This window comes from Rissa tridactyla, chromosome 7, assembly GCF_028500815.1.
Source record: "Rissa tridactyla isolate bRisTri1 chromosome 7, bRisTri1.patW.cur.20221130, whole genome shotgun sequence".
Classification (NCBI taxonomy): domain Eukaryota; kingdom Metazoa; phylum Chordata; class Aves; order Charadriiformes; family Laridae; genus Rissa; species Rissa tridactyla.
The window spans coordinates 53437940-53681732 of record NC_071472.1 but is presented as its reverse complement, the minus strand read 5'-3'; the positions used below and the strand labels follow the sequence as shown (position 1 = coordinate 53681732).

The 243793-nt window shown below is 49.2% G+C and overlaps 14 protein-coding genes and 2 long non-coding RNA genes across 30 annotated transcripts in view; 5 read left to right on the top strand and 11 right to left on the bottom strand.

The window, feature by feature from the left end:
- Nucleotides 1-1877: 1877 nt before the first annotated feature.
- INPP5K (inositol polyphosphate-5-phosphatase K) lies at nucleotides 1878-20037 on the bottom strand. 4 transcript variants are annotated; one of them, XM_054209968.1, is made up of 13 exons: nucleotides 19891-20037; nucleotides 17191-17298; nucleotides 16394-16502; nucleotides 13382-13498; nucleotides 12871-13043; nucleotides 11259-11370; nucleotides 10584-10693; nucleotides 9972-9998; nucleotides 8050-8242; nucleotides 7661-7798; nucleotides 7042-7125; nucleotides 5690-5794; nucleotides 1878-4601 (listed from the first exon to the last, which is right to left on the bottom strand). In XM_054209968.1, the coding sequence occupies exons 1-13, from the start codon at nucleotides 19929-19931 to the stop codon at nucleotides 4503-4505; spliced, it is 1416 nt and encodes a 471-aa protein (XP_054065943.1). In that variant the 5' UTR covers nucleotides 19932-20037; the 3' UTR covers nucleotides 1878-4502. The 4 variants fall into 4 exon arrangements, with proteins under 4 accessions (XP_054065943.1, XP_054065940.1, XP_054065944.1 ...); XM_054209965.1 differs by lacking the exon at nucleotides 19891-20037 and adding an exon at nucleotides 17518-18741; XM_054209969.1 differs by lacking the exon at nucleotides 9972-9998.
- Nucleotides 20038-20192: 155 nt separating this feature from the next.
- PITPNA (phosphatidylinositol transfer protein alpha) lies at nucleotides 20193-46517 on the bottom strand. The gene is made up of 11 exons (XM_054209309.1): nucleotides 46366-46517; nucleotides 41134-41164; nucleotides 35413-35558; nucleotides 34709-34808; nucleotides 29938-30012; nucleotides 29476-29559; nucleotides 28023-28100; nucleotides 26977-27087; nucleotides 25217-25339; nucleotides 24402-24471; nucleotides 20193-23352 (listed from the first exon to the last, which is right to left on the bottom strand). Exons 1-10 carry the CDS (start codon nucleotides 46383-46385, stop codon nucleotides 24424-24426), a joined length of 816 nt encoding a protein of 271 aa, XP_054065284.1. The 5' UTR covers nucleotides 46386-46517; the 3' UTR covers nucleotides 20193-23352; nucleotides 24402-24423.
- A 682-nt stretch (nucleotides 46518-47199) lies between these two features.
- On the bottom strand, nucleotides 47200-81123 carry SLC43A2 (solute carrier family 43 member 2). Of its 5 annotated transcripts, none has more exons than XM_054209025.1 (14): nucleotides 81013-81123; nucleotides 79213-79409; nucleotides 71496-71685; nucleotides 70416-70471; nucleotides 69579-69655; nucleotides 63066-63158; nucleotides 62105-62238; nucleotides 61458-61660; nucleotides 60699-60842; nucleotides 57334-57472; nucleotides 56768-56900; nucleotides 55735-55808; nucleotides 53869-53992; nucleotides 47200-53028 (listed from the first exon to the last, which is right to left on the bottom strand). In XM_054209025.1, exons 2-14 carry the CDS (start codon nucleotides 79370-79372, stop codon nucleotides 52867-52869), a joined length of 1689 nt encoding a protein of 562 aa, XP_054065000.1. In that variant the 5' UTR covers nucleotides 79373-79409; nucleotides 81013-81123; the 3' UTR covers nucleotides 47200-52866. The 5 variants fall into 5 exon arrangements, 3 of the variants coding, with proteins under 3 accessions (XP_054065000.1, XP_054065001.1, XP_054065002.1); XM_054209026.1 differs by lacking the exon at nucleotides 81013-81123 and adding an exon at nucleotides 79589-79951; XR_008467718.1 differs by lacking the exon at nucleotides 47200-53028 and adding an exon at nucleotides 54834-55118 and having other exon boundaries at nucleotides 53868-53992.
- A 3154-nt stretch (nucleotides 81124-84277) lies between these two features.
- Nucleotides 84278-91119, bottom strand: SCARF1 (scavenger receptor class F member 1). The gene is made up of 11 exons (XM_054208358.1): nucleotides 90686-91119; nucleotides 89890-89951; nucleotides 89468-89569; nucleotides 88822-89347; nucleotides 88078-88296; nucleotides 87860-87988; nucleotides 87680-87783; nucleotides 87366-87477; nucleotides 87163-87287; nucleotides 86810-86950; nucleotides 84278-86466 (listed from the first exon to the last, which is right to left on the bottom strand). The coding sequence occupies exons 1-11, from the start codon at nucleotides 90778-90780 to the stop codon at nucleotides 85460-85462; spliced, it is 2622 nt and encodes an 873-aa protein (XP_054064333.1). The 5' UTR covers nucleotides 90781-91119; the 3' UTR covers nucleotides 84278-85459.
- Nucleotides 91120-91652: 533 nt separating this feature from the next.
- On the bottom strand, nucleotides 91653-97029 carry RILP (Rab interacting lysosomal protein). Of its 2 annotated transcripts, none has more exons than XM_054208359.1 (8): nucleotides 96697-97029; nucleotides 96169-96292; nucleotides 95628-95749; nucleotides 95244-95435; nucleotides 94626-94795; nucleotides 94353-94475; nucleotides 92996-93079; nucleotides 91653-92621 (listed from the first exon to the last, which is right to left on the bottom strand). In XM_054208359.1, the coding sequence occupies exons 1-8, from the start codon at nucleotides 96949-96951 to the stop codon at nucleotides 92465-92467; spliced, it is 1227 nt and encodes a 408-aa protein (XP_054064334.1). In that variant the 5' UTR covers nucleotides 96952-97029; the 3' UTR covers nucleotides 91653-92464. The 2 variants fall into 2 exon arrangements, 1 of the variants encoding a protein (XP_054064334.1); XR_008467643.1 differs by having other exon boundaries at nucleotides 92557-92621; nucleotides 92996-94202.
- An 8-nt stretch (nucleotides 97030-97037) lies between these two features.
- Nucleotides 97038-117077, bottom strand: PRPF8 (pre-mRNA processing factor 8). The gene is made up of 43 exons (XM_054208357.1): nucleotides 116958-117077; nucleotides 116728-116837; nucleotides 116481-116649; nucleotides 115631-115795; nucleotides 115318-115536; nucleotides 114522-114734; nucleotides 114118-114243; nucleotides 113935-114040; nucleotides 113217-113407; nucleotides 112932-113051; nucleotides 112664-112853; nucleotides 112362-112481; nucleotides 111921-112055; nucleotides 111681-111810; nucleotides 111102-111298; nucleotides 110797-111003; nucleotides 110544-110707; nucleotides 110048-110174; nucleotides 109735-109927; nucleotides 109197-109384; nucleotides 108744-108982; nucleotides 108065-108211; nucleotides 107614-107824; nucleotides 107195-107311; nucleotides 106861-107108; nucleotides 106489-106668; nucleotides 105871-106006; nucleotides 105121-105290; nucleotides 104676-104805; nucleotides 104349-104495; nucleotides 103944-104104; nucleotides 103082-103273; nucleotides 102326-102563; nucleotides 101976-102104; nucleotides 101269-101382; nucleotides 100954-101127; nucleotides 100506-100699; nucleotides 99936-100175; nucleotides 99700-99841; nucleotides 99206-99346; nucleotides 98818-98957; nucleotides 98496-98698; nucleotides 97038-97334 (listed from the first exon to the last, which is right to left on the bottom strand). The coding sequence occupies exons 2-43, from the start codon at nucleotides 116825-116827 to the stop codon at nucleotides 97180-97182; spliced, it is 7008 nt and encodes a 2335-aa protein (XP_054064332.1). The 5' UTR covers nucleotides 116828-116837; nucleotides 116958-117077; the 3' UTR covers nucleotides 97038-97179.
- A 1518-nt stretch (nucleotides 117078-118595) lies between these two features.
- Nucleotides 118596-124798, bottom strand: TLCD2 (TLC domain containing 2). 2 transcript variants are annotated; one of them, XR_008467839.1, is made up of 6 exons: nucleotides 124518-124798; nucleotides 123817-123952; nucleotides 123300-123382; nucleotides 122335-122417; nucleotides 119808-120744; nucleotides 118596-119657 (listed from the first exon to the last, which is right to left on the bottom strand). XR_008467839.1 is itself a non-coding variant. In XM_054210142.1 (5 exons), the coding sequence occupies exons 1-5, from the start codon at nucleotides 124720-124722 to the stop codon at nucleotides 120367-120369; spliced, it is 885 nt and encodes a 294-aa protein (XP_054066117.1). In that variant the 5' UTR covers nucleotides 124723-124798; the 3' UTR covers nucleotides 118596-120366. The 2 variants fall into 2 exon arrangements, 1 of the variants encoding a protein (XP_054066117.1); XM_054210142.1 differs by having other exon boundaries at nucleotides 118596-120744.
- A 6521-nt stretch (nucleotides 124799-131319) lies between these two features.
- On the top strand, nucleotides 131320-139039 carry LOC128913163 (apoptosis-inducing factor 3-like). Its single transcript, XM_054210280.1, has 19 exons — nucleotides 131320-131337; nucleotides 132134-132203; nucleotides 132410-132519; nucleotides 132605-132714; nucleotides 133186-133230; nucleotides 133316-133397; nucleotides 133527-133639; nucleotides 134075-134161; nucleotides 134624-134715; nucleotides 134936-135066; nucleotides 135635-135750; nucleotides 136206-136277; nucleotides 136620-136683; nucleotides 137144-137220; nucleotides 137303-137420; nucleotides 137567-137665; nucleotides 138110-138185; nucleotides 138653-138757; nucleotides 138884-139039. The coding sequence occupies exons 2-19, from the start codon at nucleotides 132142-132144 to the stop codon at nucleotides 138924-138926; spliced, it is 1602 nt and encodes a 533-aa protein (XP_054066255.1). The 5' UTR covers nucleotides 131320-131337; nucleotides 132134-132141; the 3' UTR covers nucleotides 138927-139039.
- LOC128913164 (uncharacterized) lies at nucleotides 134059-137310 on the bottom strand. The gene is made up of 3 exons (XR_008467863.1): nucleotides 135611-137310; nucleotides 134520-134692; nucleotides 134059-134145 (listed from the first exon to the last, which is right to left on the bottom strand). It is a non-coding gene; the product is annotated as an uncharacterized LOC128913164 (long non-coding RNA).
- A 2557-nt stretch (nucleotides 139040-141596) lies between the features above and the next one.
- Nucleotides 141597-143882, bottom strand: LOC128912477 (uncharacterized). The gene is made up of 2 exons (XR_008467652.1): nucleotides 143804-143882; nucleotides 141597-141986 (listed from the first exon to the last, which is right to left on the bottom strand). It is a non-coding gene; the product is annotated as an uncharacterized LOC128912477 (long non-coding RNA).
- A 1492-nt stretch (nucleotides 143883-145374) lies between these two features.
- Nucleotides 145375-158930, top strand: WDR81 (WD repeat domain 81). 4 transcript variants are annotated; one of them, XM_054208450.1, is made up of 11 exons: nucleotides 145375-145548; nucleotides 146821-150387; nucleotides 151086-151193; nucleotides 151299-151489; nucleotides 153448-153638; nucleotides 153906-154071; nucleotides 154252-154417; nucleotides 154733-155431; nucleotides 155607-155752; nucleotides 156014-156193; nucleotides 157140-158930. In XM_054208450.1, the coding sequence occupies exons 2-11, from the start codon at nucleotides 146829-146831 to the stop codon at nucleotides 157464-157466; spliced, it is 5733 nt and encodes a 1910-aa protein (XP_054064425.1). In that variant the 5' UTR covers nucleotides 145375-145548; nucleotides 146821-146828; the 3' UTR covers nucleotides 157467-158930. The 4 variants fall into 4 exon arrangements, with proteins under 4 accessions (XP_054064425.1, XP_054064423.1, XP_054064422.1 ...); XM_054208448.1 differs by having other exon boundaries at nucleotides 146818-150387; XM_054208447.1 differs by lacking the exon at nucleotides 145375-145548 and adding an exon at nucleotides 145775-146114.
- Nucleotides 158931-160341: 1411 nt separating this feature from the next.
- SERPINF2 (serpin family F member 2) lies at nucleotides 160342-168095 on the top strand. The gene is made up of 8 exons (XM_054208451.1): nucleotides 160342-161304; nucleotides 162046-162108; nucleotides 163160-163577; nucleotides 163888-164031; nucleotides 164236-164439; nucleotides 165260-165402; nucleotides 165979-166183; nucleotides 167011-168095. The coding sequence occupies exons 1-8, from the start codon at nucleotides 161245-161247 to the stop codon at nucleotides 167334-167336; spliced, it is 1563 nt and encodes a 520-aa protein (XP_054064426.1). The 5' UTR covers nucleotides 160342-161244; the 3' UTR covers nucleotides 167337-168095.
- Nucleotides 168096-171650: 3555 nt separating this feature from the next.
- SERPINF1 (serpin family F member 1) lies at nucleotides 171651-178806 on the top strand. Its single transcript, XM_054208595.1, has 8 exons — nucleotides 171651-171783; nucleotides 174319-174404; nucleotides 174816-175017; nucleotides 175097-175252; nucleotides 176048-176251; nucleotides 177050-177192; nucleotides 177812-178022; nucleotides 178403-178806. The coding sequence occupies exons 2-8, from the start codon at nucleotides 174327-174329 to the stop codon at nucleotides 178660-178662; spliced, it is 1254 nt and encodes a 417-aa protein (XP_054064570.1). The 5' UTR covers nucleotides 171651-171783; nucleotides 174319-174326; the 3' UTR covers nucleotides 178663-178806.
- Nucleotides 178807-179317: 511 nt separating this feature from the next.
- SMYD4 (SET and MYND domain containing 4) lies at nucleotides 179318-186039 on the bottom strand. The gene is made up of 10 exons (XM_054208593.1): nucleotides 185876-186039; nucleotides 185642-185789; nucleotides 185425-185514; nucleotides 183156-184308; nucleotides 182674-182856; nucleotides 182205-182371; nucleotides 181386-181518; nucleotides 180827-180943; nucleotides 180345-180468; nucleotides 179318-179629 (listed from the first exon to the last, which is right to left on the bottom strand). Exons 1-10 carry the CDS (start codon nucleotides 186004-186006, stop codon nucleotides 179479-179481), a joined length of 2397 nt encoding a protein of 798 aa, XP_054064568.1. The 5' UTR covers nucleotides 186007-186039; the 3' UTR covers nucleotides 179318-179478.
- Nucleotides 186040-186084: 45 nt separating this feature from the next.
- Nucleotides 186085-209477, top strand: RPA1 (replication protein A1). 3 transcript variants are annotated; one of them, XR_008467660.1, is made up of 18 exons: nucleotides 186085-186216; nucleotides 186511-186558; nucleotides 186874-186952; nucleotides 187498-187606; nucleotides 188422-188510; nucleotides 193091-193177; nucleotides 194338-194470; nucleotides 195442-195544; nucleotides 196656-196724; nucleotides 196869-197061; nucleotides 198167-198306; nucleotides 199971-200119; nucleotides 201421-201553; nucleotides 202631-202807; nucleotides 204102-204209; nucleotides 207886-207928; nucleotides 208009-208095; nucleotides 208462-209477. XR_008467660.1 is itself a non-coding variant. In XM_054208594.1 (17 exons), exons 1-17 carry the CDS (start codon nucleotides 186184-186186, stop codon nucleotides 208564-208566), a joined length of 1842 nt encoding a protein of 613 aa, XP_054064569.1. In that variant the 5' UTR covers nucleotides 186085-186183; the 3' UTR covers nucleotides 208567-209477. The 3 variants fall into 3 exon arrangements, 1 of the variants encoding a protein (XP_054064569.1); XR_008467659.1 differs by having other exon boundaries at nucleotides 207880-207928; XM_054208594.1 differs by lacking the exon at nucleotides 207886-207928.
- A 30981-nt stretch (nucleotides 209478-240458) lies between these two features.
- RTN4RL1 (reticulon 4 receptor like 1) overlaps nucleotides 240459-243793 on the bottom strand; it is a 3511-nt gene continuing 176 nt past the window's right edge. Inside the window, exon 2 of the mRNA XM_054208265.1 lies at nucleotides 240459-242819. Coding sequence (XP_054064240.1) covers nucleotides 241378-242819 — 1442 coding nt within the window. The 3' untranslated portion in view covers nucleotides 240459-241377. The remainder of the gene's footprint in view (nucleotides 242820-243793) is intronic.

Genomic DNA, 243793 nt, shown 5'->3' with positions numbered 1-243793 from the left:
GGTCTCTGCTGAGACCAAGCAGTACACTTTAAAACCACAGTTACAATAAAGCTCATATTTGATAAACAATGCTGAAACATCCCCTACTAGGGCTGATGTCTGTCTTTGATAACTGTCAGTTTCAAACAAAGTATGGTTAACAGGTTAAAATGTTTGCTATTGTATTTTTCCTTTTTTTGTGGGGCTAGTAAATTCTTATTTTCCAAATTTTTCCACACCGCTGCATTTCCTCTCGCCAGTTTGCATTCCCAGATCTCATACTTCCTCTGACTTCACTGTTTTCCTCCAGTGATTCTTCCAACCTGTGCTTCAAAAGCTCCCACGCAGGTTTTCTTGCTACTTTCTAGACTGCACATATGAGACATTCTTACTTTTAATTGCAGAGCCCTTATAAGGGGAAGATGATGGGTCCACTGTAACACAGGGACGTACACACAGAGATACGTGTCTTTTCTCAAGTTGAAGCAATTGAACAGACAAGTTCAGTGTAGTTCCTGAGCAGATCAGCTTCCAGAGGAACTCAACGTGTGCTGCAGAGATTCAGCAGGTGCTGAGCGCCGCTGCCTTGGCTGACCAAAGCAGCCACAAAAGGAATAGCTAACTGCACTACTGTGAACTAAACAACCGTAATATTTGCACTTGCGCCTGAAGAGAGTTAAAGATAAAAGAAAGCAAGCTGTGCATATAGACAACTGGCCTCCAACACTTCCGTCTTTACACAAAACTCTCTTTCTCCATTCCCTTTCAAGATTGGTATAAAGAAAAAACAGGTATAAGGAAATCAGGATATTATCTGTTTAATGCATAAGGTTAAATTGCCGTGATGAGTACCAGGAACTTTCTGTGATCTCTGGCTCTTGTTATCACAAAAGAAATTCCTTCATTTCAATCACTTTCAAATAGAAAATCCCTATATCCAAGGACAGATAGGGCCATCAGAAATATTGCTGCTAGTAATGCAGAGTTCTCAAAAAAGGTATCATTTCCTCTCTCAAGGAAAACCTAATTCAAGCTTTGTTCGACTGACCTTTCCACTGCAGTATATTAATTAAGACAAGTTCATCTGAGTGTCACTTAGTGCCCAAGAACAGCGAAGGAAGTAGTGGTAGTAGAAACAATAGTTTTTATCAGAACGTATTTTTAGGGTCTAACAAACACGCAAGACATCTTAGAAATATTTCCTGTTTACACAGAGCTGTACTATCTATGTGCAATGATACACTGCACATCCTGAGGTTAGCTAGGAATCAGAAATATATGGAAGTTAAATAAGGCTATGCTGAACAACGTTCCTGTGTAGACATATTTCCTATTTTAAAATAAATTCTCTAACAGCAAGGAATTAGGAAAAGGTACCCTTGGATGGAAATTTACATTAAAATATAGAAAATTTAAAGTATGAAGCACAATGCAGCAGATCTTGCACGAAGACAAAAAAGAGACATCTCAAATCCTACTGTGAAAAATTCACATTCACTGTGAAAAAGTGAATTTAGAAGAACTTGTTCTTAAAAATTAAGAAAGCAATTTAAATGGCTTCAGCATTTTTACAAGGAAAATATGAAAACCTCCTCAATGGGACAGGGAGGACAGAAAATCCAAACCAGAAGTCCCTTTAATCCTGGACTCATTTAAACGAAAAATAAAATATTAGATGTATCTGCTTTGTCCAAAAGAAAAATAGTATTCGTCCTTGCCCTTCTTCTGCAGTCCAAAGCCCTACTGCATATATTACTGACATATTTCCATTCTAAAATACTGTTGGCATCTGCGCATTAAACATGACTGAAGCTTCCTGGAGAAAGGTTACCATGCACAAATTAATCCTCGCCACCCGAACCGATGTGTTCGTTCTCAAATTAAGAGAGGCCACATAGAACGCTTCACTGCCAGGATTTATTTTAGTGGTACATGAAAAGAAAACACGAGTATAAAAACATTTCCAGTGATTATAACATCCAATTAAAGGTGTTTTAAGAAAGATAAATTTCATCAGAAATTGTATCATTACAGGTCATGGAATAGTTCGAAAAGCTACCATAGGTAACAGTAGTAAACAAAAGTGCTACTGTGTGCATAATACTTAAGAAAGAAGTATACAGTTCTGTGCAGCATCCCACTAACACACAAGCAGATTCAATCACAGCTGCCGTGGGCATTTTCAGCGAAGTCCTGTGGTTCAAAGGATTAGTTTACAAAATGCAGCTTCTATGTCCAGTGATTGAGAGGGTTATCAGCTCTCATACATTAAGGATCTTGAGTTTCTTGCCCATGTAAAGCGGCTGTATGGCTCCCCCTCTGAGCTGCTCATGAACAGCAGATGCACCCTGATTAGAGGAAACTGGATCTTGGTCCACAATAAATCGCCAGCTGTGGTCTGGAATTCAAAGACCACTGTTCTTTGAGCTCTCCACAGACACTCCTTCCATGGAGTATGGCAATACAGTTACACAAGTAAAACCAGAAAGAGTACAACTCAGGAACCGCAAAAGTTCTTTGCAATTCAGTAGGGATTTGTCTGATGCCCTAGTTGCCATGAAAAGTTACATATCTGAAAGGTTTAGTGCAAAACAAACTCTTGTAAGACCGGTACAAATGTGAAAATGTTTCTAATATTGTTTCAAAGTGTAATAAGAATGTACAAACTTTAAACCTCAAGGCAGTTTTAATCCATGCAATGAACACAGTATCCTCTGAACCTGCCCTCACTACTTACAACAGTTCCAACATCAAGCATTAAGCTGAGATATAACTAAAATTTGCAGAGGCTAAGTGTTCTCAAACCCCACACTGCAACTATCTAACCAGTTAACCTATGTTATAGTTTCCACAGTATACAAAGACACCCAGAACGCTGATGATTTCATAAAGTGAATGATATAAACAAGTAATTGCAAAGCAAATGGCATATCAAAGCGTTGACCTTCTATCTCAAAAGAACCCTGAAAAAAGTAAGGCTTTGAGGAAAAAAAAGCAAAAAGGAATCCATTCAGTTCTGAAGCAATATTCCAACATAAACACACCAATATCCTTTGCTTTGCTCGTCCATTTGAACCTAATTTTCTCCTTTCCATCCATAACCAATGTGACAGTGGTGAGTAATTAACTTTACTTACCACACACTGTAGGTAGCTCGACGCTGTGTACCTAGAACATGGGAGACTCGCAAGCGCTCTTTTCCAGCACTGCAGTCTGAGATTCTGTGGAATGTTGGTGCCTCTTCCAATAACATCTCCATTTCCTCATCAAGAAACAAAATAATTTCTGAAGCTAACTACCTTTCAGGTTTTTAAAGGTACATGACCTTTCTTATTCCGTCTCCACCCTCAAGTGCACAGGATCCATTAAGGTCTAAGCACCTCTAGAAAAACAGAAATTTTGCAGACCAATTGCTATAAATTGAAGAGATTTACAATTTTGGTAGCACAGATTATGCCATAAGAAAGAACTTGTTCCATTGAAATTCCCCATTTATAATTCCCGTCATCTTTATAGTAAGCGTAGCAATTATGTGGCAGGATGACAACAGGGAAGTGCTTAAATATGGCTTTGATTTTCTAAATTCTATATAACAACAGGAAACAATCCGGGTTAGTACCATGATCATCAGCTCTTTGCCAACAAGTGCTTTCTGAACCTATGGTCGGCTCACCTATGCTAAAGCATTTCTCCAATAATTTCTTTCAGAAATTGTGTGATCCCGGTTAGCTCTGAGCCAGAGACTAGTATAAAAGTGGTTTTGTTTTACTTTTTTAAATCAGAGGGAGAGATGCAATAGGCAAATTGCTAAATTGTTTTATAAAAGAAGAATTAAAAAAAAGTAAATCAGGAAAAGTGTGTTTTGATAAATGTATCTCAATCTGGAAAAATAAGAAATGGAAAATCCTACAAACAATTACCAGTAAGGCATGAATAAAAGGAATCTACTACCAAGGGAGAATTTACACACTCCAAAGATATTGTTTTCATGTGACTTGTTGCCACATGTGTTTCCCAAAAGGTAATCAGCTTACATTTGAAAGTCAAATAAAGTTTTAAAACAAGCTAACTAGCTGTACCTAATAAATAATTTTTTAAATAACTTAATTTAAACTAAAAATTTGGAAATCAATGATTAAGTGGTTACAGGATAGCAAATCTTGTATCATAAATAAAATATCCTCTACAAAAAAGGAGCAAGCGTAAAAACCTATTACAGATCGCAACTTACTTAGGTTAAATCATTGTATTAGAAATGTTCATCATCTTAAAACATACAGCATTCATTAGGTGCTATTTTTACAGTTCTCATCCAGTGCAAGTGCGTTACTCTCCCCATAACAATAAAAATATCTGTTTCCACAATAAATTATCTTCTATGAGCTTACAAAGTTTCTGAACAATCCTACCTGTCTTACTTGCACTGTCTTACTCCATCTTCTAAGAGTAAAAGCTTATAATCAACTAAGACATAAAGAATCATCTGACTCCTGAATCAGGACCACTAAATGCCCTTTCTGCCTTCAGAACTCATCACGCGACTCCAGATTGTCAGGTTTCTGCATCCAACTGTTCTCTTCCTGCGTCAGATCCTTGTCTATTAATGTTCTGTTAGGCTGAATCTAGAAGAAAGACAGTAGTTAACAAATTAACACATTCAGAAACACTGTGTCGCTCTATCCTATCAATACACCATTATATAAAGATGTCTTACATACTTGCTAGAAACTGAGAAAATTCGAAGTGACATATCTATGCAGCAGTTAGGGAAATTTAAAAAAAAATCTAGTAAAAAACCCACTAAACTAATACCAAAACATTAAGTGTCATGCAAAAAGAAAGGCACGTGGTGTGTTGTATCCACATACAACTGACAATCATGCCGCAGAGTTTGTGGTAGATCTTGCTCAGAGACAACTGAAATACTGGACTTTACAATGTTTCTCACCAATATAGAAAGAAAAATATGAACAGTATCACTGAGATACACCAGCCAGCCCAGTAACTTTCATTACTGTATCCCCTAGGGTAATGGAGTCTCACAGCCATTTAGAAGCCTTCATCCAACAACAATGCAGAACTTCCATTTATTCTACAACACATTAGCACAGTCATGACAGCATGGAAAATTAGGAACAAACAAAATGATTTTGGCAAAACATGCTTGTGTAGAAGCAGCAATGCTCGGTCACTTCAGCTAGTCTGTGCAGTTTAAGCCATCCTTTCAGAAATTAAACGAAGAAGCCTATTAAACAAATAACTTGGAGTTCCAGCTGCCCTGTCTTTCCCAAATTCAAGTGACTAAATTACAGGAAGTGTTTCTGTGCAAATCCACCACAGAATGGAACACAAAGAGTTCACTTACAATCTATCAGAAACTTGGCAGCGTTTAAGTTGATTTGACTTCTCAACTTTACAGAAACTAGAAACTTAACTCACAGAGCCTGAAGTTCCAAAAACGAAAGCTTAGAGAAAGAAACCCGTCTTATACCATTACAACAACGTGTTGCCATAATAGCTACTAAGAGACTTTTAGCATATCAGCAAATTCTTTTATGGGATGTTATCCAGCACCTATCTTTTTTGCAATTACTTCTGCTGCCACCTCCCCCAGGATTAACACAGCTGCACACACCTACATTCAGATGCATATGAAAGCAAAAGAAATAAAAATCACATCAATATTAATCAAAGCTTCCAAATATATTACCTGGAAAGGCTGGCTGATACCAACTATTGACTGCAAATTATTGCTGTAATAACCGAGCAAAAATTCTCCTCCCATATCAGGTATTTCTGCAGCACTCATGTAAACCTGTCAACAAGAATAAGAATAGGCAATGGGTAATTTCCACAGAGAGAGAAACCGACAAAAAAGCAGTCTCTGCCATTCAGGACACCATAAAAATTAGTATTTATTATTTATAAGTTTTTAAACATAAGCTAAAAAGGATGAGGACAGGCACAACTCATGAAACTACCTGAAAACTGAATCAGGGAGGAAAAGCAAATACTCTTCGCTGTGTTATCAAGCCGACTTGGTTCAGCAAGAAGCGAGAAGAAACCCAGAGCTGTTGGTAAGAGAAGGGGCAAGGCCACATAAGCAGCAAGGAGGGAGATGAACCGCCTCCTGGTGGCAATAAGCTGCCACATGGAACAGCACAGCAAACCCACCGCCTCCGTTTTGTACTACTCTAAAGACCCATGATTCCTAAACTGCAGCCCACAGTATCCTGCTAAAACAGCTTCCATAGTGCTTAGATTTCTCAGCTTAGGGATAGGAAACCATGATATCAGAGAAATTTTGAGATTCAAAATATTGACACAATACAATTTGGGCTCTTGTTGCAAACTTGATGCTAACAAAATCTCTAACAAGAAATAACTGCATTCCGTTGTTGGCTGGGAAATCTCATCCATCCTTGCACTCACTGTGTCTCCAAAATTAAATCTGAATTTCTGTTTGCTCAGATGAATATCTCTGGGAACAGATCGCTTGCATTCAAAATAAGTTTTCTTCGTTTGTTTTAAATCACCTTAGGTAATCACTACTAGAAAGCTATGTAACAGACAGCAGTTTTAAAGAGGGACTAAAACACACAACAGCCAAAATGAAGAAAAGTCTTAAGAAACCCTAATCTGTAGCTGTATTAGATACCTGGAACTAACTGCGTTAGTAACATTAGGTACTTACAACTGTAATGAAAATGACACACAATAAATATTTAAGATACATCAAGCAACTTTGAGAATCAGATGGAAAAATGGCCAGTCACTTCAGTGACAGAAATGGACCAAAATACAAAATGACAGTAGTTTTTAATACAGTGAAAAGTCACTACAGGAATAAATTGCTTTTTCATCAATTCCCTTAAGCAATATGATCACACCGGAAGATTAGTAAGAATTAGGAAGAGGGATTTTAAACAATAATATCACTCCCAATCAGCTTCAACTGAGAAAGAGGACACAGAACCCGTAAGAGGAAAGGGATATGGAAAAAACAGACCTTGAATGCCTCTCTATGGGAAACTACATTAGAAAGAAATACAACCGGCTTACTTGTTTACTGTCTTTAGTAGAAGAAATTTCATCATCTTCTACCCAAGCATAAGTAACATAATCATTCACATGCCTGAAAGACACCTGCAAAGGAAGGTGCAAACCATCAGCCTTCTGAAGGAAACGAAAAACATACCACATGGAAAAATCAAAGTTACAAGAGAGATGTTTTACTACTTCACTGAAGTAATTAAAACACTTCATTTTTAGGATCAAAAAATTTTGGGGACAAGCACACATCTTTTGTTTCTGAGAGGGTGCAAGTGCTCTGTTCTCGCACCCTTCCGTTGGCTTCTATTTTTGTTTTTTTCATCGCTGTATAAATCTTTCGATCTGCAGGCACTAGGGGAGGACAATTCCTTTTCACTGCTTCTGCATCATTTTACTTAAATAAATCACCACATTATCTTAGCAGATAATTTAAAGGGTGTGAAAGAGCTCACATACTAGGCAACTAAACTGTCAGCATACAGAAACTAACAGCAATGAAGGACAGTTCACTATTTCATAAAGTTTTGCACTAGCAAGAGTCACAATGTCCCATGACAGAAGACTATCAACTACCTCCTCCAGTCATATTCACCACCTTCATTAAAGAGCCACGATGTGATAACATTACCTTGAAGAGTCCAATCCAGTCCCAAGCACTGCTTGGGAATTCAGGCACTGCAGAATAGCTGATCAGAACATCATGTTCTGCACTCCACTCACCCTCAGGATTCAGCGTGACCAAAGGATCCAACAGAAGCGGCTTCAACTAGACAAAAGAACAGAATTTAAAGTCAGTCAACTCTGTCATTCTTTCAGTTATTCTTTTCAAGTTATTCTCTGCCACACCTGCTGTGGGACTTAACTGAAAGGAAATAACCTGGAAATAATCTGCTGCCTTCACTATGAAGTGAAGTGAATGAAACAGAGATCATGACTTACAAAGTTTAGAAAACCAGCTTCTTTAAGGCAAGACTTAGTAAAGCAAACTTTCTCTTATCAACAGAACTGAGACAGCACCTCAAGCCCAAAAGTTCCCGTAACAGGTTTGTGATCACTGATGCCATAGCTCATGTGACTGATATAGTTATTCAAAGTAACAGAAATTGTCTGTTCTTCTTCAGAGAATTCGCCTTCTTTGGATGCATTCTGGCAGAGATTTTTCACTCTCCAAAGAATTCTATCAGTCCACGCTGGCTTTCTTTTCTTCTCACTGTAAAAGCGTAAGATAAAAGTGAAATGAGAAGAAGAACAGTTGCCAAAAGCTAAGAATACTGTGCAGAATCTACTCAAAGCTGAAAGACTGTCAGATACGTATTAATAAAAGAAGGCAATCACATCCAAGCTTCATTTTACAGCTCTGTTCAATATGCTTTACAACAAAGGTTTTCCTTAATTTGAACTCAGCTCCATTTACCACAAATAAGTTTTATGGGTTTCTGAAAGAGGAGTAAAATGAAGGGGAGAAGGGCATTTCAATGGGTTAGTTGGCTTCATACAGGAAATGATGCTTTCTCCTAAAACACTCCATAAAAACATGCAAGAACGTTGAGATAATATAGCAACTGCCCCAAGCTTCAAATGCATAGCTATTCTGAGAAAAGGGGCATAAACTTAAGGAAGATGTAAGAAGAGTCTGAACGATGTTTGAAATTACTCAAAACATTTGAGAAGACGTTTCTTTTAACAATAAAAACCAGACAAACTTAGGTAGCTTATACTAATCACAGGTGACAAAGCAATGCTTTATTTCAAGTTCCTGTAACTCATACTGGCCTGCATTTCAAGTTTGCAAGCTATTGCTGTCTCATATCAAAAGGTTTTAAAAATTCCATAATCAAGAAAGTTGTGCCTGCAACCTGCAACTGTGCTATACATCAAGCTGTAATCAAATTGAGTTTCCTTTTATACCATATCAATAACAACAGAAGACATGAGCCTTTCGTGGTTCTCTCTGTAGTGGGAGGAAGACTTAACAGCAACTCTCTGTATGGATGTATCACTTCAAATTGAAATGGAGAAAAGATCATACCCTATGAAAGAGGAATTAGAATGGACTGGATTGAATTATAAAAGGTAATGAGCAGGATGTGTAAGGAAAACTGTCAGTTTAATAACTTTGAATATCAAAATCATCATAAATTGGAAATGCCATTTAGTTCAATATTCAATATACTTTCGTTTTACCCCTTCCCACATACAAGTCTGACTCAGCTTTAATAAGGTGGAAAGATTTTAAATGACTAAGGGGTCATATCCCACTTAGTCCAGTAATTATATAAACCGACAGAAATCTTTATGAGCTGCCATATGTCTGCTCTGCTGTGCAAGAAAACACCAAAAGAACAGCTTAAGTTAATACGCTCACTATTTTACAGAAAATGGGATTTTAGATGGGAAAGAAAACCTCAAAATCCACATTGAAAAAGAATCAAAGATAACAAAACACTGTGTCCTTCTCATAAAGCACTTTTCAAGGGTGCTTGCCTTGAGGTCAACTGATCATGCCCCATCCCACCAAAATATCTCTGCTAGCTTTAACTGCAGCAGAACGCACACAGTACGCGTAAGCATACTTTCTGTTCTTTAAACGAGCCAATACAGACTAGCAGGCTGTGAATCATTCTTAGAATGTCTGAGTTTGGATTATTATAAGTATTTTTTGTTAACTGGATTTACTGCTGGTCCCCTTGTATCTCTTCACACTCAATTAGGGAGCAAAATGTCTTTGGATCCAAATGAATAAACTTCCAATATTAAGTGCAACAGCAGAGTAGATAACATTACAGCTTTCAGACAGGTTCAGAAAATCCCTGAAGAAAATCAGCTGTCATCTGATTTTCGAATATTTCACAAAAATCAAATCAAAAGCTCAGTGAGGAGCATTGTTTTGATTCTGAAATATTTACAAATCTATGAAATGCAGAAAGTTCTCTTCTTACTTAAACCAAAACAGGGACTTCCGCTCTCTGGAAGTAAAGAAAAAGATCAGTACAAAATCCCTGTTTTATTCTTCTGTTGAAACATCAGAGTAATACTTAACAATGAACTTTAGCATCAGAGAAAAACTTTGGAAACTTAAGCTACTCCATTTTCAACTTAAAATAATTCATAAAAACACATTTACATTTATTTTCAAATACTGGCAGTATCAAATGAAATGCTTAAACAGAGAAGGAAAATAAAAATTGCAGACAATTACTCTTTCCCTTTTGCTCATTTCTGACAACGAATGAGCACTTTTAGTATTAAAGAACAAAAAAGAAGTGGCTTCTTTTTGCCCTGATTTATTCTGTTAATCTAATCTTTCCAAAAAGAAAGCTGAGCTGTTTCACTACTTCCCTCATGCAATCAGCAGCCACAGGCTTCTTCAGCCAGAAATATCCATTTATTCAGATTTGACCACTGGAGGAGCCTAACAGAATAAATAGCTCAATAGCCTCAGTTAACCAATACATTCAGGAAATTCAGGTTTGCTTACTAAAGCGATATCTAGTCAGGCACCACATTCACTCTAATATTCCATGCCTAAACTCATTTTATTATGCTTTTACCTTGTATCATATACATCCGAATAAAGGTCAAACTTGTAGGTGGGTTTAAACTGCAGAGGACCCTCTATGAAATCCTGAAGAAATGCTTCCTTCTTTTTTGCCATATTTAACTGCAGAAATAAAAAGTAAGTTTTAAAGATTATGTTCAAAAATCAGAGCTTAACGGGCAACTGGGAAAGCAACTGAGAAAGCATCTTCCAAGAAGAATTCAACATCTCGGTCAGTACAACATATTTGGAAAGCTAAGTTCAAAAGTGCCTCTCTGTTACTGCCAGGCCTCTTGACATGATCTGTTTAAAAGTTTTGTAGGAGTTCTACTCAAAACAAATTCCAGAATAAGCTTCTCTTAAAAATAATTATTGGGAGAAGAAAAGAGGAGGAGAAATTAAGGTAAGGAGCAATTCACAAGCCATGAAGTTCAAAGAAAGCTTCGGTCAAACACGAGCACTATAAATGAGTAAGAAACTGAGCAAATGCAGAAAATTTTTGCAATTCATTGGGGTTTATGACTGAGAAGTGACAGAGTGAACAGCTAGATCTGTTCCACCTCATGACTACTCTCAATTTGTGTTAATAGAAATTAGAAACTACGTTTCTAATGTTAACTATGTGTTGTGTTTGCATGCATTAAAAACAAAACAAACAAACCCCCCAAAACAGATTAAAACAACATACCTGGTCCTTTTCCCACAGCAGATTGTAACGCTTGTTATTTATTGATTCTCGGACAAAATGTATGCCATAATCTGCTATCCGGAAGTTTAAATCTCCAAACCAGAAGAGAACACTTAAAAAAAAAAAAGAAAAGAAAAAAACCAAGGAAGATTTATAGGAATCCATTAACGCGAGGGAAGAATTCAAGAGAATATAAGCCATTACGCTAATTAGGTGGTCTAATCACTTATATTACTTAATCTAAACATCTTAAATACAAACATTAAGTAGTTATAGATAAGCTTACACAGTGATAACCTGCTGCTAAACAAAAAGTTTAAGGAAATTGAAATAGTAAATTAAGTCCCTTGCATTCTTGCTGCTTGCTCATTACTGCCTGGGTATTAACTTCTCCTGAGTCTCCTAACGACTTACATCTCTATTAGAGACAGATTTAGAATTAAATTTTAACAGTAGGTAAAATAATTCACAAAATTCATGACCTATACACCAGCTGGTTATGTTAATCCACTAACTCAGAGCTCCGGTTTAGTGCCTTGGGAAAGCAGGGATTCATACTGGGTGTTTTATAGTTATTAGGAAAGAAAGTTATTATTACGAAGCACCGGAATGTATTATCAGCAATGTTTTAAACAACAGGAAATCTGTTTTTTCAAGTAAATTAACTTCTCTTTGAAAATCCCTACTTTCAAGGATTTGTTCAGGGGTGGATACCCCAAACTTGATCTTAGTGAAACAAAACTTTTATTTTAGTTCCATTGGTAATTTCTTCTTAGAAGATGACAGTAGGTGAATTGGTACACGCCCATGCACATAATCAAGAAAATGAAAACGCATTGAATTATCAAACAAGTAATGACTTTGAAACTCATGTGTCATAAATTTTTACCTAATTTTAATTAACTCATTAATAATTAAAGTGATGTTACATATCTATTCCAGATTTATTTGTCCTCGCAGTTTTATGGGTATAAAAAAATTTTTAAAAATTATCAAACTAAAATGTTTTTCTAAACCCTGTTTTAAATGGTTGTTAACCATCTTTAGATTCCAGCACATGAAAACAACAGAATATAGAAATAATTCGTGCAGAATTAAGGAATAGGAGCTCAATTAGTGGTCCAAAACAGGTTTGGTTTGGCTTGCTGCTTTTTTTTGGTGAGACACCCGAGCAGAGTGTAATTCATATAGCCACAGAAATCATTAGTCAAGGTTTTAAAGGCTGAGAGGCCTTCAGCCAGACTCTAAAATTTCAACAGGAATAAAACCAGCCTAAAACATAACACAAATCTCCTCAAAAAAGGGAGGAAGATAAACATTTAACACTGATCTATAGGATTTTTGGTACAGATGGACTCTCCAGCACAGGACATGTGCAGTACATACACTAACAAATTCAATGTAATTCGAGACTGGAAGAGAACAGTCTTGCAAAATACACCTCCATCTTTCAGGTTACCTTTTCCTCCCAGGACTCAGGGTCAAGGCTGAAAAAAAGGTATTCAAAATAAAAACGATGGATGAAACCTCCAAACCCCATACTCTTCAGTGCAGGAGTTTATCACATAACAGATAAAAACAATACAGACAGAACAGGGTCTGAACAACTCACTCATGATCCAAGGTACTTGGAATATTCTCTCCTTCAAACTGCATTTCCAGAATTTTCTCAAAGTCGTCCAATCGCTGCTCTGTATTCTCCATGTGAGCTGGCAAGTGGCAGTTCATGAAACAAATTGTGTGACCATAGAGGGACATGCGAACGGTGACTCCTCCTTTGTTCCCCTGGTATGGAAGATGAACAACATTCTCTGAAACTACAGCCAACACCTGCAAACGTAACTAATAACACCACCTATAAATTTTAAAAACTTGCAATTTAGATTTAAATGAATTAAATTTCTTCCTACATAAGTTGTTGTATATCAGCTAACAAACTGGTAAAATTACGGTTTGTGTTGCACATTTGCATACAAAGTTCAAACAAGCGAGTCTCACTGCTTCTCAGTTTAATAATTTTTAAGTAAACCATATATCCTCTCTCCCACTATGAAACCATTCAGAGGCACGCAGCACCATAAGCATAAGTAACCAAGGCAATCAAGTCTCAGATACTTCCTTACCCAGTAGCCATACAGGCCTGTGCGTGTGTAGTGGGTATGAATGTCCCGTATGAAGGGAAGGTGGACATGCTTCACAAAGACCAGAAGTAGTAATCCCTGCATGCGAACAGAGGAGAGCTGGAAGAGATACAAAAGAGGGCATGGTCATTTCCAGGGAGGCATTAGGAATTCCTTGGGTCTACTTCATAGGAGCTTTTAGGTGAGAAACGCCATAGGAGAAGTCATGCAATTAGTTCACCAAGCCTGGCTTCAATATTGTGACAAAGTAAATGTAAACACATTTCAGTGCTGTAAAGAATATATTCCTACGGTAGACTTGCTTATGAACAATGTTGATGAATCTCTCAACTCATTAACATTAGCTGTAACACTGCATTGCAAATATGAAGTTGACCTCAAAACATGCATATTCACCCAAACATCTTTAGAGACCTTTCTTCTGCCTCACCAGCCTCTTGCCTCTACCTTTAAGCATCCTGTTCACGAAGAACCAAATCCTTGATTTCTCACTTATAACCTTAATAGTGAACACCTACAAGTCCTCCAATAGGAGCAAGTTTTTCAAACTGTAACATCCTTCAGCACATGACTAATCCTTCTAAATGCCACTAAAATGCCTAAAAAGCACAGCAGTTAGTCCTAGGCATTTGCAAAAACAATGAGCTGCAAACAGTAGTAACTCTTATCTGCAATGCCTGTAAAAACTGCTTTACTGAACACTTCCAAAGCAAAGATGCTTAGGCAGCACGTAAGACACTGTTTAACCTTTAAGACACTGGGGTTTTTTTGTGGTTTGGGTTTTTTTTTCGTGTGGAAATAATCTAACAAAGACGTTCTTAATTAAAAATTTATGAACTTTACAATGATCCTGGCATGAGAGACAAAATTCATTTTAAGTATTTGTTTTAATGATTCAATAAAATACAGACATTGAAATACATTAATTGTAGTTCAATTTTATGCTGGATGAGCTTACAAGAAAGACTACATTAGAATAAAACCTGATATTAAGAATAACGCTGAATATAAAACTGCAAACTCAGCCCAACATGTAAAACAGAATTCCTTCTTTCTTTGCCTCCACATCTACACAATTAAATGATTTCAGAATACATGTTAAAGATTTCGTTGTCCTTGAACCCAACAAAATACCAAGCAACGTACTGAAATGATGGATCTCAATTACTGGTTGATGCCTAAATATTTCTATCTGATCAGATATGTGGTGTAACCAGTATTCTCCTTTCCATAATTACCTTATTCATGAGATACCAAGATCTTTCAGTCCCTTTATTATTTGCTACATTTCTTGCTGCTGTGGGCCAGTCCCGAGACATTTCTCAAGATCCATATGAAACCTCTTCTCTCTGTAGGTCCTGAACATAAAACACAATGGATCCCTCCTCTGCTGGAACTAGCACTAGTCCCACCAACGCCAAATCAAGCAAAGACCTTTCATAGAGGGGACATGATTCTGTTTATGGTGAAAGAATTGACTGACTCCAGCCAACCTAACACTCTGAAAACGTTATCTGTTATCTAAAGGACAGAATGCCCCAAAGATGACAACTACCCCTCCACACCCAACCTTGTCACAGGTCAGCAAAGAAGGGGTCACTGTTCCTCTCCTCCTCAGCCAACTTCCCAGATAAGTCCTAGCACAAGTTCTCCTCACTGCCTGTTTTGATTTTGACCTGGCCTGACAGTCCCCTCTTATTATTAGAGCTAATCAAGTCCTGCTGAAATCCATTAGGTGGCAGCATCCATTCACTGCTGTGTCCAAAGTGCCACATTTATAAATTAGAATTCAAAATCAACCATGCATACCATTAGGAATTCTTTTTAACTGTCTGTATACAAGGCCTGAATGTCAGCCCACAGCCAAACTTTGAATGTTTATCAGCAATGACTTACACTAGAATGAACAATGTTTTTTCCCTTTTTATAATTCCCAATGAGTCCTTTGTTTTGTTTAATTACAGTTAAAAGAATGGCACAACTACTAAGTCTGATTAGCATGCAGATAATAAAATAATCTCAGAAAAATCACCCTGAAATAATGCTTGATTCAGAAAACCAATACAACATTCAAAAGGCTTTTAATATCTCTCTGTTAGAGAAATTCAGGATATCCTCCTATGTTTACTGTTTGCATTTTTAAAATAGCTAGTACTTTAGCTGATCTTATGCCCCAGATATTACCAAAAATCTTGTTTAAAAAAGCCATACAGTGTTCTAGGTCTTCAATCAAAAACAAAGTCCTCAAAAATATATATATATAACCAGTAAAATTCTGGTTTACATACATGCAATTTATTTTCACCTGCAAACAAGTTGGAAAAACAAAAAAAGAAACCTTACCAATCTTAATGAAAATCACTGCCATTGCTTGGGATATTTATAGCGCAAGCAGGTACTTAAGCAGACTACATTAGAAGCATCACAATATAGTTCCCCAATATTGCACAGAGCAAAAAATTTTTCTACAAACAAGAGAGAGATAAAGATATTGTGGCCACAAGAAACATGCTCTTGGCTGTAAGTTTACATCACATTTCATTTTAAATAACCCTTATTACTCTGTTCCTTGAGAATGTATTCTTATTATGACAGGAGTATTTTTCTATTCATGCAGCACTTACACAGGCGATTGTCACTATATCTGAACAACTTCTTTCTGTTTGTCATCTAAGCTGCAAAAGCATCAAAACTGCCCAACTATTTCAAATGAGAAATGAAAAAAAAAACGTATGCCCGATTTTTACTGCTAAAATTAAGGATGTTATTATTAATATAGAAAAATTTAAATTTCCTTTATCAACAAACCAGGAAAACACAAGCATGATGAAGAATCACTTCTAACATACGGGTACCTATGGAAGTGACTGACACCTGCAAAAAAACACCATCAACTTATCTTTTAGAGAAAGTTTGAGGGAAAAAAAATCTGAATGGAGCTGGACAAGGCATTTTCCTTCACTGCTGTGACACTTAAGAGATGTAAACAATTACCTTGATATATCCCAATGGAGACAATACAGCCATGAAAAAAATGCTCCATGGATCATCAAATGCCAAGTCAGACAGAAAATTTGTGATTCTTGAGTTCACCTCCTGTAAGCTGAATAAATCAAGATTACTCACACTGTTATCACCTGGTTTTGACAGAATTCATATAACCTTTTCAGAACACAGACCACAACATCCTAACAGACCCCTCTCAGCAAAAGTCAGAAATTTCTTTCTGTTCAGTTTCTCATTTACAAGCAGCTTAACCCATCCGCAGGTCTAACACACCTATATATATACCTGATTTATATACACACCTATTTATACACTTGAAGACAGAGTTTAAGACAATGCTAGACTCAAGATATGTGATGACAAATAACCTGTCAGGTCTTTAAAATTTCAAGAAAGTTTGGAAAACATGATGGCAGATTGTGCCTAATAAGCTTGCACTAATTTCTTTAAAACATGCTGAATTTTGGATAACTTTCATATCAAAATGATTATGCCTCTATGTGCCAACAAAGAAAACAGCAGCCAAAAACTTTATGTGTGTTTAGAAAAAAGATATTCTGTATTTTCTCACAAAACAACAGGAGAAGGAGAGAAGATTCTCTTGCTATAAATCATCTCTGTTCTATGTCACTAACTCTAGTCTTCATCTTCTGTTAGCAATAATGTTAAATCACCTCCTAGGCAGTGATTTACATAGCACAGTCCTCCTGTAACAGACAGTAAGCTGTTGAGACTTATCAGTTTTGCAATAAACTTACAAAGCAAGTTCTCTAACATATACTTACCCTATAACATACATATCCATAGTTGGGCCCAGTGAATTGAGCTGAAGTAAACTAGTGACATCAGGAGGTGGAGAAGCTGTGCCCACATTCCAGGTAACTAAGTGTAGTCTACAAACAAACAAAAAAATCACACAAAACCAATGATAAAATTGAAACGTGAACAGGTAACCGACCCTAAGAGCACCTGATTTCCCCACAGATTTTCTATCTACAGAAAACAAAGATTTTCTGTCCCTTTTCATCAATCAGAAATTTAGTTATTAGCTAGCATTAAGGAAAAAACCCAAACCCAACAACATAAAAACAAGCAACTAGAGGGAATAAAACCTGAATTCTTGCCACTTATCCTTCAGCTTTTTCCCCCAGATAAGGAAAGCTTCATCTAGAGTGCGAGACACTTCTTCATGAATTTCATCATCCGAGCTGATGTCCTCTACACAAGCCATAAGCTGGGCTACTCGTTGACGGAGCTGCAAGCGGCCACTGGACCCTGTGCTGCTGAAACTTGCAGAACGGCTGCGGAAGTTGTGCAGGTTTTCTAAATCATTTAGGGAGAGGGCTGCTGAATCTTGAAATGCATCTTTGCTACTGAAGGATGCCATTTGCTCAAAAGAAAAGAATAACTCTGAAGGACTAGCCCATTAAAATCTTAAGCATAAAAGAAATAGACGGCTAAGGGTCTTCCAGATCAAGTTTTCACTCACGTGAAATTCAGCATTGCTTCTAACGCAAAAGGACAAATGCAGATGCAGCAACACTGAAAAAAACTGTAGCAGTACCACCACACTGAAGGGGTTGTTACAAAAGCTGCAATCACACCCTACCTCACACAGTGAATTGTTTCTTCATAATAGATTTAATGTGGTTAATTCTATAAGCTCAAGATTTAAAAGAATTTAGTGTTGATTTGAATGAATCATGTGCCTCTATCTGTAGGCTAGTAGAAATATAATCTCCAGCTCTCAAACATACAAATAGACAGTTCTGACCAAAACCAAGCAAATCTACTGCTCCTCTCGAGCACGGTCAGAAACATTCGTGTGCCACAGGACTCGTCTATTATTTTTTATAAGACGGTAATTTCAATATCAGAGTTTCTAAAAAGGGATTCACTTTACCATTAGTCTCATTACACGTCAGACAGACTTGAAAAATAAGCTGTTAATTTCCCATCCGTCTTAGGGTCCTATAAGGACCCTATAAACACTGATAGTTAAATAGTGAATCCCACCAATACATCCATTATTAGGGCCGTTTTTTATCCCCCAATCAACTGCCTGCTCAAGGTGACACACAACGTACGTGGAAAAGATGGAAAGTGACCTTGCATACCAGACTAATCCGGTAATCCATAACTTCTCTCACCAATAGTTTCTCTCTATAAGACTACACTGAAGTCAGCCAAAAGCTATTCTACAACAAATTCCTAGGGAAAAGAAAAAAAAAAAATCTATGTATGCTGCAGATCTAATTTTGCCATCAGAGATGTATCACTAGGGAACTCTCTCCAGTTACTAATTTCATAAGACAATTATCTGATTAAACAAAACTGAAGTAATACTGAAGTCATCAGACATTACTGACAGGAACTGAATTCCTCAAAGTGCCCAGTATACACACTACTGATAACACAGGAAAGCCTGCAGTGCTAGAATGCACACCAAAAGAAAAAAAATAATTGTAAAATTTTCAAGAACATGCTTAATAATTCAATTTCACTGTAGGTTACGTCTGCAGGAAAAACTTCATAGTGAGGAATGTACACACATCTGCAAAGCAAATAGTCTACAGCATTATACAGTCCCAAATGTTTACCGATGTTCCTGACTACTTCATAAGGCCGTACAAGCACCGCTCACAGCAGGGAGGGCAGACCAGAGCGATACCAGTTTTCATCTGGTGCCACAAAGACAGCCTTCAAAGGGAGGAGGATACCGCTCAAACTACCCTGGAAGCCTTCTGTACCGCTAGAGTACAGCCTCAAGCTTCCCACAAACACATTCCTAAATACAAGCAAGCTACTGAAGACATTATTTAGTGTCACCGATTCCTGAAATGATTCGACATCAGAGAATTTTTTAAGCTCATGGTGTTTATAATACTGCATTAAGATGACTATTAAGATCTTTAATAAAATATTCGTTTTCCTTTTTTTTTTTTTTTTTTTAATTTCCCTGTTACAGACAGCTACTCAACGACCCTTTAAGCGGACTTCTCTCGTGAACCAAGCCCACAGCGAGGGACACCACAACCCATCACCACAGAAGACACAACGTGAAGACACAATGTAAAAACACCATAAAAGCAGAAGCCAACGGTTTTTTCAAGCTCCTTCCTCCTCACGACAAGTGGGGAATTTGAGGCACCAGATACATTAATACCAAGCGCAGTAGATCTCGCCCTCATTAAAGGCAATAAGTAGGTCTCGGGGAAGTCCCAACGCGGCAAACAATACACAGTAAGCCTCCCTGAAACGCCTCCAGTACCGACGCTTTCAAAACAGAAAATCAGCTTTTCTTCTCTATTCCGTGTGACTACGTAACATCGCCAATTAGTCTAACTCCCCGTTAATAAGCAGAAACACAAGTTTCGCTAATTCCCACCTCATTACGCAACGACTTAGCTAGTTTTACTCCCGTACCGGCCAAAGCCGCCCCTCAGACCTGCGCCTCACCCCGAGCCGCCCCCGCGACCGCTCACCTCAGCTCCCTCACGGCGCCGCGCTCCGCCGCAGGCTCCATCTCCCCACCGGGGCTCCAGTCGGGGACGGCGGAGGGGACGGAGGGGAAGGGACAGCCCGGCCCGCGGCCTCCTCGCTCCCCTCAGCGGCGACACGCCCGCTGCCGCCAGCGCCCCGCGCCCATTGGCCCGCGTGACAGAGGGGGCGGGACGACGGGCTGCGGAAGGAGGAGGGCGCCGCCCGGCGGGCGGGAGGACCGCGGCCATTGCACCCCCGCCTCCCCATCCCCGGCACCCGCAACAAAGGACACGGAGGCGTGAAGCTCTGTCTAGTATTTTATTAGATTTCGTTTCCAATATGCCGGTATTGGAAGATTAGGAGACAAAAAAGGCACAAACTCACATTTAAAGAAACAACGAGATAAATCTAACCCATTCTACAAAGTGTGTGTCGCCAAAGGAAAGAGCACGATGAACCCAGAATGTGGCGGGGAGGCCCAGCGGGGATGAACCCAGAGAGCTGCGGTGTGGGGACAGGGGGCAAACCCCCCAGCAAACCGGCCTGAGGCAAGGTGCCAGCCTCGGACCCTCAAACCCACCAAGGGCGGGGGGGAGAGGGCCGGGGCATGGCCATCGCCCCCAAACCCACCCAGTGCTGGGGGGAGAGAGGACCGGGGAATGGCCATCGCCCCCAAACCCACCCAGTGCTGGGGGGAGAGAGGGCCGGGGAATGGCCATCACCCCCAAACCCACCCAGCGCTGGGGGGGGGAGAGGGCCACGGCATGGCCATCGCCCCCAAACCCACCCAGTGTGGTGAGGGGAGAGGGCCACAGCACAGCCATTGCCCCCAAGCCCACCCAGCACTGGGGTGGGAGAGGGCCAGGGCAAGACCATCACCCCCAAACCCACTCAGTGCTGGTGGGGAGAGGGTCGGGGCACAGCCATCACCCCCAAACCCACCCAGGGTGGTGGGGAGAGGGTCAGGGCACGACCACAGCCCCCCAACACCCGCAGCCCAGCCATCGCCCTGCCGGGAGCCAGCAGGCCGAGGAGCTCTTGCCAAAGCCAAAATACAGCCAAAATGGTGCCTGATCTTCGCTACGCTCACTAGCAGGAACCAAGCATCGAGACCCAACGGTTGTTGTAGGATTTATCTACCCCAAGGCTGAGGGATGCTTTCACCGTGGATTAAATTGGAAGGAAAAAAAAAAAAAAAGCAAGGGGCAGGGAGGGGGGAAGTATTCAGGCCAGAGCTCCTGCATTATTATTATTTCCACCCCCCCCCCAGTTTTTCCACTAATGAGGAAAGCTTTGTGTAAAAGCTCTTACTCTAAAATCAGAGGATCAAACAGAAAGGTTTGCATGGTGGAATGTTACAATCTGCTTCCATAGCGATTAGTGTCATCGGACAGAAAGCCTCTTGGATAACACAAATTGAAAGAACAAGTGTGCTATGTGTATTCTCAGGTTGTCCTTGAGTGTAAGAATCCCTCAAAACATAACCGACAAACACAAACGGAAGTCAGTGCATAAATTCTCAGTTAAAAATACTTTAAACTGAACAAACTATAAGTGGGGCCCCTACACTCCTCTAATACTTTTGAACAGCTATAGGAAGATGCCACAAAACATCCTGGTCCCATATAGCCTCGCAGATTAAAATTTAGTTTCTTCACCTATTTTACAGTAAATTTGTTTTACTTCTACCTGGTGAGATTGCTAAAAATCCCTCAAACCCCACCCCGCAAAACCGTCTGAGGTCACTGAGAAGAGCCTGCCAGAGTTACTGGTACAATTCAGAGCTTATTGCACTTAGACATGAGTAAGGCAAAATAACAAACTGAAAATAAAGGGATAAACTGCCCCCTCCCCAGAAACCAAACGCCATCCTCTCCCTCCAGAGCACGCCTCATCTTCCCTCGTACTGAAAACAGTTCAGATCCCAGCACGGACTTGTTCAGCACAGCTTGGGATCATTTCAGGATCTCCTGTTTGCAGGAATGTGAAGGGCTGAAGGAGTCGGATGTATTACCAGAATGCCAAGAAGACTCCTCAAAAGTGGTGATACACCCACGACTGTGTTTGGCATTCAGTATTTCGTGTTAGTGCTGCCAAATACAGAAGTGGAAAATGAAGTGATTACTACTAGAAAAAAAAAGGGAAAAAAAAAAAATCAAACATTGGGCCTTAGGCATAAGCAAAAAAAAAAAAGTGGTTTTTTTCCTCATATGTATTTTAATAAAGCAACATTTCTTTGATTCTGTTCTACTTATTTGATTGTCTAAAGCTGATATCAACGTAAGGATAGTTACAGTAAGTATTTGAGTTCATTAAATAACCAGAGCTCTTTACATTAACAGTATCCTTTGTAATTTATAACAACTGACAGATACCCTAAAAAACAACTGCAGGTCTTTCTAAGTGTCTTTTTTATAGCATGAAAGGAGATATTTTAGTCAGTCTTGCAATCAGAAGAATATTATTGCTGAGCAGAACCACTGACCCAGGCACCTGGATGTAATCAGATGCCAAGACTTTACTTGTACACCAGCTTTTGCTACATTCCAATTTGCCCAGGGAGAATCACCTTAGTATTAGTCAAAATAATTTTAGCTTTGTTAAGTTTTGGGAAGTCTTAGTAAATAACCAGGAAGTTGCAACATACGTCAAGCAACTTTTCATAATGATTTTGTAAGACGGACACACACACAGCTGAAGGACAACATAGCTACATGGGCCAAAGGGACCACGTACCACTAAATTGAAACTCAACAGTTATGTGCTGAAAGCCCTAGCACGGGGACGCTGAATGCAGCTTCTGCGCAGCCTTTAATTCATGTATGCTAAGACAGAACAAAGTAATGCCGTGCAGAAGCAACGCATCACAATTCATCACAGACCAAGAACTATATCTGGCTACTCCTGATTATGTATTCAGATTACATGCTATTAAATTTCTTACCCTGGGAGCAAGGATCAGAGCATAGCATTTTGTGGAATAGTTTTGCACTCTAAAATACTGACAGTTTCCCTCTCCAAATAGACATTCAAAGAATGGTGAAGGGCTGGGCAGGAACAAAGGTGGCAGTTTATCCCACTTGGAAAAAAAAAAAAAAAAAAAAAGAAAAAAAATCTAAGTCACCACATCACAAGACTATTTTAGCTAAAAATGTCACTTGGAAATCAAAGAGAGCCACATGGAAATTGGTCTGAACACAATGAAAAAAAAGGAGGGAGGAGTTGTAAATACAGCGATCTCTTAAGTCACACGTCTCCAAGGAGCTACCTCCTTCATATACGTGCTAACATTGGAGTGCTTAGTACCAGACGGTTTATTTGCTCACAATATTAAGGGGCATCTAGAATTAGCTATGGGAGATTTAAAATCGCCTGCCGATTGGATATAGAAAGGCTTGATCCAGAGATGGTCCGTCAGTCAAGAGCGTGGATTCCCCGGGCCTTCCTGATGACTGTCTTGCAAACTGAAACAAACAGGCAACAGGAGAACATTTTAGAACCACTTTGGAATAGCAGTGTGCTAAAAGAAGTGTGAGACTGAACCTTCAGACAGCAAACGTGAGACACACTGTCACCAGTGCAGACAATGGCAATACACCGCTGCCTCATGACATTTCAGCACTAATCCAGAGCAGAATTTCCAACATAGACTAAAAATGACAAGCTGAGATCGCAATTCTAACGATCTACAGGCTACAATACAACTGAGAAGACCACCAACTCATTTCTCTGAGAACTAGAGTAAATGCGAATGAAGAGGAAACTAAAAAAGTTTAAGTTGCATTAAAAATTAAAACATATCTATGAGAAGACACCCCCTTCACACACTCCCTCACCTTGTGTTCCTCAGTTACCACCAACCAACCAGCAGGTAACAGAGGACAAGCAGAGGTCAACAGTCAGTCCTTGAAAAAGCTGTGGTTCTGCCCCACCCCATTCCTTCCAAGGACATATACCCTCCTGTATGATTGTCCCTCCCCTGCCAATTTAGCATACTCGTAGTGAAATAAGATCAAAACAAGTCAAAAGCTTTAAAATTGTCATTGCTGCTTCTCCTGCAACGTGCAAGTGTTGCTCCAGGCCTTGGCCCATTAGTAAATACTATTAACAAACAATGTGAGAAATACATTCCAAGCATATTTGCAAGGAATTTTCAAGTTCCGAATGTATTCTAAGTATATCCAGGTCCAACTTATTCTTTTGGGAGCGATGAAAGTTTCTCTGCCAGTCGGGGAAAGTAACACATGCATTACAGAAATAAGAACAGCAGCAAAGTCTACAAAATGTTCTAACACGTTTTTCTTACACTTTTCACTCAAACATTTCTTTAGAATAGTTCTGAAACAGGACAGTAAACTCACTTAACCTGCCACTGAGACAAGTTCATTATAAAAACAACGAATACCACAGATTTGCTCGCCAGAAGCTATGAACAGGATCCCTTCTCACCCAAATGTATTTTTTCTCCTAAATAAAGCAATACAGAGTTTTGTCAAACTTTCTTGATACCTACAGTGCACAAGGAAGAAGTCACGTTAGTCATCTGCAGCCGTCATTCCTTTCACTGGATCTTTTTCTCTCATCTGAAAGAGAAAAAAAAAAACTATTGAAGTACCGAATCTCACATGATGTTATCTCCAAATTTATTGGTAAGGAACACATTAGGCTACCTCCTTTATGTAAGACACTGATTATATCCGAGCATCCCAAATCAGTTTTTGTGAATATGCACATGCAGGCACCATTTCTGATTAAGCTGCAAGTCTGCCAGGGATCTGCAACCATTATCCAAAGGGCAGAGTGTACATGAAACTATAATGAAATATCCTGAGGCATGAAGGAAGAGAAGGGTGCAGTGCAGGACACAAATCACGGAACAATGTACTCATTACCGTATTTGCATTTCTCGTAGTAAGAACCCTGTTACATACCCCCACCACCTGCTTATAATACTTAGAGCTAAAAATCCTTTTACTTAACTGTTTTTTGGAAACTAATGAGGATAAAAATGACCATTCAGCTTTGGGTAAAAGCTAATAGAAGATACTAAAGCGGTAAATGAATCGTTGCCACTTATACCCTCATTACCTGTGGTTCGATACATTTATTGGCTCAACAACAAACAGAAGGGGAAGTCCACAATGATTACAAGGAGATGCCAGCGCAACAGAGTCATAGCCAGTCATTCAAACCACAAGCAGCATGACCTAAATAGCAGGTGGACAATACACACTGTGCTATGACAAGGCAGCAGTCTTTCCTCTCTCTACTGTACTGGATAGAAGCAGTTCCTCACACAACCCACACCTGCCCTGCTTTTCCACTGACCTCATCCAGTTGCCTCTTCGTCTCCTCCTCCATCCTACGAATGTCCTCCATAGTCAGATCAACCCACTTATCAAGCCAGCAAAAGAGCTGCCGATGGAAGTTTGTGAAGAGACGCTTTTCTTGCTGCAAAAGGAGGAGGAATAAAACATACAAGCGAGCTTACTCATAGGGCAATTAATATGGATCTAACCGGATCACAACAATTTGCAGAGATGTGCACACTGAAGAAACAGCTCCCTCGCCCACCTTTCTATAGAGCTGCCACAATTGGAAACTGGAGTTACCTAATTTTTATTCTTTTAGCAGAATATCTAGAGCCTTGAATCCCTGGAGAAACGCATTTTTTCTTAAAGCCTAGACAGCAGTCTGCACTGCACACTGAAAGAATTAATGAATGCTTTAGTAATTTCCTTTGATTTGACAGTATTGTTCTGACTGAATAAAGTGGTCTAGGTTGGGTTTGCTTAGAACATGATAGTTGGCCTGAAGGTGCAGAAAAAAGGAGAAACATAATAAAATTATTTAAAAAATACTCCTTGAGTTGCTAAAAACTGAAGTCTAGCAAGTGTAAAGGGTTGACACGCACTGATCTTGCCTTTTCCTTTTGCAGTGACCTAAAAAGAAAAAAAAGCCTAAACTTGTTTTCCACAGCTGAAAACCTTTCATCAGAGGTAACTAATGTGCACAAGGTACTTCAAGTTAGGAGCAATTTATTTCCATTTTATAAGAGATAAGCTAGACAAAAATCATTACATTAGACAGGGGTATGCAATGCCTCTTGGAAAGCTCTCATTAAGGAAGGACACTTCAGCTTTATCAATTATGGTTTCACATCCAATAACCTGCTCTCATCAAAAGCAGCTTGACTACTTTGACACAAACGTGTGGCTGAAGAGACACTCAGAAAGAGAAAGGGATTCAAGACACTGCTTTGTTCAGGGCTTTTGTTACAGGTATTTGAAATCCTGCAGCAGCACGGTCATTCCACCTTAGAGTTCTCTTTAGATTATATCACCAGAAAACTGCTTTTGCAGAAGCAGCACTGTAGTTTATCAATATTAACCACCAAGAAGTCTCCATGATCTGAAGTCACAGGCGTTTCAGGAACATGGCATTGCCTGAAAAATTGCACGTACTGATTCCCAGGTCTAGCATCCTACTGCAGTTCATGGGTTATGAACTCTGCCACAGAAAAAAGCTCTTTTTAGGATACCAATTACTCATGTTTTAAGTTAATGAAGCTTCCCTGCCATCTGCTTATTTTTTAACACAGGTTTTTCAAGCAGCAGACTAGGAGAGGGAAACATGACTAGAGCTCTAGGACTTGCCAGAAAGCTCCTCAGCTGATTAGGATCAGATAACTGAAGTTTAGCTACCTCCCCACAAAAACATGTCTTGCCCCTGACGTAAAGAACCCTAGTATACACGCATCATCTCATCATTCACAAATCAACTATCAAATGTCTGCAATTCTCAGGCTGATCTACTAAACAACACAAAGCAGCCAGTTTACCTTCATGCATGAAAGTGAAAACGGCCAATTCACAGAACAATCTGCCAGCCCTAACCTTGGATCAGAAGCGTACTGAATCCAGCTTTAATTGATTGCTGTATATCAGGCAGAGGCCTGAGGTGACATGACTGGGTTTCAAGTTAGTATCTCCAGACAGGATACACTATTTGAAGAAGCTGAGGTGCTAAAGCAGAGGGGAGATGAAACATGCCTCATTTCCACATCTCCCCCCAAAGAGCTCACTTACCTTCTGTATAAAGTTCTCGACTTTATTTTGCAGACCCCACCACTTGAACTTGACTGTTACCAGTTTGTAAGCACACATGTATGGACAATCTGTCTGTTTCCCCAGCTCCTTCTGCAAAGACACAAAGATATTCACTTCAGGACTCAGGTTAAATGTCTCCAGGAAAACAGCTCCTTCAGTCCTAACTCTGAAGTCTTTCTACAGTTCTTCATCGTGCATCCTCACACCTTACCTGTACTTTATCAACAAGTTTTGTCACATCTTTCCTCACCCCTTTTCGAGGGTATTTAAGAGCATGATGAAAACAGACCCTAGTTTCCTCCACAGGTGGCCTTCCCTCCATTTTGAGGATAAACCATTCCTTCCTCTCCTCTGTTCTCCATTTTTAATTCCATTAAATTTATGCCTTTCAGTATCTGCGCTGTTATGCCACGGCTATTTAGTTTCCTTAAAAGTCTTTTGACAAAATTCCTATCTAAAACATTTTGGAAATAGATTATATCATCTGAATCATCCACATAATTATCCAGCCTTAAAGAAAACTCCACAAGGTTTGTAAGGCGGACTTTCCTGCTTCCTTTTACAGGAGCCATATCCACCCTTCCCAAATGAATCATATCAGCCTCAGTTTCTACTAAGTCTGCATGCTAGAGATGAGATTTTCATACCTGTAGCTCCCCAGATCCCATTCAGGGTCCCTTTTAAAGACTGGTATCATATTTGCACTTCTAGAGTCTTCAGATTCCAAGGATTTAAGTGAAAGGTTAAACACTGCTGCTCATAACTCAGCTATTTCATCTTTGAATTCTCTTGGGTGAACCCTTGGGCTGAACACCAGACAGCTCTGGACATTTCTTGGAACTCTTTCTGTTTGTACCAAACTCTTCCATTTCCTTTAACTTCAGAAGAGATCACCAGGTGAGTTCTGTGTTTCCTTCTCCATAAGTGAATCCAATGTTTTAGACACGTACCTTTGGCTCCAAGCCCCAGTGTCTATACTTCAGTCATGCAAGCTGATACAGTTCCTGAACTCATGCGATACATACCTTCCAGTTGGGACCCAGAGGCCCACGTCCAGTCTTGACAGATTTAAATTTTGCTGGATCTTCTTCTGCCTTGTAATCCTATTGGACGGACACACAAGATTAAACACAAATTATCCTGCTGTTACCCAGCTGCTCACTGTCACAAAGGATTTATTTTTCTGGTGGGCAAAGACTAACCTCTAACTGCCTTCTTAAGAGCTACCGCTTTCAGACTTCAACATTAGGTCAGGCACTCTTCAAGGAAACATATTTCTCCCCCCTGTGATGTGTCCTAGACCTATGTGAAGAAGTGGTAACAAGCTGATATGACCTTTGTAAGGACTCCTCTGGGGTAAGACTATCAGAAGACCTGTAAACCCTCAGGACAGGTTTCCTGTAACCACTCGTTCTTTGGGAGCTAAACACTGCTCCTGCAGAAAATAGCTAAGCTCTCTGGAGCAGTGGTATCTAGTATTTTTCCCAGCATTGTATCAGTATGATGCTCGCATGTTCCACACTAGAAGACAAGTACAGTCAAACTCACAGTACCACCAAAAAGAAAGAGGCATCAGTTATGCCTCCTATTGCACAGGAAATAATTTGCAGCGTTCCCCTTCTGCATCTTGGATTAAGACTGTGTACTCTACTCATAGCCCCCGTTCAATTAAAATGAAAACAAACTCAAATCATCATCAGTTTGGTGCCAAAAGTGATCAATTGGTAGCATCTTCTTCAGGAGTCTTCTGCTCCAGGTGAATTCTCCTTGCTCTCTGAGAGCATTTAATTGAGAGTAGTTTGAATTTACAGATACAGCTTAATACCCGCCTAACTTATTGGAATAGATGCTACTCGTGTTCTACCAATTCATCTTTATTGGAAAGAAAAGGTAAAATAAGTACTGGTTCTGGTTTAATACCCAAGGCCAAGTTTGAGAACAGGTAAATCAGCTGTATTTGAACGGTATCAGAAATACTAAGTGCGTAAACTCAAAACAACATTCCATTTTTATATAGTTGGGTTTTTTTATGGTACAGTACAGAAACATCCCTTGGTTTCTCACAGTAACTGTAGTGATTCTTAGAAAAAATTATTAGCTACGTGATTTCAAGATACACTTGTGAAGCCATGGGTCAGTTTCAAAAAGGAGGCAGTTTAGAAAAGGTCCTGTATGGAAAGGGCAGTGCAATTTCTTGCTATTCAAGCATTAGAGTCATCTGCAATGCTGTAGAACTACATATATACACTCTCACATGCACTGTAAGGCTAAGCAAGGCATTTTACAGACAGTATTGACACAACTTTTAAAAGAGTTCTTCCTCTAGCTTGCTTCAACACTTCTAAGGAATGCCTTTCCTCTTCCCATCCTCTCATTTGTCCTGTTACCTGTGACCATCCCTGGGAACACAGTTTGTACGTTATCCCTCTTTTAGCACAAGGCCTCCCACACTAGGGAGCTCTTACCCACCTACCATACCTTGGGAAGTACTTGACTCCGATCAGCAATGTCTATATAAATAGCTTCTACATTCTTCCATACATCTGGCTCCAGTTTATGAACCTGCAGTGAAAGTACAAGACTAATGTAACTGATGCGTAAAAAAAAAAAATCATTAAAAAATTCATGAAAAAAACAGATGGAGACGCAGACACCCAGTGTTCCCTTTCCACGTACAGAGAAGACACCATGGGAAACACACAATACGACATCGTCTAAAGAAGTAGAGGTGCTCACACAGAACAAGCGTTTGTGGGACGATTTTATTCAGCATATAGGAGAAGCCAACAGAAGGGAGTCTCTGCCTTACCAGTGTGATAAGCATTTCAAATCCAGGAACACAGCAACTAGACAGTTCCACACAGCAATCCTCTAATCTAGCATGGAAAGCAGCACTGTGACATTAAAGAGATGAATAAAATACATGACACAAGTACTTACATTCTCTTGTGTTCCAAGATCTGATTTATGCCAGGTTTCAATTTTGATCAGGAAGTCATCCTTCATATACTCATTCTGTCATCAAAATAAAGCTTCTTGTTATTCTTTGGATATATAACTTGTCTTCTTATTAGCTAGATAAGCATTAGGAAAGTCAACTCAAAGAATTGTAAATGATTGGGGTTTGACTTAGGGAACTTCAGAATTATCTGTTAACACACCATTGCTTTTAGCAAAACTGTTTGCTCACTAAATATGCAAGATCAAATAAACCACAAGTTGTTCACTAAAAAAACCCCCACATAATTTCCATTGTTTTAGAGAGACATTTGGAGTTTATAAATAGCTTTTTCTTTAAAGGACAATACCTGCCACACTCTTCAGAGTTTAGAAGGGGTAACGTAAGTTAACTAGGCAGAAATTGTCTTTTCAAAGAGATTATTGATCTAGCACAGAGTACATATTCGGATGCAATTCTTCAAATGAACAACATTCAACTGATGTGTTGAGGGCTTTAGACACTGGAAAGGGAAGGGACAAGAAGCACAGTTCTGCCAAGTAAGCAAAAGACTTTCCATTTCTCATTATTACTGTGAGTAGAAAAGGACTTCCAAAGGTAACCCTATCCTCCCTCCAGGGAGTAGAAACAAAAGCACAAGCCAGTGAAACACTGAGCATGTAAAAAGGAAATATCAAATTCGGAAGACAGATTACTCGAGGGGACATAATGGTATGAGCTAACTTTGTTTTAATCAGTTTATCTAAGCAATGGGACATTCCCATTTGTAAAGCTGAGCACTGCCGCCGTAAAGAAAGAATCTCTGTCCCTAGTTACAAAGTGTTTGTGGATATGCCACAGTTGGTAAGGGGTTTAATCTACATGATCTCACAACGACAAAAGCTAAAGTGCCTTCAGCTCAGGCTAAAGAGCTTCTTATACCCAGAACACTTAATTGCAGACATTAGACATGCTTCCATAGATCATCAGTAAAAACAATACTTACTGTAATAACTGGTCCAAGAAATCAACACATGAAAAGAAAGAGATACAGTACTTTAGTGAAAAAAGAATGTACAGCAACCATCGCCCTCCTCCCACTATCAGCAAAACAGGGACAACTTCAGCTTCCCAGGGGGCTGCTGATACTACTGAGGAAAAAACCCTAGAAGTCGATAAAAATCAGCTAACTTCACCCCCTACTCCTCTTGGAAATTCTCAGACTTGGAGAAACCCAGAGGAGCAGCAATTAATTATGTACTGCCACTTCTGCTCTCTGGACTCCAGCCAGCTGGATGAGAAGATGGAATAAGTATGTTCAGCTGACGGCATTTTACCAATCCTTTCTCAGCTTGCAGATAAGGAACGTCTCCGCAGTTCTGAAGCGAACACATGCTGGATTTCAGGCCACTGCAGACCTCGTCGCTCCTGCATGCAGTAACCAGACCCTCTGCATCTCTACTGCTCATGGTAACTAAACTCCCTGGATAGTAAAGCTCAATTATTCAACACAGAAAAGCAATTAAAGATCCTGTAACAGTCAGCATCTGCTCTGCCTGAGCCATGAGAGTACGTTAGCAATTCTACTCTAAGAATAAGGATGTCTGAAGCTAGAGTTGAACTTTGCTGGCTTGTTCTGGAGTTTAACATGAGGGCTTTACTAAGAAGCAACTTTGGTTTAAAGGTACTATTACAATTTGTGAGTTTCAATGCAACACCCTGTAGACAGTAACCTCCCTTATCATCTAACATGCACATCCAGCTACCTTAATTGCTTACTGCTGGGCCTTGGACTGCTCTAAACCCCCAACCATTTGAAAATTGCTTTTTACAGCAATTTACAGAAGGCTAATTATTTAGACCGACGTGTTGGGGTGGAGGAGGACAAGAACAAGCAAGCAGAGCTGAGGCTAATTTTTAAAAGGCTGACTTTCATCTCAAAGAACATTTCATAATTTCTGCAAGGAGTTTTTTCCTGCTAGTCCACACAAAATGCTGAATAAACCATCAGTAATTATAAACAAGAGCCTTCCCACCTTTCCATGACAAGCTGCTTTTCCATGAGTATACACCATGACTATGCAGCTGCCTTAAAACAGGTTTCTTCACCTTCCTAATTTCTTCTCTGTGGGGAAGACTCTTCATTTGTACAGCAAACAAATTAATCTCTTTAGAAATGTCCATTAAAACTCAGATGCTCAGCTTGCTACAAATTATGGCCTGCACTTGAGGTATTACAGCAGCAACTCCTACACATTTCAGCTGCAGTTATAACTTCTCAATTTCTTGACATTTGGCCACAGGCATCTCATGCTGACACCCAGAAGAGTGGAACACACATCAAATTGCTTTTCTAAAAACATTTAAGCAACATTAATATTTAATTCAGACTGCAGAAGAGAACCAAGAACACTGTTCTCCTTGGCACCAGCCCACGGTTATAACTATTAGGCAATCCTAACTTCAATTTTACTGTTGAAGTTGTAAATGCATACAACAATCTCATTTACAGTTCATACTCTCATAGGAGCAAAGCAAGGCTTCCGTTCAAAGTATGTAAAAACAACATATTACAGCACAAAAAAGTGTGCAGAATTGCAAGAAGTTATAAGCTAGGCATTAAAATTCCCGCAACCTGCAGTGCTTCTTTGATCATGGTATATAGTATGCATATTAAAGTAATAATTGAGTTTCTCAGAGGAGATATAGGGAAAGGTAAGAAGGATAACCTCGTATAATTAAAAAAACACCATGATACGGAATTAACTAGAAGTACGGCTTTATTCAAACTTAAAAGGCTGTATGTGATAGCTGATACGCAATTAAGCAGTGGTCCAGTAGAGCAGCACGCTCAAATCACCTTGGTACAACTCCCACACAGTCAAACCAGGTTTAGTTCTTCCTGTGTCCTGGCTCTTAAGTTTCAAACTCCAGTGAGAGGACTGAAAGCCAGCACGGCATTTCGTGTTGCACAAAGATTCGCATGAAGCCATCCAAGTCTTTTCACGTGCAACCAAAATACCCGAGCGTGTCCCAAAGTAAAAGAACGCACAAGGCAGCCTACAGCACATACACGGGTTCTTCCCTCCTGCCCAGTACCAGCAAGCGACGATTTCAGCAACTTTTCTGAGCTTTTCTTGACTCACGTCAGGCTGGCAGATTCTTTAAACAGATTTGTCAGCCTCCGCATAAAAACTGCCTTCTGCTCCAACCCCCACAACAAAGCACCTTCTATCTCATATTGTATTGGTGTTTATTACAGTTGAGGATTTTTTTTTTGTTATGTTACCATTTCTAGCATACCAAAATCTGAAATTTATTTCTTTCTGTGCTGCAAAGTCTTGTACTTGATTTTAGTATCACATTTTTTCCACTTAAGTAGAATTTTAGCAATGTGTAACCAAAGGATAAGCAGCTAAGAGCAACAAAAGCTAACTCCATACCTTTGTTTCTAGAAATTGGTAGAGAAGAAAAAGAGGAGGAGGATAGAGCTAAGCATTATGTCTAACAAAACCTACTGGAGTCAACTTAGTCAGATCTGTTTCCACAATTTAAAGAATTAATGAAAGAGCTGTTTGTGTTTAAACCAATTCAGCGTACTTAGCATGGAATAAACTAGACATTTACTAGCTAATTTAACTAATATGCAGCAAGAAACACTGCATAAAAATGAGAAACATAGGTTGTAAATAACTCTGTTTCAGCATCTTGAATTATGCGACACACTACAAACTTATTCTGCAGTTAATGATGACAATATCTGAATTTTGTATTTGAAATATCCATTCTACTAGACTGCTGCATGTCATGTCACATACTGAAGTAATGTTATCCTCCCCCACTGCAAATCTTCTTCCTTCTTTAAAACACTTCCTTTAAAATTCTCTTAAGTAAATTATCGAAAAATAAGTTTTTCTATATTGAGTTTCAAGAGCAGTTGGAATTTTTAAGTTTACGGTCTCCATAGCAACTGTACCACTACCAAATAGCAGAAAATGTAGCCTTCAAAGATACAAACAGCATAAGATACAGCCAAAAATACTACGTAAGTTTGGAGGCAGAGTCAAATTTGCAGTTCCTACAGCAACAAAACCCAGAAAAACAGTAGTGGTTAAACACTGTGGCTGATAACTTCAGTGAGTAAATAAGATATGAAACACTCCTGTAGAAAATGAGTTTGACATTATTTCACCACTTTGCACAGCTTCCAGAGCTTCACCCCAGACTTTACAGATGCATTCACCTTACGCTTATTGGATGAGATCTGGATATCTGTGTCAAGAGGGAACTGTAGCATTACCTGTTCAACCTCCACTAACCTCAGATCCTGCAGTTGACTAAATATCAATCGTGTAACGCTTGCTCTCATCAAACTGCACTAACGCAAGAGGCAACCGAGATCTTCCCTGTTCCCCTCTTGCATCTTCCATTTTTTTCCCCACCGTGTTATGCTGCACTTGAGTACACAAAATCATCCCTCACACATTCGTTTCACCAGTGTTACACGCCTGTTCCTTTAGTAGGACTAACAGCCATTTCTTGGTCTGTTCTCTTCCACTGTCATTCATGAGTAGCACATCAAACACGGGCATTTCTTTTAACTTCACAACACTGTATTTTGCTTTACCTGACCACAGAAAGGGCTTAGAGGCCAAAAATCTAAAGTAAGAGCTGAAACAGCTTCCCTACTGGTTGCCTCCTTCATTATCCCCTCATACCCTCCCCCTGTCCCCCGTGAAACCAAAAAGCCAGCAATCCACAGTCCTTCCCCACACACTCACCAGTTCTGCAGTAGGGATAGGCATTCCATGCTTTCTCATGTATATTCAGAGCTCCTTCAGGGGCCAACATTCTCACAAACGTTGGCACTTTGCTGCAGAATTTGGAAATAGGAAGGCATTGATAAGAACTACATGTAACAAGAGCTATGGCCCAGACACTCAGAGAGGCAGAATGTCACCTGAAATGCAGGCACTAGTCTTGCAAACATGCACATTGGGGGAACTGGTGGGGTTCTTCCCACACCCAGTATGATGATTTCCAGAGAGGAAATCCACTGCTGAAGTGGACAGGCTAATCTAAACCTTCTTAACATAAAGGACAGAAAAAAGAAGAAAAAAAAAAAAAAAAAAAGGAGGCAGCTGAAAACAGGTTGGAATCTAGGAGGCATTCTGCTCTTTAGCCAAATTCAAGTCACAAAATACTGGGTAACAGAATCGTATTTGCTTTGAAGATCTCAGAGCCAGATTTTCTTGAGACAACAGCCACACTTACTGGGTCATACAGGTATATCAGTGATGCTCACTGCCAGCTATACCATGTGCCAGCTACTGTTATACTCCTGCCTTACCCTCCATGTCTTTCAGCCTTTACATAATCTGTGATTTACACAGTTGCTGCAACCCTACTGCATCTTCCTCCAGTTCCTCCTGGCCGAGGAACCTTGCCCGACTCTGGGAATAAAATGTTTCACATACCTCTGTAAGTGGTAGATCTTGTGTGTGTACTGCCCACGCTCTCCATCTCTTTCGTAGGGTTCATTCACCAGGACCTCCACTCCTTCACCTCCACCAGTTTCATTTTTACTGGCTTCTGCCACAGAATAGAGCTGTCCCACTTGATACTAAAGAAGTTAAAGACACATTATTGTGAGAGCTATAATTTAGCAGAAGTTATAATAACTTTATCAGAAGCAGCCAAGGATAAATTTATTATCTGGCAAGAAGACAGAGAAAAGGACATCCACTTGTGTGTCCAGATAAGCAGCTCATTTAATTCCATTTTGATACAGAAAGCTTGAGTGGTAGTTAAGAGAAAAGCACTGCCAATAGGATAATTACCTTTAACCCTTAAATCCCAAGCTCCAAACCAACACAAACTCAGGAGAAAGTAAAACATACAGTATCAAAATCCATTGTTTTTCAATCTTTTTGGCAAACAGGTGTCCCAGTTGTTCAGGTAAAATGGAGAATAATGCATTGCCAGTCCTAAACTAATAAGCATATGGTACTTTATCCAGAAGAATCCTAAAGAACTTCACATGAGGTTTTTTTGACAAAATGGCAGCATTAGTTCCCAGGAATCGCTCAAACTACTTCATACTATACAATCTCTTTCATAAGAAGCCTGACCAAATGTTTCACAGGGAAGAGCAGAGGAAAACCAGAAAATCAAGAATATGAGCAAAACAGAACACTCTTCACCGCAGAAGATGTAAAGACTAATACACTCTTGATTCTGGTAACTAAAAAGGGGATGCAGGGCTCAAAAGAAATATGATCAAATGAAGAAAATTCACATAGACCTCTTTGAGGTGAAGTTAGATGAGTAGACAAGGTTTGAGGACAAAGAAACTAAAGCACCAAGTCAAAAGGAAGTGTTCAAACTTAACAGAGTTAAGTCTTCAGAACGGAAAGCGAGCAAAACAGCAACTATTGCCAAAGGCCGTACAGAGAGGCAGTCTGAAAGGGTAACCCACAAAGTCTTAGGCATCAAAAGTGCAATGATTTAAAAAATAAAACACCAAAAGCCCCAAGCCTCCAAAACATAACTACAAAGCAATGGAACGCTGTTTAGGCCTTCTTCCTTTTCCCCAGCATAGGGGATCAGAATCAGGAATAGCACCTACCACTCCCTGCACTGAAACCCAGGCTGGAAAAGTGGAATACTGCTCCAAGCTGACAACCCAGAAATACTTCACTGGGCTGGTACATCTTTAGCAATGCAGGAAGATTTCTACAGTAGTTAAATTTTGTTGTCAGAGCATCCAAAATAAAAACAGCACCCAAGCTTTATGGTGTTTTGTACCATCTGGTGCTAACAAAGACCAAGAAAGCCTTTATTCCTGTTGGAAGAGTAGTAGATGGTAAACCAAAGTAATAAGACTAGATGTCCTGGCCTCAGTTAATCTGGGGCAGGGCAAAAAGTGTAGCACAGGGATTTAAACAAGTGCCCTATACAGTCTCAAGTTCAACACATGGGCATATTAAGTAAGCCTGACTACCTGTTAGACTAGCCCTGAAAACAAAACAAAACAAACAGCTATCCAGTAAAAGTAATCTGTAAGGAAAGCAACCTACAGACCACTTCCCAGCTAACAGCAACAGCTCTGCTGGTTCTCTCCAGAAGGTACTGGCCCAGGTTATACAAGGATCCGTCACTTGGCCAGACAGTTCCTGCATCGTCACCAGCAGATTGAGTTCCAGTCTGGATTTTGGGCTGCAACACAACTCTGCCTTCTGACATTTCATACACTCCATTGCTTTCCTTATGACTCCCTACAGATGACCCATACAAAACAGAATACTCACCTCCCTCCAGAAGAGCAAAACATGAGAGTTGTGAAATCTTAGAAGCAAGTTGATTTAGTAGACTAAGAGCCACATGTATGCTCAGAGGAGAGAACTTATTATGAGTTTGGCAACTACAGCATTAGAGGGGAGGACTGAATGGCTTTGCTTTGCAGCAAGCCTCAGGACAGGTCTCCAGGGGCACAAACTAATTCCTCTTAGTAACAGTCTCTCATTCATTCCTTTTCCCTTTTAAATACGTGGGTCAAAGCTCAGACACTAAGAGGATAAGCCCTTTGGTTTGGCATCTTCACCATTTAATCTTCCCTGTTATTTCTGATCCTTTAATCGCATTGATAAAAGAGGAAAAAGGCCCAAATAAAATTGTCCCAATGAACAAATCCCACAGCATCTGCCTGCAAAAGTTACCAGAAAAACAGATTCTGGCTCCATGAGGTCCAAAGTATCAGACAGACCTATCCTTGCAGACCTGAGAGCTCCTGAAAACCTTCACTTTTGCAGGAAGTTATCCCTCTTGATCTGTGTCACACCTCCTGTCATACAGCTGACAGCATATCTTCATTACACCAAATTTCTTTCAGAAGGCCTGATCTCAACGTCGCTATCTCCAAGAACAGGTTTTTTTCCTGAAAGCAGCTTTGAACACAGTTAATAAATAAGAGTCCTTTGTGCTTGGCAAGCTCCTTCCCATGTGAGAGGAACAAAGAGGCAGCACAGAATGTGTACACACAGCTCTAATCCATACCAGCATTTCAAAGTGGCAGCTGGCAAGACACCCACGCAGCCGCTCAAGTCCACGCTCTCAAAGTTGGCACTGTGCAACCTGATGTTGGTCAGAGTACAAGAGTAAAGGTTAGCACCTAAGATACGATAAGTTTGTTTTTTTTTTTCTTTTTGCTGCCTGCAGTGTGACAATGTATAAAACAATACTGGAGTGCAGCCTGAAGCCTGCACTTGAGCAGGACCACATTTTGGCAGAGTTTCCCAGTAGAAGACAGTCTGTTACAGTCTAACTCCTACATCCCACCCTTCAAGTTTTAGTCATCACCAGGGCTTCTCTTCCACTATTTTATTCCCATCTTAAGAGTTACTTGGCTAACTATTCAGCACTGATCTCCTTATTCGTTGAGTCATATCTCCCCAAGGTCTTCCTGATCACTGGTTTTCTCTTTAATTCTTTACTAATGAGTAACCTCTATTTGTTAGGGGTGAGGGGACTGAACACAGAGTCCCCAGCATTGCAGAACAACACAGAAGACTCCCTCAGCCTTATTACAATGCCTCAAAGTCATAATTAATTTAATTCCCTATCTTACGTGTTGGCATCATAATTTTGGCAACAATTTCCACGCAGAAGGTGTGAACTCTTAAGCCTTTCGAGCAAAAATTGCCCATATTAAAGTGAAATCAGAAGTTCTCTTGCTAGCCAGAGATGCTTAATGAGTGGCTACACAGTTATGAGCCACAACAAGTCTCCAGAGGCCTATTTAAGAGTTTTGTGCACAAGGAAATCCTTGAAAGCAACGCAGTTAACAGCTGTTCTGTAGTACAGACAGCAGTGCAGCAACCAAGTGATGCACAGATGTGTCAGCATCTTTCCACACAGGAAGGGGGATGAAGCAATACACAAACTCCAGGCAGTAGTCATCATTTGAGTCAATATTGGAAAATAGCCCTTCTTCTTAAGCACACCTTTAAAATTCACATATGACATAAGTACATATGCAAAGCTAAGCGAACTTTAGAACTCTTTCCGCTTAGGGAACTTGTTCCTGAAATCTGGCCCATCGCATGAGAACCACCAAACTTTGAAAAGGGGCATCACTCGGGGGACATGGTGACAATATGCAAGTTTGGTGAGAAATTAGTTCGGTCAAGTTGGCAGTCTATCCACAATCCAAGCACACTAAGGTGTTCTCTCTAGTATTTTTATTCCTTCTCTTCTAATGATGTTTATTTGCTCTTCACCTTATAGACTTTTCAGTAGGTTACTCAACTCTCTGGAAGTCCTCTGATCCACAAGAGAGGAATACATCTTCTGAAACAGATGACCACAGGGTATCCTCAGACAAGGAGGTAGCTAGAGACCAACAGATTTACATACCGCCCAAAACCTCAGTTTTCCATGCGGGCAGCCTACACACACGGCTCAAACATGCCTGGCACTGAACAGCCAGCCAGGGAGGGAAAAGAGTATCGCGAGGGACTCGTTTTAACTGGATGAAGGTTAATCCTAGTATCAGGGAACTCAGAAAAACCCTGTGCTGGGTTCCATCCAGTCTAACCCCCTCAAAGAAACAATCTGTATACTGATGCTTTGACTTTCTCTTTACATGACTTGATACCTAGGAGACATATGAGGCAGAGGTCCTGTTATTCAGGCTAAGGTCTTCTGTTTAATGAGCTCTGGAGCACCTCACTGTTTACCCCTAGCTTTCTCTAACTTGCAAGTATGCATCCTTTGCTTATTTGATAAAGCTTATCGTGTTAGTCCTTTCTTTGTCAAGGACTTCCCCTCACAAGTAGCACTCGTGCACAATAAAAGATCCAAACATACCTGCTCTAATACTTTAGTAGGACTTCTGTTAAAATTGCTTGAAACAGATTCATGCAGAAAACACAAAAGCTACAGGTAAGGAGTAAGCAACAGGCAGACTTCTGGCGTTTACAGCCTCATTCTTGCACTAACATAGAACGTAGACCCAAAACCACTCTCTGATCAGAGGTCTAGGCTTTCTGCCAGCATGCGATGCTTGTCACAGCAGACTGACCCACAGGAACAAGGAACTCAGCTTAGACACTGCTTTTCTTTTACTAGAAAGCCTCATGGCTGCAGGAACACACTACATCAAGTTCTAAATTGTGTCCTGTCAAAATAGTAGAGAGTTTTAAAAGGGATATGCTTAAAACAGTGCTGCCACGATCCAGCTCGCCACTGTCTATGCCACAGTAGCTGCTATGTTCAGGGACAACAAAAATGAACAAGAGTGCTGCTATCGCAGCTCTCCCTAAGAGTTAGAACAAGCCCTTGATCAGAGCTTACAAACCTAAGGCTTACAGCCAAGGATCACAAGAAGAAAAAAATACATCCAAAAGAAGGAATGTACTACGGAAGTGCTATAGAATCAGTCGTTTCAATTTCTGATCTACCTTGCTGGTATGAACATTGAAAAATTGAAAACATTTATATGGTTGGATTCTCTGCAAGAGCAGCGTTCAATACAGAAGGGAGAAAGGAAAGGCAAACTGCAACTCTCAGACAAAACAGAGGGAATCAGCCACAGACTCTACACAGCTATTCCATGGCCAGTTTGGTGATCAAAATCATCACATCCATTATAAACTACATTTCTTCTCTCAACTAGAGCTTCACCTAAACAAAAAGATCTCTTTCTGTAAGAGCTAGAGAAGACAGGTCTTAAAGAGTCCTAGGAAAGATACACACAATCTTTCTTTTGCTATACCAGCCTCACAAGTCAGAAGAAATCGTTGTTCTTCATCTAAGAGTTTAAAACAGAAGAGTTCTGGCAAAACAAAGTTTAAAGGGTAATTTAAATTTGTACTAAAGCTTCCTCTTTGTGTTAAAAAAAATATAAAAAAGAACAATAGTATTAATCAAAAGGAAACTGCACTTTAGAACAATCTGGCAAGTCAAGATTTGTAATCAACACATCTGAAAGTACTTTATAGGAGTGATAATCAGTACCCTCAGGCTTAAAAAAATTAAATTATTTGGTCAAAATGATGGTGAATGACTAACAGCTCACGGGGGTCCCCAAGACAGCTATATCCTTCTCTTACATTTTCCAGTTTTTGTTCATACAAACTGCTTTGATCACAAGTTTATTTACAGTCCTAAAGAAAGGAAGCAAGAAGAAAAGGACTTACCTCCTCCACAGACACAGGCAGGATAACGCGGCTGAAAGGGAATACAGAAACAGAAAGTTAACAAATACCCCTGCAGCTGCAAAATTTACGTGACGCATCCCTCACAGCAATGGCTACACTCCTCTCCCCTCCCCGCAGTATTCCAGCATCCACCTAGTGCTAGCATCCCTAGCACTTACTCTTTAGTCCCAAGACCATTTATATAATAGCCTCAAAGAGAAACAATACATGATATAGCATAATTGCAATCCTATACTAAAACTGTGTAATTCTCATAGACCCTTACTGGTAATAACTTACCAGCCTACAAATCTACACAACATCAAAACAGTTGCATGTTCCTTCTCACTACATCTTCTCAACAGTCACATCTTATTTCTCGTCAAGTTGTTGTAGAGCGTTGCTATGTGTTTCGACAGTTTTGCAGAGATCTGTGACAGTCACAAGCCATCGCACAATTTGCTTATATGTCCTATCCAGTAGGAAACAACACCAAATAGAGAACTATACAGAAGGCTTTCTCAGAGCTGACTGCAAAGGAAGGTGTCACCATTTCTATACGTGAGTCACTTCCCCCCCCCCCCCCCCCCCCCGCCCCACACACACACACACTGTGGTTTCCTGAATGCCTCTTAGAATCAACTGACTGGACTACAGACACAAACTGCCAGAAGTCGCCCTGAGATTTTTTGAAAAAGACAAGAATAACAGTAACTTTAAAGCTGATAAAGATGCGTGCATGTTAAGGCTTTAAAAAATATTATATCTATCTCCAAAACTAGATTTGTATTTGACCTCTGCTTTCAGTAAGGATGATGTTGAAACAAGGAACCAAAGCAAGATACGGATATGAAATGGATATGGCTACCACGGGTGGAAGAATTCCCAATTCTGTGGGAATTAGTGTCAAAGAAATTAGGATATAATGGGATCAGGAAGAAGTCCTCTTTATTAATAAGCTGGTTTTTAAAAAGCAATACTGTTGAAAACTGAATTTTTTTTCTACACTAGAGGAACGTTACCAGCAAGATACAACAAAAACAAACTGCAAGAGGGGCAAAAGTTTACCGATTGTGCAAGATTACTTATGACAGCAACACTTTATGCTGGCTGCAAAGTACTGCAGAAAGAGCTACTGAGAACTGCAGATGAAGTTCAGAGTCAATAAAAGCAGAATAACGCACTATAGGCACTCATTTTCCCCAAACACATGGGGTTGATAAGCCCCAAATTAGCTATTGCCAGCAAATATCATGTTGTCCTTATGGAAAAACATCTGGAAACATCAGCTCAGTGGCAGTTCAAAAGTAAACACATCATCAGAAACTGGAACACCATATATACATACACACACACAAAAAAAGACATTTATGCCACTACAATCTCTCCTGCATCAACATTTTGAATATTGCATGTAGTCCTGGTCACCTCATCTCAAAGAGGACACAGAACAAGTGTGTGAGAAGAAAGTAGTTACGCTAGGCTTTTCAGCTTGGAAGAGAAAACAGCTAAACGGTTAAGATATGGTAGAGCATTAGAGAGTCATGAATGGTGTGAAAAACTGAATGAAGAAGGAACAATGACTATGTCTTACAACAGAACTCAGGACAGAATAAAAATCATTAGGCAGCAGATTTAAGACCAGTCAAGTATATTTCTTTACATCACGCACACTTAAGTTATGGGATTCCTTGCCAAACACGGAAGTATAAGCAATTTTAAAGTGGGATTTGATCAATTCGTGGAAGTCTGTATCCCACTTACTGGTAGGATATACTGAACAACAATGGTTCTACTCACTATTTATATATTGTTTCCTACAAATATCTGCTAGATATTTGCAAAATGGAAGAGGACCTTTGGTCCAATTCAGTATGGCATTCTTTACATAAGGGAGAACAAAAAAAAAAAAAAAACAACCAAAAACCAAGAAAATGGATTTCCACAGGTAGACCATGCCATCAAGCATGACATTAGGTTAGTTAACTGGATAAAACTGCAATGAGAATGAAAAGAAGGACAGGATGATAAGGCAACAGACCAAGAAGCAGGGAAGAAACAATGGCTTTGGAATGGAGTTCAAATATTTTTCTTTAGAAAACCTGGCATAAAAAGATTGATGTAAGCTAATGAAATTCCATTTAGGAAACCGGCAGACGCTAGATCTGAGTATTATCTTAGAGTTCAATGTTCATGAACAGAGAAACAGAAACACAAAGAAGTCAAATAGTTTACAATTCCTTTAGCCTAGCAAACAAAGAATGTGAGGGATGACTAACACTTATAGGTAGTCAAGTGATAAAGAAGGAGGAGGGAAGACTGCTCAACACGATCCAGAGGAAAAGCTTTGCAGGAATAGCAACAGGAACAAAGACTCCTAGCTTTGGGACAGAACTTGCTCAACGTATGAGAAATTATATGATGTGGTTGCCTGCCATATCAAAGGCCTGAAAATTATGAAGAACACTTAAGATCCCTCCCAGATTATAATCTGCCTCAAATGACAGCAAAGGGAAGTACAGCTGCAGAGAAGGTCAGTATCATTATCATCACTTCACAGGAAAGGGAAGTGAGTCTCTACACTCTGATTCTCCTCAAGGTCTTCCGATGCAGTTTAAATCAAAATAAGGAAAGCAAGCAAGACCTCAACCAGCATTTACAAACCCTGAAACCAAAAAAATATGATCAAACATGGATAGCTAGAAATGAAAGGTAAGTCTGAAAGACTGATAGGACATCAAATGAAAACATTAAAGCTCGTTCTGTATCACCATCAGTACAACCAGCCATACAGAAAAGATGATACAGAGTGCCTGACAATAAAAGATGTGACATCAGGTTTTTGTTATATTGCTCTATTTCTGCAACGTCTCCTAAAATACCTATGGAGCACATAATACCCATTTGATTTAGTAGAGAGGATGTGACAAGAGGTCACTGAGATGGAAGAATAATCTGCTCAGATGACACGCAGTTACAGCTCACTTAAATTTTTAACACCTACATTGGGTAGGCAGGAATTTACCTGTATGCAATGTTGGGGCAACCACAAATAATCAAACAATAATAGCAAAATACTTCAAATATCCAGGTCACACCAAAAGAAGTAGTTTCTACATGCCTTAAACAACCACTTCCTGGAACATGAGATTTAGTCAAAAACCAGCTCAAATAGCATGTAAAATGGGCAACTTTCACATACAACATCAAGGAAGATTTACCCAAGAACCAATACAGTGACATAACTGGGAACGTGCAACTGTTAGAGCTAGTTGGGAATCCCAAGAAGTAAAAAATAAATGCTCATTTCTAAAGTACAGTAGCAACCTTGACTATCCTTAGAGCCACACACGTCTTAATAATGACACAAAGAAGGGAAGAAAAGAAACAGGACAATTAGCTAATGACAAGACTTAAAAGGTTTGGTGACCCTTCTGAAAATAGAAACGGAAGCCCGTAAAAAGAAACAAATTTAGTAATTCTGGTCTTTTAACCTTTAGTCTTAACATTTACACTTCACATCTTGTTTCTGAAACAGGCAGTATGACAGACAGGTAGGTATGTTGATTTGGTGAGGTAAGTGATAATATCAAGTAAAATGACTTTTGGAAGGGACGCTCATCAAAATGAACTTTTCATACTCTCAGAAATCTGAAAATTCAAAGTACATATGTTCCTATCTTTACAAGACACCCTGTAGGTAGCATAGCTCACTGGCAAGTGAGCTTTACTGCAGTACCGGGCAAGAGATTGTAAACAGAAGCATAAAAGAGACACATGAATGTGAACAGAAATAAACCAGACAGGTGCTGTAACAGGAAAAGTACATTAACCAACTAAATTCATAGGAATCAACAAAACAGATGAAACCTGAACCTAAGCACTTAGCCCAGGTTTCTGTCTGCTATCCAGTTTAACACTGCAGAAGGTAACGGTGGCTCTATGTTACAAAGACCAGCTCTGCTGCTGCTCTTAAATTCTACACCCCTATTGTTGGACAAAAATAGCAAGGGTTTAAGGATTGGTGGGGGAGAAAAAAAAAAAAAGTTAGTCAAGTTTAAAGACAACTACAAGGATCAGTACAACCCTCAACATAGTTTTAACATTTAAATCCACACCATGGTCCATGATCTGGCTATAAAGAGGACACCGTCATGTAGGTAAACGTGTCTAATCAGAGACCTGAAAACCCACTTTGTCACTGGGATCACAGATATCTTCTGTAAGGGGAAGAAAAAAAAAAAAAAAAAAGCCTCTTCCATCAGTCAAAAGAAGTTTAAAAGGATAGAATGCACTTAAGTTAAGAATGCACTTAAGTTAACCTTAAGAATTCAGGAAAGAAATATGTGCAGCAGTATGCAGAGCTCGAAGACACCTAGCCAAAGTGCACTGGTCCAAAGGAGCACACCACGTTTGCAAGCATAAAGGAGCTGAACGAAAGACTGGGAAAAGCGATGTGACTAATAGTTACACACGCTCACGACAGATCTCGCCCAGCCCGTTTTCCACCCCTTCTTCCCCATCGCGGGGCAGAAGAACCGCAGCAGCCTCAGGAACAGCAAAGAACTACAAGGCGAGGTTTCCACATCAAAAAAAAAAAAAAAAAAAAAAAAATGTTGGAGCTATCTTATTTCTGCCACATTCTCTCTTGTTGGGAGTCTCTAGAAATCACACAGCTAAAGGAGAGGAGGGGGATCAAAACCAGGCTCGCCACTTCGCCCTGTTACAAGGAGAAGGCGGGGGGGGGGGGGGGGCAAGATGTCACTGACTCCCACAGAAACCGCTGTACCTTGCCCCGGCAGCTCCCAGCCGGGGTGCGAGCCCGGGTCCCGGCACCGGCGAGGCCCTCGGCGCCATCAGTGTCCCCCCCGGCGCCACCGGGAAGAACCCTTCCACCCCCCCACCCCCCCACACAGTGCGGCGCCGGGGAAGCCATGGGGGTCACGAACGGGGCCACCGGGCTCGCCGAGCCGCCCGGCCGGGCACCAGAGAGCCGCAGGGGGAGAGCGGGAGGCCGGTGCCCGCCGCCTCCCGGGGCGCCCCCACCCCGCCGTGACCTTCACTCCCGATCCCCACCAGCGCCGCGGCCCTCACACAGCGCTCCCCCCTCCCTCATCCGCAGTGCGGGGCCGGGCCGCGGCCGGTCACCGCGCCAGGCCCGGGGTGACCGGAGAGGTGAAGGGGACCGGGGAGGAGGTGGGGGGGGATGGAGGAGAGCTTCCCCGCACTCACTATTCCTTGATGAGCACCATGGCGGCGCCGCCACGCGCCTCCCGCCCGGGCCGGCCCCGCTGAAGGTGACAGGCGCCTCCCGGCCGCTCCGCTGGACCGCGCCGCACCGGGACGGGGATGGGGGGAGGCCGAGGAGGGAAGGGGGGGGGAGAACTGGGGCGGCGGGAGCAGGGGCGGGGCGTTTCTGCGGCAACGGCTGCGTCACGGCGCCACGCAGGCGTGCTGACCTCAGCGACGCGGGAGGACGTGGGGCTGCGGCGGGAAGGGGAGGGGGCGGGCGCGAGACCTTCCCGCCCTTGGCGCGAGCCGTTCCTTCAGCCCGGCATGAGGGAAGGGGCGGGCTCGGTTCCGTGACTAAAATCCTCTCTTTTCGGGGAGCGGGGAAGGAGGGGCTGGGTATTAACGCCAATAGCTAGGGCTGTCTTACATCGGAAAACCCTTAGGCTAAAGTTAATGGACATTTCTTCCCAATGAGGGCTCCAAGCTCAAAAGGAGGGATTCAAAAGACGTGTAGATGTGGCACTTGGGGACATGGTTGAGCGGTAGACTTAGCGGTATTAACACTTGGCCTCGATGATCTTAAAGGTCTTTTCCAACCTAAACAGTTCTGTGATTCATCGAGGGCAAGTGTGTCTTAGGACTCCACCTTGTCACCAGGTCATGATTTACAGCATTTTCAAGTCCTCTTTTCCTTCAGAGCAGCAGCCACCCAAGTTGTACCTGTCATTAAGAATAACCCCAAATATTTATTAGAAGACAATTGCAGAAAAAAACCTTTTGTGTGTCCTGTACTCAATAAACACACAGCTAAAGAGCACTAGTTTTACCACTTCGTCACTGGAATCAGAGCAAGGATTGTCTTTATTTGACTGTAAAAAAAAAAAAAAAAAACGCCATACATTTAGCGTCACCAAGCTCAAGCATGGATAACCAAAGTGTGCAGCTTCACTATTGACACTGCACCTCTTCTGTACTGTTCCTAAGGCCACTGTAGTTCATCTTTCACTGTTTGAGACCAGTTTATCCTGTACAACTAAGATTGATCGTTTTCTCAAGCTGCTGTCTCAGTTTGGGTTGTGGGGTTTGGTTTTTTTTTTGTTTGTGGTGGTGTTTTGTTGTGGTTGATGGGTTGGGTTTTTTAAGAAATTAATTCTTTTTTTCTCCAATAGAGATTAATTGACATCTGGCTGTTAGCTCCTAACCTAGAGAAGAAAAAGACAAAGAAACATCCAGCACACAGCCGAGCACTTTGGCAGATGACACCGTGTAAAGCATTCATGCTTACATGGTCTCGTTAGGAACTGAGCAATACCTTTATTATGTTCAGCCTCAAAAGGAAAACTAATGATTAACTTAATGCCATGTTTATTTTTAGATAGTACTGCAAGAGTGCACATCACCTTACAAACACAGAAAAGATGACACAGGCCTGCCCCACGGAGCTTACAATTCAACTTTGACAAACACCACGAAAAAATTTGCGAACGGGAGGAGGTGGGGGAGGCTGATGCTGTCAGGTTAAAAAGAGGGGGCTTTCTGAAAAAGAGAATTGCCCCAGGAATAAAAAGCGAGTGACAGAGGGTCAGGCCCAAGGAAGTGACAAGCAGCAGTAGATGACAGCATGAGGCACAGGACGCTTGACAAAAACAGATTGCGCAGAGACAGGCTGAGCAGCACAGGCAGAAGAACAAGGACCTGTGGGTTTTATAATTAACATGTAAGAATGCATCTACATAACACATCATTGTTTCAGCTACTCCAGAGAAGATAACATTGTGAAATATAAATCAGAAGTGGCTTTTTTTTTTTTTTTTAATTTAAAAAGAAATCCAAAAAAAACCAACAGTCTGTTCCCATCGGGAATCCTACTATAATACTACTTTCCATTATGAATACTTTGCACTTCTAAACCGGGAAGTAGGGAATACCAAAAGCTCTGCAGACGCAGAAAGGACTCAAAGGGACAGGTGGGGGGAAGGGGGAGGGAGGGTAGAAGAATAACAAAACATGTAGTTTTAAAGATTTCATTCTTTTTACCCTACAGTATCTGCTTTATAATTTGTGGCATATTTTCCAAATTCATCAGCCTATCAAGAAGGAAATCTCCTACTTTAAAACATTTTAGTGATTTATTTAATCTCATTAAAATCTCATTATCCTACAATTTTCCTTTGTAGACAGGGCATGAAGAGGCCAGACTTTGTTGTGGGAGCTAAACATTTCAATGGCTGTAGCAGCATTGCATTTAAGTTGGAACCACAGAAAGATTTGCCTTTTTTTTTTTTTTTTTTTTTTTTTTTTTAGACATTTGTGTCCAGTTTTATCTCAAGGGTCCAGATACTCTATGACAGTAACTGAACAAAGTTATAAGTGTCCTCTTAAGCAACACAGCACAGATTTTCTCTGTTACTCTTGATGGCATCATTGCATTAGTGCTATAAAGACTGTCGATGGGGCTTGGGTACTGACAGATTAGTGAAAGGAACAAGTTGCCGCTCTCCCTTCCCCACTCTGTTAATTTAATTAATTATTTTTTTTAAAATTACAGATGCGTATTAAATGCATGCAAGAGCCTGTAGAGGCCAGGAGCAGTGTTCCTAGAAGGTGCAATCACCTTTACACAGCAACACCCTTGATTCTGAGGGCACCTAGAAACAGCAAGTACTCACAGATCAGGCTTCTGCTTCATTACGGTCAGTTGGGAATGCTTCTATGGAGGAGATGAGATGTTTCCCACCACCAACCTCCTTTTACTTCTCATATAGATGAGGATAAGGGGGTAAAAGGGCATAAAAAAAAACCCCCAACCCTGAAATTCTAGCATTTAGGAATACTGAAAGTAATTAAATACATTGACCTATATTTGAGCTATACAGGTAAATGCATTATTGATTTAAATTGATGTGGCTCTCTAGTCTTTGCTAGCCCATTAATTTTTTTCCACGAGGTGGCTCATGCACCTAGAAGAGCGCATCAAGAATTTTCTTGGTCCTGCATCACTTGGCTAGAAAGCAGCAAAGCTGTTTTCCACTCCAAACGTTAAGTAATCCACAATTACATTCCCATAAGCATCAAAGAACGAGGCAAACTGCCCATGAACAATCACGTGTAACAGGACCATCCCAACAGCGTTTGTTTCTGTACTGTGCAACACAACATTTCTGGCTGAAGCCAGGATACTCTGGCCTCTGAGGGGCTCCCCCCAGGCAGGAGGTGCAGCATTTAAGCACTTATGCCACAATCAGTAGAGTATTTGCACATCTTGCATGCAGACACAGTTTATTTGATAGATCAATTTGAGAATGCTTTTAAAAGCAGTTTCGTTCACAACTGTCAGAATAAATGAAACCCCACAAGATCAGACCAGTATTTCACCTAGCCCAGTACGTATTTTCTCCATCTTTGACCAATTTTTAAGAGACAAAGCATGTAGAAAAGTAATCTTTCCTTGGCATAACTTTCTTATTTACAGCAACTTAAAATCTCCCTGAGTTAGTGGATGCATCAGACCATTGTTTAACCAGCCTCTTTTTTTTTTTTTAAAAAAAGTTATACTTCTGTTCCCAACTACTTTCTGCAGCAGTGAATTCCACAGTTTGACTTTGCAGTGCATTAGAAAGCACTCCCATTTGTCTGTTCAACCCTCAACAATTGAAACTTCATTGTGTACCCACTAGTCCTTGTGATTGCAAGCCAAAGGCACACTTTCCTCTCAAGCTGCAAACAGAGCCTGAAACTGCGACTCAAAGGCATGAGCTCTATTCCTTACAGCTGACCAGCAGCTTCTAAACACCATGGCACATCAGCGGAGACACTAAGCATGTATATCCACCGTTTTACCAGATGAAACTGGGTTAGAGGATACTCCTAATAAAGGTCAGGAACTGGGAACTGCAGTGGGGAGGCAGCTGAGGTGGAAGTGATGCTGCGTTAGCACACCAACACCCTCCAACAGCTGCCTCTTTAAGACATTGAGTCAGGACTGTGGCTCAGACACTCACCTGTCTATGAGCTCTTACAAAAAAAAAACCAAACAAAAAAACCATAAAAATAAAAAACTTAATCTGTCATTGTCATGTCACAAATATCTCAGAGCAAGAGTAGGAATCTTCTCAAAATATTTAGTAGTAATATGAATTGGGGAAATCCACAGAAAGCCCTCTGGAAATCTAGGCCAACGGTACTACTGCTGGTGGGTCTCTCAACATGTACTTGAGACAATGCCAGGTGAATAGGAAAACAAATCAAAGCCCTGCCTCCTCCTTAATTATTGCTAGACACAAAAGAAGAGCTGGGAAGGTCGCTAAATCACCACCAAAGCCAGAGGCCAGCAAAAGACGAGAAGTTCTAGAAAAGTAAAGCGTCGACAGCAGGCAATAAGGCTGTCTTGGAACAAACACATTTAATAAAGGCAACACATTAAAAAAAGATCCACGAATGTGTAAAATGCTCAAGTGGCGAGTCATTTTGAAACGAGACTAGAAGGTACCATGGAGTGGAGGAACATCTGAACTGCCCGCAGGAGGCTGGCTGGGGCAGTGACTCGAGATGGCGCTGCTGTCCCACAAAGCTGCCTCGTCATCCTGCGCTGGCAAGGCCACCAGTCAGGGACGCCGCAGGGCTTCCAGCCGTCCTGCCCAGGCTACAGCTGTGCAAGAGGTCACCAAGCTTGCTGATTAGGGAAGGTGAAGGCCAGGCTGGGCTGAGCATCTGCATGCTTCAAACCATCAGCAAAGAAGTGAACACACAGTTTCCAGGTAATTTCTCAAAGGAAGGTTCGAGTGCACTGTTGTTTCTAATCCGCAGCTTACAGCGGGGCAGTGATTGAGTCAGTGATTACTTTTCTGACCAGACAAAGAAGCTGAATGACATACCCCCCCACCAGGCTTTGCAGTAAAGCAGGAGTTGGCGGTTCAGAAAGCACCACCTACATCTTCATAACTGCTTTATTTCTGCCCCCAACCTTCCTGCAGCCATTAGCTCAGCCCAGCACATATGCTGCTGCACACCCACTGGTGATGTCCATCCTCAACGCTGCACGGTCCCGCTCCCAGCAGGTCCAAATGGTGCAGTTGTTAACGCTAGTCACAAGGCTACGGAGGCTGAGCTACTGACCTCAACAAGAATGCTGAAGGCAGAAAAGTCGACTTTAGACAAGACTTAGGAAAACCTCTATAAAAATAAGCAGGTTAGGAATTCCCTTTGTATTCCCTCCATGGTGAACAGGCCTGGGGCACCTCTACCCACATGTATTGCTCTGTAGGTCAGCTTCACCACACAATCAATCAGCATGAACTCTGTCCAGACAGAGCATCGACATTGTAGAAGGCTCTTAATACAGCCAAACCGGCAGCTTTTTGGTCAGTCACAGTAACCTGGTGTTCAGCAGCTTGGGGGCTATTATCAGAACAACGTAAATAAGCTATGGCTAGAGGAAGAATTACATCACCACGTCACCCTGCCGTATGTCCACAGGATCCAGTTACTAGACACAAAGGAGTGTTCTGCACTCTCGATTCTTTTCAACAGCAAGTCAGCTCATGAACACCAACGTATTTGGTGCCCTAGAACTCAGCTTCAAGAAGCTTCTCCACTTTACTCAATACACGCTGCTGCCCCCCTCCCAGGGTCATGTCAGAGGGAAGAAGAGGCAAAAGGCAACAAGTCTCAAAGCACTTCATCGGTAAACAAGATCCAATTCCTATCTCAAAGGTTCCAGGACTGCAGACAGTTTAAAACACATACAGGTGGTTTGTGGGCCAAGAAGAGGAGGAATTCCAGGCTTCTGAAGGCTTGGTCTAGGACCAAGCAGTCCACTAGGCTCTTCATTTCAGTGTGGAAGGCAGATCCGTTGCTCACAGTCTGTGTCATTTGCAGTACTAAAAGGTTTGGGAGCTGTCAGTGCTAGCAGCCAACATTTAGCAATACACTGAAGCTGTGCTCATACACATAGGAATAAAATCCCCTTCCCTGCCTCAGAAACAGTCTGTGGTATGTCTGGATAGACAGTAAAACCACTGTGTCCAACTCCATATCAAGCAGAAAGACCATTACGGAGCCTCAGGGTGGGAGGAGAGCGCAGCTTGCATCTGAGACAGTGTCAGACAAGGTTGGGGGAAGAGGGTGAGAAGACAGATTTCAGTGTTATATTTGCACACTCAAATTATGGTCTTTCTTCCCTCTTCCTCCATCCCTCTAACTCCTTCTCTCCCCATTTCTTATGCAGAGACTCTGCCGCTGGAGAGTGTGATCAGGGGATAATTTAAGACACGATATCTGCGTGGCCTTTATGAAAAGTGTCCTGTGTTCTGGAGTAAGGAGTGAGAAGTCTCCTTCTGCCATACATCTGAGGAAAGCTCAGTCATGATGTCCGGCCCTCACTCCAGTGATGAGCAAAGAACTTGACAGAGCCAGGCAAGTAAAAGCCTGGCTTACACCACAGGTAGAACCCACGGATGTGGTAGGAACCTGTACAGGGGAGGTTGTATTTGAAGCACCAGTTTAAACAAAGGCTTCCTCATTGGGAGTGCCATTGATTTTGAAGAAAAGTTTGGCATCCTCCATCTTCTGTTTTTTTTCTTTCTCTAGCCTGCGTCTGTAGCAGACCAGGTAGATTGGAAGGCAGAAACCCAGGAAGCTCACACCAAGCAAGCCAACATTCACCTGCAGGAAGAAAGACAAAACAAAGTTAAGCAGGCTAGGAAGAAGACAACCCAGCCACACATGCCCAAGTGCCAGAACCCAGCCCACGTCACTCAGCTGCAGGCAAACCCGGAGACACCCTGCTCAGTGTATTGGCAACAGCCTCCACCGTATTTATATTTACACTCCTGTGCCCAGAGCACCACACATATAATCTAAATGCTGGGAGAATTTGTTGCTCTGGACCACGGCTGTGGGAGTCTGGTTCCACAGAACAGGCAGGGCTCTTTAAGCTGCAGTTCTTTTACACCAACCTTGCTGACTGAAGAACAACAGGCTGCTGGGGTGGTCCCCAAGACCACCTGTGTCATGATTTTAATGAGCTGCCCAGACAGACTCTCATCAAGACACCACAATAGTCCTACCCTCAGTAGCCACTTGGCTTTCCGGACATTAGCATCAGCAACCTAAAATTTACTGATAATCAGAGCTAATAGCTCTCAAGGGAGCAGAGTATTTCTACTGCATTTTGAGGTCCACACAGATTCACTTGCTTCTATCTGACAGATTTTGACTCACCACACAAACTGTTAGCAGAAGGTACTTGTACAGCCTTCTCCCTTCCTCCCTTTTTCCATACACCAGCATAAGTGTTTAATGGCTTTCCCTCCCAGGAAATCATTACTCACACCGGGAAGGGTCTCCTGGACAGCACCAAGGTAACAGCAGGCTGAGGGTCACGTAAAGTCCCAGCTATTTTTAACCTTGGTCCATGTACAGAAGTCCTTTTGTTTTCAAAAAAAGCAAGCCAAAAATCATCTTAACCACCAAGCCTTCATGTTAAATTTGAGAAGAACTTGCCCAGAGAGGGTCTCCTTCCAAAGGTCCCGTCAATGCCATAAAAAGAGGCTGCTGCAGAAGGGCGAAGAGGGCACTGACCAACGACTGCAACCCTGTCAAGCTGCCAAACTGAGTAGAGGGGTATCTGTCAACAGAGAAAGCAACAGCATTATTATATGTCACCTTGACTGTTCACATCCCCCAGATCAGATTACATTCCCAGTCGACTAACACAACAGAACACGGTCCCAAGACAGGCATAATACGAAGAACTTTTCTCTCCTGGACTTACGTATAACTACCTCTTTTTTATAGAGTATTTGGTTACACCCGATGATGTGCACAGTGCTTTCTAGGGCAGAATGCCACCGGTGACAAGGCTAGAGCCTTCCTTTTCAGACTATGCTCATCCTGAGCCCTCAAACTTAAGTAGTATCAGATCCAGCACTTGTTTTGTTTTCCAGCTGTACCGTGGGCAGGTGGAAGTGCTTATACCACTACTGTTCCTATTGCAAAGGGAGAAGAGTGTTGATATTTACAAGTTAAAAGCAACGCCTCTTTATCCAGATGACAGCATATGCGGCTGAGCAATTATTTTCATCTGGTCATAACCATTTGCTCCCTTTAGAAGTGAGTGAAACCTGCACAACAGGTTAGTATGTGTTTTCCTTTTTAGAGGACAAGTCTGATCCTATGTCAAACTAAACAATACTGTTGATTGGAAAGTGCTGAATATCTGATACTACTAGTGGAAAAATAAATTTCAGGAACAGTCTACCATCTTTCTCTTTCCATGACTGAGTGGTGTTTAAAAACGGTCAGGTTAAACTAAGCTTGGAAAGAAAGAAATGGATCTAAACCTTCAAATACTCAAAAAAAGTCACATTCAAAGCAAAAATACCTCACTCCAGAAGTTCCGGAGAGTTGCAATGGTCAAACAGGATTAGTTTACAAGCAAGCCGATATGTACAGCAAGAGGCATTTACCTTGCCTAAGACAAAAATCTTTTGCTTCTGGCTGCCAGGGAACGAAAAGTTTATACATTTTTGAAGCAGTCTTAGATGGGTTTTCTAGTCTGGATTCCCCAGACACTGGGACCGAAACCTTTGACAGAAGGAGTCTGTGGAGTTGTGGTCTCCATCCGTGGACATATTCAAAACCCAACTGGACGCAGTCCTGGGCAACCTGCTCTAGCTGACCCTGCTTGAGCATGAGGGCCGGACTAGATGGTCTCGAGAGGTCCCTTCCCACCTCAACGATTCTGCGATTCTCTGAAAGATAACAGCTTCTTTCTGCTCCTCTGTCCAACAGCTCAGGACAGAGGGGCAAATCTGTTTTCAAAACCAAAAACATTGCTTAATAAGGAAGAAAGTATTTAGATTCAGCTATTGATAATTTTGATAAGTTGGAAACGGGATGGATGATCCATCCTGGAAACGGGAGTAGGTATCACTAATGGTATCTTGAGCAATGCTTAACCTATGTAATTGCAGAGCAGACCAGTAGCAATGTATTCAAATATGTTAATGTTTTACCTGGACCACATGCACATAGCTACTCATTATAAAACAAAACAAAAAAAAGCCTTGAGTTTTTACTATATAACCTTAGTGTCAATAGCCTAGTCTCACCTGAGGCCCATATATAGCTGTGCCTGGCTCACTGCGGTAGCTATGCCAAAGGGATTAGCTGTTTCCAAACAAGGAAGGCACCAGCCAGGACTTCAGTCCAGCTACTGTCATATCCAGTGGTGACTGAGGAAGCAAGTTGCATCATTTCTCCCCTCTGACCATGAAGACTTCACTTCCTGATCTCCCTCTCATCTGGACAGCTTATCATCCCAAACCAGTTTATCTGGCCAGCCATGTATTATAAGCACAGACTTACACAGCTGCATAGAGGCCTCCAACGGCTGAGTGGATGAATCCTCTCACGATTGTGTGTAAAATGAAGGAAAGAATCTGGAAAGAGAAGCAGAAGAGTGTCACGTCTTAGGTGTGCCAAACCCCAACATACCACCATTCCTAAAAGCTGTTCTCCTCTCTAATACAAGGGTGGGCTTGAGGAACCCAGAACCAAAACCTGACAGATCAGCATAAGGGAAGAAATTTGTACTCAGCTCTAAAAGCACAGCTTTTCCTTACTTTGCAAAGGCTAACATGTAGTGCCCCCTGAGGTTAACCATACACAAGACTAATCTCATTTGTAGAAGGCACTGCTGCAAGGACATGTCCCCAGCAGACCGTGGCCAGGGTCACCATGCTTTTTTTTTTTTTATTGAGTTTAGTTAATTTTCCACAAGTTATTTCAGACAACATGCAAGTACGAGCAAACTAGGTCTGTTTGCCTACATCATCAAGGCATGTTTAAGTATAGCATAAAATCACTAAACTCTTCTGCCGAAACCAGGTGGTGCCACAAAATAAATATTTTAACAGGTTTATAATCCCACAGGTACCATTGGGCAGAGCATTTGATACAGAAATAACCTGCTGTATATATCAGTGTCACGCTTCTTACAGCAAGTTTTCTGACCATAAGCAGCTTAAATTGAACCCAGGCTAAATGCACGGGCACTGCTGAGAGGATCTCTCCTGGAGAGTATGGAAGTATTTGTTGTTACAGAGCTCAGATGCAGAAACATCTAAGTTTGAATAAACTGAGGATCAACTCTGACATTTTAACTACAGCTGCTTCTTTAGGTTCTCCCAAGAGATGTAAACCACATGGTATTACTTGTTTCAGCTCTAAGACTAGAGTTCCCAAAGCAGTATAGAAGTCTCCCAGCAGTGGCACAAACCCCTCCTACCACTAACTGGTTCTGCTGGCTTACAGGACCTCCCGCACTGTCCTGCCTGCCACTTTGCCAGGACCCACGCTGCCATCCCCTCCAGCACACCCATCCATTTGACCTATTTACCTGCAACGGTAGATTAGGAATAAGACAGGTGATTCCAAATCCAACCAGCAGGAGATTTGTGAATACAAAGGCATTGGTGGCATTGGTGATTTTCTGGATCTGACGATCACGTTTTTTCTTTTTCTTGTCACTTCTGGAAGGATAGCAAAACCTATGTTACAAAAAGCACTTTCAGCAGCTACGGGAACTCACAGCAAGATTCTCCACATATCACATCAACTCTATCTAAACCAGTTTGGCTAGGGGTCTGCCTAAGGAGGTGGTGGGATCTCCAGCAGTGGAAGCTGAGGAACATCTGGGCAATTATTTCAGTGCTGTTACTCTTAAGGCTAGAAGGGAAGTCTGAGCCCCCCCGCTACAATTTAAATTTGCTCTTCTTGACTGATCTTAGTGGACATGGAAGACAGTTTGCTCCTTCCCTGTGCAATTATCAAGTCTTCCTTCAAGCTTTCTTTTCTATACTGAAGAACCAGTATTCTTTTCAGTCTTTCATCATAAAACACATTAGGCAGAGCAGTGGGGGCCTGCTATGTGGCTGCATGTCCCGTGTGGCACACACTACGCACTGCTCAGCGTTGCTCTCCTCATTCTCTTCTGAGCCATCGTCGCATTCTTTCATTCGCCAGTCCATGATGTACCCAATCACAGGCGCAGTCAGCAAGCACAGCAGCTGCAATACCCCAAAAATGGAAGTGTAGAGAGCCACTGCAGGGAAAAAAAAAAAAAAGTTAAAAAGTTGTCAGTCCAAGTGATACTGTAGCAGCAACAGGAAAAGAGAGTGACAGAAAAGAAACTGTTCCTCCCCATTAATCGCCTCTCTCATTGAGAGCCCAGATCCCATGTACTCACTGGCAGGGCTGAAGGAGCTGGGACACCTAAGCCCCGCTTCATCATTTAGCCTCCCAGAGGCAGGACAGTAGAGTGGACATACTGTGCGCACTTGCCTCAACCATTCTGATCCTGCACCAATGTTCTCTGAGCAACATCAGCCCAACAGCAAGTAGGGCACCAGGAATGGGACCCAGCAACTGCTTATTGCCAGAGAGGTTTCCTCTGGCTAGGACCAACAGGGAAAGTTCTTACGAGCAATAAATCCTGCACAGCCTATCCTGCCTTAGTCATCTCTTCTCCTGCCCTGCTGGGAGCTGCAGCTACATCATCTCCAGCTGGGAAGCTCCAGCAAGGACAAGCCAGGCTGGGAAGGTGAGGACTAACCCATTTTGTGCAGAATGGACAAGTCTGGAGGCAGGGGGAGGGGAGATCAGCAGCAAAAAAACCCCCACAGCATCTGAGAGCAATCATTAAAAACCTCAAACTGATGAAAATTCCCCATGCGTTCAAGATGGGAGAAGTGTCTGCATGGCTTGCTAAGGGAAAGCTGATGCCTGCAGACTTAGAAGAAACTGTCCCCTCCTGTTACTGAACAGTTCCCCCACCCTGCAATGCTTTTTCCACTTCCTCTCTGCAGCCCACGTGATGGATTTGTAGGCATCGCACAGAAGGGCTGGTGAGTCATGGTGTACCACAGCTCCGAAATGAGGATGTAATTTTGAAACTGCTCATCTCAGCACAGAGTGCTTACAAGTTACAGCACTGTAAGCAAAACAACCAAAAAGAATTTTAGTTTGACCCTTCCAATGCATTTCTAAATGTACCCAAAGCAGTACAGACAGGACTTACACCAAAATCAACTTGAAATGGAAAGAAGTTTCCAGCAAGCCTTTTTCTCCTATACAGTTGTAGCAAACCCCAGCAGGGCTGCCTTGCTGTGCCCAGGCATGGCATCTGATGATAATTTTCCTGGCTCCAATTGCTGGCAAGGGAATCAAGAGGAACTTCCAACTCCAACCTCCAAACTTACATTCATGCCCCCATTTACCTCCGCAAAGGCAAGCCCTGAAGTGGCTCCACATCCCATCTCATTATAGCAACTGCTGTAGCCAAGAGAGACAGGTGGCATCACCCTCTACAAAGACTCCTGGAGCTGATTTGCTGTTGTCTGGTTATTTTTTAATAGAGGGTAAGAAGCAAGCCACGCTGTCATGTATTGCCTCTTCATGCTATTCTGAACACTTAATCTTGGGCTCTAAACAGCAAAAGCAGAAGACAACTTGAAGCAGAGAATGAAATTTAATGGGATCAGCAAGAGAAGGGAAGGAGATAGAGTAGCTGCTACAAAACAGGGCCTCCTACAGAGCTATTGAACCCCTTAGCTTCTCTCCTATCTTTGGGGGGGTTTCAGAAGACTGACTGCTTTTTCCACAGGCTGGCTGCTTTTTCCACCTCTAGGTTTCATGACAGGTATAAATCACGATGATCTGCACAGGAAACTTGACTTTCACGGACACAGTGCCTCACTGCAACTGGAAGACTTTACTCCCCACCTGAATTATTTTCCTCACATCATTTTCTCCTGGTCTATTTATTTGACCATAACACTTGCAGGATTGACTTCAACTCTCTTCTTCCCTTGCTGGGTGCTCCTAAGAGCAGTTGCATTTGGAGGGAGCTCTCTAAACAGATCCCATTCAAGTAAACAACTGCATGAAGAATGAGGAATCCAAGGGAGCAGTGTCCCATCTTCTCCTGATCCGCATAGATTACATTTCTAGAGAGCTGCACGCGTCTTGGAACTGCTCTCCCAGCCTGACACTGCTGTGACTAGACAATACCACTGTTTTGCTGATGCCATGGAAACACCAAGACAGCGGATTGCACTGCAGCCCAGGCTGCATTCAGGGGGGAGAGGGGAAAAATGGGAAGAAATTTCAAAGGTGGGACAGGGAAAAAAAAAAAGAAAAAAAAAGCAGTCCACCCAAGGGACACAATCCCTTTTTTATCATGGAGCTTGACCTAAACAGAATTGGCAGCACATATAGTTAATGTTAATTCTAAAGTACCAAGGAGGGGAGGGGAGGAAAAAAAAATGAAAGAGAAATAACTAGAGCAAGCCAAGGTAAAATGGAAACAAAAAAAAAAAAAAAAAAATCAGTGTGAGAGTCACAAGGTAAGCAGAAAACTAAGCTGTGTTGGGAAAGGTAAGCAGTGTGAAGTTTGTCCTGTTTACTGTTTCATGTCTAAATTGGCTCTTGAGCCAGGAGATAAAGAGCTGAATGCTGCAGGCTGTCAAAGGCTCAAGAAACAAAGCAATTCAGGGAATGCCAGGGCACTTGGAGTTTCCTGAGTTTCCTTCCCTCCCCCAGAGCTCACTCCTGTTTTCAGAGGAGCGCCTCTTGATTTATCAGCTTCATGCAATCCAGATTTAACAAGTTCAAACTGGATCTTACTACAAAGGAAAAAAAAAAAAAGCTAAGTCTTGTTTTGCAATCCTGGGTATTTTCAACAACAGTAAACTAATGTACTCTTTCCTGCTTGCTCCATGTACTGAATCAGAGATATAAATACAGACGAGTTCAGTGCAGCGAGCACCCCTGAGCCTCCCCGGCACACACCAAGCTGCACAAAACAGCTATGACTTCACTTCTCCCACCCCCGGCTGCTGCTGGGCTGAGACACCTAGTCCAACCATTAGTCATGAGAAGTCAGCTGCTCTGTACTTTGCGCTTGCTTAGGATAAGCAAAGCAAATACCTGATGAAATAGGTTTTCCAATTAAAAAAAAGTTATCATAGTCCATCCTAAGAGGCTACTTTCAACAACCCATCTGGGGAAATAACATGGAATAGTATTTAACAGACACTGGGCTAAAATTAGCTTGACATTCAAGTGTCTACCTTGCTGCCCCTCTGTCCTGGGCTAGTTCCAGCCCTCCGCTAGACCCTACCAGCAGCTGTCAGCTGCACTCGGACACCACTAATTGCCATACACGGTATATCTGCTGAGTAATCAGGCTTGCTGGCCTCTTGCAAGGACCAAGTCTGGGTCAGGTCCCAGTTCCAAGGAAGCAGATAAAAGTCTTCAGGTTACCCTACCTTGATTTTCATCTCCAGACAGAAACTCAAGGATGGTATTCATGGCCCCCATGTAGAAGATGAGCCGCAGCTGAGTGACACACATGGTGATAAGGCTGAGCAACAAGATAGGACTGAAGACACTCTTCATGAAGGAGGGAGAAGCTGCAGAAGGAATAACAGAGTCTCTGAAGAAGGCAACATACCTTCGTAAACATGTCCAAATTTAAAAGAGGCTTTGGCCTCAGGGTTAGAGGTCTTCTCCTAGCTAGTCATGCCACCACTGCATGCCAATGGCAGCTCCAGTTAGCAACTACCTGGTGCCTTACAAGCTTCCATAATGAACAGCTATACATGCTTGGAGTTTGACTACCAGTAACTGGACCAAGGGAGCAGGAAGGAAGATTCACCTACTTCTGGATTAGAGCAAAAAGGAAGCTTCAAACCATTTGCTTTTGCCATACCCCTGAGTAAAGAAGGCTTGGTCATGATGGCAACAGTCTACTGCACTGTGCCAACTGCACTGCCCTTTCACAGCCATACCAGTTATCCATGCTGTTGTCCCCACCACTGGCAACAACCTATGGTTTATTTAGGACAGTATATAAGGACAGAATTCTTTATATAACTCAACTTGTATTTAAATAATGGTGGCTGGCACGTGGCCCTGGCAACACATGGATCACATATCACTATCTCATAAACAGGTCTGGAGCAGAACAGGGAGGCCAACGGCCGTGTGCCAACACAAACATCCCTAGGGCACTCATGGAACCACACCTGCATTGTCAGGCTGGCACTTCACTTCTAGGTCCACCGTAGATAGACAGAGCTTGTTGTTCTCTTGCAAGGCTGTCGGCTCCTTGGGGCCCTTCATGGAGCTCCCCACACTGAGACGGCGCCCCACAGTCGTTACTTGCTTGTAAAACTGCTTCCCAGTGATTTTGTGATCAAATCCCAGCCAGCTGAACTTTATTTTCACCCTGTTGGGCAGTAAAGAACATGAGAGCTGCAACACAGGATGGGGAATCACAGGCAGCAAAGTTGCAGGAGTCAGGAAGGCTACGTGTTTTCATCTACAGGCACTAGTTTCCACCCAGAAACCCACAAGTGGTCTGGATTCAGAGCACAGACAGATACTTCCCCTGGGCCAATTTGGCACAGGTCAATATAGAAATACTTATGACTACTGACAGGTCGTTCTCCTTCATAATTCCTACGTTTTGGAAAGTTCAACTTTCCACAGATATTCACCAGTCAAGACATAACGCTAATGGCAGACATAAATCCTCAACCTAAGAAGGAACGGCAGCAATAAACAACATGCAAGGGAGTTCCCTGTCCACTCCTCTAAATTAGCCGTGCCAGCACTTTCTAGAGGATTAAGAATAGGATTAGCCCTCAAGGCCAGTTTAGAGGACACTTACGAATAGTCCATGTCTTCTGGTCCTGGGAAAGGTTCCAGTGGCCAATTGAAGAAACAGTTGAGGAAAACTAGTCCTGCACAGCTTGCCCAGACAAGCAGAATAAGGATGAAGGAGACCCCAAAGTCATATATAACCTGGAAATCACAAGGGAATATGGTTTTGGCTATAAGAGCAGAAAGATACTTCAATATTCTTTGAATGAGGTCTGAAAGGAAGCTGTGGGAAAGAAAAACATGCTGCATTTAAAATGGGTTTAACTCAAGTAGTAACAAAGAACAGTTCTGTGACTTGCAGGCTTGGAAAGAGACGTATATTCATGTCTTTAACAGCAGCTATAGCAACAACAGGACCTCCAGCTGGAATAGCATGCAGTGGTATTGCAGACGACTGCCATCAAACGTTTTCATCTAGGATCTTCTCCTTGGAAAGCCAGAAGAAGCTTCCCTGCATACTTGAGATTACCTTGCTTTTGCTATACTGCCCTTATGCTAACTCTGCAATTAAACATCTCTTGTTCAGAACCACTAGCGATCTACCAAGGCAGCCCAAGTGACCATCTCTTCTGTCCCTTCAGTGCTGTTTGCTAGCTATGTTCAGAACCAACCACCAGTGACAATCACACAGATTAAATATAGATGGGTGTATTAAATATACATATATATACACACACACTCCTTATAGCTTAAAAAAAGCAACTTTTCAAAAAAAATTTTCAGTTTTTCCCTTCTACTTAGCACCTTTAAAATTTTACAGTCTATTAGCAAACAGACTGTTCTATTTGTTGCATTCTTGAGGCAGTCACTTGGGAAATCTTTTAACAGACGGGAACTGAATCTTGCAAATGCACATATCTAAACAAGTGCTTTAACAAACAGTCCCTGTTTCTTGCCACATTATTGCTAAATGGTGCAAAACCTCAGCACACCACCACCAGTCGTGAGTCATGATCCCACGGTCTCACCTTGATTCCTGGAAAAGTCACAGCAGAGGAAGCATAGGAGCCAATCATCAGAGCGATGAACGTGGAACGAAGGTCACCAAACATGTTGGGCAGCTGGGGAAAGAAGAATCGGTTGAAACAGGCTGGAGCCAAGAGAAGGGCAGAAGAGGGAAGGTGGTTTTCTTGAGAAGACAAAGCTAACGGCAGACATAAATCTGACATTTAGGATTAAGACATCTGGATACCAGAATCTGAAGAAGCCAGTTTTACTCAAGAATGACTTAGTGACTTAGCCTTTCTGGATATTGCTCCACAGGTTGCATTGGTGTCTCCAGCACCAGGGAACATCTAGAATCCAAGATTTATGTGCTTAATGACACTGCTTCTTTCCAGACTGACAGCATACTTCGCATTGGTTACACAGGAGTGTTTGCTCCAGCCCTTGTGCTTTCTTTAAGAGCTCCTTACCCCAAGCCTGTAGCCACCACCTCTTTTCCTCTCCAAGAAATACATGCCCAAGTTCTCTACATATCACCCACTTTTTAGTCAAGAGTTGTTAGACACAAAGCCTGTGATATCTGCACAGCCTTTAACACACCCGGCAACACCTTGAACTGCCAGGTTTGTTTATGCACCTTGGGTCAGCACCCAAACCTTTGCAGTAGACCAGAAAATTCCTGTTATAAGGAGAAGGAAGAGAGACAAACAGGAACTGTGTTGCTGTTTGCATTTCCATTTCTAGCTAAGTCCCTGGTTCCTTCTGAGAAAGCGGACTCTCTCTATGAGAGGGGATAAAACTGGTCATTTCTGTGTCAGTTGGATGGCTCAGACGCCCAAGTACGCTACCTTGGAGCTAGGTGCAGGAAGGCAGTTGGAAACACTAGATTTCCAAGGCTTTATTGCCCAGTGCAGCCACAAAGCTGCTGAACTGCACAGCAAGAAGCGGGCAACAACACCTTGCGTTGCGATACCTGCCACCCACCCCGCTCTGCTGCCTGGGCTCCTATCAGGTGCGGTGGCATTGCTGAGAGCAGACCAGGCTGGTTCTGCAAGGATCTGTGGGGAAAGCAAAGCTCTCAGGCGGGGCAGCTAGAAGCAGGTCACAGCAGCCACTTCTGCCACTTCAACAGTAAAAGCACTCCCAGGCTGGCTCTCCAGCTCCTGCTTCCATTCAGGACCCAAAAGCAGATCGGAACAGGCAGAAAGAGCTGCGAGACCTTCCCATTCTCCTGGGAAAGGAGGAACTCCCTGTTTTTCTAAACAACCAGAAGTGAACAAGTTTCCATAGCTGACTAATGGTGGCCTGCAAACTGGAAATTACAGGGAGAAGCTTTGAAGTTGTAGGCTACTGAGAGCCCAGCTGATACCTCCTGAAGCTGGTCAACAGGCAGAGATTCTGCTGCCGGCAGACAGACTTCCCTCCCACTTACTCCCCAAATTCACCCAGGCATCACTATCACATCAGCTTCAGAGGGCCTCAAAGCAGGACACTGTGGGTGCCTTCTAGGACTGAAGGCACAGCCAGCATTTCATCTGTTTAAAGATGCTGCTGAACAAAATGATTCAGAGAACATCAGACCTAGTCTGAGCAAGCAAATGCTGTCATCGCATTCCCCTTCCACTGCTGAAAAACAAATCCATCTTTCCCAGGAGTAGCATATAAGGCAAGCGAATCTGGCTTGTGTCACGGCAGGACCAGCCTGTTTACAACACAAGTATTCCTGTGCAGGAACACTCTAGGATCCATCTGGCTGTTTATCATCCCTCTGTCTCACTGCAGAGCTTCCTATGCAGTGCAGTCTCCAGGTCCTCAGATAACCCCAGCCGAGGAACAGCAGCAATGATGTGCCGAGCCTGGTGCTGCTGGTGAACCCCGAGCAGACACACACGGCAGAGGCAGAAATCACCGCACTCCTCTGCGGCGAGGATCCCCACACCCATCCTCAGATCCCTGCATGCGGGAGAGCTGCCAAGAGGCTGCTTTCAGGAGCTGCAGACAGGAAACGGCAAAGGATCCAAAGGTCTGTTACCAGGCACAAAAATCTCTCCTTGGAAGCGGTGGCCTAAATACACACCCCAGAAAAAACAGCATCTGCAGAATACAATATCTGCAGGTTGCAAAAAGGCTAGTCACTGTCACCAGGCAGGGCATTCATTTAATCTCAAATACCCCAAGCCTAAAATAATCTCCAGAAATTACAATAAACAGCTGCTCCTGCTGGGGAGCTCAGAGCAGGGCAAGAGCTCCACAAACACAGCTGCTTCTTGGCTCGGGCTGGTTTTCCCCAGCGATCACAAAAAGCCTTTTTCATACAGCAGACAAGCAACTCCCAGGTGAATCCTCCTGCTCTGAGGGCTACTGGAGACACAGAGCAGGCCTGAAAGCAAAGGGGTCCTCTCTGGGAAAACCCAAGTCCGCTTTTGCCTCGATGGGGACAGAAGTCCTAGAAAGGCTAGAAATTCCCTAAAATCCTATTTGGCAATAAACAAGCAGCCAGATTAAAAGAAGTTGGACATAGAAGATTTAAGGTCTTATCCAACCCAATCAATCAAAGCAGAAGCTGCAAACACTGAGCACTTGGGAGAAAAAGAAATCTGAGAATACCTCGAGGGGCAGAGGGGAGGCAAAGGGAAAGGTAGTCCAGACCCGGACAGAAAACCTCTCAGACTGCGAGCGCCAGCACTGGCAATGCCTGTGCAGGTCTCGTCTAAAGACCAGCTACCAAAATAACACACAATATTTACTAAACCATCTTTCACGCTGTCTTTCTAGCAGCAAGCATTGGAAAAAGTGAACCATAGAGAGGAAAAAAAACAAGCCACAGAGCAAGTGGGCTCTTTGTTTTTCTGCCACCAAGAAGATCTGATCCTCATTCTGATCTTATCCCTGCGGGCCAGAAGGGATTCCTCCACCAACTCCTGCCCATTCCGGTATGACAGCCGCAATTCCACAAGACCTACAATGACAGCAACTTTTACGCCTCCTGTTTAAAGGTCAATAATACTCAACGTATTATTAACTTTATGCCCCATCTGAAAGATACTAACTTAATTTTGCCATACCATAACCATTTTTTCCTGGAGTCCTTTATTACAGGTATGCAGTCCTAAACCGATAAAATAATTTCCTCTTGCAGATTCTTTTCCTCACCTGCCCTATAGTGAGTTTAAGACCTTCGATCATTTATGAATTTTTTTTTTGGCTTTCTCCTGGAGACAATCCATAGACAAACGATACCACAGTACTATTTCCAAACCCAGTTTCCCTCCTCTTGCAAGGACTGTTTGAAAGAACTGTGGAAAAAGTCAAGGGATTGAGGACTAGACGACTGGAGAATGGTATTTTTGTTCAAGATAAAGTTTGTTTTCCCTATCAGGGGTATATTTGGAAGTTTTACAGACACTAAAAAAATATGTTCTCCAGGAAAGCCCCACACTGCCCGCTTTGTCCAAAGCATATGGAAATTCCTGTTCCCGTTCTCCAACAAACAAAAGATCACAGAGCCCTAAGTTTTCCTAGCATTTCTGAGCAGGGAAGATTCCCTACATGAAGATGCCCCCCCGCTCCGATGAAAGGGCGCTGTTTGTAGCAGAAAATAAGAGCAAAGCAGCTGTAATTCTTTGAAAGGAAAACAGGACAGAAAACAATCTATAAAAGGCTCTTTGTGGTAATTTATCACACATGTTTATTTCTTTGCATGAAATAGCTTCGGAGCAGAACCAGCGCCAGATTCCTGCGTTGCTGTCAGAGCCACCAACACAGATCTGTTTCCATTTCCAATCTTCACTTATATTGGCTAAGACCAAGTCACGAGGCAGAAATCTCCCCTCTGCATTTTAACAACAGGCACAGTCTGACCTTGTTCCCAGAACTGGGAGCAGCACCGCTCGCTCGCTCGCTCCCCCTCCTCCCCAGGCCACAACACAAGGCACCCAGGAATTGCAGCAGCTTGCTTTGGCTCCGCAGCTTGCCACACGCTTTCGTGATACCGTGGGGACTCCTTACTGAAAAAGGCTTTAAACCCAAGAGGCAAAGCTTCGTGGAGTACTGTCCCAGGCTGTTATCCTCAGAGATCCCGTTTATCCCTTGCACAGGCACTGAGGATCCCCGTCTCCCGCCCTCCCATCAGATCACACCATGCCCACACACGCAGGTGTCTCGGGAGGTTTCAACACCCAGCGAAGCACCCCAAAGCCACGGCACCTGGGGAGCATCCCAACCCCACACGCTGCAGGGGCTCCCTTCACGGCCACCCTGCTATGAAGCGGCAACTGTGACCCGCCTGGGGTGGCGGAGGACCAGCTCACGCACCAGTGGGTTTGACCCATTTCCCGGGGCACTTCAGGTCACTTGCAGCTGGCAGGAGAAGGAAGTCACCTAGCTTTGACTTGTGCGTGCACGTGTGTGCTCAGCAGTCGGTGCCTGTGTCAGCCAGAACAAGCGTCCTTGGCACCCGCAGTTGATTAGTGCTCACCGCCTCTGTGTAATGAACGTCCTTAAAGAGGTCTTCAAGCTTCCCCTTTCAGCACGCACTTCAGCCTCTCCCGGGCACAGTGCAGAGAACAGTGTGTGCAAGCCATGGACCTGTCATCCCCACGTCCCTCCCCTGCCACGCTCCCTGACTCCATGGGCCACAGGTGGAAGGGACCCACGAGAGATCACCGTAGAAGATGGCTCTTGACACACCAACTGTGAGCACCTCAGCTTGCAAGCAGAACCACGCAGGGACAAAACGGTAAGCTGCCAATGAGTAAGATACACCTGCTTTTAACAGTCACCACCACAGCTACGCTGCGATGTGGGTGAAGAAGCGCTTCCCTCCCACTTTAGACTATTTTTAATCACATTCACATGCCTCAGGTACCGAAATGCCTCCGTGCAGCTCTGCAGGGAGACACAAGCCGCTACATCTGAATCTGGATGGGAGGAGTCAGGCCTGAAGCCACCTCAGCTCTTTACCAAACACACTGGTGTCTGGAGGGGATGGGCTCCACCTGAGGTCTCCCTGTGCAAACTCACGGCATCATTACTTGCTTCAGACCTCCTCAAGGCTTGGATCTCTTCTTGGAAGATCTGACCTTTTTTCCTGCCGCTGTACTTCCTTAGTGCTGTGGAACTGGCTCGCTAATAAGTGGCTTTGCTTACTTCTTCTGGTGCTAAAAGCCACAGTACAGCACAGCCAAGATACTTCTGCTCTATCCTTGCCCTCCCTCCTATCATCACCAGTGGCTCTGAAATAATCTGTGACCCCTTAATAACCACCCAGAGAGACCATAACCAATGCTGGCAGCAGCAGGGTGGGAATCCTCTCCTCTCCCGCAGCAGTGCTGATGTGCTCCTCTCTTCCTTGCTTTTATTTCAAGCGTGGCAGGATGACATTTGCCCCATAGTTCTTTGGGACAACAGCCAAGGCTTCCAGTGAAGAACATTGCATACGAAGGAAAGACTGACATCTGCACAGAGTTTTGAAAGCTTCCAATATACGAAAGCAACAGCAGCAGCAACACCACAGTACACACAGCGATCTGTACACACAGCGATCTATAAACCCAGCCTCTGCCAAATTTAGGCCTCAGGAGTTCAACCAGTGTCTGAGCCTTTTTCAGATGGTGTCTAAGCCTTATTAAATTAGAGGTAACCTTAACAGAAAGTTTTACTTCAACAGCAAGCTCAAGGCAATGCAGTCCAAATCTGAAAGTTTTCAACCACAGCTCAAGAAACATCAGTGCTTCCCAGGCTGTTTTCTGGGAGACTTTCCACCCAGCCCCACTTCAGCCCCACTGACAAGGATTGGGGTAAGGGGGTAGAAAATAAAGCAGCCCCTTGGAGGACGATACTGCTTCTGTCCCCAGGCAAAAAGAACCCCAAAACACAGAGATCCACCTGACAGTTCTTGACCGACGCTTGCAACACAACCCATGAACTAAAGGGATCTAAGCGTGCTCTGCAGATGGAGCTGGGTGCATTCAACAATGCAGCATTTCTAAGGAAACCTGGAAGCGACTTCTTATCCTTCTGAGAGCAAAAGCTTTTGTGCTCGAGAACAACCATTTTCCCAGGCCGAGATGTAAACTGCGCTTGCAAAAAGCTGGTCATACCCAACTGCAAGGGTTTGTGCCCTGCTGATTCTTCCTGAAGTACGTCAATGCTAAATCCAGTGCAAACACATGTCCAGCCTGTGCCAGGTAGCTGGGCACTGGGTGTACAGGCATATGACAATTTGAGTCCTAGACAAAAACACTTCCTCCCCGCCCCCCCAGCCCCTTCACCTGAGATGCAAGGACCAGGTAAAAAAAAAAAAAAAAAAAAACAAAAACAAAAGAACCCAAACAAACAAAAGACTGGGGAAAAAAGCACCTTTGAGTAACCAGCTAGTACTCAGCCTTCCAGGTAAGAGTGACTGACCCTTTGTACCAAACAAAAACACGTCCTGTTCAAGCCACAGGCAGAAGATACACTTTGTTCTTCCTTGCTAGCCCAGCTCACCGCTTAGTAAGGAATAACATAGAGTCAGGTAATAAGTCTTCGCTTACCGTAAGCGATGTGAAGGTCATGCACATCCCACCAAAGCCATTCAGAGCCAGCGCAATGAATATCAGCACAGACAAAGCTGCAACAATAACAACAACAAAAAAAAAAAAGATACCCTTAGATTTACTGGGGTGGAGAGGGAAAGGAGGTAGAGCCCTGAGGGCTTTGGTCCTGACACGTAAAAACCTCACTGGATCAACACCCTGAGGACATGCCACGCTGTTCCTGACCCAGCGCCCATCTCCCCAGCCACACAGACGGGCAGGGCCAGGGCTCTCCTCTAAGACAGAGCGCAGGATGGGATTGTCTCTCTCCAGGATGGAAGGGGTTCCTTTCTCTAATGAAGAGACTTGCTAATGCAGCTTAAAAAGGAAGATTCACTTCAAAGAACTGGATTCAAGGTGTCATCTCACTATCTAGTCTTGAGGAGCAAGCTCCATCTATCCCTGGTGAGAAAGCCAGTTACACATCATGTGCTATTACCTATTTCCCAACCCTGAAAAAAGCCATGAACTTGTTTGGAATCGCTCCTTTACAGGACCTGGCCCTGCCCAAACGCAGAGCTGAGAGACCTGGCTATCTAAGATGTTTGGCCCTTGCTACGGTCTCCACTTAGGGTTGTGAAACACCAGCCCTCCCCAGAGCCACTCAGCTCCCGCAGGCCAGCACACGCTTGTCTTGTGTCCTCAGCAAGACCCCAGTACAGCACTGGGGGTGTGACAGTCCGGAGGTGTGATAGCCAGAGCACACAGTGCCATGCAGGCTTTTCTGCTTCCCCCAAAAAAACCCAAGCCACAGCCCCAAAGCCCTCCCAGCTCAGCAGAGAAACACCTACTTACAGTCTGGGTTGCTGGCACCGTACGCGATCAGCACGCAGGACACAGCAAAGCAGGCACTGAAAGGGAACCAAACCCATGAGTTTCTTACAGACAGCCTTACACACAGTAAGTTACTTACACCTTTACCCCCTCAGCACCTCGTTAAGCAAGCATGGTATAATTTCCGTAAGAAGGAGGGAAGCTGGCGATTTAGAAAGAAAAATCCAGGGAAATACCCAAATATTACAGACAAGCCTTGCACAAGATCTGAGGCAGCAACCTTTCCTCCCAGTATTGACGCAGCTTTTGCTGAACCTAAACTCCCTACTGGTTTTCTAGCACAGGGCCAGCCCTCACCTCGAGGTGACCAGAGACAGCAGCAGCCTTTGTCCTGAGCCCCAGCTGTGGTCACATCACTCACAGCCTTTACCTGCTCCTCTCTGGCCGGGTCCAAGTGAGACATTTGCCCTGTTTTCCCCACTCTGCCTACAAGCCAGTTTGGTTTCTGGCACAGTTCAGTGCATTAAAACTCAGCAGTGCTGGGGTCTACTGTGCCCAACAAGTCACTAATCCCTACATGCCGTGATGGGAGCACCTAACGAGCTTGCTATTTCAGGTAGAAAACAACACACACCACATGGCAGAGAAGAGACCTAGAAAAGGCGGGCAGAACGTGTTTATCCCCGAGTTAACTCCCCAGCCTGCAACCGATGGTGTAACATCTTCGTTTTGTGCCTCTTGGGCCATAGCTCACAGCTCAAAGAAAAAGCTATCCTCCATGACTCACAAATGACTCCGCTCTTCCTCCAGGCTCCATCTGGCCAGGGAACACGGAGTAACACTGGAGAGCTGAAGTGTGGACATGGAGTCCCAGGCCCTTCCCTTATGGAGCAATTCACTGTGCTGGCCGAAGTCATCCCAGAGCTGCTCCAGTGCCCTGTGCATGGCCAGCAGTTCCCAGCAGCTCCCAGCCCCATTCCTCACACAGTTCCCGAGGCTGCAGGGACCCCGCAACAGGCGCAGCGCCCAAACACCACCTATCTGTCCCAAGCAACCTGTGAATTCACCCCTCAGCCCACCCGGGGAGCCCAGGACACCCACCTGCCAAGCAGCCGCAGCTTGCGAGGGCCATACTTGTCCATGACAATCCCTAGGGGCAGCGTGATCGCACTCAGCAGGAAGGACCCAATGGTGAAGGCCAAGTTCAGCATTTCATCCTGGGCGTTGCAGGAAGGCCATTTGTGCTCTGAAGTTGTGCTGTTCTCATGTTCAGGGCTCCTGGTGATGTTTTCTGCAGAAGCAGGAGAGAGAACCATAGTTGTAGTGTGTTAGGATGAGGCTTGCAGCGCTGCAGGAAGGAGGGAAGGGAAAAGCCCCACATGCAGGGTGCCACAGCACACTGGGTATACACCCTCCATGCTCCATTTTTGATTATAATCAGTGAGAAATGGAGAAGGGAAAGAAGAGCAGCAGAAGGACAAGGGAAACCTGATGAGCTCAGCTGGGAGCAGGAAAAGGACGCGCAGGCACCCAGGGGACACGTATTCCACGCAGCAGCAGGGTACCAACCTAAGGACAGATTCATTAATTTATGAAAACAACTATATACAGCAAGGACCTGGCGATTACAGGGGACTAAATCCAGCAGAACCTGAAGGGACTAATATAGAAATAAGGTCCTCCTATCTGCAACTGGCACGTTCTCACAGATCTTTTCTCTAACTAAACCGGGAGTGACAACTACAGCCAGATCAGTTATTTCAGGCCCTGATACTGGGCTGACAAAGCCTGGCACCGAGCAACGGCCTGCTCAAACGAAAAGCTTCCTACCCTCACTGCGGGCATGGGGGTGAGGAATGGCTTTGCAGTAGTCACCCGGCTTCCCCACTGCCCTGGCTCTGAAAAATCCCTTCCTGGATTTAACTACCCTGTTCCCAGGAGGGCTGGCAGCTCACCTGCCTTCTCCATTTGTTAAAGGATTGATGCATCTTAAACTTCTGCCCCATAATTAGCATCTTCTGTTCTTTCCAAGTGGGTTTAGGCCACACAGATCAATTATATCTCCAGCTTTCTGTTCTTGCCCTCACATGAGGAACTCCTCATGCAAACTCCCACGCTCAACAGAGCCCACGTTGTGTAACAGAGACAGAAATGGGATGGTTTAAAAAAAAAAAAAAGAAAAGAAGAAGTTCACTTTTCTTTGCAGTAGCAGTTTTAGTGCCTCATGTCAACTCTGCTCCTGTTACAAGCCTATCCCAATATGGCTTATAACTCCCCAAGTGAGCACGTGTGCCATTAGACTTTCATTAACCCAGGGCTCTAGCGCACTCCACCTCTCCTCCCAACGCTTATCTGACTTACAAGTAACCTTTGCTGGTATGACAAAGCACTTGCTTTCTTGCTGTTGCCGCAAGCCAGTGGCATAAAATGCTCTCCTACATATTTAATAATGGATCTGACAAAGTTCAATATTAAAGGAGGAATAGACAAAGAAGTCACCTACATAACCAGCCGCATGGAGCGAGACTAGAGTTTGCCAGCAAGTCCTGGTCAGTTAGTTAGTTTAATTAGCAGGAATCCCTCATGTACAAGTGACTTCACGTTCACTGCTTGGTGCAGCTTGTGGAGGAGATCCCCTTGGCTGCTCTCGCCCTCCCCGTGTCTCCGGAGATCACACAGCCCCATCTTGCAACTCCTTCCCTTCTGCCCAAGCCTCAACGCCATTACAGTTACTGGTTTCACCCTGGTTCTCTGAGCTGGCCAAAACAATCCTCCCAGCTTTGTGTCCACTGCAAACAAATCGCGCTCCACCTTCCAGACATCAGGTATTAGCAGGAATTCAGACGCTGGTACCTGAAACTTATGAGCTGCCTGAAAACCTTCCTCTGCCCCTCCCAGCACTCCAGGGAAGGCACATGGCGTTTCTCTCCGTTTACACTGCTCTCACCAACACGTTTACTAAGGCGTCTCAAGCCGCCTGTGGCTAGCGATGACTGTTTGTTCCTTCCGTTTGCCATGTGCTCCTGATTGATAACTTAATCTGTCCCTTCTCTTGCCCTGCTAGTTGTGGGTAGCCAGAGTAAGCAACAGAGATATCCCCAAAAGGCCACGTGTCCCATCAGCATCCCTTCTGCAGGGAGGACAGCACTCCAGCCCGAGGTTCCCAAGTCACATCCTTAGAAATCAGTCCTGGACAGACATGGGAGGCTCTCTGCAGTTTTCACACTACATCTCAATCTTTTTAATCTTTTCCCTCACAATCTCCTCTTGGTGTGGCCCAGAATCTTAAAGGCTGACTTCTGACAGCATCTCCATGAGGCAGGCACAGGCACACAGCTTCACCCACAGCATCAAGGCTTTTTGGGCTCTCCACAGAGATAAATTCATAGGAAACAGATGTGGGTGATAGGTTAAACTTGGGAAAACAAGGGGCCGGGAGGCGGGGGAAGAGTGACAAAGTAGTAGTGGTTTCCCTGTGTCAGCACTCTACAGAGATAGCTCAGCTGTGGAGTGGAAGAAGGGTGGAGGGACATGGACAGTGCAGTGACCTTATAATTTTTGGCTGCATGTGTTAAAGAGCCTGTCAACCCTCCCCACAAAGAGATCTCAAAACAGAAATATTAAGCATTTAAAGCCAGAGTAGATGAATTACTGTTAGTGTATTGATGTGTACAGTTGCAACGTGACCCCAGGGAGCTCCCACACCCTACGCCTGCTAGCAGACCCTCCGATGGCGTGCACCATGAGCAGCAATTCCAGGAGGCGAAGAGGACACAGCTCAGAAATGGCAAGGAACCTTGGCCCTCTCTGAAGACTTGCTGCAGCCAGAAAGGCTGGGAACAGAGCATCAAACTTCAGTCCCTGCTTGTACCAACCACCTTGTTTACAGCTGCTCATTGCCAGCTCCAAGGAGGGGCCAGACAACAGTGCTATGTGGAAATTCAAATTGTTTGTCAAAATAGAAGCAGCCCCTGAGCAACAAGAGAAGATCCACTGAGGCGTAATGGAAATGATTCAAGCAGCCCTTGGCACCCTGACATCCTCTGATACTTTTCCAGCCACCACCATAAATAGAACGTTTTGGAGGGGCTGCAGGTGTGTGCAATGTGCATGGGGTCGAGCCGGGAGCCATCTCATTGGGGAGCAGAGATTTCACGTGCCAGCAGGTCGCCAGCATATGAGAGCAAGTGGCAGCACATGACATGCAGCTAGGAGGAGATTAATGGGCAGAGAACCTGCCTAACTACTCACCTACCTGATGCACCTAGTTACAGCAAACAGCAGTTTCCCCTCAATCACAGCTCAGATCCTGTTCCAGATCAGCACACGCCACACTGCTGAGGAAAGTCTCCTACGTGCCTGGCTCCATCTGCAACACTGCTTTGGGGAAGGGCTGACCCTGTGCCGACAGTGTTGCCCTCCCCAGTTTCTCCTGCCAAGTCCACCTGCATGAAAGCATGCCAGGTCTGACATGCAAGAGTGCTACCCGGGTAAGCCAGCAGCACAGGCTCGGTCCATGTACGCTCACCGCTCACTCACTGTCAAGCTAGAAGAAGCTGCAAGTCTTTATCAGCAATTACAAGAACATACTGCCTATTTTTACAGCGCTCCCCCTACAAGCAGCAGGATTTCTACTACCCAATTAGTAGTTCAAGTTACTATTTAAAGAACGACAGCTTAGGTGAGAGGAAGGCTGCCTCGGTAATCATTTATGTCAAGCTCATCGCTGGGATTTGTTCAGGCTGTTACTGGAACATTTAAAGTCATCCTTTCTCCCAAATTGAGTGCTGTAGGTTTCATGAGAGGGTCAATCATTAACTACTCTTTGCTGACCTCTTCAAATCCCAGGCACACACCACGTTACCAGAGGAACAAGTCTGGCTTTTTCAAGAGTGACTGCCATCTCAGATGGCAGAGGGGAGGTTTCCTTTCATCTTGTTTCATGGATCAGACTGAGCCGAGCAGGCAAGACACCCCCAGCCACCCCAGCAATAGCTCAGTGGAACACAGCCTCATCTTCCTTTTTTTTTTTTTTTTAAAAAAAAAAAAAAAGGGGGGGGGGGAGTGGGGATAAAAAAAAAAAAAAAAAAAAAAATCAGAGCCAAAGAGTCTGGGAGCATTGGTTAAAAGAAAAAAAAAAAGTCACAGTGAAAGACATGTGCAAACAACTGATCTGCAGTCTGCCCACATAAGAACATGTTTTCTCTTTTCAGGATGGTGTCATACTTCTGGGAACTGGGAGGAGATGTTCTTGCTTTATACCACTGCAAATGCAATTTATTCGGGTTTCCCTCTCCGCCTGTCCATCCACTTGCACTTCCAGGACCCTCACTCTCGGCACCCAGCTGAAAGCCTCGTATAACCGGGGCAGCCTCCGGCTAAAATCCCGATCTCTCCCCAGCTGTGGTTTCATTTTGCAGCAGTTCTCACCCAGGGCTGGCACCTTCCCATGCAGCTCTCCGATACCACCGACAGCTGCTAATCAACACAGCATGTTTCCTGTACAAACTGAACATTTACCACGTTTACTCTTTTCCTGTTTACGGGGTCGCGTGCGCAGCCTTTCTACAAGCCATTGTCAAATCTTACCGGCTTGGAAGGGACCTTCAGACTGCAAGTTCCCCACCACAGACCCCAAATAAATAAGAGCAAAGAGCTGGAAGGCAGCACCTTCCTCCTATGCCCGTGATAAGGCACGTTAACCTCCCTAAGTGAATTAGCTTATCGTGCCTTTGGTTTTCTACAGCCCTGTCTTAGAGGAAGGCCCTCTGTCCAGCTGGCTCCTTATCTCTGCTCTTTGTGAGCAGATTATCAAGTTCAAGACTTTTTTTTTTTTTAATTTTTTTTTTTTTTAAACATGTCCCCAAGACCCAAGCCTCAAGCTTCCTAATTCCAGTAACATCACAGCAATGCAAGACCCTGAACAGATCAAGTTCCCCAAGAGCTGATAAGGCCCAAATCACGATAAAGACTGCGGAATCAGCACTTGCACCGAATAAAAGATGCTGCTTCAGTTGGTTAAAGGCCAAGTAGTAGCGTAGTAAAATTAAAATGGGAACAAAGTGCCAGTACCAGACTCCTTGTCAGCAAATTTCAAGCATACCTCTCAGGATGTGGCCAAACCTGCCGCCCAGAACGGGTGCAACCCCCCACTCAAACCCTGTTGCACAACTGCTTTAAAAATATTTGCTATTTTGATTATTTTTTTTTTTTCCTAGGTGTCCACCTCCACCCTCACGCAACCGAGTTAGGAGTCCAGCAGACCCCACATGTTTGCACAGTGGCCGAGTAAAATCCAATAGCAGAAGCCAAGGGCAGGCAGGGAAAGGGGGGATTCAACAGGAAGACAAGGAGCCCCTTCATGAACTGCAGCCACTTTCTGGGCAGCTGCTGCTACCTTCGGAGAAGAGCCCGCAGAAGGGACAAGGTCTAGTTTTCTCTTTGTTGAGGGCATCACAAAGTGCAAGAGCTTTTGCTGACAAATGAAAAGCCCTGCCAAGAACCTTTGGCTCATTAGGAAAAGTCCTTTTTTTTTTTTTTTGCAATACTTCCATGCACACAGCAGCACTAGGAACAACAAGTGCCCAAAGGCTACCAGTTATAATTTGTTTGCACCAACTTTCCAGCCAAGTATACCCACTTGGGCTGCAGGATTCAATAGCTTACACTGAGAAAGGCAATCACCGGGCCACCCTAATCCCAGCAAAGGTCAAGCTCCGCTTGGTGCCGGTCATTCAGTGACTGCTGCAGGGCAGCTGCAAGGCAGTCTGCTGTCCCCACACCGCGAGCTAGGACTCTTCCCTACTAAACCGCTGAGATTATTACAACGGAGGACAAAAAAAAACCAGACAAAGGAAAGCGAGTAAGCATGGATGAACCAGGAAACCAGCATAACTGGTCCTCCATGCTCATCACAAGCCATCAGTTCAGCAGCGATGGCCAGATATTTGAGGACAATGAGAACATTTGACTACATAAATTTCCTTTCAGGGATTAAGTTCTCCTGCCTCAAGGCACAGGTTGGTCACTAGGAGGAAGAAATTGCCTCTAGGACAACAATTTCGCCACAGCCCAAACATTTGCATCTTCCCTGTGGTCTGTGGCATGGGCACTCCCATGGGGAGAGCCAGACAGACCACAGATTGGCAAACATGGGTGAGAAGCCAAGGTGAATCTCACTGATTTGAGACAAACGCATATGAATTGAAAGCAATCAATGCAAAGAGTGGAAGGTGGGCCCCAAGTGAAGCAGGGCTCTTGTCAGCAGGGCACACCTCAGGAGGCAGACAGGAAAGTGGCTGCTTTCGGAGACAGTCAGCGTTTGCTTATCAACTCTCATGTGGCTTATCTCAGTGGCAGAAAGCCTCCACCTGGTAGGTTTAATGAGATCTCTTACATAGGCCTGTGACAAAGTCACCACGGCTTGGCGAGAACAGAAGTCCTAAACCGTCTCCGGCTGCTGAGGACTCTGCCTCACCCAGCGTGGAGTGCTACTGGGGACCCAAGTGACACGCACACACTTGGAAGCATCATACTACGAGCATAGGATGAAGACTGAGCAGCCAAGCTGCAGCTGGTAGAAGACTCAAACACGTGCTTTTTTGCCAGGTGCACCAGCCCAGGGTGTATAAGGCTGAGGCAGCCACCCACAGGCACACAAAGCAGAAAAGACCACAACAAGCAGCTGATGAATGAGGCAGGGGAAAAAAAAAAACAAACCAAAACCAAACAAAAACAACAAAGTATCATCACAACTATTCAGTTGCTTTTCACTTGGACTATGTTTCCCCAACATTTCAGATCTCCCTCACTGTTCTCAGGCATTACTCACTGAGAGCTCTGGGGTCCATGCTCTTATTTCCACCTCTTTCTTCCCCTGCTGCTTCCTGCTCCGTCTCCATGAGTGGGCTGATCCACCTTCTCATCTCACCCACCACCATACAGCTCTGGGCAGAGCCCAGACATCAAGCTCTTGCCTCTCTTCACCCAGCTATTCCCTTCTCTGAGCACACGTAAACCTTCTGTCATTAAAGCAGCTTTCCAAATCCACGCCACACCTTTATCCTCAGGTTCCTTTTAACCCCGCTGTCCACCCTACCACACTGCGGGATTCCCCAGACCACAATACTCTCCCTGCCCAGGCTGGGGATATATGTCCACATAGATGTTGTTTTTTCCCAGCATTATCCTTCCCCCACCACAAGATTGTCTCCTTCCCTGCAAGGCTGTGTCTGCAACATGGAAAACCGCTTCCTCTGGCTGGGCTAGAAGGTAGATCTCAAGCCCTCAGAGACACAGCCTGGTTTGAGCACGTCCTAGGTATTTAAAGAGGAAAAGGAAAAAAACACCGGTAGCATTTACTTCTGCAACTTCTCAACAGCAGCACTGGACTCCTCCAATCTCATTTTCACCCATGATCTTTGCTTTCCTACCACTAAAGAAAGACTGCGTGTAGTTTTTCCCCTTCAAACTCGGGACACCCTTCCACAAATCATCATCTTACAGAACCCATCAGGCCTTCCCTTGCAGAGATCAGCCAGGCCACCCTGCAGAGGAAGAACTCATGGCCAAGTGAAAAAGGCTTTACCTAATCCTTAAGGCTTCTTTTCCAATCACTCCGCAAGCAACTACAGGCACATTACGCCATTACAAGGACGCCATCCATTTTGGAAAAGAGCACACACCCCTTCCTTCTAACCCCAGGACTGACCTGGGGTTCAGCCCTACTCTAGCCAGTTCCACATCACCCTAAGACAAGGAACCACACCAGCAAACCTCGGCAGCAACTTATTCACACAAGTCTCCAGAGCATCCTTACCTGTATCGTAGCACAGGTAGGAATAAAACCCTTCGGCTTTCAGCATGATGAGGAGGGACCCCCAGCCCAGCAGGACAGCAGAGAAGAGCAGGTTCTCGATGATGGCTGTGAATGCCATCCACCAGCGCCGGCGATGGGCGGTCGCAAGCGTGGGCGCCATTGCTGTGCGGGAAGATGGTCTCGTTCAGAATCTCAACCTGTAGGGACAAGAACAACATCCAGTGAGTTCACAGACGCAGCACATGCTGCTCAGAGAGTGCAAAAAAGCATGGTTTAAGAACAGATCTCTCTACTGGAACACAAGCAAACCTGCCTGCTGGATGTAAGGCACTCAGGTGTAAAACTTGTTTTTGCAGGTACCAGCTTGCCAAGTTACCTGGAGGGATGGGGGAGTACAGGTGCCCTTGGAGCAGCCCCTCCAGTGCACACACCACGCGACCGAGGAGCGTTCAAGGTCTCCGTTCCACTTCCCGAGCAACAGGTATGAAAATGCAGCAAATATCAACTGCCCGGAGCCCACTCCCCCATCACCTGTATGGGGTAGGCGGCCCATTTGTAAGGCAGTGAGGAAACACATGCCAGAGCAGGGGGGCTTCAACCAGCACCCCGATCTTCTGGCTGCTTGCAGGCAGAGGCTGGGACCACAGAGGCAGCCCTACAGCCCTAACAGTGGCTTTAGTGACCCACCAAGGTCTGCTCTGCCCCACACAGGAGCACAGATGTGCTCTGGAAGGGGAGCACAGGTCCCGTGTGTGCCACAGGTCCTATATACGCAGTTGATACCACAGACGGCTCATCAAGGAGCACTTTTTACTAACTCCCAGACCACCCAGCTGGGAGATAAGGCTGGCCGCATCCTGCCCTGTCCTAGCTGTGCAGACAGCCAGGTGCCCTGCCCGGGACAGCCCGTGGGACATGCTGCTCCACCTCAGTACACCGGTGTCCCCGGGCTGCCCCACAGATGCTGTGGCCGCATTAACTGTCACCAGCTCCAGCTGCCCCGGTCCCTGGGGCCCATGACAGCGAGCAGCAGACTCGGGAGCAGACCTGGCTGGCCAAGGGGCTTCTCCGGGCTGCACAGCACCGGGGCCAACCCTGGGTCATAAGGCAGGTGGCCATTTTAGACAAAGCTGAGCCTTTTCCCAGCCCAGAGCACAGCCTAATCAGGCACCACGGGGAAACGAGCTGGCCACACACCACGGCCCGAGACGGTTTCTCAGGGGTTTCCATGGAGCAGAGGCCCGAGCCCTAGGTTGCTTTGGAGGGGTGCAAGGAGGACAGGGCCACTCTCCAGCCACAGAAGCTGGTGCAGACACACCAGCCCCGGGAAGCCAGCCTGCAGCCATAACCCCCCCCCCCCCCCCGCCTCCACATCTCCTCTCCCTCATCCCTGCACCCTCACGACCCCTCCCCAGCACAGACATCCTCTCTGTGGCGAGAGGGCCAGCCCCCTCTCCGCCCCCACCCACCCCCAGTCACCCCATTCTTCCCCAAACACGCTGGGCTCCCCTCGCCAACCCCCCTCCCACCCAGCTCTCCCAAAACAGCCCCTCTGCATCCCTCTCCCTCCTGCCCCGACCCGCCCCCAGCGCGCCCTGCTCTCCCTTCCCCATGCACCCGGCTCTTCCCCATCAACCCCATTCTCCCTCCCACGCACGAACCCCCCACGCACCCCCAATACACCCCGCTCTGCCCCACCGCCCCCCTCCCTTTTCCCATACAAACCCCACCCCGCTCTCCCCCCACCCTGCGCGCACCCCACTCCGACCCTCAGCGCTCTTCCCCCCCTCCATCGCTCACCGTCCGCCGCGCCCACCGCTCCGCTCCGCCGCCGATCCCCCCCGGGGTTTTTATCCGTCCTCCCGAGCAAACAGGCGCCGCCGGTGATTGGCCGCCACCCTGGCCAATGAGCGCGCCCGCTGCTGCCGCCGGGGCAAGTGCCGGGCCGCGCGCCTCCCCGGTACCCCCTGGTACCCCCCGGTATCTTCCTCCAGTACCTCCCGGTACCCCTCCCTGGTACCCCCCGGTATCCCCTCCCGGTACCCGCCCCGGTATCCTCCCACAGTACCTCCCCATACCCCTCCCCGTTACCCCCCACTAAGCCCCCGGTACCACCCCGGTACCCTCCCAATACCTCCCGCAGTACCCTCCCCGGTCAAGCACCAGGCTGTACCGGTGGTTTCCCGGCCGGGCCGGGCACACACACCCGGACACAACAACCGTTGTTTCCGCGGCTGGAGGCCAGAAGCGGGACGGCGAGGGGGAAAACCCAACGCGGGGACCGTGAAACACACAAGCACCCCGCACGGTGCCCGCACCGCCGGGTCCGGCGACGCCCGAGCGGGGATGGGACTCGCCGCCTTCCAGGGAAAAAGGGAGGAAAACGGGCCGCCGGTGATGCCGGGCGCGGAACGGGAGGAGGCCCCGCCGGCCCGCCCGCTCCACCTCCCGGCGCGGTGCGGTCCCGCAGCGTCGGCGGGGAACTGCCTGCGGTCCCTGCTGCCGGTGGTTGCCGGTCTCCGCCGACCCCGGGCGGCAGCGGGGAGATACGCACTGCGCTCGTCGCGGAACGGCTTTTGCTCGAACAGCCCCAGCCCAGCACACGGGGCCGGGACTCCCGGTAACGGGAACCCCGTTATTTCTCATCCGCTGCCGCTAAGAGGCACCGGATCCCTCCTCCGAAGCCCACCCCTCCCTCTCCCCCGCCTGAGGGAGGACCGGAGAAGCTGTGCCCCGTTAAAAGGACCCTGCGCACAGCCCGGGGCAACCAGCCCTCGAGACACCCTGGCCCACAAACACGGTCCGCTGATGTATGAAATAAAAGTAAAATCACCACGAGCCCCAAGAGCAGCTCTGCAGCCGAGCTCGCCAGAGCTCTGCCCTCTTTTCATGTTAAATTATTTTTCAGAGCCTTCCTCCGCGGGATTTCTAGTCCTGCCATAAACCCATCAGGGAGGTCCTGGGCTGGAGAAGGTGACCATATACTCCTGGAAATCATGATCGGGGATTTCTTTTTTGACAGCCTAAGGAGATGAAAACGGGGTGCGTGGCAAGTAAACAACTCTTGAGTCGCTCAGCAGAAGCTGAGGGCTCGGACAGACAGACGGATGCGCACCCACCACTGCATCCCTGAGAAAGGGGCAGGCGGCGGCGGGTGGGAAGAAGAAACTCCTCGGCTCAGGGATAAGGGTCAAACGCTGCAACAGCTGGAAAGGGGGTTTAAGCCAAAGCAAGCAAACAAACAAACAAAAAAGCCCAACGAAAATGAGCCAGGCTGTACGAGTGCGATGTTTTTAGCAGAGGTAGAGAAAGGCTGAAACAGCACGAGGCCTTGGGAGACCTCAGCACCCAGAGCTGGTCGCTGTGTCCAAGAAACACAGCCTGCGCCGGGAAGGAGCACAAGGAGGGCTCGGAGGCTGTCTGGGGACACGGGAACCCTGTGCTACAGCGAGAGCGTGGGGGGAGCTCGCTTTTCCTATCCTAGAAGGAGAAAAGAAGCTATCAGGTGATCCGCTGCCTTCTATAAATACACCCGGGGACTGAGTAAACACCATGGAGAGAAAAAAAATAAAGTGAAGCTGAAGAACAGCACTGGCACAAAGACACATTTATAGAAACTGGCCGGGAATGAGTTTAGGCTGGAAGGGAGGTGACAGCTCCCACCCCACCACGCAGGGAGGTCCTCAGCAGGCTTAGGCAGAGCCACTGGAGTAAACGACGTGGTCCTCTTCAAAGGCAGAGCTTGGACAGTTTGGGAGAGATGACAAAGCTGCAGCAATGGGGGACAGACCCCCGTAGCCATGGGGGATGGCTCGAGCCTCTGTTCCTACCTCCAGGAGGCCAAGAGCTGCCCCAGCAGAGAGCACGGACGCCTCGCTGCTTGCGGACAGGACCTGCACCCGGGAACCGCTTCCCACCGCTGGCGTCAAACCACTGCAGTGGGATTTGGAGAGTCAGAGATGCAGCGGGGGAAGACATTAACCCTTCCCTCACCCGCCAGCTCCGGCTCGCAGACCTCCCGCACCCAGAATTAAAACCACAAGCGAAGCCGAAGCGAAGCATCCCTGCCAAGAAGACACCAGCGCGACCACGCTGCAGGCGCGCGCATGGGCGGCCAGGCGCCGAAAATCCACTGCTTGTTTTCCTCGCGCCGCCCGGGCAGGGTGAAGATGCTTCACCTGCAAGCAGGGAGGGAAACGTCCTGCCTCGCAGCTCAGCCCGGGAACGGGAAAGGTTCTCGCGGCAGCGTTTTCTCAAAGCTGGGTGCTCGTTTCAATGTCAGGGAAGGATCTCAGGTTGTTGTCAGCTATTTACATGCCGAACCCAGGGCGAATCGGCTCCCGTGACGTTCACTTCTGGCACAGTGCTGCTCGGCTCACGGGCTGAAAATAACCAACCAATTAGGGAAAAATGGCTGCTTATAAATAAAATGTGGGGCCGTCCCTGCCGCTGTAATAAAATAGCATCAAAACAAAAAAATAGCCTGTGCAGCACAGAGGTCAGGCCAGGCTGCTGCTCAAGTCTCACCAGGGTGAGCGTTTTTGTTTGGACAGCAGAATATTTGGTGTTATAATCACAGCAGTGGGCGATGCCACTGCGGGGAGGAGTGCTGCATGCGGTCCGCAAAACTGGAAGCCTCACCCACGTGGGACCGTGGGGATTCTGCGCCTTGCGCTGTGGAGAAGCACCCGCGAAAACCCAAAGGGATAAAGCAAAACCAACTCTTGTTTTCTGAAACACTCTGAACCCTAAACCCCAACTCAGCAGTGCCAGACCCGAAGAAGGATTCACACGGAGCTCTGCGTGAGATGCAGCCTGCAATGGAAGTGCTCTGGACGCTCACAGCCCACTCACGTTCCCGCTGCCCTCCGGTCTCCGGCACTGCTCTGGGCTCAGCTGCGTAAGCGAGAGTTCAAAATTACTTCAACAGAAGCAGAAAATTAAAAAAAAAGAAAAACCGAAAAACCCCAAACCCCTGAAAGCCTAAGGCTGCCGACAAGTTTCCGCACTTTGGAGAATATTTCTCACCACGCCTTTGATTCGGAAGGCGGCTGGGAAACTCAACTCCTGAAGGGCTTTGGTAACGTTTAATTTTCACTCCGAGGCTTTCATGCCAGGTGAAAGAACAGGAAAAAAAAAGAGATACAAGAAACTTCTACCACTTAGATACATAGAAAAAACCAGCTCATGCTGCAAATCCTCTTTGGCGCCTTGACTCCCTTGCACGGGCGGCAAAAGAACTCATTCCTGTCTCGCCCGCACTCCTCCGGCTGCGCTGGCGATGCTGCAGCATCTTCAGTGCATCTCAGCCACCCGTAGCCACGCATTGCCGCAGCAGGAATGAGGCGCAGGAGCATCGGCTATCCGCGGAAATCCCATTTTCTGTCTAACTTTGGTCCTTATCAGGGCCAGCGCAGCGCTGGGTGCACAGGTTGACGGTCACAGCCCAGCTGCCACGTTCAGCCTCTTGCACAATTGCAGCCTGGTATCGCGTGGAGTTTAAAAGGCCGTCGATAAACCCCGTGCCGTGCCATGAGCTTTCTCATGTGCTACGCACGTACATAGAAACGAAGGCAGCCAGAGCCACACAGATAAACCCCTGCAGACCCAGATACCCTTTGAGATAAGCAGCTAAAATTAATTTTCGCTGAAGCTACTTGGGACAGCCCATCATCTCTCCCCAGCCCAGCTCCACAAAATAATCCCCTTCTGCAAGAAGCACCTTTACAGCAAGAGGCTCCGAGCAGCATTACTGGAGCTGGGACAGGGGAAGGTGAAAGCTGATGGCGTGAAACTGTTCTGGTTTTGTTTTTTTTCCTGCGCATCCAGCAGCCCCGCTTCCATTTACAAGGAGGATGTGTGTCCCCAAGCCCAGTGCCGACAGGGACTAGAAGGTGCCACCACTTCGTCCATTAGAAGGTGCCACCACTTCATCCATAGCATCGCTGTCCCTCCAGACTGTGGCAGACGCAAAATGGGATGCGCAGGTCAGAGGGGGGCCGAAAACAGCCCTGAGGCACTGCAACCCTGTGGGGCTGCCACCACGGTGGCTCTCAGCGTCACCCGTCCTGCCGGCTGTCACAGCCAGCCAGGGTCCATGCCAGCAACACAGCGTGGAGGGAAGGGGGTGAACGGGAAGGCTCGATGCGTGTCCAGCTCACAGCTCAGAAGGGGACCTTGGCTCCCCCCATGCTGGGGTCGGAGGGGCCTCCTGGGCTCCCGCTGCCCCAGCCCCGGCTGCGGTGGCTCAGGTGGCTGCAGGGGTGGCCGGTGGCTCCTCAGCAGAGCCAGGGGGCAAATCGGCACTGCTGTTGGTCACATTCTCGTATTTCGGCTCTTCCTCTGGGAGAGCCTGTCCCTTCGTTTCGAGGCTGAGGACTAACTCTGGGCTTTTGCCCTTCTCCGTGGCACCTGCAGCATCGACGGCCCCATCCTGTGCCCCGGTGCTTTTCAGCGAGGGGGATGCGAAAAGGAAGGATCGTCTCTTCCCGGGGAGATGCTGGTGCTTGCCAGGGGATGGCTCGGCGGGAGGCCCTGGGACACTCTCCCTCTGCTTGCAGCTATTCACCGAGTCTCTGCCCTGCGCCAGGGCCCGGCGGGGCGGTTTCTGGATGGCCTCGATGCTCCTCCTCACCTTGGGCTCCTCCTTTGCACCCCACTTGCCCTTCTGCAAGCTGCCCAGACGCTTGAGTACAGCCTGGACTGGTCCCTCACCACCCCCCTCCGCCTTGGGGTCCTGCCCGGCCGTTCCCACCATCATGTAGATGGTGGTGACGTTGGGGTCCTTCCCCTTCGCCTCCCAGCTGCCGGATTTTGCAGCCGCTTCAAGCGCCTCTACTCTCTGGGCCACGTGCCTGGTGCCGGAGACCACCCGCCGGCGTCCCCCCGGGGTGGCCCGGGGTGATGGCCGGTGGCTTTCCTCCGCCTTGCTGAGGGGCTCGGGGCTCTCGTAGCAATCGCTGGCTGGCCGTTCAGTGGGGGGCTCAGCTGCCGCATCCCCCGGCGGCGGGGACAGCTTGGATGGGCCCCATGGGGTCTTGGGCTTCCGCCCAGGGCTGGGGGTCTCCACCGCCCCAAATTTTGTCCCCTCGGCAAAGGACACAGAGGGACGCTTGGCCTTGGCGATGCTGGAGGTGCGAGGGATGGTGAAGGGCTGCGAGACGTCCTCAGAGTCGAAGGCAGATGGGTCTGGGAGCGCCTCAGCAGGGGGGGATGCACCATCCTGCAGTTCAGCCCCCCCCAGCAGCGGGATGCCTGCAGGAGAAGAGGACGAGATTTAGGGCTGCCAGAGCTAACCCCCTGCCCAGGGACACGCTGGGGGACATTGGGACAGTGGCTGATGCAACAGGATTGTCCCTTTCCACGGGAGGACATTGTGAAATGAGGCTGCCCACGCCAGGCATGTCCCATCACGCGAGGCCAAGTACAGCCCTGGTGTGTCCTTGCAGGCAGGAAAATGAGGGTATAAAAATAAACTTGCCTGTGCCCAGCGCCCGTCCCTGGGACACGCAAGGTCGGTAACGGGGCAGGATTGACCCCGGGCAGCCCAAAAGGCCTGTGGGCAGCCGGGGAGAGGAGGAGCGACCATGGACATCACCTTCTCTGGGAGGGACGGAGTACTCGGGTCCCTCGTTGTCGGTGTCGAAGGAGGAGGAGAAGGAGCTGTCTGAAACCCATGCAGCCGATGGCGGCTCGATGAAGCTGGGGTTGAAGGGGATTTCCGTGTCGTGGTGGGAAACTGGGGAGGAGATGGCACACAGCCAGCTGAGCTCAGGCACGCCGCGCTGCTCAGGGCTGGGGTGGGCGAGCAACGCCTGCCCCCGAGCCATGCGGTGGGGCGAGGGGGGTTGCAGACTCCCCCTGCCAAAACTGGTGACGATACAGAGAGCCTGGGGTAGGAGAGGGGGGGTGACACCATGGAAGGGCTGTCGGCAGCTCTGCTTATTTTACCTGTGACTTTGGGAAGTTTGTAGCCACCCAGGGAAAAGCAAGGCATCATAGCGCTGAGGTTCGCCAGCACCCCCCGCACGTGGTGCTTCATCCTGGCCACCACATCGTCATCTGGCACGGCCGCCCTGCACGGGGGAGGTGGGCATCAACAGCCATGGGAGACAGGGTTTTGCATGGAAAATTGCAAAATATAAAAAAAATACCTGTCTCTAGCATCTGCTGGGCCGGCTCCGCAGCAACAGCAGGCGACGCAGAGCAGCAGCAGCAGGAGAGGAACGAGGATGGCGGCTGCGAGGGCTCCGTGGTCTTTAAGACCTGTGCAGAGAAGATGGGTTGAGTCCGGCATGTCCTGTGGCTGCCAAGCCCATAGAGCCGCCCTGCACGGAGAGCGCAGGAGCTGGCGACTCGTGGTGGGGCCAGGAGGCACCAGGTGGGACCGGGCGACATTGCAGCCTCTCGGCGCCTTCCCCAGCGAGGACGTTCCAGTCCCAAGGAGTAAATTTGAGGTTGTTCTTACTCAACACACAGTCACCCCGCACGGGGTGGCAGGTCCCCCGGGAGCACTGGCAGAGCGAGGAACAGTTCACTCCAAAATATCCCTCCAGACAGGTGTCATTGCAGCTGGAAGAGAGAGGAAAGGAGGGAAATGCCGGCAGGGAGAGCAGGGGCCCCCACCCTGCCCCACTCCCGGCGTTACCTGTCTCCCCAGTAGCCGGCCTGGCAGATGCAAGCTCCTGACATGGGGTCGCAGCTCCCCGCAACGCACTCGGGGCAGAGGAACCGGCACCCATCGCCGAAGGTGCCCACGGGGCAGGAGCTGTTGCAGCTGCCAAGACAGAGTGCGAAGCATCACCCCGCTGCGCCCCACAGCAGGGACCCCCCCCACGAGGACCGGCGGCCTGATCCTGGGCGTACCTGGGTCCCGTCCAACCGGGCTCACAGTGCGGGCAGGACCCGGTCTCTGGGTCGCAGATCTCCCCGCGCCGGCAGCGGGGACAGGGCTGGAGGCAGTCCTCGCCATAGAAGCCGGGCGCGCAGGGCTCCTTGCAGAGAGTCCCGTTCCAGCCGGGCTGGCAGGCCAGGCAGAAGCCGTCCACGGGCGAGCAGGGCTGGCTGCGCTTGCAGCTCCCGCAGCTGCAGGGGCAGAGCGGCAGTGAGGCCTTGACACCCACCCCCAACCCCCCCAAAATGCAGGTTTCGCCCCACACCGGCACTGAGCATCAGTTTGGACCACGGGCAAATAGCCTGTAGTGCCCAATGCTCTCGAGAGGGCAAGGGGTGAGCAGGGAGAGATGCTGCTTTATCACCCTGGGGAGTGGGACCAAGGACGACCACATTTTGGGGTGACACCAGTGCTTTCTGCTGGCATTAATGCGACGTTTCTTTTGGGACAACGCTAATGCTGCATCCAACCAGGGATGCTCAAACCCCACAGGACGGGTCTCTTTGTCCAGCCAAAGGGACAGACACGGCCGTGATGACTTTTCCCCCCGAGGTTTCCTGTGCCACCTGCTCTGGGTGACCCTGCTCTGGCAGGGGGGTCGGACGGGATGATCTCCAGAGGCCCCTTCCAACCCCCGCCATTCCGTGATTCCGTGATTCTGTCTGGCTGCGGCCCCTGAGTACCCGCTGGATCCCCCCCCGCTGCCCCCACCTCACCTGTGCACGCACTGAGACCCATATTTCCCCGCCGGACAGGGATCCTGGCAGCTCCTGCCCTGGTAGCCGGGGCTGCAGCTGCAGTGGCCACTGAGGGGGCTGCAGGAGCCGTGCAAGCAGTCGCAGTGCCGCTGGCACGCCGGCCCCCAAAACCCAGCCTTGCATTCGCACTTGCCCGTCTCCTGGGCGCAGGGCGAGAGGTTGCAGGAGCATCTGAAGCTGCACCTCCTGCCCCACCAGCCCAGCAGGCAGCGGCAGTGGCCGGTGAGGGGGTCGCAGTGGGAGCCGGCGGGGTTGCACTGACATTGCTTCTTGCAGGTGGGGGCCCACCAGCCCGGCTCGCAGTGGCAGGCGCCGGTGAGGGGGTCGCAGCGGCCGTGGGGGCCGCAGTGGCAGGGGAACTGGCAGAGCCCTCCCCAGTGGTTGGGGTCGCAGGTGCAGCTGCCGCTCGCCGGGTCGCAGCGCCCGTTGGGGTGGCAGGGGCAGCTCCGCTTGCAGTCGGGACCCCAGTACTGCTCGGGACAGCCTGTGAAGGGAAGGAGAGGGTGAGGATGGCGGGGGGGGATGATGGAGAAGCCTGGCAGCACCCAGAGCAGCCAGGCTGGCAAAGGGGATGGCGAGGGCTGAGCCTTAGGGAAATGCTCACGGGAACTGCAGTCTGCTCCAAAGAAGCCGGGTTTGCAGAGGCAAACCCCGGGTCTCACACACACCTCGTCCTCCCTGCAGGCATCCTCCCCCTCGCAGAGAGCTGTCAGCGGCAGGGCGGACACATCAGCGCACAACGGCCCCCCCGGCCTCACATCCCACTGCCAGACCACCGGCCACCTCCCGCCGAGGCAGCCTTCCCAGGGAAGCCGCCATCCCACTTCCCGCTCCATCCCTCGGGCCGAGCCGCAGCACCATTAGCAGCTTGCTCAGTGGGCGTTTGGGAGTCCCCACGGCGCAGCACCCCACCGCCGCTGCTCAAGGAGAGCTGTAGGGCTTCCCCCCAACCCCCAGCGCCACGGAGGAGCCCCCCGACCGAACACGGGGACCAAACTTTGGGCTTCATCGCCATCCATCACTCACCAGCCGTGCACTCCCGCCCTTCCTGCTTCCAGCCGGGGCAGCACGCCGGGCCGGCGGGGAGCCTGCAGGAGAGATCCGGGGGCCATCAGCCGGGGCGGGGGGTGCCGGGGCCGGCGTGGCTTCACAGCTTTGGCTAAGGCGAAGCGAACACGGGCGTTTGCCCCGGCTGGGCCCGGCGGGCGGGGAAGCAGCGCGGCCCCGGGGGCATCGCTCCGGAAGGAAGCCAGCAAAATAGAAGGAAATTTAAGAGGCTGCAGCCCGAGTGGGCGGCGGGGCTGGGCAGCGGGGTAAACCTGCCCCGCTCGGCCGCCATGGAGCCCGTGCCGGGTCCCCGATGCTCTGGGAGCGGCTCAAAGCTTTGCCAGTGACCCGGAGCGAAGGCACCGAAGCAAAGGCAACAAAAGGCGCTGCCGTTGATGGCGAGACTAATGGGAGAGGCAACGTAGCAGCAAAGCGGAGGGGATAGCACCTCCAAAAGCCCTTTGGGGTTTTGTTACGACTGCCTTTCCCACCTGGTGCACGGTGGAAGTTTTGCCAACACTCCCACGTCCCCCCATCACACTGCGCCCTGGGGGTGCACGAGAAACGACCCCTGGAGAAGGGGGTCTGGGTGTCCCAAATGCCCATGCGTGCCCCAAGCACGCTCCCCGGCACCACCCCACTCTCTGCGCCCACTCAATGCCAGGCTGCAGATCTCCGGCCGTGGAAGGACAGACGGACAACGACCCCCCCTGGGGCTGTTGAGAGGTCCCAGGAGTTGGAGGGGCACAAGCAGGGACCCCCCCGCGGCACCTACCTGCAGACGTTCCTGCCATCGGGGTCGAGCTCCTGGGCAGAGCTCTGCACCCACAGCCACAGCTGGAGGCAGAGGATGGGCCGGGCGCTCCCCATCCCAGCCCAAGTCCCGGCAGCTCCTCAGTCCCGCGCCGGTGTCCGTCTGTCCCGTCCCGTCCCGTCCCTCCTGTGGTGCGGCCTCTTCCTCCCGCCAGCCTTGGGTTTCTTCCTGAGGAAACGTGGGAGGAGGCACCCCGATCCAGACGTCAGGGGTGCGGCGGGGAAGGGGAGGCAGGGAATGCTGCCTCGAGGGCTATTTTTGGCCCTTGCTGCCACCCCAGCAGCAGAAATGGGCGTCCGGGGGCTCGGCGCAGCCACGCAGGGGCTGGTGCCTGCCTGAACGTCTCACCTGCGGTCGTCCCGCTCCCCCTGTGCCATCCTCCGGCACCCTCAGAGCTGTTTTAGCCAACGTCCCCCCAACCCACAGGAGGTGTCCACTGCCTCCTCCTCCCCCGACCCCCACGAGCTGCCCCACGGCGCTGCCGACCCCTGGCAGGAGCCGAGAGGTGGGATCTCTCCGTTCCCCATGGGGACACGGCCTTCCCCAGGCTGGCCTTTGAACCGCTGCTGGCTGCCATCCCACCGCGCCGTCTCCCCAGGAGCTTTGTGTCAGCAGATGCACAGGAAACACCTTTTTCCTACCCAAGGCCAGCTTGCCCGGGGGGGGGGCCCTGGCCTGGAAGTATGCTGCTCCCCCCACCATGCAGAACTTAACTCCATCGCACCCAGCCCTGCGGCCCCTGTTGCCCTGCTCCCCATCGTAGCTGACCCCCAAAAAGGGCTCTGGGGTCTGGCACGACGCAGCTGGCCACAGCCCTTTGCATCAGCACAGGAAAAGCGACGGCTACGCTGGAAAACTGCGACCGAAGCCCCACAGCATCACCCAGCCCTTCCCAAGCGAGGAGAGAGCGGAGGCTGCAGTGGGTACCTCGGAGGAGAAACGAAACCGATTTATTTCCAATTCCAGTTCTAGAGCTAGAAAGTACCTGACCCGAGGGGACCGACTCGCCCCTGTGAACTCGAGGATTGTCCCAGATTTCCAGTTCCCAGTAGCAGCAGGAAGAGGTCCCAGTACAAAACCGATTCACCCCATGCCCGAACAGTGCAGGAGCGGCACTGGCGGTGCTGATCCCGACTGCTCCCAGCCACGGGAGCACCCAGACACCCGGTGCAGCGTGCTCAGCCCCTTCCAGCCGCGCCGTGACCCCGGGCCAGTGCCCAGCCGGCTGGACCGGGCACCCCAACTCCACCTTCACATTGCAGGGATGGGGGGAGGTATGAACGGAAAGGGGTGAAGTGAAATACCCCCACAGGGCAGGATCCAGAGACGGGATCCTGCGCTGCGAGTGGAGGTGTGTGGCGGAAAAAGCCCCTTTGGGGGTGCGGCAGGGGGAAACGGGCGCAGACCCCCGCCGCGCTGGGCTGCGAGCAGGAAGAAGTGGGGAGCGTGGCTGTGCGGGACCCCCCCGTGGCTAAGCCGTGGGGACGAGCGGGTGCGGGCACAGTGAAAGGCTGGCTGACGGGCAGTGACGCCCGGAGGTGCCCGGCTGTCCCATGCCAGGCCGGCACTCCTCGGCCGAGCAGCCCCGCGGGTTGGAGGAAGGCTGCCCACGCTGCGGCTTCGCCATCAGCACGGCACGGGGAAGCGGCGGGGGCTGCTGTGCTGCTCTCGAAGACGCCGGGAGAAGAGGAGCCGGGAAGCGCTGCTGCGAGGCCAGATCCGGCTGTCGTTCAGGTGGGGTCAGGGGGGCGGCGTGGCTCTGTCGGGGGAGCCGGCCGCCGGCTTGCTCTCTCCCTCCGGCTCCAGCTGCGTGTCCAGCGAGTCGATGATTTCCCAGGCTCCGGAGCAGCTGGATGCGGGGGATTCTTTGCTGCCGCCCTGATACCACAGCCCGAAACTGCAGAGAGAGCAGATAGCGGCTGTGGGGGAGAAGAGCCTTCCCAGGGAAGTGGCCAGATCCCAACCTCCCTCTGCGTTTGGTGGCAGCAGTGGGACGCAGCCGGGCTGTGAGCCCCTGGGAGCGTGCAGCATCCCTGAGGCGTCAGCCAGGCCTGCCCTTGCCCGCCTGCAAGGCAGACCCCCCCCGAAACAACCGAACCTCCTGTGGTGGCATCCCTGCCAGCCCCGCGCCAGGCAGCCCGGCTCCGTCCCCGTCGCACCTGGCAGGGCAGGCGCCAAGCTCAGCGGGCACCGGCTCCACAGCTGAACCCCAAACCTCCGCCGGCAGAGCCCCCCGTCCCCAGCAGCCCCGGAGGATGGGAGCGAACTTACAAGCTCTTAATTTTGGATTCGGGAGGCTGAGCATCCACGCAGTCTGCGCCACGAGCTGGGTGCCAGGAGCCCTCGTCTTCATCGCTGCAGCGCAAAGGAGCGGGGAGGGAAAACCCGTGCTGAGTCGTGGGCTCGCCACGAGCAAGTGCCAGAGCCACCCTGGGACTCCCTCCCGAGCTGAGCGGCGTCCCCGCAGAGCTGCACGTGCGGAGGCAGCTGCGAAGCCGGGGCCACACGGACCGGAGCTGCTGTCCCCGCAAAGCGCCATCGGGCTGTGATGCGCCACAAAGCCACAGCCAGCCGCAGCGACGCTCGTGTCCCAGACGCAGCCGCGTTTCACGGCAAGCCCAGCCCCGGCTCGGCGATCTCAAGCCACAAGGCGCTTCAGACACCGGCTTCAAACCCCCGGCGCTCGCTCAGCGGATGCTGCAGCCCCGGTTGCCGCAGCAGCAAAGCCTTTAAGCGTCTCACCCCGCACGGCAAGCACGGGCTTCTCCAGGGGAACAGCCTGACAACTGGAACCGCCGGCTGCGGCTCAGGGCAGAGGCAGGTGACAGCCAGGCCTCGCAGGGGAGCAGGGTGATGCACGAGAGGTGACCGCAGGGCAGCGTTCACACGGCAGCGGCTATGCTTGGCAGGCAGGACCCAACACCCCCAGACCCCCCCCCGCTGCCAGCAGAGACCCCGATGCAAGCAAGCAGCAGGTTTCAGTGGCCCAGAAGAGCCCAGCCCCCTTCAGACCTTTATTAAAGCCCCTAAAAGCCAGTGAGATCCAGCTCCCGCCGTGCCATAGAGCAGCTTTAGTCCAGGCTTGGCCCCCCCATCCCCCAGCAGACACGGAGAGCCACCGCTGCTGCCCGGCAGGGTCCTCCCTTCCCCATCGCGATAAGTCTCTTGGAGCCAACGCTGCCCATGAACATCTTGCAGAGCCTCCGGGGAACATCTCTACTGTCATCTTCATAGGCTCTCCGTTGGACAGCCTCCAACGGCACAGCGCGGGGACCAGCCTGCCCCGTCCGGTGGTCCCCGTGCCACCACCTCACCCCGCCTTTGCCACATCCATGCAGGGACGAGGGACATTTGGCTGGGCTGTCTGTGACTGGTGACAGGGACACGTGAGCGGCAGCAGAGAAGAGCCCAGCCCCTGCGGCGCTCCCAGGGCTAAGCCAGAGCGAGACATCCACTGGTGACAATAAACCTTTGATCTCTGGAAGGCGGCAGGGAGGAGAAGGGCAGCTCTTGGCCTGGGGGAGTTCCCTTCCAGGGCATCAAACCACATGGAAACTCCTGGGCCGCCAGCTGGCATCCACCCTGCATGGGAGGCTCCCGGTCCTCCCTCCCGGTGAGCAGGACTCACCTGCTCGCCGACTCCTCCTCCGTTCCCAGCATTTTGGCTCTGATTTTTTTTCGCTGTCTTTTGATAGTCGACTTCATCGCGTCCAAGAAGAAGCCGGGGACTCGCTCTTCATTCAGCAGCTCCCTGGGCAAAAAGCAGCCAGCTGGTTAACCGAGAGCCTGGCAAAGAAATCCTGCCCCGACCGCGCCAGGAGCAGCCTCTGATGGGTCATGGGTGGCTGCAGGGACAAGAGGGACCCGGTTCACTGCCCCACGTCGTGGCAGCGGGACTCACCGCTGGTAATAGGCCAGTTCCTCCTGCACCAAGAACAGGTTGGTCTTGAGCTCGTTCCGCTCTTGCAGGATCTCCTGCAGCTCTTCCTTGGAGAAGCAGCAGTGAGCAGGGCTCCTGCCCGCATCCACGTCCTGGTGCTGCGGCTCCTCTGTGGGTGACAGATCTCCTTCCTGGGGGGACAGAACAAATCAGCAGACCCCGAAGCCCCCGCCCCGAGGCTGGGTACCACACACAGGCAGAGATGGAAAAGTCTCGGGAATGAGTTTGCTGGTCCGGCGCCGCTGCAGCCTTCCCTGGACCACTGTGGCTCCCCAGGACCCGCTGCCCGTCGCCACACGTGGCAAACCCCCCCTCATCCTCCGAGTCCCACCCAGCTTTTCCTCCCACCACCTCACCTCGCTCGCTCCTGCCTCCACTCCTGCCAGTTTTTACAGACAAGGTGTTACCGGCGTCACAGACACCGCACCGCTCGATTTCCAGCAGTGGGGCTCACTCAAGCGGCCGTGTCCTGCTGGCAGCCGGTGGGTCCAGGCGTGCCAGGAACCTCGTGCAGGGACGGGAAGGTCGGGCCAGTGCTAGCCATGCCCTGCGGCAGTGGGGCCACGGGCTCGGACTCACCAGGCTGGACTTTGGCCGCTGGGTCTCAGAATTGGCCCTGCTCCTCCTGCTCATTTCCCTCTGGGTTTGCAGCATTGCGGCCTCCAGGTCTGACTTCCTCTCCAGCGCGCTCTTGAGCTGAGCCTGCACTATGGCCACCTTGTGACGCAGGTCCTCGTTCATGGCCATGAAGCGATGCAGTTGCTCCTGCAGCTGGAGGGCCCAGGGCAGCCGAGGGTGAGGCACAGCAGCGGCTCTGGGCCCCCAGCCAGGGACACCAGCCCCACGGGAAAGGCATCTGCCCCAGCAGGCTCAGAGCCACCACGACAGCCCCAGGGCGAGGTGACATGAAAGCAGGTCCCCAGGCCCTTCACACACCACACCCGCGAGCTCCCACGCGCTCACCGCCTCCGTGTCTCGGCTCTTGCAGACGATTTCGTGGGCTTGGGCACGAAGCTCATCCCGCTGCTTGTCCACCACCTCCTTCAGCCGCAGCATCACCTCCCGCTCCTTCCGCGCCACGCTGTCTGAGCCCAGACACGGGGGGGGGGTCAGGCGTGAGTGGCCCCCGGGACATAAGGACTCCCCTGACCCCGTGGCACTAAGGGGTTCCTTGATGCTTCTGCAAAGCTTCCTTCTACCGTCACTTCTGGTAGACGGCAGAGTAGGAGCGAAGGAAAGAGGGGAGCTGAGAGCTTTAGGCTGCCCTGCAATGGCAGCCCGCACCCTGTGTCCGCCCCCACCACCCTCTGGGGCCCTTGGGGGGTGCTCTGGGGGTTTGGGGACCCTGTGGTTTGCAGAACAAGACAGCGCTCACGCTCCCTGGGGGGATAGGTCTCCAGGGCTGGGCAGCACAGAGAACACGTTCAGCCCCGTACCCAGCCTACCGTCCCCCATGGGAACACCCCATGGTGGCAGGGGACCCTGAACCCGCCGGGACACCCACCTTCCTGGGACTGGCTCTCCGCAAGCTGCAACAGGAGCTGCCGGTTCTGCTCCTCCAGGCGGGCCAGGCGGCCGTGCAGGGCTCGCTCCTGGCGCTCGGCCTCCCACAGCCTCTGCTCGGGGTCCTGGGGGGCAGGGACAGCCGCGTCAGAGCCATCCCGGGGGGATGGTGACAGCCGGGTCAGAGCCACCCCAGGGGACAGGGGCAGCCGGGTCAGTGTTGTCCTAGGGGAACGGGGACAGCTGAGTCTGAGCCATCCCAGGAGATGGGGACAGCCAGGTCTGACCCATCCCGGGAGGATGGGGACAGCCGGGTCAGAGCCACCCAAGGGGATGGGGACAGCCGGGTCAGAGCCACCTCGGGGGGAACGGCGACAGCCGGGTCAGAACGACCCCAAGGGGGACGGGGACAGCCGCGTCAGCGCGGTCCCCACGGTGACCCCACGAGGACAAGCGTGGGTCAGTGCCACCCCGCGGGCGACCCCCGAAGGAAGCAGGGTCGGACGAGCCCCCCCCGCTCGCCGCTCACCTCCGCGTCCTGCCGCCCGCCCGCCGCCGCCGCCGCCTCCCCCTCGGCGCCCGCCGGGGCCACCAGCGCCTCCAGCAGCTCCAGCAGCCGCACGACGGGCGGCACCAGCCCGGCCACCGCCTCGGGCCCGAAGCGGCCGGAGAGGCGGCGGAGCTCGGCGCCCAGCGCCTCCGCCATGCGGTAGACGTGCGGCGGGGCCAGGCGGCCCGGCGGCGTCCGCCACAGCGGCTCCGCTCCCCGCCGCGCCTCCGCCATGGCCCCGCACACGCTCCGCCCGCCCTCGGCCACGTCCCGCCCCGTCCGGGGCCGCCCCCGCCGAGGCGGGATCTCACCGGCAACGCTCCCGTTCGTACAAAATTTATTGAGCGACTGGATGGGGTACAACAACCGGGGACGCGGGGGGCTACGCGGGGGCGAGAGGCGGCGGGGGAGACACGGGCTGTTGAATATCAACAGTACTAAGAGTGGGGGGCGAGGGCAGGACTAGGCGTAGAGGTCCTCCCGGTCGGCGGAGTAGACCTCCCCCTCCTGCAGCAGGGCGAAGTTGAGGAAGTGAGAAGGGCGATGGACCTCGTGGTAGAACTCCTTGGGGTTGGCGAGCTGCAGCTCGTACTTCATGTTGGGGTCGTGGCGAACACCTGGAAGAGAGAGGCCATCATCACCCACCTGAAAGACCCTCCTGCCATTGATGAGGAGCCTAATGAAGCCCTCTACCCTTAGGAGACCATGCCAGAAGAGAGAGTGCTAAACCCACAGTGCAACACGAGCTGGCCAACCACACCCTGGGCTGCAGCCCCAGCAGGGCGAGGTGGGGGGATTCTGCCCCTCTGCTCCACTCTGGGGAGACCCCCCTGCAGTGCTGCCTCCAGCTGCTGGAGCGGGGCCAGAGGAGGCCACGAAGATGATCCGAGGGCTGGAGCCCCTCTGCTGTGAGGACAGGCTGAGAGAGCTGGGGGGGGTTCAGCCTGGGGAAGAGAAGGCTCCGGGGAGACCTTCCAGCCCCTTCCAGTCCCTAAAGGGGCTCCAGGAAAGCTGGGGAGGGACTCTGGAGCAGGGAGGGGAGCCATGGGACGAGGGGGAAGGGTTTTAAAATGAAAGAGGATAGATTTAGATTAGGTACCAGGAAGAAATTATTGACTCTGAGGGTGGTGAGCCCCTGGCCCAGGTTGCCCAGAGAAGCTGTGGCTGCCCCATCCCTGGAGGGGTTCAAGGCCAGGTTGGACGGGGCTTGGAGCAACCTGGGCTGGTGGGAGGTGTTCCCTGCCCAGGGCAGGGGGATTGGAACGAGATGATCTTTAAGGTCCTTCCAACCCAAACCATTCTGTAAAAATCGTCACCCTTTAGGGTCCTCCCCCTAGAGATTTACAGAGCAATGCCCCCATAGTCGTCTTCTGCTAGTCGTGTTTCGTCTGCCACTCTCCTCCCATCTACAGCTGTCTGTGGTTCATCCCTAGTGGGCACAGCTTTTCTCTTGCATTTTCCATTATCATCTCTTCTGCCTGACAGGGATTAATTATTCAGTGGCAATACACCAGACACTACAATCCAGACAGACAAGACGTCTATTTCTCCCCTCTATCAGAGTTTGCTGTCTTGCCACCAAAAAATCATTAAGAACCGACATCCCAGTGCTGGTACCAAGGAAAGGTCAGACCATAATGCTGGTATCCCTGCCCGCACTCCGAGGAAGATCAAGCTTCAGAACGGGTATGGAACACTTTCCTGAGGAGCCACTTCCTTCTCCTCCCCAATCTCTTCACCTTGCCTCCCCCTCCTCTCCCTTTCCCGGGGCAGCTCACCCATGAAGTTGTAGTTCCAGGACCCCTGTGCTGGGACCATGAAGAAGCCGAGGAAGCGATCCGACAGCAGCATCTGCACCCTCTCGTAATGGGACGGCAGGTAGCCCTTGGGGTTGTTCCCTTTGTCCGTGTTCTGCCTGCCCCACTCGTAGCCGCTCGGGGTCAGCTTGTAGGCTGTCAGTGTGCAGGAGCCCGGCGTAAAGCTGAAATGAAGGAGAAATGGTGCAAGTCAGACTGATCTGGGGCACAGGAGGGAAACCAGAAACGAGCAAATGCTCCCCTTCTGCCAGAGGGGGCACACAGAGGCCTCCCTGCCTCTCACCTGCAGGTGATGATGATAGTCTTCTCCCCATCCCACGAGGGGTTGTCAGCCATGACCTTGGCATGGGTGGTGACGTCCTGTGGCGAGAGCTGAGGGGACTCGTTTGGTTGGGTGTGAATCCACCCCAGAGGTTCCATTTCCTGACAAAAAGAGAGTGTTTTAGAGAGAAATCAAAGCCCATTAAAACAAGACTGCTTCAAGCATGGGAAAAGGCACCCAGGGACCCTTTCACCTGATCCTGAATCAGGGGGGCTTCAGCCTCAGCCCTGAAGTCCCACATCTACAGCAGAACAAGGGAAGCTGCCCCACCACCTTAGGTCCCCGCTACTGGAGACTGTGATCTTCCACCCGATCTTCCACCCACACCGGGAGCAGACGCTCAACTCACCTTGAGATATTCATGCTGCGGCAACTGCCCCGGGAGATGCACAGTCTGGTGTGTTCCCCACTGGGGCACCATCACAATGCACCGGATCTCCTTCACCTGGGGGTTATCGGGAGGGCTCACTCCATACAGGTAACCTGCAATCTAGGAACACAGACACCAGCCTCAGAAGCCCAGAAGAGACCTCCCTGTAACCATGTGAGAGCGGGTGGGCCCTGCCCTTAGCTCATAAGGAGAGTATCTCTTGTCCGGCAGGTTCTCACTAGAGAACATCATTGTAGTTTCGTTCAGTGCTGAGTTTCCCCCCAAGTCTGGACCACCAGGAGCCATCAGGACCTGGTCAAAACTCGTGTGCTCAGCCGTATTGCCCGTGTCTGTCTTGAGCACAGAGGGCTTCACAAGTTCCAGCCCTTTGCCACTAGATCTTGACCGCTCAGGACTGGTGTGTGCCCCAGCAGCGTGGGCTACGGCTGTTAACGCCCTCGTTGCACACTCACCTGGGCCCGCAGATCCGAGATGCAGATGAATTTCTTCAACACGTTCTTGGGAAGAATGTACGTGTAGCCTGTTTCCTTTATATCGTCTGATGAAACATAAATATGGTTTGTTCGCAGGTGGAGGTTGGCAGCAGAAATCGCTCTGTGAAGAGGAGACAACCATTAGAGGGTGCACAGATCCCTCCGGGAGTACTCGGACCTTCCTCCCTGCACAACTGCCCTGCCTGCTTTCCTACCTGACTCGCCACTCAGTCTTGGAGGAGAAAGTCTGGGTTTCGTAGTTGCTGGTTGTAGAGGTGATGATTTCATCCCCGTGTTTGTTAACAGTGCGGGTCTGCGTGGCCGTCAGCTGTGACTGTTCCTTGGTCTGCTTCTCAATTTCTGCTATCTGCTGTCTCTGCTGAGAGGGGGCAGAGATCTCCATGCCCAGGATGATGTCTCGGATCTCTGACTGTGTCAGGGATGCAACGTTCACACTGAAAGAGAAAATCCACCCAAGTCAGGCATTTCAAAATACATTCTGGAGCCTTCTCACCAAGAAAGCTCAAAACATCCACTCAGGGCGCTGTGAAAAATGAAACCACAACTTTTTAGACAAGAGGAGGGACCAAATCACATGATGCACAGATCAAAAAAGGTTTGGCGCAGACATTTTTATCTGCCTTACTAGAAAGCAATTAGTAATAATAACCAGCTTCCCTACAAAGCTGACAGTTCATGCCAAAGGCCCTTGAAAGTCATCTACTCTCCACAAGAGAGTGGTGGCCGCACAGCAGGAAGGAAAGGCTGGCAGGATTATTGCTTACTTGTTCTTCTTGCCGTAGTCAGCGAGGATGAGATCCTTCAGCTGCACCTCCACCTTGATCCACTCCTCATCTGTCAGGGTTGGCCAGATGTGGTGAGGCTCAGTTATGGTTGTCTTATCTGGTTTCAGAATGACTTTGGCTCGATCGTTATTCACATGTAGTGCCCGGAGAATCAGAATCAGACGAGAGAATGCCTTGGAGAAGGAAAAAAGATGCAGTTAGTCCGAAAGAAGGAAACCAAATATACAAGGCCCTAGTAGAGCACTCCTCTGTCTGGGCACGCTGACAATGCACGGGAAGTGCCAGTGGAATCAATATGAAGGAAAATCCAGGCAGACCCAGACCAAAGCGCTCCCAAGGAACAAATTGGGAGGGATTTCTGAAGCCTTGGCTCCTGCTTCATTTAACAATGGCAAAGCAAAACGCAGACTGGGCACACTGTGCTTACCGTGTAGGAAGAGATGGTTTTCAGCCAGTCATCATAGAGATTGAAGAGAACCATCTGGGGTTCAGTAGCCTTCAGGATGAGATCACCAAACTTCTCCACTTTCAGACAGGCCTGGAAGGGCAGCTGCAACTCTGAGCCTTTGATCACAATATTGGGGAAATCCAGCAAGTGTACCTGGAGTTTATCAAGAAGAGGAATTAGCTCACAACTACTGCACGACATCAGCCCAGATAAAGTCCTCCACAGGAACACGGGACTGTTCTGCAATCTCCCAAAGATTTTACAATGCTCCCGCAGCAGAATCTGCACTGGTACCTCAAGTGGGTCCAACATGCCCTTCCGCGTCACTATGATCTGCTTAGGCTGCTCCTCCACAGGAAGAGATCGAATCAAGGCAGCCACTTCTTCAGCAGTCTTCCACTTGGCCAGCTACAGAAAGACAGCAGGGTTAGAGAAAAATCTCTCTGCTGACAGCACCGTCTCCATGCGTGTGGGAATTAGAGACTCAAACCAAATTCTAAAAATACGACTGGAATTTATGGCTTGTTCCAGATCAGTGACAAGGCCCAGCATTTCCTTCTTACTGATCACAGAGGGCAGTTCCCATTCCTGGAGTTCAGTTACTCCTGACTGGCTCAGAAAAAATAGCTGGCTACACCGCCTCCCTGGCTTTGCCACCTGAGAGCCTTCCCACTGCACTGGATGTACGGCCAAGTGCAACGTGATTTGGTGTTAACAGCAAGCACCGCACCGTTTCTCAAGTCCCGCTTGAAGAGGTAAGCTCCATACACCGCAGAGCCTCAAAAACCTTGCAACATCAACGCTCGCACAATCTTACTTTTATATCCCATGCTAACGCTTGCCTGAGCGTAGCTTACCACGGGAAAATTGGAGTTTTAAACTTGTCGAGAGGCGGGAAACTGAAGACCCTCATGATATCTTCCGCTCAAGTGAGGATCCGAAGCAGCTGGAGCCCACCCCCAGCTGACAGCCCGAAGCACAGCAGGCAGCCAGGCCCCTACCTGTCCTAGACGCTTCTGTCCCGCCCACACAGACGTGTGGATGATCTTCAGGAAAAGCTGTCCTGTTCTGGGATTGAAGATGAAAATGGCTCCATTGATGGGTTTTGTGGTCAAATTCCCTTCAAAAGTCTGAGAAAACAAGCAAAAGTGAAAAGTACATGAGATGAATGCAGCCTGTCCACACACAGCCGACTCGCTGGGTGCTTTGAGCAGGAACTGTACCAGAAACTTAAGACCTCCTCTGTGCACACTACAAAAATGTGGGCCCATGTCGATCCCTAGTTTTCCATCACACATGCCTTCACAACCACAGGACATGTACAGTCCCTATCCTTTCCCCCTGGCCTCACCTTGTGAATGGTCACTCTGTAGACATTGGTGTCATCCACAAACCAGATGATTTGGTTGGAGAAGAGCTCGCCGTAGTTCTGGGAGGAAAGGTATGGTTCTGTGGGCTCAGATGAGTACAGCTGCAACCCCTTGCGGATTCGTTCTCTCAACACATACAGCGCAGGATTTGCTTTCATGATTTTGGCCATAGCCTGCTGGATCAGAGGTTTGCTCCCAGGAAACCAGTTCCCATAAGCACTGCAGAGGAGAACAAACAGAAGACCTAGTTGTTGCCATCAGCTCTGAGATGAAAAGACAGCAGCTACGCACGCACAAGTCTTCCTATGGCTCTTCCCTCCTCTCAGTGGGAAGCCACAGCACTCCCCAAAAAGCTGCATTTTCTCTAACAAGCACACTGGAGCGGAGGCCTGCTTGCTGGCACTTTCCCCCTAGTTTTCTAGTGAAGAACAGTTGTCCCCACTTATAGAGGCCCTTCAAACAAAGCCTGTCCTTTAGCTCCAAGAAGAGTTGGACAGAAATCTCCTAAGAAAACAAATGATTAGTGAGCTGGGAGAATGGAACCATTATTATTGAAGGAGCAGACATCAGGCGACCTGAAAGGACTGCCTAGATGCCCTGTCCCATTCCCTGCATACCGCCCGCTTCTGCCTTCTCCCCTCATCCTCCTGCCTAGAACACAACCCAGTTTGGAAACGCACTAAGACGCAGCCACGAAATGCCAATCACAGATAAAATACCGAAGGTGCAGATCTCACCTGTGCAAGTTATAGGCCAGATCAATGGCAATAAGCACACCAGTAGGAGATGGATAGATACTCATGTTGTCGGTAGTATAGTCCAGGAACTTGGCTCTTGCATAGCGCTCGATATCATGGGAATCGTAATCTCCCCAGCGCAGCTGGATATCTATCCAGTACTTCTGAGTGGTGGTGCTGTCCATCACATCTCTGAGGAGAAAGCAAGCCAGAACAATTTAATCCTGTGCAAAACTCTCCTGCAGTTGCTGCGTGTCTTTGACAGAGAGTAACTGCCACCAAGCACGAACACTGAAGCCAGCTACTATCTGCATACTATCCTGAAAAGGGACTCTACTGCTCTCTTCATACAGCAGCTGAACGCAGAGGCTGTTAAGAAAAACCCTCAGCCAACGGGGTTCAGCTGCAGGTTTAAACAAAACAGCACGGTTACTCCTCTACTGTGTAGTCACAAGGGTAATCTCCTCCAGGGATTGTCTGGTGGAGATTCGGTCAAACTGAACACAGCACAGGTGCAGCCAGTGTCCAATTCCCTCCAGATTCTGGCCCTAGGGCAGCCCAGTTTTGTGGGTTTTTCTGAAGAACCTTCAGAGCTTCTGAGCCCTGGCTCAGGGGAAAGATCAACTGGAGGAGAGAACAGCAGCAAAGACAGTCTTCGTACTTTGCAGAAGGTAGTGCTAGGAGATGCTGCAACCATCTACCCAAACGAGCCCTGCACTTTGCCAGGCACAACTGTGTCCTCCTGTGTCTCCAAAAAAAACCAACCCCGGCTGCCCAAGAGATACAGGCTTTGGTTCAGGATGACTGGCTCAGCAGCTCTGCTCTGCAGCAAGATCAAGGAGCAGGAAAGGGAAACACTCACTTGGAATCTGCAAGCAATGATGGACGTGACACATTCCACTTATAGGAAGCAAAAAGAAGGATATCTGCACACGAGGAATTCATCTTGTATGACTTCCTGGGATGGATCGTCTCTTTCTGCACTGTCTCAATCTCCAGAGCATCCAGCTCTTGATCAAATACCTGGGGAGAAGGCAGTCAAAGCTGAGTTGTGTTCCAGCAACACAAGTTAAAGAATCTATCTCAACACAGAGCTAAAAGAGGCACCCAAGAAAATCCCGTTTCCTCTCCTTCCCTGTCAGATTGCTGAAGAAGCGGAGCCCTGCTACAATCCCCGGGACAATCTCTGTTGCTAGCAGGAGGCTGGTGGTACACAAGGAGCATGTGTGCATTGCACAGAAAGAAATGGAGTCAACACACTGCTCACCTGACACAGATCCATTACAATGCTCTCATGGATCTTTTGCCACAAGTGAGCTCGGAAAATCTGAATGAGAGAAATCTTCAGCGTGGGGATCTTGCCGTGCATAAAGATGCCTGTCAAATCCAGCTGCACCTGAAACCCAACGTATACCTGCAAAGGAAAAGGAGCTGTGAGAACATGCAACAGCACAACTGGTGAAGTCTGGAAAACAGAAGAGCTACTGCTAAGAAGTTAGCTCATCTGTAAGAGACGTTCTGAAAGAATTAGTTAGATCAATTCACTGCTCTCAATTAGTGCGAGTTTCTACAGATAAAAATTCCAGGTACTTACGTTGGCTCTGTTAATGGTAGGAGACCACCACAGGGTGAATCTTCTGTTTGGAATTTGGTTCAAACCCGACCTCTGGGCATTTGTCAGCTTCTTCCACTTCATGGACTCCTCAAAGCCGCTGGCCTTCTCCCTAGAAAGGGCAATCAATTGCATTAAGATGTCCTTCATCTCCGCTGACTGCCACGTGCCACGTATAATAGAGGCAGGGAACACACACACCAGGAGCGGGGAAGATCGTTTCATGCAAAGACATTTCCATGGGTTTGTATGCTGAAGTTCAGTGACAGCCCAATCCCAGGTGCCCTCACAACTGAACTATACAGCGTGCTCAAGGACTGAAAAATGGAAAAGGCTCAACAGAACCAGTACAGCTTGAGCCGAGGACTCTTCCTGGTGCACCACTAAGCTCGTTTGCAAGGCAAGGCCACATCAAGGTTTCTCTTACCAGAAGAGACCCTCCCACGTGGGGAAGTAAGTGCCCTTGAAGAGAGTGTGTTCCAGGATCCCTTCCACTCCGCCAAGTGCCTGGATCATATCTGTGCGGTAGTTGTTCAGGTTCCAGAGTTTCCCATCATGGCGCTGATGTGTCCACCAGAACGGGTTCTGTTTCAGGACCTAGAGACAACAGTTCACTAGTGAGCAGCTTTGTATTCAGATCGTTTAACCTGGCTACACTTATTTTAGGAACCAAGATGATGATGATGACATCAGCTAAGTAAAAAGCCTCATTCCCCTCAGTCCTGGAGGACACAGCTCATCTACAACATGAGTTTAGTCAGTACTACTATACAACTCAGACTAGGATTCTAAGATGAAGTTTTTATCTTTCAGGGACTGACCTTCTCCAAAGACACCATCAGAGGCTTTAAATAATAAACTTTTCCTTTGTTATTAAAACTTAAGATTTTGGAATGTTTGTTTTGGGATCTTTTTTTCCCCTCTTCAGAACTGATTTCTTAATACTCAGTTGCACTAAGCATGGTGTTCCCAAAGACACTCCAATCTACTGAAATGCTTCAAAAGTGGCTACATACAGATTTTGGAGCATTTGGTTCTCAGCAGCCTCTACTAGTCCCAACACACGGCTTTAAGTTCTTCTTACAGCAGACAGACAAGGCAGTGCACCCACAATAATGCAAGGTGAAAGGACATTGTCTGAACCTCACGCTCAGCCAGAGAAATTCCCAGTCAATACCTGATACTGTTTGAAGTCAGTCCTGACTCTCCATCCTTTATCATAAGCCAGGGTATGTCGGTCCTTCTGGAAAAGGGTGTTAATACGAGGAATTCCCCTGTCCCATGAGTCCTCCAGATCCTCCAGAGTCAGACGCCTGAAGAAAAAAAATCCCCACACTTTGTTACCTCTCAACTTTAGAGCAATGCATTAATGAGTATTTCAGGTGATCAAATCAGAAATAATACAGACCTCAGGGCTCTGGCATGAGATGTTCTAAAATGCCAAGCACTCAGAGGCTCGGCAAAGTGTCTATAGCCATCACTATGAACACGCTGATGTCAAACCGCCAAAAGGAAAAGTCTGCCCTTGTAAGTGCGCAGAACTAACTGCAAATGGGTCTGATGTCAGCTTTTCCTGGCACCACCTGGCATACCATTTCCCTCAAACCGTGCCACGGGTGTAGTATCTGCTTGCAGAGCCCGCACCTCCTCCAGAGGTAAGACAGCAGCTCTGCGGGTGGCCTGTAGCGTGGATCATGGGCCCACCAAGGTCTCCAGAACCCTGAGACAGCGCGACGCTTCCCCCCCACTGCCTATCCCCACACACAGAGAGATCTGACTGCACACGGAAACACACCTGTTCTGGGCTATGGCCTCTTGTCGCTTGAGGGCATACTCTGCCCACACTCTCTGAGAGTCAATAAATTCACTCTCCCATGGCTGGATGTAACGATACAAATTTGGGATGAGCTGGTCCTCCTCGTGACTCATTCCTGAGCGGAAGTGAGTGATGCCAACATCTGTCTGCTTGGACCACCTGCAGCAAAGAGGCACAAGAGTGAAGTAGGAGCAACAGGAATTCACAGGTCACACTACCACGACCTACCGTAAAGGCAACATATCTCTACAGCAAGGCATGGTTTAGCATTCTCGCGTATTTTTATGGGAAAGAGTGTCTAAGAAAACACCCAACTCATGTAGGCATTTAGGACAGAGCAGCACAACTCACCTCAGGTCAGACTGCGGGATGAGAACGTGGCCCATGGAGAGCATGCCCAGCCCTCCCAGCTCTTTAGGGGTGTAAAACACCACCGGTGGAAAACGGCTGGGCATTTTGGAATTCAGACCAATTTTGATTCGAGTCTGGATTTTATTTTCACACTTCACCAGCAAATCAAGCAACTCCTGAGTATTTACAACAGCTTCCCGGAAATATGTCATCAAGCCGATCAGAGCTGTATTCCATTTATTGACAATCTAGAAAAGAAAGCAAAGGATCAGTTCTCAGCCCGTTCTCCAAGCATCTGCAGAAAGCTCTGGCACATATCTTCCTCCCACCTTACCTTAGTGAAGGTTGTAGAGCCAGATGCCATGAGGATTTGCCTCACTCTGTTATGAAATCTCTGCATAGACTCATCATCCACACGCAGGAAGCACTGAGCTGTGCGCTCCTTGGTGACCTACAAGAGCAGAGGGACATCATTTCCCTCCTGGGAGCCCTCTCTCCAACACAGGGCAATAAGGTGAGCTCTTGACATCAGGCATTTATGAAACACGGGGAGAGAAGCGGCTGAACAGCACCCTCTACCGTTTCAGGTCCCGGCTCATCCCCAGACAAGGATTTCCCACCCCTCTTAGGAAGGAAAGTTCATGCACAGTTCATTTTAACTACCTGCTAGTGGTCCCAGCAGGTACAAACCCTGCTTTGATGCCAGGTACAGGCCAAGAAGGGATTGTCCACCCTGTCAAACCCTCACCCTACCTCATTCTGCAAGTTCCAGACACCATCCTTGTGGGTGAACTCCTCATAGCTGGTGCGGCACTTGGGCAAGATGCGGCACTCAAAACCACACATGTTAAACAGCAAATTGGGGTTATCCTTGCTGTAAACGGATACGAAGCTATTCTCCCACTGCACTGTGGTGACTGATCGAGGCAAACGGTTCTTGATATCCCAGAATACAGCACGACCACTGAAAAACAAGATGTGCACAGTGACAGGCTGTCTGTTACTGAAGGGAAACAGAAACCGGGCAAATTCTCAGTGCTTTTCTAGCACCATCGTCTCTCGCACCCATCGCTCACCGTCAAGAATTACAATACAGACCCCTCACCTCTTCTTACTGAGCATCTGCCTATCAATCTCCAACAATTTATTACAATTAATTTTCCCACTCTCCCGCCACTTTTCTTCCCCAGGTTGTAGCACTTACAGGTTCACATCGTGTTTCATGAGGCGCATCCGAGCATCCCGGGGCCAGCACTTCTTGTTGTTGTAGCCTACAATGTTCTCGTTGTTGGGATCTGGATGCTCTGTCAGGTACCGCTGAATCAAGTCTCTTGCCTCATCTGCTGTAAACCTGGAAATGCACAGAACAGGATCTGGAGTTACACGACCAGCTTCTCAGAACACCGATCTGCCCAAACAGATAATGACTTGCTTATAGATAGCTGTTCGCCATAGCATATTTGAAGGTAACTATCCAATTTCTGTATCCTCCCACTGAAGGGGGCTTCAGTTTCATTAGCGCAGAGCAACCCATGACTGTTTGGGTTATCTTTCCATGGACAGACAGGAAATTTTATGTCCTCTTGCTAGAAAGCCATAAAAAGGCTTATTTTGCCAGTGGAAAATCTGTAACAATTTAACTTTTCACGCTGTTGCTTTTCTACTGGTCCAGTGAAGCTGTAGAAAAGCTAACTGAGAAAGCAAGAGGCATATGGACACCCAGTTGTTCTAGGAAGTCTGTTAATTCAAGTATTCCCGATATTTCTTAGCAAAGGGAACAAAAGCCTGGAACAGGAGCATACTAATTCCCACTTTCACAGCATCTGCTGCAAGATGCCAGAACAAAAGTCCAGCTGAGGAAAGCAGGGCCCCAGAGCTCTCACCTGAAGAAGATGTGAATACGGTCGATGTATCTGCAGAAGAGGCGAATGGGATGGGCCACCTCAGTGGCAATGTCTTGGAAGCTGAGGAAGTCATTCGGCATCTGGGGAGGCCCAGCCATTTCACTGGCGCGGTGCAGACCCAGCACCAGCAGGTCCATCACAAGCCCATAATACTGGACAATGAAGGAAGCAAACTGCAGCCCGCGAATAATGCCATAGGAGTTTGTGTGGTTCATGTCCTGAGGAAACAAAGGGGAACTGTGAGAACCTGACTGTCACAATACACCAGAGGCCTTTTACCTGAGCAGTTGGTCTTTTGCAGGACCCAAAAGGGTTTTCTTACTCCCTCATCACTTCTTTCTCTGGCAAGTCTTGTGTCCCTTCCTCCCCCATGGGCCCCAAACCTCTCCACCTTACAGTCCACACACCCCCTTTCCTGACAGCAATCATCACCTTGTAGTTGATGACCACGTTGTTCTTGGCTGTCATGTAGTCAGCGATGTTGTGATCAACAATAAGACGCAACAGCCTGTTGAGCAACGTCAGGTCGATCTTCTCATACATCTTCTCAAATCGAGATTCCAGCATCACATTGCATTCACCTTCACTTGTTTCCCAGACATCTTGCAGATTATTAATGCCTGAGGAGACAAACAAGCTTGCCACGTTACCTGCCACAATGCGTTTCTCAGAGTGCAGAAGCACCCTTCTGGGCACAGGCATATTTCCCGTAATATCTGATTTTTTCAGCCTCTGGTCCTTCCAGTCTATCCAGAAACTGGAACAGAAATATGTAACCAACCACAAACGATACAGAAGTTCCCCTCCTCCAGTATATACATATATATTAACCTACAAAATACAGCCTCTTATTTTAACAACTATTGACTGCAAGTTGCAAATATGAAAACTCAGCTCCCAAGGGGACTTCTAGGAAGCAAGCTCCTGAGAAGAAAACTCATTTTTGTATGGAATACAAGACCCTACTAACCTTGGCACCACTTGTACACCAACAGTGGAGGAGGTTCGGTGTCAGCAGGTTTGATCCATGGAGGGAAAAGTCGTCGCTTATCAGCCTCATACCACAAGTACTGATCCAGATAAGCATCCGTGATTTTCTCCAAGGGCTCAACATCATAAACGGGAACTAAGTGGCTGTAGAGATCCATGAACTCAATACCCACCTAAAAAAGAAGAGGCAAAACCGAGGCTTATAGTTGACGAGAACACCAAGACTTAGCACCATTTAGCTCCTGAATGCAGCATAACTTTTAGCATTGCCTGGCTTTCACCAGGACACTTACCTCCTTGAAGGCTCTCTGAGTTAAAAGGTGTCGTTTGATTCTGGACAGAGCTTCATGAGGATTATCATAAGCCTGTTCAATCAAGCCCAACTCCTCTCTCTGCGACTGATTCAGGCGAGATTTCACACTGAAAATGAGAAAGAACAGCTCACGCACCCAAGCATGAACAAACCAATGGCCACTGTATTAAACTGATGAAAGATACTGTTCAACCAAGCAGGTCAAGACAAGATCCACAACTCCTCACAGTCCACATCCCCAAAATGCCCAATGACCCTTACAAGCATGGTAGTTTTTTTTTGTCCCAAGTAGCAGAGTCCATGAAGAACCCCCAGGTGGCCTTGGCAGTACCACAACCCATAGCCGTTACCAGCCCATCAGGGTAAGTTTCACGGCATACTCAATTCCAGGAATAATGGATAACAAAATAGCTTCAGGAGCTTTTCCCAGTGCAGATGTCTGCTCCTTGGCACAACAGAGTCACTTCCCAGCTTACCTGTAAGCTTCCTTCAGCCTCTCCAGGGCTAATATGAGCAACTTGGTGTCATGCTTGTAGGACAGTGGGGGGAAGGGAATGGGTGAGAACCTCCTGCTTTCCAGCCAGTGCACTGTGGTTGTGTACACAGCAACAGCCTCTTCCGCGGTGATGTAAGGCCCATCCTGCAGAACCACACCACCAGCATTAGTCAGTGAAAGCTTCTCTATGAAAACAGCACCAATGTGGGCAACCTCAGGCAGGACAGAAGTACCTTCAAGTAATTATGCTGCCGTTCCTGCTCAGCTTTTAAGTAGAGTCTGGTAAGCCGGCCCAGATTCTTCTTACAGACAGTTTTGTCCACAGTGGCACCTCGACGGATCCGCTCCCTGTTGTAGTGAGCTGTATTTGTCCACCAGTCGGCTTTTGCCTTCACGTACCTCAGGATCATGTTCTCAATAGGAGTTGGCAGCCCCGGCACCTGGGTAGGGACAATAATGCGAGGGAAGCAGGAGTGAGAAGAGCAGTTCTACTTGGGAGATGTTAAAATTGAACCGAAAGGCCAAGCAAGACACTTGCCTTCCAGGGGATATTGGCCTTCCAGCACCGCCAGGCCTCGCTCAGATGCTGCAGGATGGTTCTGGCTTTGTTCTGTTTGATTCCTTCTGGCATCATATCCAGAATGTCATGCATAACGGCTGCCCTCAGCTCCAGGTCAAAGTGAGACTCCACACGCTGCTTCGTGACAGTTTTTGCTACACCCTTTGAGTGACGGCCTGGAAAACGCAAAGTACTTCAGCAGTTCTGACATTATGGGGCAGTACTCCTCTTTCTTCCTAATACGGGAGTGCACAGAGGTGCAGGATGCCTGAAAAAATTACTCTGCCACAACATCACCGATGAGTCTGGAGCAGACGATTAGGAGGCTGTGAACCCCACAGTGCTATGGAATGAGGAATCCCACTTCCGTTTGGCATCTACCCCGGGGGCACTAGTCTTGTAAAAGCTCTAAGATGGTCAACAGCTCTTGGGACTGATATGGAGCATGGGTACAGACCACCACTTGGAACAGAAAACTGGAGTTCAAGCTGGCAAGGAAACAGTATTAATCTTTACCACACACTCCTCGCATCTCCAAGATTTACACAGTGTGCTGACCTTCAAACTGCCTGGCCAGCAGATTCCCCAGCCAGCGTTCCAGCAGTGGCGTGATGCCCCTCATGAAGAACAGCCATACTCTCCAGCCTGGAGCCCAGAAGCCACAGCCAGGACCTTTGCCCACAGGCCCCTGGAAGAAGAGAGACGTGGTAAGAGCAGGTCACTTATTGACACTCCAGAATCCCTCCCTTGTTGCTCAGTTTACATCAGGTCACCATCACGTGGAAAGGTGGAACTTACTGTATTAAACCTGTAGTAAATTAGGTGTTTCAGGTCCTTGCACATACGAATCTGCCTCATCAGTTTGTATTTGTACCGGTACATTCCTGTCAGCTGACCCACATGGGCAAAGATGTACTGCAAGCCATCTGCCAACTGAAACACAGAAAGCACAGTCAGAGATAACAATGAACAGAACATACATTGCCTCAAGCGGCCAGGTTTATTTTACAGCCAGGAGCAGCGTATTAGGCCATACAAACCTCCTAACACCGACTCATACAATGATCAATTCTTATAAACTAGGGTAAAAGCAGAATTTCATGCAATGCTGCATGCTTTCATTGTTCCCCCTCTTCTCTGTCACACTGCAACATTCAGTTATTTTGTGTATCCTATCTAAGCCTGCCCAGATATTCCACCCCTCCTCTCAAAAAAAAAATAAAATAAAAATGAGTCTACCTGAAATGCATCCACATTTCCAAGTCTGTATTGGACATGGCTGTCCACCACCAACTTAGTCAGCCGCAGAACCTCTCGACACAGATGGAAAGCATTACCGAAACGAGATTTTTTCCTTTCCTGGAAGAGACAAAAATCCAGGATTTATGTAACAACATTATATAAGAGTGAAACAGCTCTCCAATTTGGTCAGTCTGTACAACAACTGAACAGTTGAGGCACTGTGGTCTCTTACCACGCTGGGTATTTAACAATCTTCAGCTAAACTGTACTCTTGAGTAAAACAGCACATGGACCAATACCTTAGTGGTGAGGGTCTTCACAGGCTTCAGGTTAAAGTTGTAATCCAAGTGAAGGTAGTTCAGATTCTTTCTGTGGATCAGCAAGTTCAGCATATTGTAGCCCTGGCGACACACCTGCAGGCCAACTTCCACCCAGTCCAGCTTTGTCGACTGGAAAAACTTTGTAGCCTTGAAGGAGCGGAACAGGTACCTGCAGACAGCAGGGAATATAATCAGCTGAAACCTCTACACAGATCAGCAGTTCACCATCAAACAGACCCCCACTTACCTCTTCTTCTGGGCCTTGGGGGGTCTGTGCTTGAGCGCATTCAGAACATAATATTTCAGTAGCTTCTGATAGGAGACTCGCACTTTCACTGGCTGGCCTGCTGGGCAGTGCTCCCGATACCTAGGGATAAACCATATTTCAATTTTTCAAGTAACTCACATTCCTTACTCCAGAAACTCTCCTAAAATCTCGAGAAACAACAGGATGTCTTTACTTTATTGTCATTGTAACAAGATAATAATGTCACAATCACTAGAATACCCCTTCCCCCAGGAAAGAACTCACCAGTTCTTGACCAGTGGGATATCGAGAGCTCTCCGAGTCCTCCCAGACCTCAAGTTGAAGGGCCGTGGGGCCCAGAGCAGGGCAATGCCGTTGGCTGTGTTATCTGTGTAGAGCGGGGTATCCTTCAGGAAAGGTTCCACAAACTCTGGCAACTCAAACTCTTCATCATCATCAGGCAGCGGTTCCTGACTCTGAAATGCAAAAACATCCCACAACATCAGTTTCCTGGTTGCTTCAGCTCAGTTTTCAGACTTAACCAAGCAAAAATAATTTCTTTGCTCTCATGGTAGAAGCGTGAGAGTGTTGAGCATCAGAGAAACAAGCAGCACACTCTACAAGGTCCCAATGGGCCTGAGAACTAACTTTGGATACTAGACCCTGAGCTAGGTGTTACGGAGGTAAACTCAAGGGAGATGTCAGCTCCATAATAGGCCAAGGGCAACCAAAAAAGATAAATAACCTATCAGAAGACTCTAAAACAACAGTTAATTATGTATTGGGCTTTACAGAGACCAGACGCGACAGCTTTGTGCAACCCCAGAAGTAGAAAAAGATTACAAATCACAACTGTGGGTTTTTTTGTGAAAGGGCTATTTCTTTCTCCTGAAATACCCACGTGTGTGTGCCACTATCAGAAGCAAAGTTACAAACAAGATACCAAAGCCCCATCACCTCCACAAGTAGGGTTTATGACAGACTCTCTCGGACAGTGACTCACCTTGACAGAATGTCTGTGTGAAATGGGGTTGATCAGTGGATCGAAGTAAAAAGCTGGGAGATCAGGATCTTCTGTTTTAATGAAGACGACATTCGGAGTGTGGTACCTACAACACACCATGTGTATTAGAACATCCTGACAGCTTTCCCCTCCTCACCCTGCTCTTGAGGCTGCTGCACTTACCAGGTCAGATGGACATGGTGTGGCAGGTTATTGTACAGGTACGGGAAAGCAATTTTGTACTCTGTCCTAATCGGCTGCCTGATGATAATTTTGTTGATGTCGTTAAATTCATTCCAGTCTTCATCCCTCAAATAAGACAAAAAGAAAATATTATTTGAACATTCAGGAGGACAGAAAGGCAAACATTTTTGTCTCAAGACGTGATATCAGTGCTTTTCCATTCACCTTCCCTTCACATTAACAACCATTCAGTGTCCAAAGCAGCGAGCACATCACAGATTTAATGCTAAAGAAAGTGAACACCCAGAAATTGCTCACCCAAGGCAGACACTTGATAACATGTTAACCTGCCCAGCCCTTTTCCCAGAAAACCACTTATCTTTCTTCGTAAAACCAACACTTACTGAAGATTGATGTCTCTCACAAGAGGCTCAAACTTGGGACCTCCAGGAATAGCCATGTTCAGCGCCTTGGAGGTGAAGAACGCTTTCAGGTCAAACAAATAGAAATAGTTGTCATCCACAAGGTCAGTGAGCAGCTGATTGGCCAGCCGGTACAGCGTGGACATCATCGGGAGAGTGAACTGCCAACGCTGGTACGTTGAACCGTTTACATACCTGAAAAAGAACAAAGCACAGACACTCACTAAGCAGCCAGAAGACAACTGGGCCTTTACAAAAGGACCAGAAATAGCGAAATACCTTTCACTGCCCATCGATTGCTGAAAATATTACGGACAGCTAACACATGGGCCTCTCTAGACAGAAAGACAGACTGCAGGACTGCTAAAGACCATTACGGATTACATCTACCCAGAAAATACTGACCGCTCCAGTTAATCTCTTCCTCCATATCCAAACTGATACATAACATTAGTGCACTCTTAGCAAGTGTTAACTGAAATTCCAACTAGACAATCCAGGTTGTCATCTTTATGGCATGGTAACATCAGAGTTTTAGCAGTCAACTGGGCAGCAGCCCTCCTGGACAGCAACATCCCTCGCTGGATGCTGAAGACAAGAGCTATAGCCTTCCAACAATAAGGTTCTCCCCGCCCCATCCTTGAGGGAAGGTTTTTCTCTCCCCACCAACATCACACGCAGCCCAACATAACACAATCAAAGGCTATATACTGCTATGTATATGTAACTTAGGTAGTGTATTTGTGTCCCCCCCTGCCCAGTGAATTGTGGCACATACTTCCTGTTGTCTTTCAGTGGCTGGTGGTCATAGAACCAGTCCAGCACGGGGGCATCCTCCTCTGGATCCAGCTCAAGCTGAATCGCTTCCAGGGGCTCCACATCCAGGATGTTATCAGCATAATCCAGAGGGGGTTCTTCATCATCGAACGGGGGGAATCTCATCCTCTTGAAGTGACGCCTATCCCTCTTCTCTCGCCTCATCATAATCCACATCGACCTGGCAGAAACCAGAGAACGTTAAACATCGCTTTTACGGTGGATGCACGAGTGTTTGCTCACAAGTTCCCACAAGGGCGAAGGAAGGCACTTACCCCCACTGAGCAATGTACACTGGCTCTATGACCCAGGGAATCTCATTCACAAAAGAGATGGCGCCTGTGATATGGTACAAGACTGGAACATCTCTGATTTGCTCCCAGGGCATGGGCATGTTCTCCAAGAGCTTCAGAACAGCATGAGGCATGTATTTCAGAGCACTACAATCAGAAATCAAGGAAAATCAGGGTTGGAAGAGATCTCAAGAAAATAGCCATCCATCTGCTCAATTACCTTTATGCCTTTCATTCCTGAAAACTACTAATCTAACCTGTTCATAAAGGCACCCAGTGACAAATTCACAAACCTCCTATTCTATCCTTGTGCTTCATGCACCAGACTACCAAGATGTTTTCTACTAATTTGGCTTCCGAGAGACTGTCACACGTTAAGAATGTTACAAATGAAAAACTTCAAATGAGCTTCTGGAGTTTTTACAGGTAGCAGTAAGTTAGTGCAATGGATCATGATCCACATGAGAGAGCTCCCTGAACCCAAAGAGCAAAGAAGCACTCATGATGCATTTTAGTCTTGCAAAAAACATATGCTGACTACTTCATGCTCTTCCCCAACTCCTTCTAAGCTAAGGCGTTCTCCAGTGCAATACTTTTCCCAAAAATTCTGAACAACCTCCTTTACTTATCCTCTTGTGCATTGCTATCCTAGTGCAACTAGTTATCCCATCCTCTCCCAGCTATTATGCTGCTTCATATGCCAAACTGACATAGCCCTTTGGCGAGGAGGCTCTCCCTCCAACGATCAACGAGAAGCTTTGACAGGGCAGCAGTGGAGGACTCAGCTCGGCTCCCCCTGTGTCACACAGCGAGGAGGGGGGGACTCCCTTACCCCAGGTAGACGCGCTTGTCGTGACGGAACTTCCTATTGGTCATGTCTCCGTGGTCACGGATGATTTTCCGGACGTGCTCGGGGGGCATGTCCTCCTTCTGCGCGTCCACGAAGCCGAATTTCCTCTTCTCCGCATAGCGCTTGGCCTGCAGCTGCTGCCACTTGCGGGCTGCAGGGACAGAGAGGCGGCGGGGTCAGGCCCGGTCCCGCTGGGGAGGGTGGGGGTGCAGGGGCCGGCCCTACTCACCTTTCTCCTGCAGCTTCTCCTCAGACATGTAGTCGGGCAGCGGCGCCAGCGGGGTGGGCACCGGCGCGCAACCGCCGCGGTACGGGAAGACGGCGGCCATGGCGACGCACCTGCGGGAGGTGGAGAAGGGCTCAGGGAGGGGGCGGAGCCACCCCCGACCTCTGCCCCGCCGTCCCCGGCGTCACCCCCCGCCCGCCCCCGGACCCCCATCGCCCCCCGTCCGCCCTCACCGGCTGCCGCGACGCCCCGCGCTCCCCCACCACAATGGCGGCCCAGCGCCGTCACCACCGCGCCTCAGAGACCCGGATGTGGGCGGGGCGAGCAAGCGGGAGGGCTGTCCAATCAGCTTTCGGGCAGCCTCGGAGACAGCAGGCACAGCCCATCAGAACGCAGAGGAGGGGCAGGAGGCGGAAGAGGAAAGGAAGTTGTTCCTGGAGTACACTTCCGGCGGGGTCCTCGGCCTTCTCCGGTCCCGCCCTCCGCTGCTTTTGATTGGCGGAGAGAGGCAGCGGTGACAGCTCGGTGCCGGCTCTGATTGGACAAGGCCTGGCGGAGATCACCCCACGCTGCCTGTAGGGGACGCTGTGGGCCAAGCGGCGCCCCGAGGCGCGGGGGGCCTGTGTGGGGCCGGGACCCCGCCGTGGGGCCGTGTGGGGCGGGGGCGACCCTTCGCGGGGCGGCGTGGGGGGGATCCCCCGTGGGGCAGGGCCTGTAAGGCACCGTCCGTGGGGACAGTGCCCGCCTCGGCCATCCCCGCGCCCCCTTCAGGGACTGTGACGCCCCCCACCCGCTTCGGGCCCGGGCCCCACCTCAGGCCTGGGCCCACCCCACAGCCCCAGGCAGGGCAGGAGGATGCTGCACCCCGGAGACCCCAGGGAGCGACACCTTCCCCCATAGCCGTACTACGGCCCGTAATGCCTCAGCAGGTAGCCACCCACCTTGGTGACCCCTTCCAGGCACCCCCGAGGGAGCTCCCCAGCCTTCTCTGCTCCCCCGGCGCCCTGTGAAAACACACCATCCAGCTCTCTGCAGGCAGACAAACGGGCTCAACCCATCGCCACGGGCCCCCCTGTAGCTGGACGGTTGCCCACCTTAGGGCTTCAGCAGGGTAGGGGCTCCCTGGGGGGTATCCATGGGGAGAGGGGCCTGTGCTGGAGGGGATCTGGACTCTTGGGATGTGGGACGGGGCTGAAGCGGGTGTGGGTGGGGTGTAGCTCCCCGGCGAGTGATTCTCTGATGGAGATGCTCCCTCTAGCTCTGTGAACCCCTGTATGGGGGGGATCAGTGGGGCTGGTCCCTTCCCAAAGCCCTTCAAGCCAAGGCTGTGGCATTTTCCATCAGGAGGGACAAACACAGGGTACCCCACATCCAGCTGCAGTGAGCTGCAAAGTTGTCATTTATCCCACCATAGCACTGTGGGAAAATCACGTCTGATTAGAGGCTACCAAAACAGGCTTCCCAGGCCCTCAGCCCCGCGTGCCTGGGGTACATGGCATCCACGTGACGGCAAGAATGCAGGAACACAATCCAGGTCTTGAGAAATGTCCCTGGTGTGGGCAGAGGCCGGAGAACAGAGCCAGCACCGCTGAGCGGGCGCAGAGGCTGGACTAAGGGCAGGGATCAGTGGAGCAGCTCCACAAAAACTGGGTGTAAATGGGTCAAACCAAAGAGAAAGCCCTGGCTGCCAGCTCCGCTCCACCTAGGAGCTGCGAGGGGCACATGGACACCTAAATACCGCTTGAGATGACAAACCCAAACACGGAGTAGGTATCTCCAGAACCTGCAAGCTGCCCTGCGCTCTCCACAAATAGAAACGTAAGCGGCTTTGGCCACGAGTCATCTCCAGCCTCCCACTGCCCACGCGTATCGCTCGTCTTTCCCTGCCCAGGCAGAACTGTGTCTGCTCCCTTTATTTTTCCGCCTCGAAACAAGTGCCGCCCACTCCGAGCAGTGCGTTGTTTCAGCCTGTGCCCCAGCTTTTCCAACCAAAGGAGAGATTTTGAGTTAAAGGTTATTTGCCACACAAAGCATGACAGATCCAGTAGATTTCTCAAAACCGGTACACGTTAACCCCGAGGGGGATGATCTTGCTTTTATAGACAGTGCTGGGCTGCTGGGGAACAGTTCAGTGTGTGGGAATCGGTGGGGAAAAGGAAATGTGGAGTTAAAAAAATTTAAAAATTCTGATTCCTTGTCCTAGGAAGGCTCCAGGGACAGGCAGAGCAAACCACAAGGATCAAATCTTTGCTGCAAGCTGGCATCCAGCATCGGGAATGAAAGCAGCGAAGCCACGTGGTGGGTGCTCTGCCTGCAGCCTGCCCTATTTCACAGCCGGCGCTTTCCTAACCCCGCAGGTCACAAGCAGTTCGGGGCAGCACGGCCAAAGGCAGAGCCACAGCAAGAGCTGGCGCTTGTCCTGCTGCCATTTAGCCTCCCAGTTGCCAGCCCCAAGGAAAGCGCAGCCTCCCCTTGCCTAGGAGGGCAAGAGAGTGTCAGTAGGGACAGGAGAAACCTTCATCTTCCTCCATAGAAAGGAGGCGGGGGGGAAAAACCCCAAGAGAGGTAGAGTGTGCCAGTGTACAGTGTATTTTTACTCCGCGGCAGGGAGACATAGGATAAGAAGCACTGTGCTAAGCAGTGACACCCTGGAGCAGCCTGGGATGCTGAGTGCCTTTTTCTGTCTAAGCCCCTTCCCCTCAAGCCGTTTCATTTGCAGCCATTTATTAAAAGCTTGTGTTAGTAAGAGCTCTTGCTGCTAGGTAAGAGCGTAACATTGGGCTCTGCAGCAGAACTTTTCATTCCTAATAGATGCCTAAATCCTAATAGATGCCTATGCCTGAAAACTCCACATCTGTGGGAAGTGACCGTCACGTAGCATCATCCTGGCCCCATCACGCTCTCCCACGCTCATTTATGGGCACTTAACATATCTGGGAACAAAACGACACGGAAAAAGCTCCAGTTGTCAGAAGTTGGCCACCCGTCTCCCAGCACAGCGCCGCAGCACCTGCTGCCCAGTGCTCTGCCCCTCACCTGGACCCCCACCCAGACAGGTCTCAGGCTCTCCCTCCATCACCCACCTGGGACAATCTCCTCAGGGAGGACTCATGAATGCAGGATTTGGCTTTTACTGGCCCTGGCCTTGAGGGCAAAGCCTTGGAGCCTCTCTTGCCTGGTCATGCTCCCATAGGAAGTGCCACAGAGAACGCAGGGCTGAGCACAGTGTCCCCTGGCCGATGGGACGCTGCGGGCTGCAGCACCAAAGGAGTTAGAAAGACACTGTGGTGTTTGGATGTCCAGAAGAGCAGTGGGGAAACAGTGCTCTTCTGCTCCCTTCTCATCCTAGTGGTGCCTTGGAGAGCTGTGAGAGCTGCCGAGGCTTCTCGGAGCAGCTCCCGATCATCTGACCACGTCATCCAAAGGTGCGGGGGAAGCAGAGCCCCAGTGCCTGGGTCTGTGAGCACCTTCTCCGCTTTGCAGGGTCCAGGATCTGCAGCCGCAAGAAAAGCCCAGATGCTCTGTTAGTGTGGATCCTCTGCGCAAGGTACTGAAATAGCCACGTTCGCTCTCTGCTGCGCTTTGCTGTCCTCCTCCACGGGCTCGGGGCTGCTCATGCCCCAGACCCTGCGGGGAAGGGGGCTATTGCTCCTTTTCCCGCTGCACGTCCCGGCTCGACTTGAAGAAGTCACTACGCAGCAGGCGGTAGAAGAGGATGATGTTCATGGGCGTCATGATTGCCATGCCCACTGTGCCCACAGCATACGTTGCCGGGGGCACGTTCTCCCGATTGAGGAAGAGCCAGCGGGTCATCCAGGCCAGTGTGGTGATGCGAAACACCACGTAGGTGCCCAGGTTGATGATGCTGTTGAGGCGGTAGCAGGTGGTGTGCACCAGGTTGGCCATGAGCAGGATCTGCCGCAGGTGGAGGAAGATGGAGTTAATCTCCACCAGTAAAGCCACGAGGGCAAACCCGACGTACTGATGGAGCAGCACTGCAATACCAAAGCAGACAATCACCTGGGAAGGAGAAAGAAGAGAGGCTGAGCCTGGGAGCTGGTTGATCTCAGCTGCTGCGAGCTGGTGCCGTCCATCCTTGGGCGCAGTGTGGAGCAGAGACGGAAATGGTTATCACACCAGTGCCAAACCACTGGTCATCACCCCACACATATCTCTGCAGCATGGCAGCCTCCAGCCAGCGCTGCAGCCTCGGGCATGAGATAAAGCCTCCCCACCGTTGCATGAAACCTGAGCAGGGCTTTTTTTTTTCCTGTGGGAGGGGAGGGAAACATTTCTATAAACTCCAGGTTGGCAGAGGAGACAGCAGCCAGACCTAACCCTGCTTTTGTGGCCTGGGGAAAGCAGTTGGTTGTGGCCCAGCAGGTTTTTCCACATGCAGTGAATGGCTGAATGGGGCAGGAAGGGAGACATGTAGCCCAGGGCTACGGTTGCTGCTGTCTCAGGGATTCTCCCAAGAGCAGGCACACTGCAGGGATTAAGCAGTTTTGGTGCATCTGAGCCCCGTGGGATGCCCCAAGCCTGGCATGAAGCACCCCAGGGCTGCCGGATGCCGCAGGAGAGGTCAGGGCTGCTGGGGGCAGAGCGGATGTGATTCCTGCCCCACACCCTCCCTGCCAGGCAGGGCGACTGGCTCTGCGGGCCTGCGCTTTAGCACACTCAGTCCTTTCTTCAGTTTATACCATTAATGCTGTTCTCTGTATTGGGTCTTTAATGAGATTATCTGCTCCCTGCTTGTTAAGTCACTGTCCTGGCCTGAATTAGCTCTATTGTGAAGATGACCTTTTGACTCGTGAGCAGCGGCTGGAAGAGCCGCGGGGCTCGCTGGGCTCTGCGAGGCAGCAGGTCTGACTATCGCCTCCCCCGCCTCGTCCCAGGTAGGTCCCAGCGCTGTCCCCTTCCCCCATCCCCAGGCCCAGCAGACCCCTGTGCCTCCCCTGTACCGTGCAGCGTCTCTGCTGCTCAGCTCCGGGCTGGGCTGTGCCACCCTCCTGCCCTGCAGCAGCCACAACGCTCCAGAGAAATCCACACTGGGAGCATCAAGGCAGGCAGAGGGCACTGATGTGGGGGCTCCTGCACCACGGCTGCTCCAGCCACCCCAGCCCCATGGCCATGGCTCTGACCTGCATGAGAGGAAAGCATCCCGGGGAGCGGGAGGTGGAAGGAGGCGATGTGCAGCCCTTCCTGGCAGATACTTGAGTGTCGGAGCTGGCAGGAGCTGAGCTGCTTGCCTGTGCCAGCGGGGACACCTGGGTCACTGCCTGTCCATGCCACTGTTATGGATCATCCCCCCAGCCCAGCTCTCTGCCCTTCTACTCTGTGCACACTTGGGTTTTTTTTCCTACCCAATCTTTGGTTACCTTTTTGCAGAGCCTCAAAGAGTACACGAGTCCCACAGGACCAAGAGGAGCCCCAGGCTGTGCTGTCTGGGCTGCCGGGCTCCTCTCCGCAGGCTGACAAATCAGATTTTGTAACAGGCAGCAAACACCCTCACTAGCAACAGCAGTCACCCTGCTCAGGTCCCCCAGCCCCAGCCTCCCTGGTGGCACAAGTGCCAGGGTCTGTCCCTCGGAGAGCGGCCGGTGGACTCACCACGGAGTGATGGAAAAGCAGCTCCCAGGACTGGTGAAGTTTCTGATTGCACAACATGTCCACAAAGTCTTCAAGGAAATAACCTGGCAACAAAGAGGCTGTGAGCAAAGATGGAGACAGGAAGGGATGTGCCAAGGGACCCTCCCTTGCCCCAGCAGGCTCTGCACCCCCCTGGGTTGGGCAGCCCCTCAGGGAAGTGATGGGCACAGCTCAGCCCAAGCCCTGGGTGGGTGGTGAGTCACGCACAGAGCAGGAGAAGGAAATTGGTGTGGTTTGGGTCCCTCCTGTGATCGTTTTGTAAGACGTGCTCCTAAGGAGAGGCACTAAGCAACTGATCACTTACTTGGATTTGTTCCTGGAGAAGGGTGAGAGCAAAGGCAGCACACAGACTCTCACCCATGTTACCGTCCCAGGATCAGATCCCACCTCAAGTCCTTTCAGCCTGGAGCCTTTAACAGCTGCAGGATTTGCTGCTGCCAAACCAACCCCACGTCGGCATTTTAGGTACTCAAACCTCCTTGCTGAGCTGTAGCCATGCCAGGAAGCCTGTTAGCATGGACCACAGGGCTGGTGGCAGATCTGCAAGAAGGTGACAAGGCAAGCGGGGAGGAAAGGCTTCACGCAGCTAGCGGACTCAAAGCTCCTGGCCTACATGCCAGCAGGTTTAGCTCAAGGCTTTGGGGGGATCTGCATCAACCCCATACTGCGGGCACTTTTTGGATGCCCCAAGCCCTGCCTGCTCCACAAGGATGGTGGCATGCAGCCTGGTGCCCAGTACCTCCTGGCTGCGGATGCCGTGGGACAGAAAGGAGCCACTGTCCTTTGCCAAGAATAGGGCGATTGTCTGGGGTGCCTGAGACATCGCTGCCCACGACGTGGCTCAAGGGGCTGGTGTCAGGCACGGACGAGTCCCGGGGGACCCCCAGGGGGGCAGAATAAGGTGCAGCCCCACTCCCCTACCTCACCTACGGACACGGCGACCAGGCTGTGTGCCCCAGGTGGGTGCGTGCCCACCAGGTCCTCGGACATCCCAGGGTGGAGGCAGAACCTGCGGGGAAAGGGGCTGTGAGTGCCAGGCAGTGCCTCTGGTTCCCCAGTTCCCTTCCAGGGTCCTTGGTGCTGCTGACCCCCCGGAGCCCTCCTGTCCCCCTGGTCCCCCCATGGCCACCCCCGTCCTTTTGTTTCCCCTGGAGCGTCCCATCCCCTGCTGCCTTGGTGCCTCCCTATCCCTTGGTCCCCCTGTCCCCCTCGACCCCTCCTCCGTCTCTCAATGCCCCCCACTTTCCAGGTCCACACCCTCCCCAATGTCCCACAGGTTCCCCCATCACCTCCATCCCCCCACCCCCGCGGCGGGCTCAATCTCCCTCGGTACCCCCCTGGCCACAGGTTCCCGTCGGGATCCCTCCCTCGACACCTCCGGTCTCCCCCGGCAGTCCGGTGCCCCCCCTCCCGCCGGGGATCCGCGGTGCCCGGGCCGCTCACCCGGCCAGCGCCCCGCCGCCGCTGAGCACGCTGTGCGCCAACGACGTCCAGATGTTGCGCCACTTCCAGCGGTTGCGCCGGGCCGAGGGGGGCGGCGGCACCAAGCGCTCCAGCCCCCGGTTCAGCAAGCGGAAGGCTGCGAAGGAACCGGCCACCAACAGCAGCCCCGGGCTGAAAGCCATGGGCATTCACCGGCCCCCGGGCTCCCATGGGCACCGGTCGCGCTGCTCGACGGCTCCGCCTCGCCCGGCTCCGGGATCCGCCCTGCCACCGCCCCGGGCACCGGCACCGCCCCGGGCACCTCCCCGGGCACCGGCACCGCCCCCGGGCACCGCCCCGCCACCGCCCCGGGCACCGGCACCGCCCCGGGCACCGGCACCTCCCCACCACCGCCCCGGGCACCGGCCTCGCCTCTCCTCACGCCCGCCGTGCCGGCGCCTCGCTGCCCCCGGTCGGGGATGCTCAGCCCCGGAGGCGGGGGGAACACCGTCCACCCCCCGCCCCGAGCATCGTCCCCGTGGGGAAGGGCCCGGTGGGCTGCACCGCTGCCGGCATTTCCCGCATCTCCCCCCCGCAGAGATGCAGCCAGGCAGGGGCAGCGCTGCCCCGGGGAGCGTGTGACTCAGGGAGCCGGGGGGAGGGGGGGGAATGGGAAATGGGCACCCCGGGGTGTGCGTCAGCCTTCCCCGGGCATCACATACCAGAAACGAGAGCCAGCCCAAAAGCCGGCTGCGAGCGTGCCACAGAGCTGGGGCCTGGGTGTCCCATCACCGTGCTGGAGTTGGGGACACCTTCCTCGTCCCCCCCTGAGGTTCCTCCTCCACCACGGTTGAACGCCTCACCCATGCGGCCGGTGGTCCTTCGCCCCAAAGCATCCCCAGTGCGTGATGCCATCATTGATGCCATCAATTACATCACTGTCCCTCGCACAGACGCACGCTCTGCCAGACCCGGTTGCACATCAAGCAAGCAAGAAGGTCCAATTGCCCTGCCAAAAAACCCCACTCTGCCCCCAGCACTCTTGTACTCCACCCCCCTATCCCGTGCCTGGTCCTGAGAGGAGCTCCCCGATGTCTGGGATACCCCAGCTCTGCTGTCCAGGTTTATGGGAATTCAGAATCATATACTCACAATTTCTTTAGTTCCATCCTACAACTATGCTGCTTTTCCAACTTCCCGTAATTTGATCGCTCCCTTGGTGCTTTTTGATGTCGCCACCAGAAGCGTGGCTGCTGCACAGACCTTCTGCAGACGGGATGAGTCACCGTGTACACACTCATTAATGTCAAACTCTGCCTCTCCTTTGAGGTACTAATTTTGGATGAAATTTTCTACTTTCTCTTTGCCGAAAACAGAAACGTGTGGAGCCCGGGCCGCTGTCCTGGCTGGGGTGATGGACGCTAAACCATCAACAAGTGATACGCTGGTGGAAGGGACGCTGAGGAGGGGAGCGATTAAATCAGATCTGGGGTGAGATGGCCCCAACCGATAGAAAAGCATCCGTTCATGTTGCAGAAATTTGCTTAAAAGCCGGACGAGACAATGTAATTTCATAGCAGTTAAGTGGCAGGCAGACGCTGCCTGAAGTAATCAGCAGACCTGACTGCTCGAGGGATTATAAATAATCTCGTGTATTAAGACTTGAAGGATCACACAGGCTAATCTGTTACTGAGAAGGCCAAATGCAAAAACATTTCTGTTTGACATAAGATATGCCTAGGAAAGGGAAACATGCCTTGGAGAGGTGTCGGGCTGCCCAGGGCACTGAGGAGAAAAAGCATTTAACAATTAATTGCAGTATAAACTTGCAAAGAGCCGATTCCTAACGAGGAATCATCTGCAGTGTTTTAGCCTCAGAAACCTCGACCGCCCCTTTCCGTGGGGACAACCTGCCCTTCACCTGCCTGCGGGTAAAGTCCCACACCGTGGAACGCCTGCGAGCCCGGCCCCGTTTGTCCCAGCGACTCCTCCGTTTGCGATGTTAATTCTTCTAAAGGTGAATATTTGGCCAGGCTCAAGTTGAGGACAGGAATAGTTAAAATGTTTCTGGACGCTGGAGAGCTTTTACCTACCTCTTCCGCATGGGAGGAATTTAAGCCATGATTAATTGAGCCCCTGGTTCAGAGGCTTTGATCCCGCTGCTAGAGCACTAGCAACAGCGACGTATATACTACTTTTTTGGATAATTTTAGCCCAGATTTTACTTAATTTTACCAGGACTTGCCATTGGGCAGCAGTTTCTCACAAGCCCTGTTTCCAGCCTTTTCTCCTTGTCTTCCTTCCTCTGCAGTGACAGCGTTAACTGGGGACAGTTGCGGAGCTGGAGGCTTCCGAGCCCAGTTACAAACAGGTCCCTTGACACCAGTTCAGGCCAAATATTCAGCCACGTCCCCCAGGCTCGGAGGCCAGGTTTGTCCCAAGAGAAGTCGCGCAGAAGAGCAGGGATGGGAGCTCTGGGGCGCAGCTGCCACAAGAGGTCCCTGCACGCTCGCTGGAGAGCCGGCCAAAGCTGCCCGATCTGATGGGACTCTTCATTCACACCTTATTTGGAGATATTGCCTTTTTTTTTTTTTTTTTTTTTCACCCCAATTTCGAGAAGTTTTCCAAGAGTCCCCAAACGGCCTGGTTTTCTGCAGGGAGGCAGCTCAGCCTGGGGACGGGTCGCCGCCGGTGCCTGCTCCCAGCAGGGCAGGGGGCTCCTTCCAGATGTCAGCAAGGACGTGCCTAGGTCCATCCAGTAACGCTGGGGGGGCCACAGCTAATCCCACAGCAGAGGCTTTACAGCAGCAGCTGGGGGGTAAACGGTGGGTCCAGCAGTTTTTCCAACAACTGGACAATGGCTTTTTTCTCCAACTCACAGGTTGGAGTTTCTCTGCAGCCCATCTGGGAGAGATAACCCATTTTGCGCAATAAAGACCTGGCACTTCATTGATAATCCCCCATATAAATTCTGTCGAATAAACCGCATCATCCCCCAGGTGCTCCCAACTACTCCTGGACGGGGGTTTGGGTGTGCTTTCACAGCTTCCCCATCCCTTTACACAAGGAGGAGCCCGCTCTGCTCCCAAACACCCCCAAACACCAAAAACCCGGGGCTCACCACAGCCAGCAGATGTGGGAGCTTCTGACACGGCAAAGTCCTTCTGGCAAAAGTCACGCTTCTGTTTTTGGAAAGCCTTGTTCCCTTAATCTGCCTCTCTCCAGCCAGGGAGGCATAAAGCCCATCTGCTCATCTAATGCCAGACCTGGCTCACACCTCAAATAATTTGAGGAGTCCAAGATCTCAAAGCAAATCAAGCAGCTTGGCTTCCAAACTTTTAATTAGCTGTCGTCTTTGTCCCCCTCTAAAGTGTGTCGCTTCTCTGTCTGCTAGGCCATAGGAAGTCAGATGATACAGAAATGCTTTGCTCTATGTATCCACGTTTTCATTCAGAAAGTCTATAACTCCGCACTTAGGAAAGGATCTACTGTGCAAAATGCACGCCGTCTATGGCAAAGTGTGCCCAGGCATTGCAGAGGTAGCTGTGAAGAGAGCCGAAATCCACGCAAACTCGAGTGCCCACCCCTTCCAGCCAGAAACACCTTCCTGATGTGGAAGCTGGATATTCTCCAGGTGGAACCGGGGATATACTCGCTGCAGACACAGGAGACAGGCACATCACTCTCTGCTGGCGCGGTGAGCAGGAGAAGGGTGTCTGCTAGCACTGACAGCACAGAGAGGTTTTTACTACCTTTTTTTTCCCCAGCCCTCAGCTCCATTTCACACGCACACAGAGCCCCAGGATTTAAAGCAAGAAAGGCCAAAGTGTGCATCACTTGACCACTGACCTCAGGACTTGGCCTCATCCGGCAGAGGAAATCACCGTTTGCCCTGCAGCCCGTCCATTCACCCTGCTCAAGCCTTGGAGCTCGGCCTCCCAAGGGAAAGACCCTTCCCTCCCCCAGCGTTTTGACCGGCCCTGCATGCGTTCTGCTGCCCAGGTTGGTCACCCTTCCTGCGATCATTCCTCGAATAATACAGTGTCTCCCGGGAGCTTCGCAGCACCGGGATGCCCTGGTGCCAGCTGCCAGCCGCTGCCTGGCCAGGCACAGCCTCCTGCAGCCTGGCGTGCGGGAATGCCCCTTCCCCCGGGAGCCGGAGCCACCCAGGCAGAGCCCCCCTGATAAACAACCCCATGGCAGGTTGCTTTGGATGCTCTTGCTTTGGGCCTTCTTCCTTTTTGCCAGGACTGGAAGTCTGGTTTTGTTTGGGTTTTTTTTGTTTGGGTTTCCCCCCCCCCCCCGCCCCTCAGGATTTGGCACAAGGGACAGGTAGGAGAAATCTGTGACAACAGCACGGCATCCCTAAGGATGCTGCGGGAGAAACCTGTGACAACATCCCTAAGGATGCTGCGGGCTCAGCTGTGTCTCAGGGGGTTGGGCTGGACCAGCTGCCACGATTTGGTTGTGCAAAGGATGTGCTCTCTCCTTCTCACTCCAGTCGCACAGATACGCTGCGGGACAAAAAAAAACCAATCCATTGACAGACTCATTGACTGGCAAAACCCCCTCATGCGCAGCAGCGCGGGCAGTTCCTTGTATTTCGCCTCTGCTTTCAGTAGCTGACATGCCCCAAATTTGTGCGCTTGCCGAACTGTTTATCTGCTGCTATTAGTAAGGTTTCGGGTTCCTTCTTTCCTTGCGGTGAACAGGGAAACGTGGGGGCAGGTCTCTGCCCAGCCTGTGTCCAATCCCTCACCATCGCCAGACACGAATGCTTAGGAAGAAAATGTGAAACAGCACACATAAATATTTTTATCTTGTAAGCAAATTCATTCCCACTAAATACTTCTTTTTCCATGTCTTCTTCCCTTGTGGGTTAATCATTTTTTTTTCCCCATTTAGTTCACCATTCTCAAGCTGAAGTAATTTTTAACAGCTATCTACGTGCTTTCTGGTTGTATCATGACGTATTTATGACGGCGTGCTTTTTTTTGCGGTTCGGACGGGTTCGGAATGAGCCCTGCCAGGTGGAAGCACGTCTCAGCCCCTACACCCACACACGTTGCTGAGCCCACTTGCTTCCTCCTGCATTATGAATATAAGCACAGGCGCTTCCGAACTGCGTCTCCTGCTGCTGCCGGCTCCACAGCTTGGAACAGGTTAGGTTCCCTCCTGAATTCTCTTGTTATTAATATCACAAACCAAGCTGTTCTGAGAGCCGTGTCCCATTAATCATTTTAGCTCTGCTGCAGTTTTCACCTCGCTTCCTCTTCCTGCGCCTGAACAGTCTTCAATAACATTCGCTTCTGTGGGTAACGCTCGGTTAAAAATTCGGCAGGTCTGCTAGGGCAGGGAAGGACAGTGACCTGAGCAAGCCGGGGGCGAGCAAAGGTGGGACAAGGATGCAGCCACGGCTCCACTACGGCATCAAAAAATGTGCGGTAGTAGGGAGCTGAAGGGAGGAGAGCTACCCCCATGAAATCTTTGCCTTTAAACTTGCATTTTCTGGGGTGCTGACAACACTGGAGAGACACTCAGCAAAAGTGAAGATATCCAATAAAATATGACGGCAGCTCAGCAGCTCGTGTGAGTCAGCACCAACATGGGCGGCAGGTCCGGTCGGAGATTTCCGATGCCCACCTGGGCTCTGTGCGCGTTGGAGGGCACTGCTTCCTTTCGCTCCCTTCCCAAGTTTGATCCCGCTGTGCGTCACAAGCAAAGGTCTCAACCACTCCGAGCATCTGGCGCTGGGTTACCTAACAGAAGGCCAAAAGTTGCTTGCAGAGCATCTTCCCGAAAACCTGCCTCCAATACCATCCCATTGCCTGAATCCCTCGAGGGCGTATTGCATGTTCCTTGGTGCTTGCTCTCAGAGATGCAGTAACGCAGCATCCCTGCAGCTAACCCAAACCTTCCCTCTTACATCCAATGCCCTTTGCAACTCCCTATCCCTTGCCATCACCTTTCTCTCATCAGAAGTGGGGATTTCGCTTCACCTTTCTCCCTTTGCATTTTACAAAAGCATTTCACCCGGTGCTCGGCCACATCCAGCAGCATCCAGCAGCATCCAGCAGCCGAATCAGCTGCTCAGCCCCGCACCGGACCCGGCTCCGCCCAGCTCATCCCAAAGCCTCCTACAGCTGCACGCTTTTGTACCTGCCACTTTGCCGGCACGCTGAAGCTGTCACCCATAAGCAAACAACGTTTTTCAGCAATTTCTGCTGAGTCAGAGAATGCCTCCGCGAGGGCTGCTGCTTCTCCACGTGGGAACGCGCTTCTGGGGAATAATTACAAAGAGTTTAAACAGGGACGTTCGGCAGCCAAATTGCTTCACATGCAGGCGGCTGGCCAGGGAGGCAGAGCCTGAAAGCTACTCATCGGCGCTGTGAGAAAATACCTCACACCTGCGCCCATCATGGGCGTGCATCACCCGTGGGCCAAAATCCCTCCTAACACGGCAGCACCCCGGCACTGGGAGGTGTGCTCAGGGCTCGGTGGGTCTGATGAAGCGAGTTGCTTCCAAAAAAGCCATCTTGCACTTACCGAGCATCCCTCCGCGTGCCTTCTTCTCCGGGCCATGCCCACCGAAGGATTTTTATCCCCCCACTGCCTACGCTGGATTTGGGACCGCGCCGGGCGGCATAAAGCCGGTCCCTGCGAAGCTCCGGCTCTACAAGGGAGAGGATGGAAGCACCCTGCTAGTAACTTCCCACCCCCCCCCCCCCCAAATTTTGAGGCATATTTTAAGGTTGTGAAACATATTGACTGTGAAATAGAGATAAGAGCTGGAGTAGACACAAACAGCGTAGGCGTTACTCCCAGTTTTTTGCAACTCCCACTCTGCTGCAAAAATAGTACAGCAAGGAGCACGCTGCTCTGTGCCATCCTTTGGGGACCAAACAACGATGGGACCGCGTGCCTGGACATCGGTGGGCCGAACCAGAAGCAGAGCTGGGACGTAAGGCACGTGCAGAGATGCCGAACGCTTCATGTTCCTTAAAATCAACGGAGAGAGTTCTTACAAAAAGATCAAATTAAATCATTTAAAATGCTGCCGAACTATATAAAAAGTAGTGACAGCATTCCAAGGTGCTGCAAAAACACGTTGCACTGAGACAGACTGTTTTCCATCAAGAAAAGGGGCGATGGGAAGATGCAGCGGGGTGTCACTGCATCCACTAAAGTTTCTGTTCACATTGCACACCACGTACCTGGTCTTTAGACCACACCTGCGCCATAACTCCTACGTGCCCTTAATTCTTTTGCAATTTTAAACCCTGGCAAAATGCACTTAACTAGGCGCAGACCAGATACAGAAATCAGATAAGATGAGCTGGCTTCCAGGAGATGCGTCTCCTGACGGATGGGGACGTTGTGCAACTCGGGGAGAGCATCACCCAGCCGTGGGCTGGCGGCAAGGAGAGCACTTGCGGTAAGAGGCGAGGGTGTCACCTCGGCGGAGGAAAAACCCACGGACAGTGGCGGCGGTGGCTTTCTGACCTGAGGGACGGGCATTGGAGCCCCCCACGGCAGGACCGGGTGAGTACCCACCAACGCTTCTCCTCAGGGACTCAGCAACGCGGTGGGGATTTGCAGGAGCAAGTCACCACCCTGCACAGAAACCCGCCTCCAGCAACCCTCCTCTGCTCCATTTCTTGCTTTTTTTGCTCCAAAACAGAGAGGGACATTTTCCAACCAGCCTCTCAGCTGATTGCTAAGGCAGGGACAGCCCTAAAGACCAAGTTTTTTCAGCTGTTTTCTAGCCCAAGCAACATTTTGGGCAGGAATTACTGCTTTCATGGGAATTAGGGCAAATAACATATCTGCACAAATGTTGGAGAGGTTTCGGAGAGGCTGAAGCAGCTCTTCAGACCCCAGTTTGGGGGAGCCGCAGGCTACAGAAGCAGCACCTCGCTGTAAATAGTTGCGTTTACTTACAACATGACTGCTGTAAATCACGTTTCCTCGCTCGCCTCGTGCTGCAGTTGAGTTTAATGGGACGCGGGGCTGAATGCAAAAACATGGGTTAAGCCAGAGGAGAAAAGGCCAGAGGAATGGGCTTTGGGCTTGAAGACGAAGTTGAAAAAGTGGGGAAAGTTGTGTTTTCTGCCAGTTGTGGGTTTTTTTTTCCCGCGGTACCGGGAGTTTGGGACCCCTCGAGCACATGGCACTGACCTGCTCCCAGCCGGGGCAGTGGTGGCTCTATATTTTGGGGTGGGATTTTGCAGCGACGGCACAAGGGTGCACGGGGAGGACTGTCTGCCAAGGGGCAAAAGACAGCAAATCCAGAAGGCAGCATCTGTGGTGGACATCCCCTCCCTGTGCTCGCCCGCAGCCACCAGCATGAACAGCGAAGACACCGTCACTGCTGAGGTCTGCAAGGAGGACGACATTGGGGACGGAGAGTGAGTGGAGGGGACGGTGGTGGGGAGGCTGGGGCCTGGGCCGCCGCCATGAGGCCTGCAGGCAAGCAGGGGTGGCGTCGCCATGGCAACAGCCGCCATGTTCGTGGCCGCCATGTTGGCAGCCGCCATGTTGTTGGTCGAGGGAGCAGCTTGTTGGCTGCAAGGCATCGAGCCTCGGCTCCACGGGGCACCCACCTCTCCCACAGGCTCTGGGAGGTGATGGTGGCTGGCTACCCGGTGCTGCTGGTGAGGAACAAGAAGGAGTTCCACGCCCTGGGCAGCAAGTGCCCCCACCAAGGTGCCCCGCTCAGCAAAGGTAAGGCTGGTGCCGGGCAGGGGGAGCAGCCACGTCAGGGAGGTCGGCTCTTGCTGGTCGCTTGTGGGGGGGTTTTCTATTGCAGGGGTCTTGAGAGGGGAGAGGCTGCGCTGCCCCTGGCATGGTGCCTGCTTTAACATCAAAACCGGAGACATCGAGGAATACCCTTCTCTGGACTGCCTTCCCTGCTTTGAGGTGACTTCTTGTCTCTTCCTCCTCCCAGCTTGGGCCACGTCCTCCATACCACTTGCATTCATTCACTCCCACAAGCTCCATGTTCCCGACACCAACTGAAACGATCCTGACCGGACCACGACTCCGTGGTCCAGGTCACGCAGAGCTACACGTGGGATGATTTCTTGGGATCATGTAACTCCCTGTCCTAAAGCTCCTTTCAGTCAAAGGTGATGCCACACACCCTGCTACGCATCGCAGCCAGCACAGCTCTTTTGGAAAGAAAAAAGGATTTACACCTCTCCCTGAGTGCCCTTGGGGCAAGGAGAAAAGCTCAGGAGCTCCCTAGCATCATTTGACACCCAAGACCCCTCCAAGTCGCTCTCAGTGTATCAGAGACAGATGGCCCACCGGAGCAGACCCTCCCAGGAAAGCTCCTGCCACAGCCTCATGAATCCAGCACTTAAACGCACTCTCCTTTTACCCCTGCAGGTAAAGGTGGAAGATGGAAAGGTCTTCGTTACAGCAAAAAAGAAGGTACTGACCTTACTTGCTATCACTAAGCACAAGCGGCACCTTGGGCTAGGCATGATTTCAGCATTTCTCGCTTACTTTCTCCTAGGATCTTGAAAGCAGCGTCAGGATGAAGGACACAAGCAAGCGATGCCACCTCAACCGGGACACGATGCTGCTTCTAGGGGGAGGTCAGTGGTCTGTGCTGTGCCCTCCCCACAGATGCTGTGAGCTGCCACTCTCTTCTCCAGGGAGGACTTACTTTCTTCCTCCTACTCCATGGTGACGTGTAAGATGGCCGAGATGAGCATCTCTTGTAGGTGTGGCTGCCCTGCTGTGTGCAGAGACACTTCGCCAAGAGGGCTTTACTGGCAGGATCATCATGGCCACCAAAGAGAAACACGTTCCATACGACAAGTCCAAACTGAGCAAGGTTCGTACGTGAGAAGGGCAGGACTGTACCTGGGTACCATGTTCGAACTAGGGACATGGCCAACACTAGGAACCAGAGTGAGCAATTGAGTGAGCTCTTCTGGCAAAGCATAAGGAGCGTTGAGGCACGCACAAGGAAAAAGGGTATAATTTCCAGCTAACATCTCACTTCTTCCTCCCAGAAAGTCTTTGATCAGAGTCCACCATAAACTAACGGTATTATTCACTTTCACTGAGTTCTTCCCACTAGAGTTTGAGTTGATGGTTTTTTTCTGAGGGGGAACAAGGAGATGATGGGGATGGGGCAGTGTGGGGAGCTGTGATTTACTAATGCAAAATTCACCTCTTATACAAACTTACTTCCCAGTAAACACTACAAGAGTATTGCTGTCTGTTAGAAGTGCTTTATTTCATCATATTTCTGTTTTGTTTCCAGGAAATGAACTTGAAAGCTGAGGACATCTACTTGAGGAAACCTGAATTCCTCGCTGCTCATGGCATAGAGCTCTGGACGGAGAAAGAGGTACAAGAGCAGCTGAGCTCAGTCCTCAATGGGTGGTCCCGTTCCTGCTGCGGGGAGGGGATTCCCACACCCGCAGGCATAGCGCTACATTTATAGATATTAGGCCTCTGCCTAAATACACGCATTATCTACTGGGACAGTGCTCTAAGGCCAGTGCTAGGGATGGTGTGCGTGCCTTGGGTGTAACACTGGCCTGTGCTACCCGTGGACAGATGTGTCCATCACATGCAGAGGGTGGCCCTTGAAACTAGCCTTCTGCACACCTCTTAGAGGAACCTAGATGTGGTGCTGTCATACTTAGTGCTCCTAAAGCACCTGTAGGGAGTGAGAGAGAGGACCCCAGCATTTCTCATCTCACCTGAATGTCCAGAAATAGAGCACGCGGTCACAGGCAAGCAGAATGGATTGACGTGGCGGTGGACCAGAGGGACCCGTCTAATCTTTGCCTCCTTTCTCCTGCAGGCAGCGTCGGTGGATTTCCAGAAGCAGAAGGTCCGCTTCATGGACGGGTCCTCGCAGAAGTATAATCGGCTGCTCATCGCAACAGGCAGCCAGTGAGCGAATAAAGCGTTTACCATGCACAAAATTTTAGACAGGACAAGAGGGCTTGGAGGTCTTCTAGAGGCACGTGAGAGGGAGGTGGTAGGAGATGAGATAAAAGGACAGGATGGGATGCCACAGCCAAGAGATAGAATGGGTTTGTGCTCCCTCCCCCCCCCATTCTTTCTGTTTAATTTCTAATCATGAGACATATCTGGATTCTCCCTCTTTCAGTTCCAGCTCCCTCAAAGTCCCAGGTGCAGACCTGCAGAACGTGTGCATTCTCCAAACCCCAGAAGATTCTAGCAAGATCTTAGAGCTGGCAACTGGGAAGAATCTGGTGATCGTAGGAGCTTCATTCGTAGGTACCAGGCTGGAGTGGGTATCAAGTCATCAGTGATAGCTTTGAAACCCACTTCTGCTGCATGTGCAGATTAACTAGAGGCCCTCGGGGAAGGGATGTTCATTCACTGCCTGGCTGGGTTCCTCCCTGGAGCCCTATAGCTGGTGGGGTATGCGTTACGCAGCACGCACTCACTCTTTCCTCTGATTCCCAGAAACTTTGAGAGCTATAAACAGTTCCTGGAGAAGGACAGAGGGAAATGTGCCTTATGGAAAGGTCACTGTCCTTCAGAGGAGCTGGGCTCCCCAGAAGCATTGGGAAAGTGAGGGAGTGAGCCGCGGAAAGGGAGCAACTCTGTGCACAACCAGGAGCTGTTCTTTGCATTTCCTAATATCCAGGTCCATAACGCATGAGAACAAAGAACCGGGGGGAGCTAAATACCTCAGCCCAGAAATGCATAGAAGAGCGATTAAGCGCTGGCACTGCATCAGATTTGTTCTCCTCACCTGGAAGGGGAAAAGGTTTCCAAGGAGGAGGGTGCAGGTTCATGCTTGCAGCAGGCTTACCTTGGGCATGCCTTTCCCTTGCAGGAATGGAGATAGCTGCCTTCCTCTCAGACAAGGCTGGTACCATCTCAGTGGTGGAAAAAAAGGAGTTCCCTTTCCAGCATGTGCTGGGTCCTCAGGTCGGAGGTGTCACCATGAAGGTTAGCACAACCTGACGCTAATTTCTAGGATGGAGAACCCCTGCTGTCCAAGCAGCCCCGCGATCTGCAACAGCCCAGGAAATCCAGCCCCTGTGCTGAGTCACAGCCCCCGCGTGCCCAGCCACCTTGCTCCCGTACAGCTCGCTGAAGGAGCTCTGCACACTTGGCTGGTCCCAACCTCCCTCACACACACGTTACGCTCCGCAGCTCAGCTTCATCCCCAAGCCCTCCTTCATCCTAGACCCACCTCACGCACCAGACGTGACCAGGACGGCAGAGCCAAGCCGGGCTTCCCGGCGCCCCGCACCAGCCGGGGACACAAATGAAACCTCCCTGCAGCCTGGAGCAGCAGCTAAGCTGCCTGCCTGGGTTTTGGCTGGGTACGGCTGTTTTTACAGCAGTACAGCCTGGAATTTCCTAGTGAATACTCGAACCAGCTTCCTCTTCCTTTTCAGATGCTGCAAAATAAAGGGGTGAAGTTTTACATGAAAACAGAACTCTCTGAGCTGAAAGGAAAGGATGGAAAGGTCAGTCATGCTATTGTGATCCCTGAACCGCTAATTTTAGGGGAAAAACCCCAAACTGAGGCATAACCCAGTGCTTATGTCTAGGCTTTCCTCTCCCACATCTAAACCCTCACAATTATTTTCATTGAGAACGACTCTGGCCTCAAAGGGCACCAGTATATGTTCGTATCTCGGGGACAACAGCACGATTTTCTCTTACATTCCTGGCAACACACATTAGTTGGACAAGGTGATCTGAACCTGGGGAAGAAAAAAGACAGCGGAGAATGAGGCAGCAGGGAGGCAGCAGGAATTAGGACAGAGTTTTTAACTCTTTGTTAACAATTCTTGCTTCTTCCCTAGGTCACAGAAGCTGTACTTTCCAGTGGAGAGAAACTACCCGCAGCTGTGGTAGTGGCGGGAATAGGTAAGAGACCCCAGCTGGGAAAAGGAGGTGGCTTTGGGAATGGGAAGAAGAGCCAGCAAGCCCAGAGCATCCCAGTGCATTCCTAGGACACCATTCCCTGCAGTCTTTTTCCCATTCTATTATCACCCAACCCTACATCTTGGCCCCGAACACCTGGAGAAAGTCAGCAGCCCATGAGCAATGGCAGGAGGAAAGGAGCTACTTACGCTCTCACTACGACTTTGGCACGCTGGCTGAGCTCCCTGCCGCGTTATCAGAGCATGGCTTGTTCTGGGCTCTGGTTTTATTGCCCCTGGATTAGCTCAGCACCAGCCCAAGCGCTGGTCACTGCTGCGAGCCGCGCTGCCCCAAGCAGGCTGAACCGGCACCGCGGGCGCGTGCTCGCTGCAGGGCTGAGGTCAAGGTTCCTCCCTGCCTTTGCAGAGCTTTGCCATCTTTGTCCTTGCTCCTCTCCCTGCAGGGGTGTTCCCCAACTCAGCCTTTCTGAAGGGCACCTCCATCGCCAGAGATGACAGAGGTGCCATCCTGGTGGATCTGGTAAGTGCCAGCTGAGTACCCCTGGTCCACCCCCAGTTCCACCCCTCCCATCAATTGCACTAATTGCTTATTGTCCCATTAGCACATGCAAACCAACATCCCAAACGTCTTCGCTGCGGGGGATGTGGTCTCCTTTCCTGTAGCGCTGCTCAACGGGGACCGGTCCAGCATCCATCACCAACAGGTGGCCGAGGCCCACGGTGAGACAGAGCAGCCACCTCACTTTCTGCCATCCCTCGGAGACGGGCATCGAGGGAACAGGGCAGAAGGGACAGCAGGATAGCAAGAGGCAGGGGACACTTTGAGGACTTACAAGAAAAATATTTCCTCTGCTGGTTCATCACAGGTCACATTGCTGCCTTGAACATGCTGAAGAAAGAGAAGGAGTTGCGCACTGTCCCCTTCTTCTGGACCACGATGCTTGGGAAAAGCATCCGCTACGCAGGTAGGAAGGGGCAGAGAGATGGGAACAGCCAAACTGCTGCCCAACCCATCTGCTCATCCAATTCTAGGGCTCGTAAACACACGGCGGTTGCAGAGTTTAGCTGCAGCAGCTCAGGATTTGGACTGGCTGCCATGGTGGGTTTGTGAACCCTGCAGGTTACCCAGAGGTCCTGTTCTTTGCTGATCTCCAGTAGCTTAGAGGTCACAAAGGAGGAAGAACTTCCCTCTCCAAGCCAAGGAGAGGCCCGGGGTCATGACACGCTCCTGCAGCTCTGGGCCAGTTCTGCTTGTCCAGGGTTTCCATACTTGCTCCCTATCCCTGTCCCAGCCCGGATCCCTGTCCCAGCCAGTCACCGTCCCCTCTGCCCCTCCCTGTGATGGCACTGATGGGTGGCAGCTGCTGTGTCAGGGCTCCCCGAGCAGGCTGCGATGCTCTCTCTCGCAGGCTGCGGGAAGGGATACACGGACACTGTTGTGAAGGGCAACCTGGAGCAACAGAAGTTCCTGATCTTTTACATCAGGTGAGTGAACACGAGGCCAGTCTGTGTCCTGACGTGGCGGCGCCCTGGGAACAGGGCACGGTCCTCTCCCCTACAGCCTGCAGAGCCCCCGCAGAGGCTCCACATCACCTCCCACGGCTGCGCACCGCAGGCAGCTGCTGGCCGCTGAACCAGCAGCAAGGTGGTTTCAGAGAAAACCAAAGCAGGGCAGGGAAGGAGGAGAGGACAAGCTTCGATGAAGACACCAGCTGGGCAGGGAGCCTGGGACACATCTCCTCTCCCTCTGCCCCACTGCTCCCAGGCTCGGTGCCCAGTTCCCAGCGGTGCCAGGCAAACTGCTGCGAGTCCCCGCGCACCCTGCAGCACCAGCCACCCTGCCCCGAGCCCTCCAAAATACAGCTGGCCCCCAAGGCAGGGTGCCACAGGGATGCTGCCGTGATGAGTTATGTACGCTGAAGAGATCCACATTCTTCCGCTTTCCCTTTCAGGGACGGCTTCGTGACTGCAGCTGCCAGCCTGAACTGTGACCCCATGGTGTCCCTGATTGCAGAAGTTTTATGCTCAGGGAAACAAATCTCTAAAGAAGAAGCAGAGTAAGTGACACCCTGACCGAGCTGGTGGGCGGCTCTGTGCTGTGTTCCCCGTGCCAGCAGAGCCCACCCAGAGACACAAAGTCGAGGTGATTTACTGCAAATCCCCAACGTACCTCTCCCTTGCAGGGCCTGCGACATCAACAATATGCCCTTGCTGGCAGAAACCTAAGCTCGGTACATGCCCTGCTGCGAGGGGCACAGAGTCAACCATGTGTTAACAGCTCCACAGCTGTTAATGGCACATCCTGGCACAAGAGAAATAAAATCATGAGCAAAGCTGAACCCAGCGCCTGCATTTTGTGTTTGCAGACAGCCCTCGGCTGCTCCCTTGCACGCTGGGGCGAAGCGAAGCAGCGCTTCCCCCTCTCCTCTTCTCGATGGGGATCTGCTGTGCTGGAGACGAGGAGGATGCCCATGTCCTGGAGCTCAGCTGAAGGTCTGAGCAGGCAGAAGCAGCCACATGTTCACAGATCCACCAGCCCCTCCTGCTCCTCTCGCTGGCTGTTGGCAGGGAGCTTTGGTTCAGCACACCGGTCACGCTGACCTTCTGCTCTGCAAAAGCCCATTTTCCCAGCAAGGGGAGCTGTGACCGAGGCAAGCCGCTCTCCCAGCTGGCAACTAGATAGTCTCTGTGCAGGAACTTGCATGAAATACCCTACCCCTAAGGACAGAGGGCTGCCATCCGACCTCTGAGCGAGCAGCACCTGCTGGCATTGCTTACACCTGCCTTGAATATTGCATTAGCTGCTGCAGCCAGCGCTTCCCACCCCCTGCCAGCAGCCAGCCTCCAGCAGAGAAATCCCAGCCCCGGCCAGCGTCCCCTCTCCTGCTGTGTCCCTGGATGCTTCGAGGAGGTGGCCAGATACTGCAGGAAACACAGCCTCGACGCTGGAGGAAAGAGTCACTACGTTTTTGCAAGGCAACAGCGAGCAAGGCTGTGCTTTCTACAGGAAACACTGCACTTACTCACCGGTCACATGGGGCTTTGCAGGAGGAAGGGTAAACCCTGAGAGCCGGGCAACTTCCCACAGGGACACTTACTTTGTCAGCCTAAAAACCCTCTGCTCGTACCTGAAACGCGGGCTAGCCAGAGCCCCAGCCTGTTTGCTCAGCAGGTGAGACACTGCAACGCTGCTTTTGTGTTAAACACACAAACTCGCACTCTGGCACCTTCTCTTTGACCCGAAATACGGATTTTTACATTTCCTGACCCCAGGGGCTCGGTGCTGCTGCTTGGGGCAACGCTCTGCCCTGAAATAGCCACATCTTACCAGGAAAAGAGCTGGTTTTCAGCAAAGCGGGTCAGTCCTTCGCGACGGCAGGAGGAAGCAGCAAACGTAAGCATTACCCGTACGCTGAGGCACGCAAGGGCGGAGGCGCTGGTGGCCAGAGCACACAGCTCCCCTCCATATCAAGCATCGACAGCACCGTGCTGCGACGCATGGGAGGGGGGAGCACGGCCCAGGAGCTGCTCCTCCTTGCCTTCGAGCATCCTGCACACTCACACACACCCCCAGGAGTTTTTGCCCTCTCGATGCGCTCCAGGACTTGTTGAGCACCGAGCAAGTGCCAGCGATTTTGTATGGACTCGCAGCAGGGCAGCTGCGGTGGAAGAGACAGGCTCGGCCTCAAGCTGGAGGTGTTCATCCATGGTCCTTTCTGCTCGGAGAGCGATCCGAGGCGGTTCAGCAGCCCCGCTCCCTCTGGGTGATGGCAACCCCAAAGAAACTCAGCTCCTTGCAGCCATCAGCAAGCACCCAGCAAGCAGAGCAGCTTTATGTAAGAGGGAAGGACCCCCCAGGACAACAGATTTGCTCCACTTCTGCCCCTTAATGAACACCAGGCCCCTTCCTGCACATCACTAGGTGCCAAAATTTGGTAGCAGCTAAAATTTGGTCGCATGCCTTGGATGGCTGGAGCCTGGACAGGCGCAGATTTAGTTGAAACTGTGCAGACTTATTTCAGCACAGGGCCATTCCTCCCTGCCCGCCCTCGGAGCTGGAATGAGCTGTGATCTTTCTGGCAGGCCCCGAGCAGCAGCACCCAGACACTCCTTTGCTTCCCAAGGCCAAGGCAACCTGGGAGCCGGTGGTCCCAGCAGCCCCATGCCCCATGGGAAAGGCAGCTCCATGGGTGCAGAGGCTCCCAGGAGCCCTCGCTGGGTCCACACAGAGACATTTCACCCTGCCCCGAGCCATAGGGGAGCCATACAGCTCCCCTCTCGCCCAGTGCAAGGCCGGGGGGGTCTCCATCCCTGGAGAGCAGCTTCCAAGTCCCTTTGGGGCCATCTTCTGCTTCTGTCCAACAGCCAGGCAGAGCCTGGACCATGGAGGAGCCCGGCAAGGTTCACCTGGGCCCCTCTCAGCGCTGCTGGCTCCAAATACCTGGAATCCTGGTGCTGCCCCAGGGCTGGCCACAGGCGGGGCTGCCTGGCCTTGCAGGACAGTGATTTCTGGAACAGACGTCTGGATCCATGCGTGACTCGGCCCTGAGTCACCCGCTCCCAGCAGCCCAGCCCCACCGCACCCAACCAGCACCAGGGCAGCGTGGGTGCGGAGACAGCCCTCTCCTGCGGCTCCATCCCACCGCCCAGCGTGTTGCAGGACTAATCCTGCTCCTGAGCTCAGCAGCAGGTCAGTCCTGCAAGCTACACCCCGCCTCGGGTCACCTCTTTTGCTCAAACCAAGGGGACTTGAACAACCAACCCTCCACCCACGGACTGATGCAGCATCAGCCAGGGACCGAGCTCTGACTCTACACCCCCTCCCCAGCACCCACCATCCTCCCATCAGGCAGATCCGGGCACGCCACAGGCAACAAACTTCCTAAAACTCAACTGTTGAGCAAAACAGAAAGTTTAATGCCTCTTTCAGTCTTTCAGCTAAATGCCACCCTACCAGCAGGGCGGGCGACGACCCCGCTCGACAGCCCCGCTGGCAGGGCTGCCAGGCAATCCCCCAGCCATGGCTCTGTCTGGAGGCGGCGAGGAGATTTCTTCATCCCGGTCAGGCTCATCCTCAGCCCTCAAATCCACAGGCCGCTGCAGAATGGCTCCTCCCGGTCGCTCGGGGCACGGCTCCGGCTGAGATCCAAAGGTCCCGGTGACGAGAAGAGAGTGGCTACATTCAACAGTTCTTCAACTGGCAGCTTTAGCTACTAGAGAAGGACATAAAGCTTGCCACTGAAGAACTGGTGCTGGTTAGCCAGGAGCGGGGCGGCGGAGCAGCACCTGGGAAGGGAACACACACATCAGAGACAGGATGGAATCGTGCCGAGCCGTCACCCACAGCTGCCACCCCCGGCGGCAGAGCTGCTCCTCTCCCCCACCCCAGCACTAAGCCCTGATCCACTGCCTCGTCCTTCCCCCCGAGGGCTGAGATCCCACAGGATCACCCCTCTGTCGCAGGGGATCCAGAGGCAGCTCCGACCTCGCCTCTTCCCATCCCTCCTCTCTCCCAAAGCAGATGGTGCATCGGCTCTGGCACCTGCAGCCGGCCCTAAACCGCGAGTGACGGGGCAGGGAAATCAAGGCCGTTTCTGCCGGAAAAATAAGAGATAAACCAGCCTGCTCCGGCAGGGACCGGTGGCCGCAGCAGGGAGGCCACTGCAGGTAGGGGTTAAGGCATTCCCCACTCACCTCGGGCATCCACGCTGGCAGGGTCCCACCTGGCCGGGGGCCAGCTGCCGCCGGGGAAGACACTTTGTCAGGCGGCTGCTGCCAAGCCCGCGCCGGGGGAATTTTTGGGAGCGCAGCCTTTTTTTCCATGTTATTTTGTCAAAGGATGAGGACACCAACCCCGGGGGCCTGGTGTGGGACCCCACTGCTGCCCATTCCACCCGGGAAAAAACCCCCTTTTCCGCACTGCCCAGCGTTTTGGCTGTGGGGATTGACTTCTGGGAAAGCCCCGGGCGTCCAGCCCTGCTGGGGGGGACAGATGGCCCCGGGAGACCCCCCCCCAGCCGGCCACCACACCATCTGCCCCGCAGCATCCCTCCTGCCAGCGTCACCCCCAAGGCACTCGGGATCCCGGCTGGCCCCGAACCTTCGCGGGTGGCGGGGGAAGGCCGGGGTCCCGGTGGGTGTCGGGGCGGGAGGCTGCGGGGTGGCTCCCGGTTGCGGGGCCGGTGGCGGCGGGGCGCAGCGGCGGCGGGGCCTGGCGGGGATGCCGAGCATTCCTGGCGTGCCGGGTACATCTGGTCCGGATTCCAGCGAGCGGGTCCCGGCCCTGCTCCACCCCCGCTGGCCCGTGAATCAGCACCCCGGCTCCGCCGGCACCGGGGGCCCTTGCCAGTACCGGGGGCTGACGAGGGGGGGACCCTGCCGGTAACGGGAGATCCCCTCCACCCCTTCTCGGCACCGACAGACGTTACCGACACCGGGGAGGGCCCCAGTGGGAGCTCGACCCGCTAATAAAACCCGCAACCGGTGTCCCCCTCCCGGTTTAACCGGGTCATCCCTCCCTCCCCCCCGTCCCCCTCTGGGTAAAACCAATTCCCCCTCCCCCCGCTAACGGAGACAGCTCCCCGCCGCCGCTCCACGGTAAAGCCGGTCCCTCCGGTCCCCCGCGGGGTACCCCGCCGGCCTCCCGCCCGCTCTGCTGCCCGGGATGCTCCAGTCCGTGATCACGGCGGGGAGCGGCCCCGGGTCAAAGTCTGCCCCGCCCGGTCCCGGAGTGAAGGTCACCCCCGGGGTGGCCACCGCCCGTCGCGGGGTGGCCCCGGCCGCGGCCCCGCCCGCCCCACCGGCACCCCCCGGAGCGGGGACCGCGCCCCGGTCCCGCTCCCAACCCCCGCCCCCCCCCACACCCCGCCCCGCCGCCACCGGGGGCGAGGCCACCGGGCCCAGGCGGCGCCCGCGGCGCCCCGGAGGGGTCGCGCTGACCCGAGCCCCTCCTTCCACCGCCACCACCCTACCCGGGGGAAAGGTGACCTTTCCCCGGTGGGACTACCGGGCGCGGCGGGGCTGCCGGGCCCCTCGACCCCCGGCGAACCGGCGGCCACCGGCTGCCCTTAACGCCCGCCCCAGCGCGGCCGCACCGGACCCACCTGCGCGGCGCGGCCCGACGCCATCGCCCCGCCGAGGCCCGGCCCGGCCCGGCCCGGTGCCGCCGCCGCCGCCTCCCCCCGCCGCCGCGCGCGCCGGCTCCCGTCTCGGATCAGCTGGCGGAGTCATGACGCAGCCACCCACCGGCCCCACCCCCGACCAATCGCCTGCCGGCACGGGCGGCACACGCCCCGCCCCCGCCGCTCCCGCCCCCCCGGCGCGATTGCCGCTCCCTCCCGCCAATAGCCGCCCAGCACGGCCCGCCGCCCAACCAATGGGAAAGCAAAGCGGGCGCTCTCGCCCCGCCCACCCCGCCGACGGCGCTGGGCTCTCCCCAGGGCCAACCGGCGGTTGCCTAGGAAACGGCGGGGGGCCCCGCCCCGCCGCGGGGCATGCCGGGAAGTGTAGTGCAGCGCGGCGCTCCCGGCATGCCCCGCGTGCTGTGAGTTGGCATTTTCCAGCGGGTGAAGAAGGAGGCGGTGGGGGGGGGAGCTCTTAAAGGGCCTGGCTCCTCCTCGGTGGGGCCTCCCCCGTCCGCCCCTTCCCACCTTTCGGGCGGCGCCTTTTCTCCCCGGCTGGGGGGGCGGGGGGGGTTGTGGAGGGACACACACACACACAGAGTCCCCCCCCACCCGATTCCCAGAAGTTGCTCGAAGTCGGCGGCCCAATCAGAAGTGAGAGCTCCGGCCGCCGCCGACCAATCGGCGGGCGACGGGGGGGGCGGGGCCGCGGGAACTCGGCTGACCCCGATGACTTGGCAGCGCCCGCGCGATGACTGGACAACTTCTTTAAAGGGGCCGCGCACCCCACCGGGGAGAACCGGAGGGGCCCGGGGTGGGAGCGGGAGCGCCGCGGCTGCTCGCGGCAGCCGCGGCGCTCCCTCTCCCACCCCGGACCCCGTGGGCAGCTGCGGGGCGAGCTCGGAGCATGGTGGACCCGCGGGTCGTCGGCGGCGTTGCCTCTTTAAGGCCGTTTCCTGCCCTTCGCCCCAGTAACAGCTGATTGCAGCGAGCCGGGGGCGGGGGGGGCCAATGGGCTGCCTCCACGTCCCGCCCACGTGACTCCCACGCGCGGCGCTGCCCGGCGGGAGCTCCCCCTTCCCTTCTTTGCGTTCTTAAAGGGGCCGCTTGGGGCCGGGGCGGAGAGGGAAGGTCCGGCCGCAGGAGGGTGACCGGGCAGAGCCGCGCACGGCGGTAGAGCCCCGGCGGCGGCTGCGCGACTCGTCCCGGTTCACGGTGACCGGGCAGAGCCCCGTGGAGGGGAGAACCCCGGGGCGGAGTGAGGGAGCGGCCTGGCCCCGCTTCCCCCGGCCCGGCACTCACCTGGCCGCCGGTGGGGTCCACCTGCCGCCTCCCGCCGCGGCGGCGACCCCCTTTTAAGGCCGGCTGCCTCGTCAACTCGGCTCGCCCGATTCCAGCTGACAGCGCCGAGCGCCTTTGACGTCACCGTGACCTCAGCCGGCGCCGCCGCGTCATGCCCCGCCGCCTGCCCATGTATAGGCACCGCGCCCCGGCCTTGCGCAACCCACACTCCCCCCCCCCCCCTCCCCGCCCCCGCGGCCGCTGGAGGGAGCCCGGTCCCCGCCCCGGGGCCACCGGGGCTCGGAGGGGTGTGTGTGTCCCCTCGTCCCCCCCCGCCTCCCTCCCGCCGGGCACATGGCGGCGCGGCGGCCGCATGTGACCGCTGTCACCTGACCAACATGGCCGGGGCCGCCGCCCGCCGCGGCTGAGCCCGCCGCCGCCGCCAGGTAACGCCGGGCCGCGGGGACACCGGGGCGGGGAGGGGGGACAACCCCCCCCCCCCTCCCTCCAACCCGGGGTGGGGGGGCGAGGACCCCCGGGACGAGTCCTCGGGCTTGTGGGGCTCAGCCCGGCTCTGCCCCCCCCCCGCCCCCGCCCCGATAGCGGGGGCCCGCTGGGGCTGGGGCTGGGGCTGGGGTCCGGTGCCCGGGGCTGCCTCACCTGCTTGGTACCGGGGACGTGCTCCTTGCTGATGGGCATCCTCCCGCGTCACCCCCCGGGGCTGCGGCAGTGCCGTCGTGTCCCCCCCTTCCTGGCCCTGGGATTGCAGAGGTCCCATCGTGTCCCCTCCCCCGGTACCGGGGACGCAGAGGGCCCGTCATGCCCCCTTACCCATCGTGGGGGCTGTGTGTCCCCCCACCGCCTGCAGAGGTGCCATCACGTCCCCCTCCCTGGCCGTGGAGGTGCCATTGTGTCCCCCCGCTGTCCCTGGGCCTGCAGAGGTGCCATCGTGTCTCCTCCCGCAGCACCGGGGCTGGGGAGGTCCCATCACGTACCCTCACCAGCTGCAGAGGTACCGCTGTGTCCCCCCCGCCAGCCCTAGGGCTGCAGATTTCCCATCACGTCCCCTTCCTTGGCTATGGAGGTGCCATTGTGTCCCCTGCACTGTCCCTGAGCGTGCAGAGGTCCCATCAAGTCCCCTTCCCCAACCCTGTGGCTGTGCAGGTCCCATCATGCCTCCCCTACTTGTCCCATCATGTCCCCTTCCCTGGCCCTGGGGCTGCGGAGTTCCCATCGTGTCCCCCCCACCAGCCCTGGGGCTGTGGAGGTCCCATTGTGTCCCGCCACCAGTCCCATTATGTCCTCCCTCCCCGTCTCTGGTGCTGCAGAGGTCCCACTGTGTCCCCCCTGGGCCTGCAGAGGTCCCATCGTGTCCCCTTCCCCAACCCTGTGGCTGTGTGGGTCCCATCGTATCCCCCTCCCTGGCCCTGGGGCTGTGGATGTCCCACCGTGTCCCCCTCCTTGGCTGTGGGGGTCCCATCTTGTCCCCACGAGCCAGAGCTGGTCCCTTTTAAACCCCCACCCCTCCCTGATATAGTGTCTTTTGAGCCAGCTCCTAAAACCAGCTTTTTTTTCCCCTGGGTAGTAATGGGGAAGTGAGAGTTGCTGCACGGCGCCTGCTCGGCGGGGGAGGACTGGGGCTCCCGAGGGGAGGGCTGGGACGTGGCCATGTTCCTCCGCTCGCTCACAGCCTCTCTGGGCCCTCTTTCTCCCAGCAGGAGCCAATATGGACGGCTTCCTCCAGAGCGTGGAGAAGGACCTGAACATTGACCGCCGGCAGCTGGCCGCCGCTGCTGAGGGGACCCACGTTACCGCCTTCGTCCCGGTGAAATGGCTGGCGAGCCTCAAAGAGCGCCGGGTGCTGCCCGGCCTGTGCCCGCGGCTGGAGGGGCTGAGCGACGTGGAGGTGAGGACGTTCCTGCAGCATTCCGTGCAGAAGCTGCCGGCGGGCTGGACGCGGGTGGAGATCCACGGGCTGCGGAAGGAGCGGCTGGCGTACCCCCTGCGGCTGCAGCCCCCCGCCTCCGACCAGCGTAACGGCAGCGTGGAGACCCTGCACGGCTTCATGCAGAGTGTCGCCTCCCAGAATTACCGAAACCTGTGGGGTCGGGCTCACTGCCTCTACGTGCGGCCGTACCGCCATGCCGATATGCCGCCCACTGTGCCGGCCCTGGATGCGCTGCGGGCTGCCCTGCAGAAGGCTTACGGTTGCCCCGTCCTTCAGGTGGGCAAGAGCGCGCCCGGTGCCTCCCCTGCCAAGGAGAGCGTGGCGGCCACCAAGGGGGTGCCCTCCTGCCCCAACGTGCTGCAGGCCGAAGCTCTGCTGGAGTCGGCCACCATGCTGTACGTCGTCTACCCCTACGTGCAGTACTGTTTGCATGACATCGTGACTTTCAGCCCGGCCAAGCTCACCAATAGCCATGCCAAAATCCTCTTCCTCCTCTTCCATGTGCTCCAGGCCATGAAGGCTTGTCACCAGGCGGGTCTGGCTTGCGGCGCCTTTTCCCTTCGGGATGTGGCTGTGGACGAGAAGCTGTGCAGCCGGCTCCGTGTGAACTTCAGAGAGTACGAGGGACTGAAGGAAGAGGAAGTGAATCTGGAGGCTGGTCTGGAACAAACGAGCGAGCAAAACAGCGCTGGTGTGCGAGGGCAGGAGGCGAGGTGCACCGCCTGCCAGAAGGACCTCCGAGACCTGGTGTTACAGTGGGTACATGGGCAGGTCAGCAACTTTGACTACCTTATGCGTCTAAACAGTTTGGCTGGGAGGAGAATGGGAGACCCCAATTATCACCCAGTTCTTCCATGGGTGGTGGACTTCACTACCAAAAACGGCAAGTTCAGGGACCTAAGGAAATCCAAGTTCCGACTCAACAAGGGAGACAAGCAGCTGGACTTCACCTATGAGATGACCAAGCAGGCATTTGTTGCTGGTGGGTCAAGCGGGGAGCAGCTCCACGTCCCCCATCACATCTCCGATGTCCTTTCGGATATCACCTACTATGTGTACACAGCTCGGAGGACACCCAAGGCAGTGCTGTGCTGCCACGTGAGGTCCCAGTGGGAGCCCAACGAGTACCCAGCCAGCATGGAGCGCATGCAGAGCTGGACCCCAGATGAGTGCATCCCAGAGTTTTATACGGACCCCTCCATCTTCCGATCCATCCATCCAGACATGCCTGACCTGGACGTGCCATCTTGGTGTAGCTCCTACGAGGAGTTCATCAAAGTCCACCGCATGCTGCTTGAGAGCCGGGAAGTTTCTCAGGACCTCCACCACTGGATTGATCTCACTTTTGGGTACAAGCTGCTGGGGAAGGATGCTGTCAAGGAGAAGAACGTCTGCCTCCATCTAGTAGACAACCACACGCATCTGACGACGTACGGGGTTGTGCAACTTTTTGACCAGCCGCATCCCAGGCGCATGGTGGGACCTGCCTACACGCCTGCTGAAGCTCCAGCCATTGCCCGGCCCCTTCTCCAGAACATCAGGGAGACTGTGTTTTTGGAGGACATCCAAGGCCAGGTGACAGATGCGGTTAATGGGCTGGTCCTGGAGGCTACTCCTAGTGAAACCACCTGGTCTGGGGAGAAACCCGTCGCTGGTGAGGATGAATTAGAGCAAGGCATGGAAGCCCTGGATTCAATTTCTGCGACTAGTAGAGCTGCTGATCAGCCCTGTGCCACTGTGCCTTCAGCACAGCCCTCCACCCTCCCTGCTTATGCCACTGAAGGCAAAACCTCAGGTGTCCGACCTCACCGTCGGAGCAAGACAGGTGCTGTGGATCAGGTTGACATGAAGATCACGCTTCCTGAAGGCTTCAATCCGCTCCAGGCCCTGGAAGAACTGGAGAAATTGGACAATTTCTTGGTTAAAGGCTTAAGCAGTGAGATGCAGCTAATGGAGCAGCCGTGGGAAGAGCCACCCCTGGGTCTCTTGGACCTCTTCCAGAGGGACATGCAAGCTTTGGGCATTCTGGTAGCTGAGATTATATTTGCACCAAGGATTCGTCCTTCGAAGCCTGACGCATCCCTGTTGGAGCGGTTCCTGATGGTGCGTAATCTGTGTCGCTACCACCCCAAGGAGATCCCGGCCCCACTCCAGCACGTGCTGCACGTCCTGCTGCAGCTGAGTGTGCCGGTGGAGAAGCTCCTGAAGACCAAGCTGGGCAAGGGCATGGTGCAGTTGTTTGAATACAAACCCGTCTCCCAGGGCCTCCCCCCACCCTGTCCCACACAGCTCCTCAGTCCCTACAGCTCTATTGTCCCCTTCCCCACGTACTTCCCAGCCCTCCACAAATTCATTTTTACCTATCAGGCAAAGAAGATAGAGGATGAAGGTCAGGGCCGGGAACTTGTTTTCCAGCTGTGGCAGCAGCTGGAGGGGATCCTTTCTGAAATCACTCCTGAAGGCTTGGAGATTCTGCTGCCCTTCATCTTGTCTCTGATGTCCGAGGAGAATACTGCTGTCTACGCAGCGTGGTATCTCTTTGAACCTATAGCTAAATCCCTAGGTCCGAAGAATGCCAATAAATACTTGCTCAAGCCGTTGATTGGAGCATATGAGACCCCCTGCTACCGCCACGGCAGGTTCTACCTCTACACAGACTGCTTTGTCGCCCAGCTGATAGTGCGCCTGGGGCTGCAATCCTTCCTCCTGAACCTGCTGCCGCACATCCTGCAGATTCTCGTTGGCATCGAGAATTCACGGGAGGAGAGCAAATCCCTCCTCGGCACAGCTGAAGATGATGAAAGTGGAGGGGAAAGCCCGGTGTCGTGCGTGTTTGGGGAGGAGATCAAAATGGATGTAGAGCATGGCTCCGCTGCACTCGATCTCCTCGACTACACCTCTGGTGTCAGCTTCCATGACCAAGCCTACCTGCCCGAGGGCGAGGACTTCCAGAGCGGCCTCTATGTCGGGGAGACTCTTCAGCCTCAGGAGCAGGAATCGCTCAGCCTTGGGCGGCTGAGTGACAAGAGCAGCGCCAGCGAGGTGTCCCTGGGAGAGGACAGACCTGCGGACGGGGATTCCCAGAAGGACAAGAGCAGCCTGAAGTCGATGGACAGCAGCCAGGACTTGAAACAGAGCGAGGACTCGGAGGAGGAGGAAGAGGAGCATGATGAAGAGGAGCACGATGATGCCACGGTTGATGCGGAGCTGACGGTGGCCGTGGATGCTGGTGCCTCCGTGGATGTCACCCTGGCTGATGACAGCAGCGAGCCAGAGGATGGAGAGGGAGAGGAGCTGCCGGATCACTCGGATGACAAAGAGCAGACAATTCTGTTGGGTAAGACCCTGCTAGCGTTGAGCCTTTCTGCTGACCGTGGCAAACCCAGTAAATCATAGAATCACAGAACCGTCGAGGTTGGAAGGGACCTTTCAGATCATCGAGTCCAACCATCAACCTAACTCTGACAAACCCCATCACTACCCCATGTCCCTCAGCACCACGTCTGCCCGTCTGTTAAATCCCTCCAGGGATGGCGATTCCACCGCTCCCCCGGGCAGCCTGTTCCAATGCTTGACAACCCTTTTGGTGTAGAAATTTTTCCTAATATCCATCCTGAAGCTCCTCTGGCGCAACTTGAGGCCGTTTGGTCTCATCCTATCGCCTGTTAACTGGGAGAAGAGAGCAACCCCCACCTCTCTACACCCTCCTTTCAGGCAGAGAGCAAGAAGGTCTCCCCTCAGCCTCCTTTTCTCCAGGTTGAACACCCCCAGCTCCTTCAGCCGCTCCTCATAAGACTTGTTCTCTAAAAAAAAAGCAGTGAGTGGGAGAAGGGGAGAGCCTGGGAAGAAGTGGGTCCAGATTTGGGGGTGTCTGTGGTCCCAGCTTGGGAACAGTGACGAAACCAGTGTAAAAGGCCAGGTCTCCACTGAAGCCTGTGGATCTGAGACCCAGGGAGCTGCCTGCGGGGAGCAGCCGGGTGATAGCTAATCTGCGCTGTGCCGGGCTTTGTCCTTGCGACTGTTTTTGTTTTGCAGACACAGCCTGTAAGATGGTGAGGTGGCTCTCAGCCAAGCTGGGCCCTACCGTCACGTCCCGCTTCATCGCCAGGACCCTGCTCCGTCTGCTCACCTCCTGCTACATCGGTAATGTCTGCTCCTGGGACCCCAGGGTCCCAAACCGGTCTGCTGGGGTGCCTGGTGGCCCGGGTGTAGCCTGCTGCTTCGGCTCATGATGTTGTCTCTGGGCAGGCCCCACCAGGCAGCAGTTTGTACCAACCAACGACGAGAACAGTCCCCTGAGTACAGGAAATATCTACCAAAAACGGCCGGTGCTGGGAGATCAGGTGTCCAAGCCAGTGCTGGCCTGTCTCGTCCATGTGGCGTACCTGTACGGAGAGCCCGTCCTCACCTACCAGTACCTGCCCTACATCAGCTACCTGGTTAGTATTGCCTTTTCTCCTCTTCTCGCACGCGTTGGGGCGAGAGCTGTGTGCAGGCACAAAAGGAGGTGGCACAGAAAATAGTCCAGGCTTGCCAGCAGCCTCCTGCGTAAAAATTTGTGCTCGGTTGAGCTCCATCTGGGCCAGTGTGGGCTGAGCAGCTCTTGCTGTGTTGGCCGGGCAGGGCTGTGCTGATGCAGCCAGAAGAGACACTTTCACCCCCAGCCAGAAGCTCTGGATCTCTCCCAGAGAGGCGCACGGCTGCGTACGTGGGCTTTGCTCTTTAGCAAGCCTCGGCCACCGCGGATCTGCGTTGGGCTGCTGCATCCCCTCCTTCCCCCTTTCAGTTGCGGGCTTTCCCTCTCCAGACCCTTTGCTGGCACGCGCGGAAGCCAGAGAAAAAGGTTTTCTTTTGCTTTGCTGGGCGAGCGTGCCGAAAACGGAGCTGGCACAAGGGTGGGATTGTGATAACGGGCAGGCGGAGCAGCTTGGGCTGCTGCGGGATTGCTGGAGCGAGTGTTTTTTAGAGGTCTGTATGGGTAGATAGGGCATGAGCTGGGGAGAGACTAAAGGAGGTTTTTCAACTGTATAAAAATACTGGCAAGACTTACAAACTCTTCAGCTCGAAATTCGTAGCTGAATAGCAAGAAGAAAATGCGTGTAATGCAGCTGGTTGAAAAACAAACCAATTTTTCATAAAAAAAAAAGTCTTTGAATGTTTTAAACAGGCTTGGTTTTCGTATTGCTCCCTTTTTAGTGGTTATAAACACTTTGGTTATGGATTCTTGTTTAAATGGAAAACTTCAATAGCTTTTTGATAGTATAAACGTAGAGGAAAAGAGGCCACAGCTGTTCATTTGAAGAAAACAAAAGGGCATTGTCAATTTTTCCAGTGTTGAAGGGGAGATTTTTCAGGGGAAAAAATCCCATTTTTCAGCAAAATCATTCTCCACCCAGTTGCAATCATAGCTCCAGCTGTTCTGCTTTGCTTTACTTAACTTATTGCTTGGGGGCACCGGGGGGGAATTAATACCCCCGTGAACAGCATTTGGCAACCTGATATTAAAGCGACGAAACTTGCGGGTCACAAATAGGATAAAGCCAATCCTTCTTGCAGGATTTGGCAGAGTGGATATTTTGTGAGAGGAAGAGCCTCTGTGATGAGCTGGAAGATGGCAGGTGGACAAGAAATATAGCGGAAACTGGGAATTGTTTGTGGTTTTTGCTATTGGCTCTCTTGTCTTGGGTGTTTGATTTGTCTAGGAGTTAGGAAATAGGACGGTCTAGAAGGAAATCTTTCAGGGTTGCTGTGGATGTTGTTAACTCTTTGGCATTGCTGTAACCAGCATCGGTACCTTGTCAGCAAAAAAGGATGTGCTCTTCTGCTCGTGAAGTTATGAGCAGCTCGACTTCCAGAAGTCAGCAGCAGGTTTGCCCATAATTTGTGATTGGATCTTTCATGCAAGGGCTGTTCCTCTGCAGTCTGTGCGTCCGGGCTCAACATGGCATGGGATGAAGACACTGATTCTCTCTTTAAGTCGCCTGTACGTCATAGGTTTCCCCTCTTCCTGTGCTGGCAAAGGATGCTCTGCAGTGTCCAGGCTGGTGATGATCTGGACCAGTCCGGAGTTGTCTCTCTCCCCTCTGAGTTTCCCAGCTGTGGGAGCATCCTGCAGGGAGATGCCCTCCAGAGGACACGTGTGAGCTTGAGGATGCCCTGCCCCATTCTCTCCAGGCTCATCTCTTGTGCTGACAACCGTCCATCAGTTTTCAGGCTCATCCCTTGAGTGTGAGACATGAGTTGCCGTTGAGACTCGGTGCTCAGGTTCCTCTCCCAGGGGCTGTGACCAGCGCTACAGTGCCGGGTTTTGAGGCTGAGCTCAGGGGATCCTGGGCTCACCCTTGATGTGTCCTGCTGGGAAGATGGTGGCCCTGGCACTGGAGGACTCCTTTTGCAGGTTGCGCCCAGCGGCGGGTCCGGTGGTGGCCGGCTGAACAGTCGGAAGGAGGCAGGGCTCCTGGCCGCTGTGACGCTGACTCAGAAGATCGTGGTGTGTCTCTCGGACACCACGCTCATGGACATTCTCCCCAAGATCAGCCAGGAGGTGCTGCTCCCGGTGCTGGGCTTCCTCACTTCGCCGGCCGTCGGGTAAGTGCTGTAGTCTGCCGTGTCTTCAGCCAGGATCGGCACAACTCAAAATGGGGGATTTGGAAATGGTTCTGTGGGAACCTTAATGCTTCTGGGGTTGTGGGGCTGCTCCTGCCGTGATGTGCGCCTCCTTGCGCTGGTACACAGCATGCACGTAGAGCTTGTGCTGATCAAGGCCTTCTGAGAGCACTGACAAGGCAGGAAGCATGAAGCAGAGGGGAAAAAGGGATATGTGGAGGGCAAGCTGGTAATGGATGTCCTCTTCAGTTTCCCCAGTGGTGCCCAGGCCCGTATTGTCCTGTGCGTTAAGACAATCAGCCTAATTGCCTTGATCTGCCTGCGGATTGGGCAGGAGATGGTGCAGCAGCATTTGAGTGACACAGTGAGAAACTTCTTTGGGGCGTTCTCACTGGTGCAGGAGCTGCAGGACCAGGTCAGTGATGTGGGAGAGGTCCTCCTGCCATCCCCCAGTACCCTGCTGCGGGAATGTGGTGGGCATACCTGCATACACCAGTAGTGGTGTCATCAGTGCCCAGCCCAGGCTGTATTTGTGTAATTAAGTATGTGGTGAGCGCATCTGATGTTGTGTATCTTCCTGTTTTCTCTCGTCCAGGGGTTGACGGCGGAGTCGGTGAGCAGCTGTGAGGTGCCAGTGATGGAGGTGCCCCTCTCAGATGGGAAGATGCTGGCCCTGGATCCGGCCGTGCTGATGGAATTACAGAAGGTGTTTAACCCTGAGATGGCCTACATCACCTACATCCCCTTCTCTTGCTTGCTAGGTACGGCTTGGCCACCATCTCCTGGGATCTGTGAGAGAGCTCCGTGCTCTGTGCACGCATGCTGGACCTGAGCTCGGGAGAAGTCAGAGGGCTTAGGGCTGCTGGGGGAAACTCACAGCTTCTGCACTGTGGCTTGGTCCGCTTGCTGGGCTGGGAGCCCACCGGGCTTCAGGCTGCTTTGGCTGGGAGCAGCGTGTGGCTGGCTTGTGGGGGACATTGTCTTCACAGCCCTGTGCTGACCCTTCTTCTGGTGATGGTGGGGGATGATGATGATTGGGAAATCCCTTCCTTTGAAGCCACCTTTTCTCCCTTCAGGTGATGTTATCCGGATGGTGGTGCCCAACCACTCGCTGGTGGAGAAGCTGGCCAGCCTCTACCTGGAGAACGTGAACCCCAAGAGCTTGCAGGTGGTTAGCCTGGAGCAAACACCGAGTGCGGCGGGCTCAGACCAAGATATGCGAGGGACTGAGCCCTTCTCTAGCCACCACGAGGACAGTCACTCCGGTACTTTTGGGAGCGTGCTGGTAGGGAACCGCATCCAGGTCCCTGTGGACACACAGCGTGAGGGTCTTGGCTTGCTTCGCCTCAGTGCTGGCACCGATGGCTTCATTCCCAGCTCATCCAGCGAGGAGAATGCCCTGAAGCACGACCTTCCTCGCAGCACTCACATGCTGTGTGGGAACTGGCTGGCCTACTGGCAGTATGAGATTGGGGTGAGCCAACACGACCCCCGCTTCCACTTCCACCAGATCAAGCTGCAGAGTTTCTCAGGGCATTCAGGGGCCATCAAGTGCGTGGCACCGCTCAGCAGCGAGGACTTCTTTCTTAGTGGCAGCAAGGACAAAACTGTCCGCCTTTGGCCCTTGTACAACTACGGGGATGGCACCAGCGAGGTGCCACCGCGCTTCACGTACGCCGAGCACAAGAAGTCAGTTTTCTACGTGAGCCAGCTGGAGGCATCGCAGCACGTGGTGAGCTGTGATGGGACCGTACACATCTGGGACCAGTTCACAGGTAAGAAGGGAAAGGCTGAGGGCTGGCTGGAGTGAACTGGTCCAGTCCTTAAAGACAAGAGGGGCCATACTGAGTTTTGGTGGCTCCCGCTAAAAAACAGTGCAGAACGGGAGATTTGCTGTGTATACCTTCTCCGTACATCTACTGCTGTAACTTCTCCGTTGTGTTTTCACAGGTAAGCTTCTCCGGACGTTTGATGAATTAGACAGCAAAGTCCCCATCACAGCTGTGACCACCATGCCGCCTCCCCATCACAGCATCTCCGTGGCCAGCGCAGATTCCGTGCTGCGTTTCATCGACCACAGGAAGCCAGGATTACAGGTAGGGAGTCTGGCGCTCTGCGAGCCACCCTCCTCCATCCCTGTGCTTAATCATAGAATCACAGAATGGTTCGGGTTGGAAGAGACCTTAAAGATCATCTGGTTCCGACCCCCCTGCCCTGGGCAGGGACACCTGAACACAGCTGATCCAAAGCCAGCTGTGATGACTCCACAGAAGCCAGCTGGACCCCAAGGTCTCTTGTCTCCTAAGTGCCAGATCCCCTGATCTTCGTCCCCAATAGCTGGACTCTCTCTCTTGCAGCACGAGTTTCGCCTGGCCAGTGGGGTGAGCGCTGGGCTCATCCGCTGCTTGGCTGTCAGTCCGAACGGGCGCAGCGTTATGGCTGGCTTCTCCTCTGGTTTCATTGTGCTGCTGGACACCAGGACAGGACTCATCATGCGAGGGTGGCCTGCCCACGAGGGAGACATCCTACAGATCAAGGTGCGAAGTCCGGCTGGGGTCAGGGTGGGGGGTTGCTTTGTGGGCCTCATCGACCCACTGAGGTTGCCTGAAGCATCCTTCTGGCACGCACTGCTTGGCAGGGCTTGTCTGCACAATCCGGGTGTTCCTCCATCCCTTGCTGTGTCCCCAAGAGGCTCGTCAAGCTCTCCTGCCCCATGGTTAGACCTGCGGGTGGCTGGTCTTGGCCCAACCTGTGCTGAAGGGAGATCAGCCCTCCCAGGCGTCGGTCCCTGCCGAGCAGGTCTGCAGCAGGGGCAGGGAGGAGACGCATCTCCCAGGAAGAAGCGAACGTGTTGCTTTCTCCACAGGGCTCTCGGCTCCCCTGGGAGAGCGTCGCTCTAATGAGTAACTCTTGTCCATATTTACCCGCCCTTAGGCAGCAGCGCCAGGGCTCCAGTGTCCTCGACCCAAATGCAGGTTAAACAAAGTTCAGCGGTCTGAGTTGTTTACCCTCTCACTAGCTCTGCTAATAAGCAGCTCCAGGCTTCTCCTACCCTCAGCACTGTTTTCTACCGCGAGAGAGCCTCCCGATTCCTTTGCCTGAGAAGGAAAATAATTTGGCAGCTGGTTTGATGGGGAGGGAGACCGCATGATAATCTCGTTACCCACTGCAGTAGTAACAGATGATAAATGAGTCGTGCTGAGTATCAGGATGTTGTTGAGAAGAGACACAGCACACCTCTTGGAGGATAGCACTAGGGGAGGTTGCCAGCTACCAGAGAGTCCTGTAGCTTCCAGCGTCTGCCCGGATGCCTTGTTAATACTGCTCAGTACCATCAGTTGCTTGGAAATGGCTGGGACTGTCCCAAGGGATGGTACTGGGACCGCTGGATTATTGGCAGCTACCTGCTAATCTCATTTGCAGGATGAGGGTGGGAGTTTTTATTGCAGCAGTGGTGGTTCACTGGCTTCTCCTCTCCTGCAGGCTGCAGAAGGCAACGTGCTGATCAGCTCCTCTTCGGATCATTCCCTGACTGTCTGGAAGGAACTGGAGCAGAAACCTTTGCACCACTACAAATCTGCATCTGAACCCATCCACGCGTTTGACCTCTACGGCAATGAAGTGGTCACTGGCACTGTGGCCAACAAGATTGGCGTCTACTCCATGCTGGAGTCCTCAGCCCTGCCCACCAGCACGACCAAGCTGAGCTCGGAGAATTTTCGGGGTACGCTGACCAGCCTGGCGGTCCTGCCCACAAAATGCCACCTCCTGCTGGGCTCGGACAACGGCGTCATACGCCTCCTGGCGTAGTGACATCCGTCCAAGAGCTTGTGGCTGTCCCACAGCGCTGGCAGTAGAGCGGAAAGCCGGCAGCGTTGCTTACGGAAAAGGCAGAGTTAGATGTTTCTGAACAGAGGATGCAGGGGGGAGGTGTACTTGTTAGTGAGCACTCGGTAAAGCATCTCTCACCTCTTTCTGTATCTTTAAAAAGAAAAAAGCCATAACTGAGAAACCTCCACTGCTGCTGGGAGAAATACTGGGCGTTGTAGGTCACTGTCACCCCTGCAGAGAGGCCTGGAGCTCTCCGTACCATGTGTGCCTGATCCCCAGGGGACTGTGAGCTGCCCTCCAGAGTAATAGGGACCACAGGTATCCCCCCCCTTTCAGTTAAAGGGGTTAAAGCTGCCCCTCGACAAGAAAACACCAGTAATAGCTACTGCCATCTGCACTTACCCGTCCCTTCCACTCCTGAACCACTGAATGGTCTTGCTAGGATAGCATGAGCTGGGCCTGGGAACTGCCGCCTTCGGAGCTGCGTGGTGCCAGGCATCTCCTCCTCCCGTGGTCTGTGTTCAAGACCCAGAGGGTGTACTCTTAAAAACTTTAGGTGCTGCCGGCTGAGTCTGAACCTGTATGAGAGGAGGAGAGGTTAACTAGAGCAATTCTGCTGCCTTACTGGCTCCAGGGCAAAGACTGGGATGGAAGTCGGCTGAGGCACAAACCCCATCGGCTCCGCTGGTTCATTTGGGAATGGGCTGCTGCAGAGGGACAGTTTGGGATGGGAATGTGACCCTCCGGGGAGGCCAGAACTAGATGCTTCCATGAGGGTTTTGGCTTCTGGAGCAGTAGGGTAGGGATGGACTGTTGTTGGTTCCTGCCCCAGCAGCACTGCATCCCGTGTTTATTTAAGGGGTGAGGAATGAATGCCCTGTGTGCCACGCGCTGGCAGCGTTCCTGAAGAAATCCTCCTTCTAATCCTCTCCACCCTCCTTTGTGCTGGTCAGCCTCCTGGGAAAGACAGGACAGCAAAAAGGTGCTCAGTTTTGTCCCCTCCTGCCAGGGGACGTGATCCAGCATGGTCTCCTGACCTTCCCTTCGGGACAGCACCGTCTGTTCCCACCCCAAAGGCGAGGAGAGCGCTCTTTGACCCAGCAGTAGGAGCAGTTGCCTCACTTCTGTTGCAGCCCTTTTCCCATCCATCCTTCAGCCTAGTCAGAGCCAGTGTCAGGGGGAGCGGGAAGCTCTTGTCTTGGGCGGAGGAGGAGCCTGCTGTGGGTTGTCCTGGAAGGGGAAAGGGCTTTCATCCAGCTGCCGGTTCATCTGAGCCACCTGCAGCCGGGAAGGCTGCCCTCCGCTTCTGGGGAGGGTGGGGAGGTGAAGTTGGCCCTTGCTACCCTTCCCTACCCAAGGGGAGCTCTCAGTCCCGTGTTGCCTATTAACCATTTGCAATAGATGTAAATATTTACTTCTAATAAACTCTTTGGAAGAGATGCAGAGGGGTGTGTGGGGCAGGTCTGTGCTGGAGGGGCCCAGGCGCGGTACGGGGCTGGCGGCAGCACTCCTGCTCTGGCAGCCAACGCTCTGCGTTCGGGCACCTCTCGTGTTCCTGGGTGAGCTGGAGGAGGGATGCTGTGAAAATGCCTTGGATGTAAGGTAGGACTCTGCTGCATGGGGATTTGGATCTGCTTTCCAAGGGGAAGTGGCTCCCCATCTTGCAGTGGCACATCCCAGAGCAGTTTGTGGTTGCAGAGCTCAGACCTGTCTCCTTTCTGCTCCTTCCCAGTGTCTGGGGTAAATTTGGGAGCCAAGAGCTGCTGCAAGGAACGGATGGCTGCGAGTGTTGTGATTCCCTGTCACTCCTGTCACACTGAGGACACGGGCAGAGCCAGGAAGGATCACCATCACTTCCGCATAAGGCACAAAACCGCGCAGGACAGGACTGCTGGAGTTCTGCCTGTCCTCGACACTCTTCCTCGGTGCCGCAGCAATGTGTGCGTGCCGTGGAGCCCGGCGCCGGGGCCAACTCCCCCGGCAGGGCTCCGGTACGTGCTGTGCCCCGGGGGAGGTACCAGCTGCTCTTGGCTCAGCCCAGCCTGTGCATCGCTGCCTCCCGCTCTGGGGTACGTGGCCGCGGGCCCTTGGGCACCAGCCATCTGTGTAAAACCGGTGCCTCGCGGCTCGCTGCAGCAGAAGCAGCTGGCACACAGGGAGTAAATATCTGGGGTTTTCCGCAAAGAGAATTCCAAAAACAGAGTGAGCCCTGTGGCAATAAATACCAAGCCCGACGTTTTCACTAAAGGTTATGAATAAAAGAGCGTGTTCCCAGCACAGGGAGTATGTGGAAAGCAGAGCCACTGCTAGGGACAACTGACTTCCACGCTGATGGGAGTTTTCGAGTTGGTAAACTCGGTGTTAACGTTGTCCTGAGGGTACAGCAGCCCAAAGCGTCTCCTCATCTCCAAACGCACCACAAATTCACTCTTATCCCCCAAACCAATGTTTAACCGGACGCTGTGGGTCAATATTTGCCTGCCAAATTCTCAAACAGGGGGTGGTGCCGAAGGTCACTGCTGGTGGGTAGGAGGCGGGGGGGGGGGGGGCTGGACAAGAGACTGGGTTTGCCCCACGCAGAGCTATCGGCTGGGCTAACGCAGGTGCCAGCTCCAACGTGGACACGGACAACTTCAGGTAAGGGGCAAATAAATGAGGATTTGACGGTAAACGGGGGCTCTTCCAATAAGGAATGTTGTCTGTCCGGGAAAGGGGGGTGAATTTGGCAGAGGGTTAAAGGATAGTAGGCACCACCGGGGAGGAAAGGGGTATTCGGGGTTATCTGTGGCTGCAGGATTTGGGGTGAGGGAGGAGGGGGAATGAAACGGCCTCAAGTTTTGCTTCTTCCACTTGGCGAGCGGGGTCGCAGCCCAGCGGTTCTGGGTGAGAGCAGGGACTGCTCGGAGACTGGAAAGCAGCCCCAGGAACTAAGCGCACGGCAGCCGTGCCGAGGGCTGGGCTTTGTCATGGAGGCTTTATGTTAAGAGGAAGATAACGTTATTTCTGTTCAAAAGGGGAAAGTGGCTGGGTGCAGCGGTGGCCAGGGAATGGGTGGGGTTTTATCCGTGGCCCTGGAAGCCCTGCTCCCACCGTCCCATACAGGAACCAGAGTGCGGGGGTGGGAGAGGCTGGGTTTGCCAGCAAAGGGGGAAGGTGAGTGCTGGGAAGGGGAGGACTCTCTATTCCAGGACGTATTGCTGATAAATTGCTCTGGTATTGCATTTTCTACCTGCAAAGTCCCTCCCGGGCAGCACTCACTGAGTGCCTGCAGCCCCTCTGAGCCAGGTTAGTACCTCTTCTCCCCAGGGCCGGGGGCACAGCTGAGGATGCTGTGCCCATACTTCGGTGGTTTGCACAGGAGAGGAGCAGAGGCTCTTGTCTTCTTCCAGAGGCACAGCGTGTGCAGGACTGATTAGGGAAATACCATTTGCAACCCAGAGAAATGAGGGCAGATGGGGTCGGAAACGCAGGATCCAAGCAGGGGAGCGTCGTGTAGGAGCCTGGCTGCGGTTACAGCCCTGCTCCGGCACGGGTCCCTGTTCCTCTCTGATTTCGCTGCCTTGGCGTTGGACCCAGGAGTCCTGTGTTGTTTCTTTGCAGCATTGTTCATCTCCCTATTGCTTTCTGCAAGCTCCTGCGCCAACCTGTTTGGCCAGGTTGATAATTTTCTCCCTGTAGACCTCAATAGGCTCAGCTTGCTGCTGCCAGGCAGCTGGAAATAACTTCTCTCTCGGCTGGTCCTTCTGTTCCAGAAATAATGGTGTTCCTCTGGGGTCTGTGGCTGCTCTGCCTACCTGCTCTGCACGGTCACCTGGGGGTAAGTCGCTTCACTCCAGCGACGGTGGGGGCTCTGCGGGGTGAGCAAACCCCCTCCCCAGACAGCAAAGGCAAGGGGAGCGAGGAGGGTCTCCTGCACCAGACCACGGGGCAAACACCGCCCGGTGCTTCTGCGTGAGAAGCCCTGGAAGGCAAAGCGGTGGAGGACGTGGCTTCTCTGCTATGGGGTTAGGTGCAGCAAGGTTTCTAACCTTTTCCCCAGATATTATAGCTAAGCTATGGATATTCTCATTATTCAAGTGGATTTCTGTAGCAATTCTTTGGAAACTTGGCTTCAACTCTATTTAGTGACCGTGACCTTCAGGGGTTAACGGGAGGTTGTTTAATAACAGCTTTTCTTTTTTTTTTTTTTTTTTTTTCTTCTCCCCATTTTAAATCTGGATCCCCTTCAGATCGGAGATTGCAAAACCGCAGTGCCGGCTCTCTAGAGGATACATTATTTTCTACCCTTCTGACCTGGCCCCTTTCTAAACAAATCCAGCCTTTGCAGTCTCTCACGGCTCCGGCTCGCTTTCACCTCCCCACGGAGGACCCCACCGCCCCTGGGGCTGCATCCTAAAGCCCTCCCTGTGCCCCAGCCACGCCGGGATGGCCACAGCCAGGCTGTATGGGAAGGCGTTAGGAGTGGGGGCAGAGAAGTCTGACTCTGGAAATTCAGAGGAAATTACCTGGGACCTGACTTTGTTTCTTTGTTGGTTTTTTTTTTCCCCCCTCCCTACAGTTTGTTTCGGCACATGCCATTGAGCAAAAGCGCCTCTTCTTAGACAAAGATGGGGAGCTGAAGGTAAGCAACGCCTGGTTCCACCCACGGGGACTGAAGTTATGCTGTGGTATTTGCAACGGTTTTCCAGTTTGCCCTGAGACAGGATGAGTCCAGGCAGCGCAATGAGAAAGTCCATCTTTGTGCAGGCTTCTCTCCCTGCCTCACCCCCCGCTGCCGCCGACGCTGTGCTCCTTTGCCTTGGAAGCTCCAGCCTAAATAACCGGGCAGCGTACGGAGTAAACATCAGCCGCTGGCGTGCACAGGGACTGGCAGGTGGATTGTTTAGTTTCTGATTGATAAGGGAAGGTGAGGAAAACAAATAGCTATGAGGATGACAGGCAGAAAGACCTGTAGCTGGTGCTACCCATCGAGCCTGGCTCTGACAGCGCGGCACTCCTGCAGCGGAGGAATGTCATCCGTCTGCGGGTGGGAACAGAGAGATCTGAGGAAAAAAGCATGTGTTTAAGTCCATGCAAATGTGAGGACAGTAGCGGCAGTGCTACAGGCTAAAGCCTAGAAAACTGAAAAATGAGGGAATTTGGAGAGAAGAGGGATGGAATGGAACAGACAAGTCAAGAAGAGACAGATGCCTGGAGGAGGATTTGAGGCAAAATGGATCGGGGCTGTGACAGCAGCAGGGGGTGCTGACCGATGCGCCAGGCAGATCGGCGGCGCTAAAATATGCGAGAGGAGGAGGTGAAATCAAGGTTGAGGATGATGGGTCTATAAACGGTGAAGGCACAGGAGACGCGCTGAGCCAGGTGGTGGTTCTTGCCCTCAAAGCAGGACTGTTGGGCTGGTCTGCCTGGGGCAGGGCCTGAGAGCAAGTGGAGGAAGAACCACTGCAAGCCGCTCACTCGGTCCATTTTCCCAGGATACAAGACTTTCTGTTTTCCAAACTCCTCGAGGTGGTTTTAACCTCAAGGTTGAGAGGCAAACTGAAGCGAATACACCACCAGAGTAGAGAAGCTGGAGAGTTTTCTCACCCCGCTTAGGTGTGCAGTAAAACCCAGGAGGGAAGGTAGCGCCGTGCTCCTGCTTTCCCAGCGCTATCCTTCTCGTTTCTTCCCAGGACTTGAAAAGTGCTGGAATTGTACAGGTTGCTCTGCCAGGAGACATCGCAACCCTGCCGAACACAGAGCTGGTAGACTTTACCTATGACAGCTTCCAGGAGATTGATGGACCCATGTCACGTTTCACCACCACCCCGCCAGACATGAGGGATGACTGGAGCCCAGAAGATGAAGCCATAGCTGGGGCTGAGGGCTGTCGTGAACAGCAACCCTCTGGGGAAATTCCCTCTTCTGAAGAGGAAGGAGAGGCTGGCCATGAAAACTGCGAGATGAGGTGGAAGAAGAGCCACCGGCTAGCAGATGGCTTGATGAGATTCAGCATCGATCTCCTGAGAGAGGTCCAGCTGGAGTCCAACAGAAGCAATGTGATCCTGTCACCCCTCAGCATCGCCCTCGCCTTGTCTCACCTGGCACTGGGTAATTTCTTACTTACAAAAGCACTAGTTCCTGCCCTTCCCTGTGCCCCCTCCCGCAGGCACTAGGAACCGATGTGCACAATGCAAGGATTAAATACAGCACCTTCCACTTACTCGTACTTCTGCAGCTTTAATTAAGACACAATTACAATTGAAGCTGCCCTCCGTGGCCCTGCCGAGGCTCCTACTCTCGGGTTTCTCCAGCCTCTTTGGTGAGGCACCGTGTGTTTCTAACACGAGGCTGCTGGAGAAACCTCCCTGTTTTCCACTACGTGGGCATGGCCGAACAGGAATTTGCTTTTACTTTTTAGGAGCAGCAAATCAGACAGAGAAGCATTTGCTGGAGGCGATGCATCTGGGGTCGGTGCCCTGTCTCCACCACATGTTGGGTGCCCTTCGCAGAAGGCTCACAGCATCCACCCTCAGCCTCGCGTCGCGTCTGTACCTGCAGAAAGGTGAGAGCTGGCATGGGCGGGGGGGGGGAGCTGTGCTGGTGCGGGATAAAACTCTCAGTGACAGAGAGTGACGGAAGCACGCTGCCATACTGGGAGACGTTCCCTAAGCACTCCTCCTGGGGAGTGTCATGCCACTGGTTGAGCCACTCGGCAAATTTTCTTTAATGTCTGATGAGTTCATATAGAATTCTTCCCCTCTGCCAGGATTTGAGGTGAAAGAGAAGTTCCTGGAGGATTCAGAGAAATTCTACGGAGCAAAGCCCATGACCCTTTCTGGGATGAGTGCGGATGACCTCGCAGCCATAAACAAGTGGGTAAAGGAAGCAACTAATGGGCAAATACCCACCTTCCTACAGCAGCTCCCTGAAAACACAGTGATGCTCTTGCTCAATGCAATCCATTTCCAAGGTGAGCTCCACAGGCCTTACTTTTCAAGCCTAATCATCCAGAGGAACAGTTTGAAATCTCCTAGTTTTCCGCCAGCACTGTAGCTGAATGGCACCTCCCATCTCCTTTCCTTGCTTCCTCCTAGTCAATCTGCTTGTTCTTTTCGTGTCCATCTGCCATTCCTCTTGCTTAGATTTCTTTACAGTCATGATTCCCAACTGCTTCACATGGGGCTAAAAATGTTACTTGACAGCAGAGCCAGAATGCACCAGGTGGAACCTGCAGTATTTTTGCCTCGTGGTTCAGGATCCCAGACGGCGGCACATCACCGTTACCTTAACCAGGTCACGGGCAACTCGCTGCACCCTGACCACAGAGCTCGGAGGCAGCTTCTGTGGATCTCTGACTGCAGCACAGTGGTCAGGCACACCTTCCTCTTTGAATTCCCCGAGGGATGGGCATGGAAACACAGACCAAACATTTATTCCTGGGGTAAATCTGCACCGGAGATGTTTCACCCTATGCAGCACAAAGGGTCTTCATTTTTCAAAGCACAAACGTCCATACTTTATCTTCACAGCCTTCAGCAATCTCCCACGCTGAGGCATGAGTATTAATCCTCCTTCTTTTTGTTATTCCGTCGCCCCTCTCTGGGAGATAAGAGCTTCCTGCTGCTAGAGCTCTTCCAGCCTTGGTACTGACTTCTCGTTGCTGTATTTCTACTTGCCTGGTCGCTATCTGCCTTGTTGTAGAACTCATGAGAGGAGGAGTGTCAGCTAGGCAGTTCCCATTTTCCTACCCAAATTTAACTTTGTTGAATTCTAAACTTTTATTTTGATAGGGTTTTGGAGGAATAAGTTTGATGTTAGCTTCACCGGGACAGATGTATTCCACCTTGACAATGAGTTTGTGGTGCCAGTTGAGATGATGAAGGCCCAGAAGTACTCCCTGAGCTGGTTTACACTGGAGTCCCAGGACATTCAGGTAGGGCTCTATTAGGAGCACTACAAGTTTTTGATTGGAATTTCCTCTTGCTCTTGTATTTCACTGACTGCAACTATTCTCTCCAAAAAACCAAATGTCTTTTAACAAGGCATAACACACAAAAATTTAATAAGCATCCTTTGTCCTTGCTTCTAGCAAGAATGTTGAACCTTCCCTGTCAATCTCTAGGAAAAACCACAAAGAGATATTCCCACTAAGTGGGAATTAATGGAGATTTAAAGCCCCGAGTTAAAGATAAATGAGGAAATATGGAAAGGAATTCCCGCAGGCAACATACTGTTGGAGCCCTTCAGGAGACAGCTACTGCCAGAGCGGGTACAACGTTTGTGCACGTGGGCTTCCACCCCACCATGTGTTCAATCGTTACCGGTCAGTGGCTAAATACTACAATCTGATGCTGTTATTCCAACAAGCTTTCTCCCCTGAAGAAATCAGATACCTCCTTCCCACCAGGCTGTTTTTGTCCGATAGCTAGACCGGCTCCGTAGAAAAAGACTAAATTAAAAGCATCGTTTTCCTTTCTCTTCCATAAATTCTGGTTGGTTTTATTTCCAGGTGGCCAAGTTTCCCTTTAAAAGTAACATGAGTTTTGTGGCCATTGTACCAAACCAGTATACTTGGAATACCTCTCACGTGCTGGAGAACTTCCCTTATAAACAACTATGCAAGCTTTTCCCCCAAGAGGTACCCACCACAGTGAAGGTCCCCAGAGTAAAACTGGACTACCAGCTGGAACTCAACAAGGTTCTCAGTCAAATGGGTAAGGCTTCTAACAGGATTTGCGCTGAATAAGTGAAGCTGATCAATCTATACGGCATCTGTTCGCTAACACTAAAAACTGCCATCCTTGTTTCTAAAGCTGTGCCTCACAGCTTGCTCCAGATAACATCCAAACTCTTTCAACTCTTATTCCTCTCCTCCTCCTTATTCTTTGCTTGCCTAGCACCAAATGTTTTGCTCCAACAAGATGATACTATAGAGAAGGCAGCATTCACAGTTCCTCACAATCTTTACAAGTTCTTCCTATTCCCCTATCTGTTGCCAAGACAAATTTCCTCCCATGCACCAACCTTTATCTCTTACTTTGTCATTTAACATAGTGTCCAGCACGCAGAAATTGCCAACAGAGAGAATGCAGACCACAAAACCTGGAACTGAGAGCTTACTGAAACAAAACACCACACACTGCGTTTCCAGATGAGAATAAATTAAGAGTTCACTCTGTTTTGCAGAATTGCTTAAAAAAAATAAAAATCTCTGTAAAAGTGTTTCCAGCCTAGCAAGAAAGAGCCTTCAGACTTGCCGCTGCTTTTTAAGGAAGGCTTTAAGTCCTTACACTACTGTTTTAAACAAGGTGGACAAAGCACGTGAAAACTGTTGTGATTTTGGCACCCTCAGCTCTTCAAACAGAAAGGGACTGGGGAACCTGGCTGTACTGTAGCTTTTGTTTCTGTTGCCTCCAGTCCTCTGTGGTGGACAACACATGTAGCAACAGATCAGGGAATTGCTTTCTTCGGATAGCTTTGAGAAAAATCAGTGCTGGTGGCACCAACTGGGAAAGGTTAACTTAGTCTCATTTCTCTGCAGGCCTCCAGGAGCTGTTCACAAGCCCGGATCTCCAGAAGATCACAGATGACCCTCTCATTGTATCTAGTATACAGCATCAGTCTACCCTGGAGCTGAAAGAAGATGGGGTGGAAGCATCTGGTGCTACCGGCGTCGCGATTTCACGCTCATTCTCTGCCTTCAGCCTTGACCGGCCCTTTGTCTTCATCATGTTTGAAGATGAAACAGGCATCCCGCTCTTTATAGGCAGCGTGCAGAACCCTAACCCCAACGCTGCTCCCCAGATAAAAGCACCACGGGACTCACATGAAGCGACAAATGTCAATGAGTACCCCATGCCCAAATAAGAGAGGAGCAGAGCCTCGGCATTCTGGGACTGTTTCCTGACCCTTTGGACCAGCTAAGAGAGGCTGCCTGTCTTTGGAGACCTCCCCTCTGAGGCCACCCCTTGCTGTTTTCCTTTACAGCTCCCTAGAGACCAGTCCTGGGATAGCCCATTCCAGCCTTGACGAGCTTCTCCAGGCTGGGGTTCCCCCCTGTTGAACCTGAAAAGCTTTTTCTGCCTGGATTTCCCTTCCAGGGCTCTCAGTCCTGGAAGGGAGACTTCCGTGTCCCCAGACTCTTATCAGAGTCTTTATTAAGCTCTCATTAGAGTCCCCTGTAGTCTGGAATCATCATCAGCATCTGGCAGCTTGGACAACAGCCAGAGATATTAATATGGCTCTTCCTTCCGCAGTTCCTGTGAACATGTCTCCCTCAAAGTGTTCCTCTGAAAACCCTCTGTAGCCACCTAGAACACGACCTCTTAGACCAACTGGACTAGTAACCAGTTGTCTTCTCTACGTCACAGCCATTTCCAGGCACAGGCTCTTTTCAAAGATTCTCTTTTCCCACTTGTCAACTATTGGGATCTGATGTGGGAGGGTCTGCAGTGGGAAACCCCGTTGGATCCTTATCTCCAGCCCTTTTCCTGGGAAACTCTAAGTTCTTGGGTAATGCTAGATTTTTTGGAGACGTATTTTATAAAGTGTTTTTTAGTAATTTTTATGTTGGCAGAATAATAAAGAGTAAAGCAGAGTATATTTGCTTAAGGTGTTGCATTGAAAGACCCAACAGGGAAAGGGAAAAGGCACACAACTCGAATAATTGCAAAGATGGGGAGGAAAAAAGTCTGGGTGTGACAGATGGCAAGAGAGGAGAGGCTCTTGCAAAGGATCTGCTTTTTGCTACACCTTATCAGGGAGGACAACAGGGGCTATGAGGTGAAATGGCAAATCTCTAAAGACTGTCCAAGGACCGAGTCCAATAAGCTTTGGGCATCTCAGCTGCAGAGCGTGCAGGGGACATTCACTGGGTCAGAGCTGGCTTTGTGAAATTTGCAGAATTCCTTGAATTCGGGCACGATCTCAGTGGCGCGGGGACAGGAGCGTATTCTGCCTGTGAGCAGCAATGCAGCGATAGGCAGGGATGTGACAGTCCTTAACCTCCTCTTGGGCAAAACCTGACCACTGCTGGCATCTAGTAGGAGATTTGAAGGTGCTGATCTGGCTTCTGCTCTCTACGATTTGTTCCTCTATTGGGATACTCCTGGCTCCACAGCACAATGCTATGGATGGTTGGGACAGCTTTCAGGGGAAGCAGGGGCAGATTTTGACGCCTGTAGCTGAACGTCACTGGTTTTCCCCTGTTTTGGCAAAAGCCAATGTCCCGTTACAGCATCACTTTTGTCTGAGATGAGCACAGCTCCCTGGATTCTGATATAGCAGCACACGTCTGAAATAAGCTACCGTGAAAGATTCTTGGGAACCCCTCCACCCAACCAAGCCATCCTACCGCTTAAAAAATATTAGTCTAACTCACCGTAGCCTGCCGTGCCGCAGCTATTTCTGTACAAAACAACTGCTGTCCATAGTAGATTCTGCTTCCAATCTCCCTCAGCTTCTGGTTAAAAAGCATGGTGCTCTATTTTTTGTGGAATAGCAGTTACAGAGCACAAGGCCCATCCTTCTGGCAGCGTCTTCCCCACTCAGGAAGTCTGCCTTCCCTCAAAGGAAGGAGCATAATGCTTCTGGGAGCCTCCGTCCCTGAATAGTCTGCACCATCTGCTGGAATAAGAGAAGGACTGACTCACTAACCACGAATTTCGGGGAGGCAGGAGACTTTGGGGAATAAAAAGTCCTGGCTCAAACCTGCAATTACACATTTCTTGCAGTCTAAAAGGGGAAGAACGGCTAAAGATAATGTCTACCCCTCTAACCAATGCAATGACACGTACCCTTCAAAAAGAGGGTGTAATTACGGGGCCGTGTAATTTTAACAAGTAAACCCACAAGAATTCAGTCCTACTATGAGGGCACAGCTCTAGCCCACAGGGAACATTTTAGCTTATTTATTTATACAGATTCATTCCTAACATTCAGAAATACCATCCTGTGCCTTAGGTAAGTCTTGCTTTGGCTACCGCAATCTCGGCGCCAGCCTCCCTGAATTCCACCCTGTTGCACTGCAACCTGTGCAAAATTGGAAGAGCAGCTCTTCCTTTCCATGCCTCTGCCCTCCAGCTCCCCATCTTCTATAAAGTTTTTCCCCCTTATTCTCAGTTTCCTGAACGGCTTGGTTCTTATTTCCTATTTTCTGTCTTTCTGCCATCCCTCCTCCTCCAAGCTATTCTTGTCAAACTATTAATTTCATCTTACTTGACAGTACAGCAGCCCTCCATGACTGTGCTTTGCTCAACAAATTATCAGTTACACCAACCTTAAGACTCTTTTTCACTCCACCGACTCTCCAGAAGAGCCAGTTTGTAAAATGCAAAGTAGTATTAATGTCTCTGCTCAGGAATTTCCACTTTGCATTGCTAAGCTTTCATTTTGACTGAGCTCTACTCTGAAAGGACACGACTACCATGGGGCGTCTGCTCTACAGCTCACCTGCACAACTGGCTGAGAATATCAAATGTCTCGAGATCTTTAATGTGTTTTTTTCCTTACTAGAGCAAATTCGTTCTCAGTTCTTCCATAGCAGAGGTGAACACTGTTCAGACAGCGTATTGCCTGCTATCTTCCCCCCAAACCACAACAACAGTAAAATGTTTGTGTTGATTTAACAAAACTCATTTAAGCCCTTGCGTGGAGTTAAGCGCGTATAATGCACCATTCCAGGGATTCCCTTCACCTACAGGAACAAAGCTCGCTTTGGTCTATAATAACATTCTATACAGCTGCCACGCTGATTTAAATGGTTTAAAACCAAACCTGTATTTAAACAGATGTAGTTGAAGATACAGACGAGATGTAAAAACTCCTCTAGTGGTCCTTCCATAAAGGGCATTTTAATACCACAAAGGAGGTATAAAAAGAGAGACGAAAACCACCAGAAGCCATCTCCGCAGCCAACACGCCCATGCTCGGGCCGACGATGGAAGACTAACAAGTACAAACCTCTCTCTGCAGACGCTTTCTCACAGAGCAGGCGGGGAAGCAGCTGAAAGCAGAGCTGTTGCTCCTCTTGTGAGAAAGGGTCACCTTTGAAGCACAGACTAGTCACAGGGCAGACCACCCGATTTGCTTTTCCAGCTCGAAAACCAGCAGATACTGCTCCTCTAAAGCCATCCTTTCCTCTTTGCCGAGGAAAAGTGCCCGCAAGCGTGAGTTACTCCCCGTTACCTGTTAGCACGGAGGCTGGCAGCCCAAAAAGGAGATGTCCCAGTGCAAGCCTACACCAGGGGCACTGACATTACTACAGTTTACTTTCAGCATCTCCACGTAGACAAACAGCTGCCCTGGATCAGGCTACGTGTCCAGTCAGACCAGTATCCTGGCTCTCCCAGCAGCCAGTAACAAATGACTGGGCGGTGGGGGGATGCGAAATAAAGCCAAGAAGGACTAGGGACAAGGAAAACCAACTGTTCTCTTGTTGCATCGCCCAGCTGCCGAGTCTGACGTTACATCCGACCATTGTTAGCCTTCAGTGGACCTGTCTTCCACTAATTTGGTTTGGGTTGGTTCCCCTCCCCAATCTATTTATTTTTCATCTTCTGCAATATCTAGTTACAATGAGTTTTACAATTTAATCCTTATGAAAAATAGACTCTCTTGATTGAAACGGGTGCTCCCCATGCAAAAAAATAATGAAACCCCTCTGCCCCTTTCCCTTCTCCAGATCATTTATCATTCAGTAAGCTCCTACAACATTCTGTTAATTCTTTTTTTTCTTTTTACCAAGAATCCCTGGCTTTTTAGCCTCTTTCTTTTCAGCCAAAAAACTTTAAGCCAATTATGTTAATAACTTCTTGTTAACTAGTAACTATCACTGCACAGAACCACTTCTGAACATCTTCCCCTTAACGGCTTTAAGCAGCAACGGAATCCTGCTACCACTTTACAAGTCTCTCTGTTAAATCTTGGACATAAATCCATAAATCTATTAAACGCTGCTGCATTAACCATACCTCTGAGACAGAAGAAATTCCCTATACGGCAAAACTGTGGGGATAAAAGCCTTGCTCAAACAGGGCAGGGAGCATTTGCCCCTCCGAGCGGTGCTTTACCCACCCAACCGCCCCGATCGCTGGGAGTAAATTTATTATTAAAAAATTAGCGCAGTTCAGCAGGAGGGTGGCAGCAGCGGAAAATGGGAGCAGAGCACTTTAAGAGAGCCCTGGGAAGCTGTAACTTGAAGCCAGCCGAAGGCTGGGCTGGGGGAAGCAGCAAAAAGCAGATGTGGCCGCAGCAAACCCACACTGTCCCCGACCCGCAGCCGCTGGGAGCCTGCGAGGGCCGAGAGGAGCCCGAGGTAAGGGACAGCTCGGCCGCGGTCACCGCCAGCGGCCAGGGCAGCGGAGGGCAGGGGCTGAGGCTGGGGAGCTCTCGGAGCACCTGGGAAACGGGAAGAAAGGTTCTTCGGCAGGTGGTAAAGGGTGGGATTCCCACCAAATGAGGGGGTCTCACCAAGGGTTGGGAGCCACCAGCATCCCAGGGCACCTCTTTGCCTGCCTCTTTGAACCGTGCGTGGGAACCGGGGTGGTTTTCTGCTCTTCTACCATCTGTGTTGCAGCCGGGAACACGCTTTTTCTTTGCGACGGTAACAATTTTGGCGATAGTCAAATGCTGTGGAGCTAGCGGTTGCAAGGTGCTTCAGAAGGAGTTAGTGCTGTGGGGCAGAGCAATCACAGTGAACAGCCTGAACCCGTGGGTGACGTTTCGTAGCACCCCTAAAATCAGGAGCGTTTATAAATGACCTGAGACTTGTACCGCTATAGAAGGAAAGCAAAATATTTCCTTTGCACCTGCAGGCCTTCACAAATAGACAACTCCCAGGCACAAAGTTCCTTCTCAGCTCATTTCTTAAAGTTTTCTTCCTGTACCTTCCCGACTGTAACATCACACGCTGCATGCTGTCGCGCCTTCTCTTCTCTTTAAAGGCAGCCACAGATTTTAATATCGTGCCCGAAACCATCCCACCTCTGCTCCAACCAAATTCTTTTCTCTGCATTTTTGGCTGCATGCTAAGAGACATGCAAATAGAATCCAGATGTTCAGGCCAATTCAAACGCAAAAGGCTTTGTCTTTCTAAAATGGAAACTGCTTTTTGGCAAAGTTTGAGAAATATGAAGCTGGTGACAGTACTGGCAAAAACAATACAAATCTGCAAAACCAATCTCCGCTCCCATGCTCCCAGGAGCTCTGTGTAGTTGGAAGCAGAGGTTGTGTTGAGATTATTTAATTTTTTTTTTCTTTTCAGAGAAAAGGTTATGCTCCATGGAAAACCTCCATCTCTAAACTAGACTGGGGCAAATCTCTTCCGCTCAGCGTGCAAGGGTACTGCTTGGTGCAGGCATCCTCACAAAGCCCTCCCTAAGACCCGTTTAACTTAGACTCGCGCGGGGCTTCTGTCATCTCTCTTTCAGCGTGGTGCCTATTCATTGTAAAACTCTGCAATGATAAGAGCAATCCCAACATCTGATCCACTATCATACCACCAAACGCACTGGTTTGTTCCAGTACGGTAAAACCTCTCGATACGCATCTTCTGCACCAGAATACCTCGCCTGCTCGGCAGCTAGGATAGCAGCTGGTCACAAGATGCAAGTGCACAGGGAAAAGAGGGTACCACTTCTGCATCACGCTGACTAAACATAGATGAAAACCTAAAACCTCTACTGCGACACCTTTTTCTCCAAGGCAGAACTACCTGCAGAAGAAAAGGGGTTTGGCAGGAAAGGGAAACAGTGAACTGCCTTTCACTGAAGTAAAACCTCTGCCTGAACAGACTGGGTCCCGAACTGGGGCTCTTGTAGCCACGTGGCTTTAAGTTGTATTTCTACCAGCAGGCATGTTTTCTTTACAGCCAAAGTTAATCCGAAACACATGTTCTTTCTCCTCCTTCACTGGCTGCCTGGATCACAGGGGTTAGTTAAATACAACCCTCTTCCTTTAATTTCTGGGAATCTATATAAACATTGCTTCAGACCAGCCTCAGTGGCGTCTGTTCTCGGGGGCATGACACTTGTGCAGTAGCTCTGGTTTACCCACAGTGAAACCCTGAGTTACGCGCTGCCCTTTGGACCAGACAGATCTGTCTGCAAGGGCCACACATGCCAATACTGGAGTGATTCAAAGTGGATTCCACAGAAGGAGCAGCTTTGGGGAGTCTGGTACTTTTCTCCCACCTCCATTAAAAATGTTGAATAAGCCAAGCTCTGTCTTTCACTCCTTCTCTAGATCTGGCCCAGCGTTAGGTATTTACTCCCAGCCCTCTTCCTTCCTGTCTTTCAAGAAAGCTCTTCTACTTTACCAAATTGCAAATAAGAAGCAAATGATGTGTATAGGCTGTACAGCCTTCCAGGTAAATGCAGGCACAAGAAACATGACCGCATGAGGCAGGTAACTTGTACAGCAGAGCAGTAACCAGGCAGTTTTGTCTTCTGCCCTATTCAACAATACAGATTTGTGACCTTTTCTAAATGCTGAAGTATTGCATTTTTAAAGTCTAAGACTCAGAATATATGATTCAGTGCTTTTCTGGACCTTGGCCCTCAGGAATTGCCAGCATCGGTGTGGTTTGGGCCACACACATCTGCTTTTGTGCTCAGGCACACCCAGGCATGTGTGCTTGCCCAATTTTAAAGTCATTGGGGCCAGGCTGGCTCGATACTTCAAACTGGAGAAGAAGGAGAAGAAAACCCAGCTAAGATCAGGTGTGTGTTTCACAATTGGGAAGGACAAGCAGCAGCACGTGTCACTGCAGTCCCTGGCACAGCGAACAGTAGCGGCAGACGTGTATTTGCTCGGTTGCTCAAACTACCTGTATCATGTTCTTACTCGGTAGGTTCAGGCATGCAGATCCCGGTGGTTCTACTTTTCCTGGGTCTCTTAACTGTCCCAAGCAGATCCCAGAACTCGGCTACTGAGCAGGTGAGTAGGAGACAACGTGCAGAGCGTGAGGGAGAGATACTTGGAGTAGGGAATTTAATTTTAGAGAATCCTATGCAAGGATTAGGCACTGCCCTCCTAAGTTACTAGGATTTTATTTAGCAACATAATGAGACTAACTCCTGCTTTACCTAGATAAAACCACAGTCGTTACATCAGGGGATGAACATGGGGCAGAAATAGTGGATTCCAATCCGAGTGCTGCCACTTTAAAGTAAAGTAACTGCTCCTGTCCTCTCTAGTGGTAAGTAAGTAGTAAATCTAGTAAGATGAAGCCAGTATTTCTGTAGATCATAGGAGAGTATCTGTAGATTGCTTGCCTTCAAAATATCTACCTTGGATCTATCCTATGTAAACTGCAAGTCTAACCAAAGCACTCCTTGTACCTGCTAGAACTCTGCCACCGCTGATGGAGCTAATGCTGGCGAGGTCGAAGAGGAAGATCCTTTCTATAAGAGCCCTGTAAACAAGCTGGCAGCTGCAGTCTCCAACTTTGGCTATGACCTGTACCGTCAGCAATCCAGCCGGACAGCCACTGCCAACGTGCTACTGTCTCCGTTCAGCCTGGCTACTGCACTTTCTGGTCTCTCGCTTGGTGAGTTCTTGCCCCTTTTCCTCACACGCTCTTTGGCCTGACAGGCCTTCCCTCACACTGTTGGCCTTCTTGTTGGCAGGGGCTGGAGAACGAACAGAAGATGTGATTTCTCGCGCTCTCTTCTACGATCTGCTTAACAAAGCTGAGGTCCACAACACTTACAAGGACCTCCTGACCAGCGTGATTGGACCAGAGAAAAGCATGAAAAGTGCCTCCCGCATCATCTTGGAGAAAAGTAAAAGTCCTTTTTCCCCTCTATCAAATTTTAACTAACTAACTAGCAGCAGGTAGAACACGCTGAATAACACCACACTAACAGCTTTGGCTCTGACATACTGTTGAGACAGGACGCAGACAGTTCATGGAATGCTGTCGCTGCTCCAGAAAAAGCCTGGAGAGTTTGTGTGCACACAGATAGAAGACTAGATTTATGCACACAGAGACACCGGTGACAGAGCAGCTCACACGCTGAAGACCTTGAAGAAACTTGCCGAAAATTTTGCCTTCACTCTAGATTTTCTGGCAGGTGTTGCTAACTTCCAGGAACCACAAATCACGTTTTCTATTTGTGATAGCATTCAGCCACAGTCCTTTGTTTAATTCCTTGCAGAACTATTTGAAATGTCTGCTTTCGGCATGCAATAAACATCTGCTGAAAAAGTTAAGAGCTATCTTTTGGAACCTGCCGGTTCCAAGAATCCAATAGGTTGAGTAAGCCGTACTCATAAAGCAAGCTGGAGAAAGAAGAGAGACTGGTGTAGGAATAGCTGTACCCAAGCCTTCTTTTCTTATCTCCTTCCTTTACTTTTCAGAAGAGAGTTATCCCATACTCCCAGCATGGGTGGCTATAGGATTTGGATCAGTTTCCTCCATGTGCCTTCAGTCATTCTTCTTCAAAGCAGGTTTCTGTATACACACAGCCACAGATGTTTTATGAGAGAAGTGCTTCTGGGCTTTGGATTGCAATCTGCTGCCTCGAGATTGTTTTGATAAGGGAGCTCGCTGCAATATTGATCTTTTTGTTTCCCAGGACTGAGGGTGAAAGCTGGTTTTCACAGCCAACTAGAGAAGTCCTACAAGATGCGTTTGAGGGCACTAAGCGGCAATACCCAGTTAGACCTCCAAGAAATCAACAACTGGGTACGACAGCAGACAAAGGGAAGGATTATGCGGTTTATGAAGGACTTGCCCTCAGATGTCAGTATTCTCCTTGCTGGGGCTGCTTACTTCAAGGGTAAGAATGTTGTGTACTTGGTGACAGAGAGGGTCTATTAAGCATTTATTAGAAGAGGTGTGAGGGAATGTTCTCACTTCCAATGGAGCAAACAGACTGCCAAAGAGACACAGTGTAAGAAGAAAGTGTTTGAGGATGCTTAGTAAGGAAGAAAAAAGGCACACTACCTGAACAGAAATAGTCCTCGAGGGAGAAATTATTACTCTTGAGAAGCTGAATTGACCTGTTTGCAGTAAGAGACCAGAGAAGAAGGTTTAAGCTCACAAAACTCCACGGCAAGAGGCAGAGTATTACCATTTAGGGAAAGCACAGCTTAAAGAGCGTACTGAGCCTTTTTACCACTGTAGAGGGAATGGAGGGAGATAGTAGAGAGCTGTTCTAGAATGTGCCATCAGCCAGTGTCCTGGAGAATTATTGCTTAGAAACAAGGAGCGAAATAAAGGGTGGGGAGAGAAGCATTTTATATGCATTGACACAATTGCTACCCTTTAAAATAGTTTTGCAATTACATAAGGAAACATCAACTTCCCAATAGCTACTCCACCCATACGCTGGCTTGATTTTTTTATTTCCCATTTAGCCAATTCTCAGATGCAAAGGAGGGGCCAAAGAGTGGCAGAAAATCAGTAGCTCTGATCAGGCTATTTCCATCTCTATCATCATTCAGTTATGCCTCAACTCTGAAAGCACAAATACTGTATATATACACAAAGCGCAAGACTACTCAGCCACAGACGCAAGCCCGGTTTCATACGCTATTATTCCAGAAAATCCTCCATTTTATCTTTTAAAAAATAGGGGTGTGGAAAACCAAGTTTGACACCAAGAAGACTGCCCTGAAGGACTTCTATCTGGATGAGGACAGAACTGTGAAGGTGTCCATGATGTCAGACCCCAAAGCCATACTGCGATACGGTTTTGACTCAGAACTCAACTGCAAGGTCAGAGAGCACATATTGCACAAGATCTCCTAAACCTACTGAGGAACAGGCTCAGCTACACTTACCTGTTAACCCATTCCAGAAGACAGCCTTGCTCCTCCCATCAGGCTACTTTTGCAATCCCTATTTTGAAAGGCAGTGTGGCGATTCTTAGAATATCCTTCTTCTACCTTGGCTATGTGACAAGCGGTCCAGAATTTAAATAACGCACAGGCCCTGCTAGCCGATATTGCTTGACCTAAAGTTGGGAAAAGAAGGGAGGGCGCACTCCTCAAAATTTTGCCATCTCTACCTCTTTCAACAAACCTTTCACTGTAGCATGAGCCCAAAGGTGTTCCAGCTGAGAATCCCCCAAAGCAATACTGCTTTACAGGATTCAACAGGTGAGAGAAAGCACTTGCCATGTAATAGCAGAAAGAGCGCGGCATGGGTTGATGAAAGCCTGGGCACCAGAGGGGTCAGGAACCATCATGTTTGAGAAAAGCAAATAGGGAAGAAGACCAAATGTTAACTGGAAAGGCTGACCAGGCAGTCGAGATTCAGGCCTGTGCCTGGTACGGGATGGGTAAAACTGTTTATTATTGATGTGACCCTTTCTTATTTGTAACTGGCCTTCCAGATTGCCCAGCTGCCGTTGACCGAGGGCATCAGTGCCATGTTCTTCCTGCCTACGAAGGTGATCCAGAACATGACTCTGATTGAGGAAAGCCTTACTTCTGAGTTTGTCCACGACGTAGACAAGGAGCTGAAGACAGTCCACGCTGTGCTAAGCTTGCCCAAACTAAAGCTGAACTACGAAGAGGCACTTGGCAGCACACTAAAGGAGACGAGTATGTATCTCACACACCCTCTGCAGACTGCCAGGGCTCAAAGCAGTGGGCAAGTTGCTTCCTGCTCTCAGAAGAATTTGAAGCTGGTCGGTTATTAGTTAGGTCCTGCTGTCAGTCTGTAGAGATGTCACCAGCAATTAAATCACCTTGGTCCAGGACTCCTCAACTTTTTATCACATCTCTCCACCAAGCTCATACAACACTTCTGAGATTGAGAGAGAGAAGCTCAGTACAAACAGACGTAAGCTTCTTCTCCCTGTTACCCCCGATAAACTCTACCAGAGCAGCTACGTGCCCTCCTGGACCACAGCATTAGCAGTACTGCTCCCCGACCTGCAGTCTATGCTTTCAGCTAATGGAATTTTCTTTCTTTCCTCCAGGGCTCCAATCCCTTTTCACATCACCTGATTTCACCAAGATGTCTGCCAAACCTATTAAGCTATCGCATGTGCAACACAAGGCAGTTCTGGAGCTTAGTGAAGATGGGGAAAGGTCCACCCCAAATCCTGGGGTGAACGCTGCTCGTCTGACCTTCCCCATAGAATATCACGTGGACAGACCTTTCCTTCTTGTACTGCGAGATGATACCACTGGAACCCTCCTCTTCATTGGCAAGATCCTGGATCCCAGGAGCGTTTAGATCCCTTCACAATAATCGGCAATGGTAGGGCCCAAATGGAAAGGGTGGTATTGGGAGGGATACTGGCTCCCTGCTCTGCTGCACAAAGACACAACTTGCAAATCTTATGCCTTCATGCTGCAATAAAAGAGCTTTTGCTATTAATCTCAGCAAGCCCCAGTATTCTCCCTTGAAAGACTGTCTGCCTACGTCGTACACCTTCACGCTCCCGTTTTCCCCAGATGAGCCCCAATGCAGTTCTGTATCCTACACGCAAGCATCATCTCACATATACTGCATTTTTTCCTATCCTGTCTTCCAGTCTGACACCACTTATTTAAACTGAATTCCTCATCACTGACAGGCCTGTGTTGGTAGCCCTCCAAGTCCTGTAGTGCACCCTCTTAAAGCTTGTAAGTTTGCACTTCCCAGCCTGCTGCCTCACCCGTTCCAACCATTTAGGTTTCAAGCTGGCAAGAAGAAAAGTGCTTCATAGCATTAGAAATAAAAGGCAGCATGGTCTGGATGTCCGTGACCAACAGGCTACCACACACAGGAGGGTCACATCTCTAGAAACACACCCATACACGAGCAGCTCAAACATTTGCGTCGAACACACATGCAGAAATTATACAACAGCATCTATTCCCACCGTACCACACACAGACCCCTCATGTTAGAATTGGTCATTTTATTTACATCAGTCTCACTAAAAAGCATTTCGGATTTCATTCAAGTTGTTACACATGATCTTCCAGCTTGTACTACATGACTACCTTACCACATGAAACTTAGCTTTGATGAATGATCACATTGCAGCTTCCTTTGACTGGGAAATTAAGTCCTCTGAAGGATGCTTCTGGGAAGCTCTAACAGACAGGTCTTCATCTCTTGTAGTTCCTGGATCTGAGTACTCTGAGGACCACAGTGCACTGACAAAATCTTCTCTGCTCTTTGAATTGTGCTCAGAGCTTCAGAAACTGCAAATCTGAAATTGGAAAAGAATAAGAACAGAGTATACAACATACTTAATTCAGCTCCCTTGACTTCCAGAACCTTCAACCCCTCCCCAACAAAACCCTAACCCTGTTCATGGGTACAGATCCTACCCTCCACTGCCTTTCAGTGCCAGGCAAACAGCGTGCGCTTCAGCTGCAAAGGGATGATGGGGGGGGAAAAGGTAAGGAGATGGACAAAAACTTAAAACATTCTTTGAACATAGGTACCCACCACTTCCATCACTGCAGCTCCTGCTAAAACTCATTCAGTTAAGGGGGGGTGTTGTTAGATTTGCAGAAGCAGTCAGGGGATTTGCTTGCCAAGAGGGCCAAAATAGAGCAAGAGGATTTTATTTCCTCCTTTGAAAAAATGTCAGTAACATTATACAACTGACGTATAAACACCAAGGGTGACTAGTTGTCAAAATAAAACAATGGGACAGGGAATAAACGGAGCTAGGGAGAAGAAAAGAACAGACAGGCACAAAGCAGAGTAATGAGTCCAAAGAGAGTCATGAGGTAAAAGTGAACCCCAGTGGGGTTAATGAACTTGCACTTGAGTAAGGGCCAACTTTTGTAGCTGTGCCAGACTGCCCAGGGTCCTGCGAGACACCCTGCAAGGTGCCAAAGACCACCTGCCATGGTATCACGTCAGCCACACAGAAGTGGTGGCAGGGAAGGGACAGAGAATGAAAGCAAATTTACCCATTGAAGAGAATTTGTGCCAGCTTGAAAAGTTCATGACCTATTTCTACACTTGATGGCCCGTGATGCACTTCCACAATCTCAATACTTCTCTTCAGGTGTCTGGCTGCTTCCTGCCACTTCCCTGATGGAAAAAACCAAAACAAACCAAAAAATGAGTCACGAAGAAATACTTTCTAGAGCTACTGCCACCCAAAGAATTTGACAGCACTATGCAAAACAAGATGAACTATATCCACAGCATTCTTGGGAGGCTGCTGACCTCAGAACGAGGACAGAGAATCTACAAGAACATGAGATCACATTACTGTTCCCTGGCTGCTGGGAACGCAGTTTTGGCTAAAGCAGTCTTTCTGAACGCCCTGCTGTCAAAACTAAACAAATACAGTCAGAGAAAAGTGAAAGGCCTAGTCAGGGAAAAGGCTAGTCATGTTAAATTCAAAGTTCACAAAACTAAAGATAACGAGAAGACAATGCCATACCAAGAGTAGCATAGACCTGTGCCAGGTGATCCTCCATCTCTCCCATCAGCAAATGCTTTGGAGACAAGAAGTTTCCAGCATCCGTCTGACACTTCAGGAGCATTTTGATAGCCTGATCTATAGCAAAACAGGGTATAAAATTCATCCTGCTGGCCAGTCTCCAGCTTTCCATGATCCATGAAATAAAATCAGTCCAATCTCATCTTTGCATCTTACACAGCTCGATTTGGATTCAGTTAGGATTCAACATCGACTTCATCTGCAACCCTGCTTATTCTAACGCAGTGTTGGCCAGACTCACTCCAGGAAAGCAAGGCCTAGGAACGCGTAACTCCAATGTTACCCTGAGTTCTTTTAGTTAGTATGGAACAACGTGTGACTTAGATTAACACGCGGATCAGGGGTATAAAAAAACCTAAAGCTCAAGTCCCCAGAGACACCAGGCTGCATGCCAGGAAACCCCAACTGCATAAGCAACAGTGCCATCTCATGGCTAGAACTACGACTCCCGATGTGCACTCATTACCTGCTGACCTTAAAGCAGAAAGCTGGGCCTTACCTGCCTTCCTGTCTTTCAGCAGTTCTAATGCTTTCTTGATTTGCTGCTGAAGGTCCTGTAAACGGTGTGACAAGCTCTCTCTGCTGACTGAGATTGCACAAGCTTCATTTGAACAACAAAGCACGTCTTCTCCCTGTAGAAATCATCCCTGTGATCATTCCTGCTCACTCAAAGCTTACTTTCCACCTCTGTTACCTCTATATCATGTTACAGATACGCTAAATTGTTTAACGAGTGCAACCGAGAAACTAAGTGGCTTGCTCGTAAATTGCTATTAGCTTATTTGATTTTATGAGAAACTTCCAGGAATATCTATGACTATGTGAGCTATAGATTAGGCCACAGCAGGGTCGCGTAGCACACAACTAATGTTCATACAAGATTCATGCTATGTTGACGTCTCCTCATCTAACCCATGGTACCTGCTGTTTTCATGTACATCCTGTGAACTGCAGAGAGCGTGACTCTCGCTACGTATAGCCCCTGTAAGCACACTTTCTGTTCTAGACTTCAGGCCTCCATTTTCTTTCCTAAATATCCCCCTTCCCCCAGTCTGATATTCTAAGGTTCCCTCAGCAAGTTCAAAGGAATTTTAACTTGATACTAAAGGCAATTTTTTTCCCTATAATAGTGGAAGACTGACATACAAGGACATTACAAGGAAGCTGCTAAGAACAGTGAGATACACTCTTGACTCGACAGGGGGTTTTGCCTTCTGAGCAGAGGTCACGGACTCAGGTCTTTAACTCTTGAATTTCCCAGAGACCAAAACGTTACACATCCCGGTAAGTTATACAACCATAACTACGGAAGAACTACCTGCATCGAACCACGGCAGCTAGGACACAGGAATGAGTTTCTCATGGACACCACGCTCTTGACGTCAGACTTTAACTCATCGAGGCATGCCTGACAGCGGCACTTAAAGAAATACTGACTGAGAAGCTGTTGCCTCTCAGCAACCCTCATTCTACATCGGTGAGGCCCTGCAAAGGGATGGCAAGGGTAGAAATCACTGAACAGGCACAGTTCTTAACATCAGATTAAACATGTCTTTGTTACAATTGAGACTAGATATATCATCCTTTGGAGAGGACTGGAGACTGAAAACGTAAGAGTGGGCTCAGGAGATAAACTCTTGCTTTGATATCTTTGATTAAGGCTTATACAAAAAGAAAGACTCTAGCAACATTATACTGGGAATTATGATATTAATAGCAATCAGTTAGCACGCCAAGTAGAGGTGAAATGATGTCTGTACCTTGAGACAAACAGAGTTAATACTTACCGTAGCAATGGAAAATCTCTTGGCCGCTTGGGATTGGCTGTGATGCCCTGACAGTGGCAGCTGTCCCACTAAATGACACGCTGATATTGGGACAGCACGAATGGTTCAGAAGGCTAAGGACAGGAAAGAAGGCTGTCGCCAGGCGTACAGGCTTCTTATTTACAACAGCACCATCTCTGGACCCTAAAGACAAACAAGCAGGTTGAGAACGAATGCTCAGTAACCCACGCAACTTATGCAACGGGCACTGTGACCATTTGCAGATAGCAGTAGAAAGGTTTCTGGTACATTGCTGTGATAAATAATAGCTAAATACTCTCTACATGTGCACCAAAGAACAGGCCAGCATGGGAGAGGCCATTAAATTTTAAGCAAGTCATTCCTATCTGCAACAGGAGCTTTTTACAACTGATAATTCAATCTCTTCACACAAGCTAGATAAGTAAGGACAAGAGAGAAGTGCTTAAAAGGTTTTAACTTACCCGACTCCTGCATTACAGTGATCGCTTGTGCATTACATTGCAGCTGCAACACATGCCTCAGCATCGCTTCTGCCATAATCTTTAGCCCTGGAGACAACTCACCCGATGTTTTTTCACATATCTCTGGTTTGGAGCACTTCTCAGATGATTCCCGATTCAAAACAGCAGCCTCTAGACCAGCTTCTTGCAGTTGTTTGCATATAGCAACTACACTCAGCACGCAAAGGAACTTATGTTCAGGGCTGTGCTTCTCAGCATGTGGCAGAAGGTTGAAGACAGCTTGGTAAGAACTCTGGTACTGACCATTGTCGTTACAACCAGGGATACCTCTGGTACCAGTTCTTGTATCTGGTGCCTCATTGGGACGTTCGCATCTTGCCTCAGGGTTATGAAGGTCCTTGTCATTATCACGGGACCCTTCCACCAGCCTGCTAACCTCTGCAAAACCCGCCAGCAGAACAGTCCTCAAGGCAACATGGCAGAAGACCCCTAATGTGAGAAGCAGGGCTCCCAAGGAACACTCTGTCCTGTGGTACTGCTCCCATGCCACGTCTGCACAGTTTTGGCTGCAGTATTTTGCATAACTGCACCCATGACAAGGCACTGAGGCTAAGAGCTGCACAAGACAACGGTGGCAATAAAGATCTGCGTTAGTGACTCGAGTATCCCATGCTGTTTCATCACTGTCCTGCAGAAGAACGCTCTCCCCTGGGCAGAGCACGCTTACAAAGGCCTCCTCTTTCAGCAGGTTCTGTCCCGGATGGATGTCCTGGATGGCCACCAAATGACGTCCTCTCTCTATATCAAAATTCAAGCTCAAAGATGAAGATGCACCTGAAATACTGTCATTCTCTTCCCAGATCTCTGACTTTCTTTGAATGTCACCACATGCTTCTCGTGCAGGCTCTGGACAGCTCTCTTTCTCACGTATTTTAGTCTTCAGTTGACTTAACTTTTTTAGCAGTGTCTGGTGTGCAGCACTAGTCATGATCCCATCCATAGCAATTTTATTCTCCACCACGCTGAGGGTGTTTGCTGCATCCTGTAACCTCCCCAAACACAGCAGACATTCAGCCTTCCGCAGCAAGACCTTGGGCAGCAGCCTGTCTGGATAGCCATGACTTTCAGCTCTAGCAATATCTTCCAAGCAAACCTAGAAACAAAGACAAGGCCTTTTAAATGTACTTGAATGAGCCAGCAACATGCCCTTGTGGCCAAGGAGACCAATGGTATCCTGGGATGTGTTAAGAAAAGCGTAACCAGTAGGTTGAGGGAGATCATCCTCCCGCTCTGCTCTGCCCTGGTGAGGCCACATCTGGAGCACTGTGTCCAGTTCTGGGCTCCCCAGTTCAAGAATCCCAAGGAACTACTGGAGAGAGTCCAGCAGAGGGCTATGAAGATGATCAAGGGACTGGAGCATCAATCTTATGAGGAAAGGCTGAGAGACCTGGGTCTATTTAGCCTGGAGGAGACTGAGAGGGGATCTCATCAATGCTTATCAATATCTAAAGGGCAGGTAGCATGAGGACGGGGCTGGACTCTTTTCAGTGGTGCCTGGCAACAGGACAAGGGGCAACGGGCACAAACTGGAACACAGGAAATTCCATCTGAACATGAAGGAAAACTTCTAAGGGTGCCAGAGCACTGGAACAGGCTGCCCAAGAGAGGTGGTGGAGTCTCCTTCTCTGGAGATACTCAAAACCCACCTGGATGCGTTCCTGTCCAACCTGCTCTGGGTGACCCTGCTTTGGCAGGGGAGTTGGTAGATAATCTCTAGAGGTCCTTTCCACCCGACCATTCTGTGATTCTGCAAAAACTAGCTGAAACTCGTGCTCTTTTATTCCATCCAAGATGCAGAATATTTTAATAAAACTATGTCAATCAGGAAATTCCAGGTGCACGGCCAATCTGTTGGCCAAATAAAGCCTTCTGACGCAGAAGAAGGAAAGCAGGAACCCTTCAGAAAATTTACACAGCGATGGATGCTCTGAGCACAGCATCGGAGGCACATCTGATCTACGGTCTCCTGTTCTAACAACCAAATACCTGTTATTGTGGGGTTTGCAGAAGCACCCCGTGTGCGAACATTGCACGATAACACCTCAGACGGTGCTTGGGCTTTTCCTTGCCCCAGTCCCCAGCTCCTGCTACACGGGAGGCCTCAGGCCACCCTCTGGGTGTGCAGACTGGCTCGGGGGGCACCCAAGACTCCCGGAGAGAAGGGGACGGACCGTGTTGCTGTGGGTCCCGCTGCCCCACCACCGCTTACCTCAAAACGTCCGAGGTGGAAGAGGGCAGCAGAGCGGTTGGCGAAGCAGACAGACACCTCAGGGCTGCCGGGGAGCTCGTGGGACGCCGCCTGCAGAGACGGGAGAGCTACGGAGTCCCTCACCGAGATCCTCTCAGGGTCACAGCCCCCGGGATCCCCTCACGCTGGGCCCCACCGGCCCCCTCACCGTGAGGGGCCGCCCCCCATAGCCGCCTACCTGCGAGTAGAGCCTCACGGCGGCACCGTACTGGCGGCGGCCGAACAGCCGGTTTCCCTCCTCCCGGTAGAAGCGAGCGGCCGCCGGTTCCTTACCCGCGGGCGCCCGGCGGCACAACCGCCGCAGAGCCACCACCTCCGCGTCGGGCCTGCGGGACACGGGGCTCAGATCGGCGCCCCGCCCCGCCCCACTCCGCTCCGCCCCGCCCCGCTCCCAACCCCGCCCGCCGCTCACCGGAGGAGGCCGCAGCCCAAGCGCAGCGTGTCGTGGAGCGACGCCGCTGCCAAGCGCTCCCGCAGCGTCGGCTCCAGCGCGGCCCAGCGCCGGGCGACACACAGCCGCCACTCCTCCACTGGCAGCGCCATCACCAGTACCTCACGATGGCAGCGCCCAGCAGCACTTCCGCCGTACGGTCACGGGGCAGCCAATAGGAAGCGCCGTACTGCCGTGTGACGTAAAGGCGCGCCGGAAGGAGGGGGCACGGTTCTGGGCGGCGGGAGGATTTGGCGGCAGTGGCGGAGCGCGGCGGGAGACGCAGCATCATGAGCGTGCAGCTGACTGAGGGCGCCATCGCGGTGAGGGGCCCGGGCACCGCAGGATGGGGCTGGGGTCGGCCCTGAGCGGGGAGTGAAGCCTGGGTCGGGCCTGGGTCCGGGAAGAAGGGGTCTGGGCACGCACCCGGTCCTGAGGGGCGGGAGCAGGCCCGGAGCTGGACCTGGGCCCGGGAGGCGGGGAGGGCCCTAGCTGCGGTGGCGGCCGTTCCGCTGTCTTTGGCCGTTCTGTGCCAATTGCGCCTCAGCAGCGGGTGTTGAAACGTTCCTGAGGGAGGTGGTGGCACCCCTGTGAGAATCTCTTGTTCTTTTTTCCAGGCGATAATGCAGGGGGAGTGCGTCTCCAAGCCCGTGCTGCAGGTCATCGTGAGTACTCCCCGTTACCTCCTGTGTCCCCGCTAGCGACTGCGCGCGCTTCTGCGCAGGCTTCAGAGTGCAGCCGGACTTCCTCTGAAGGAGGCCAGCGAGGCTGATGTACTCATAATTTCGTTTTACGTGACTTGGGCTACGCTGTTGATGTCAATGCTCAAAAAAAAAAAAAAATCTGAATAGCTAGGTCATTTGCCAACAACATGTCCTGGTTTGAGGGCCAGTCTAACCCAAACCATGACACAACGTCACTTTATGTTTTTGAAGAATTTCTGAACAAATGAGAACTAATAATGTGTTGTTTCCACCTAGAATACACGGGCTATTGCTACAGGAAATGGGCCACCGCGTTACCGAGTGTTGATGAGTGATGGAGTTAACACGCTCTCCTGTGAGTATGACAAGCTGTAGTGAGATTTTTATAAGTATGGAGAAGCTAATGGTGCTAAAGTTTCAGGTCTAGTGTTTAGGTGTATAGTGATGAAATGAGTATTGAAGGAGAATGTGGCATACGCAGGAACCACAGGCCCTGAAGTGTACGACTGCATTTTAACATGGACAAAAGTTCTCTTCTGGAATTTTCTTTGTGAGCTTTAAGCATTTAATTCGCTACAGGGTGTAGTGAAAATATAGAAACCTATATATGTTTTTGTAACTGATTTTAAAGTAACTTAGCTTAATCTTTCTCTGACTTCTTTGATATACGATCATTCCAGCTGTTACTGCACTCTGGTTTGGGGACTGAATACAGTATAGTTTATGCTCAGTTTTGATGACTTGTTAGTGGTTACACCGTTTCCTATGTATTAACTAACTGAGCAAGCTGTAGATCTTATGCAACACTAGACTGGCTGGAAAAGTTGTGGCCAGCCACGGCAGCCCCTTTTAAGGCTAGTGTGTGTTAATTATTTCAGTGTTTTAATTCTGTTTTTGCAGCATTCATGTTGGCAACGCAGCTGAACTCTCTGGTGGAAGAGGAACGCTTGTCAGCCCAGTGTATTTGCCAGGTTAACAGATTCATTGTCAACAGCCTGAAAGATGGAAGGTATATATGTTTCTCAAAGTACGGTTCTACAGAAGGGCAGCTGCATTGTCCTTAGTGACAAGCAAGATGCTCTGTCTTTTGTGGCTAAGCAGAGGCCAAATGCTTTCGATTGGGATTCTCTGAAAATACTCAGTTTCCAGGGTGCAGGAGGGAAAGTACACAGCACAAGCAGTAGCAGAAAAAAAAAAATATTACAGAACCTGACTGCAGTGGGTTCAGATTTGTCTAGTGCAGTGATTTAGTAATTTAAATTTTCCAATTGGAATACTATAAATTGTACAAAGCTTCATTAAAATTCACTTAAAATTATCTGCTGTGGAAAAGAAGCAGCGAAGATTTCTTGTTACTTAGGTGTTGTGCAACCTGGTCTTTCTTTTATGAAAATTTGAGAGAAGGGAGGTAGGATGCTGCAAAATGAGTAGGGAACTGAACGAAGCGATTATAGAAAAACTATGCATATGTTTAGGAGAAAATAAACTGAGGTTCATAGTCTTTTTATTCAGCATTTTTGTGGAGGGAGGCAGGGAATATATTCTCTCTTGTAAAAGTATCAAAACCATGCCAGAATTTAAAACTGTTGTTTTAAGTCATTTTTGTGTGCCCATTCAGCCTGCCATCGGCTCTCCTTGATGCAATGTGATACTGTTTCAAGCTTACTTGTACCTCATGAGGGGCTTGACAGTGGAGAGCTTTTGTCTTCCAGATCCCTTGTCCAAAGAATCGCCCCCTAATGGTTGGCTGCAAAGGATATTCAGAGTCTGACAGATTTGCGTAGGGAGTGAAAGTTTTTATTGCTGTCTATTCTGTGTTTGTAGGAGAGTGGTTATACTGATGGATTTAAATGTTCTGAAAACTGCTGATAAGGTTGGTGGGAATATTGGCAATCCAGTGCCATACAATGAAGGTGAGTGTTCTCTGTAAACAAATACCTTTCTCAACAGACTGTCTGTTATGATAGCCTTTCAGCTGTCTGTTTCTTTCACTTAAAAAGCAGCAGTCAGACATACTCAGCTTTCTTATGCCTGGAACAGTGACATCCAGATCTTAAAAATCCTTTCTATTTGTGGAATACAAAATGGCTTTTGCTTATATTTTAATAAACTCTGTACCATGACTGAAGCTTCAGGCTCTACGTGGTGTTGGGTAGTATCTATACCTTATGACAACATCGACAGATTTTTATTGTGCATTAGTGGTCTCTACCTAGAGTTCCAGTAAGTACGCGGAAGCTATTCTATGTCTCTTCATAATGAGTAACCAAATAGATTAGTATTTCTTCTGTCTGGAAAGAAAACAGCAGGAGGAAGATGTAATAATGATCTATGAAACTATGAGATGGTATGGAGGGGATGAATAAAGAATGATGGATCTCTCTCTCTCTTCTACATTCACTTGATGCTCTTTAGTTCTCATGTTGCCAGGTAGTGGTTATAAAACAAAGGCTCTACCTCACCCCCAAACAGTGCATAGTTAAATTATGGAACTTGTTGAGGTAGGTGCCAAAAATTGGCACAGGTTCAAAAAGCAATTAGACATGAAAATCCATTAAAGGCTGTTAAACATAACAATACATCCTCTGCATGAATGTTAGGTTCAGGAAGCACTAAAACTTAGATTGCTCAAAGTACATAGATGAGAGACCGGTATGAAAACACGGCTGACATACAGACTTCCCTAAGCACCCGTTCCTACCCTGCCGTCTGAAAAATGATGGTGCGCTGGGTGGACTTTAATCTGACCTGCCATGAATCTCTTGGTTTTTATTATGTTGCATAAGTAATTGTTCTTAATTTTCATGTGCTGAGCTTACAGTTCTCAGGCTAACGTTTTTTTGAATTAATATATTTTCCCCCCCTGAGATACGTTCAAGCGTATGTTCTGTTCTTCCAGTTCTCATCTTTAAAAAAGACAGAGGATAATAAGCACTTAAAATATTTGAACAGCTCTGTTGTTGATGTATGTACAGATAATGGCTGAAATTTAATAGCAAATAGCTCTTCTTGAATTATTTTTTTTCCTCGTGGAAGTGAGTTAATATATTTTTATTACTAAGGGACCCCACGTTAGTGGCAACAATTTTCTGTAAGATATTTTGGACAAACGGGGGTGGTAGGTACACTGCCATTCTGCTTAAAAATCTACTTTGCTAATCGAAGTAGAAATTAGACTTTGTTGCAAAGGCAAAGACATCTTTCTTCATTAACTTTTCTTTTTCCTAGGGAATTAGAGGGGCGTTTGTTAAATGAGCCTAAAGAATCCTTTGTTCCTTTGATAGTTACTTAGCTAATTGCTGTTTAAAAAATGTGTTGACATCTCAGATTTTATGGTTTGATCCCACAGTTGCTGTAGAGACCAAGATTTTCAGAATAGCTATTGAGCAGACTGTTTTGTGTCTTTCTCTCATTCCCCTTGCTTGTGTGACACAAGAGCTTGTGAACTATCATGTTTTTCAGTTGTCATATTGTTGCTTAGAAACGACTGGGAATGTGGTATCTTGCAGAACTGAGCTGAAAATATACCTTTAAGAGTATAAATTTTGGTAAAATTACCATGACTTTGATTGAAGTTGTGTTCTTCATTTGGGATTACTAAAGTACTCGGCAACGAAGTTTTCAAATCTTAAATGCTTTTGGAGATGTCACAGGTCTCTGATTGTAGTAAGTGTGGCCTTGCACTAGGTAGTTAGGAGATGTCAAATTTGATCCGACGTGTATTTCATTTTAACACTGATGTTATTCTCTAGACTTCATACCCTTTTATTTGGTATTAAATAAGGTTTCAGTTACAGAAGACGGTAATAGTTTAGATGAGGTAAGCTTAACCCAGCTTTTCTGCTCTGCAAGGCTGCCTGATTTGTCATGAAGGCCTTGATAAAATGGCAGAGGTGTACTTCAAGGTGCAAATTCTTTAAGTTCCTGTGTATATTGAGAGTTCGTATTTTTGAGGAACGCTCAGCTAATGCAGAATGAGTATCTAAGAGCACTTTGTGGTTTTCATGGGGAAAAAAAAAGTTCAAATATTTCAAAAAGAATGATTAGTCCTACTTTTGGTCTTCCTTGAAATACAGACCTCAAATTGCTACATCTAGGATTAAGGAATATTCTTTCCCAGACTGTAATACCCCAGTAGGATCTGGGGAGTGAGAAGCTGACTTTTGGCCACTTTATGCTTGAGCAGTAGGTGGTTAATCTGTCTAACAAGGAAGCTGGAGACACAATCTTCTTAATACATATCATAAAAACTTTTCAGGCAGCACTTCATAATAGTATTGAAAATTAAGATTGAACAGTTTAGTTCTTGTTGAAAACTAGATGGTAACGTTATTACTGTCATTAATCTCATTCAGATTACTCTGATGCTGGACTTTCTTCTTACTATGACAATTACTTGCTACTTATGTTTAACTTCTGTCGTTAATCTTTCAGCATTGAAACGTTTGTATACTTATACATTCACATCAACTCTTTCTTCTTCCCTTCCCACCATTGCCTTTTGCTGTGCGTTCCTTCAAAGTGCGTTTTCTCTCCTCTTCTTCCTCCCCCCGTGCTGCCTCTCAGTTCTGGGACAGGTCTTCTGCCGCCATGGCACTGTAGCGGTAGGCTAGCTTTGGCCAAAGGTCTTGGGTTTGACTAACCCAGTATATATAGCAGAGATGCGATCAGGTATTCTAAGTGTTTTTTCAACTTCTGCTAATAAAAACTAACTGTGGAAGCCAGGCAGAGAAATAAATTTTCTGAGCACCCTAAGTGATCTGTAAGCTACCAGCCACCAAAAATCATAGTTTAGGATTCCCTAGACTCTACAAGAGAGAAAATTGGAGAGATATTTCTGCCACTTCTGTACTGAGCACATGCATAGATGTGTTAATATAGTTTTAATCTATTGAGAAACACCAGGCTATGGGTAGGCAACCATTAAAACATGATTTCCTGTTTCATAATACACAGGTCTTCTAATTTATGTGGTGGTCTTTTATTTGGTTTTTAGTGTGTGGTGTTGTTTTGAGTTTTTTGAATTTAAAAATCCTAGGGAAAACCCATGTAGAACAAAAGTAGCCAGGAAGTCTTTTGCTGTTCCATATGCACGTTCCTGTTCTTGAATATTCTCTTCCTGCCCAGACATATTTTTTTCTCTTAACACGTTTTGGTGTGGGCTATTTTTCTCCTCTTAGACAAAATGAATTTGAGGTGTTGAGCACTGACCCTAACTGGGTCCTCCAAGTACCAGAGGCAGCTGAGCAGGGTGAAATCTGGCTTCTCCATCTAGCGGATTCTGCAGTAAATACACATCGCTGTTTGACGTCACCCTGTTGCTAGGGAGACTGCTGTCACCAGTTCACCGATGTGACTACTGCGGCAAGTTAGAGGAGCAGATTGGTTTTTGTGCAAGGACCTTATTTTGGGTTAAAACTAATTAGACAGTTCCCTCTGTAGACTATAGAACATCAAGCAACACTACATCAGGGCCTCCTTGTGTTGCTTCTGCTCCTTTACCTGACTTCTGTGCCATCCTTCCTTGCCATTCTCTTCTGGGATTCTCTGCTTTTGTTCCTCGTGATGCTTATGGGCTTGCTCTGCCCTTATTTTCCACTTCCTTTGACTGTCTTTCTCGTCATACCCCAAATCAGGGGGGGGTTTGCCCGCTCAGGCCTAGGGCTTCTTGCAAACTGATAGCTTAAAGAGTTAGTTGCATCTAAAAAGAGGAAAAGGTTGGGTATTTTCTCATCTGGAGGCAAAATATGATAGGACAATTATTCTATAGAGGAATTCAAATTTTTGAACTGTAGATTAGTCTTTTAATGTACTGTTTCTCTAGATACGTCATTCAGCTCTTTCTCTTGTAATTGGTTGTCGCTATAAGGCCAGTAAAAGTCCTGGAATAAAAAAAAAATGCACAATATGTACTTTCTATGGCATCACTTTTCTCCCTATGCAGTACACTGCTGTGTCCCAAGAGAGTCCCTGGTGAAAGCTGAAATGATGACTCCATCACCCCCACATTAAATATTTTGGAAATAAAATATAATATAGCAGGTGTTTTCTTACTCTTGTGTTAACTTCAGGTTTGGCTTTACCCAGTGGGTTTTTGGCCTTTTTTGAGTTTTAAGAGGGAATTCTCCTGTAGTTCTTACCTTAACTGTTAGGTAGTAGCAGAAACTACCTGTCAGAGCAATAGAAGCCTATAAAAACTGAGAAGTTGTCAAGATTACTTCAGTGCTGTCCTTTTAAATAACTGTCAACCCTGAAATCCTTCAAAGTAGAAAGCAGTTGCTTGAGGAAAGAGATCTGACTGAAATTCCTCCATAGTAATATTGTTCAACAGATAGCTTGCTACTGCTGTGTCTTATAACACCTGAATTTTAGCGTGTGTTCTGTGTTTTAAATTATTTTTTTCATGCAAGGCTTATTTCTAAAATGGCTTAAGGGCAGTTTTAATTACTGTGCTCCCTACTGTACTGTACATCTCTTTCCATTTGATTACCAGGGCAAGGGCAGCAACGTTCTTCAGCTCCAGCTGCAAATCCAGCACCCAGCAAACCACAGCAACAAAATGGCAATTTGTCAGTAGCAGGTAAGAGTAATCCTGGGCGGGAATTCTGGTTTCCATTTTTGCAGTACAAAACTACAGCTTAGAATTAAACAGGATCCTTTCTATAGCGGCGGTGCACGAGAAACACTACGTTAAAGACTAATCCATAGCTTAAAGGGGTGAATTTTTTCAAGAGGCTACTGTATGCTTGGATTTAATAATTAAAAAAGGGGGAAAAAAAAAAAAAGAAACAACTTCAACAAAGCATTGTGAACTGAACATCCCATCTGATGCAGTTTTGCATCCTTGAACCAGTGCTCTGTGGACACCCAGAGCTGACCAACAGGTGTGTTATCGGTGCTGAGATATTGAGGCCAAACAGTTTAGCTGGTACAGGACTGAAATAATTTCGAGAGTACATCTATAAATGCATTTTTTTAACCAAGACTTTAAATAGTGAGATGCTGAAGAAGGCAGTCAATTTAAATGTCAGCCTGTAGACTCTTTTTTTTTTTTTTTTTTTTTTAAAAAGCAAGAGAGTTGTCAATGCCCTAGCTCTTGGTACTGCTTTAACCTGTCTGTATTCTTTACTCCAGTGTTTAAGAAATATTTTGAAATAGCAAAATTTTGACACTTGCTTACTGCAGCAGAAAACAAGCTCTTCCTTCCTGTACTTAAAGCCGATCATGAGCTCTACATTTATACATTAACAAGATTCAGTGTAGAATTAGCAGTATTGCTTTATGGCAGGAATTTACTTGATTGTGGGGTACCGTTCCTTAGTTGTTTGCCCAAATGGTTCAGATCTAAAGCTCGATGTGCCGTATTTTAGAGAATTTACTGCTAACTAGTTGTTTCCCTCTTAGACCGTGTTTAAGTGATTGACTCGGGGCACATCTCCACTTCCAATGTAAGTGCTCTAAAGGTCTGAGAGTGTCTCTTCCGCAGCAGCTTGCAGCCTAGAAAATAATTGTGACCAAGAGCAGAAGTGATTTAACAAACTTTGGCCGCTCTGTGGTGCCCACACAGCACAGCAAATGGAACTTTAAGTGCCTACCCAGCGTTAAGTATAACCTTCTGCGCAGCTCCCCATAGCGTGGTGGGAAAAGTTCTGCCTGACCTTGCACCACGAGTTGGTTTTAACCTGGCTCTTGTCTGCAAGGCTGCAATTCTGTATGCTTTGATGTGGTTTTTTTTGAAAGGTCCTGCTGCTCCGAAGTACCATGCTCCCTCAAACCAGTTCGGTAAAGCGAGTGCTCTGAGCGCGGTGAAGACACCAGGGGGATCGCAGGCCAAAGTAGTGCCGATTGCCAGCCTGAACCCATACCAATCTAAGTGAGTTTTCGTGGCTTGCCGGGGATTACTCAATGTCACAGGCATGAAGGAACAATAGCTTCTTTTTGCGTTCTCATGTATGAACCTCTGTCAAATCATTCTTTGAATTCTTTTGAGTTTATTGGTTAACTTCAAACAAACAAAACCAACGATAACAACAAAACCACCCCAAAGTAATGAACAACAAAAAAACCCTCTCCATAAAAACAACTGTATAGGTTTTGATTTGTTCTTTGTTTCTTGTTTTTGTTTTTTGCTGTTGTTTTTGTGGGTGGTTTTTTATTGTGTGGGGTGTTTTTTTTGGTGGTGTTTTTTTTTTTTTTTTTTAGTTTCATCAACACTGACAATCTGAGATTTTGCCTTTGCATTGTCTTGGTGAAGCTACCCTGCTGAGCTTGATAGGTTTTTAATATTTTAGTTGAAAATCAATTGACTTCTCTTTTTTTCTTCAAGCAACCTTCTTTTTGGTAACTTAATGACAAAATAGCTCAGTAAGCTATTCACTTCGGCTACTGTTCTGTTGAAAAGCATGAGGATGTAATTATTTCGTGAATGACATTTTTAAGTTATGCAAACTGATTTGATTACCCAAGTTAAATGCGAATCCTATAATTGAAGCTCTTGAGTTCTAGCATGGCTTTTCAGAACAGGCAAACTGCTGTATGAGAAATGTACCCCAGAAGAGTAAAAGATTTGAGGCCTTGCGTCTGTGCAGAAGGATTGTTCGCTGCTATTATCGTACTAGATGCTTTATAGCTGGCTTTGTTGCTTTCTCTACAACTTTCTGCCTTTAATGGTGGAGGCCATTAAAATAGAAAGCAGCAGAAAAGCAGGTAGAGTTGCTGAGGTGCAGTGGAAAGATTCTGGCTTTTAAATAGTGACATTCCGGTTCCAAAGGTTTGTCAATTCAATCTCTTCTTCAAAAAAAAAAAAAAAAAGACTCAAACCGCTGATTTCTTGCACGATTTCAGGTGGACCATTTGTGCTCGTGTTACCCAAAAAGGCCAGATCCGCCAGTGGAGCAACTCCCGTGGTGAAGGAAAGCTCTTTTCTATAGAGCTAGTTGATGAAAGTGTAAGTGTCGTATATTGAGAGAAAGATAATGTATGCCAGATGCTGATGAATCCTTCATAAAGACAGAATAGAGGAAATAAAGTGTATTATAGGAAATGTTTTCTTATTACGACTGAAGCTCGTATTCCTGTATTCATTAAGTTGAGCATCAACGACCCAGTTTTCATCCAGAACGAAGTCTTAAATGTATGGCATTACTGATTATTTTTCATCAAAGTCTATAGTGTGTGACTAAATTTTTGCTGCTTCAAAATATAGTCGTTTATGGAAACTGACAACCTAATACTGAGGTTTGTGGTGGTTTCCTGTAGATTGAGAATGAGATCTCATCCTGGCTTAGATACACGTTATTTTGTGATGTGGAGCATTGCCTCCAAGTTATAAGCTTTCATTTTCATGAGGAAATCAGAGTACAAATTATTGTAATACTGGGAAATTTCATCTGTGGTTTGTTTGGGGAGCGGTATCTGGTTAATCCAACTAAACTTGCAGTTTGTCAAACCTCTTATCAAATTACAGCCTTCTGTCGTGAAAACAAACAAGATTCTGCTAGATTATGTTTAGTATAAAATGTGAGGTTAATAATGTAACATGTTGTCATCAGCCATTTGTTTTCTCTGCATACAGTCTGTATTCATTTTGTTAAAAAACACAATATTTATATCTAGTGATTTTATAATTGTTCTTAATTCTTACTTAAAGACTTGACATGTATGAGCAGGAAGTATCACTGTCCTAATTTGTCGAGCTGCATGATCTATTTGAAATATTTTTTGCATGTAAAAACAGTTAATGCCAGTTTTAGGAGTACTTTTCAGAGTTGTATCTGGGATATATGTAGTTCTTATGCATTTCATTCTGAAGCTCTAGATGTGCTAATGAGAGACTCGAACGTGACATTTGATGGTCAGGTGTAGAATATGTTGTTTTAGCTGTAACTACAAATGCGAGGAGAGTGTTGTTTGTTTCTCGCATGCCTGGAGCTAGCCTGGCAGAGCACGCTGCGTCTGTAGAACTGATGACACTTAACACTGCAAAGGCTTCTTTTTTTTTTTTTTTTTCTTTTCCATGCCGAATTTCAGTTTTGACCAGCTCTCCTATTTTCCTGCAGGGTGAGATTAGAGCGACTGCATTCAATGATCAAGCAGACAAGTTCTTTCCACTCATTGAATTGAACAAGGTACGGTAGCATTGTGCTTTCATAAACTGACGTGAGCTAGAAAAGAGGAACTTCAGCATAGCAAGGATTTTTAAAGGTGAACACAATCTATTCTCTCTGTCTGACTTCTGATAATATCCTCTGTTTCGTTGCTTTCTCCTGTAGGTATATTATTTTACCAAAGGCAATTTGAAGACTGCTAACAAGCAATATACAGCTGTTAAGAATGACTATGAGATTACATTCACTAATGAGACTTCAGTTGTGCCCTGTGATGATGCCCAGCATCTTCCATCTGTTCAGTTTGAGTTTGTATCCATCTCTGACTTGGAGAACAAGCCCAAAGACTCAATTGTTGGTCAGTCTAAGTAACAAAATGGCAAGCTCTAAAGCTTTCAAGTTTTACTTTTATGTCCTGAATGCTGGGGAGGTAGCGAGCATACAGCGCTTTGAGGGTTATGATCTCTTAAATGAAGTTATCCAGTCATGGTTGCCATTAAAAATACCTCAGGCAGTTTTCCTGTTAAGATGTCTTTGCTAAGTTCTGCTAACAATATATAATGATTTTTCTTCAAACTTGTGCTTCAGACTAAAGGCAGTAAATGATACTTGTTTATTGTACTATGATCATTGTTTTCCATAGAAAAGGGCTGAAAGAAAAATGTCCTTGCTCAGCACGTGTGCATTTCATACCTTCCGTGATCTTGCTTTCTTTCACTATCTAATTATCGCCGTAGTGATTCTGGCATAATTCATTGCATTCAAGTCCAAGTTGCATGACTGTTTTGGCTTGCTTTGTGAAGTATCGGAGGTTTGTTTTTCTGTAATTTGTTGGGCAGAGTACTCCGGAAAAATCAGAGGCTTGGGTGGGGGCGAGGGTTCTCAGGTTTCACAGGCACAAGATGCCTGTGATTCAGAGGCATTCAGCTGGGAATTTTAAAGGTAGATCTGTAATATTAAAACCGGTATATTTTTAGTGAGTGCAAAGGGAATTGTGTTACTCTTACTACCCAAACACGCAGACTTGTTTAAGTTGCAGGTTACAATCGTGGAGCTACAGTGAAGGCTCTAGCCACTTGCTTCATTGTGTTACAGTCACTCTGAAACCCCTTGCCTGAGAGATTTGGGCTTAAACAGCAAAAGTGTGTGTTACAGGATCAGGACTAAAGTCCTTTGACAGAATGTGATGGGAAAAGATAGTACAATGCCTTGATCTCGCTAATGCGGTGAGGCTTGCATTCATGAATATCTTAATGAATTCGTCAACAAAATTAAAGCACTGAAGAGTTCTGTAGTGGAGCATTCCTACCATAATACGCTTAATTTCCATATCAGATTTGATTTGAATAGGGAGCTAGGATACAAGGTAAAAATCTGACACTAGGATTGAATTCTTCTCTTGTGATCTTGTATTCCCCGATTGTGACCCTTGTGTAACTAACTAAATTGTAACTGTTTTTCAGATGTAATTGGAATTTGTAAGAGCTATGAAGATGTCACTAAAATTATAGTGAAAGCTAACAATAGGGAGGTATCGAAGAGGAACGTGCATCTGATGGATACATCAGGGAAACTGGTGACAGCTACGCTATGGGGACACGAGGTATGTGCTCTCTTACCTGTTCTTAAGCAAAGGTTCCTTTGTGTAGGGTGAGGAAATAAGAGTGCTGTTGTCATCTGAGATGGGTGTAGCGCTGAGACAGAGTCCTGGGCGTTTAAGGATCAGGGGCAGAGAGAAGGTGAAAGACTGTCTGGTTTCATTCAGGTGTGATGTTCTTAACCTTTCTCTGACAAACTGCTGACATGATCTGACTAATGTGTTCTGAACAACTGCAGACATTATGTCTCAAGCCCAAAGACTGAAGATAACAGGCTCCTAGTTTAGGAAAGGATAGGAGTTGCAGTTTGATTATGGAAAAGCCCGGTGGCTACAGCTGTCTCATTTGAGATGAATTGTATTGGTAGGGTGGGATACACGTTACCCTGCATAAATTGCTGCATAACTAGGGGCTTGAGAGGCTGTATCTCAGACTAGGAGTTTATAGCATTAGAGCCTTGGAATTGAAAGTTTGAGTAGTTGCAGTAAACTGCTTCTTTGTCCTTTTAATAGTCTACTTTGTTTTCCAGCAATGCTGTAGATACTTAGGGATTTATGTCCCAGTCTATAAAATGGGAGTGATCCTGCCAGCTTGACAGTGATGCTTTATGGTGAAATGATCGAGTGCGCTGATACTGTAGGTAGCTAAACAGCATTAACCATCTGCTGATATAAATGAAGTAAACTGAAGCTCAATATCACAAAGTTTTGAGGTTGAAGCACGTTGTTGTAGGAGAGGCTACTGGTAATTAATTCCTGATATAATTCTTCCAACAGAGATCAGGGTCTGCATTTTACAAAGTTCAGTCGGTTTGCTTGCTTGTAGAATAGAGACAGCAACAAATATTGAGGGGAAGTGACTTCTGGCTTGCAGCTGGCACAGTTAGGGTTAGAACCTGTATCTCCTTCGTAACAGTCGTTGCCCTGAGTGCTGGGATATGTTTTGTGGTCTGTTTGTATCTCATGGATACAGCGAATGGCACTGCTAACTCCAGCTCATGTGTAATCTTTAAGCACGTGATCCTGCCCTTGCTTGCGAAGTGATGCGGGGTCCAGAAAATCTATACCTTTCAAAACCTCTCTCGTGCCAAGAGGTTCTGTTTGTGTCAGGCTTTACTCAGATAACAAACTGATGGCGATTGAACAGGATTATAGCAGCTTTATGAGATTAATAACAGAAAATGGAAAGTAGAGGAAAAGCATTTGGCTGGCATACCTACACTTCTGCTTTTTAAGTTGTAGTAAATAGACATGATTGGCTCGGTCAAGCTGAGTTGTTTCATCTCCTGAAGAGTCTAAGCTGACCGAATAATTTCTTCTGTTTGTAAAAAGCTACATTCCCATAACCCATCTCCCTTTCTAAAATCCTTGTGTAAAACTCCTAATGGAGGGGACCAATTTTCTTATTTTTTTTTTTTTTTTACCAAACCAGTGGTGTGACTTAAGGATTCTCTGGTTCCTCAGGAATTGGGGTGTTTGGATTATGACTTTAATTGTTAGCTGCCTTTTCGTAAACTCCTAGTGATACCGTTTAAAACCTTACCTTCTAAATACAGTGAGATAGTTTGGTTCAGGTTTGGTCTTTTGTCATAATCTGTGAATTCTGACCGCAAGTTCAGTACCTTTACTGTAGCATGCTACTAATGTTTTCTGTTTTTTCACACATGCAGGCAGAACAATTTGATGGTTCTAGACAACCTGTGATAGCCATCAAAGGAGCCCGAGTCTCTGATTTCGGTGGTAGAAGCCTGTCTGTCCTGTCCTCAAGTACAGTTGTCATCAACCCTGATAGCCCAGAGGCTTTTAAGCTCCGAGGATGGTATGAGCCTGTGTTTATGTTGATTCATTCCAGCCTGCTGCAGAGTATTTCTTTTATTTTGTTTCTCTGTACTTTGGCAGTCTGTATATACTAAAGAAAGGTAGCAGAGGGTAATGGGTTCCAGGGTTATAGAAACTTCTCCTCCTTGAAAGCGCTAGAGCCCGAGCAGCTATCCTTTTTAAGTTGTTCAATTCAAAAACTTATAATTCCATGACGGACCTTGAAAAATTGAAGTAGGAGTAGTGCATGCTGACCCAAAGCCTCGGAAGGCAGCATGAAATCAGACTTGACCAGCTCCGCTTTCTGAGGCATTATCTGAGAGAACGGTATTTTTTTCACAGGCTTTTTCCATTGTGTGCGATCTGATATGCATTCTGTTAGCATGGACTGGAGGAACTATGTTGACTTCCTCCAGTGTCTATTCCTTACCAGATATTTTCCAGATCGCAAAATAACACTTCTATTGTTGTCAGGAAACCAAAGTGATTTCTTGGTGGTTTGTTGCTTCGTAGATGATAAATTGTTGTCTGTAAGTACTAATGTGGTGAGCTGTGGCGTATGTACGAATAGGGTTAAGTGCTGCCAGCATCAGATTTGTGAATCCTGGATTTCCAGGTTCTGGTAAAATCACCCAAACATGGATAAAATATAATGGCATTCTCCACTTGTCGTTGAGCTGTGGTTCTCACGCACTTCAGAGGCTTGTTGAAGATAAAATTGATTTTGGATCTTAGCTATTACTGTCACACTTTAATTAAGTTCGGTTTTTGAGTCTTGTTGGTGTTTTTTCTCAACTCGCAAAAAACACCAGAATGGGATGGCAGTACAACCTTGTGCTGAAAAGCAGTGCTGTCTTATTTTAACAGAGGAAGCATAATCTGTTCAATGCTATTTGCTTTTGCTTTTGAAGCTGCTGCGAAGATAATGGTACCATGTAATTTAATTTTAATTATGGAAATATCTTGATGCCCTTAAATCTTGTTATCTGCCTGCCTTTAAGAAGCATGCAGTGCGTGCTTTGACCACTAGCTGGCAAACAAATTGCAGTTATATAGAACAAAGCTGTCCTGCTTTTGTGGCTTTATAAAATACTGTGCTAATTAAGTCGGACTATTAACTTACTCTGAAATGCTATTTTTGTTTGCAATATACACAAATTACTGTAATTGTTTCCTTTGCAATCATTGATAAAAAAAAAAAAATAATCCCTCACGTATTAAGTACATGAAACTAAATGTAAGCTTTTGATAGGTCTGCATGGTCTGCTATCCAAAAATAGACGTGCATCTTTGTGGTTCCAGGTTTGACTCCGAGGGCCAGCTTCTGGAATGTGCCTCAATCTCCGATGTGAGGGGTGGGCCGGCGTCTGGGATGAATACCAATTGGAAAACTTTGTTTGAAGTCAAATCTGAGAACTTGGGACAAGGAGATAAGGTAAAGCGTGGCCACCGAGAACAAGCCTTGTGCACTGGGGAGAAAATAAAAAGCTAGACTTTACGCAGGCATTCTGCTTATTGGAGTAGTCTGGTTGTTGAGCAGTATGTGCTTAATGTCTCAGAATTTATGCTATTAAATAATATTTATTTTTTTATTTCCAATAAATTCAAGCTTGTTGCTGGTGTTGCAACATGATACTGTGTTTGCAAGAGAATTCAAAGGCTTGTATAAAGCGGGGAGAGGGGGGTAGTTCACCCCAAAGATGTTTATATAAATAGCACAAAGTGTTGTAGGAGAAATACGTGCATTAGGAGGAAGTGGTTTTCAAGGGTGCACACTTGGTCAATAGAAAAGCTAGGAATAAAACCCAGGTCTCTGGCATTCCCGTCCAGTAACCTCTCTAGGCTTATACTGTTTCGTGACTTATTTTTAAATTTTATTATATTTTTTTTTCAAACGTAAGTGCTAAGCCATTTGGGATACACAAGAACTTCTATCCAAGGGAAAAAAAAAAAAAACTTTACCTGTAATTCAGCTATTTTCTGTGAGAATTTTTGCACGTGCTTCTTAAGCAACCTCTGTTGATCTGTTGAAAGTCTTGGCCGTGCTCTTAAACCATTAGGATGATTATTTTGGTATGGTGAATGGGTATTTTGTTCTGTAGGCTATAGTTTAATCAAACGCTTATCTGTAATGCTACACAGTAGGCTTTCTGGGTTTTGTATTGGCTCCCAAAAGAAGCATAGGAAAGTGCAGAATCTTAATCCTGTGGAAAAAGTAGAGATTTGAACAGACACAATGGACAAGCAAATATGCTTTATCTAAAGAAAACATAGCAATTGGAGTTTCCTGCAATGGAAACACAAAATAATCTTGCTGTAGGGGCTTTATTTAACATAATGGGAGCCTGAAAATGATTGCAACAGAGGGGTTGATTTACAGTTTCCCAATAATCCATAGCTGTTAAGCTTTCTAATCCTAAATATCCAAGTAAGGGTGCCTTTCTTTGCGATTAATTCAGAATTGGAAAACATTGAGTATTTTGAGGCTAATGTTGCACACTCGCTCTCCTAGGCGGATTATTTTAGCTGTGTGGCCACAGTAGTACATCTGCGCAAAGAGAACTGTATGTACCAGGCATGTCCCTCTCAGGATTGCAATAAGAAAGTGATAGACCAACAAAATGGGCTGTATCGTTGTGAGAAGTGTGATCGTGAATTCCCCAACTTCAAGTACCGCATGATGCTTCTGGTAAGTAAATGGATTAGAGGAGAGCGTGTTTCCTCGCTGTTTTCCCTGTACAGTCTAAATAGAAATCTGTGGAGACAACGGGGTGCTAGAGTGCTGCTTGTCTCTCTGCGGTGCCTGTGGGTTAGAGGGTATTTAAACGGCTTGCATGCCGTACCTGGGTGAGGGATGTTTCATTGAGCTGATTAGCAGTTTGTTTTCCTAGTGCTCCAATTAAAAGCTTTTCTCTTTGCCAAAAAGTTGATGCTAGCTCAGTTGATTCTGGTTTCCAAGTGTACTATGCAGTGCAGAGTACAGATGGCCTACGCCTCTTCAGTAGTGAAGATAAACTGAAGTAAAATGGCATTTCTGGAGAGCAGTAATTGCACTTTTACAGCTGCTACCTATATTTAGTACATTTTTTTTTGGGGTAGGTATTGTTCTGTCTCATGCTTTAATGGAGCCTGCTTCAGAAAGTTGTCTGAGGATTATTATCGTGATGCCCACTTACACCATAAGTGTTGAACCTTCTTCTGTTTTACATTATAAATTAGAGTTGTATCTGCTTCTCTAGAAATGCTGTGCCAGGTGGGCATGCAGAGAGAAGGGAACCATCCCTGCAGTCTCACTACAACACAAACTGCTTCTGAATAATTTCTAGCGGATAACTTCGAGGAACGCCTGAACTACTTTACATAGCAGAATCATTCTTGCAGAATATAAAGGGGATACTGAGGGTACAATCAAGGGCTTCAGAACAGCGTGTCTCTCCTGTTTTCTCATCCCTAATTATCAGAGCAGCCAGGAGATGCATGTGAGGCTAGTACTTGATCTTTTTACTGCTCTGTCTTGTCCTTGAATGTTTTGATAGTTTCCTTGTAACAGTATTACGTGTGTTTATGCTCAAGTACTCAGGTATGTACAAAGTAAATGTAGTTTGCAGTCTTGCTGGTGTCCCCCTTGGTAGATGTTTCTGGGCTACGTGTTCTTGCTCACAGCTCATCAGCGACAGTGGCACGGAGCTGAATAGCCATCAGAGTGTACCACTGTGATCGTGTTGGCCTCTTCCTGTGTGAAGTCAATATTAATTTGCGTTAACTGTGACATTCTAGGGAGCTTAAAAAACCCAAAAAAGGTAGGAAGTCACTGCTTTCCACCCTCAGTGATGGTAAGTACCTGCAGTGTAAAGGGCTCTGATAGTTATCGGAGACTTACAACTTTATATAGCTGTGAAATGAACGTTTCTTTTGTACTGTCTTCCTTGAGGAAGAGGCAACTGGATGAAATGACCTTTTGGTTTTTTCTTGGGTTTTTTTAGGTGACCATTGCAGACAGTCTAGAGTATCAGTGGCTGACATGTTTCCAAGAGACAGCAGAACTCATTCTTGGGCAAAACGCAGCTTTCCTGGGAGAACTGAAGGAAAAGGTCAGTCAATTAGCTTATTGTATTTTTAGTAAATGTCTAGAAGTTGAACTATGTTTCACACATCTTGTTGTTGGGCTGCCCTGAAATGTCTTGCTTTTTTTGATCCACCTGGTAAGGAAATACACTTGTAATCTTGACTTTGAAGGCAACTTAAAGAAAGATGTAAGAGGTGTGTGTGTGTGTGGAACGCCAGTGCTGATCCATGAGAGGGCATGATTTCATCCCTGTGTGCGCACGTATAGCGCTCCGAAGCCAGCAGAGGTGGCAAAGGCAGGGGGTTATGTTCATGTAGTTGCTGTGGAAATTTAACAGCATTATGATCAGAGGGTTGGAGCACGTCTCCTATGAGGACACACAGAGTTCGGGTTGTTCAGTCTGGAGAAGAGAAGGCTCCGAGGAGACCTTATAGTGGCCTACCAGTATCTTAAGGGGGCCTACAAGAAAGCCGGGGAGGGACTTTTTAGGATGTCGGGTAATGGTAGGACTAGAGGGAATGGATTAAAACTAGAGATGGGTTGATTCAGACTGGACATTAGGAAGAAGTTCTTCACCGTGAGGGTGGTGAGACACTGGAACAGGTTGCCCAGAGAGGTGGTGGAAGCCCCATCCCTGGAAGTTTTTAAGGCCAGGCTGGACGGGGGCTCTGAGCAACCTGATCTAGTGGGAGGTGTCCCTGCCCACGGCAGGGGAGTTGGAACTAGATGATCCTTAAGGTCCCTTCCAACCCTAACAATTCTATGATTCAATGATTCAAACAAATACAGAAGTGCCAGATGAAAGGAAGGGATATTTTGCTTTGTTTGGCAGGAATTTGATCTTGCCCATTCCCTGAGTGATAGGCCAGCTCAGGGGCCTGGCAGCCCCAGATTGTTCTCCAGATGTTGGACTTCAATATCTTTTATAAGTTCACAAATCGCTGCTTCTCTCCAGCCTGAAGTTCTTGGCAGGGACTTGTTTACTCTCCTCAGGATTATTTTCCACGGGCCATCTGCCTGGAGAACAGACATTTGCCTGGTTTCCCCCCTAGTTTGCTCCCACAGTCAGTCTGTCTACCTCTGAGCTCTTTTGGCTGTTAGAAGCTGGAGATCAGCCTGTCCTTATCACCTGGACCTCAAAAGACAGCTGATTAATTGTCGGTAGTACTACAGCCTTTAGAGGGCTGACAGCTTTAACACGCATTGACTCCAATAGAAAGGACAGACTGTTTTATCATTCTACCTAGATTGGAAGAATCTGCAAAAAAAACTGTTTTAGCCAAGAAATGCTAACAACATTAGCCCTAATGTGTTCCAAAAATTTGTTTACCAAACCAAAAAGTCCCAGAACGCTTTGTATGTATCTTTATAAGTAGGCAGGAAGCTTTTTGAACTGATGTGTGTTAGCCCACTTCTGAAGGCTCTATTTCCCCCCCCCCCAAATATAATTAGAAACTTTGTGGGTCATATGAAAACTATGACATGTAAAATGAGTCGTTGGCAGAGATGCTTAAGGGATCTTTCTTTGGCAGATTAGAATGGCTTTTAAGGTTGTAAGCCATTAAAGACTAACAGACAGTATTTTCTTCCCTTTGTCACTATGTGCTTCTTTGCTGCATTTTCCTTTCTTCCTACCAAAATATTTTCCTGATTTTTTTTTTTGTTGTTGTTGTTTGGGTTTTTTTGTTTGGGTTTTTTTTTTTTTTAAGTTGTCTGCTATATAAAATCTGTGGGGGCTTGTTGTGGTCCTTTTTTTTTTTTTTTGGAAATGACGATCTAGAAAGCATAATAAGCTTTTGAAGTACATGAGCATTGCTGTGCTGCCAGGCTAAGGGTGGTTGACACCAGCGCTCCAGAGGTACAGCAGCTGTCGGTTAACGCAGTCCTTGGCTGTGGGAAGGAAATGAAGCAGGAAGGACTGTTGAGGCTGTAGCCCTGGTAGACACTGTCGTGAGCCGCTTCTGCAAAGCAGGGCTGGTTTTCCCGTAGCTCGCATACAAGAATGTTTTTTAGGAAATTTCCTGCTCTTTGACTGTCTAAGGTTCTGGGGATGCTAAAAGGCTTTGTGATATTACGAAGGCTGGACACCTCTCTTCTGTAAGAAGATGTATTGCTAGGGCATTTGAATTAGATATGCTTGTGCTTTTGCGTTTTCAGACATTCTTAACTTGTCAGTGTTTTCGTACTTCATGCTTAATCTCTGCTAGAGTTCAGACAAAATTTCATAGTCACTTTTAATGCTGAAGAGAACTGGATGGGGAAGGAGATACCGCAGATCCGATGTAGCAGTACAAACATGTAATGTCTTTTGAAGAGCTGCCTAATGGAAATGGCTGAGGATAGAAAATGGAACATAATATGGAATGAGCCCTTCAGCGGGAATGCTCTGTGCTCCAGGAGAAATTGGTTTTGATTTGACACTTTTACGAGCCTTTAAAAATGGTACTTGATGCGTTTTCAGTAAGCTTTTCGTAGTGTTTTTTTTCTCTGAAGACCTGATGCAGTGTCCTGTGAAGATGGTGGGAGTCTTTCCGCTGCTCACAGTAGGTATTGAGTCCACATACAGGCAGTGACCGCGCTCAGCGTAGATACGCATGCACGGTTTTTCATCTACTTCTCCACTGTGCGTGTTAGCAAAGGAGATAACGTAGGGTAGCAGCGACTGGTATGCTAATGGCATTTTCCACTCACTAATGGTTAGCATAGTTTGTGGCAGAGCTGGCAACAGAAGCCAAATGCTTTATTGAGTGAGTTGGTTTTTTTTTATCCTCTAATCCATACGATGGTCAGAAGAAGAGGAGTTTTTAATATTCAGGAAGGATATGCCTAAATTTTGCAGTCTATGAAACTAGCTACTCCTGTTCACCTTCATTTGTTGTGCTTTTTCCAAACCTTCGGAGGATCGCTGTGTAGGGTAAAATAGTGCTGTGCGCATTTAAAAACAGCAGATGTAACACTTGGAAATAGGAGTAAAACTGAGATGGGTTCAATTCCAGATCAGATGCTCTGTCTGCTGCTGGAGTGACTGATCAAGTCAAGTGCATCTGGTAGATTACAGCATTAATAATTACTTGTCGGGATCATTATGGGGCTGCAGGATTTTTGTGGAATGCCAAAGGTTTTTACTTCTTTTTTTTTGGTAAAAAAAAATTTAAAAAAATCCGTATTTTTACAAAAATAAACTTTTTTCCACAGTCTCCAAAACTTGCCTGCTTCTTTTCTACTGTTTTGACAAATTGTCTGTTATAAATGACGATGATGTTTAGTGTTCATATGGTAATTAGAAGCAGCTTATGTTATAAATATGACAGTCTTCTAGTGGTTATAAAAGCACGTTCAAAACACGCATCCACTTTTTTATAGAACATTCTCTTAAATCGGTCTGTGTCAGGATGTGAAGGGTACGTATAGCCTTGATGGAGAAGCAGAGAAACAGAATGCCTAACAAGACAATTAATAGGGAAATATTTAACTCTGTCAAGTGTTTGTGATGATACCAGAGCATCAGAATTAGCCAGTTCAGCAGCATAAGAGGATCTTGTGTAGACTTGTGGTATTCTCATTCTGTACACTTGGTTGCAGATTCGGTGCAACTGCAGGTTATTTTGTTTAGGTAGCTCAAACCTTTTCACCTTGAACTACACTTTTTTTTTCTTAAAAACTTTATGGTTTTGGCATCTAAAATTTGTTGGAAGATTCAGCTCTGCCTACATGATTCCACCGTTTTGCCAACATCAGCAAAAGGTGAGCTGTTCTGAAAGTTCACGGTACTGCTGGAAGCCAGGAGTGTCTGCAGCTGATAGCTGTCTTTGTCCTTCTCACAGAACGAGCAGGCATTTGAAGAAGTGTTCCAAAATGCAAACTTCAACACGTACGAGTTCAAGATCCGAGTAAAACAGGAGACTTACAACGTAAGTATCCCCCAAAAGACAAAGAACGTAGCATGTGGCTTTTGTAGTTTTATTTGTCTCCATGGGAGGTGGCTTCCTCCTCTTCTGTTTGTGGGGAGAAGTTTCCAGAGATACTTGCTCACACAAATACCGTCAGTCTTGAGCACCGAAGGAGGGATGCGCTGTCGTTAACACTGCTCCCTCTCAGGTTCATCAAGCCTGGCTTGTTTCAAACGAAAACAACACAGCTGCTCTGGGAGGCAACTTTGCACCCCCAGCCAACCCCGATACCGAGAGCAATAAGTCACTTGGGGCAGAAGGAGGTTAGAACCAAAAGCCTGGAGTGCTTCGCGTTCTTCTTTTACATGCCGTGTTTCTCTTTCGCAGGATGAATCCCGTATTAAGGCTACAGCAGTGGACGTCAAACCTGTGAACTACAGAGACTACAGCAAGAGGTTGATCGCAAGCATCAGGAGAAATGCTCAGCTATAGTGAGGAGGCTGCTGCTGACTGAGAGAAGCTAGAGCTTCCAGGAAAAACTCAATAGATGATGTTACGCTGACTTTTTCCCCACCCTGTGTGTGACAACTTGGCATTAGTTACACCATGCATGGTAGACCAGCGTAGTGGGCTAAGTGATTTAATGCGCTTCTCTGAAGATATGCCCCTGGTAGGTAAGAGTGCACTCTTAACGGCCACGATATTGTAGACTGCTGTGCTCTACTACAGCGCTAAAGAGGAGTCTTTAGACAGATAGCCAGGATCTTTAGACAAAGCATTCAGCATGTCTGAAGTAACTTTGCTTTCTTACTGTATGTAAAGCTGAATTATATAACCATCATGTCGTCTTTGCAAGAAATTAATGACAACCTCGACACTTTGACTTGTTCAGCAGAGGGCAGGAGGAACAGTGCGGCGCAGCTTTCGGATAATGGACGAAGGAGAACAGGTCTATTAGCGCAAGTTAGTTCCTTTCCATAGAATTCAAAGGTTTTCCCTTTCCACAGGTGCCATGCAGTTGTTAATGCTTGGAATGGCAATATGGTTGAATTATTAATCAAAGACCTATCTCTTATATCTGAAGAATATCCTTCCTTCAGGGTTTAATAGACTGAGTCAGATGGGTCTGATATTAATCAAAATTGTCTCTTCTGAGGAAGGCAGATAAGCATTGACTCTCCATCCCCCAGGGAAATCTAGGCAACTACAAAGCATTGCTTTAGTTTTCTCTTCAATTAATACTATGGGTTTTTGACTGGTTTGAGCATACATTTCCTTCCTATACGTGTTTTGTATGTTTGTATGTTCAGCTTCTTGGGTTCTGTTTGTAATGACGTTAATCAGAAACAGGTCTTTAAATGGGGGGAGCTTTGTTTCAATAAACACTGCTTAATTCCTGTGTAGTGAATTTTGCTTTCTTTGAACACCAAAGACTTCTCATTACCGGAAAGCAATTAATTAGCTTTCATAATAAGCATTCACTTGGGGGAGATGTTACCTTATTACAAACTCTTAAGGTTAGGCTGAAGAATGGAGACTTCTTTGCCTGATGTTAACAGCATGGAAACGCAGTGATATTTTCACCATTTCTGTGCCTGAGAATGCTGATGAGCTGGCACTTCTGGGATTTTTATTGACGTTTACACAGCAGTCTAAAACTAACCAGGCTTTGAGATTTGTTCAGACATAGAGCTAGTACAGAAAACAGTAATTATGCTACTGGGCTTTTCAGTCAGCAGAGCATGCTAGCTCTGTGTGCTCCTAATCACATTAATTATGTGTTCCCTGGCTGCAGCTCACAGCTTGGCATTTGCTGCACAGCTCCAAGCATCCAGGCAATACTGCAGTGGGTCTCTGGTAGCAAAGCTGAAATTTATTTATTTATTTTGCTCTCTGGAGCAGTGCTTCTTCATGTATTCAGTTCGTGCCCTTTTATTTCCCCTGATTTCCTGTTTGTCATCTTAAGTCTTTATGTTTAGGAACTGTAAATGCCACTTCCACTGATGGACGTGAAGGACGTTATTCTGGGCCCATTAATTGCACAAACAACCCCTTCCTCTTTTTTTTTGGATTCCGAGGATCACGACTGGGTTCTTCTGCTGATGTCTTGAATTTTTTTTTATGGAAGTATTTGTTCCCTCTGACCTTGCTTATAAAGCGTTGACTAGAAAATTACAGTCCTCAGCACGGTTCTGGATTGACAAATGGTAGGTTAGCGGTGATAATCTGTCTTTCCACTCTGCTAACCAGTCTTTTGGTTCTGCTCCTCCCTTCCTGTCCCCCCCCATCCCGCTTTGAGGGGACTGGTAGCAAGTGGTAACGCGAGATGTTCCTGGAGGCTGTTTCCAATTCTCGTGCCTGTATAGACTAGGAAGTGGTTTTATGGGCATTCGTGTCGGTAGGGATTTGCTGGCAGCTTTACGAGACGATGTCGCGCACCCGCCTCTGCTGGGGCAGCTCATTCTCCCAGAGGGAATCGTTCTGCATCCCTCTGGCTGGGTTTACCGTGCCCATCAGCCAGAGCAGGAGAGATGGAAGGTATCAATACTCAAGAGTATTAAGGTATTTTACGGGATCAGCTGAACGACCTTGAGAGCTGGAACAGAAAATCAACTTAAAACAGTCTGTGAGAAAAGTCATTTATTTGAGGACTAATAAAAAAAAAAAAAAAACAACCCCACCACCCTCTGCCATAAAGTGGATGCTCATTAGTGACTGAAGAGTTGGAGGGTTTTAATCATGCTTTAATCAGCTAGTAGATGATAAAAACATCAAGCTGTGGAAGGCAAGGTATTTCTAGTAGAGCTATACAAGCACCATAGCATTATATAAGGCTCTGCTGCCAGATCTCATCTCGAATGCGGCGTACGGTTCTGGTCTGCTACGTATCCGTGCAAAAAAGAATCTCAGCTGGGGCGAGCACAGAGGAGGACTACACCGCTGAGTAGGAGAATGGAGATCTTTTTTTAGGAGGGGCCTGGAAGAGCTAATTTAGCAGGATGAATCCTGATGGGGGGGGGGGGGTGGCGTGTGATATGATTTCCCACTTATATAAAATATTTATGCGTATATCTACTCTTGCTTCCTTTCCCCCCATCCTAGGCTAGCGCTGTTGAAGGTAACAGGTTAATAAATAGTCGATCAGGAAAAAGTGGGGTTCCGAAGCAGCTGAGGAGCGAAGGCAGGGGAGCTGTGGAGGTGTCTCTGTCCTCTCCTCCCACCCCATTGCCAACCGGCCAAATACTGGCATATCCCTGTAGGTGCTGACACCGGCTATGGAAAACGGGACTCTTCAGAATGCTCTGGGCTCTTTTGACTGTGCTAATTAAGGAGAAGTGAGTGGGCTCACGATGCTAATTGGGATTATTGGCAAACAAGCCGGTGTCCTCCTTCCCTTCATCATAAATCTCCCCTGCTAGCGTCCAGGTTATTGCCGGATGGCTTCAACCATTATCCGGGCGGGATGGCTGAATGTGTATTTGCTCAATTGAAAGGACACCGGAATCCTTCACAACTAGATCTCTGCCAAGGTGAAGATTCCCGTGGCTGCTAATGTTTTGCTTTAAATTAAACGTGCAAAGCGAAGATGGAATGGGGAGGCTGCTGGGATTGAACAGGCAGGTGCGAGGGCAATTACGGGAGAGCAGCGCGTTCTGCGTGGCCCAGGGAAGATGGGGAGCGCGCATTCGGCTAGTTTGCTGTTTGTGCTAACCCCCACTGTTACGATTTAACGATGTTTTCAGCCTACGGGAAGTTTAAATTAAGTGTTAGTGACCCTTATGAGTCTCTGGAGGGGAGATTCCCTTTGAGTTTTTAAGGTGCATCAGGTAGGATTGGTTGCGGTTGCGTATCTCCCCCCCCCCCCCCAAATAAAGCTTTGAGCAGTAATATACTCTAAGAGCTGTTGGAAAAAAATAAACGGTGGTCTTGCTGGGCTCGGCAGCGAGCGCGGTGCGTGTGTTTGCTGGTTGTATGCTGTGCCTGGCAGCTTGGATGAGTGTGTGTGTGTGTGCGCGCGTGTGGGCTTCCGTGTTCCAGCACCACGGGATTGTCCTTTTAGTGCACCGGGCATGAGTGTGGAAGTCGATGAGTCTGATGTTTTGATTCTGGGTGGTATTTGCATCTGCTGCCCAAGATACGGCATAACATCTTGAGGGGGGGAGGAGGACGTACTTTCCTTCCGCGTCCTCTTTCGTCATCTTTCCTTTTTGCCTTTTTTTTTTTTTTTTTTTATCCTGGCCCTTGATGGAACCGCTTCGGAGAAGAGCGGCCTCCCCGAAGGGCTTCGTCCTCACCACGGCCGGAGTTGCCTCGCGGGCAGCCGAGGGGCTGCTTAGGTGGCTCAGATGGGAAAGAGAGAGAAATTTTTTTATATCGCTTTTATAGGAAAGGCTCCCGAAAACGTGAAAGGGAGCAGGCTGCCGCCTTCCGAAGCCCGTGTTGAGGGGAGGGGAGGGGTCTGCAGCACATTATGCATTACAAGTATTGGAGTCGCGCAGTAAATATCAGTAATCTCATTACAAGGAGTGGAAATTCTCTTTAATGTATTATCTGTAAGGACGCAAGAGGCCCACAGACCTTCTCTTGGTTTGTTGGGTTGTTTTTTTTTCCAGTCTGTTTTTTCATGTTTATATTTTTACGTTTCATTCATATGCACATTTAAAAAAAAAAAAAAACAAACCCAAAAGGTGGTTTGACTTGCCAGATGGATTATTTTTCTTTTTTTCATGAGGACTGTTACGCATTTTTCTGTGTGTTTTATTTGAATACTTAGGTGTCTGTGTTTGGGGGGTGGGGTGTTGTTTGTTTTTAGTTTTTTCCTGTTTATAGTGCATTGATTTGTTGTTAAATTCAGCCTCCGTGCCATGCCAAAAGCGTGCCTTTGGGAGTGTTTCTGGGCTGCTTGTAGTACTTCTCTTTTTCCATCCTTGTGTATAACTGTTCTTGCAAGTTATTTAAAATAAACTGGATACTCGCAAAGGCATTTTTTTTAATTTGTCCCAAACCTCTTGCCCTTTAAAGGGAGATTTTTAAAAGACAAAAAAAAAATAATCCTCCTGAGCTCCTTTTCTGTTGCCCGACGTGATTTTCCTTCGGGCTCGGTGAAGGTCCCACACGGAGTCTGGAATTTCTCCTCGGGATGTATTTTTCCCAGGTTACGATAAAGGCACCCGGAAAGCTGCAGTGCAGCAGGCGGCGGCGCGGAGAGGCACCAGAAATGGGTTCTTTGCGGGGTTTCTCCTCGGAAAGTTGGCCGAGCGGAGCCGGGCTGCTGGTTTCTCTGATGGAGAAATGAAAGCTGTGACCGTTTGTCATGTCCACTCTGACATCACCGTTGAGCAATTAAGAGAGAGAAATCTAATTTTTTTGCCATCAGTTTAGCTCTTGGAATTCCCTCATGGCTTATTGTACAAAAGGCTGAAAAATAAGAGTAATAATCCGATTTTTGTCTGTTTCCAGTGTTTTATGTTTTCCATTAAAGCCTTGCCGGTACGCTGCGCTGACTTTTTGAACTGCAGGATCAAAAAAAAAAACACTCCTCCCTTTATTTTTATTTTTTTGGTGAAGACTGTCTCTGAGAAGGATAAATATTATTGATTGAGGTATTTAATACACTAATGAAACCCACAGTTATTGACTATGTAATTAATATACTGTCTAAAAGTAAAGTTTGACAGCGCATATAGAAAAGCTGTATTGACTTGCGCTTCTTTGGCAACGTGCCTCGCAGGTTTTTATTTATAGCCACCGAAACACGTTCTTCTTCAAGTAATGATTCAATCCCACTTTCTGCTTGCCACAAGCCGGGAGGCTGCCGTTCTTCTTGCTGACTGTAAGGCTTTCACATTAGCTGGGGAGGGGAGGGGAGAAATGAACGTTTCCAGCGTTTAGCTTTGGTTTCCAGCGTTTAGCTTTGGTTTCCAGCGTTTAGCTTTGCTGCCCGTCGCCTGAGATTTGGGAGACGGAGCATCCGTCTAGCCGCTCCTCGCCGCTGGCAAACCGGACTCTTCCAGCTTTTTGGAAGGACGGTTGTAGACTTTTGGGGCTCGCTTTTGGTTTTGGGAATCTCGGCGAGCGACGATAACGTGGGAAATCTAAGGGACACCTGGATTGACCTGGGAGGGTACCATGCCGGAGAGGATTTCCTCTCGGTGGAGCCGCGTTTGTGTTTTTAAAGCAGCCCCTGGGCGCGCTCGGGGAGCGTGTGCTCTGGTCGAGGCTCAAGGTGATAACGTGGGGTTTGTTCCAAGCTAAAGTGGTTGGTTTTTTTTTGAAGCCAAGCAGCATGATTGAATCTTCTCCTTGCACTGAGAGATGACCTACAGCCCGGTGTGTGTTCCTGCCTTGCTCCAGGTTCCTGGGGGGGCTGATCCCCGTCATTTTGGCTGACCTCTGGGTCTCCACATCACCCGGAGCTTTGGTCTTCTCTGGCTGGTTCTGCTTCCAGCCCGGCCTCCCTTCCTCTGCTGCGGCTCAAGTTGCCGTAAACGGTGTTTAAATTGCCAGGAAGCTGAAGCTACACTTAGAAATGGCTTTAAGTTGTTCGTGTGCCCTGTGAAATGTTAAACTTCTTAGCACCAGGTGAAGTTATTTACATCCAGCTCAGAAGCTGATAATGAAGGTTTTTTTAGATTTCAAGTGATTTAAAAAAAAAAAAAAAAAAACCCCTTCCAAATCCCAAGTGTATCAGCGATCTGGTAATTGGAGCTTGTGCTGTCATTAAAAATGACAGCTTTCTCCAATAACATTCTCAGTGCTTGTAAAATGCAGCTAACATAACCTATATTTAACTTGGATTAGCTAGAATTTCCTTTCCACGCTTGCTTACTTTCGGCGCTTTGGTGTGAATACCGAGGTCCTTCTCTATTCATGAACCGCGTATTATTTTACCTGGTTTGGAAGAATCGAAAGCTTTTAAGCGGGTCTGGGCGGCCGGGGGTATCTCTGTCGTGGTTTCCCCCATAGAGGTTGCTTTCAGCCAGCAAGTCGGAGCCATTCTTGGGGCAGAAATAGACCTTTCGCAATAATGTATTGCGAGAAAGCCCAACTTTGGTTGCAAAAAGGTTAGCAAAAAGCTCCTATTCCTTAACCCCGCTGAACAAACAAAGCCTTTTTCTTTTCTCTTCCTTTTCTCTTCCTTTTCTCTTCCTTTTCTCTTCCTTTTCTCTTCCTTTTCTCTTCCTTTTCTCTTCCTTTTCTCTTCCTTTTCTCTTCCTTTTCTCTTCCTTTTCTCTTCCTTTTCTCTTCCTTTTCCTTTTCTCTTCCTTTTCTCTTCCTTTTCTCTTCCTTTTCTCTTCCTTTTCTCTTCCTTTTCTCTTCCTTTTCTCTTCCTTTTCTCTTCCTTTTCTCTTCCTTTTCTCTTCCTTTTCTCTTCCTCTTCCTTTTCTCTTCCTCTTCCTTTTCTCTTCCTCTTCCTTTTCTCTTCCTCTTCCTTTTCTCTTCCTCTTCCTTCTCTCTTCCTCTTCCTTCTCTCTTCCTTCTCTCTTCCTTCTCTCTTCCTTCTCTCTTCCTTCTCTCTTCCTTCTCTCTTCCTTCTCTCTTCCTTCTCTCTGCGGTCAGTTAAAAGCATTTGCACGTTGAATCGTTCAGGCGCTGTCCCGTAATTGAGATGCTGGGTAGCAATCTGCTCCCCTCCTCCGCCTGGAAGTGTTCCACACAGAGCCCTCTAATTAAACAGAAAATGGTTTGTCATGTGTAACTGCCTCTTCTGAATGTAACAAACTCATTTCAAGAGATGCCAACACCATCTTTATAGCTGTTTTAATAATCTTCTCTTGAATCAGAGAGGGCTCTAACCTCGTATTTCACTTCACCAGCTGTTTATTTAGCTGTTTTGTGGGGTTGGTGTGGTTTTTTTCCCTTTGCACGGGGAATGTGTAGACTCTTTGTGTGTGTGTGTGTGGAAATCCTCATTAGAGAAACTGAGTTGAAGTCTGGGCAATATTCTGTTAGGGCTGCTGCTTTTAAGCATCACTATTTACAGTGGGAGCACGTGCCGGCTTTCAGCTCCCAGCCCTGTCAATCACCCGCCTGTCACCGACAGGGAGGGGGGGCCCGAAAAATCTCCGCTGCCGTCCCCCGTTTGCTGGGGAACGAAGGTGTTTTCGGCATTTTTTTATTGTTTTTTTTTTTTTTCTTTTCTTTTTTTTTTTTTCTCCTCCCCTCCAAAGCTCACATCTATTTTGCAGACAGATGTGCGTGCCACAGCCACCCTCCGCTCCCGCCTGTAATAGAAACCATTAGCTCCTCCGCTCCCCCGGCGCAGGGCAGAGCCGCGGCGCGTTGGTAATGCATGAAGCGTGGTCTGGGCAGGACACAAACAGTGTAGCAGATTACCAGGTAAAATTGGCTTTTACCTCTCCCCCATCCTTCTCGAGACACTTTCCTGCCAAACTTCAGCTTTTAAGTCGGCGCTCAAAAGAAATTCTCCCCCTGTAAAAGGCCTCTTGCTGCCTTTTAAATTGGCTAATGTTTGGCAGAAAATCCGAATAGCGGGTACAGTTATTTAGTGCCTTCATTACTTACTGCCTGGAGATTTTCTCTGATATTAGTGGCTCCTGTTTATTCAGGGTGTGCTTGTGTCTGCCTCTCTCCCGCCTGCCTTTTGGGTAGGTGAGGACCTGTAGGAGCTCACGGCGGCATCCCGCGTCCCGGGAAAGTGCTTTTTCTTTGGAAAAACCCCATCCCCTGTGCCGGGAAGGGACACCCTCCCTGGCCATAATGGCTCGCTGCCCCGTAGGACCGGTTAGAAGACGAGGAGCGGTGTTCTTCCAACAAGCCCCGTCGTTAACATCCAGCCGGGATGTGAAAATCACTTCCAGGTTTGTATCTGTAAATATTGCCAGCCCGATGCCACCATCTTCAAAAAGAAAAAAAAAAAAAAGAAAGGGAAGGAACAGCAAGCCGACTCCTGTCAGTTTGTTAGAGCATATTTATAACTCAAATGCTAATTCCTGCTCTTGACTCATAATAGCTTCTGAATTCTGAATCTTTAAATTCCGGATCTCATGTTTTGAGGTTAATCCATTCAGATAGATTGGGAAGCAGAATTTATAATTTGGTGAGGTGATGTCAGTCCTCCTTTGCTTCAGCCCGTCATTGCGCGTTGGCAGCGGGTCCCGCCAACGAGCCGATACTTGACCCTTCCTTATAGACTAGTCGAAACCAACGGATTCGTTTTATCTGACTCGATCCTGCAGTTTTCCTTCGTACTCGTACCTTGGCCCGTAAGCCGAGGAGTCGCAATAACCGGCTGTCAGCGCGCTTGCCTGATTCTCGTGTAACTCATTCAGCTTATTGGGAACCTTAACCTATTTCCCGTGCCGTCGCCAAGCGTGCGCCTTCTGCAAAGAGATTAATAAGACCCAAAAAAAAAAAAAAAAAAAAAACCAAATGCAAAAATCTTAATTTTCAAACCTCTCCCGTGAAGCCGTATGGACTTAATGGGGTTTGAAGAAAGAAATGGCATTAATATGCTGCCCGACAGCGGACGTGGCCTTGAGCGTCAGCCCTTAAGGCAGCCTTTGCCGCGGGAAGCCTGCATCACCCCGGCTCTTGCTGATGCGAAAGCTGCAGGAGCCGCCTTCACCTTGTAGAAAGCTTGGCTTGGCTCGCTCTCGTTACGCTTTCCTCTGGCATCGGGTTTTGGGGAGAGCGCGCTCATTGCTAAGCAAAATTTAAGAAAAAAGGGGAACTTTTTTTTTTTTTTCTTCCTCTTCTTTTTAAGAAATAAAGAGCAACCATTTGATTAGAACTTCAGTCACTGTTGGGAAAGGCATACAAAAAGATGAAGCAATGAATCTGAACTTCTCTGTGAAACTTTAATACTTAACTTCTGATATTTTATTATTCCCCCGCCCCCCCCGTTAACATCACAGTGTTTTAATGATCCCTGTCAATGTCATTTCCTAGGACACCGGTGTTAACGACGGGGCCGGTCCCCAAGCAGCAGCCTATTCCCATGCTTTGCCTCCTATTCTTTTGAGTATTTCGAGGACTTTGGGGATCTCAGCTGGGAGATGCCCCATGTCCCCTCTCCCAGCTCAGTTTCTCCTTGAATTTTCCAAACCTAAGGTGGATAATTTAGCATTTGCCCCAAAGGTTGCTCCTGAAACTAAACTTTAGGCCTTAGTTTATTGTGGTGGGTGCTCAGTGTCTACAAGGCGGGGAGCGTTCATCCCAATCCAAGCTTGCAGAACCATAAATCCCCCTTCCAGGAGTTCTTGGCTCTGCGTTTTCTAAGTGGGCTTGTAGCAAACACCTTGCGATGCATATTCATTATTTCGGCTTTGCTTAATGTGTAAGGCTTGCGGGGAGGGGGATAAAAAAAAGGAAGTGGCTTCTCTCACCGATTTATGTTCCTTGAGTTAATCCACCTTCCCCTGCTCTTGGCACAGTTAACGTGTCGTCGTGCTCCTTTGCATCCCGCAGAAGCGAGTTTTAATTGCCCTACCGAAGTCCCTTTCTGCCAATAGTTCATTAGGGCCTCGGGAACGCTCCAACCGAAGAACAGTCTCTCCGGATCAGCACCATCTTCCAACACGCCCTTCTCCTTGGATCGCTGTCAGGCGAATTCATAAAAGAATATTTCTGGATCGAGCCAAAAAAGTACCGGGGCTGAGGGAGACGACGATCTCCAGGCTACCAGACAAATGAGCAAAAACCAGGGAAAGCAATAATTCTGCATTCAGGACGTCACGGGCATGGCAGGAGCTTTGGAAGGTCTAGATTAAAATGTAGCTATTTTTCTTCGGGGGAAAAAGGAAGAAGGGATTTGGTGCCAGTCAGAAGCAAAGCCTGCCCGGTTCAGGCAGGAAGCTAAATTCTCTGCGAGCCGGAGAGCAGCCGCGGCGCCTCATCGACAGGCAGAATCCAGAGGTGCTGGCAGAAATGTCTGGAATATGCCGGCGGTAATTAACTCTGAATTACCAGGTGTATATTTGAAACCCTCAAACCCTCATCCTAGAGGTTTAGCAAAAGGGTTTCGGTGCAGCCACGTGCTTTCCTGGGCTCTTCCTCTCCCTAAAGCCGTTGGCGGCCCCCGGTTTGCAGCCGCGGGGCGAGCGAGCTCCGGGCTGCTGCTAAAGCTGAAGGTGATCCGGCGGCGCAGCCACCGGAATAACCCTCGGAAACTAGGGCTTAGGCTATAAAACCTTGTTTCTGCTCTCTCATAAGAGCTGTTCATCCTGGGAGATAAGTCATTGTGCGCCCGTCTTTTAAAAAAAAAAAAAAAGAAAAAACAACAAAAAAAACCACCTGAGCGGCTCAGCTATTGTCTGCATAAAACCACCTTTGTTCATAGTGCGTTTTCTCAACCGGCAGAGTAAGATTTAAATAAGTAATTGCCGCGCGGAAGGCGCAAGCTAAACGGAACGACGTCCCTGGCTGCGCCGGGAGCACGGGAGGGTTCCCTCGCTGCGCGGGTGGCTGCCAGCGGGCAGGTCGTGGCAGCTCCCGCGCTTCGTATAGCTCGAGGAGCACCATTGCTGCCCGAGAACCGCCTAAGCGAACTTCAACCGGCAAAAGTATTGGTGCGACCCAAGAGAAACAGGGTCTGGGAGTCTGAGTTTTAGGGTTTTGGGGGGGATTTTTTTCGTTTGCTTTGGGTTTTGTTGGTTTGGGTTTTTTTATATATATATTATTATTTTTATTTTGTATTTTTTGGAAGTTTTGGGGTGTTTTTGTGGCTTGGCGTTTGTTTTTTTTTTTTTTGGTTGGTTTGGGGTTTGCTTGGTTTGGTTTGGTAGTTTGTTGGGTTTTTTTTTTTTAACTGAGAAAGGCAAGAAGTGCAGAACCTGGCCTGGTTTTTTGTTGGGGTTTTTTGTTGGGGTTTTTTTTGGGGTTGTTTTTTTTTTTTTTTTTTAATCCAAATAATTTAAGGCAAGGATTTTAACTTGGTGTCCCTCCCAAAAACTGGCCCTTACGGGAAAGCCACCGGCACTTCATCCGGAGCCAGCAGGTGGAGCTTGAAGAATAGCAGCAATTTCCCAGCCCATTTGTGCCAGGGCCCATTGAGTGGGAGCTATCTCTGCTCAAATCCTGATTGAATAAAAATTGTTCGTTATGCAAACTGTCTGGTTCGGTACACAGAGGCAGCCCCCAGGCACAGACCCCAAGTCGCTGCTTTCTCTTTCCCCAGATTAAAACATAGGAACTGCTTTGATGTAATCTTATAACAAAGCCTAATGGAAATTTTATGTCCTCTGAAGTTGACTGTCATTTCTCATTGCTCCGCTTCCTCTTGTCCTATTAATACTCCGATCCGGAGCGCCGTAGCCGGACTTGCGCTCTGTTTTGCTCTCAAATACGGTATCCTTCCCCCTCCCTGCTTAAGTTTTTATTTATGTTTAAATACTGTTAGATTACATTACGGTATGTTTAATCCCTTGTTTCTTTCCCTGGCTATTTATCACTTTAATGGAATGCTGCAGAATATTACATTGTGCAATGTGTTTAAATTGATAAATTGTATTAGAAAAATATTGGATGGGATTTTTAATGGTAAGTGGGGCTTTAGTAGATATATTTTCTCATTAGTAGCCTAACTGCACGCAGACTGCATGAGGCTGGAATGTTAAGGATTTTGGGATACGTTATATTTATGACTTATTTGACTAATTAAGGCACAATTTTATCACAAAGTTTTTCCCAGACTTTGCTGAGCAGGATGAAGGAGGAAAACTTGCCCCAGTGCAGTTACTCTACAACATCAGTTGCCATAACAACTTCATGCAATACTATATTTTTACTTGAAATTCCTTTTAAGACTCAGTTGCTGTAATAATTTGTTTCAGCTGCTAAAAGGCATGTTTCTCTTTGTGGTGGTTTCAAGGCTCTCATTACAGTAACAAAAAAGTGGTTGTGTTAATATAGACTCTTTTCATTTCAACATATGCAAAAGTTCAATAGACTCCAAAAATAGAATTAAAGGGTGGAGGTGATGGATCTGCTATGAAATCTCTTCCAGTCTTTAGGAAAGAGGAACGGGCTTAGCTGGTGAAGGTGAACTTTATTAACGGCCTTAAGGAGAGATGCTGCTGCTGCTGCTACTCCCAACCCGTCACGATCGCGCCCGACGGGAATCTGGAAATGGGACTTCGCGTTGTATATCCCGCTGCCTGGCATCAGACCCACGCCGCTTAGCCCAAACCGGAGACGGAGGGCGTGTTTGCTCTCCCGAAGAGCGGAGGCATCAGCCCGAGCATCTTTTCAGTGATGCTGTTGCTCTTAGAGTGATGGGCGAAGCTGGTCCTGAAGTCTTTGTTCGGGAGGAGAACAGCAGAACGGAGCTTCGGCTCCTCCGAATGCATCTGCGCCTTTAATTCATTAAATAATCACCTCACACCGAACGTATATTGTCTAGGTTTTGGCCACGGGCATACTAGAAGTGTAAAAACAATTTTCAGGCAGCCTGGAGCGTCGTCTGATTTCTGATTCCGACGTTAATTTAGTGGAAGGCGAGGAGCGCGTGATAAGAAAGTTGCTCGCTTTTATTTTTAACCCTTTCCCGCAGCTTTGGTGACTGTCGCTTGGCTCCAGGAACACGCTGTGCTGGAGCTGCCCCTGCCCGGGAAGCCAGCCTCCCGCTGTTATAAATCCCCCATCTGGCTTTTGGCATCTCAACGGTTGAGGCAGCAAGTCCTCAAACAAGTTCTTGTTCTAGTTCAGCATATGGGCCCTGTTTCTACTGGTGCCAGGCAAATAACAAAGTTTGAAGCTATTTGGTTAATTGAGGCAGGCGGAACACGGCTCCTTTTTTCGCCGTCTCCAGGTCCATGGAGCAAGACGAGGAGATGTCCCCAGGCGTTTCTTCTCCGAGGGACGATGCGGAGGCAGGAGGGGAATCTGCTGTCCCCAAAGCTGTCCCTCTGCAGGCTCGACCTCAGCTGGCGTTTCAATTTTTGGTGCTCTTCAAATGCCAATGGATGGTGGCCTTTCTAATTAAAGCCCTTCTGGAGCGGGGTGGTGGTGTTGGGAGTGAAGGAACCGCTTTCCTTCCAGGGCAGGACGAGCCCGTTTGCTCTCTGGAGCCAGAGGGATGCCGAGAGCCACCTCTACTCCTTGGCTCCAGAGCACGGAGAGGAGGCACCCTCGCTGCAGGAAGGAGAAAGCACCAAACCCCTTAAAATCTGTAGGGATCCCACCACTCCAACTCTTTGACATTATTCTGAACCTGGGTCTGCCATTTTCCACGTCTCCAGCTGGACCGTAGGCTTCTGATACGATTACGACTGTCTTTTTCCTGCATCGTCGGTCTTTTCGCTGCCCCCCCCCCCCCCCCCCCCCCACCTTTTCTAATCCCGGTTCTCCGTGCTGAATTTAAAGAGTTAAAATGGTCATATTTCGCATCCGTTCTCTCTGGCCGGTTCCGACCGCGACCCTTGGAGTTTTAATAACAGCGGAGATGATGGTCATTTAATGCAGCCCCCTGCCTGCAGGAAAAGCTTCATCAAGGTTTTCCTGCAGCCTCCCCCAGGCGGCTCATCTCGTTGCTTAATTGTCTTTATGCTTTCTCACAGCTTCGTGTTTTAACTGTATTTCCCCTCGAACTGCAGCCGCGGTTTGGTGGTGGCTCAGGAGAGTGACCCCTTTACAACTTGGTGGCTGTCAGCCCTGGCTGCGAAATTTGGGCTGGGCGAATTATTTTGGGTGAGTAGAGATGATAGAAAAGGGCATGTCTCACCATGAAAGATGAATCATTCCTTTGCCTTTTTACTCCTTCTTGTAGTAACATTATTCCCGAGGAATTTTTTTGCTATTTATGTGATTGTCAGATGTGATTCCGTCAGAATTACAAAGGAATTCAGCACGAATTAGTGGCCACTTAACGTTATAGAAAGCTGCGATGTAAATGGACTCCATGATCTCATCTACAACTCACTCCTTAGCGGATGCTTCAAGGTAGACTTTTTTTTTTTCCCCCTAAAGTGGTCATAAATCGCAACCAGTCATTGGACTCCCTCCAGTCCTGGAGCAATTACTGGGCCAGTTGGGCTGAAGGGTTTGATCAGGTGTTTTACTAGCAGGATTTTGTTTCACTAAATGAACGTCTCCTAAAGAACCGGGAATGTAATATTTACACGTTAAAGTGCTGCTGTAATGGCACTGCATTTAACTTCGCTAGGAGACCAGGAATCCCGTGGTAAAATGCCTGATAACTGCCGCATTTACCAGGGGAACGAATTTATAGCGGTTGAATTCCTCCGGCAGAACAAAGGGCCGTGTTACGAAAGCACCCTCTTCTCTCTAACAAAAGCTTCGAGCCAGTCCCGTTTCTTGCTCGGGGAGACGACGCTGCGTTGCTTCGCATCATTGCGGTCGTTGCCTTGCCCGGCTGCCTGGAAATATTTGGGAATAAGTAAAAAGGAAAGGGAGGGAGGGAGGGAGGCAGGCAGGGAGGAATGTCATCCTTCTGTTTCGCCCTCCGCGGGGTTGCGTATGAACTTAAATCGCGTTTGGAAATTCCGGGAGAGGTTCTCCGCAGAGAGAAGCGGCTGTTAGGTGCGAGCTGGGCACATGGAGCGGCGATGGAGGTGGGACTCGGATCCGCCTACTCCCGCCTGGAGTACCTGTCCTCCCAGCAGGAGCAGGAGCGCCCGTGATGCAGCTGCAGAGGCTTCCAAAGACCGTCCCTCGTCCTTGGACCATCCCGTCCCCCACTTTCCATGGCTGGGGCTTGGGACGAGCGCGCTGGCGCCGCAACGCCGTGCCATCTTTACTCCCGGCTTGCGTTAGCCACCTCTGTATAAATAACTTGTGCTCGACTCTGCGGCTTCCCTTTCCCTCTGTTTTCTTCCATCGGTATTAATAGTAGCTAATTATTGCTTTTACTATTAGGTCATGTGTTGTAAATACACTAAATGCGGTACGCATCCCGCGCACGCCGGCTTGTGTGCTAATGCCTGGATTCTGCCTCTTAACATGCAGCCTAATTGCCTGCTTGCACTGCGCTGCCTGACGTGCTATTTTTTGGGATAATTGCTCCCAAAGTCTCTGCATTTTAATGTAGCCGGTATTACGTGGTCTAGCTTAAAGGTTGTTCCAAACAAACCTTGGGTCCCATCCCAGAGGAAATCATGTCGGTGCTTCCTGGGGAAAGAAGGGGGCTTTTCCTCCAGCCTTTCTTCCTCCTCCTCTCTTCCTCCTCCTCCTCCTCCTCCCTGCAGCTCGCTGTGCTGGGATCACCGGGATTGCCGAACGCCCTCGGAGCGGAGCCCGGGCGCCATCCCCCAGCCGTCACTCTGCTGCCTGCATCCACGGGTGGCTGCGGGATGAGTCAGTGACAACCTGGTCACTAGTGAAAAATCTTTTTAATTATTTAAGCGCTGGTAAACGCCTGCTCTTATTGGTATGGGCATAAACTGTAGCTTCGCTAATTTTCCTCTTTAATCTCTCCTGGAAGAGCCGAGCGCCTGCTCTCCGTGGCGTTGTGTTTCCCTGAAGAGCGCTGCTTTGAAGAAGTCGGCTCCCTGCTCGGGATGCTGATGCGAACGAGTCCCTCAGCAAACAAGTTTCAGGCTTTTACCCTAAAAGCACTCGAGGGTTATTTGCGAGCGTAATGTCACGGCAGCCTGGTGGGAGATGCGCGCCCCGTTCGGTTTTAAACCGCGCAGCGCTGTTAAGCTTCCCAGGTGTGATGTTAGTGCTGATTTTGCCTTTTTCTCTGCTTCCCATCTGGGAGGGCTGGAACGAAGCAGAGCCCCGCTTTGCCTTCCGCGAGGAGAGCGTCTCCTCTGCTGCCGGCTCCACGAGAAACGTTCCCGGTGCTCTCCGTGGGACCTTTAGCTTCCCCCTCTCAGGCCGATAACGCGGAGGCTGCTCCTTTGCAAAGGCAGTGTGGCGCGTGTGGACGCGTTCACTTCGCCAGCCGCTGCCGAAGGTCTAAGCAAGGCGCGCGCACGTTGCCGTATTGCCGCGGAAGAGCTAATTTTCCTCCCTTTCCCGCTCTTTGGGGCAGAGCGGAACATAGGCGCTCTTTACCCCTTAATTCTTCTGCAGAGCATTGGGACTAATAAAAACTTTTCAGGGTTTTTGATGTGAGAAGCAGCTGATGTTGCGTGCTAAGAAACAAAGATGGGTTTAAAAAGAAAAAAAAAAAAAAAAAAAAAAGCCCCACGTCCTTCTTCCAGTAACAGCCATGGTGAAAACGCTTGCGACCCCCCTCCCGTGGCAGGTGACGCTCTTCTTTGCTTGACTAATTGCATGGGATCCTCATACCTGGGTGGTAACGAGGGACTCGAGCGCCCGGCGTACCCTTTAAATAACAGAACATTGAAGCATCATTGCTTTCATGTTTGTCTACTCGCTTCTAATTATTGAAGGCAGCTGACTTTAAAGCATAGGCCATTTCCTCCCCTTCCTGCAGCGGGGTCATAACAGCTTGTTTATACGCTCCTAAGCTGGTTTGCTGCAACAGATTGTGACTTTAAATAGAAGGTTGCTAAGAGTGAGGTAAGGGTGCCGGGAGAAATGAGCTTTCTCAAAACAAGTCACTTGGTATTTAGGGGAGATGGCAGCAGCAGGCAAAAAAGCATCGGCGGCGAGGTGAAGGATGGGCGGCTGTCGTCGGCGTAAGGAGAGATATATACGTAGGTATATATGTTCTTTTAGAAAGCAAGAGGGTAGCGTGATGGAGCTGGCTGTGTCCCGGGGGAACCTCTCCCAGGATTTTCCTGGCCCATCTCACGAGACCGCCCTGTTACTAGTTAGTTATTCATCCTCGGCAAATGCCAATAGCTCCTGTTTGGCGTTGGGCTGAATATCAAAAAAGTTGATTCATTGACTTAAAAAAAAAAAAAAAAAAAAAAAACAAAACAAAAACCTACACTGGACAAATGCTAGAAAATATGTGTTGGTAAAGAGGTGGACTGAGTGATGAACATATTTTCTCCCTCTGATGTCTCTGACTCATACGGCCCTAGCTTAGCGCAGATTTTATTATCTTATCAAACAATTAATTACCTACATCCTTTAATTTCGTATATATGCGGTTTGAGATTGCTGTTTTTGTCTTCAAATGCCTCTTATCTTCTCCCCAGTAGATTGTTGCTGCTAAATAAATGGGATTATTTTCGTGGTGGCCACGCCAGATTTGTTTATACTGCTAAGCCAGCTCCAGGAGTTGGGGTGAAGGCGACTATCAGACTGTCAAATTTAGCTTTACCCCCTTGGATTTAGTCCCTGGCAGGCTTCAGCTAAAGTCTGGGAAAGAAAATTCATTAGATGAACCTCAGCCTGATTTTTCCATGGCTTTGATTTTAATCAAAAGTGCGGATTTGAAATTGTTTTATCATTAGAATCTGTTGGCTGAACGTGGGGCGCGAAGCAATTCCCCCCCAACCCCGTCTGGTGTAGAGGCGCATCCAGTGTGCTTAGGTAAATCCCAGGCTGAGAGACTGGAAGAGCAGGAAGGGCAGAAATTAGCCCCTGAGGCTTGCAAATGCACTGCAGGCTGATGTCTCTCTGCATTTCAAGGACCCACGTTCAATTGCCAGGCTGTTATTCTGCTTACCCATAATGGGCAAGCTAATCAATTAAAATGGTCCGTCCTTAAGCCGTGGCAGAAGGGAAGGCTTCTTTCAAATAACCGCCTCCCAAGGTCTGAAGGATGCGAGTGAAACATAACACCCTTTTATCTCCGAATCTGCAAAATCAAGGCAGTACGTTTATCCCAGGTACCCGGGAGCAGAGGGAAGAGGAATTGAGGGGAAGCTCTTTAGTAGGTTACTAAGGAGTGGTTTTTGCGTACGGCGGTGGAGCTGGTTTTCTCTGAAGACCAATTTACACAAGCCCCAGCGACTGCAGCGAGCCTGTAACTCCCAAACCTCAGGGCTGCGGCTCAGCATCCTGACAGGAGATGCTGGAGGAGGGTGGGACCTGTTCTCTCGGAAGGAGGAAGCCTGCGCCTTTTCGGAGCTCGCCTGCCCGCCGTTTTTCTAACGCTTTGCCGACGGGATCCACCCTGAGTGTAATACGGTTGGATTTTAAAGAGCTTTGCTCTCCAGGCCAGCGCGGTGCCTAACTCGGACCCTTGTGAATGAAAAATAATAAAAATAAGAATAGTGAGCCAGGCCGTCTGCGTGCTGCTTTGGGTAAGCTGTTGGGGTGTGCTGACCGCAGCGGCATCCTCCGGGTAAAAGTATAGCGTTTAGCTCCTGAGGCTGCAGGTAACCCCTCCCTGCGTGCCCAAAATCCGCTGCCTGACAGACGGCGATTTCCCTTGCTCGCAGGCAGGACGAGGTCGAAGCGTCCCGTTGCCCGGGACCCGGTGTAAATCGAGGCTAATTGGGGCTGGAATTGGCCATGGCAGTGATGTAAGGAGCGGCGTAAGGCAGAGGTGAAGCCAGACCCTTACGCCCGGCTCCTGCCTGCTCGCTGGATTCTGCAGAGACATCAGCACTTCCAGCAACAAAAGAAAGTAGGTCAGAGCCAGGTCCCCGTCCCCCCCCGGGCCTGCGCGCTGGAAGCACATGTGTTGGATTACACGCCTGCAGATGGAAGCAGGAGCGACTGTGATGGTGGTTGGGTTTGTTTTCTTTTCTTTTCTTTTCTTTTTCCTTTGGGAAGGTGCACGGAAAAGCAATTCGGCGCTGCACGGCGTGCCGGTTGCGCTGGCTCCCTCGCCGTGTGGGTTTTCTTGGAGCTGCTGCATCCCCGATGCCTGGGGAGCTCGGGGACCCGTCAATAGCGTGGAGGGGGAGCTGCTGCCCCCCTTCCCCGGCGGTGGGTGCGAGGATGCCGGCGGCACCCGGGTGTGCTCCCGGTCCCCTGCCCATCCCCTGGTACCCCGGTCCTGTGCCTTTCCTCGCCTTGCTGCAGCCGCGGAACTCCAGTTCTACTTGAACGATTACCCAACACGTTAATTGGGACTCCCGCTATGATTAGAAAGAAATTTCAGATTAAGCCCGCCATGCTGTATAGCTCAGGAAGAAAACATCTCTTTATAAACACAGCAGGAATGTGGGGACTCCATTATTATTATTTTCTTTTAACTTTGAAGAAACTGGCTCCGGCTGCTGTTTTGACCACGAGGAGACAAGTGCGGCAGTCACTCCGCTATGGTCAGAGCTAAGCGGAAGGGTTGCTTGCAGGGAGATAAGATGGCAGGGTGTCTTTCCTCTTTCTTTTTTTTTTTTTTTTCCCTGATGTGATAATCATAATGGATTTATCTCTGTAGACTTCAGATCCCGTCTATGTGGGTCTCCGCAGGCCCTGCTGCTCTGGGGCAGATCTCAGAGGAACTCGTAGGTTGGACAAACCAGGCGAGTGGGCAAGTACGGCCCCAGGTCTGAGGAGCAAAATAGGGTATTTAGCATATTTAATTCATTACACGACCCTTGCAGTGCTGTAGTCGGCCAGCTCTGAAAGCGTCTTCGTCTTCAGCTTGCCATGTCCCGGGGGAGAGTCCTCAGGTGAGCATCGTTGGGTCGTTGGTCCTGCTTTGCTAATCAGAAGGACGCTGATGGCCAGGTGAAGTGTTCCGAGGCTAACGCTGACCTCTTAAACCCTCGAATATTTGCTCTATTTATTTTCAATTTGGAAGGCTGTAACGTAGCTTGCGGTCAGAAATCCAGCCCTCCTCCACCCGGACGCTGCCTTCTGATGGGGAGTATCGTCTGAGGGCGTCTTCTCCTCGCGCGAGGCTCTCTGCCAGCCGCGTTTGAGGCTAGGACCCGCCGTAAATCCCTCCTGCGCGGCGGGGGCAGGGGGACCCTCACCCTGCCCATCGCATAGCGGGGCTCGGGGGGGGGACACCACCTCCAGCGCCTCCGCAGCATCAGGAGATAACCGGGGACGGTCGATACCCGGTGCGTGAAACGCCGCAGGTCTGCAGCATCCCGGCCCTGCCTTCACTCCGTGCTGGACTTGCTGTAGGCGAGGGCAGCGGGAGATTATCCCCCGCTTCCCCCCCCAGCTTTTTTTTTTTTTCCCTTTTTTTTTTTTTTTTTTCCCTTTAAACTTACCTTTTGGTGTTCCAGCTGAAGCAGCATGAGGCGAGTAAACTCCACTGCTCAAAATAAGAGTGGATAAGCTCAGTTTACTTGCATTTATTCATGACTTCACCACTCCACTGGGGCCTGAAAATCAGAGCCAAAAGGAACTGCAGTGAAAATTGGCCTACATGCAATGGCTTTAAATAATCTGCCCTTTTGCTCTAGTTCTGTGTTGAGATGTGCTGGAAGCCTGAGGAGCTGGGATCTGACTTGATGTAGGAGCCGCTTTTTGGTTTCTTGCCCCGGTGTTTGAAGCTGCTGTTGGTTTTTCTGTAAACAGCGTAACTTGGGGGAAGTTACACAGCGGGGGGGGAGAAAAAAAAAGAATCCGAGAATCGCTGTATTTAGTGGCATGACTCGAAATTATCAGAATCAGCACAACGAATTAGCTTTCATTGGCGAGGATGTGGAAAATAAGAGAGAAAACAGAAATGAAGTGATTAGCATATGTGACAAATATTGACACCCGGGGACAGGGGATGATATTGGACTGAAAAACATAGTTCCGCTGGAAGGAGAACGGTTCATGTTAATGGAGGATTGGGTTTTTTTGTTTGCAGTTGCATTTGTGCAGGCTGCTAAGGCAGATGCCATTCCCAGATGAGGCGCGGAACATGCACGTGCCTGACACTTGCACCAGGCAGGGAAGGAGTCACGCAAGCCGTCGGAGAGCCCAGCACGCCGGGTGAGGCTCGGCTCCGGCATCCGAGCAGAAATAGAAATGGATCCAGCTGCAAACCAGGTCACTGCCGCTCTTGCGCTTTTTCTCTTGGGCCCCCTTGAATCACATCACGATTTCTTCCCCCCTCCAGCTCCCTGCAGCTGGGATTACTTTTCACGTACTCTGCTCACATAATTGCCTCTAATAATTTCTCAGCTGTCTTTCCTTCATTCTTGAGTCAAATATGACCACTTTTCCTTTTTCTTTTTTTTTTTTTTTTTTTGTCCCCCCCCTCTACAAGGCTGAACGCACCCGCTCCAGCCTGCACGTATCCTCTCCGTCCTGCTGCTCCTGCCTCTCCCGCGCGCTTCCCTCCTCTCTCGCTGATCTTGAGAGTTACCATCTCCCTTCCTGGAGACGGCTGAGGGGGGATCTTATCAACGCTTATAAATACTTCATGGGTGGGCGTCAGGAGGATGGGGCCAGGCTCTTTTCAGTGGTGCCCGGGGACAGGACAAGGGGTAACGGGCACAAACTTGACCATGGGAAGTTCCATCTCAACATGAGGAGGAACTTCTTTACCCTGAGGGTGGCAGAGCCCTGGCACAGGCTGCCCAGAGAGGTGGGGAAGTCTCCGTCTCTGGAGACATCCCAAACCCGCCTGGACGCGTTCCTGTGCCACCTGCTCTGGGTGACCCTGCTCTGGCAGGGGGTTGGACTGGGTGATCTCCAGAGGTCCCTTCCGACCCCCGCCGTTCTGTGGTTCTGTGAGATCATAGAATGATAGAATGTGTTGTGTGGGAAGGGACCTCTAAAGGCCATCTAGTCCAACCCCCCCGCAGTGAGCAGGGACATCTTCAACTAGATCAGGTTGCTCAGAGCCTCATCCAGCCTGGCCTTGCATGTCTCCAGGGACGGGGCCTCCGCCACCTCTCTGGGCAACCTGGGCCAGTGTCTCACCCCCCTCAGTGTACAGAACTTCTTCCTAATGTCTCATCTAAACCCACCCTGCTCTCGTTTAAAACCGTTGCCCCTCGTCCTATGGCTACATGCCCTCGCAAGCAGCCCCTCCCCAGCTTTCCTGCAGGCCCCCTTCAGGGACTGGAAGGGGCTCTAAGGTCCCCCCGGAGCCTTCTCTTCTCCAGGCTGAACCCCCCCAACCCTCTCAGCCTGTCCTCACAGCAGAGGGGCTCCAGCCCTCGGGTCATCTTTGTGGCCTCCTCTGGACCCGGCTGATGGCGAGTTCTTCCTTAGCCTCGGTGGGCTGTGCAGATCACGTCCTTCCCAGCGCTGAGGGGAAGGGGCTCCGACAAGCACGCGGGATGATGGAGTATCAGAAAAGATGCTGTAAGGCAGGGCTGCCCTGTGTCTCCCGGCACGCCTTTGTTATCTGCATGCTTGCACCAAATTTTCCGGGCAGTGCTGTGCCGGCAGCGCACGTGGAGGATGATTTCATAGTTTTCTTATGTTTTGCTCTGTGGAACAACCCTTCCAGCCGCATGGCGAAGCCGGTGGTTGGGGTCCTGCCACGCCAGCTGAAGCGCCAGCAAGTCGAGGCAGGCTGTTAGCATCCCGTGGTATATTTAGTTCAGGTTTAACGGGGGCTCCATATGTGTGTGTGTGTTCTCTTGTTTCCTTTTGCTTTCTACGTGCTAAGTAGATGCAGGAAGGAGTCGCGAAGTCTTCCCGCGACGGCGAGGATGCGGTTTCGCCGCTCCACGTGCCGCTCGCCTTTGGGGGGCTGCTTCCCTGAGCTGTGCCTTTAGAAAAGTATTAAGAGCTGGAGAGGAGCAAGTGTCCCGGGGTCTCCTTCTATCAGGAACCCCTGAAAACGTGATAAGGTCTCTCCAGTGACAGGGATTCTCCTGGGGGACAGGGCACGCAGGGCTGGGAATGGTGCCCCTGCAGGCAGCCAACTGACTGCTGATGGGTTTCGCATGTTTGGTCCTTCCCGGGACCCTTGGGCAGGGTACGCGCCAAAAGGGGTCACTCTGCTTTTCCTTTTAATTTTCTTTTTTAATTTTTTTATATTTTAGATGGAGGTAAACGCACGAGTTGAAAATAATACAGGTACTCTCTGAACTGTGTCCAGCTGGAGTGCCGTGTCCAGTTCTGGGCTCCCCGGTTGAAGAAGGCCAGGGAACTGCTGGAGAGGGGACAGCAAAGGGCTACCGAGGTGCTGAGGGGACTGGAACACCTCTCTGATGGAGAAAGGCTGAGGGATTTGGGTCTCTTCAGTCTGGAAAAAAGACGGCTGAGGGGGGATCTTATCAATGCTTATAAACACTGAAAGGGGGGGTGTCAGGAGGATGGGGCCAGGCTCTTTTCAGTGGTGCCCGGGGACAGGACAAGGGGTAACGGGCACAAACTTGACCATGGGAAGTTCCATCTCAACACGAGGAGGAACTTCTTTACCCTGAGGGTGGCAGAGCCCTGGCACAGGCTGCCCAGAGAGGTGGGGGAGTCTCCGTCTCTGGAGACATTCCAACCCCGCCTGGACGCGTTCCTGTGCCACCTGCTCTGGGTGACCCTGCTCTGGCAGGGGGTTGGGCTGGATGATCTCCAGAGGTCCCTTCCCACCCCCACCATTGTGTGGTTCTGTGATTAACTCCCAGAAGGGTTGAACAAGGTTTATTCTGGACAGTCCACCTAGAAACGCTTCTTTCAAGCAGACCTGTGAGAAGCCAAGACCTTTGATTACAGGATATTTTAGCTGTAGAAGGATTGACTGAGGGAATAACTACGAAAACCTTTTCCGGGGAGAGCAATTTGTATGCGCTATTGAGAAACCAGGTCTGAGGGAAGTTTCACTAGGTCTGTAGGGAAAAAAAACCCCCACACAATCAACCAAGTCACGCTGGTAGGCTCGAAGGAGAGGTGTTAAATCTTGGCTGCGAGGTGGGGAAGGTGCAGCACAAAGTCCTGTGCTGAGGATGCTGCGGTACCTGCCCGCAGGAGCCGCGGGGTGGAGGGGGATCAAATGAAACCGGTGCAGCTCAAATTGAAGCGAACAAAATCCCTCTCCGGGCACGGCAGCCCTTGCTGGGAGCGGGACCTGCTTTTCTGGGAAATAAAGTGTACTGACGTGGGGGAAGAAATGGAAATCTTTCCGGGCGAGTCAGCAAATAGCTGAGAGTTTTGTTATTCTTTAACGGCCTCGGAAATCCGCAGGAACAATTCCGTATTTTAATAGAAGCGTTTTGCTTTTGACCCTGCGTGGCAGAGCAGCCTCTGAAAAGCAGGAGTTGAGCTTTTACTGTTTCCGTCTCATTTTGGTTTACCTCCCTCTCCATGTTGGTGTGGTTTTTTTGTTTTTTTGGTTTTTTTAACTCTTCTGTCCCCTGGGCAGGTGGGGGCAGGCGGCTGCGGGCACAATGCTCGCTGCGGGGGCAGCAGGACCTGGTGTTGGCAAGGTGGAGGGGACAGAGGGGGACAGCACGCCCAGAAGACATTCTGGTGGCCAGAACATTCTTGCTAATCACGATTCGGTATTTTGGCAGCAACAAGGTGCCTCCGTTAAGTGTTGGCTGTAAGTACAAAAGTTCTGGGCTCCCCTGTTGAAGAAGGCCAGGGAACTGCTGGAGAGGGGACAGCAAAGGGCTACCGAGGTGCTGAGGGGACTGGAACACCTCTCTGATGGAGAAAGGCTGAGGGGTTTGGGTCTCTTGAGTCTGGAAAAAAGACGACTGAGGGGGGATCTTATCAACGCTTATAAATACTGGAAGGGGGGGTGTCAGGAGGACGGGGCCAGGCTCTTTTCAGTGGTGCCCAGGGACAGGACAAGGGGTAATGGGCACAAACTTGACCATGGGAAGTTCCATCTCAACACGAGGAGGAACTTCTTTACCCTGAGGGTGGCAGAGCCCTGGCACAGGCTGCCCAGAGAGGTGGTGGAGTCTCCGTCTCTGGAGACATCCCAGCCCCGCCTGGACGCGTTCCTGTGCCACCTGCTCTGGGTGACCCTGCTCTGGCAGGGGGTTGGACTGGGTGATCTCCAGAGGGCCCTTCCGACCCCTGCCATTCCGTGATTCTATGAAAATAGCCCCAGTCTGCCGGAGCTTCCCGGTGACGGCGATGCTTCTGTCCCTGAGCGAGATCAAGCCTTGGGTTGCAAAACACAGACTCCTGCCTGGACCCTGGGCGGCTTTCCCTGGGCGACGACCCGAGTCCCTTCGTCTGAATGAGACGCGTAACTTCAAACCCATGATTTAGCATCACCCTTTAGCTGGAAAATGCAGAATTTAAAGCATCTGGCGGCGGGTACTGCAGTGTTTTGTGAGGAGGAGACTGCAAACAAATTGAGAGAAGAAATGGAAAAGAGAAAGGAAATGTCGAGTAATTTCAGGAAGCCTTTTACAAAGCGGATGGCGAACAACGCCTGCCCGACCCTCTGCCTGTCTGCGGCGCAAGGGCTTTGACAACCGACTCCCCGAGAGCGGGGAGCGCAGTAAGCTGTCCATAAATCAAAAGCACCGAGACTATCAAATTTGTTTATTACTTGGGGTTGTGACACTGGGTTGGAGTCGGTGTAGCTATTTTGTTTCGTTTCTTCTAGCCGTGCTCACGAAAAAGAAAAGATTTGTTGGAACACGACTGTGCCGTTACCTTTATCCTTTGATTCTTTTTTTCTTTTTTTTTTTTTTTTTTTTCCAGAAGACGGCGAGCGAGCCGCGGTGGAGCTGGTGGTGTTAATGTTCTGCAGCAGGAGTGAAATAGCCTGGAGATGTGCAGCGAGAGCAGGGGCGTGCGCCCTAAATAGGAGGGTTAAACAGGGCTTATTCGGAGGAAAGCGGTAATTGCAGCTTGTGTGAAGCAGTAATATTCTTTTGTGCATTATTTACCCAGGAACATCTGCTAATACATATACATTCTCCGGTGCGTGTAAACAACTTGTGCAGGAAGAGGATTAGGAGATTTATAAAAAAATTAGAAGCAAGTTAAAAGGGCAATTAGAAGAGCAGAAAGAGATATTGAGCAGTGAATTAGGGAGGGTATTTTAACACACAATCAGAGCTTCCCGAGACGTATTCAGAGCAGAGAGAAGGTAAAAGAGAAAATTGGCCAATTACGAAATGATAGTGGGGAATTGGTGACATGGGAGAAGGTAATGGCTGATTTGTTAAACCGTTATTTTGATTCTGTTTGCACAAAGGAGGAAGAGGATGGAGGGCAGCTCCGGAAAGGACTCAGGTTTGTGCGGATGAGGGTGGGGATGAGCCCGGGAACCTGCAGAGAGAGAAAGACGTGTCCGCAGAGCGGTTGGGCATGGGGAGGATTTCACCCGTATTCACGGGTTGCGAGGGGAAAAAATGGATTCCAGTGAGCGGCTCCTTCCAGCGAGGAGCCGGGTAGTTGTAATTCTTGCTTTTGTTCGCCTAATTGGCCGCTTTTGAGCCGGGGCCAGGGACTGAGGTGGTCACTGAGATGAAAGGACCTTCTCCTCTGTGAAGGCGGTCTCTCCGGGAGAGGGGAAGACGGAGTGTATTGGGAGACAGTGAGATGGATGGGGACTCCGGAGGGGTGCTTCTCCCGGGGCTGCTTTTATGTGGGTGGAGAGATGGTTTGGCTCACCGGCAACGCCAGCGTGACACCTTCCCAAAAACACACAGTGCAAAACGTGAGTGCCGCTGCAGCCCTCCCTATCCTGTTTTCGCAGTTTTCTGTTTTCATCCGCAAGCTCCGAGGTGGTCAGCAATACGAGAGCATCCCTGTAATCAACCTTCCCATCAGCATCCGCTGGTGTCGGCGATCTCGCGGTTCACCAAAGCAGTTGGGGGCTGCTGGATGTAGAAAAGGGCTGGTGGAACACAGGAATGATGCCAACCTACAAGACCTCAAGGAGACAGGAAACAATGGAAAGGGAAATATTCTTGGTCGCGCAACGGGAAATGGGATCTTGGGAAGTGTTCCCAGGGGTGTGGTTGAAGCTAAGACCAGGGGAGCATCCACAGATGGAGGAGTTAGGGAAGGGTGAACTTGAAGGACCACGACAAGTGTTATTTAGCTTACGAGAAATGTGAAGTGATGCTTTTGTTCTGCTCTGTCCCTCGAAAGGTTGGTGGTTGGACTAGGTCATAGAATCATAGAATCTTCGTGGTTGGAAAGGACCTTTGAGATCATCGAGTCCAACCAAACACCCTACAATCTCTGCCACTAGAGCATGCCCTGAAGTGCCACATCTAGACGTTTCTTAGATACCTCTAGGGATGGTGACTCCACCACCTCCCTGGCAGGCTGTTCCAGTGCCTGACCACTCTTTCAGTAAAGTAATTCTTCCTAATATCTAATCTAAACCTCCCCTGCTGCAACTTCAGACCATTTCCTCTGGTCCTGTCATTATTCACCTGGGAGAAGAGGCCAACACCCACCTCTCTCCAACCTCCTTTCAGGTAGTTGTAGAGGGCAATGAGGTCTCCCCTCAGCCTCCTCTTCTCCAAGCTAAACATGCCCAGCTCCCTCAGCCTCTCCTCGTGTGACTTGGTCTCCAGACCCCCCACCAGCTTGGTAGGTCCCTTCCAACCTAGGCAATTCTGTGATTCTATGAAAGGGGGGTACATGTCGCAGGGCAACTTTCTGAGACAAAGGAAATAATTTGGAATTGGTGCCGGGGGGACACACAAGTGTTGTCTGGGAAGCGATGGGGAATATGGGAGAAACTGTGGACTTGTGGTCTTGGTTTAGGCTGATAAACTAAAAATTTATTCTCAATATCCAAGAGGTGTTCGGTTCTCATCCTACCTGGGACGATAAAAGAGATGCAGCATCACATGGTTTGTGTTTTCAAAGCAGGTACGAAAAGCTCCATGTTAGCAATTATGGGATGAAATTGTGGAAAAGCGGTACAACGGAGAGAAAATTGGCTCTGACTCAGGAAACAGGATTCTGCCGCTGGGGATGAGTTTCCAGAGGCACAGTCTGGGGTCTCTTCTGGGTTCTCTGGCATTTATTTTTTTTTTAATGGAAAGGATTTGCATGCACAGCCCAAAGTTAGAGCATTAAAGCTGACGGATGTGAAGGAGAGGAAGGCAGCCGCAGCGACGAGGACTCGTCTCGTCTGCCAGAGCAGCGCATGGTGCGGGCGGCAGACCGGAGAATGCTAAAGGAATGGGAAACCGATGAGCAAATAAATGCTCAAGTGACACGTTTCCCAAGGGAGGCATTTAGAGCTTGCAGCCGAGCTGTGGGGAGCTATCGGCAACGTCTAATCACGTCTGCGACAGGCAGCCTGTCTGCCCGCACCCCAGAGAGGGGAATCGATGCACGTCCAAAGGTTGAGCTTGCGACAGTGAATGGCACCAGTTGACGGCCGATCCCCCCTGGCTGGGACAGGGAGCGGTGGCAGGGCCAGGGTAGCCCAAGCGGAGCTGTGGAGCACGGAGGGGTTTAGGTTTATAGAATCACGGAATCACTTAGGTTGGAAAAGACCTTTAAGATTACCAAGTCCAACCATTGACCCAACTCTGCCAAGTCCACTACTAACCCATGTCCCTCAGCACCGCATCTACCCATCCTTTAAATCCCTCCAGGGATGGTGACTCCACCGCTTCCCTGGGCAGCCTCTTCCGATGCTTGACGACCCTTTCCGTGTAGTAGAAATTCTTCCTAATATCCATCCTAAACCTCCCCTGGTGCAACTTGAGGCCGTTTCCTCTTGTCCCATCACCTGTACCCTGGGAGAAGAGCCCAACCCACCCCCCCCGGCTACCCCCTCCTTTCAGGGAGCTGTAGAGAGCGAGAAGGTCCCCCCTCAGCCTCCTCTTCTCCAGGCTGAACACCCCCAGCTCCCTCAGCCGCTCCTCACCAGACTCCTGCTCCAGGCCCCTCACCAGCTCCGTTGCCCTTCTCTGGACACTCTCCAGCCCCTCAGTGTCTTGTCATGAGGAGCCCAAAACTGGACACAGCCCTCGAGGTGGGGCCTCGCTGTTGCCGAGCACAGGGGGCAATAAGTGCCCTAGTCCTGCTGGCCACACTATTCCTGATACAGGCCAGGATGCTGTTGGCCGCCTTGGCCACCTGGGCACTCTGCTGGCTCATATTCAGCTGTCTGTTGACCAACACCCCCAGGCCCTTTTCCACCAGGCACCTCTCCAGCCGCTCTGCCCCAAGCCCGTAGCGTTCACGGGGTTGTTGTGACCCAGGTGTGGGACCCGGCCCTTGCCCTTGTTGAATCTCATCCCATTGGCCTTGGCCCATCGATCCCGCCTGTCCAAATGGGAGCACGTGGACCTCAGCCCAGCGTTGCCTCAGGGTGGCCATGGTGCTTACCACCCCCTCGGGGGGTTCAGCCCTTTACCCCAGGCACCTCCCTGTCAAACCTTTGGTGTCTGGGAGAGATTCTGATTAAATCCCAAATTTCTCCAACTTATCTGCGGCCTGAGCCAGGCTGTCTCTGGCAAGTCATGGTTATACCTGCGTCCGCTCGACTGGAGAGATGCGTGCTTTGCGGTTGTGGGGAGCGCGTCTTCGGAGAAGAGGGGATTGATGCCAGCCCTCAGAGCAACATTCAAAATGCATGAAGACATGCTGTGTGAAGGGATGGGGGAAAAACCACACGAGAGTGAACCAGGGGCCGTGGCAGAGCTGAACCATGTAGCTGGGCCGTTAGTTATTGAGGCTACGTGTCAGAGCATGCCATAAAAATTTAGTTTATCCTCAAAGAGCTGTGGTTGTGGAGGAAGGATGGGCGCAGGGAGGGATGGCAGCGCAGGGGAAGGCAGGAGGAACGTCAGAAACCCATAGTCCATGTCAAGCGACACCTCCTGTTTAGCAGTGTATCGTGTCTCCCTTCTGGTTTTTAAACAGTAGCCTTTATTGCCAGGCGTTAGAGCGCTTGATTGACAAGGCTTGTAATAGACCGTGGAGTTGCCTTTATTTTTCCTACGTGTTAAAGGAAAAGATACTAAAAATACAATTATGGTTTTGAGCCAGGCGTAGTCCATTCTAATATAATTCATCTCAAAGAGCATCCATCGTGCCTGCTGCACCCAAATCATTTATAAAACATTAGCATCTCCTGTGCTGACATTTCACTCCTATATTACAGGAGTTACACGTAGACTTAAAAAAAATTAATAAAGTGCTTCTCTTCTTCATTCTCCCACTGAGAGCTTTGATTTCCAAAGTATGAAATGAAATAACCAACATAACAACATTCTCCACTTCTGAGGGACAGTGCCAGACTCATTCAGTTGCTATTGGTTATAGAGAGTAGGACGTGAGGGAGCTATTTCAGATCACGGATTATTTGTTCTGGCTGCATTGGACATCCCTTTAGTGGAGCTTTAGAGCCCTGTAGGCAGAAAAGTTTGGGTAGGAGCTGGAAGGGAGAGGGCTTGATGAAGTAACCTCTTCCTTTCTCCTCCCAGAGTTACTCCTGCTATTCCCCAAGAAGGGTGTTTAAAAGTGAAGCATCCAAGCCCCTGCCTCTCCTCGCTTGCGAGACGGACAGAAGACGCCGTGCCCCCCCAGCTGCCAGCTCCCAGCACCCAACCGCTCTTAAAAATAAATGTATCGGGGAATTTTCTTCCTCTTTTTTGCTCGGGAGTTTCCCTTTTCATTTCCAGATACCTCCAGGGGATCTGCCGCTGTGCGAACACCCTCTCCCCATCCCCAAAGCGGTTGGGGGTGCGGATTTTCCGACCTGGCCCGTTCTTCCCGAAGCTAATGGTGTGTCTCGTGGGAAACACGAGCCGTCGCCTTTGGGCATCCCAGCCCCACACGTGAGCCACGGGCTCGAGACGTGCCGCCGCCGCTGGGGTATTGTCACGAAATGAACAGCAGCCTTTTCTTGTCCAAGATCACTTTTATTTCCCTTGTTTCATTAACCTCAGTGTCTGTCTGGTCTCACACAGCTACGCTGACGAGGAAGTCACGCCGACTGCGGAATTCGGGCAGCGCCTCCCCGAGCCCGTGGGCTGCCGCCGGCTCTGCCGTGCCCCCGACCGGCAAATGCATCCCTCCGCCGCGGGGGTTAACTCGGGATGAAGGGAACAAGCAGATCTGCTCCCTCTCCTCCACCTAGCCGCAACCCCCTTCCTACGGCTCTCTTGGACCGTTTATTTTTCTCTCCTATGGCGGACCAGGAACCCTGGGCACTGCGCTTCTCGCCCGGCCCCTCTGAGCTGTAGTTTTCCCCCTTCTCTGACTCTTCCCTTGACGCAACCTGTTCTTTTTAAGAAACGAAACCTCTCCCGACGCTGTCAGGACTATCTGCAGCCTTGGGAACTGCTCCTTGCTGCCCCAGTGAAAACCTTAGTCCAGCTATAAAGGTCCTCACGCCACCGCCGCGGCTGGGAAGCCCCTCTCTGTCTCCATCCCCAAAAAAAGCCCCTCTCCTCCCCGGGGCCTCGCAGCGCTCTCCGGAGACAGAGCACTATGGCTCTAGTTATTTGGACTAATTAATCTCTCTCTCTCTCCCCGCTCCGGTTACAAATTAGGATGTAAGGGTGAGTTTCGGCTCTCTGGATACGGACTTTGCTGCATGGCGTACAACCATTCCCCCCCACCAACGCCCCCCCCCCACCCCTCCCAAAATTTAGTGCTCTGAATTGCTGAGAACATTGGTCCGCTGTGGTTCCCCCCCCACCCCAGCCCCGCGCGTACTGAGCCCGCCCGATGGCTTTCAGCATCTGTAGGCACTGCTGCCGGTTTGTTTTCTCGAGAAAAAAAAAAAAAAAGAAGAAAAAAGAAAAAAAGAAAAATCATATACTGGTCTGCTATAAATTCAACGATACAATCCTTAGTTCTGAAGATATAGTTTCCATATAGTTTATAAACATCATAAGACATACATATGGATAACTGAGGGGAAGGAGGGAGCCTGTGCATTTGTTGGGGTTGTTTTGTTTGTTGGGTTTTTTTTTTTCAGGTGTGTGAACATGGTTACAAAAAACCCGCACCTCCTGCGGGTACCTCATTTCTTTAAGTGTTGGGTTTGTTGGGGTTTTGTTTGTTTGTTTGTTTGTTTGTTTGTTTAATTCCACCTCTAATCAGTCTTTCCTTTGGTCGTTGGCTACTCCAAGCCCAGCAGGCAAGCCCTGTTCTGCTGTAATGCCTGAGATGTTCAGGGGTTTGAGATTGTCTTCCAAGAGATTCCCAGCCAACTTTGGCCTCTGGGTTTGGAGCCAAAGGGGCTAAAACATGGGAGAACCAATGTCCTTCTTACATCGGTATCAGTGTCCTTGCACTCGCTTTCAGAGAAACAGCGTAGGCTTAATTGGTGATCGTTTTTTTACAGCAATTATGTTCCTTTCGGTAATTGGAGGGGTCGTTCAGAGCGCTCTCAAATGAACGGGATTTCGCAAGAGCATGGATACAGTCCATTTGTCCGGTTGTTGTCACCGGCGAATTGGCTACCGTCCCTGTTATCTGGGTTTTTTTGTAAGGTTGGCATTTTTTTGTTGTTGTAGGTGCTCGGTTAGGCTGTTTGTGACAAGGTGTGATAATGCCTTTTAATCCGCTCCCGCTGCGTTCGGCACAGTCCGCGTTGGCAGCCCGGCCGGGCACGCAGAGACCCTCAGAAGCCGTGACAACGTTCCTCCCTTGGCCAGGCCAACGCTCGCCACGTACAAAAAAAGAAGAAGAAAAGAAACTCTGGTCCTTTGTAGATTGGTGGCAGTACAGATTCGCTCCGTCCGCAGCCGGGGGGGCTCAGCGTATGACGGCCGCTAACACCACCATAAAAACCAGGAGCGATGCCCTGAGCCCCGAGCAGCCGGCTGCCTGCTGGACCCCGCTGGGGGGGCGGATGGGGGTCCGCCGGGTACACTTACCCTTCCGTTTGGGGGAGAGCGTTGGCATCGCCCCGAAACTGAATTTGTGCTGATAATCAGGCACATAGTCTGGAACCTCCTGCCCGTTTTTCCGCGGCCCCAAGGATACCGGTTTGGAGGTTCGGTTACGGCTTTTGTGGCTGGTGCAGTTCTTGCCGGGTTTGCGATAGCCCGGCCGGGAGCCGGGGGGGCCGGCAGGCTGGCTGCTGTGCAAACTGTTCTCGGCCCCTCTCTCCTTCCCCTTCTCCTTGGAGGAGTGGTGAGGGTGGTGGGTTTTGGAGGCTCCTCTGTCCGCTGTGGAGAAAGTATGTGTTTTAATCTGATGGAGCGACTCGGACCCCGAACAGTTCCTAAAGTCTTCTGCCCTTAGCACCTTGAGGTCCTTGCCGTGCATCTGCTCGGGGGACTCGCAGGTGACGCTGGAGCTGGAGCCTCTGAACCTGTGCAGCCATTCCCAGAGCGAACGGGCTTTGCAGTCGCAGCTCCACGGGTTCCCGTTCAGCCTGAGGAACTCCAGGGCTCCCAGGTGGGCTAGGCAGTCCCCCTGCAGCTCCGAGAGGCTGTTATTGAACAGGAAAAGGGTGGTCAATCTTCGGAGGTCGTGAAAAGCCCGCCTGTGAATCCACTGCAGCTGATTTTGATGGATGAGCAGCCGATCCAGGTTTATTAGTCCCCTGAACGTGTTCTGATGGAGGCTCCAGAGCTTGTTTCCATGGAGAAAAAGATGGCTGAGGTTAACCAAGTCAACAAAAATATCATCCTGAAGGAACTCGATGTGGTTGTCTTGCAGGTAAAGGTATTGCAGGTTGTGGAGGCCACCGAATATCCCGCTGGGGAGGGAGCTCAGCCCACACTTGTACAGATACAAGGCATGGAGTTTCACCAGCCCTTGGAAAGTGTCTGCAGCTAAAGCCCTTAAGTAGCGGTTGTCCCCCAGGTCCAGCTCTTCCAGGTTGACGAACCCGTCGAAGGTGTTGGGGTCGATGAAGGTGATGTTGTTGGAGTAGATCCAGAGGGTGACCATGGAAGGGCTGAAGTGGCCCCGCAGCAGCAGAGTGATCTGGTTGTTCTGGAGGAAGATCCGCTCGCTGTCCTCGGGGATGCCCTCGGGGATGGTGACGAAGTTGTGAGCCTGGCAGCTGACGGTCATCGGGGAGGGGTAGCACACGCAGTCGGTGGGGCAGCCCAGGGCGCCGGGCACCTTCAGCCCCAGCAGCACCAGCAGCAGCTCTGCAAACCCCCCTGTGCGGAGAGAGGGGAGAGCGGTGTCAGCGGACACTCGGGCACCCCCCAGCCACCCACCCGTGGCTGCCCTGGGGACTATTCCGCGTGAAAAAAACGCCCCCAATTAACTCAGCTCATTGAATTAACCCACGGAAACGACCGCGGCTGGGATGAGTGGGCTCATCACCCACGGTAGCTTAAATGCCATGTGTGGAGTGCTCCCTGCCTCCTCGCCCTGCCTGCAACAGGCAGGCGGCGTCGCTCCCGGCCCTGACCAGGCAGGAAAAACTTTCTCCCATGGCCGGGGCGGGGGAAATTCCCGCTGGAAGCGAAGGCGGCGAAGCCTCTTGCCTGCAGGCAGGCAGCGCGGCCGGTCAGAGGGGGAAAGGCAGCTGTGGCAACGCGTGAGAGCAAACCAGAGGAGATGCGAAACCCTTGGAGGCGTCCACCCCTCCTGTTACGCACCTCTGAAATCGCCCGCGCTTACGTATGGCAGGGGGAAAGCTTTAGCAATTCCCAGTGAATCACCTAAAATCCCACGTGAGCAGCGCATCTGCACAGCACACCCAGCTCCCCCAAAGGGCGCAGACCCATCCCCGCCATCCCTTTTCACGACAGTTCTTAGGCACCGCCATCCACCCTGAAAACCCAGCGATTTTACAGGAAAATAACGCTGCCAGCAGTCGGCGGAAAAGGCCGAGCCGAAAACTCCGTTTGGAAGTGGGATGCCCAAGACATATTTTTAAATGGATGTCCTGTGGCAAAGCATATTGCATCCCCTAATGCTACAGCGTGTGCTGGTGACCGGGGCTTTCTCGCTGCAGCGGAGAAGCGGTGAGCAAGGCAGTAATCATCCCCTCCCTCCGCTCAGCTCGCAGAGTGCCGCTTTCACCGCCCTGTTCCCGTCTCTCTCCCACTCCTCGCACCAGGCTTGCTTTCAGGCTATTCCTTCTACGCCAAGCGGCTTTTCAGACTCGTGGCACCAGGCTTGTCATTCCTCATTCAGGTTTTCCTCCTCGATTTGGCTTTTTTTTCCTCTTAACACGCAAAAAATTTGCTCGTGTCTAATG

Excerpts from the sequence above, each read along its gene's own strand:
- RILP (XM_054208359.1), bottom strand. The coding sequence starts at position 96,951 with ATGGCGGAGGCGCGGCGGGGAGCGGAGCCGCTGTGGCGGACGCCGCCG. Across the intron at positions 96,293-96,696 it reads GCGGGCGGCAGGACGCGGAG|GACCCCGAGCAGAGGCTGTG; the intron begins GTGAGCGGCGAG and ends CCTGCCCCCCAG. Across the intron at positions 92,622-92,995 it reads GAATCCAAAATTAAGAGCTT|TTTCGGGCTGTGGTATCAGG; the intron begins GTAAGTTCGCTC and ends CTCTCTCTGCAG.
- PRPF8 (XM_054208357.1), bottom strand. The coding sequence starts at position 116,827 with ATGGCCGCCGTCTTCCCGTACCGCGGCGGTTGCGCGCCGGTGCCCACC. Across the intron at positions 112,854-112,931 it reads CCCAAGGCCCAGAAGAAGAG|GTACCTGTTCCGCTCCTTCA; the intron begins GTAAGTGGGGGT and ends TGCTGTCTGCAG. Across the intron at positions 112,482-112,663 it reads TGAAGACCCTCACCACTAAG|GAAAGGAAAAAATCTCGTTT; the intron begins GTATTGGTCCAT and ends TGTCTCTTCCAG.
- SCARF1 (XM_054208358.1), bottom strand. The coding sequence starts at position 90,780 with ATGGGGAGCGCCCGGCCCATCCTCTGCCTCCAGCTGTGGCTGTGGGTG. Across the intron at positions 89,570-89,889 it reads AGGGCGGGAGTGCACGGCTG|CTCTCTGCGAGGGGGAGGAT; the intron begins GTGAGTGATGGA and ends TGCCGCTGACAG. Across the intron at positions 86,467-86,809 it reads CTCCGTCCCTCCCAGAGAAG|GCATCCCGCTGCTGGGGGGG; the intron begins GTGATGTCCATG and ends CTTCTCCTGCAG.
- WDR81 (XM_054208446.1), top strand. The coding sequence starts at position 145,922 with ATGCCCCCTTACCCATCGTGGGGGCTGTGTGTCCCCCCACCGCCTGCA. Across the intron at positions 151,194-151,298 it reads GCTCACCTCCTGCTACATCG|GCCCCACCAGGCAGCAGTTT; the intron begins GTAATGTCTGCT and ends GTCTCTGGGCAG. Across the intron at positions 151,490-153,447 it reads TGCCCTACATCAGCTACCTG|GTTGCGCCCAGCGGCGGGTC; the intron begins GTTAGTATTGCC and ends CTCCTTTTGCAG.
- PITPNA (XM_054209309.1), bottom strand. The coding sequence starts at position 46,385 with ATGGTGCTCATCAAGGAATA. Across the intron at positions 35,559-41,133 it reads TGCCTGTGTCTGTGGAGGAG|TATCAAGTGGGACAGCTCTA; the intron begins GTAAGTCCTTTT and ends TAACTTCTTTAG. Across the intron at positions 27,088-28,022 it reads CTCTGGGTCCCAACTGGAAG|AAGGAGCTGGGGAAACAGAC; the intron begins GTATGTATCGCA and ends GTGTCTTTGCAG.
- SMYD4 (XM_054208593.1), bottom strand. The coding sequence starts at position 186,006 with ATGGCGCTGCCAGTGGAGGAGTGGCGGCTGTGTGTCGCCCGGCGCTGG. Across the intron at positions 182,372-182,673 it reads AGAGATTTTCCATTGCTACG|GGCCTCACCGATGTAGAATG; the intron begins GTAAGTATTAAC and ends ATCCCTTTGCAG. Across the intron at positions 180,944-181,385 it reads GCTGAAAGACAGGAAGGCAG|ATCAGGCTATCAAAATGCTC; the intron begins GTAAGGCCCAGC and ends GTTTTGCTATAG.
- LOC128913163 (XM_054210280.1), top strand. The coding sequence starts at position 132,142 with ATGAACAGCGAAGACACCGTCACTGCTGAGGTCTGCAAGGAGGACGAC. Across the intron at positions 134,716-134,935 it reads CTCATCGCAACAGGCAGCCA|TTCCAGCTCCCTCAAAGTCC; the intron begins GTGAGCGAATAA and ends TCCCTCTTTCAG. Across the intron at positions 136,684-137,143 it reads TGTGGTAGTGGCGGGAATAG|GGGTGTTCCCCAACTCAGCC; the intron begins GTAAGAGACCCC and ends CTCTCCCTGCAG.
- RPA1 (XM_054208594.1), top strand. The coding sequence starts at position 186,184 with ATGAGCGTGCAGCTGACTGAGGGCGCCATCGCG. Across the intron at positions 187,607-188,421 it reads AACAGCCTGAAAGATGGAAG|GAGAGTGGTTATACTGATGG; the intron begins GTATATATGTTT and ends CTGTGTTTGTAG. Across the intron at positions 197,062-198,166 it reads GCCCAAAGACTCAATTGTTG|ATGTAATTGGAATTTGTAAG; the intron begins GTCAGTCTAAGT and ends ACTGTTTTTCAG.
- SLC43A2 (XM_054209025.1), bottom strand. The coding sequence starts at position 79,372 with ATGGCGCCCACGCTTGCGACCGCCCATCGCCGGCGCTGGTGGATGGCA. Across the intron at positions 62,239-63,065 it reads TGACTTTTCCAGGAATCAAG|GTTATATATGACTTTGGGGT; the intron begins GTGAGACCGTGG and ends TGTGATTTCCAG. Across the intron at positions 53,029-53,868 it reads TGGAAGGAGACCCTCTCTGG|GTGAATGTTGGCTTGCTTGG; the intron begins GCAAGTTCTTCT and ends TTCTTCCTGCAG.
- TLCD2 (XM_054210142.1), bottom strand. The coding sequence starts at position 124,722 with ATGGCATCAATGATGGCATCACGCACTGGGGATGCTTTGGGGCGAAGG. Across the intron at positions 122,418-123,299 it reads CCTGGTCGCCGTGTCCGTAG|GTTATTTCCTTGAAGACTTT; the intron begins GTGAGGTAGGGG and ends CTTTGTTGCCAG. Across the intron at positions 120,745-122,334 it reads TGCTTTTCCATCACTCCGTG|GTGATTGTCTGCTTTGGTAT; the intron begins GTGAGTCCACCG and ends TCTCCTTCCCAG.
- SERPINF1 (XM_054208595.1), top strand. The coding sequence starts at position 174,327 with ATGCAGATCCCGGTGGTTCTACTTTTCCTGGGTCTCTTAACTGTCCCA. Across the intron at positions 174,405-174,815 it reads AGAACTCGGCTACTGAGCAG|AACTCTGCCACCGCTGATGG; the intron begins GTGAGTAGGAGA and ends TGTACCTGCTAG. Across the intron at positions 177,193-177,811 it reads ACTCAGAACTCAACTGCAAG|ATTGCCCAGCTGCCGTTGAC; the intron begins GTCAGAGAGCAC and ends CTGGCCTTCCAG.
- SERPINF2 (XM_054208451.1), top strand. The coding sequence starts at position 161,245 with ATGGTGTTCCTCTGGGGTCTGTGGCTGCTCTGCCTACCTGCTCTGCAC. Across the intron at positions 161,305-162,045 it reads CTCTGCACGGTCACCTGGGG|TTTGTTTCGGCACATGCCAT; the intron begins GTAAGTCGCTTC and ends CCCTCCCTACAG. Across the intron at positions 163,578-163,887 it reads CTTGTCTCACCTGGCACTGG|GAGCAGCAAATCAGACAGAG; the intron begins GTAATTTCTTAC and ends TTTACTTTTTAG.
- INPP5K (XM_054209965.1), bottom strand. The coding sequence starts at position 17,792 with ATGGCATCCTTCAGTAGCAAAGATGCATTTCAAGATTCAGCAGCCCTC. Across the intron at positions 7,126-7,660 it reads ACTGGATTGGACTCTTCAAG|GTGTCTTTCAGGCATGTGAA; the intron begins GTAATGTTATCA and ends CTTCCTTTGCAG. Across the intron at positions 5,795-7,041 it reads CTACTAAAGACAGTAAACAA|GTTTACATGAGTGCTGCAGA; the intron begins GTAAGCCGGTTG and ends TCTTGTTGACAG.